This window comes from Chlamydotis macqueenii, chromosome Z, assembly GCF_036417535.1.
Source record: "Chlamydotis macqueenii isolate bChlMac1 chromosome Z, bChlMac1.mat, whole genome shotgun sequence".
NCBI classification, from domain to species: Eukaryota; Metazoa; Chordata; class Aves; order Otidiformes; family Otididae; genus Chlamydotis; species Chlamydotis macqueenii.
Genome location: NC_141593.1, coordinates 20,348,807 through 20,637,164, shown reverse-complemented (window position 1 = coordinate 20,637,164; position 288,358 = coordinate 20,348,807). Strand labels below are relative to the sequence as shown.

Below are 288,358 nucleotides of genomic sequence, written 5' to 3'. Positions count from 1 at the left end.
GGAGTCTGGAGCAAAGGAAAGATTTTTCTTTTCACATCTGCTGTGGCTGCTACAATTTGCATGTTCTAAGTAAATATTCAGAAGGAGAGGGAGAGGTGAGTCTTAAATGTAGTGTTTAGCCCATGCAACTGAGAGAAGGCTGGGAGAGCAAATGTCCGACTGGATGGATGTAGGAACTCATCTTCAGTTCTCTTTCTTGTGGAATGTCCAGAGAGGAGCTGGAAGACAAGGTTCATGCCTCCCCTCCTTCTCTTCTGACTTTCTGATAGATAAAATGATTGTCACTTTCCTGGACTTCAGAAGAAAGGGTTAAGGTACTTAACTGCCAGGGCAGGTTAAGGGCTGCAAATCTTGAATGGGAGGAACCACTCCATGCAAGGCACAGAACACAGAACACAGAACAATGCAGAGTCCTAGAGACGAACAGCATTCAACACCCATCTCTATCTCCAGCATTTCCTCCTGGATGCCTACAGCAGGGTTTGACCTACAAGGATCTGGTAATATTATCCTTTTTCTGAAGCAGGTGCCCATGCACCTCAACTGAGTTTTATGAACACTGCAAAGCAAAAGGCCACCCGAGAGTGCAATACTGGAGTTGCTGGTCCACATGCACCTGGCTGTGAGCTGCCATGTGTTGTTCAGGGAAGTCTAGCAAGGAGCTGAATTTGGGCTTTCAAATTCTTTAGATAATACGTTGACTGCTGTCCTTCTGTAGCTGTAAATAAGTTGTTGGGAGCAAGACTGCCTTCTTGTCTCTCACTCATCCAGATTTGTTGCTACCTATTTTGTACCAAAGGGAATGAATTAGAGAACAATACTACTTATAAATATTTCATCATTTTTGACTTAAAATGGGATGCTAATGAAATACAAAAGTATTTTATATCTGAGTGTAATATTAAAGCTATATGTAATACATTTGCAAAATTCATAGGCATTATATAATGCAATATTCTGTATGATCTCCTCCACTGCTAATAGTTTGTGAAGTTAATAGTTGACAGATGTGTGGTAAAGTATAATTTATATGTAGAAATACAATATGGTGCTGCTTAATTTAATGTCATTCAATAATATATTTCATGCCAAAGCATCACAATCTATTAAGCCAAAGACATTTACTGGGAATTGACTTCAATCCTTAGGTGGTTGAAAGTAGCTTCAGTGGGATTAATGGCTTAAAGTTAATTGTTTTTGCTAATGTTTTATTTGAAATGTCCTGCTCAGCAAAGGTAATGTGACATTTTTCTCAGTAAGGATGTTGAGCCAAATTCACTGCTGACATAGGCAGGTGTAACCCTATTGACTTAATTAGAGCTGCACTTGCTTACGTTAGCAATGATTTTGGTATCTTGCCCTTTTGAAGAAAAGTGAAAAATGTAAAGGTTGGTGCTTAGACACCTGAAGGTGGAGCACAGAGGACAAAAGAAAGAGGAAATACCAGTATCTGAAATGACTTAGCCAGAGTTTCTCTAGAAAAGTAGCTAGCTAAATAAGCCAAAGCTGACTTTACCCTCTCCAGGAAGGGCTCTGTGTTAAATCTTGCTAAATAAATGGTGTGACAATAATCTGAGGTTTTAATAATGACTTGAAAGAAACAAACATATAATTGTTCCTGGAAAAAAGAATAATCATTGCCTTTTTGTGAAGAAGAAACTTGCTCTTTAGAAAGAGAACAGAGATAGTGCAGAGATACTGATGACCTGGAGCAGGAGGGAGGCGTTCATATTTAGAAGCGCATATTAGTCCTGAAAGGATGGAAGAGATAATCGGAAAGTCGAAGAGTAAGGAGGCACCTGGCCACCTGTCTTCTACAAGACAAAGAGGCTGACCCCAGAAGGTGCCAGGTGATCCCTTCCCAGCCACTGCAGTGGGAGTTCCCACTGTCACCTTGTGAAGAATGGAGCTACACACCTGACTGCCTCCAGTGGAAAATTTCCTTGCATTGGGTCTGTGGGAGTGGGATCTTTGTGGATGGACTTGATTTGTGTTTTTTTACACTGCATGTTGTTTCCTTCAGGAAACATTACAACATCGTATCTTCATTCAGAACAGAAACATTGAAGTACGTCTCCATTGCTGCTCTTATTCTCTCAGTATGTACAGAGAGGGAGAAAGAGAAAGATAATCCTTTGAACAGAAAGACATGGATCATTTAAATTGCATTTGATGGTGGAGAACACACCTTCCCAATGCAACATCTATAGATCTAATCAAGGCCATAGCCTTGTGTTTCTTAGGCCAGTTGATTTTGGACAGCCATGAGAGCATCAGCAAACCCCCTGAGCGTCCAGTGAGAAGACCAGGATAAATGTCAGGGAGCCTCCTGGAAGACCTGAGGGTGATGTGCTGTGTGCAGTCTGTGGCTATGCGACTTCTTGCTCCCAACACAGCTCCTGGCCCAGGGATGGGCTGGCAAAGCTGGTCTTGGAAGGACTGCCAGTGATAGCAGCAATGTCAGCTGCTCTGAAGTTTATCACTTGTCATGGGCTGTCTGAAATGTTTCATAAAACTCTGCCTCTTAAGAGCAGGTGAAAAGCTCAGTTAATTTAAAAACTCTTTAAGAAAGAAGCAAATTTTATACTTAACCTGCAACATGTGACACAGAGATGTAAGTGACCTTAAAAATGCAAAAACTGAAATGAGCCCCATGGAGTAATTTTTTTTTTAAAGGCTTGTGGATATTTTTGAGGGATTAGTTGAAGAATTGCTGCCTCCACTCCTGCTCCTTGAAAGGACATTTACAAGGTTGTGAAAATACGTGTGTCCTCATCTTCAGGCCACCCTCTCACCCCTCCCCATGATCTTCTCTCTGGTCCCGTGGAAAAAAAAAAGGAGATGGAGGAGAGGTACCAAGCCACAGAGGTGAGGCTCACCATGTCATGTGCAGAGTGTGCTCCTGGATAATACAATACCCCAAGCTTTTTATTCCATGTTTAACTTCCTGCTACGTGTGGCACTGAACATAATTCAGGAACTAGATATTGACTTCAGTTCAGGAATGCTAATGCCAATGCAGTTGGCTCTGAACGTAATTTCAAGACTCACTAACTGGCTTTGTTTTGAGTCTACAAGCTGTTAATTAAGGGACTGTGCTCAAAAGTTACATATAAAAATATTTTTTTTTCTTGAAAAGATCAAGCAATTCATTAAGATAAAATCCATGTAAGCAGAGAAACCTTTTCCAGTATTTTATATAGCCTGGAAGAAGAGGCACATTATACAAAATAATTAGATTTGGAAGCTTTTTCTGAGCAGGAAGTAATTTTTTTTTTTTTTTTTTTATGCAATAAGAAACAACTCTAACGGAATATCTTGCCCTTTAGTCTTGACCATGCTGCCATTCATGTGTAATCATGATGACCCCTTTAAATGCCTTACTGCATAACATGCAACCAAGAGCTATTAGTTTAGAGTGCACATATAATTTTTATGGAGTGATCCCTGTGTTTACATTTTCCAAATGCTCTGAGATTTGCTCCCTTCAATCAAGCAGGCAACATGATACAATGATCTGATATGGCTGTTTTCTCCAGCCAGAAATTTTCCTGGTTTGCATAAAACATAGATATTTTACAGACTGGCAGAGTATTAAAACTGTCATAAACTGAGGAAATCTGCAATTGAATTCTTTTTCTGAACTATCCAGGGAGCTTATATTACTGGTCAGATTCTCATCTGAGATACAGTGTACAGGAACAATTGAATTTAGGTTTTAACTTCAGATGTCTACTAATATGCTTAACACAGAGGAAACTCAATTTGAACGTGAAAATAGCAAGTTACTCTAACTGAATAATAATATGTGACTGCTGGATTTGAGTTCTAGTGAACTGCAGGTATAGGTTGAACGTGAAGTGTTGAATATGCTATACACTGGTTTTTAGTGTGTATCAATATATTATATTTTGATCGTTATGTTTATATTCCAGAAAGACATTACAAGAACTACCAGATTAGAAGAAAAGGCTGTTACCATCATATACCACTGTACTGGTACAAAGCTGCGCAAGCTTCTTAGCTGTGCAAGAGATTGAGTGATGTTCTCCTATCAACTCATCCAAGAGCCCAAAGTAAAGGCTTTGTTATTTGTCCAAGTAGTAGGGTTCTTCTTTTATATGTGATTTAGCAGGGTTTCGTCAACACTTCCAGATGTACTTTGGTGAAAATCAAGGTAAGTTCAGCCATCCAAAAAGCCAGTTTATCAACTAAACCAAGAGGTGTGTAGGACTGAAGATCAGAGAAGCAGGAGGAGCTGGGAGGAGGGAAAGAGAATATTTCTTTTGCAGCAGAAAATTCCTGTTGTTTATCTTACAGCTACATCACAAAAGTGTGGAGTGTTTTGGGAATTCACTTTATGATTTTAAAGGCAAACTTAAGTATCCTACACATTAAAAAAAGGGTTTTAGCATCTGCTGTACCAGCTCTCACCATTGTAAGTCTTGGCTTACAGCTTGTTAGCTGTCGTTTAAGAAGACAGAAGTGCTGTCTTGCAAGATACGATTTGCAGAAGTGCATTATTTATTAATTTATTTATGGCATCTTATTTATTGGAATTTGGTTCTGTCCCACTTGGCTTACAATCTTTAATTTAGACTACAAGTCTTGGTTTACTTATTTCACAGCACCAGTAAAGTCCTGAGTTTTTGAATATGGAAATTAATGTGTTAGAAATTGTGACCTGTGTGCAGAGCAAAAAGCTGGGATGCTCAACCACACTGCACCAGAGCCTGAAACTGGAACATGCAGCCATGCTGCCTCTGATCAGAGCGAACAGAAACCTGTAGTACTGCATACTAAATTACAGAGGACGGGATGATGATCAGTGAAGATAATAGATCGGATCCTGGAAGCACTACAGAGCCATCAACATGTTATTTTACTAATTAGCTCTCCCCTGCCATGGTGATGGTGTTACGTTACTTCTGGAGGTAGCTGAGACTTTGCTGGCTTAAGGCTTTCACCTGGGCTCCCCTGTGCAGGAAAGTCGTGTGCACCTGTGAAAATATTCTTTATACAATAATCAGATTTCACCAATCACTTTACGTAGTGTGCCTGTGTGCGTGTGCGTGTGTGTGTGTGTGTGTGTGTGTATGTGCACAACAGAGTGCATATTTCTCTAGGCCCCTGGCACCTTGTCCTCTCAGCCCTAAGTTCATCTGAGCCTTGAGCTTTTTTAAAAAAGGCTGACTTTTTGAAACATTTTGCTGAGAGTAAGATGAAGTTCTGTTTCCTGAGATCCAAGAGCTGCCTCTGCAAACAAGGATTTGTTCTGCAAACCTCTCAGTGCAAAGTCACTATGGCTGTTAGTGTAGCTGTTATCCCAACCGTGAGCCAACCTGTGGAGTCAGAGTCCACATCCAAATCCCCCTTTGGTGGATGCTGTTTTGATTTGAGGCCATAGCAGGACAGAGAGTAAGGAAGGGTGACAAATTGGATGGGAATTGCCCCAAAAGTTTTGTTTCTGGTGTTCCAAAGAATTTTAATCATTAGTTTACAATCAGATCTCTGCTGCAGCAACCCAATTTTTGATGGTCCCTTGGCATTCCTGTAGGTATGGGATTCCAAAAAAAAAGATGAATATCTGCTTAACTCTTATTAACAAGCTACCAACCATCTGTTGGAGTGATTAATTCCTGGAGTATCATAATTTACAATAAAGGTAATTGTTTTAAGTCTTAGATGTAAATTGTTTCTAGATATTTTTTCAGTATTCCAACTCCAGGCAGTGGTGGTGAGGTTTTAGGAGTATCAGTCCTGCAAATACTGTCCATCAGTTTACAAAAGCAGTAAAATGCCTAAAACTGCATCTGCCCAACCCTCAACATTTAAGTAGTAACAGTTGTTGGTCTCTGGTGGTTAATATCTACTTTTGTCCAAACAATTTATTACTTTGACTGCCTAGATTATTTAACTTAATATTGATTATAAATTATTTATTTTCTAGAGCTTTACTGGCATTCCATGTGATTAAATGATTATTTCAGAGCACCATCATCCAAAAAATGAGTATATTGTCTAAAAGAAAATATCTCAAACCAGCAGTTTAATCTCAGTTAACTGCTGCTATTCATAAACTTCCTACACTGTTCTTGTGCACTGTAATAACATAAAAACTGTTTGCTGGAAATGTATCCTGTGATTCAGCATGGAAAAGCATGTTTTTCTGTACTTAATAAGAGAAAATAGCAGGTACAGAAGGACATACAAAGTCAGGAAAAACACTGAGGTGGAAACTCTCTGTGGGCTTTTTGTATTAATACGAAGTCTTTGAGTAAAAATGAGCCAGTGAAACTAAGACTTTAATTTTTATCCCAGTCACTTGGATTTTGACTTAACAATGTAGTCTGGAGCTTGTCGGATGGTATTAGCTGCACTGGTAGTTTTAGGATCACTGGATAGAAGATCTCAGGTTTTCTTCTCATGCATGAGTGAGGAGAATCAGGTTACAAGAGACTCTCCCAATTGGGTTTGGATTATGTAAACTAAAGAACAGATAAATGATCTAATTTAGTATGCACCAGGTCAGGCAGGATCCGATTAGTGCTTTCTGATCTTGGCTCATCTCTAACTGCGAAGAACTGACTCTTGTTTAAGGTAGATAGTTTTTCAGTTTTGTTTTGTTTCTCGGTGATCATTGGAGGCCTAAGTGGGAACTCCATGCATTTTCAGGATTACAATTTTTGCATCAGTCTTTTTTTCAGTGCTTCTTTAATGTAGAATGGAATGTACTGGAACGGGATGGAATAGAATAGAAAGGAATTGAATGGAATACAATAGAATGCAATAGTTCCAGTTGGAAGGGACTGGAACTAGGATCTAGTCCAACTGCCTGACCACTTCAGGGCTGACTAAACACTAAAGCATGTTGTTCAGGGCATTGTCCAAAGGCTTCTTAAACACTGACAGGTTTGGCTCATTGACCACCTCTCTAGGAAGCCTGTTCCAAGGTTTGACCACCCTCTCGGTAAAGAAATGCTTCCTAGTCTCAAGTCTAAAGCTCTCCTGGCACAGCTTTGAACTATTCCCGCACATCCTACCACTGGGCACCAGTGAGCAGAGATCACCACCTCCCTTTCCACTGCCCCTCCTTAGAAATCCACAGAGAGCCACGAAGTTGCCCCTCAGTCTCCTTCTCTCCAAATGGGACAAACCCAGAGTTCTCAGCTGCTCCTCACAGGACATGCCTGCCAGCCCTTTCACCAGATTTGTTGCTCTCCTCTGGACCCTTTCATATCATTACAGTGCCCCTGAACTGCAGGTGAATGCAGGGCTGTACACTGGAGAAGCCATGATTTAGCAAAGAGGCAGAAGGAGGAACATGCCTTGCAGGGATCAGTCCCTTGTTTTGGTCTCTTGGGGATGCAGATTGGTGAAGTGAGAAAGTGAGGCCCGTATCGATCCCCACCCCCATGCCATGATTAACGTTGAGGATCCAACAGCTGTAAATAGCTGTGGGCTTTGCTCTTTTCTTCCTCCACTCGTTTTCCCTCTCAGTGTGGAAAGAGCAGCTGCCAGGGCAGGGGCTTAATGTCTCTGAACACTGCCACATGTACAAGAAAGACTGTACAGATGATATGCGACTCAAGCAGATGCTGGTGGACAGAAGTGAGTTTTGGTGACTGATGTCACATGTAACAGCCAGCAGCCATGGGGGCCTGGAACAAGCCGGGGCACCAGGGCGGTAAGGGTGAGACGTGCAGCTGCTGGCTGGAAGGAGCCTGTGGGAACTTAACTCTGTCACATGTCTGAAGAAAAGCTGGGATGATTTCTGTGCCTTTGATGGAGAGCCTGGTGGAGGTGGCTTACTTCTGCCTTTCCATCAGAGGATATTGTTTGAAGTAATGAGGTATCTACACAAGGGAAAACAGAATTATGGACTGGTGGCAGGGGTTCTTTATCCAAACCTCCATATTAAGAATCTAATTGAGATTGAGCCTTTTCTGTAATATTAATTTGCCCAGCCTTTTATCCAAGAACAACAAGGAAAATTTTTGGCACTTCCTACCTTCACAAGGTCTGTGATGTGCCAGTGCAGTTCTGAGGAAACACTTGTACTCAGAAAGGAAAGCACATGAGTGGGTACCTTGACTTTTCCCACTTCAGTGATGCCACAGCTAAGGGGCAGGAGCTGAAGACTGCTCCTGCCATCTTGCTTTCATATCTGGAGAGCCACTCCAGACGTCACTCTGATGTCCTCCACAGAGAGCTGGCTCATGCTCCATCTGCTGCAGGGTACACTGGCTCAAACAGGGCACTTTATACAACAAAGGACACTGCTAGAAAAAGCAGTGAAGAGACATCTGGGTGTGAAAATCATGCTTTCAGTTGGTGCATGGATTAGATGCAATCTATCCAACAGACCATCAATGCAACTTCAGGAAAGTGATTATTGTCCAGGCACCAAAAGGACTGAAGCTACAAGGATACGTGGGGATGTTTCCTTTGGGATATTTCCCACATGAAATTAACACAGCAGAATATTTAGTATCAGCTGAAATGATCTATAGCCCAGGGTTTGGATTACAGGGCAGACAGTTTGTGGGGTAGCCCAGCAAACCTTAAGTTGAAAGACTGCTCTCAAGTGTAACAGGAGGATGCTCTTATGATAGGGAGCCAGAGCAGTGGGTCCTACGTCATGTCTGTACACCCATCTCCCTAGCTTTATGACAAGAAGATATTTTTATACCCATCCCAGGCAGAGAAGGAAATGCAGAAGAGCTACTTTTGCACACTGATCTCAGCATTAGGAAGACATCTGAGTGACTTATACCCCAGAGAGTCCTGTCCTGCCATATCAGCTTATGACCAATCGACACTGCCGTGTTGCCTCCATCCAGCCCAGCCCTGGTCTGCTGCAGCCCATCACAGAGGGTACCCCAGCTCTCGGCAACACTAAACGGATGCTGGTGTCAGTTGTTGGAGGTGTTGCCTGCTGAAGACAGACACAGTGCATGGCAGGAAACTGCACTTGGGGACAACTGACCGGCTGGGAAGAAAGAGGGGGTGTGGCAGTAAGTGCTGAGCCTGCAATGATTGCAAGATCACTCTCTCAATTAGGGAAGTGAGGCCACGATGAGACAGGAAAAACCTGGTGTAGTACAGTAATTATTATAGTTAATAATCAAACCTAGCTGCAGAGGAACTACAATCATTAGTTCCTCCTTTTGCTTTAGAGACTGTGTTTCTTCACTGGTCTGACCCTTGCTGTCCAGCAAGAAGAGGGACTTTGGGATTCACCTCTTTTCAGACTCCATTCAGGAGACATCATTCTGCGGGGAGCAGCAGGGAAAGTTGTTTCTCACAGCCCCTTGCCCTGGTCCAGATCCCATTAAGCTCCTCCAGTTTGTTCTGTAAGGCCTGCTGATACCACATTTTACCTGCTGTCAGCTTACAGCAGGATTGTAACCGTGAGCTTGCTCAGCAAGGTCAGGAACTCGGTGCCCTTCCTTCCTTTCAGTGGAGGTGGCACGTGCTGTGTGAAAATATTATTTTAATTTCTGTTCCTGTACAGAGATGGCTTCCATATTTATATAATCTCCCTGCACAGTAATGTGCTTGTTCTTCTCACTGCTCTGAGCAAAGCTTTGTGCAGACAAGAGGGAAGGGTAGGAGCTCCTCTGCTAAATGTGAGTTTGATGAAAATAGTCCTAGTGAGAGCCCTCCAGAGTGCAAGAGCGGGGAGGAGACAACTTGTAGGAGAAACATGCCTCTTTAAAGCTACAGATTCTTTGAAGAAGTCTTCTTTAACAGTTTAATTTTAATATCCGTGTTTGCCAAACCTTGATTCCAGTTAGGGAATCGAAGGATATTTTCTGATGGCTTCTCTAGCTTTAAAAAGAAAAGTTCAGGGATAGCTATGCAATTAACCGTGATTTACGCGTGTCTGTATAGCAACAGCAAACCTTCTGCTGAAGAAATTAAATTTCTGCTCGAAGGAGAGTGATTGCATAGATGACTTATTCAAATGTGTAGATAAATCGCTTTGACATGTTTTGCAGGAAGGAACAGAGGCACATCAGTGTCGAAATAGCTCTGGGTACCACAAATCTATTCACAGGTAATTGGGTTACCTCATGTGTCTGGTACCAAAAAAGGGACTGAAAAAGTGATCCCTGAATGATGGAACAGATTTACACTGAATTTGATCTCTTTACATTCGGTAGCACTGTGCTGCACAAAAGAAACTCCCAGCTCCTGTGGGGAGGGAAGTGAGAGAAACGGGCATCGGTGAGAGCTGCATTTCCAGATGTGCCACGGGTTTGCTGCTCCGTCCAGGCCATCCTGCTGTGCAGGAGCAAAAAGTATCATTCATATTTAGGTCAAGTGGAGTGTAAATCTCCTAAAAGCTGCCCTGCTTTGCAGCAAAACAGCTGCAGTGTCAAAGTTTTGTACGGTTGACAGCTCCCGTCCACCACCATGGCAGCTGCAGGGACCTTCAGCGTGTCGGAGGGGTTATTCCTTACAGTGCGGGCTTGTGAAGAACCCGATGGATGTCCGGAGGCTGGAAACCCTCAGCTGGTGGCTGTGTGCATTCTAACTGTGGTCAGGGTCTCACTTCTGACTACCATTACTAGTTACGAGTGTCTATCCCCACCTGGCTGCCTAAAGGCGGCTCTGGTATTTTCATTAGTTGCCAATGCTCCTACCTTGCTGCCTAAAGGCTACTCTGATATTTTCATCTACATTTTTCTATTTCATCTGCTTTACCTCCCTAGACCTGGCAGATCTGGCATTGCTGGATGATGAGCTGCCACGGTGAATCATACTCAAGGTCCATCTAGGCTCAGGCTCCATCTTCAATTATGGCTGATATCAGGCTTTCAGGAGAGGCAGCAGGAATCCTTTACCTATGGGATCTGTAGGTGAGATGAGAGGTCCTGCTCACTAGCAGTCAGGTCTGGAAAACATGGTTTAGCATTCTTTAAAAAAATGTTGTAGTCAGTGATTATGGCCATCCTGGATAGTGTAATAACCATATACTACCAAACCTCACTTTGAATTATATGTATTTCCTGATTCTGCTTTTTCTCCCAGCCTCTGATGCTGCAATGTGCAAATATTGGCCTTTCTGTTTTCTTCATGTGCATTTTCCAGGACTGGTAGGAGGTGAAAATGTGCTGGATTCTTCAGGATAGAACCAGCGCCAGCAAGCATGTGTGGGTGTCTATGTATGTGTAAGAAATTCAGCTCCAGTTTTTAAAAATAATGACTCTCATTCACATCAGTGGGGACTGTCGATGGCTCACCACACTGCTCAGTACAAGAGAAGTGAAACAGCAGCTCTTGTAACCTTCTGCTGCCAGCCCCTACCTTCTCCTGCAGAAAGCAGCCTGGTTAAGTACCGACGCCAGCTCTTAGGTGAGCCAAACCACTGTGAACTCTTCGCTAGCGGTGTGGAAAACACCATTCAGACATCTTGTTTGCTTTTTTTTTATACAGAAGGGAGGAAGGTTTGTGGCCCTTGCCTTCTCAGGCTTGCTTCCAAGTTGGGGGGAGAGAGGGAAGAGGAGGACAAAAACAGATGGAGGAGAATCATAAAATTGTAGAACAGTTAGGGTTGGAAGGGACCTTTAGAAGTCATCTAGTCCAACCCCCCTGCAAGAAGCAGGGACACCTCCAACCAGATCAGGTTGCTCAGAGCCCTGTCCAACCTGGCCTTGAATGTTTCCAGGGATGGGGCATCAACCACCTCTCTGGGCAACATATGCCAGTGTTCCAACACCCTCATCATGAAAAATTTCTTCCTTACATCCAGTCTAAATCTACCCTCTTTTAGTTTAAAACCATTACCCCTTGTCCTATTGCTACCCCTTGTCCCCTGTTAAATAGTCTGTCCCCATCTTTCTTGTAAGCCCCTTTTAGCTACTGAACGGCCACTAGAAGGCCTCTCCAGAGCCTCCTCTTCTCCAGGCTGAACAGCCCTAACTGTCTGAGCCTGTCCTCATAGGAGAACTGCTCCAGCCCTCTTATCATCTTTGTGGCCCTCCTCTGGACCTTCTCCAACAGGACCGCATCATTCTTATGTTGGGAGCTCCAGAGCTGGATGCAGTACTCCAGGTGGGGTCTCAGGAGAGCAGAGTAGAAGGGGAGAATCACCTCCCTCAGCCTGCTGGCTATGCTGCTTTTGATGCAGCCCAAAATGCGATTGGCTTTCCAGACTGTGAGCACACATTGTCAGCTTATGTTGAGCTTTTCATCTACCAGTACCCACAAGTTATTCTCTGCAGGGCTCCTTTCAATCCCTTCATCCCTCAGCTGGTATTAATACTGGGGGTTGCCCTGACCTAAGTGCAGGACCTTACACTTTGCCTTGTTAAACCTCATAAGGTTCACATGGACCGACTTCTCAAGCTTGTACAGGTCCCTCTGGATGGCATCTTGTCCCTCAGGCGTGTCAACTGCACCACTCAGCTTGGTGTTGTCTGCAAACTTGCTGTCTGTGTCATTGGTGAAGATATTAAACAGCATTGGTCTTGTTACCGAAATCCGGAATAAAACTCCTTAACAGCAATGAGAAGTTAAGAAGCAGGCACTTCTTTATTGCAGCGCTGGGCGCACGGGGGATCGCTCCACCTAGCATGCGAGCCCATTTGATCAACAGCACAGGTTAAACACACATTCATTATACATATTCATTAAATTCCAAGAAATAATATGCATAAACATAAATTTTCTGAGAAACCATTACATCATTTCCCCACCCACTCGCGCATGCCCAGTCTTTTGAGTCAAGGGTCTTTTGGTGGTCTTGGTGACCGTCAAAACGGCCCCTCCTCGAATTCGCTGGTCAAACTCCTCCTTGAAATCTCCATATATGGTCTTGAGAACAGGTCGTGATGCTCCTTGATTTTCCTGGCTCCAAAGTGATGGCTCAGGGCCTATTTTTGCAGGTGGTGTTTGGGACTTACCATTGTATTAAAGATATGCTAGGCTAGCTTCTAACAAATGCATATTATAATATCTCTAGGGTCCCACTCCCTTTAGGAACAAAGGAATTTTATGAAGATTTAACCTATGTGACTACAGTTAGCAAGAATCACCTCATATTGATATTTAATTTTCAACGTTTATGTCATGTAACAGTCTCAATGTGGACCCCTGAGGGATGCCATTCATCACTCATCTTTATCTGGACATTGAACCATTGACCACTACACTCTGAATGCGACCATTCAACCAATTCCTCATCCACCAAATCTTCAAATCCATATCTGTTCAATTTAGAGAGAAGGATGTTGTGAGGAACAGAGTCGTAGGCCTCACAGAAGTGCAGACAGATGATATAAGTAGCTCTTCCTCTGTCCACTGATGTAGTCACACCATTGTAGAAGGCCACTAGGTTGGTCAGGCAGGACTTGCCCTTGGTGAAGCCATGCTGGCTGTCTCGAACCACCTCCCTGTCCTCCATGTGCATTAGCATGGCTTCTAGGAGGATCCGTTCCATGGTTTTCCCAGGCACAGAGATGATAGGTCAGTGGTTCCCAGCGTCCTCCTTTTTAAAAATGGGTGCAGTGTTTTCATTTTCCAGTCACCAGGGACTTCACCTGACTGCCATAACTTTTCAAATATCCTAGAGAGTGGCTGGGCAACTACATCAGCCCATTCCCTCAGGACTCTGGGATGCATCTCCTCAGGTCCCACAGACTTATGTATGTTCAGCTTCCTCAGCTGGTCTCAAACCTGACCTACTCTTACAGTAGGAGGAATTTTGTTCCCCCAGTCCCTGTCTTGTGGTCCGTCCACTTGAGGTGTGGGAAGAAAGATTGCCAGTGAAGACTGAGGCAAAAAGGTTGTTGAGTACCTCAGCCTTCTCCTGGTTTGTTTTTATCATTTTGCCAGTCATGTTCATCAGGTGGGTGTACTTCCTTTGATGTCCCTTTTCTGTTTGACACACCTGTAGAAGCCCTTCTTAGTGTCCTTTGCAGCTTCAGCTGCACTTTGGCCTTCCTGACCCCATCTCTACACAACCAGGCAGTGTCCCTACATTCTTCCCAGGATACCTACCCTGCTGCCACTGCCTGTGCATTTCCTTCTTGCTCTTCAGTTTGACCATGCCAGTCTCTTGCCTGCCTTTCCTAATTTTTCACACCTGAGGATCAAGAGCTCTTGTACTCTCTGGAAAGCATCCTTAAAGATGTGCCAGCTCTGGCCTTCTCCCTGTCCCTGAGGGCAGTTTCCCAGAGGGTCCTATTGACTAACTCCTTGAACTGCTGGAATTTTGTTTTCCTAAAATTTAGGGTCCTGACCCATTCACCTCTTCACTTCACCCATTTTCCTCAGGACTGTGAATTCCACCAGTGCATGATCACTGCAGCCCAGGCTGCCTCCAATTTTTACATCACTGATTAGCTCACTTGTGTTGCTGACCATCAGGTTCAGTATCACACCCCCTCTGGTAGGGCCGTCTGTCACCTGGCTTAGGAAGTTATCCTCAATGCTCTCCAGGAGTCTCCTGGACTACCTGCAGCTCACCATGGCACTCTTCCAGCAGATGTCAGGGTGGCTGAAGTCCCCCAGCAGGATGACAGCCTGTGAGCGCAATGCCTCCTGTAACTGGAGTGAAAAGTCTTCGTCAATAGGTTCCCCTTGATTGGGTGGCCTGTAATAAACACCAGTCACAAGGTTCCCTTTGTCACCTCAGTCTCTGATTCTTATCTATGAGCTTTCAGCCTGCTCATGGCTGCTCTTCAGAGATAGGAGGGAGCGCAGGAAGTGAACACAGGTGTTCAACCGAAATGTTATGGGTACTCATCTTCCACTTTGGTGCTACAGTCCTGTTGTGCCAGTTCCTCATCCTTTTCCTTAATTCAGGGTTAAGGTCAGAACTATTCAAGTACCTTTCTTGCTGTTTTGGTGACAAAATCGCTGTCCTGCCTCACATATGTCAACTAAGTGCCTTTTAATTTCTGCTCATTTTTACCTGACAGAGCTGTTTGTGCAGCAGGTACCCTTGGACCACAGGCAGAGCAAGGGCCTTGTTGGTGGTGTACCTGCTTGAGTGCCTGGAGACCATGCTGCACCTATTATTATTTAATAACTTACAGTGGAAATGGTCACCTATCCCACTGCAAGTGTGTGGCATGACAAGCAGAAAATCAAATCACTGAGTGAATGCCTGCTGCAGGTGGCACTGCGAGCCTTCCCTGCCTAGGTTCTCCCACCCAAGGGGAAAAAAACTGGAAGGAAATGTGCCATCCTTTCCAGCCACAGTTTGGGCCAAGGCCAGACATTTTGTCTTGGTCTCTGTGTCTCAGTGCACTCTGAGCCTCAGGTTCTACTTGCAAAGTGAACAAACTCAGGACCTGATGGACCTACTAACCTCATCGGTGGTGTCAATTGTGTCTCACCTGGCCCTTCGTGCTTCTGCTCCTGCCCTTCTGTAAAAAGCCAAAAGAGTTGCACCATTGCATGACATGGCCAAGAAGAATAACTACAAACCTTGTGGTTTCTCCTGGATACCATGCTAAGGCACATGGAGAGCAAGGAGATGGTTGGTGACAGCCAACATGGCTTCACCAAGGGCAGATCGTGCCTGACCAATTTGGTGGCCTTCTATGACGGGGTGACGGCATTGGTGGACAAGCGATGAGCAATGGATATCATCTACCTGGACTTGTGCAAAGCTGTCCTGCACGACATCCTTCTCTCTAAACTAGAGAGACATGGGTTTGATGGACGGACCACTCGGTGGATAAGGAGTTGGCTGGATGGCTGCATGCAGAGAATGGTGGTTAACGGCTCAATGTCCATGTGGAGACCGGTCACGAGTGGCGTCCCTCAAGGGTCCGTGTTGGGCCTGGCCCTGTTCAACATCTTTGTCGGCAACATGGACAGTGGGACAGAGTGCACCCTCAGCAAGTTCGCCGATGACACCAAGTTGTGTGGTGCCATCGACACGCTGGAAGGGAGGGATGCCATCCAGAGGAACCTGGACAGGCTGGAGAGGTGGGCCTGTGCCAACCTCATGAAGTTCAACCAGGCCAAGTGCAAGGTCCTGCATCTGGGTCATGGCAATCCCAGGCACAAATACAGACTGGGCAGAGAATGGATTGAGAGCAGCCCTGAGGAGAGGGACTTGGGAGTGTTGGTGGACGAGAAGCTCAACATGAGCAGGCAATGCGCCCTTGCAGCCCAGAAGGCCAACCGCATCCTGGGTTGCATCAAGAGGAGTGTGGCCAGCAGGTTGAGGGAGGTGATTCTCCCCCTCTACTCTGCCCTGGTGAGACCCCACCTGGAGTACTGTGTCCAGTTCTGGAGCCGCCAACATAAGAAGGACATGAACCAGTTGGACAAGGTCCAGAGGAGGGCCAGAAAGATGATCAGAGGGCTGGAGCACCTTTCCTATGAGGACAGGCTGAGAGAGTTGGGGCTGTTCAGCCTGGAGAAGAGGAGGCTCCGGGGAGACCTGATAGCGGTCTTCCAGTACCTCAAGGGGGCCTACAAGAAAGATGGGGAGAGGCTGTTCAGTAGGGCCTGTTGCGATAGGATGAGGGGTAATGGTTTTAAAATAGAGGGAGGTAGATTTAGATTGGATATTAGGAAAAAATTTTTTACACTGAGGGTTGTAGAACACTGGAACAGGTTGCCCAGAGAGGTGGTGGAAGCCCCATCCCTGGAACGTTCAAGGCCAGGCTGGATGAGGCTCTGAGCAACCTGATCTAGTTGGGGATGTCCCTGCTCCTTGCAGGGGGGTTGGACTAGATGACCTTTGAAGGTCCCTTCCAACTCTAACCATTCTATGATTCTATGTGATTCAGAGTTCAAGGTGACTGTTATGCAAGCTTTCCCATGGCTGCACCTTCATCCTCACTGTGCTGCTCTCAGCTGCCCTGCAGCTCCCTCCTGAAGTCAGGGTGGCCACACACAGAAAATACTGTTATCACTTCAGTCAGAGGATGCATTTAGCATGATAAATGTCTTAAGACTGGAAAGATGGAGTATTTTCGTACAGAGAGAGAGAGTGAGAGCAAGAAGTGGTTTCACAAACTGCCAAGTGTTGAATCATGGCTGTTCTATCTGCTAAAAGCGACTGGAGATCTTTCGCAGCCTGTGAGTGCCCCGTCACCACGTGCACACACACTTGCACATGCGCACACACTTTCACATGCAAACACACCCAGACACACCTGGACACAGCCACTCCATGCCTGCTCACTATGCCTTTCAGCTCACCAACAGCAGAGCTGGTAGCATGGGACGAGAGTGTAAAGCTGCGGATGGGATGGCTGTGCCTTTATACTGAAGTCCAGAGAACAAGATTTCTCTCTGAGGGCATCCCAGAACATCATCTCCTGAAGCAAGTGAGCTCCACGCTGCACACTGTAACAGCATCTTTGGGAAGAGACCTTTTTGCATTCTGTGGTCTTCCCAGGGCACATGCTGGACATTTTTCCTAGGCGAACTGGTCCCTGTGTCCTTGTCCAAAAGTCATTTCTCCCCCAGTCATGTAGCATGCAGTGTGACGTCAGCCACTCTTCAGCCCCAAGGAGGTGGCATTTCAGCGCTCTTTCACCAGCTTGCTTTAGTTTGACAAGTGCCATGGAAAGGTAAGCTGCTACGATGATGGCGATGATAGTAGATGTTAGCTTTGCATGGCTGGTATTTTAAAGTCAGCCACGCTCTGAGGCAGTTAGCAATTGTCTGATAGAAATGAAGACATGAGAAGGCATGAGGCTGAGAAATGGCTAGATGGCTTAGCAAGGTGTTGGTGGCACAAAGTCATGGAGATGCTTCTACCCCAGGTACAAGAGGAGAAAGCAAACAGGACAGATGCTGGTCACGGTGCTTCACACGTGACTAGAAGGTGCTCAATGACTTCGCTGATGGCTGAGGCGGAGCAACCTGTGCAGACCAGAGTCTTGCTTGGTGCAGTCACAGGGCTGCATTTTTTTTTTTTTTTTAATTAGGGACTTTACTGTATTTAAAATAATCATCCCAGATAATTTAAAAGTTGATAAGTGAGCTCAGGCTGCACTCTCCTTTGCAATAGCTGAGCTGTGGATAATTACAAGATTACCCCGGGGAGCTGCTCTTTTGCTCAGATGTGTTTGAAAAGCCAAAGCTTCATGCCATGGTGTGATGACTTTTTCAGACATACGAGACTTGATCAGGCCTGCCCTGCTCTTACCCCTGCAGTCTGGTTTTAGGAGGGTCTATGTGTTAGTGCGAGGAAGGGAGGACAGCAGGAGCACTGTCAAGTGCTACTGGCTGCAATGAGGCTTGGAGCTGTTAGGTTTCTGACAGTTCAGGTTTCAAAGTATCTTTTATAAAGATGGCTATAAATAAAATAATAATTTATTCATACTGAAAGCACATGGTAAGATAATTAAAATCTCAAAGACAGAGCCTGAGATTATGATACAAGGGGGAAAAAAAATCAGGAAAAATCCGAGAGTGAGGTCTCAAACAGCAGATGAAAGAGAATTTCATCAGTCATCATCAGCTGTTATCAACAATAAAGCACCTCCCCTCCTCCTGTCCTCCAGAAAGTTGGTCCCGCTCCCAGATGCTCTCTGCTGAGATAGGCTCTTTCTCGGTCTGAGGTTTCTCTTCGCCGCAGTGCCCCCCCGGGCGGTGGCCGTGCCGTGCAGAGCAGAGCCCCCCCCTACTCCCCAACCCCGCTCCCCCGACGCCCAGGCGGGGGGTCCCCGCCAGCGCCCCGGCTCCGCGGGAGGGCACTCGTGATCCGCCGAAACGGAGCGGCGGCAGCCTTCCTCCTTTCTCCCGACCAGCGCTTCAGCTGTGCCAAGTAATTTGGCACGTCGGGTGCGGAAATGTGCCAAACCGTTTGGCAGGTACCTCCCGTACGTCTGAAAACAGGAGCACCTGCTGACAGCCTGCAGGGAAGCTGGGGATGGAGGGGGGGCGGATTTTATTAGTTGCTAATTACAGGCCTCGTAACGAAACTCTTGCACTGGGGAGGCCCTGTCTTCCCAGAGGCGTGCAGAGCCGCTCGCTTTAAAATCACTTGCTCCCAGGCTCTGACACCTTTTCTGCCATGTCAGTTGACTCCGTCACCTTGTGATGATGAGGAGCATGACTGATCCGGGTTGTCAATCAGTGTCAATCACACTGTCTGACTGCGCTTGCACCACTGGATTGTGATCCGGCAGATACAAGCGGATCCGATGCACCAGGGACAGAGGAGGCTCTTGAAAACTTTACCTTGTGCTCTGGGAACATCTCTTTCCTTTTTATGGATCCCTAAGGGTCTGCTGAAGTCTAAGCTGAAGGTAGAGGAGGATTTTGTAACTAAAACTTTATTAAAATATTTATAGGCAGAAAATAAAGAAACCTATGAGATAAGTTAATTGTGAGCATACTGGGCTTCTGTAATTAAACGAATCGATTTCCCAGGATTCATCTTAGGCAATACTTTCAGACTAGGAAAAGAACTACAGAGGTTTTGGAGAGGTTGAAATAAGTAGCAGTAACATGAAATATATGTCAAATATGAATGAAAATTATGTGTTGACATGTCCTTTTGCATGCTCATTTTTGTGATCGAGTAATCCTTTTGATTTGAAAAATCAATGAAAAGTAGGATTTTACGCAGACAGCAGTCAAGCCTACATGTGAATAAGTCCTTTGGCAACCATAATCACATATATTGACAGAAAATACTACCCATGTCAGGCCAAACTCAGTATGGAATATGAATGTGATAACAGTTGACAGAGGTATGGTTTGCTCCTCCTGTCTACAAATCTACAAATAGCCAAAGCTATATTATGTATTTAACTTCACTAACTGAACTTTTGCATTTCTTGATTTGAATCACAGCTTTAGCTCTGTTGTAGGATCCTATTAGCTTCACGAATGGTTTGGAGGTACATTTGATTTTCTCATAGTTCCTATCAGTGCTAGGAAGTCTTACATATATTTTTAATTATAACTGTTTATTAGAAACCAAACCAAATCAAAGAGTCAGTAGAACAGAACACATGGGAAAAGGCAAGCAGCAAGACCAAACAGTGAGGACATGACTGTTCATGACAAACTCTCTGTGCTCACTTATGGGGTCAGAGGATGGAGAGAGTTCCTGGGTGCAGCAGGCTGTGCAAGAGTCGAGACCCTGCAGTACCAGGCTGTGGTGTTATTTATGCTCAAAGATCACTTTGATCACAGGATCACTTCCAATAGCATCCCTCATATTTTCATGCCACATCTGTTCTTTATAATTTATGTACTGACTCAAAATGCCTTCTGTGAATGTCTATAGAAGAAGTCTAAGAAAAATTAAGATTTCCATCAAAGCAAGCATGCTTGCAAAATCAAATGGAGCGTGTTTACTCATTTAAAACATTTTCCTATCCATTGGCAATGACAAAGTCCTCAAAGCCCTTGGCACACACTTAGCTCTCAGCTCAGCACAGACGACGTATCGAATCCTGGGGGGAAAGGAGCTACACTGGACATCTCTGGCTGCTCAGGCTGCCCCTTGGGGTGCAGGAGATGGCCCTAGGGATGCCCTGCCAGCCCCGGGCACCAGGCATCTCGTTGGGGATGCGGGTGGACCCGGGATGGGATAAGCAGGCACAGTAAGGACTGGCAGTGCACTGCCTGCCCTGACAATGCCAGATTATTTTTCTCTGGTAGTTCCCCCTCTCTGCTCTCCCTGTTTTCAAAGAGCACTGATAATATGGGCCTATACATCTTTCAAATTGTGCAGCAGGAAACTAGATGCTATTTGAGGCTGTAACAATTTTAAATGGTAAATATCGCTCATTAGAAACCCTGTAATGCTTTTTAATAGTTTAAAAGGTTAAAAATAAGGGATTTGATGCTATCTACATAGAAAGAGACATTTCTTTCATTACTTTTACAAGAAGATTCAGAGTTTATGGAGCATCAGGCCAGGCAAAGGACTTGAGCCAGCCACAGAGGAGATGGAGGAGGAGCCCTGGCCATGGGAGATGCATCTCCAGTCTGCCCAAACAAAACTCTCTCTCTTGGTGCACAGGGGATGCTTGGACGCGCATATTAAAAGAAGTCCATTTTTAGTTCAATAATGGGCTGCTAAAAAGATGCTAACCATGTATACCCAGTCAGAGTCAGGATAACAGGCTTATTTAATACAGCACATCAAAAGAAGCAGTCTGCAGGCAGCAAAAAAAAAATTCCCCCTGGGAATTCTTCAGGTCATCCATATCTGAGTTGGAGTTTTGAGGGGACAGATCCCATTTCCAATACCCAAAACACCAAAACTTGCATTTCTTGTCCAGTTTCACCTTGGGAGCAACCAGGCAACTATTCTTCACATTCTTCTCTTGCAGGTAGAAACTAACCTGCTCTTGTGGTAGAAAACATGTGGCAAGAAAAGACAGAGATGAAGGTTGTGTCATAGCAGGCAATAACATATGCTTTGGATAGCTATATGCTGTCCCAATTTAAAACAGATTAGGAGAGTAGGATGTAGAGAATAGCTCCACAGACAGAGGAGGACCATCAGACACCCACCACCAACATAGCAGTTTATGATGTACAGTATAATGTAATTCATCTTTCTCTCTTTATGTTAGATTATGGGGGAGGAAATTACTGTTTTTACAGCTGTGGACCTGGAATAAACATGACCTGAATTATTGCTGAGCTACACTATTAAGAAAGGAATTTCAAGCCCCATTTTACAATGTTTTCAATCTCTTCATCTAATGTAAAGGAATTTTTCTTAATTTTACATCATACCTGGCATTGAGGAGCTGGTGTTCTGATCACACTGCTGAGAAAGGAAAGGACAGCAGAGGTGAAAATACGCTTGCTCATCTTTTAAATGATGATAATGTGAGTTTTCTCTGAAGTATCACAACCCATTAAGGTATCCAGAGCACTCACCTCATCTATTAGGAAGCCTTAAAACTCTATTCTCCTGTTAAACTTCAGCTGTACCGAAACAATGATTCAAAAGACCAGCAAATCTCTTTCAGGACCTGACGCCATACTACTCTGTCATTCTGAAAGAAAGCGGTCCTCAAGGAAGCTGTGATCAGTGCATGATGGAGATCCCTAACCAGTGCAGGAAAATCCTCCGAGTTGCTTTCAACATGATCTCCATATGACGACCATAGATTTGATCCAACACCTATAAAAATTTGTAGAGGTTTTGTTTAATTTAATGAGAATATGATCAAATTCTAGGACAACTGCACTGGGCTTGTCTTTCTGGTAATTTATGATAAAGTATACATCTGTTACTAATACAATCTGCTGCTCTTTGAACATATTATATTTTGTTTTATTTTTATTTCAGCTTTTCATAACAGAAGATGACAAATGTTTCTGGGGAAGCTGAATGGCAGAACTCTGAATATTTCTACTGCTAATTTTTGAATAGTTGTTTTCACTCCACTTGGGAAACAGTGAATTAATGGAAGTTATATCTTTATAATTATAGCATCTGAACAGGACTTGAGAATGTGACCTTGACACAGCCACAAGGACTGGGTCATCTGCATAATTTTATTCATTCCCTCTGCTTTCTCTCTCAAGCAGAATTACACATTTTATTATTATTTTTCTTCTTGATAAAATCTCTAGACCAATAACAAAATAGCTAGAGAATAGTGCCTCCTGGAGTTTCATAACTATTTTAATTTTCCTTCTCAGGATAAAGAGTGAAAAGTGGCATTGAATTAATCCATTCTTGAGAACATCTTAAAATTATAATGAGGACAAAGTGGTACAAAATGTATTCATTCTCACGACTTCTTCATGATTGTAACCAGAATAGTAAATGGCAAAATGTATTAAGTCTTATAATAAAAATGTAATGAGGACAGAGGATGGTGCAAGAAGAATTAATTGTTGGCAAACTTATAACTGTGAGGCATGGTTTTATTTGAATAACATACTGCATTTCTTTAGAAAACAAGTATGATACAAAAACTGTTGTAGAGGTACTAGAAAGATACCGATCTGGTCATGCTATTGAAGTATAGTATTTCCCTTTCTAGAAACAGGGTGGATTAATAGATGTTAAAGAATTATTAATCTGGTCCAATGCTCAGTAATCCTAATACTTTAAAATCTTGTTTAAGGTGAAACAAAGAAAAGTCTTTCTAAAGAGGAAAGAAATTCTGTAATAGTGGATGCCTGTAAAAAAAAACACAGAACCTGGGGAAGAGGCAGTGGGATGCCAAGGCAGGCCAGGCTGACCTTGTGGGCAACAGTGGTACCAGGTGCTACTCCAGCTCGAGGGCAAAAATTCCCTGTGGCTTGTGGCAGACTAGAATAGGATGTCCATAGCGCTCTTTTACCTGGGATAGTCTGCCTGGTGGCCTTACACCCCACCAAAGGGTAGGACTAGCCCAGGGGAAATGTCAGTTTGTTCTTGGGTTCAGCAATGGTTTTCCTAGCTCTCCAGTGGAAGAAACAGTTGTCGCCAACTTCCTCCTTCTACTTTCATGGCATCCCCATTCAGAGCAGCTCCAGACAACAGACTTCAAGCTGTTTCACACAGCTGCCTCAGCTTTAGCACAGCTGTGTGGCTGAAGGCGCAGCTCCGACCCACAGCACAGCACCGTGTCAGACAGCTCTGACATGTCCCTGTGCGCACTGCGGTGCCTGAGCAGTCAGTGCAGCACCACGCAGGGCTACTGCTGCAGCAGACTATGGGAACTGCCTGGCATGGCATAGTACAGGGCCGAACAGCCACTGATGAAACCTCTCTCTTGCTACTTAACTTAACTCCTATGATTCTATGATTAACCCGTGATCAGTGTCACTCCGATGCATACACACATAGTTTCTGACTTCTGAGCAAGCTTGCAAGGGTGACAATGATCTCACTGTACCTGCTGAGGAATTCCTGCCTGATTTCAGAGGTGGGCTTACTAGGAGGACCCCACATGTGCAAGTGCGCCCAGCCATAAGACACGAGAATGGCCACAGCTGGGCTGCTTCACATCCTGCTGTGCGGCAACAGCCTTCAACCAGGATGGTAATGCATGGATCTTCATCTCTTCTGTCAACTGGATTTGACAACAGTGCAAGGGGAGCACCACCATGGTGAGGAAAGCAGCAATGTGGAGACTAAAGCTACTGTCATTTGCCTGGTGGGGCTGAGAGGGAGATCCTAGAACTGTGGTGAGTACAGGGATGAATCCCAAAAGGACCTATTTCCATGACAATTTATGAATCCATCACAGTCTTAAAACCCATATCACCTATGCACAGCTATTATTCCATGAAGGGAAAGGAGTTAAAATTATTGTCTGTGTCTCATTCTAAGAGTTTGGAAGATAAGAAGTGCTTCTCACCCTGAACAGAGCAAGCGGAGTTTGGATGTGTGCACACGCGTATCTATGTGGTGTGTAATTGTGATCGGATGTTTATAACCATCTTATGGCAAAGGTAATGGTGCTCTTATCATCACTAAGTGAAAGACCAGTCAAGCTGACCGTAAAAACCAAGTTATTCCTGCTTTTAGTGCTGTTTTGAAGAAAATCTTTAATGTTCAGCCACATAAAATGAAGCAAATAGCTTAGCTTTTAAGGATGGCTTAATGATGAAAGAGCTGGCAACTGGCTTACAGTTTCCCCCACAGAGCTCCCACATTGCTGGTGTTGTGATGATGACTTCTCAGAGAGCTGGCCACCTCTATCACTCAGCTGTGCTACAGGAATGCCGACTGTAATTAAACATGTTAAAAATACTTTTCACAGCTTATTCTAGGTGAGAAATACTTCCTGTTCTGTGAACCTGTGAAAATTAAGACAGCTCTCCTAGATTTTTTTCCCAAAGTACTGGTTTCATTTTAATGAGTCAGAAGAAGAACACCTGATTTTTGCAGAATTTTCTTCAACCCTTTCCCATGCATTTCCAGCAAAAAGGGAAACCTCCTTGTCCCAGGTCTGTAGCGGAGGATGCCGAGTCACCCTGCCGCCTGCTGACAGAGCCCACTCCTGCCCTCAGCATTGCATTCGACTGAGCTGCTTGGTCCACGAGAACAACTTCCCCTAATTATCCATCACCCTGTCTCTTGACAGGTAAAGGACACCTCTGTTTCAAAAATTATGCTGAGCAAGGAAGGGCCAAATAGTGAGAATAAAACAGTAAAGTAATGGTAAAGTCTGAAGAAATTCACCCAGCACTGGCCAGGCTGTGGATAAAGGTTAAGTTCCTTAGTGGGCTGAAGGACAAGTCGCTGTACCATGTGCGTGCTCAGCAGCAGGGCAGGCTCACACACAGTGAAGGAAACCCTCACTTTGCCCTCAGTCACAAAAGGGAGCACACGTGGGTCCTGTGTAGTGTGTGCTGAGATGCGCTTCGGGCCGCATCGGACAGCCTTCTTGGGGCTCCCCAAGGTGTTAACGTGATCTGCTCTGCCAGGATGACCAGGCTGCATGGATCGACCATCTAACCTCACTGCTTCACATGGGGATTGATTTCATGACTCTCAAAGCAACTTTCCTAGGACAATGTTCATTGTCTGCCTCTGGAACACACTTTTCTGTGGTGGATGTGTAAATAGCTCAGAGATTGGTATATCATTCCTGCTAGACCTGTCGGACTTACACATTACATGACAATCCCATGACCATAAAGGCTGCTTTATTTCTGCACTGCTATACACATGGAAGTTCCTATGACAATATAGTTTAGTGTCCAGTCTTCACGCTTCAGAAACAGATCTTTACTTCTTTAAGCTGAAGGAGGTTTTTAAGCCATGAGAAGCAGTGTGCCTATGACATATGCCCAGTTTGCAAGTCATCAACAAAGAGTTGAGCAGATCTGGACATTTTGTTACAATGTTGCTTGTTCATTAATTATGATTTTGGCCTCATTATCTCATCATGCACTACCCTCTGGTAAATTTTTCTAGTCAGTGAAGTTGTTGTGTTGTCTGTACTGTGAGTTAACTAAATGGATCTGATGATGTGGCTGTCTGTGATAGCATCAGGCTGTCCATGATGTCCACATTGGTCTTTCCCATCCAGTGTTCTGAAGTTAGGGAAAATACTTAGGCTGATCTATTACAGCCCATTAAGAAATCTAATTTTTGAATCTCGCAGGTTAAAATCTGGAATTTGTTTTTCTTTTCTTTTTCTTTTTTTTTTTGTCAGAGAATGTCAGAATTGACATAAAGACTGTCAGGTGTCAAAGTTTCAGAGACAAGGTCTCATACCGGCTAAGTTGAGAAGTTTTTCCCTCACCATTGCCCTCAGAAGCAATAGGGAACATTAACTGGTGCCATGCAGCACCACATTTTAGGGATCTTAAAAGCCAACAGAAAGTCATGAGTGATGTATAAAAATGAATATGGATGCAATCTGCTCACACAGTGGTCCTAGTATCCCCTGCTGATGCTCCCAGTGACTGCAGATTAAACTGTGAAGCAAGGTCTCAGGCCCTCCATACCTGGGGTGCAGATCTGTGTTTGCCAGCATGTTTACAAAGTTCTCACATTTTTCTGAAATCGTTTGGCTCATCATAACTGATTTATAATCATCTATGATACTTCATTTACAGTACCATTGCAGCTATGAGACAATTAATTTTCTCTCTGTGACAGTTGTTAGTGTAATTCATGCTTTGTTTTTAATTGCTGGATCTAATTACTTAGTGTATTATTTTGTACATCATCCCATGACAGAGAAGTCCAGAAAGGTACCTCTACACCTGACTTCTTCATAAAAGGGGTGACTCAAGGGTAACTTGCTAAACAAAATTTTCGTCTGTCCTCAAAGTGTATTTTTAACAGGCAGAAGGCCAAATAGATACACCGTGCAAATGAATGCAAATCCAGTAAAATGAAAATGATTGTACCTATTTACCTCCAGAATGACTAGCCATCTCGCTTCAGAGAAATCGAGTGGCACTGTCTTGCTTTAATTAACACTGACGCTAACATTAAAAGGGAAAGGGCTGAAATATAATAGAGGCTTGGCATTTAGCCGTCTTGTAGGACAGCGAACAAAGGACAGGATCTGCTGTCTCCTTTTGCCAATCCAGGCTCTGCCCCAGCCAGCAAGCACAAAGGTGAGCTTCAAGCCGCCCTCGAGCAAAGTTACATCCTACAAACGTCCTTGCTGCTGCTGCCATCTCCCATCCAGGCTGAAGAGATTTGTCCTGCCACTTACACCTGAGTATCAGACAGCTTCACCACTGCCATCAGAGCTGCTGTGACATGTGGGAGAGAGAAGTCATGAGGGGAGACAGGGAGGTGAGTCTACAAAGGGAAGAGGAGTGTGGCACAGGCAGAGAAGCGCTGGGTGTGGGTTTGCCATGGGAGACTCCTTGACATCTGTGTGCTGCACGTACCCGGTGGCTGGAGACAGGACTCCAGGGACTCACACACAAGCAGAAGGCAAGAAGCTGCCAGAGAGGTGCCCTGGCACATGGGAACAGCAGAGAGGGTGGGCAGGAGGTGGAGAAAAGGCATGCATGAAGCCCAGGTCTGTTTTCAGGCTGTGAACTGAGATGCAAGACAAAACCAGCAAAAAGGTAGAATGGCTACACTGCTTTTAGATGGTCTAGCCATGAGGTCTAACTTGACTGATGCTTAAAAATCGATGTTGGCCTACATAGTCTTTGTAGAAGTAGCTCCACTGGTTATAAGAGCCAGTGCAAAAAGGCAGGGTTCTCTCCTTGCTGCCAGACCCCTGAACCCCTGCCCCAGAGAGCTGTGGCTGGTGCAGCTACATTAGCCCCCACTCCAGGCTCATCTCTTCCAGCTCCACATCCATGCACGACTGTTCCTGTGGTGGAGGAGTGAGGTTCCTGGGCCAAATCCTGGGGTAGAGATGACTCTCATGGAGCAGAACTCAGGGTGTGAATAGGTCTGTCCCTCTTAACACCTCTACACCTCTGCCATGGCGCAAACTTGGCCCTCCACACTGTCCAGGCCGATTAGCTTGGAACAACAGCAGGGACCAACAGAAGACATGGGTCATCCTCTCCACCAGTCATGCCCCTTCCTCCCTGCTGCGTCAGGATGGGGTGAGTGGGTGTCATTTATGGTATCTATAGATCCCTTGTGCCCTGGGAGGATGCTCGCTGGGGTGGTTAATCCAGGCAGCTCATAGGATGCTGCTACCAAGACCCCAAGGCACGTGCAGCTGACAGCTGGTGGGAAGTGCCAACACAGCATTGCTTCTGCAATGGAAGCCTCTGCCCTTGGATGCTGAGGGCTACAGGCTCATGAGTTGCCCTGACCCTGCTCTTGTATTGTTGAGATGGAACAGACACGTTGCTGTAAGAGAGTCCGGTCCTTCATAACTGCCCCTTGGATAAATGCCTTACACCTAAGCAGTTAATTAATTTTAGAATAACCTACTAAAGAGTACCTAACGTATTCCCATCACAGCTAAATGTCATCTCCTGTAAAAACAAAGGTATTTCAGCAAATAAAGACCCTGTAAAAATAGCACTTGGGGAAGTGGATTTTTAAACTTCCACTGATGTTTATTTTTGAAGCCCTGAAATGTAATTCATGTGTTGAATAAATACCCTTCAGATATCTTTCACATCACACAGGGTAATATCTGTTCTCTTGTGTTCTTTTGCAACATCAAAAATAACTATGGCCATCCCTTCAGACACTGATGGCTGTGTGTTTCCCTGCAGGACAACCAGAGGTGAAAACAGAAGAGGGGAAACACACGTCACACCACAGCTCCCAAGCAGTATGTGTTGCACTGTCTGTTTCAGCATTGTCACACACTGAGTTCAAAGCAAAATGGGTTCATAACAAAGGGATGTTTGTGATGAATTGTTGCCATAATGTGATACCATAAGGTTTGCCAGGATTGGTGTCCTGTCAGCAACAGTCATCTTATAAAATACACCCCAATTCTAGTGAATATAGGAATTCTGTGTCTGCGAGCTGTTAAATGGTAGCCGTATGAATACATAAAGATGCTGTCACTGATGTAGAGCATCTGGGTGGCAGTAAATAAAGTGGTCCCTTTAATCCTGCTGCTTCCTAGGTAAATAATGCAAAAAAACCAGTGTGCATAAGCAACATTAAAAATGTCTGTGGTACCAGGAAAAAACGTAGCTTCACAGCAGGGATGTTTGCAAGAAGAGATAAAAAAGGAACTGTGAAAAGGAGGGAATGGGAAGGAGCTGTGTGGACCAGCCAGCCACACCTCCAACAAGTCTGGTGAGGTCAATTAGTGGCAGCTGTTCATATCTCCCACAGCCCAAGGTGCTGCCTCATGGCCACCTCTACAGAGCATGCTCCTAGGCAAAAATGCAAGCTGAAATGCATTGTGGGAAAACAATATCCTTCCTCTGTAGAAGCAGGAGGTACCTCCATGCTATGGCACCATGGAGCCACCAGCCAGCTTTACTCAAGGTACTGGCGATGGTGTAGCTGCAGCACTGGAGGAGTCAGCATGGCTTGCGAGATCCATGGTTGCAATAGCCAAGCTGGCTATTCTAAAGCTAGCTCAAGTCTGTCTGTAGGAACTGCAGAATGAAATAGCCTGCAGGCAGCTCTACTTTAAGGTACTTATCCATCAGTGTTTTCCAGCTCATAATCATATTGCAGAGTGAATGGCAGGTCTACCGCGTTGGCTAAATGGTCCTCCACATCACTGTCTCTCATTCCAAGGCATGTGCATTATGATTGAAGAGACCAACTGACACAAGACTGAACAGAGGTACAAGCCACCAACAGTTTTATTTAAGAGAGGTAATTTCTGTCTTTTGAATGAACAGGCAAAGCAGCTCAGTAACCATCACTGTCTAGGGGCAAATAGCAGGGTTGCCGTACTCTGACAAAAGCATGTGCACAGCAAAGAGTGCCACGTCGAGCAAGGTGAGGCTCTGTCACCGGTCCTTATGCCGCACGGAAGTGAATTGCTGGCTTGCTGTTGCCTCTTCTCCTCTGTTCTTGAGGAAGGGCAAAAAGCCACCTGAGGCAAGGAGAAAAGGGCGTCCTTAAAGAGATTCAGGCCTGACTCAAGCTGCAAGCCTTTCAATGAGGCACTGAGCATACGGTTCCCTTCTTCCGTCAAGAAACGAGAAAGACTTATTGGCCATTCAGTGGCACTCCATGTTCCAACCACCTTGCTGCAACTTGGGCAGAGGTTTGATGGCTGCGGGGCACAAGGAGGAGCAAGCGAACCTTAGGTTCGCTTGCTCCTCCTTGTGCCCCGCAGCCATCAAACCTCTGTCCTGGAAGCGGTAAAGCAACAGGGCCAGGGACCCACAACAGATTCATAGGGCATCATGTCCCAGGCAGGACAGTATCCCACCTGGGGATCTTCCCCATGGTTTGAGAAGCATCGCTGAGAGATATCTCAGCAACCCACGGAGGGCATTGGCTACTCCTCATTTCTGAAACGCCTTCTTGCATTCCGCTGCACAGTTTAAGATGTAAAGATTAGGTGCCAGTTCATGTCATTTTGGTGTTTTCACTGCGCAAGGAGAGCATTGTTTTGAAGCAAGGGGCTGAAGCAAGCACTGCATCCTACCTGGGCTGTGAACAAACAGAGGAGCTGAGTTTCCATTTGACAAATACATCCATTCACTGGGGTTTTTTTTATTTTTCTAATCAGGGGAGCAAATTGCCCATTACGGTGTATTCTCCATGTCCCTAGGCCCACATATATTTTCCAGCAGCTCTCCTCAGCATTCCACATTATAAAATCAATCTCTATTTAAGTAAGAGTGGGATATTTATTTCTTAATTTTTTAATAATGTATTTTGTGATTTGTTATAGCTCTCAGTGTTGTATTATTTATTTATTATGCCTATAGGGTGCCCTGCCACATGTTAATAGAGGAGCTACAGGAATTAGAGACCTAAGCAAAACCAAGTTCAATAATTTTGCTACACTGTAGGACTTGGTCCAAAATTAACAAAGGAGCAAAACTGCAATGCAAGGACAATACCATAATGTTTTTTCTCCCAAGTTTTTACAAACCCAGTGGAAGTGAGCTAAAAACCCCAGAAAGATCAATCATCACTGAAAGCAAAAATTAGAACTGGGTCTTAATACATCTCCCAAGGTGTTTCACAGCTGAGTTATTTCCTATGGAGTTCTTAAAATTTAATTATAAATTTGCACAGAGACCTGGATGAAACTAGTATCAAGGTTTTCTTTTCCATCCTTTCTTCCCTTCTGCCTGCAAAGATTATTCCCTTTCAAAATATGCTTGGAAGTCTTAATCTCAGAAAAAGAGAGGTTTGATTTAGCTTGCAAAACATCTGCATTCATTAGATGATGATGTCTTGGCCCAGGTCATTCAGTGGCAAAGCTCTCACGTACTTCAGTAGGCTAGGGCGTGCCTTAACCGCCTGAGTTAATTTGTCACAGAAATCTGAAAGCCTGTAAAGCAGGAGTCCTGGGCCTTGCCTATGTTGTGTGCTAACCCTCAGGGAAGTCATAAGCTATACCTGTCGAGGCATGATGGCTACAGCGTGCTTGCATCCTTGGTGTTCGGCTGCAATAAACCCCACTGGCAGCCCACGGCCACAGTCCCTGCTTTTAGTGGGGATGGTGTCAGTGACCATGCTCTTGGGTGGAAGAAGGGTGCAAGAAAGCCAGATGTAATGAGTGTTTACTCACAACAACTTCCCCATCTGATCTCCTTCACGGGATCTGATAGAGAGAGGAGCTGGAGCTGCTGGAAATCAGCAACTTACTGATTCTTTCCCTTGGGAAGTAATTACCAAACCTAGCAAAGCTGATTCACGTGAAACTGGTTCAAGTTTCTGAAGTTTTGACCACTCAATTTACAAGTTCGATTCTTCTGCTGTCTCTCTGCAAAACTCCGTGCCTTGTTCTTCCTCTCAAGGTCATGTTGAGAGATTTTTGACTGAAGGGTCTTCCTTCCCTGTTGCTTCTTCCACAAGCACTCCTGGCCTCCAGATGTACATCTTTTTTCAGGGCTGTTTGCTTGTTGCTGTGACTTCTGTCACTGTTTCTGAGCCGTGTCCCATCTGCCAGGCCAGCCTTTGATGCGTGTCATACCATGGCTTGTAGTCCTTCACCCCACTGCCAGGTTTCTGCCTGCCGAACTTTTCCAAAGGAGTCTTCTTAGGAGATGATTTATCTCCTGACTATCAGGGTATTTGGGGTTGTGGTGAGAAGGCAGGTGCCTGCTGAGACAGCAGCAGAAGTGATCACGCTGAGCCTTCCCCTGCTTGATGCAGCCTTCCAAGATGCTATGATGCTTCAAACACTAGAATGAGAGGAGGAAAAATTATTTGATTTTGTTTCCGCGTTCCGGAGCTGATGACATGGTGAATGACGAGGCAGGAATTACAAAATCCCGCAGTGAGAGACTTTGCAATCTCAAATCCTGCTTATAATACTTACCATTTAATTGACCTTCAGGAGTGAATAAATCATACCTAAGAGGAGCTTCCAAGAAAGCAATCTGCAGATGGCAGATTACTTTGGATTGGACATCGTTGATGCACTATGTAAGTGTCACTGAACCTTGGCATCAGGGGCCTAGTTTTGCCTCATATGAAGTAAAAACTCACTAGTTTTAATTGAATGTGGCCTACAGACAAAGCAAAGAAATCTGAGTAATGCCCTTCATTTGGTAACTCACTGGTCAACACCAGGCAGCCAAGGGTGATTAGAGCCAGCCGCAGCTGACTGAGTTCTAGACAACTAAAAGCTTTTCTAGCTCATGAAAGTCAGAGCTGAGTCTTCGGTGGGGAGAGTTTGATCCTGGCTCCCTTCAGAGGGATCCATGACTGTGTCTAGACTAGCGAGGCTCCTCATGAGTAAGGTGAAACACATCCTCTGCCGGAGCAGAGCAGTGCTGCCCTTTTTGCTCAGATGCAGGAATTTGGGCTGGAAGAGGAGAGCATGCTTTGTGGTGAGGGCTTCCCGGCAGACCTGCGGAGTGGTGAGCTGCTCCGGCAGCAGGTGTGGGTAGAAGGGCTCGCTCTGTCCCAGTCAGGGCTCGCACTCCCTCCCGGGCCAGTGAGACTTGATCTTTAACACTGCAGTCCTCTGCAGTACTGCTGTGTTCCTGACCTAGATTTTGAATGCTGCCAGTCTGACTGAATGAGGGTCTGTATCACACATACCCAGCCATAGCTGCTTCCTTCTTGCAGGTGGGTATTGTGGTGCTTCCTCACCTGACCTCCCTTGCGCTGTGACACAAGGACATAAGAAATGTCCTCCTGGGTCCAAGATACTATTCATCTCTCCTCATATTCTGTCTTTTGCAGTGCAAACAGAGATGCTACGCTGAGAGCCCCTGTGAGCCTGGCTGTGACCCACCTGGCCAACACCTGTATCTGCATGAACGTTTCCATGTGCTGCCCCAGCAGCCAGAGCTGTGGTGGCAGGGACACCCAAGGATATCTCCCCGCACAGCTCTTCTAGTACCTCTTTATGAATCTGTTGTCCACTAATTTGCCCAATCCCACATGAAGCCTGTTGGCACTATCCACCTCCGTCACCGCTTGTAGCAACAAATCCTGCTCCTAACTACCTAGAGTAATATTTTCTTTCATCTGCTTTAAACTGACCTCTGTTTAGTGCTCCCTGATTGTAGCGTTATGGGATTCAGTGAGTAATAGTTCTGAAGTCACCTTATCACTGCCTGCACAGTTTTGTAAAGGACATTGCTTCTTTCCATGGCTGCAAAGTAAACATCCCAGAGCAATACTGGGGATTGCCATTCCCTTTGTTGCCTGGGGGAGCTGGAAGTCGCAGACTCCACTGCTCTTTTAAGAGAGTAGCGCATGTTTTAGACCCAGCTTTTGAGAACGAGTGGTATTTTCAGAAGGGTAGCTGCTGAGCTTCTCACAGGTACTTTCCACAGTTCACAGCTGTGCCCGAGGGATAGAATTAGCTACTTCCTTAGCTTACATGCTTGTGAAAAGAGGCACACACCTGCAATTTTTAGAGCCCTAATGCCTTTGAGAAATCATAGGTCAGTTTTTAAAACTAGCCATGGTTGCTTTAAGCTGAGTAAATACTTTCCCTCTAGTAACCAATGTCTTGCTGTGGTTTTGAGTGAGTCATTCAGAGACTATTCTCCTTAGCGCTCCCCTGTCATTTAGCCTTGAAATGTGTGGCACAACTTACAGAAAAGCACAAGGCATTTTGATGCTGATCTTCAGAAAGTCTGGCCATGGATACAATGGTATCACTAACTAGTCCATGCTAACACACTCTAAAGCAGAGTGGAAATCTTTAGCAATCTGTCCCCCCAAATCTGTATGCCAGTTCCTCCCTCTGGAAAGCAGAGCCAATGAAGCAGGCTGACCCCAAAGGATTGTATTACATATTAATTGGCCCAAGTTTGTAAGGTGCTTGGAGATAAAAAGTGTTATGAGGACTCTAGGAACAGAGCCAAAACATGACTCCCTGCTGGACTCTGGAGTATTTCAGTGTTGCTCTAACACAGGAATGGTCTTTATATTCTCTTAAATCTGCTGGCTGCCTGGGTTGCTTTATTACATCTTAGTTGTTGGAAAACAACTTGCTCAAGGCCTTGAGTCAGCAATAAATTAACTTTTTTAAACAAAAAAAAAAACATGGCACACCCAGAAGATCAACTGACCTTTAGCCCTGACATAAAATTGAGAAGTGCATTATTATTTGCTTTATGAGGCAACAGGCAGCTCTCTGCTCCTTTGCATCCTCATGTGGTGCTGCTGGTGTTACTCCTGGCTAAGCTATTACAGTGCTGCAGTGATTCAGACTCTAAATAACTTGTAGGCTTCTTCTGAAGCACGTTAATAGGTTAAGCTCTCTTCACAATTGCTAATTTTGTATTAGTTCAAAGAATGATTACATATTTATACATTATTTATGACACAAATCTAGCATGATACATTATTTACAGCAGTATTAACAGTATTTATTATTTATTATGCTGCTGTATTAATATATATTATTTCAAGTAAGACTTTTTCCAGTGTTGTTTGTTGATTCCAGTTATTGGACTTAATATTCTGCAGAGTAGACATTACTGTCCCGTGGGCTGAGGCTGCTGAAATCTAATTACGTTGGCCAAGAAATACCATTCAGTTTTGCCTTAGTAGTATTTTATATGTTGGGGACAGATTATGGTCAGCTCTGCCTGGGTGTAAACGAACAGGAAGAGGGATGTGTGATATCTGCTCTTCCTGTCTATACAGTGTATTTGTGCAGAGTCCCACAGTCACAACTTTCTTTTTCTCTGCCTACAAGCCTGGACAGACCCACACAGTGCCACTGCTGCTACAGACATCCAGGGAGATGTCATTTTGCTCCCTCTGAAGGAAACCAGAATCATGGTAAACATATTGCACAAGCCCCAGTTGACCCTAGACACTGGCTAGTATCACCAAGTGGGTTGAGGAGGTGGTTTCTTGAAATGACATTGCTGTGGCAGGAAAAGCTCTAGCTCAGAGGTGGTTAGACCTTCACAAAAAGGCCTTGCTGGTATTAATTCTTCTGCTGGAGAACAGAGCTACACCAACAAAGGCACTTCCAGTCCTCTGTGGCTTAACCCCACCAAGAGACCTCTTCTCTTGGAGAAAGAGAGTCTGAGTGGTCTGCCTCAGAGATCTGCTCTTGAGGAGATCAGAAGTAAACCTTTAGTGACTGTGAAGGGCTGGAAGTCATCCTGTAGCAAAGTATAGAATCATAGAATCATAGAATCATAGAATGGTTAGGGTTGGAAGGGACCTTCAAAGGTCATCTAGTCCAACCCCCCTGCAAGGAGCAGGGACATCCCCAACTAGATCAGGTTGCTCAGAGCCTCATCCAGCCTGGCCTTGAACGTTTCCAGAGATGGGGCCTCCACCACCTTTCTGGGCAACCTGTTCCAGTGTTCTATAACTTGCATCGTAAAATTTTTTTCCTAATTTCTAATCTAAATCTACCCCCCCTCTATTTTAAAACCATTACCTCTCGTCCTATCGCAACAGGCCCTACTAAACAGCCTCTCCCCATCTTTCTTATAGGCCCCCTTGAGGTACTGGAAGACCGCTATCAGGTCTCCCCAGAGCCTCCTCTTCTCCAGGCTGAACAGCCCCAACTCTCTCAGCCTTTCCTCATAGGAGAGGTGCTGCAGCCCTTTTATCATCTTTGTGGCCCTCCTCTGGACCTGCTCCAACTGGTCCATGTCCTTCTTGTGTTGGGGCTCCAGAACTGGACACAGTACTCCAGGTGGGGTCTCACCAGGGCAGAGTAGAGGGGGAGAATCACCTCCCTCGACCTGCTGGCCACGCTCCTCTTGATGCAGCCCAGGATGTGGTTGGCCTTCTGGGCTGCAAGAGCACATTGCCTGCTCATGTTAAGCTTCTCGTCCACCAGCACTCCCAAGTCCTTCTCCTCAGAGCTGCTCTCAATCCATTCTCCGCCCAGCCTGTATTTGTGCCTGCGATTGCCATGACCCAGGTGCAGGACCTTGCACTTGGCCTGGTTGAACTTCATGAGGTTGGCACGGGCCCACCTCTCCAGCCTGTCCAGGTCCCTCTGGATGGCATCCCTCCCTTCCAGCGTGTCGATGGCACCACACAACTTGGTGTCATCGTCGAACTTGCTGAGGGTGCACTCTATCCCGCTGTCCATGTCGCCGACAAAGATGTTGAACAGGGCCGGGCCCAGCACGGACCCCTGAGGGACGCCACTCGTGACCGGTCTCCACATGGACATTGAGCCGTTAACCACCACTCTCTGAGTGCGGCCATCCAGCCAACTCCTTATCCACCGAGTGGTCCGTCCATCAAACCCATGTCTCTCTAGTTTAGAGAGAAGGATGTCGTGCGGGACAGTGTCAAAAGCTTTGCACAAATCCAGGTAGATGATGTCAGTTGCTCGTCCCTTGTCCACCGATGCAGTCACCCCGTCATAGAAGGCCACCAAATTGGTCAGGCACGATCTGCCCTTGGTGAAGCCATGTTGGCTGTCACCAACCACCTCCTTGCTCTCCATGTGCCTTAGCATGCTTTCCAGGAGAATCTGCTCCATGACCTTGCCAGGCACAGAGGTGAGGCTGACCGGCCTGTAGTTACCTGGGTCTTCCTTATTCCCCTTTTTAAAAATGGGGGTTATGTTCCCTCTCTTCCAGTCATCGGGGACCTCACCAGACCGCCACGACTTCTCAAATACGATAGCCAGTGGCTTGGCAACTTCATCCGCCAGTTCCCTCAGGACCCGCGGATGGATCTCATCAGGACCCATGGACTTGTGCACCTTCAGGTTCCTCAGATGATCCTGAACCTGCTCTTCGAGTACAGTGGGCTGTTCTTCATTCTCGCAGTCCCTGCTTGCACCTTCTACAGCTTGGGCGGTGGGGCAGAAACTCTTGTCGGTGAAGACTGAGGCAAAAAAGTCATTGAGAACCTCAGCCTTCTCCATGTCCTGGGTAACCAGGACACCAGTTCCCTTCTGGAGGGGGCCTACATTTATCCTGGACTTTCTTTTGTCCCCTACGTACCTATAAAAGCTCTTCTTGTTGTATTTTATATCCCTGGCCAGATTCAGTTCTGCCAGGGCTTTGGCCTTCCTTACCTTATCCCTGGCCACTTGCGCAGCCTCTTTGTAGTCCTCCCAGGCTACCTGTCCCCACTTCCACCCTCTATAGGCTTCCTTTTTAACTTTCAGTTGGTCCAGGAGCTCCTTGCTCATCCACGCCGGCCTCCTGGCCTTTTTGCCCGACTTGTTTTTCATCGGGATGCACCTCTGCTGAGCTTGGAGGAGGTGCTCCTTGAATATGGACCAACTTTCCTGGGCCCCTCTTCCCTCCAGGGCCACTTCCCATGGCACTTGGCCCATCAGGTCCCTGAAGAGGCCAAAGTCCGCCTTCCTGAAGTCTAGAGCAGAGAGCTTGCCATGTATTTTCCTTGCTGCCCCGTGGATCTTGAACTCCACCATGTCATGGTCGCTGCAGCCAAGGCTGTCCTTCAGTTTCACATCCCCCACCAGCCCCTCCCTGTTGGTGAGCACAAGGTCGAGCATGGCACCCCTCCTTGTCGGCTCCTCTATCGCCTGCAGGAGGAAGTTGTCATCCACGCATTCCAGGAACCTCCTGGACTGCCTGTGCCCTGCCGTGTTGTCTCTCCAACAGATGTCAGGGTGGTTGGAGTCCCCCATGAGGACCAGGGCCTGTGACCGTGAGGCTGCTCCTATCTGCCTGTAGAGCACTTCATCTGCTCTGTCCTCCTGGCCAGGCGGCCTGTAACAGACCCCCACCGTAACGTCCCCTGTCCGTCCCCGTCCTCTAATCTTGACCCATAAGCTCTCTGTCAGCTCCTCCTCCATCCCCAGGTGGAGGTCCACACACTCCAGCTGGTTGCTGACGTAGAGAGCGACACCCCCTCCTCGTCTCCCCTTCCTGTCTTTTCTAAAAAGCCTATACCCCTCCATGTTGACGCTCCAGTCGTATGTGTCATCCCACCACATCTCGGTGATGCCAATGAGGTCATAGCCCTGCTCCTGTGCAAGCATCTCCAGCTCTTCCTGTTTATTCCCCACGCTGTGTGCATTGGTATAGAGACACTTCAGCTGGGCCCCCGACAAAGCCGACTTGCTGGCTGGAGCAACAGGGGTGCTGTTGGACCACAGTTTAGGTTAATTTGCACTTTTCTGTGATCCTTCCTCAGCTTCTGGACCCTCGGTGCTGGCACTGGCGCCATGCTGACAGCAGTAGGCAGTAGCAGTAGGCCCATCTTCTGTTCTCACGCTACCAAATGCTCTGCCAGCCCACCTCTTCATACCTAAGGCCATGCCTGGGGTCTGGTTTGCTTATGTGTAGGTAGGCTTATTCAAGAATTACTGACCTACAGCATGCTTCTCTCCTTCCTACTCCTCCACCCCATTTCTCCAGGCTGGTACGCTTGGCTTCCACCTTCTCCCTTGACCTCCCATTGCAAGAGGCTCTGGAGTTCATTCTTACACCTCCTTCACTCAGTGCTCATCATTTGGCACTTCTGGTAAGTGCTGAAGGCATGTAAACAGAGTAGGTGAGGGGCTCCTTACCCTAACTAATCTTTAATGGAAGCACTATCCCAGGCAGATTTCAGGTGTCTTCTGAGGATCCAAAGACTTTACTGGCCTAAGTTGTTTTGCTCATTGCTGTATCAATCCTTCCTGCACTACCCATCTCCCTTTATGTCTGTGGGGTGTCTTATTTGTGTCCTGTTCTCTCCAGCTACTCTGTCTTTTTGTCTTTGGTCCCCCATATTCTCTGCAGTGGACTCTTTGGGCACAGTCCTCTTTGGTGTGCCAGTTCGCCTAGCCTACTGTGGTCTTCCCAGCTTGCCTGATTATTCATTCTCCTTTGGTTTTGTTGTCTGCATCTGGCACACTAACACTGTCTCACTTCACCTCTGTCAGAAAAGCTGTTGTGCATCCTGCCTGCTCTTCATATTTTCCTGACTCATTCCTAATAACTGTGGTGGAAAAACAGCTGTTTATCTCAATTAAATTTTGATTAGTAATTAGCATCTACTTGTCACTATTATTCAGTTTCCTCCAGTGTCCCCTTCAGCTATTTTCTATGCTATTTTTTCACCTGGTTTCCATGAGAACCATCTCACTATACCTCCAGCCAGCCAGCTCTGCCATATATTTTGTTCCTGTCAGGAAAGAGGAAATAGAGAGCTGTTTACTCTCAGGTAACATCTGAATTTATGGCTTCAACTGTTCCAGCAATGCTCAGAATATGGTGAGAGTTAACTCCTCAAAATGTATCTGGGACTCTACACATGTCCATATCCTTCTATACCGTAATAAATGGAAGTCTATGCCATAGCACAATGTCAGCCTACACCCAGCCTCTCTAGCTCAGCAAAAGCTTTACAGACATACCTCAAATCTCCAACTGTAGCAGGGATAAAGGACAAAGGGGATGCTCCTGTGTCATTTTCCTTGGGACAAGAGCTACTTTCTTGCAAATCCCACCAAACAACCTGTGTAGTGGGCAGCTGGACTTCAGAAGTGACTCTTTCCTTCTGTTTTGCAGACTGAGCTTGTGAGAGCTCCTTCTGGATGTTCACTTGCAGTTTCCCTGAGACACTGAGATGGAAGAGAAGGGGCTGCTCCTCTCTGAGGGGATATGTAGCTCCTTGGCATAGAGAAGCAATGGGACAGGCTTTGCAGAGGTCCCAGCTGGGGCAGCCCCTTAGGAACCAGGGTGGGAGCACAAGCCGTCAAGGTTTTGATTGGCAATAAAGAACAACATGGGGATCTCCCAATACCCACAGGGCCAAAAATATGCGACAAATTTACGACAATGTAGTTTATGTGAAAAATAGTACAGAATAACCCCATGCTACACACAGCCTCTGAGAAAAACGCTAAAGGACTGTTCAGCTCACAAAGCTGTCCCTCACCGCCTAGCAAAAATACATTTAAATACCGTTAGCTGGGCCTGGCATAGGAGGGCAGCTGCTAAACATTAATAGTTCAGATTTTGCCAATGCATGCATCAAGTCTTGTCCACCTACAATCTTATAGCAACATCAGTAACAACATCTTCAAAACACGGTGGTTCAGCTGGTGGAGTACCCCTCTGCACGGAGGCACTTGTTTCAGTTAAGCACCTGCTTCAGTTTAGGGATGTAGTCCTTCCACTGCAGGGCAGTAACAAACTGCTGAAGGGCAGTACTTAAAACTACTCCATGCAGAATTGTGAGAGTGTATCCTAGTTTCACCTTATATCTAGCCCAAACAAGAGCATGTGGTAGGAGGTGCAGTGCCCATGCAGAGGTTCACACAGTTAAGTCTGTTCAGTGTAACCTTGGCAAATGTCATTTAAGAAAAGTCCAAGATAGAGCCATAAAGTCTTGACATGCTCAGTCAGAGGCTCATGTAGCACTGCTTGTTATTCTTTATTACGAGAGCAGCGTGAAAAAGGGGGAGGCAAATTCCAGTTCTTCAGGCAGATAGTGGATGTGGCAGGTTCAGCTGTGCTACCGTAATTACCATGAAGGCTAGATGAGATGAATATGAAGTGCTTGATAAGACAAAACATGAAGCAATACTTATTTTCAGCAAAGTTTCCTAAGGAATTTAGTCTTGTGTGATCTTAGGGCCTGCTCTGAGTGTGTCTGTCTCTCTCCTCCTTCTTGGTAACTTCCCAGCTCATTGACCATTTTCCACCTCACCTAGCTGGAAGGAAAAGGTGTCAGAGATGAAATCTCTACAGGCTTTGTGAAAAACAAAAAAGCCACAGAATGGCCAGTGCAATTTTCTCTCACCCTTCTTTCAACGAGGAAGCACTTGTATGTGAGTCAACTGGGCAGGAGCAAAGGTGGAGGAACAGATAAAACAGCAGAAGGCCCTGAGAGGAGAGGAGAAGCTGGCCGTTAGCCAGGGCAGAGAGACATGGCGGCTCCCAAGAGCAGAGAGTGAGAGACATTTTTTGCATCTGTTGATCAGAGGAGGTTTAGGAGAGGGTGGAAAATGAGGATGATTTAATGAACCTTAGATCAGTGTCTCTTTCAGACTGAATCATTCTCTTTTCCTCTGACCTCTTTCGGCTTGGAGTTTGTTACCGCTTGGTCAGATCAAGTGAAGGAATGGCAAGCCCTCAAACTTATCCACTTTATTCAACTCCAATAGCTTGCTTAAGAAAAGTTACTACTTCTCCCTTCAAAAGTGCTCGTATATCATCTTTCGGCTGACTGCAGCCCTGCTGTTAAATTACTAGCATCTTCTGCTTCATATGCCGTATGTTACCTCACAGTCTCAGTGTGTTTTCAGATGTTGTTAGCTAGTTGACCTGGGTTGAATTCAGTCTATAACCCGGAGTTAAGAAGATCTGTCTCCCACATGCAGCCCATTAAACTATCTAGAAAAGGTTTAAATACAAGTATCTGATGGAGGAGGCTTCTTAACTTGGTGCTGTGGACAAGAAACCATTACTCATAACTCAAACAGGGGGTATGATGCTTGTGCAAACTTTGCAGTTTTATTTCTGGATGGTTACATTGCCAGATTTTCTTTAAGGCTTTGTCTCTTCTCCACTTAGTAACTTTGTATCTTCCTTCATGAGATGTATTTGTCCCAGAAATTCCTGGAGAGATGCAAATGCTAGCACAGAGATGGGACAGTTCTGACAAGGAAAAGTCAGGGCTGTGAAGAAGACACTGGGACCCCAGGGAGCACCTGCCTGACATTAAGGAGATCTTATCAAATGTATACTGCTACCAAACAAAGCTTTTGATGTTCATGCTTGCTATTGTTTTGATGAGGTCTGTGATTCTGCTAACTTAGGTGTACAGACTGACGTCCACCACTGATTTTATTGATAGTCACATTTGGGCCAGATTGTTGGCAGATTAGGGGCAAATTCCTGCCCTGGAAGGATGTTGCCGTCACCTTCAGTGGAACTTCTCCACAGATAAGTGGCCATCAAAAATACATTGAAAGGCCTGAGAACCTTGTTAAAAATCCTACAATACCATTATGTTTGTCAAGCACAGTCAGGTCTGGTTAATCACACCCTGTTTGCAAACATCCAATTTTATCTGTTTAAAGAAAATATGTCAAATCTTGTTCACATGTCCTATTAAACTAGTTTCTGCTTTAATCTGTGGGATGCAGAGACAATGTCAATAAAGCGAGCGTGATTTAATCAGCTCTGACTGTTCAGATCTGACAAGCATCTTTATTTGGAGGCTGATTACTTGGCTATGCATAGAATATTCATGGATCCTACAAGATATTCAGCTCTCCCTCTATACTTGCCAGGGATTTCTGCAGGAATTCTAGGACTTGTTGCCTGACATGTATAGAAGAAAAACATTAGCCTTTCCAAATGCTTTTAGAAGTAACAAAGGAGAATCCAATTTGATTGATATTCAAATAAGCTTCCCAGAACTTATGCAGACTGTTTGTTGTTTCTTCAGCCATGAGGGAGATTTCCTCTCTCCGAGAGATGGCTGCTAAGGAGCTGTATGTGGGACACAGCTCTAAATATTCCTCTTGTGTAGGATGCTCGGTCGCTGATCAAAGGCATTCGCGGTTAACAAATTTAAATTTTGCACCTCTTTCTAATTTAAAGCCGAAGAGCCAGTTGAATGACAGTGATGCCAATCAGTATTTTTCTCCTACGTCTGTTGCTTGCTCATATATTTTATGACCTTACCTATCTCAAGTTTGCCCGGCTTGTGTACGTTGTTTGAATATCCTTTGAGTCTGTTTATGTAAGGAATGCTAATTGAGGGCAAAAAATAATCCCTCCAGTTTACAGAGGTATTTCCAAATGTGGGTCACCACTTTTGCTTGGATTTTGCAACTGAGTTGCAAAATTTGGTCATTTCATGTTTGGTTGATATAGTGTAATTATAGTGTAGTGTAACTAACTTCTCCTGGTTCTTTCTAATCATTCAGAGTTTCACTGCCAGCTGCTGCAATGTCTGCTGTAGTGCTAGTGGTTTTTAAATGTAACTGGGTCAACTTTTTTTTGTTGACAGACTTCAACTACGCATCAAACCTGGTTCACTTCATAGTGTCTCTCTAAATGTCTTGGATTAAAACTCGAACATGAGGTGTGGGGCTTTTGCAGAGGTCCACAGCCCAGCCAGTGAGGGCCTGGGCTGGGAGAGGAGGGGGCTGTGCTAGGCGGTCCTCACCGTAAACATGCCTCTGCAGCAGCTCCAGGCGGGAAAAGCTGTGGCACAGTCACGTCCAGCTGAGCTTCAGGGGTAAGAGTGATTCCCTCTGAGCCTCCGGGACAACTTGTATATGTAAAGGTACACACAGCAGAGGAGTTTGTTAGGGGTTGCGACTTCATGGTTTTAGTCTGATACTTGCTACAAAGGCTGCCAAACTCAATTAAAAGAATCTTGCTGCCTCCCACTTTGCAAATATAATCAGATCTGTGCTTTTCGACCATTAGCATTTTTAATAAAAAATGGAGGAGTAACTCACTCATTTTCTGTTGAGAACTAGGTCCTTAAAGGTTTAACAGTAGCAGATTAAGCTATTTCAGTGTAATTAAACAAAACATTTATATACGGACAAAATTTTTACATACAGAATCTTTCTCATTGGAAAAACACACTTTTTTCTCTGTCGTGTCACTCCAGGGAGCTTGAATTCAGGAACTCTAGGTTTTGCCTAGAACTTGCTATGTCAAGTTTCTTTTGATCAGGCTGTATCATCACAAACAGAAGGTAAAAATGATTGGAAGATTACTATCTACTATTTTGAAGTATTCTTTTTAAATGAAAGCAAATTTCTTACATTATTATGGACATATAAGCAAGCAGCCTTCCCTCCTCAAACCATGTGTCATGCTTAGTTTTCTCAACATGTTATAGAAGGTAAAATTACTAGGTTTTGTGTTTCAGTGTCTTTCTTCCATTGAAGACAATGGAACAACCTTTCATTAATTTTGTGGGAGCGTGATTTGGCCCCTACTGACTCTATTTCTCTCATTTCTCTCTTTCTTTTGCACAGCAAGGAACATTATAGCTTCCATACAAAGGACATAGCCTGAAAAAATAGCACCTTGACTAAGGAAGGAGAATGATTTAAAAATTAATGGAGAGAAATATTACTTTTCTGTACATACCGTACTGTACACAGCTCTGAAAATTATAGTTCCCATTATTTTAACACACGAAAGCCTTTTTTTTGTTGTTTTTAAAGGTGCTACTTTCCAATTTCTTGTTAATAATTTAACAGTTTAGGAAGATGCTGTAAAAGTAATTTACTTCATTGTGTCTGTTTTTCCACAGTGAAACAGTTTCCAGGTTTGTTTGGTTGGTGTTTTTTTCCTAACTTGGAAAAGTGGACAAGGGAATTTGTCCTCTGATTATGCAGATTCCCATAGAATCTGTCTTATCAATTTATAGCTGAAAATAAAGAACCATGACACTTAGGGATAATATAATGGAGGAAAAGGAAGGGTTAGAGGACATCCCCTGGACACCCACTCCCTGAATTTCTTTCCTGTTCCTGTCTGTCAACCTGGAGAGGCTGTAAGACAAGGGAAAGACGTCTGGTTAGCCAACACAGTGTTAAACTGCCTCTGCATTTGCTGCTAAAGGTCATTTCAAATAACGTTATTTGACCTGAAGAGGAATCTGATGGTAAAAAGACCTTTTTTTTTCCCATAGTGTGGACGTAAGTCCAAGTAGCTAACTGTGGTTGATACTGCACCCTCCCTTGGGGCTGACTCTGATGACCTGCAGCACTCACCAGATCCGTGCTTGGTCTCCATAGGGTTTTACGTAGCGATTTCTGTGTAAAGTTATACCATTTCTAGGAAAATGACAATCTATGTCTTTTTCAGCCACCACTGCATTTTTTAAAGAAATAGGATCCTTTTTTTCCTGCTGCTGAAGCACTCTTTTGCTGTCTCCTCTCTACTTGCTTTCTTTTTTTTTATTCACAGCTTTCTCTTCCTCCCATGCTGCACCCCATAACCTCCTGTCTGCTCCCAAAGGTACTGCTCACCATTTTAATTCAGAAGTTAATAGGTTTGCAGCTGCCCACAGGGTTGTAGCCTAACCCTGCCTCAGGTCCTCCCACAAAGCTGGCCGTGGGGTGCTGGAGCGTTACTTCTCTCCATGCTGCCAGTCCCCTCCCCAAAACTCAGGGATTAGGCTCCCCTTGTCATCAAACTCACTGCTGCTTTCACTGCATCACTCATTGCAAGGCTGCAAGCTTTCTTGTGTTGTGCCGCTACTGTTAATGTATTGGTTGTAAATGTATTCAACCCAGACAGCCCGATCCTGTATTGCAGCCACTCAGTAGAAGCCTCCTTCTAACTGACTGGTTAGTTGAGGCTGCAGCTGAAATCAGGTCTCGTTCCTCTGCTCATCTTCTTTGCATCTTCTTTCACTGTTCAATCTGAAAAGACTACTCTGCCCATCCTTACACTTCTGACTCTTCTTTCCCCACACAACTTGACTGATGACTCCTCTGAGCATCATCCAACCATGCAGGCTGTCCGGCGAGGCCGCAGCCTCCACCAGCAGCACTGCTGCCTAGCAATTCACCAATAACTGCTCTGTGGTTTTGGCAGAGGAACCCTGCAGTAAGGACTTTCACTGGGAGGTTTGCAGCTCTGCTGGCATTGCAGTCATGCCCATGGTTATGGGAGAGCAAGTGCTTGGATGGGAAAGCTAGGTTTTGGGATCATGGGTGATACCAGCCCATCTCTGCAGCCCCATGATGTGTAACATCTGTCCCACATTGCAATCAGATGGTCGCCTTTCAAGGAGCCCCTCAGTGAGGGCAAAGCCAAAGTGCAGTGGCAATGAGCTACATGTGCAGTACTGCCCGCCAAGGGCTCAGTCCTGCGCCTGGAAAAGTCAGCAATAAAACTAATGGTAACCAGGACAGGCTTTCACTGGATGGTAAGAGGCAGAAAGTGCATGGCTCTATAGCTGTTATGCTATGCTTTGGAAAGCAAGTTAAAAGCAGTTTCTGACAATGACAGTTATTTTACATCCTGACTGGTAAAATAAATCATATTAAAAAGAAAAAAATAAGGATACTGCTCCAAAAGTCTAAGTTTCGTACAGGAAATGTGGATGAAGACTAATATCTATTATGTAGAACAATGTATTTCATGTCATACCAGATAGATAGAAACTTTATTTTGAAAGGTTGAGCCAATACAGTTATGATCAAAAGCCATTCTAGCATGTACTGTGCTTCAGCTGAAGGACCACATAAAAACTTCCTGAGTAAGTACAGCAAAAACTTCAAAATGTCTAATAAAACTCTGAAACCCATTTAAATATTAAGTTAATGGATCCCATTTTCTTTTTAGCTATGAAGGTTTGCATCAATGGCACTGCATGGCTGTGGCAGAGAAATAATTTGAGTCGGGTTTTTTAATTATCCTACGATGGAACAGAAGCAGAATTAGTTAAACCACAGAATCATAGGAAAATAAAATATATTTTAAGTCAGTTGGGTCAGTGCCAAATCAAAACTAATGGGAATTTTTTTTTTTATCCACTTAAGAGGTCTCTCATCTAAATGATTGCTGTCCTTCTCCACATCAGAAGAGCTTGTGACTCATATCCATTTCCATTCTTAATCTCATACATACACTTTAATCATTGGCTTCATAGTTCATATAAATAGTTGATAATATGAACCTATTTCATACATTTTAAAACTGTTTCAACTTCTACAAACTTTATATAAATCCCTTCACATACTGCACAGAGTAAATAGCAGTTCAATGACTGTAATACCCTAAGGAAATCGGTGACTAAAAAGAGTTCTGAAATTTATGCTTGGATGGCATACTCCAAAATATCTAAGTTGTCAGGGAACACATATTCCATCAGCTCTGAAATAACAAGCATTAGAAAATTCCATTTCTTGCCAAGAAAACTTTGAAATGGCTCTCTAAAAGCTATTGACATGTCCAAAGAAATACAACACCAAATTTCTTTACTCTGGTATCTGTAATTTAGCAGTGAAATCACAGAAATTTATTTTTTTGCCATAATGCACTTAGAGTACAAATAGAAAATAGGCATATTTGTCACAGAATTAACATAACAATTTTAAAAATAATAGTAATTTACTTGGGCTACTTGGGAAAAAATGTCCAGTTTATTAGAAAACACTTCAGTTCTGAAAAATTGTTGATTTCTCCTTTGTTTTTAATTGTATTTTTCCTCTATGTTTAAAATAGAGGGAGGGTTGCTGGTTTTTTTTGTTCTATGACTTGCCAGCACAAACCTAGTAAAAAAACAATGTCAGAAAATTCAAGTTAATAAATCTTAAATAGTTTTTATTTAGAAATAAATATAAATATCATATAAAGAAATAGAAATAGAAATAGAAATAGAATATATAAACATAAATTAGTAATAGACATAGACATAGATATACACATAAACATAGATATACACATACACATATACATGTACAAACTAGCTGACCCCAAGTGAGCCAAGATTGGAGATTAACATCACAGCACTGATGAAGAAAAGCAATGAGGTAGTTCCAAGAAATATAGAAAAAAAATGCAGAAAAAATGAGGGAAAATTATGTCTCGCCTACCTTTTCGCCTGCTGTGATTTCTGTGGCGGCTGGGAAATCGTGAGAGCCTACAAGGACCATTACAGTTCCCTGTACAGCATTCGTAGTGATGCAATTGACACATTTTGGTTAACATCCAATTTCGTTTTGGTCAACTGCCAATTTGTGTGGCAGACACTAAATGCCATAAATGAGCAAACAATTGGCTCAAGCTTTTGTTTTCTTTCTGCTCTTTCCCACTCTAAGAGGCTGTTAGCAATAGGCGTATGCTTGCTCCTGTGTCAAAATGATGTGTCTGCAAAGGATCTTGGTTGTAGTTCTGCTTGCTCAGGTGTTCAGGGTCACATCAGAACAAGCAAATGCTGGAGAGAGATACTGTGCTGAAGAGCACATGGGAACACCTAGGATCTGGAGCAAAGCAGGCCAGGGCTCTTTTTCTTCTGTTGCTTTACATCTTCATATTTGTCATGTAAGACTTTACTTCAGTACTTCTGCATCTCATCCCAGCAATGACCAGGCAAGATTCAAGAAGGATCCCACTGAGATTAACTTCTAAATTATACTGACTTTGGTGGAAGTCAGGTTAGACCTAAATGCAAAGAGGCAGAAGAGCACACAGTGGTGATTTCTCATGTTTCTGTAAAGTGTTGGACCCAAAGCTTGGGGATGTCAGTACTTTGGGCTGATCTGAGCACTCCCAATTCCCGCTCCCAGTTTGGAGCTGGAAGGGGTCTCTCCAGAGCAGGTCCTCTCTTGCTGGGCAATTACAGCCCGATTAAAACTGCAATGTAGGGCCTGAAAAAGGAAGATGTTCAGGGTCTGTTGTAACAATTGACATGTATACAAATGTGAAAAGGAAATTGAATTAGTTTGGGTGGAAGCAGCCACTGACAGACAACATTGACAATGCATTGCTGGTTCCTGTGAATGGAACCAAAGTTAACAGAGAAAGCTTAGGTCTATTAGGGGAGATGGCCCTTCCCACATGGGCCTTGTACCCCTGTTATGGGAGAGGTACTGGTTCATTTCCAGGCCTTTTTTTTCTCATTCTTGGAACTACTTCCTAGCGTCTGTTGCATGAATGCACCGAACATTGTTAAAAAAGAAGCACTCAGTTCTGTTGAGGGCATTATATGAATTTTAAGAATTATCTACTGTATTTACAAAGTTGACCTGTGTGAATATAAAAGCATGGCTCTAGCTATGGTCTGCTGGATAAATGAATGTCAATGTTTGTATGTTTTTGAAAGAGATTTGTTCTGGCCCTCTGCTGAATTTTATGGTAGTTAAGAGAAGTATTACACCACAAGAAAATTCTTCCATATTTTTAAAGTACGAGCACAGATGATCTTTAAAAAACTGTTCCTGCCATTAAACTAGGAAACTTAAAAATTATGTTGTAGCTTGATGGTCTGAGCAAAATTCTGGGAATCGAGCAGTTCTGAAACTTCTGCTTTTGTATGCGGCCAGGATACTTTTATGGTCCTTGGTTTCAGCTACCCCCAAAATTCTTAGGCTCCTTCAGCTGTGCTGCACCTGTGTAAGATTGACCACTTTCTACCCAGGACAGCACATTTAGAGGAAGACTCATGCATTTTTATTTTGGTAGCTGGCTCTCTACTCAGTCAGCAGGCTAGTCTGACACACTTCGCAACGATTTGATTGAGAAATCTGATTCAAGAGAGGCAGTGGAAACACATGTCGGAGGCAAGGATGGGAAAAGAGATTCCCTCCTTCACTAACTGCATGCATGTAGAACACAAGAGCACTTTTAAGTTGTCCTAATGTCCTGCTTTTAGGTTTGCCATATTTATTGGCAGGAGGACTATCTTGTTTTTAACCAATCGCATGAAAGTCAGGCTAACTCAACTCAACTCAGGTAAAATTCCAATTTTATTTCCAATTTCCAAAACAATGAGCATGAGTTTTTAAAAGGTTGGAGAAATGAAATTAAACTACCCTTAGTTTGCATACTCCCAAGATCAAAGACCCGAGGTCTCCCTGAATCTAACTATTCAGGAGACAGTTGATGCTCCTTCTGATGGCAAGCATTAGAATACCTTAGAAAAAGGGGCAGATGTCCCCTCAAGACTGGTAATTCACCATCTGCAGTTCACTAACAACTATCTTTATCCATTGAAAGTTTAATTCAATATCAGTTTGTACATTAGCAGCCTGACACAAACATCTAAACAGTGTTTGTTCCACTCATTACTGGCTTTTGATTGAAGCCAGATGTGATGATGGTCCACAGTTCTGTGCAATGATAAATCTAGGGTGACTGAGATACAGCAGAAGGCAAATGGCAGATCTGGGGCTGAGAGAGAAACAGCCTGGGGTCAGCCGGACTGTGTGGGTAGCACAGTGACTCAAATGAGCCTGCTTTAGTGAGGCAGGCTTGCTCTCTCCAACTTGCTCTGCACACTGATATTGGGGCACAGCTTGGAGTGGAGAGGTGGCGTGGACTAGGGAGCTGGCTCAGGGGCCCTGTACTTCTCAGGCACCAGATTGTGCCCATGTGTCCATCTAGATGCTGGCAATTAAGTAGTAATGCTGCAAAAGGCCTCTGCAAGAGCTTTGCAAGGGCCCTTTACCTGGGATTGCTTCCTACTAGCCTTCTCATTGGGATTACCCCTGTCTCCAGCAACTCTCCCTTCACCTCTCTGCAAGAACATAAGAGCTGATGCTCAGTGAAAAACACCTGACTAGAAATATGGGACCTCACAGCAATCTTCCCAGCCTTGTTTCATAGAAACAGATGAGGCAGGCAAACAGTCAGCCCCTCTAAAACACCCTCATGGGCCCAAGTATGGGCTTTGCTGTGTCACTATAAGCACCACACCGTGCAAAATGTTGGCCTGAGTGATGTGAATGCTGTAAGGAGTTCTAAAATTCATAAAATGACATTCTCACCTCAGGGCAGTGGGCTAAATTTTGCCTTTGATCTCCTACAGTCCATGTCCTTAACTTCATGGATTGCCAAATATCACGCCTTTTCATGTGCTGGTTGCGGGTACGGTGAAATGTGAGAGGAAAACTTCCCTGTTTAACACACTGTGTAACTGAAAAAAAGTTCTACTGGGCTGAAAGCCAGAATTTCTAAGAGCATCTCTTCCAAAGACTGTTGCTAATATTTCCACAAGGCACCACTATTGTTACTGAGCTAGGCTTTACATTCTTCTGCCAGGGAAGAGGACCTAGGTCTCTGAAGTGACATATCTAAGTCAACTCCCTCTGCATGCCAAATTGAAAATCCTGATTACACAATCTGCAAACCCAACTCTAATCCCTAGGCTGAGACTATAACCAAGGTATCCTGACAGCCAACATTACGACTCCCTCACAGCTGATTTACCTCTAGGATGCAGCATATGTTCTGGGGGTTTCTAAGGACAGCTCTGAGTGCTGTGTAACCACCTAGGTGCTCCTCCGTGTGGTATCTGTGGTGTTTCTGAAGGTTCCAAGTCCATTACTCCCATCAGATGGAGCAGAACCTCACAGGCCTTGGAAATTATGCTATTTCTTTTTCCCCAGGGGAAAAAAACTGAACTCCTAACTTGGAGTAAAACCTTTTCACCTCTGTATTTAGACTGAGAACTTTGTTCAGCAGGGCAGTTACACTAACATCTTTCACTCAAATCTCCTTGTCCTGGCACATCTACATAGCCAATCTGCAGTCACTGGATACTCACCGGTTTCCTCTGCAGCTTCTCAGGACGAGAGGTGCTAAGCAGAATGTTCTGCCGAGCTCTCCTGCTAGCACTGGAGCCACAGAGGTTTGTGTTTTCCACTGTTCTTCAGCTGGCATCTACTGTTTCTTAAAGTTGAAGGTAAAAAAAAAAAAAAACCCAAAACCAGCAGATGTAACAGTGGTACAAAGTTTCTGCAAATACATGAGTTAGTTTCTTGAGTCATCTGCACCAGACACCATGCATGGAGATGCAGGAAGGCTGTTGGATCTCCCTTCAGATCAGTGGAGGCAGCAGGCAGCTGCTTGTTTGGGCCTGAGCAACATAAGGCACTGAGGGAAGGGCCTGAAGTCAAATATCCCCAGATCCTCAGTGATGGAGCAGTCATGTGGGAGTTAAATAGAGACTGTCAGCTGAGAGACTTAGCTTTGACAATAAATTTCCATGCTTTCATGAATCTAAAGTAAATCAGACTTTACAGTATACCCCTTAATGCAACTTTAATGTAGTATTTGTGCGTTACTTCCCTTTAGGTCCAGTTCTTGTTGTTAATAATGTCTATTGGAAAACAAAGAAGGATCTCTTGGAAGAGAACCTTGCCAGCTGAGGAAGATTTGTCTTGGTGTTACCAAGCATTTTTGTTCACATTTTTCAAGGACGCTTGGATAAACAAAAGTGTATCTCTGCAAATCTAGTTTTATAGCAAGCCCTGCTTGCAGCTTGCACTGTACCTATTACTCTTAGTGTCTGTCATTAAAAATCGCAAGAAATGTGTGCAAGATTAATAGCTCCTAATTTTTATTGATGAGTTCTAAACATTGATCTGTAAAGAGTTCACAGAAGAGGCTTTCCCTATGCTTTGTTTTGCCCAGTGCCAGATTCTATCTGAGCACCCCGTTCAGCTAATCACACACATTGCTGTTTATAACAGCTATCTTGATACAGCCAGCATTTCGAAGTCCTGTATCTGTACTGTGTACAATACTTGTACCTCTCACAAATTCAGAGTCTGGGCTCCTGGGAGGTGATTACAAGGGAAGATTGAAAAGGCTGTCTTCCACACACATGTGCTCAGAAAGGAGAAAAATATCCCCCAATTAGAAGAGCACTGTCATTTGTTACAAGGCAAAAACTTTGGAAATGGTATGTATGTATTCACATATCTATACATATACATATATATACACATACACACACAATCATATGCTTATATGTGTGTATGTATGTGTGTTTATACATTTAGAGATGTATGTTTACATATATGAAGTTGTACATTTACAAAATACTTTGTTGACACAGAAAAGTTGTTTGAGGCATCCAGCAGCTGGAAGAACCAACAAACAGTCTACATCAGGACATGGAGAGAAAGAAGCAGGCAGCCCTGGTGAGGCTCAGCATGCCCAGCAGGATAAAGGGAGCAAGCAGTCCCAAAGAAAAAGGCATGGCAAACAGTCATGAAGAGAAGAGGCCGAATGGGTGACACAGGAGTCAGGGAGGAAGGGAGAAGGCTGCTGCCTAGTCCTCTTTTAAAGGTATTTTATGCATTTTATGCATCAGCTACATAGAATCATAGAATCATAGAATGGTTAGGGTTGGAAGGGACCTTCAAAGGTCATCTAGTCTAACCCCCCTGCAAGGAGCAGGGACATCCCTGACTAGGTCAGGTTGCTCAGAGCCTCATCCAGCCTGGCCTTGAACGTTTCCAGAGATGGGGCCTCCACCACCTTTCTGGGCAACCTGTTCCAGTGTTCTATAACTCACATCGTAAAAAATTTTTTCCTAATTTCTAATCTAAATCTACCCCCCTCTATTTTAAAACCATTACCTCTCGTCCTATTGCGACAGGCCCTACTAAACAGCCTCTCCCCATCTTTCTTGTAGGCCCCCTTGAGGTACTGGAAGACCGCTATCAGGTCTCCCCAGAGCCTCCTCTTCTCCAGGCTGAACAGCCCCAACTCTCTCAGCCTGTCCTCATGAGAGAGGTGCTGCAGCCCTTTTATCATCTTTGTGGCCCTCCTCTGGACCTGCTCCAACTGGTCCATGTCCTTCTTGTGTTGGGGCTCCAGAACTGGACACAGTACTCCAGGTGGGGTCTCACCAGGGCAGAGTAGAGGGGGAGAATCACCTCCCTCGACCTGCTGGCCACGCTCCTCTTGATGCAGCCCAGGATGCGGTTGGCCTTCTGGGCCGCAAGGGCGCATTGCCTGCTCATGTTAAGCTTCTCATCCACCAGCACTCCCAAGTCCTTCTCCTCAGAGCTGCTCTCAATCCATTCCCCGCCCAGCCTGTATTTGTTCCTGGGATTGCCATGACCCAGGTGCAGGACCTTGCACTTGGCCTGGTTGAACTTCATGAGGTTGGCACAGGCCCACCTCTCCAGCCTGTCCAGGTCCCTCTGGATGGCATTCCTCCCTTCCAGTGTGTCGACGGCACCACACAACTTGGTGTCGTCGGCGAACTTGCTGAGGGTGCACTCTATCCCACTGTCCATGTCGCTGACAAAGATGTTGAACAGGGCCGGGCCCAGCACGGACCCCTGAGGGATGCCACTCGTGACCGGTCTCCACATGGACATTGAGCCGTTGACCACCACTCTCTGAGTGCGGCCATCCAGCCAACTCCTTATCCACCGAGTGGTCCGTCCATCAAACCCATGTCTCTCTAGTTTAGAGAGAAGGATGTCGTGCGGGACAGTGTCAAAAGCTTTGCACAAATCCAGGTAGATGATGTCAGTTGCTCGTCCCTTGTCCACTGATGCCATCACCCCGTCATAGAAGGCCACCAAATTGGTCAGGCACGATCTGCCCTTGGTGAAGCCATGTTGGCTGTCACCAACCACCTCCTTGCTCTCCATGTGCCTTAGCATGCTTTCCAGGAGAATCTGCTCCATGACCTTGCCAGGCACAGAGGTGAGGCTGACCGGCCTGTAGTTACCTGGGTCTTCCTTATTCCCCTTTTTAAAAATGGGGGTTATGTTCCCCCTCTTCCAGTCATCGGGGACCTCACCAGACCACCACGACTTCTCAAATACGATAGCCAGTGGCTTGGCAACTTCATCCGCCAGTTCCCTCAGGACCCGCGGATGGATCTCATCAGGTCCCATGGACTTGTGCACCTTCAGGTTCCTCAGATGATCCTGAACCTGCTCTTCGAGTACAATGGGCAGTTCTTCATTCTCGCAGTCCCTGCTTGCACCTACATAAAATAAGTACTGATAAAAGAAGAAAAAGAGTGCAAGATGTTCTTATGACAGACTATGCCTTCCCTCTAAGTGTTCGTTATGGTAACCTCCTCTTTTTAACCTTTGGCCAGAAGGAGTCTAGGCTGTGGTAGGTAAGGCTGACTTCTCAAAAGGAAATTAATCCTCTTGAGGCAAAAGTGGAAATTGTAACTAGGTGTTGGGGAAAGAACTAACCACGTTGATAAGACAGAGGAGAAAAAGGAGTAACTCCTTCCCCCAGCTGTTTTATGAAGTAGAAGCTGCCCTTATGTGTATGTGGAAACCACCTCTATAGGTCTGGGTTAGAAGTTTGGAGAAAATCTGAGTATTTACTGTCCCTGGAGGTCACAGGGGCTGTGGAACTGCAAGGACTGTCTGGAAACTACCATGGCCTTGCTCAGGGCAAGGTCGACCTCAAAGTTAGACTCAACTAACTAAATCCTGTCTCAATAGAGATGGCTTTCTGCAGATGCAGAACTTCTAGAAGGATTTTAAGTTTAAAAAATTTAAAATAGAGGTAGGGACAACAATCACTGAAGTGATCTGAAACCATCTTCTGTTACCAGGAGAAAATAAAATCTCTTTGTATTATAAATGCATTATCATTCTTACATTCAATCTGCTTCAGAAACAGTGGTCCAAATGCTGCTTAACTTGCTCAGCTGTGTAAACTCCTCCTGTGTAAAAAAGCACATTAAGCTCTTCATGAGTTAAATGAGAATATAGTGAACAAAATACCCCCCACAGAGTTGATGCTCTCTACCTGAGGCTTCAGTGTTGCTTTGGGGTTAACATTCTTCTTTCCAGCAAGGACAGAGTGGTGACCAGAGCTCGGAGGGGACACATGTGAAAGAGAGAGAGCTGAGTGCTCAGCGCTGGGGACATGGAGGCTGAAGGTGGGTGGTGGTGGAGATGGACAAGACAGCAAGGCAGGTGTTGCCATTAGAGTCTTCTCAGTGCATGTCAGCCCCTTAGTGATTTACAGAGACATACTGGGGTATTTCTGTTTTATCTCCTGGTTCAAACAACTTCTGTTACTCCCTGACAAAAAAAAACCCCAAACTGTAACTCTCCTGACAGTAAGATGTCCCAGATGAATGGGATGACAGATGTGGGTGTGATGGAGTTTAAGCTGCAATGGTCAGATATTAACTGGACCTGAAACAAGGCTCAGGAGTAGGTACACGGGACCACATTCCCTTCTCCTGTGCTTGGACAACTCAACTGTCATACTCCTGGGAAAGTGTCCTGCTGCTGCAGGACATGCCTGGGACCTCCATGTCTTCAGGTGTAGCCAGGTGTCTGGAGGAGTGGTGAAAGGAGCCACCAAGTGTCTGACTCTTGAAGAACTGTGTATGGTGCCCTGGTGGTGCACAGGCTGAGCCCCTTTGATGAACAGCAAACAAAGAAACCGGAGGTGACAAGATGTTGGACTTGGGAGAAGGGAGCTTGATTTACATGTTTAATTCATTATTTTGCTATGTCACTTCACTGGCAGAAAGCTGGGCAAGAGAAATCCTGTCAGGGTCAACACACTGGCTGCTGATGCAAACAGTTCACATGTTAAAAGTTTCAGCAGCTGAAACAGATGTTAATCTGCATTACACGTGTACACGTAGGCAAACTGCACAGGGGGCAGGAAGGTCGGCTGGTCCTGGTGCGAAGCACACACTGCCTCTTTGGGGGTTCTGCATGTGGCTGCCGACCCAGCGTTCACATCCACCCATAGGGATAAGCATATCAAACACAATTGATGGTGGATAACAGCAAAACTCAATGAGCTTTCCACCTCTTCTCTTAAAAGCACTTGCGTTCTTTAAAGTCAGCTTCCCATGTCTTCATGAAAAATTTCAGAGCTGCATTCTTGTCAAGCTCTAGGCTTCCAAGCCAGTTCAAGGATTGAAGATGATTGAACTTGGTGTGTCTGCCAGCTGTGTTGTTGCAATATCTACAGAGGAACAGCGAAGGTCTGCGTTAGTTTGGGACTCACAAAAAGTAATTCATTATGCATAATGGTGATGTTGGCAGTGCATGCCAAATGGTTAAATCTAATGTAGCATACAGTTTCATTAAGGCACAACAAAATTAATCTATTCCTTCCCACCAGGAGGTTTAAACAAAAGCAATGGGGAAGGAGATGCATGTAAAAAGCAGCAATTCATTAATGAAATGAAGACATGAAAAATAATTAGGCTTATAACAATAGATTAGAGAACTAAATTAACCCTTTTATTTTCCGTGCAATATGTGCAAGTCAGAACCTTAGTGCTGGGTGTTGCTATATAAATGCAATCTTAAGTGTTTTCTGATTTCCTTCCAAGGAAGAGATGCATAAGCAGATCAAGATGACGCCACTAGTTCCTTTTAATAATTTTACTCTGGTTTGCAGAAACTGCCCATGGTAACTATTTGCATTCAAAGTCAGTGACTTGACTTTGAATCTCCAGTGGGAAATTGCAAATGAAAGAGTTAACTCAAAGAATCAGGGAGACAGAGCTACCACTAGACAGAGCTACCACTAAACTGATGTACAATAACTTGTGTAATTAATAATACTGCAACTAAGGGACCAATCTAAATCAGTGGAGGGATGGAGTTTTCTTGTGCCCGATTAGTAATGATAGTTAAAAGGGACAATTGTTTTTCCTTGGTAACTGCTGTGTCCCCAGTAGCACAGCAGAATTTTTTAAACAACAGTGTGTCTAAGCAGTATAGATGCTGCTTGCTTAAAGATGCAAAGGAAAGAGAAATGTTTAAAAATAGGCAACATTTATTCAGGGTAAGAAAATCCCCAAATGCACAGACCTTTGAATTAACCAAGTAATCAAGAAATTCCTTGGCCTTCTGTACTTTAATTTTCTAATTCAGCTGAACACAGCAGGAGCTTTCACTGCACTTTCTGGTTACAGCTCTCAGTTCTGTCCCAGAGGGAAGAAATCCTCCTAAGCATCCAGCAGTGCTTAGGGAACAAGGTGAATTCAGGGCACAAGAAAGCCTTTGAGGGAGCTCTGCAATGACTCCAACCCCTGAAACCGCAGGACTCCCAGCCCCAAGGCTCTCCAATGGACCTCACCAGGCTGCGGAGCTAGAGTCTAGCCTGCGTGTAGCATTCCCTGGAGGTGGTTAATGAAGCATGGATGTCACCTGCTAACATTTTGTCCCACTGAGCACCCAAAGCTGGAATGCCAGCATGCTTTCAAACTCATGTGAGAGTCCATGGGAACTAGCAACATTAAAAGCCTCAACATGTATGTTGAGAACCCAGTATTCCTCTACACTTTCCAAAATGAATCTGCCCACATCTAGAAAGGGAAATAATGTTTGCAGCAGTAGTATCATAAGAAGTAGCCTTGTAGGCAACATTAATTTACCAGCCCAAGGGAAATACTTTACACCAAACTTAGTAGCAAGTCTGTACCCCAAAAGAGATGGGGGATTTGGAAGGCCTCAGGCAAGTAGCCGCAATGGCAGAGCAGGTGGCTGCAAACAGCACCCCACCATTACAGAGCAATGCAGCACTGCAGGGCACACCACAGATCAGGTGGATGTGGCTGATAAGTATCTGAAATAAGGCATTGCCCGTAAGATTTTCCATTAATTATTACTGTTAGTTGTGGCTGAAGAAGGAGGATGTGGGGAGCTAAACATTTAAGAAGCTTTGGTTGACCCAGCTGGAGCTAATTACCTTGTTCAGGGGCTCCTTGCCCTCTGTGCTGATCACTTCTAACTCTGGTGCTCAGCCTTGGCTCCAAGCAATTTCTGTGCAGGGGAATGTCACAAAGATGGGGAAAAGTGATGGACTCAGTCCAGACAAAGGTAAGCTGAAATATTATTTTTGAATTGTTCTTTCCAGGCCAGGATTTCCCTTATGTCTTCTAGAACCGCACCCATTTTATGGGGCTGATTCTTCTCAATCCAGTGCCCTTGTTCCTTTACAGATTTCAAGGGAGACATGTAACTTAAAGTGCCTACATGCTGATGCCTAATGTAGGAGACAAGGACATAATGATTTTATTGGGGCAGTGTTATCTTGGAAAGCAGTGACATAGCTCCTCTGAAGTCTTGAAGAGGAGAAGGGCAGTATGGCAAGTATCTTCATTATTTAATGGGTCTTACTTAGTGAAATTGGTGCACCTCCTTCTGTTCTGGCCATTCTTTTATCAAGCTGCCTAAGTGAGGTATACTCTCGTACTTGATGAATTGGCTTTGGTGATATCGTTTCAGAGTTAGCTGACAAGTGTTAAAATGACTGGACTCTAATGCAATTCCTTAGGTAGTCACTATGTTCATTTTTATTGATTAAGTAGGTAATTTAAAGATAAATGTGAAGAAAATATTTTTATTTTATTATTTTAAAATTTTATTTATTGAGCGGTGATGGCATGTCACTATACTGGATATGTGCCCTCTGCACAACTCATTAAACTAAGTGGGTACCTCATGGCTGGTGACTTGAAAACTCCTGAACCTAGAGGTAAAAGTTGCTAGTACATGGCTGGCAGCCAGAAGCCCTCTTTATCTGGAAAATTGAGATATATCTAAACCATTCTTAATTTTCAAGACTATAATTCATCTTAATCTATTAATTGCAAAGATTCACAAAGATGTATCTGAGATATCTTGGATAACAGTAACACTTGGGTAAAGATGCTCTACTTTAGAATAAAATAGTCTCATGGAGATGAGACAGGCGCTGAAGTAATAGGATCCAGCAGGGGAACAGTGGTGAAATGTCTCGAAGGAATTAAAGGGTGAAGGAGTGTTCCTCTAAGAAGGTGACACAGCCGACAGCCCAGCTGAAGTGCCTCTACACCAATGCATGCAGCACGGGCAACAAACAGGAGGAGTTGGAAGCCACCATGCTGATAGAAGCTACAACCTAGTTGCCATTACTGAAACTTGGTGAGATGAATCCTATGGCTGGAGTGTGGCTATCGATGGCTACAGGCTGTTCAGAAGGGACAGGTGAGGAAGGAGAAGTGGAGGTGCTGCCCTCTACATCAAGAAATGGATAGAGTGTGAAGAGCTGTCTCTGAAGAACAGCCATGAGGAGACTGGAAGCTTATGGCTTAGAATTAGAGATCAAAGCAACAAAGGGAACCTTGTGGCTGATGTTTACTGATGGTCGCTCAATCAAGGGGAGCCTGTTGATGAAACCTTCTCACTCCACTACAGAAGGCATCACGCTCACAGGCTCTTGTCCTGCTGGGGGACTTCAACCACCCTGACATCTGCTGGAAAAGTGACATGGCGAGCTGTAGGCAGTCCAGGAGACTCTTGAAATGCTTTGAGGATAACTTTCTAAGCCAGGAAATAGACATCTCCTACCACAGGTGAGGGGATGCAATATGGACCTGATGGTCAGCAATGCAAGTGAGCTAATCAGTGGTGTAAAGATTGGAGGCAGCCTGGGCGCCAGTGATCATACACTGATGGAGTTCACAGTCCTGAGGGATGTGGATGAGGCAAAGAGTAAAGTCAGGGCCTCGAATTTTAGGAAAGAAAACTTCCAGCTATTTAAGGAGTTACCCAGTAGGACCCTCTGGGAAACTGCCCTCAGGAACAAGAGAGCAGAACAGAGCTGGCAGATCTTTTAAGAACGCTTTCCATAGAGTACAAGAGCTCTTGATCCTCAGGTGTAAGAGATCAGGCAAGGAAGGCAAGAGACTGGCATGGATGAGTCAAGACTTGCTGGTCAAACTAAAGGGCAAGAAGGAAGTGCACAGGCAGTGGAAGAAAGGACAGGTATCCTGGGAAGAGTGTAGGGATGCTGCTCAGTTTTGTATGGATCGAACCAGAAACTCCAAGGTACAGATGGAGCTGAATTTGCAAGGGATGCTGAAAATAATAAGAAGGGCTTCTACAGATATGTCAAACAGAAAAGGAAGCTCCAAGAAAGTGTACCTGTCTGATGAACGTGACTGGCAAAGTGATAAAAACAAACTAGGAGAAAGCTGAGGAACTCAACAACCTTTTTGCCTCAGTCTTCACTGGTAATCTCTCTTCCCACATCTCTTGAGTGGATGGACCACAAGACGGTGACTAGGGGAACAAAGTTCCTCCTCCTGTTAGAGTAAGTCAGGTTTGAGACCAGCTGAGGAAGCTGAACACACACAAGTCTATGGGACTTGATGAGATGCATTCCAGAGTCCTGAGGGAATGGGCTGATGTAGTTGCCAAGACACTCTCCATGATATTTGAAAAGTCATGGCAGTCAGGTGAAGTCCCTGGTGACTGGAAAAGGGAAACATTGCAACCATTTTTAAAAAGGGTAAAAAGGAGGACTCTGGGAAATACAAACCTATTAGCCTCGTCTCTGTGCCTGGAGAGATCGTCCTAGAAGCCATGCTAAAGCACATGGAGGACAGGGACGTGATTTGAGACAGACCACATGGCTTCACTAAGGGCAAGTCCTGCCTGATTAACATAGTGGCCTTCAATGGTGGAGTGACTACATCAGTGGACAAGGGAAGAGCTGCTTATGTCATCTGTCTGGACTTCTGTAAGGCCTTTGACATAGTCCCCTACAACATCCTCCCTCTAAATTGGAGAGATATGAATTTGAAGGATGGACTGTTCAGTGGCTAAGGAACAGTCGCATTCAGAGAGTAGTGGTCAACAACTCAATGTCCAGATGGAAGTCAGTGGTGAATGGTGTCCCCAAGGGGTCTGTATTGGGGCCAGTACAGTTTAATATCTTAATCAATGACATAGTGAGATCAAGTGCACCCTCAGCAAATTTGCAGGCAACATAAAGCTGAGTGGTACAGTTGACACATCTGAAGTATTGGACACCATTCAGAGGTACCTGGACAATCTTGAGAAGTCAGCCATTTGAATCTCATCAGATTCAACAAGGCCAAGTGCAAGGTCCTACCACTGGGTCAGAGCAACCCCCAGTATTAATATAGGCTGGGGAATTAAGTGATGGAGAGCAGCCCTGAGCAGAAGGACTTGGGAGTACTGGTGGATGAAAAGCTGGACATGACTCGGCAATGTGTGCTTCCAGCCCAGAAGGCCAATGGTATCCTGGGCTGCATCAAAAGAAGTGTGGCCAGCAAGTCAAGGGAGGTGATTCTGCCCCTCTGCCCCGCTCTGGTGAGACTCTACCTGGAGTGCTGCATCCAGCCCTGGAGCCTTCAGCACAGGATAGAGGAGGGACCCACAGAGGAGGGCCACAAAAATGATCAGAGGGCTAGAGCAGCTCTCCTGTGAAGAAAGGCTCAGAAAGTTGGTGTTGTTCAGCCTGGAGAAGGGAAGGCTCTGGGGAGACCTTATTGCAGCCTTTCAGTACTTAAAGGGGTGTTGTGGTTTTGTTTAGTGAGGGGGGCGGGGCCTAAGGTGGCAGCTTCTGTAGGAAAATGCTAGAAGTTGCTCCGCTTTGTTCAGTGGACTCGGCCGGGCCTAGGGCAGACCCACTGCTGGCCAAGGCCGAGCCGATTGGTAGCAGAATGTTCCATGATAACACCTCTGCGATAACGTATTTAAGAAGGGGAAAAGAGAAAAAAAAAAAGAGAAGAGAAGATGTGAAGAAGCTGAGCAGGGCCAGAGGTGCAGAGGGGGAGGGGCAGGCCTCATGGGCCTTGCAGGCCTCACCCTCTGGCCTCTTGCCAGGCAGCCGACTGGGCCCGACTCAGCCCAGCCCGGCTGCAAGAAGTGGAGAGGAGAAGAGATGGATGATGTGAAGAGATTCTGAGCGGCGTCTGCCAGCCTGTTGTGAAGAACTTCTCTTGTGAGAGGAATGGCTGCAGACGCCAAGGTCAGTTCAGAAGGAGGGGGAGGAGTAAAGTGGCTCCTGGCCAAGATTCCCCTGCAGCCTGTGGTGACGACCGTAGTGGAGCAGGTTGTCCCCCTGCAGCCTATGGAGGTCCATGGAGAAGCAGAGATCCACCTGGAGCCCGTGAAGGACCCCACATCAGGGGAGGTGGATGCCTGAAGGCGGCTGTGGCCCGTGGAGGGCCCGCTGGGACAGCCGTTCTGGAGAGACTGCACTCTGTGGAAGAGATGACCCACGCCAGAGCAGTTTCACGAAGGACTGTGGCGTATGCATGGGACCCCACAATGGAGCTGGGGAGGAATGTGAGTTCTTCCCCCAACCATGAAGCAGCGGCGTAAAACAACATGTGATGAACTGACTGCAACCCCCATTCCCTCTTCCCCCCTGTGCCGCTTGGGGCGGAAGGTAGTAGAGATAATGTTAAGCTTGGGAAGAGGGAGGGGTGGAGGGAGGTTATCTTGTTCTCTGTCTCATTATCCTGCTGTTTGTAGTAATAAATGAATAGTTTTCCCCAAGTCAAGTCTGTTTTGCCCGTGACGGTAACTTTAAGGATTTCTCCCTGTCCTTATCTCAAACCTCGAGCTATTTTTCCTTATATTTTCTCTCCCTGTTCTCTTGGAGGGTGGGGGGAGTGAGAGAGAGACTGAGTAGTCTGGTCCTGATCGGGGCTGAACTACGACAAGGGGGCTTATAATAATGATGGGGACAAACTTTTTTAGTAGGGCCTGTAGCAATAGGACAAGGTGTAATAGTTTTAAATTAAAAGAGTGTGAATTCAAACTGGATATAAGGAATAAATTTTTTACAATGAGGGTGGTGGCACACTGGCATAGGTTGCCCAGAGAGATGGTGGATGCCCTATCCCTGGAAACATTCAAGGCCAGGTTGGATGAGGCTCTGAGCAGCCTAGTCTGGTTGGAGATGTCCCAGCCTCTTGCAGGGGCGTTGGACTAAATGGTCTTTAAAGGTCCCTTCCAAACCAAACTTGTCTATGATTTTATGACTCTGTGATTCAAAGGTTGCACAGAGCTGCAGGATACCCCTTCCTCCTGTAGAGCCATGAGTAGTCCTTGTCCTTTTCTGCTACTGTCTTTTGCTGCTTCATGGCTCATATCGTACCACTGTCAGTTCATCTCAGCTCCCCATCCCCACTGTCCCACTCTCCTCCCAGTGCTGCTACTGGCACGAAAGTTGTTTGGCTATTGGTTTCAGCAGGAGTAGCACCAGGTGCAGCATCAGCCACAGCTTTGTCCCACCTTGTTCATGCATCTGGTCCCTAGTGCTGGTGACTCCTAGTTTACAGTCGGCTTCTCAGTAAACTCCCATGGTTGACTGTGTCTCTAAACAAAGGAGAAAAGTAAAATATGTAAGATAGCATTTCTGTGGAAAATTTTGAATTTCAACTTTCACATGTCATTAGCAGAGTAGAGGAAAAAGAGCCTGGACTGGTTGTCAAATTCACTTGAGTCTTCAAGACCAGGGCTGAGGGAATACAGGGTTTTATTCGTACACCAAGCAAATCACATCTAGGAGCCAGCAGGATGTGACAAACCTGGCAGCTAGCAATGCTGTCCTCAGGGTGCCACTTTGGAAGAAATCCTTGTGGGATTGGGTCCCCAGACAAATGAATGATGGTGCTTTGGGCAGCTGAGCAGACACAGAAGAGCTCATTGTCCTCTTTGCCCTTGATTGACCTTTCCTGGAGCCAAAGCAGCATGATGTAGTTTACAGCGGACTACGGATTTTCCTAAAAGATGTGTTTTGCCTTGCTGACCCAGTGCTGCAGTGCCCACCAGGGAGATCTGATGTGCCCTTTTCATTGAAAGCCAGAGCCAGAAACTGGTGGAGAACATCGAAGCCAATAGGTGTGAGGTCTTTGGAGGCCACTTTAGACTCTCTGGTTGCACAGTAAAGCAAAGGAGCCAGAGGCTGAGACTATGTTCCTAAACCTGCTTCAAAATCACCAGTAACTAGTTGGCAGATGATTATAGTGTGTGGCCTTTCTTCCATCAAACTAATGGAACTTTTGAAATTAATTAATAGGGTCCCAAAAATTCCCAGAGCCTTATTTTATTTTTAAATTAAAACATTTTTCAGTGAGATTGGAGATATAGGCCTAAATACTGCCCTCAGTTATACCCTCATATCCCCACTGAAGACAGCTGATTTCCCTGCTAACTGATGGCAGAATGTGACATGCACGGATCTGCATGTTCCCTCTCCGTAAGATGGAAAAATCTGCAGGAATGGTCATTTTTTATCTCTTAATATAAAACATGAATGTGACTCATTTGATTCCTCTTTAAACTATTTTATATTTACCGGTTTATATAGCTATTCTGGGCATCAGTGTCCTCAACAGTTACTTAAAAGCTAGACTTGCCAAAACCTGTCAATTATTGCTTCAGTCACAACTTGCACAGTCACTGAGACAGCAGCAGAGAAAGAATACATTTTAAACTCATTTGGATGTCAGAATTTCACAGTAGAAACCTGTTTCTGGTGATATCAGTGTCACCTTTTAAAGCAATACTGTGCAAGATAGTTTGAAAGAGACCCTGGGTGAGCAGCTCGTTGGACAAGGGAGGGTAGTGGTAGGCGTCATCAGGGGACTACGGTTGATGGCTGAGAAGTAGGGTTGCTTGCAGACAAGTAGGGTTGGTGCTAAGGAAAATGAGGTAGAAAAGTGCATCACAAGTGGGTCTCTTGGCATGTGGGTGGGTAGATCAGTCAACTCAAAAAAGAGCCACGTGTTGCTTAACTTGCAGCCCCTGGTATAAAGATACATATGTTGTTGGTCAACATTGAGAACCAGCCACACAAGAAGTGGGGCACCTGGTCTTTGAGCACTTTGAGGCGTGATGGATCTGGCAAAGCCATCAGTCCAGACAGCAATAAACAGCCAGCACTGAGGGATGAAGGCTGATATGCACACAGAGGCATGCGTGTCCCTGTGCGGTCCAGCTGTGAACCCCAGGGCCAGGACCAGGCCACTGTCACCATGAAGGGACCTCACAACCAGCTGCTCAGCGTACATGTGGAAGAGTACGCACTCTCTTAGAAATAGTACAAATCCCAGAAAGCTAACATCACTGATGGAGTGCTGATGGTGTAAATGAGGCCATAAACTATTCTAAAGGTGATATCTTTTCTACATAGATATTTTTAACTTGCTCAGTTAACTTTTTTATTCTGACATTATAGGAAACTGGTTTTGTACCATTGTGATTAGTTTCTCTCTGCAATCCTCTGTCATTTCAACCTCATGCACTTTCTGGACTGTGGTACCTGCAGGTGGCAGGTTACAGACCAACTCAGAGAATAAACACTATAAGGCAAAAAAGAGAGACTGTTTTTACCCATATTGCTTAAAACTAATGTTTCTCAAAGGTAAACCACAGATACAGTCAGTCTTAGGTTAGATCTAGAGCTGGGGGGAGGTTGGAGGTTGGGCAGGCACATCAAGGAGGTCCCATGCCTGCTATGCCTCTCCTGCAGCCTGCAGAGACCCCCAGCCAGCTTGAGCCCTGCTTGTGTTGCCTGTTAGACATGTTTCCCCTCTCTCCTCCCCTCCTGAAATCCCCATACAGACAAAAAAAAAAAACCCCCATACAGACAAAAAAAAACCTTTGTATGCTGCTTTGTTTTCTAGCTGGGGAGTTACATGTGAAAGCTATCAGTAACAGTCTTTCTCCTGGTTAGGTAAGGGACTATGCAGGACCAGCGGAACAGTTAAGTAAAGTGAATGTATGCACAGCCTTAGGTAGGAGATCAATATAGATCACATTATGTAGATATATACCCCTATGCTTACTAAGATGCTTAGACATTTAAAAGTGCAAACAATAATCAAACTTTTAAAACAGCTATTTAAGGGGGAAAAAAAAGCCTTTCTAGAAAGACCTCAACTAGTAACCAGTCCTAAAACAACATATATGAAGAAACTGGCAGCCATCCACTATTTGGGTAGCAGTATGAAGTAGTAAATCTCAACCCCCCTGCAATTCTTTGTCCTCAAGGAAACACTGCTATGAATGCGCACCAGGGAAATACTACAGCATTTGCCACTATGAATAAATAAAACTCACAAATCTAACAGTTATAAGACTCTTCACTTGCTTTTACTTTACATTGTAACACATCTTCTTTTATTGCCTTCCTATTTTTTTTTCTTTTGCTGAAATGTTTCCAGAGAGAGGAGATAAATGTTGATCAGAGCAAGGCAGATAGTGTTAAATATTTTTCCAGTGTAATAGAAAGAATATGTCACTCTCCTTAACACATGATTTTTCTTAAATGGTCAACATAGGGTTATTTTTTCAACAGAGAAAAGAAGCAAGACTTTTTCACTTTTCAAGGTGTATTTTTTGGTCCTGAGTTCAGTAAACTCAAACCTTTATTTTATTGACTAATGATCTATCTAGAAAATAAAAAAGCCTTTCTGAAAAAAAAATTAATTTTGCAATTGTTACAGCTTAATTCCAGCCAGCAACTAAGTACCATGCAGCTACTCACTCACTCTACTACCCCCCCCCCGCCTCGAGGGGGAACAGGAGAGAGAATTGGGAAAGAAAGGAAAACTTATGGGTTGAGATAAAGACAGTTTACTAGGACAGCAAAGGAAAATATAATATTTTAATAATAATAATAATAATAGACTATACAAACCGAATTGTGCACAATTTGTCACTGTCCAATGACCTGATGACCAATATAGCCCATCCTAAGCAGCGACCACAGAATGGAACCAAGAGGGACCTCAGAACGATCAAGAAAATTAGTTCCATTCCAGCTGAAACCAGGACAGCAGTCTGTCTATATGAGCTCAAAAATTTAATTGATTCAGTTCTTTTCCTGGATCAGCTCAGTATAGTTCAGTAGCATTCAGGATTAAGTGTCATGTCTTCTGACCAGCACTGGGCTTGTACAGATGTTCAAGTAGATGTAAGGCATCTCGGAACTGAGGTCAGCTTTACAGCTTTTTCAGAAAACAATAAGAAAAAGAACACCTGCATTACAAGAGATAATGTTGAAAAGAATTTGCCTTTGCAATTATCTTTGATAGAATGGGAAGAAGCAAATAGAAAATGGGCAGCAGGCATGCCTCGCTTCCTCCAAGGAGTTTATTACCAAGGAAATTATACTGAAGCTACTTTGATTTTACAAATAAGGCACCTCAGAAATTAACTCAATTTAAACTTCCTGTTTGGAGTTTGGTTACTGCGTAACTGTAGAATGAGATAACAGTTACTTCTTGTGGAAGGTACGTAAATGAGTTTGGATTTGCTCAAAACCTTTCCTGCTAGCAGGGATAGGCAGGTCTGCTCAGAAGAGACTTCCCACTCCTGTCCCACCATCTGCATTGCTGTGCAGGGACCTTGCAAGAGACAAGACATTACCCAGGGTCAGATAGGTCCCGTGGCACCACTAGGATGTCCGACAGGCAGCAAGAAAAGATGGACTGACATACACATCTCATTAAACCAGGTCTGCTTTGATTTCGTGGCAGGTAACTCTCCCTGATTTCAGCGGAAACAAGTCTTTGCTGCAACTGGACTCAGAGACAAGAATGCTTTTTTAAATTATTTCAAAGATTCCTGCTTCATTTACCCTTAGCTAGCCCATCTCAATAGCTTTATAAGCTGTTGTCAAAATCACTCCAATTTTTCTATAAATTCAGTAAGAAGCCCTGGGGGAGATGGCAAGGGGATGCTCCCAGGCATCATTCTGACACACAGCCAAATGCTAGGTCTCACTTATGAACCTGTCTAAGGCCGTTGGTGCATAACCCGTCAGGGCTCTGCTGCCCCACTTTGCCTCCTGGAGCTTGCTAACCATGGATGGTGAGAGCCCTTTGGGACACCAAACACGTGAGCTGGTAGGCAGAGGATTTTTTTTTATTACAGATTCCAACATATTGACCCCTAAAATGCAAGATAAGCAAATGCAGCTACACAAAGTAACCTCAGCCATAACCGCCTTGCTTTAGTCAAATCCTCCGCTGAAACCTCGAGAAGGAAAGGGAAAACGCAAGCTCACTGTCACCCTGACTCAAGGCTCGCCCTGTGGTAGTGTGGCTCTCCTGGGTTTCACTACATCTACCCAGAGAACAGCACCATGGTGCAGAGTAGGGCTGGAGTTGCTCTTGCAGCACAACTGCAAATCTCTATAGGGACATGCTCCACAGACTGGGGTTCCTTCCATCACACCTTTCTCTGGAATTATTAGGAAACAAAATAAAATAAAATCATCTGTGTTGTGTCAAATAATTGACCATATTGTCAGGTGGATGCAGTTCCAAAGACAGCATCCACCAGCACTAACAACAGTGACATTGCCACCCCATATTCTGGACTCTCCTCTTCCAAAGGGTGCAAATTGCAGTGTTACAGGCTGCTGCACAGAGATCTGTTCAGGGTAGCACCTTACTGATGTTACTGCTGAAACATTTCTAAGCCCATGGGAGTCCCTGTTTTTCTCTAGTAGAGAGTGTAGCAACAATCAAACAGTAGACAGGCTGTCAGAGGACTGAGAGAGTCACAGAGGATTCAAAATCTGTGGGTTTTTTCTATGTAACCATCAGCATAGTCAAATAAGAATAGAAACAAGAATGGGATCATATGGGATTCGAATCCTAGCAATTTACTAGAGAGTGTTCCAGGGGGAGCATAAAGGACAAAGGCATCAGAGAGATGGATTTGCCTAATGTTAATACAAAATGACAGCTCCCAGTTGATTTTAAAATTAAGCTGGAAAGTGTTCATTGCTTTTTTCCCTTGTTCTCCCATCACCACTTTTTTTTTCTCTCTTTCTTTGTATTTGGATGCTCCTTCAGTTCCAGGCTCTATGAAGAGATCCTGAAGTGATCTCCACTGCTTTCCTTACAGTGCATCCTAAACAGATCTGTGACCCTGAGCTTCAGACCTGGAGCCATCCTAACAGGATGTTAATGTTGTTCTCAGGATCACGTTTTTTATAAAATCTCCTTTTTGGTTGAGATGAGTGCCCTGGTGCAGCATCTACTACATTCCCCTAAGTCCTGTCTATCAAGGAGTATGGTGCATGTGCAGCAGTGTTTCCACCTCCATTCTCCTGCTCTCCTGAGCTCAGGTTTTGGTACACACTGCACGGAGTTGTTCTCCAGTTCACTGTTGGTCTGCAGCCTTCCCAAGCGAGCACAGGCAGATCTGTGATTCTTTGTCAAAACCAGGCAAAATTCTCAGCTTCACATGACTTGGATGAAACCATATGCCCTTGATAGTTTTGGTTCAGCTTTTAGCTTTTCAGCTTTTTAAAATCCTCAACTTAAAGTCAAGCTCAGCCTTCTGAGTGCATATTACACAGACTGACAATGCTGTTCAAACTGAGAACCTTAGAAAAATACATGTTTCCCGACAATGGGGTGGCATTGCAGAGGCCTTTACAGAGGACAGATCTGGATCTTATTTTCCTAAAAGTACAGAAGTGCCCAGATTCAAATATTTGTTTCTTTATAATAATTAAAACCACATGCAAAGTAGGTATTTAGTCTTGGATTATCGCTCGGCTCTGGTGGACTTCTGATTTACCAGGCGTTTTCACTCCTAACATAAAGCATTGAGAACTGACTTCTGTTTCTACCCAGGTATTTACTGCATTAAATTTATGCTTTAGGACCGTAATAATTACTAGCAGGATTACTATATATATGTACACCTATCTATGTATTTCAGAATACATCTAAGAAGCAGAAAGAAAAAGACGAGGGAAGAATTGTGTCATTTATCTGAACAAGAGCTAGTTAGAATGACCTAACTCAATTTGTAGAAGTCTGGATCTAATGCATGAAAGAATGCAATCTTCCTGAGAGAACCGAGAGCAGGTAAAGGATTTGTGGCAAAGATGAATTGTATAGAGCTAGAAACGCAAAAGTGGATGTCGATGCTTGGCAATGTTTTATCAAAAAGGCAATTAAAAATGACTCAGGGAACACGGTGATTTAGACCAAAGTGTCTCCTATTGCCTGTTGTTTGTGGAGCTGCAAAATGAGTGACTCTACAAGTTTGAGTTCTGAACGGTCATGTGCTCTAATTCTGCTTAAGGAAAACTAATCATATTCAACATAAGAGAAAAAGAGCTGCATGCAGTTGGAGATGACATGATATTTTGCATTAGAGGCAAAAATGAAGGGCCATTAAGTGTTAGACCTCTGTAATGAATTTCAATGAATACATTTCAAAGACATCTTCACAAAAGAATGTAGGAAGTGTTTATCTATATATACTGTTGAGAGAAAATTATTGTATTCAATTCAACCTCATATTCTGTACATGCAAAAATAAATACATATACCTTGACAGACTTCTCATTCTTTAAAATTGCTTTAATTGCTCTGGCCTACTAATGGACATAATTCCAAAATGGCAATCTAAAGATTTCATTGCAATTGTTGATCTCCAGTCATCTATGGTCCTCTGAACATAAGCTGTGATTTAAAATCTATGTGGATTCTTCAGTGCTGGTCATATCATCCAGTTCTACAACAGCTTATCAGCCACTCTAAATGTACTTAATGCACCTAAATTTTGTGTTAAAATTATATGCTTGTTTTTAGTTTCGGAGCTGGGGAGGTATTACTACTACTACTACTGCTACTTCTTCTTCTTCTTCTTCTTCTTATTATTATTATTATTATTGTTATTATTATTATTATTAATTTTATACTGGGAAAAAAAATTACTGAAATTGGGATCAATCACTACAGTGACTAGTTTGGTGGAGATGCTCCAGAAAAAAACAAGTGAGGTAATCAAATACAAAAGAAACATGTTAAAAATAATTGAAGGAACATGACACTTTACCAGCCCTAGCACTGGGAAGGGATGAAAAAAATTCTCCATGGAAGGTATCAGTGGACTGTGGGAAGTCAATGAGATATGGAAACCAACAAGGCCAAGAGCTCAAAACAAAGCCAAGACAGCTCTGTCACCCTGGGAATCCAGGGCTGCTGTGCTGGGTTGGGCAGAAGTTCAAGTTGCTTGCTACCCTTCCTCTGATGTGATGATGTCTATGGCAGTGTCATTACAAGCACATTTCTATAGGATTAAGTGTCCTTTCCAAGATATTTGCTGCTATTATTTCTGTTATCCTAAAAAAATCTTGATATCTGCAGAAATACTGATCCTTTTAAAAGTACTGTCCTCAGAGGTTTCCTTAGTCCTGTTTCCACCTTTAGTCTAGCTGAATATCTCTTTCTTCTCCCAGAGGCTGCAGCAAGCACAAGTGCTCTTATCTCCATTCAGCAAACTAATCACTGACTCCTGTACTGTTATCTTCCCCCTTCTTAGTCCTCTTTCTCGGTTAAGAAAACCCAGGCCTTTTGAGTACCCCCACTATCAGAGATTTTCAATGGTCTTAAATGAACACTACTTGAGCTGGCTGTTGTATTCCATCTGTATTAGCCACCCAACCCCCTTCAAGAATTCAGTTTGTTAGGTCTCATTGAAATCCCAGCCTCAGTGCAGACAGCAGAAATGCCACTGAGCTTTCTTCTGGCACTTATCATACAGTCAAGGTAATACCTTACAGAGGCACTTTCCCTGCATCCACTGCCTGACCTTTCTCCATCATATCAGACCTTCCTCTCTTTCCCTGTCTCATATACAAAGGCCTTGTTTGTTGACCTTGTCTCTGACAGATCTGCCTGATGCAGTCATCTCTCCTTTTATTTTAAAGCAAACAGCCAGGTATTTCCTGTTGTTCTGTCCCTGGTACTGCTGGGAAGAAACTCTCCTTAAATACACATTTTTCTCCTCGGAGTCTTGCCTCTCTCCTCCCCTTTGCCATGACTTGTACTTGCTGAAGGTCACACTGTGAGTGGTTATGAAAAGCCATGCCAGCTGGCCAGGTGTAAAAGCACGGGGGACAGCCTGGAGCTGAAACCTTCCTGCTGATGATGCCTTTGGCTCCATGCATGCCCATCTCCTGTGAGGCAGCTGAGGACATGATGCTTCATAGTCCTCTGATCTCTCCAGTCCAAATCAGGGCCTGGTCTGTGCTTGGTAGCAGTTCCTCCATATTTCCTTTCCTGCTTGTCCTCATCCACCATCTGTATCTGGCTCTACGTCTGGCTTTGCTGAGTATGATTTCTTTTCATTCTGTGCTTGTGCAGAGCTAAGAACCAAGTGGGCTCAGTGTCTGAGGTAGGCTCTAAGCCTGGCTGGGCTAATACTGCCACAGCTAGAAAGAGAAAAAAGGCAGAACAAAAGCTTATGACAAATAAAACACCATCCATGAAACAACCAGCCAAGTTCCTAGCTGCTCTGTTGTAGCTGAAGTTATATTTAGATCAGTGCAATCACACTAGGGACAAACATGATGCAGAGTCTAACTGGATCAGAGGGGAGGTCTCCTCAGTAGCTCCCTGGGTCTTACTCAAGCAGTGCTGTACAAATAGAAAAGACTTAGTGTGAGTGGAAATATGGAGAGTAAGCAGCAGGAAATCTGGGCTTTTATCTTAGATCAGCCACTAACAAAACATATCACTTTGGGTAACACCTTCCATCTCTTTTTCCCCTTACACCTTTATCTGGTCTCCATGTAAATTCCTCCACACAAGGATTCATTCTTAAAACCGTACACCACTACACACAACAGTCAAGGGTTGCCCAGATTAACAAAGAACCTCCGAAACAGTATATTACCTGTCCCACAGGATTTGATGGTCCTTTTGATGGACCTTCTCATGATTCTTTTGATTTGTGATTTGAAAGGCTGGTATGACATGAGAAAACAAGACAGCCATGCCTACCGAGGAGTTAAACAGGGACCAAATGTGTTTAAGATCCATGGCAGCTGGACAGGGTGGCCAGTGGGACACAGCACCCAGGGTGTCCCTGCCAGGGTGCACCAGCACGCTGAAGGAAAGAGGACTTGCTGCTGGAGCCAAAAATGCTCTCCAGTGCACTGGCACACAATGGCCCCAGGTGAGGGAAAGGATGGGCCTGCTGATCTTTTTTTTTCGTTTATTGTGAAGGAAACAAAACCCAGGAAGATCTCAATTTGCAACTAAAAGATCAAAAACATTACACATAAATAACACAGATCAAATGCATACTGATCTACCAGCCACAATATGAAAAGCAAATAGTACAGGACTAGGAATGTGTGATATTGCAGCATTTTTATACCACCTATATGCCAAAAGTATATTTTAAACAAAGGATTAAAAGAAAAAAAAAAAAAGAAAAGCAAAAAAACCCAAGCTCAGCAACCTGAGAGGACAGTCTTGGGCTCAGTTAACCAATTTAAACTTAGTCATCCATATTTCTCTACCTAGATGTAAACCAAGGGGCTCCAAACAGCCTGATCTCATAAAAATACAGTGAAGGAAAACGATAGAGAAATAATCTTTTCAACATGGTCTCAACAATACAGCACAACATAATCACACCTGATGTGAATAATGGTCCTTTCTGCAGCTCCGTCCCCTTGTGACTCCGTGGTGCCATGCTGCTTCACTCCATGTGAGGCAATTACTAGAGACTTTACTTTGCTCCAGCTTCTTTCTGCTGAGAACCTAGAAAGAAACAGAATTACAGTTTTGTCTGTTTTTCCATAATACTCCGGATCACAAAGATTTCTCAGTTCCACAGAGTTCTTTTTACTGTCTACTCAGAAAGAAGTAACTATATTTTTTTTCTCATCCCAAAATTATATATAGACTGCTGGACTGGAGAGCAAAGTGAGGATTTTGAGGTGGTAGTAGAGCTATTGAGAGCAGTTTCCAAGACCCAGAGATTCTTTGTTTTTTGAAGACATTTTTGTGAGAGATACCTTATTGCTAAGTGTCTGTTTCACAGCAGAGGTACCAAGTATGTCTATACGGATATGCTGTATAGCTCCTGAGCATATTTTTTTTGTCTTCAGATATACTAAATTTGTGTGCAGACCATATGGCTCTTTCCATGTTAAGCCCAACCACATGGCAAGGGACTTCTCTAGTGCCAACAGCAATGTTGTAGGCTGTTGACATGTGCAGTGCTATACTAAAGCCTAATCAACAGTCTCCACCAAGATGAAGGAAGGTGACTCTCCAACTGTTACAATCAGCTTTCCTAACTGCTTCAAGCAATTAATTCAGAAGACTTTTGGACTAAATCAACATGAAGGAATCCTTCCACCTGACTTCTCATAATATGCTTCTCCTATGACAGCTCAGAGACATGGGAAAGTGTATATGGCTCGGCAGGCTCCCCACAAAGGAAAGTTTACCAGCTCCTCTTCACATATCAGGGCACTGAGATTGCACAAGGAGTTGCTGTTTGCTGACTAAGTTTTCATGCATCCTTTTGCATTCTTAGGTTCTGCTTTAAATAGGTAGCTGAGAAGTAAACACTTCTTAGTAGAGGTGAAGCGAGAGGTAGGCAGAACAAAGAGCGCTTCTGGAAGTCTGATTCATCTCTAAAGCTAGGCCAGGTAGCAATGTGAAGGGGGACTGGTGGAGCAAGTGAATGGTCTGTCTTCTGTACTAGATGGTCACATGAGCTTTGCATATTTAGGAGATGCTTCCGTGCAAGACTTGAGTCCCGGCTACCTTTTGCACCCTTCTGGCACAATGTGGACTGCTGGGGTGCCTACTCTTGATCACTTGCTCCTTGCACCCAGAGAGCCAGAACTCGAGCTGTGAAATGAAAACCAGAAGCTTAAAGGTATGGACTTGAAGGCTTGTTAAAACACTGTCCAGTACCTGAGTGCAGGCTGATCTGTCAGTGTAGAAACAGCCGCAATTATTTATGTCTCATCCAGGGATGGGATTGCTGCAAGATACATTGATGCCTGGCAGTGATACTGATTTGCAGCTGTTGAAATTAGTCCTGGGGCATTGGGCCATACCAGGGTCACTGGAAGACATGGCTCCCCAGGCATGAGCCCCCAGGCATGGTCACTGACAGGACCGGTGGTGGTGGTGGCATACTCCTCACACTCTTCCAGCTTTCAATGGGTTCCCATTTGTCTGGCTGTTGAGTATCTGGGGGCTTGGGACAGTTGAATGATGTTTGAAAAATTTTTGTAAATGCTTGAAAAGAATGATCATTGTTGAGATGAATAAGGTTTGCATAGGTGGACGTTTTTTTGTGTGTATGTGTGTGGACTTGTTTGGAGGCTCCTTGAAGTAAATTAGGCTGACTTAGGCTTGGATGCAATGCTTTAAAATCTGGGTCTCATTTTCTCACTATGTGCCCTATTTGGGTGAACATTTTTCAAGTGAGAGGTTCATCTGCCTGTGTAGAACTGTGTGTAAAATCTAGATTAAGGTCTGGACATAGTATGCTTTGTAGTGTCTCTTGAGAATTTTCTGTCCAATGGCTTCTGATTTCTTTGGTTTATTATTAACTGCATGCATATGGAAAAAAATGTATGTCTAAAAAACCAATGATCTGGAGGTTTTGTCTTGTCAATTATGTAATGATTTATCTACCCAGAACTGGAATGATAAAAACTGAATACACACATACCTCACATCCTCATCATTACAACACTGCCCGCCCCAACCGCTATTACTGAGGGAGAGAGACAAAAGGAACCCCACTGCTGCAATCCTGCCTAAAGACACCTCCCTCATTACAGTCAGCTTCATCTTTCAACCCTTTTCCATCATTCCTAGGAACGAGTAACTTGCAACACTGGTATATATTTTACCACATTTAGTAATGATTTTAGATTACATTGTAACTCACATATGTTTTCGTTAGACTGGGAGATTATATTTTACCCCTCCAAAAGCTAGCCAACACTCTGGCCTTTGCTAACGTATGCTTTCTTTTATGATTTTATTATATGACATCTGTTTCTTTTCTGTTTCTTTGTTTCTCCAATCAAATTATGTTTAGATATCACATTCCCAGAGACTCAATCCTATTTCCGAGTGGAAAGAAATGGGTCATTACCAAAACCATGATCTCTTTGATTAGTTTTGACAACCAGAGCTAGCGTATGCTTTTGGATAGAGACGTGGCACTTGGTATCACCAGGGCTCTTTAGATGCACTGATAGCAGTCCTTACTGATTTTAATCTCTGGGGAGATATTAGCCATCTTATCCCTTAGCCAGAAGTTCCAGATCCACCAGGAAACTCAGCTTTTATCTATCCAGTATTTAGATGGCTGCATTTTTCTTTAATTGCTCAGGATCAAGAGCCTAACTGAGCTCGCCTGCTCTCTGTCTCAGCCTTAGCTCATCAAATCTGTGCAACACAAATGTCTCTGTCCCCTATCTCAACTGGGTGCTCTTGGAGCCTTTCAGGATTCAAGTCCCCACACTTACCTCTTTCAATTAAACACATAATCAATAATAGCTAACAATCATTCTGATACATTTCAAATTCTTATAACCCATGTATTAACTAAAATAACTAGAGATGCTAGCCACTGCATAGTGGTAACCCTCTGGCCATGTTCAATCCATTCTCCTGTTGTCAGCTGTTCTAAGCAAGAATGATCGAAACTTGTGTGACATATTTCCTTGACAAAACATGTAATTCTGTATCTCATCTCTATTTGACTTCTGGGACTGGGGGAATGGCTCAATTATAGTCAGTAGTTTGTGTCCGTTTTAGGAGACATCCTCACACTACAGCAGCTCTTCCTTTTCTGGAAGAAAAGAAGTATTTTCCTAGTACCGTTTGCAGATAGAGTTTCAAAGAGCATTGTTTTTCTCAAAGGAACATAGTTTCTTGGATCCCAAATAATCTTTACTTTTCTTTTCTTCTCTTTTCTTCTCTGTTCTTCTCTTTTCTTTTTTCTTTTCTTTTCTCACAACTACAAATCCCCACTGAAGCTAAGATTACCTTCTAGCACACAAGCATTCTGTTTTATTCATATTTTTGTTGACTAGAATGGCAGTATGGGACAACTTCTATCACAGAAGCAGCAAATAGTCATGACAAAGAAATGTAAGTTGAATATTTTGGTACCATTTTTCATTGAACTACAGGAGAGAGACTAGTGATTACCTTGTCTTAACAAGGCTTCCTTGCTTGAAAGTCCTGCTTTGCAAACATAAGTAGCCTTTGTCAGATATTATAATGTCAAGTTTTCTACGTTTAGTAATAATAGCTGTAATATGCATGATCACATATTTAGTTATATTGCCTTTGATGGTGGAAACAATCATGCCTACGTTATTTAGCTTTTTCCAAAAGACATCTACAGTGACTCCACTTTTCATGTCCCACCACCAGTCTGGTCTCATTTCCAGCTGTATCTCTGGCAGTTACAAGCCATATTTCATTTGAGATTGTTTTTCAAGTTGATTGATACATATATGAAATCTTTTCTTGGATTTTGTTCTACAGCTATTGTCAAATGCCATACCAAGTACTTTTGCAATTGTAACAGCCAGATCTCTCCCAGCATTGCGTTCAAACAGGGAAATATAAATCTTCAGAGAAAATTAAATCCCTTCAGTGTTGGATAACGTTTGTGAAGCTCATTTTGGTCATCATGATGAACATTACATGATCAGTCTCCACTGACATTGACCTCTCAGAAATAAAGTTCTAAAACCTGTTACATGTGATGACTAAGCACCCTTGCCTATGTAAGCATACTGACTTCCACTTTTTACTGATACCTATGGCATACACGTTAAAACTCTCCAGATACAACCTTACAGAGGTATGAGCATAGCACCAGCACACTCTTTGGAAGCACCTGTGAATAAGACAGAGTCAGCTTAGAGTGAGACCTCAGTAATTATCTCAGTGTTGCAAAACACTTCTTAAGGTTTGCCTTCGTGCCTCTTTGATATCCTTGATCAAAATATCCTTGTTCAGAAAAAAAAAAAAAGACTCATCTGTATGTTTTCAGCTGTATTAGTCACCTCTGCTATCTGTGCTTTCCTTGCCATGCTCACATCACATTTTCTAGCACTGTGGAGACACGTTCCCATCCTGTCATTGCCAAATGATCCATTTGAGAAGCCTGACAAGGCAGGCAGTGCAGTCCTGGGGCAGGTTACTGAAAGATACTGGTGAATCTCCATCCTTGCAGATTTTCAAGACTGGAGTAGACAAAGCCATGGCAGACCTGATCTAGTGCTCATGAAAGTCCTGCTTTGAGCAGAAGGCTGGACTAAATGTCTCCTCCTAGCCAGCATTTCTGTAAATCTAGTATAATCTAATGGTCCATTCACCCAGAGGTGTGATACTGGAGAATACTTTTTAGAGCATTTTCTGTGAGCTAATTGTGCTGTTTTCATCCTCTCTGCAAATCTTGGAAATTTTTTGAAGCTATATAATCCATTGTAACCTCCTTTTTTAAATGCTGAGCACTGTCTTGACTTGCATACTGTGCAGTAGTGTATTCGGCTCAGTGCTAGTTTTCATAGATTCCAGATTTGATCTTAGCGACTCTTTCTGCCACTTGTCTTTTTTTTTTTTTTTTGTGCTGTTTTGGATCCCCCAGCACTCACATGGTACAGAACTCTCTGCTTTCCCTCAGCTTCAGGCGGAAGCAGCCAACTACATTTGCCTGGCAAATTCTGACTGTCTTGTCAAAAGTTATTTCTAGGTCCTCTGGTTGCTCCCCAGAACGTCTGGCACAAGGACCTCATCCCTAATCAGGGGTGCAATTAGCCCCTCCAGCCCAACCGCAAGATTGCCCCCTCCGGGTTCAATGATTCTGAAGACTTCTGTTTTCTCCCTGTCTTCCTTTTGTTTCTATTTAAAAACATACAAGCCATATGCTGAAGAGAAAGCCAATACATTTGTACAGAGTGCAGGATTCCTCAAATTTACGTGTGACAGTTTCATAGTTAGACCTCTCTGCATGAGTTAACTGAAAGTCTGAGAAACACTGATTGCCAGAAATAAAGCTGCTTTCTGATGATCTGCCCCCTTGTTGGCGGTTACAGCTTGCAGACACAGGGGAAAGTCCTGTGTAAACCATCTCCAGTTCTTCTTGCCACATCCAGCAAGTTCACGATGTGGTTTTTAACTGCTCCCCTCTGACACTCAGGATTTTTTTCTGAGGTTGTTTTTACAGGTAGTGGCAGATATTGTTCAGCAACTGGCCAGAATCAAGGCATCTACAGACTTCTGCTTCATTTGGCCCAGTGAGTGATGCAGGAGCTGGTCCCATGGGTGCATTTCAGAGCGCCTTGGAGGTGCTGCCTTCCACAGGGAAATACCCCAGCCAGTCAGAGGGTAGCTGAGCTTGCCCTTTTGCCAATTCCACAATGGCTTTTCTCAAGTAAAGGAGGTTAGGAACCAATTGACAACTGGCAAAGTCCCCTGACAGCCAGGCTCCTGAGGCAAGAAGGAAACTTCCAAGGCTGAGACTTGAGCATCCTCTATGCCTCAGAAAGTCCCTTTATGAAACCTGGTTTCAACTACCTTTGCCTGTCCTTATGGTTAGTTACTCAACCGAGTAATTCCCTTACTATGGCTGCAGAAATACTGAGTAAAAGTAATATTTTATGTCTGAGGTGATTTAAACTTTTTTTTTTGCTTGTTGTTGCAGGGTTTGGGTTTGTTTTTTTTTTTTCTGTTTAGATTTTGGATTATGTTGTCAAACTAGGTCTGAAAAGAATCTCATGACCTTGTTTGGCTTTTCTGGTAGAAATGTCTCTTTATAATGAAGTTTTAATTGCTTTATGCTATCCTTGGTCAAATCAAGTATTTTTTAAGTCCTTTTGGCCCTGGAATTTATTCTACAGATCTGATCTTGGTGCGTCTCAGTTCTTAGATTTTTCCTTATTCAAATCACCATCTTTACTTTTTGCTGGCCAAATAACTGCAACATATTACTTCTGATTCATTACTCAGCTGAATGCCAGGAGTCTCCCTATAGCTGGCATACTGTGCATGTTAATAAGGCAGCATACTCTAATGGTAGCATTCATGTATACTGACCTGCAGCCTCTGATGACAGTTGGACTTTACAAAAACTGCATTATCTGCATTATTGCTTAGTATAATGTGTCATCAAGAAAAGGAAATGGGTCCACAAGTAGTGAGATTGAAAAGTCCATAGCTCCTCTGCTCTTTTTTGTTTACACAAGACAAGAATTAATTTTGCCTAGTGGTATACTTAGATTCAGATCAGTCTGCTACCGTGTTGAGCAAGCACACTTTCATTACTCCATCATCCGTTTTTCTTCCAAAGATATTTTTTAAAGCCTTGAAAACATAAAGTATCAAACTGTTGAGATTCTACTAAATGATAAAACACATGGGCCTGATTCATTGCTAGTGTCAAATAAATGATCTATGGAATTACATCAGAGATCATCTCAGGTCCTTATGTCATTACAGTGATTACATCCTAGTTTTACCAGAATTAAAATAAAATTGGAAGCCTAAACTATATTTTTATAAAACATAACTGCTTTACTCATTTTTATGAGATGTGTCCTCTAGCTTGCAGTACACTACAGGGTAGTTATTTTACAGATAATCAAGATGTTCTTCTGCCTACATTAGCGTTCTTTTCTTAAGATTAGCCGACATATTTGCAGCTGTACCTAAGGGTCTTCATTACAACAGGAAAAGGTTCTATAAATCAATGAATAAAGTAACTACTTCAGGGTTTATTTTATTTTATCTTCTTTTATTTTATTTTTGAAGGCATACTTTAACTAGAAATGTGATAACAAGCACATATGCAAAAGCATATTGAGAGAGTACTTTACCATGAATATTTTAAGGAATGCAAGGAGTTCTGGCATAGCCAAAATGGCAAATATGCATATTATGCATACATCATAGTGTATATATATGTTTATATAACCTGAATTAATTCTTTAAAGAAAGAGTGGAAATCATCGCACTGCGTGATCACATTGATTGGTTATTTTACTTGATGGTCATTTAAAACTGAATAATACCCCAAAATAATTCAATTTTAAAGTAATATATCTAATCATGGAAAAACTATTCCAAAATAATTTTCTTTTTCAGTTGGTAAGGATTAAATAACAAAGTCTGTATTCTTTATTGCTGATTTTTACTATTAAACCAACTACATATAAGCAGTGCTGATTGCAATATAAAGAATTATTCTCCTGGGTCCTACTTGTATTCATTCTCATTCCACACTTTAAAAACCCATTCATCAATTACTCTGCAGTGGCACCAGAGCTTAGCATGTGCATATTATCTTTTGCTCATATTCCAGTGCAGTCTGCTGGAGAAGAAGAGAGAGATTGCAAGTGTGCATAGCGTGTGTGACTCTGCTGCCACACACACACACACGCATACACACAGGTCTGTGTATACATTCATAGCACATCGCACGTAATTGCCAAGAAACCCTTCACAGGGGGTGGATATAACAGTCTTCGCTCCCCACTCCCCAGAATCTCTTGTAATGTTTGGAGTCTTAAACCAAACCAATCTTGTAAAGAGCTAGGTGAGCATCAGCGCCAGGAGTTTTTTGATATGCAGCATAAGTGAAACACTGCATAATATAAAATGATGGCGCTATTAATCCTATAGCACTGGTGATTCCCAGCCCCCTCCACTCTTGATACCAACGCCATTGTCTCTGGCTCTAAACTTCATCAGTATGCAAACGGAGTGTCACTATGATGGGTGGTAACTTGGTTGGATGCACTTTCTACGTTTCTGGCAAATGAGTATAATTATTTTCAGAGCTGCGGGCAACTCATGCATGTTTTATCCTCCATCTGGACCTGCATGGTACACAATAGTGATAAAAGATGATTTCCCCCCTTGGATGTTCATAGGCCATCATTGACACCGTCCTGATGAAATGGTCATGTATCCCCTAGCACTTCTATATCTGCCACAGCTTGACAACAAAATTATTTCCCTATAGTACTAAAACACTTCAAATATTCAAGCCCTCTGTGCATATATTTGTGTTTTGAAGCATTCAGAGTTAACGTAATGTGGTAATTTATAAACTGACAAATTAACTATGCAGAAATCTGAGCGGGGCCTTATGAGGTCTGCAAAGCAGCAGAAAAGAAAGCAAAAGCTTTTTACACTCTATAATAATAATCTTATCAAGTGTCAGAGGCAGGTTTTAGTCTCCCATTGTTAGTGCTTTTCAATCCTGGGCTTAGTTACTGTATGCTGAAGCTGAGATGCTTTAAATTAAACTATTACAGCTCACCACAAACTGTACAGTCATTGCTTGAGCAAAAGGGGGAAAGATGTACTTCTATCGCTGACCATTCAGAAGGGAAAAAGATGAAGGCAAAAAGGCTAAAATAGAGTTTACCAAAACTAGACGTTCATGTCTGTGATAGAAAATAAAGTCCATCTGAGCAAGAAGAATTAGTATTTGCAAAGCTGAGATTTCTCACGAGGAGGAGAACAAAAGAAAGATCAGCTTCCTTTGTTTCTTTGTTATAAAATAATTTTAATCATTAAAATCCATCACTGTGATCGCCTTCCTTAGTAAGCACAGGCTGTCCTTACAGGCTCGCCTGTAAATAGCCAAACACCAGGATTTGCATTGCCTGAACCAGCCAGGGTGAAGGACACCATTCTCACTTCTACTGCAGGAGCCTAATTCCCACCGAAAGAAATTAAAGACTAATTTTGTGGGACCCCAGGAGATGACTTGGTGTCTTCTACTGCCCTGTCTGTCTGGCGTGGCCAGGTCCAATGGGTATCCTCATCAGGCATGGGCAAGTGGGGTGCATGGGCAATGTGGGGTGCACAGGTGAGGCACCCCTGGGGTATCCCCATGTCCGGCTGTGCTGCCCGTGCCACCACCCTGCACGGGGCCGCCGGCATCAGCGCTTCTCATCACGGTTGTGCCAGGGTTGCCATGGCAACAGTGTAATAGGTTTGCCCTTACTCATTCCCAGAGGCCACATCGAAGCACGATGCAAAATTTGCTGGAGTCTGAATTCCTTTCAAGTCATGGCTCATGTGTCAGGAAACAAGTCAGTGTGCAGACAGTGGTAAACACAGGGACGGAAGGAAACCTTTACTGTCCCGTGCCGCATGCTTGTGGTGATATTCAAATGCCAAGACCCCTCTGAACCCCATTTCTGTCTCATTTCACCATTATTAGCTCACTCTTCGGACAGGGGCAGCGGTGGGATGCAGGCAGCCATGGTGAGTGGGCAGCCATGGTGGGCAGAGGGCAGCCTGCCTACCCCGAGGTGACCACACTCCACCCCCGGCCCCAAAACCACTCCCCCCTTGAAGAAAGCAACGCCATCCATGGGGCACAGAGCATCCCTTGAGGGGCCAGGGCTGCCTCAGCAGCACTCTCGGTGCCATGCAGCGCAGGCAAGAGCAGCTTGTATGTGAAAGCATCCCCTCTGCAATGTTTGTCTTAGTTGTTAGCTAAAGCACAATGAGTTCTTTAACGGCTTGCTCAGCTGTGGTAATGAGAATGAAACATCCTGCAATCCTGACATCTACAAGCCCTGGCCAGGCCTGGGGCTTCTTTACATCACTAGTACATCTGTGCTTCCTGTCACACCAGGGATATTTCTTTTGTTCCCAAGTCTCATGCTAGCACAGTTGGTAACACGTCTACAGTCTTACTCCTTACTTTTTGCCCCTACAGTTGCTGTGAAGTCAGAGAAGCTGTCTCCATGTTTGGGGAGGCCAGCCAACGCTGACTTGGAGCTGTGAAGAGAAGGTGGCATCCCAGGATAGAAGTGCGTGCTGTTATTGCCAAGACACAAATATATGCACAAAAAATTTTCCAGTCCTACAACTAGACCTCATTTATTTGTCTTTCCAGACAGGGGCCTCAGGTGCCTTCTGCACCTGCCCCTCACTCACAGGATGCACCCCAACAGAAATCTGCCCAGCAGGAAAGTTGAAGGCTAGCAAGGTGGCAGAGCATTCCATGCTGGTACATCATGTTATGTTCTCCATAAACCAACAAGTGCCTTCCAAACATAGTCTCACAGCCTTTCTTAGCTTCTGTTGAGACTAGACTGCTTGAGGCATTTGATGGCAAATTGGCAGCCAAGATCTCTGTGGTGATACAGCAGAGCCAGCAAGGCACAACCAGCACCTTCTCTGGACTTCTTCCACGATTGATTGCTTTTTTTATCTTTTTGCTTAGCTCCTGTCATGCATGGCAGTTCTGAGAGCCACACCATTTGCAGGGTAAAGACTGTCTGGTGAAGGACTTGTGATGTCCTGCTCACTGTCTCTGCTGACTGCCATATGTTTGACGTGCACCTCTCCACTCGTTGCGGTGGCCACCCCACAGCAGCCCACCCTGGCCCTCTTCACTTCCTCCTGCCAATGGCCAATGCCTTCAGGTGCAGCAGGCTGCTCCTCACCGATGGCTTCCCAACGGGGCTCACACGGAGCACAGAGAGACAGCAAGAGCTTCTGCAATGCAGATTATTCGTTTAAAATGTGTTTTCATTTATTTGGCTGGAAAGATGGTTTCTTTTCTATTTTATTTGTTGCTTGTCTTCCCTAGCTTGTATGCTGAAATTGGCACTTCATTTTCATTTCAATCCCGGCCTAATATTAATGCAGGCAGCAATGGAAGAATGTGAAAAAAGAAATCCAATCCTTACGCTCTGTGAACTGGTGATGGATTAAACACAATATATTTTTGCTTATATATTATGGAAATAGTTCTTGCATGTCTGAAGACACGGTATTATCTAAAGCACCTATTCAGACATGCAAGCTAAGTTGCCTCTGCTGTACTCTGAGCAAACAGGATCAGGCTAATGGTGTTTTGTGTAAATGAGACACGTGTTAGATTGAGTGCATTCAGGTCTGTTTATCTAGTTAAGATTTTTCTTTGCAAGAGCCTTTCAGTCTCCAGTTTCCTTTTACAAATGTCCCTTGCATTGGGTATCTGGGGGATGGGGGAAGGTGTAAAGAAGTTCAAGATTTTGCAGCTGAACTGAATACTGAGGAAAAAGGATACCAAGGTCAGGCTAAGAACAAAGAAATTGATTCCAGGGGAAGCGGCACAATGGAAAAGGCCTAGGCGCCAGCAAAACATTTTCCTTATCATTGTTCTGCTATGTAAAAAAAAGTCAGTTGTAATAGAAGGTGACAACAGAGGGAAAATGTTATGAAAACCAAACATAGCAAAATTTTGCTGGTGACTTATCGTATATATATTTTGATTGCTCCTATCACACTGTTCAGCTTCTCTGCACAAAACTGCGGCATGGCAGACCCTGGTAATGCATTCCTTCCAGCAGACCCCTGCCAGTTCTGGTCATTGATCCAGACGTATATGCTGGCTCAGGAGCAAAAGGCTGCATCCACATCCTGCCATGAATATTTTCAGGAGTAAGCTATTTCACGCTTTAGTGTTATTACAGTTTTGAATATGTGTATAATGCAGTACTGTATATCAAACAAACCCCCACATAATACTGCAGATGTGACCCATTCTGTTTCATCTGTGGTACCAAGGAATGGGAGGATAACAGCTCAGAGTTAAGAGGTTTTCTATTGTGGCTTTCCGCTAATTATTACAATACTTTCAAGACACTACCACAAAGTGCCATATGGAATGTATTTATATTCAGATAGATTTCATATTGTGTTAAAAATAGGCAGCTTCACTTTAATCACATGGATATCTACTATATGCTCAAAAAAAGCCTCCATATGCAGCAGTGCAGAAAAAAATTATGGTTTTGTTGGGTTTTTCTTGTTTTTGTTTTGTTTTTGTGGGTTTTTTTTTGTTTTTGTTTTTTAATAGCAAGAGGCTCTGGAGTTTTTCTAATCTGTAAGGAAAAACTGAAACGGGTAAGCAGTGGTTTGGGACACCTGTAGGCCAGAAAACAAAGTCTAAATTTGCACAAGGCCTACACAGTCATTTGCAGACCAGCTCATTTAACTTATACAAACACAGGAACACTTTCAACTAGCTAAAAAGATATTCATGAAGCAGAAGAGCTTTTTTAGAAAAGAAAGACAGAGCTGCCCAGGCCTTAGATCAAAGGTGAATCTAAAAGCGACGTCACTGAACCAGGCAAGGAGCCTCCCAGCTGCCCATGGGTGTTATTTTGCCTCAGCTCTTTTCAACTTGGCTTTGAGTTGGTTGGTTTAGTTGCACAAAACCATTGTGGTTTTGGTGGTTGTTTCAAGTCATGCAAAAGCTTTTTTTTAAAAATGCACTTACAGAGAAAACATAAGATGTGTTTAATAGGGATGGGACCAAAAATTTTGCCTAGAAATTGTTGCCTTTGTTGGCGTGGCGACCTGGTTCAGGAACGGCACCCCCCACCCCAGAAAGCTAGAGGATGAGGTTTTGTGGTGCAGACCTGAGCCAGCGGGAGGGCAGCAGCCTCACATCCTGCCAGGCATGGACTGGGGCTGGGGCATCACGTCTCCCACCCCGGAGTCACCCAAAGAGGCCTATGCCTCTGTGGGCTGCCACTCACTCCTGACCTCTGCAGCCATGCTTGAATGCAATTCCCTCACACTTTCACACAGGGAAAACTCCCTCTGCAAAACCCCAAGGCTTTAGGAGCTCTTCCTGCTGTGATGTGAGAGGTCTACAGCCAGGACGAGGAGCTCACCCGCAGAACCTGTGTGTGGGGTAAAGCCATCTCTACTGAGTGTTTCTATCAGTCAAACCTGTTTCTGAGAGAAACTATTGATCTTTATTCTTACCCATACATAAAACAATTACTGGTCTCAAATTTTAAAAATTACCTTTATTGAATAATTTAAAATCTATTTGAAGAATTCTTTGGATGATATAATTCTTTCAAGGGCATTCTCCAAATTGATTTAGTAGTTATACATTGGGTATAATATTGTCTGTGAACTAGATGTTTGCACAAGTTCCAGAATTCCAGAAACTTCAAAGGCTTTCAGTACTATATAAAAACCAAAAACTCTGTCTTTAACATAAACTACTTAATTTTTCTGTCCAACTTCCATTACAGAAAGACTATATACCTGAATGCAATAACATTTATGATTACAGAGCACTGCTGAAAACTCTTTACCACTTTACCACTGCATGTTCCTGCACTCTGTTCCTAACTGCTAAATCTGGCTCAGTTCTGCATGTTGGCGACGAGTTCTGTAATCTGACTTACATGCTGTGTGAAAAAGTAATTATTTCATTTTTAAGATGACACCTTTAGCTTAATTAAATACAGCTTTGTTAATCCTTCATGTACTTTTTCTGTACCATTTATTATTTGACAGACTTCCATTGTGTCTTTTTCTCTTTGGTGCTTTGCCTGCAGGATTAGCCTGCACTGGGAAGTTCCAGGGAAGCCACATCCCAAGGCTGAAACCACGCACGTTCTTTGCACGGGTTCATGTTCACACATAGCGCTACATCAGTGCTCACTCAGGGGACAGAGCTTGGAATCCTGTTGACCTTGGGATGCTCCTTGCAGAACAAAACATGTACATGAGTGCTGCTGGTCTTTTCCACATCTCACAGCAAGAGAGCTTTTCCAGCCCTCTAAATCTTTCTTGTGTCTGAAGTTGTTCCTGAGATTTACTCTTTCTGGCATATCTGTGGTACACAGAGGTGAGAACTGAACACAGCCCTTCAGATGAGAGCATACGTTTGATTTATACAATGGCATTGTGCTCTCTCACATGTTATTCTTGAAGCTATTAATGATGGATCCTTGTGCCCTGGTAGGGTTGCTGACTGCTGCTGTTGCTGAGCTGAGGTCTTCATCCATTTGTCCACAGCGATGACTGCCAGGTGACTTCTGCATTCTTTGAAAAATTATACTCTGGGTCTATTTTCTGAATATCTGCATTTAATTACTGATATCTCCACACAGCTCTACTCATGAGCACAACAAATGAGCTCTGCTGGGTACTGAATCAGTAAACTCATTGTGGATGTGCCCTGTAGACATGTCCTTAGCAGCTGAAAAAATAATGTATGTGTAAGACAGACCATTCCCCTGCTTTCAGCTCAGATGGCAACACAGCCTCACCTGCCAGACTGCTGTCCTGTGTTCATCTTGCTTGTCTCAGCATGGGAATTTCCTCTCAATATTTTTGGTGTTTTATTAACATTAATGTGAGAGTCATTGCAAGAGCTATAACTCAACTTCCCAGCTTGTTTTTCTTTGATTTTAACAAATAGGTTAGGGAATGCTAATCCTAGAGTGGGAATTGGTCCATGAAACGAAGCACCATTCTAAAGAAAATGTCAGTAGTTTGAAAGCTTGCTTCTGTTTCTTTTTTTTTTTTTTTAATTCTTATCCAGAAATAAAACTTCAATTTCATGCAGAACAAATGTTCTAGGGAAAAAAAAAAAGGATTTAAGACAACTGAGATGGTAGTTTTTCCTCTCTAGTTTTGATGCGTTTAATTTCAACTTTGTCCAAATATTTTTTATGAGCATTTTGACTTCTATAGTAAATGGTAAATATAAGTAAAATAGTAACCTTAAGTGTTTGTGTCATGGAGTGAAATTCCAGTTATAATGAAATGTTGCAACGTAATTAAAACTGTAAAGTTCACATGACTCATTTTGACCTTTTCCATAGCAAATTTCATTGAAATAAACATGTTCCTATAAGACAATGTGATTTAAATAAATTTGCTTTTTTTTTTTTTAAAGCAGAAACCTGTTTTATTAAAAAACAGATTCAAAAGTCCCCATTGTTAACCTTTGCCATTTTAGCAATTTGCAGCCTATTCTTCTTTTTTTTTGTGTCCCTTAGCCAGTTTCTGAAGTAGGAGAGTTTTTCCTCTGTGTACTTGGCCACTTCATTTTTTTGTAGCTTCTCTAAAAACTATCAAAAGTCCAAATAATTTTTATCACCTATTAATTTATTAGTGCATTCAATGAGATTAGAAAGTCACCATTTTCCTTTGAAGAAATTGTGCTAATTAAGTTCCATTGTGATCTTTAATGCTTTTTATTTTTTTTAATTGTAATTCCAACAATTCAAGAACTGGCATGTCAGATTTTCCAGGTCATTCACTTTTGAAGGTATATATGGCATTTTCTGTGCATAAATTTTCGAATACATTTTCCAGTTTCAGTGAGTTTGTGTTTGCTTCAGCTAAGCCATTTCATCTTTAAGCTTTCCTGCACTGCTACGTGCCTTCCACTGAACCAGGCAGCTTACTCCTTTAGAAGTTATCACTTTGCTTCAGTATCAAGTTTTCTGGGACACTTCTACCTCCAACAGCACCTTATCTTAAAATCAAATGTTTTCTGATCAAGAAAACCATGATTAGTATTTTTACTATTTTTGTGGAAGCTGAAATAAAGAAAATTTGGTAGAACAATTTTATTGATTTCATTATTTTATAACTTATAAAATACGCACATTCCTACTTATTTGTTAACATTACTTTGAGAGCAGAACTGTGCTTTCATGGGAAGAAGTGTCCTTTGACAAGAAGCAGAGGCCCGTCAGGTTAGCTTAAGGAGGGAGCTGACAGCAGACAGTAACACCTGGATGAAGGCAACACTTGGATGAAGAGGTGGTATCACCACTGTATCCATTATAACCCAGGAACAAATTCAGCACTGGAACACCACAGACTTCTTACATCTGTCCAGATACGACACGGGGTCAGGGCAGGGTCCAACATTTGCATGGTTGGTTTGGAGAAGCAGTATGCTTGAGGGGTGAATAACATCCAGGCTGTCTCCAGTTCAAAGAAAAACCTCTGAAATGCCTGTCGTGCAGATTTTGGGTACCAACTCCGTTGATCTATTGATCTTCTTGACTTTTTGTTTTGTGGACAGAATCAAAAGTGACTTGAATCAACTTTGTTTCAAGGACTGATCCAGTTTTGTAATCTCATAGTGCCTGCAGCTTGGAAAACAAGCAAGCCTTACACAGAATCCAGGACTCTCGGTGCACCCAGCCTCCTTCTGGATCACTGAGTGTTTAAAATAAGGGGCATGGCCCCAAGTCCCAGGTTCTGCAGTTTGGCATGAGACAACCATCTCAGCACCAACTGAGTTAAAAATAGTTTGCATAAATTGAACAGTTGTAGCAAAACATGTCAAACAAACCTGTGATCCAATGAAAGGGAAGGAGTTAAAATCTGAAAGCAGGTACCTCAGAGAAAAGTATGAAGATAAGCAGGAAACAGCATCGCTTTGAAATGTCTAATACTCGTATTGCTGCAACTCTTACTAGGGTTTCAGAGATAAGATGACCCACCAGTTAAGATCTTGATGTCAAGTGGAAACCAATTACACAGCTTTTACAGTAAATAAGACAGTACACAACAAGAGCAGGAGCAGACCTGTGTTAATTGCCATCCTATCCAGGTGCATATGAGGAACACTGGGATTGAGTTTTGGCAATTTCCTACCAAAGAACTCTGTCATTGGCTGATGAGGAGCGGAAGATTGGAGAGCAGTCCTGTCCTGCATGGGAGCAGAGAAATGTCATCCACTGTCATTCTGACTTATGATTCCTTTGCCTTTTTCCAACAACATCTTTTTGGTCTTGTCCTGTTCTCCATCTATGCTGCTTTGTTGGGGGTCACAAATACTGCAACTAGTGAATTAAAGGAAAGACGTACCTGGGTCTCATTCATTTTTGGGATAGGTCTCTCAGTGTTTCTGGCAGGGGGATCTTCCTGGGCACTGGCCGCATCATGGGATAATTGCTTTGATGGAAGAAGAGATGCAATATCAAAGAGACTGGCAGTTTGTGGTCTGCACCCTCTTGCCTTGAGGCTACACCTGCCTGTTGTGCAGACCAAGTCCTGTCACTTTTACACAGCCACTGGTGAAACCATTCATTGGTAATTCAGGGCATCAAGGCTACTTCTCTTGTCTTCACACGGAATGTTTAGAATTTATTTCAGTGTAACAAGAATTACTGAAGTAGCCTTTAACTAGAGAATAACCCTTCTGGGTGCTAATTACTGTTACAGGAAACATAAAATGGAAAAATGAAGGAATATACATTTAGACCAACCATGGACAACTTTCAGTTATATAGCCTTTATTTATGAAAGAGATCACCGGAACAGTTTCCAGTTTCACTTCCATGTTAGTGGTGAGCAATCCCTTCAGATGTGATTCAACATCTACCCAGTTGCATATATTTATATGTTTATACACATTTATCAGCAGCTAATATCTACCATTTCCTTGGTGTGCTAATCCATATACATGAAAAAAACCCAAAACCTTTAAAATGCTATTTTATCAGTGAGATTTGACATTAGGGTGATCTTTTTAATTTATTTTCCTTGTGTTGTTACATGGTGTTGTCAGTCATAATTTACAACACAAGGTAAAAGAAAAATATCTCAAGTTCAGAAATTTGAGAGTGGGAAGAGAAACAATAGGGAGGAAGAGGAACATTTTTTTTTCTTTTTTTTCTTTTTTTACTTTCAGCTATGCATTTGCCTAATAAGCCCCAAGACAATTAGAATCTCATGCTCTGAGGTGTTTTTGTAGGGCCTGCTACAAAGCCTGCTGAAGCTGGCAGAAAGAGTCCAATTCCCTCAGCTCCCACATCACTGTGTGCAGGGTTGGGGAGGTACCAGTCTGGGAAAATGACGCTCCTCTCCTCTGTGCTCCCACCTTTGCTGTGCTTTGACACTCAACACAAGAAGCTGGGAGGAAACTTGCTCTCTTTTATTGCCCTGGGGAAGTGCAAAAGGCAGCTACAGTTGGCTCCTCTGTACTTCAGGATGAATATGGACACAAGTGCCTTTTCACCACAAATTTATGGCATTTTCCTTTCTAATAAATGGAGAGCTACTGCACTAAGAGGACAACACTTTCTTATCTCCCTTTTTCTCCCGTCCACCTTTCCCTCCTCCCAAGAAAGCAAGAAACAAAGAAAGTCCCCCTTTCTCTGCCCCTTCGTTACCTGCTTTCTCTTGCAATTCTCTAATAAACTGATTAGCGTAATGTTCTTTGTGAGATGTGCTGCAACACACCACTACAAAAGACTAATTTTATTATATGGGGGAAAATATTAATTTTCTTGCTTTGTCTGTTTAATGGTGATAATTATTATGATCTTATATTTCTGTGATGCCTGTCCACCCAAAGGACCTCAGCTTGCTTCATAAACCCACACTCATACACCAACTCTGTGCAGGGACGGCTTCTTTTCCTATAAAAGTACAGTTGTCTTTGCAATGAATGAAGCAGTAATGCACAGCATTAGAACCCAGCTCTCTAGGATGGAAAACACAGACTGCCTGGTTCAGTTAGGAACAGCAGTTGGGGGCAGGAGAAAGGGAAGGCGGGTCTGGAAAAGACTACTTGTTGCCAAGAGGACCCAGGTTCAGTCACATGAACCAGCATTACTGTAAAAATAAATATGGTGTGACTCACTTCTGAAAGGGAACAGGGGATCTGCCTCTACAAGTTAACAACTTGTCTGTGTGCCTCCCATCACAGCACACTTAGTTTGTCTGGAGCACACTGCTAGCAATGGCAGGACTCATTTTGAGAGGGGAGGGAAGGATCAACAATGAATAATAAATAATTCACCACCAAATATTCGCTCAGCTTTGATTTTGAAACAAGAGCAGTTGTTTAGTGTGAACTGGAATCTAAAACTGAAGAAGTTTCATCTTAATGTCCAGGGAAGGAGTGGGTTTTTCCAGCGGGGAAATTGCCGCTTTCTAGATGCCTGACAAAGGTAATACCAGCCCAGCAGCTGCTGCACCACCTGAACATCAGTTGAGGGAGCACAAGGAGGTAATACTGATAACTGAATTTAGCAGAACTCCTCTCCCAGCCAAAGCAGTTATTGGGGAGGAGGTTAGAGTCACAAGGATCCTTCAGTTCATGAGGAAACCCTTAGAGTCTGAGGAACAGTAAGGTGGTTAAGGGTTGCAGGAAATGGCTAAAGTAGTAACTTTATTTTAGACATTTATTTTGTTTGGTTTTGCCCTAGATTTTTCTCTAGAGGCAAGCATGGTGTGCTGTGACTATAGTGAGTGCTGGGCTCCCAGCAAGCCCGGCCAGATACTAGGAAAGTTAAGATGGGACAGCACAAAGTTCAGTGTTGGATGCCAAACTGGCCCAGACAGCAAGCCAAATATCCAGGCAGTTTGCAGGCGCTGTGCTTCATGCTGGTGGGGTTAGGCTGCTGTCATGGCCTTCGTTAGCCTCAGTTAGGGTACAGCAATACCGTGTTGTAATGTAGGTGCCACATAGCAGCAAGTTGGTGCTCACACAGTCATGCCAACAGAGAACAGCGATGTGACAAAAGGGAGAGAGTGACTTGGAAATGAGAATTCTGCCCTTCCAACTCCTTCACATCATACCCCTTTCCCCTCTGCAGAAAGTCCTGAGCCCTTGCATGGCTTCTTGCCTATCCACAGCCACCCCACGTCCTCTGCACAGCATCCTGCCCATGCAGCTCACTGGGAGCAAGCAAACAGCAAGTAAAACAATATAACTGACTTTGTTTTCACCTGTTTGTGCTTTTGGTGATATTAGATAAAATTACTTCAATCTTCTTTCCCCCACTCCCCCTGCTGACTGTTTTCTGCCCTGTATGTAGGGATGTGCTTTCTTTCTGCTTATATTAGCCACTAAGTAAGACGTATTTTATCAAAGTCTGTGAGCATGGCTACTGCTATTTTGAGTTAATCAATAGCGGGATATAACCCTCAGGAAAGTGTAATTCTGAAGTGGAGCTGAGGCTAAGACTCTACAGCCCTGCAAATAGCCTGTTCTCATTTCCTCTTCTACAGAGCCATACATTTGGGTGTCCTGGTTTTGTGTAGTGGGGGGGTGACGGTGGCAGCATCTGCAAGAGGCTGCTAGAAATTTCCCTTTGTCCATTGGTCCCAGCTGGCTCTAGAGCCGACTCACTGCAGTCCTGAACAAAGCTGATTGGTGACAATGATAATGCCTCTATGATAACGTATTTAAAAAGGGGAAAATAAAAAAAATACATGACGCAGAAGAAGTGGGGGCAGAGAGGTGGAGGTGTGAGCCCTGTGGGCCTTGTAGCCCTCACCCTCTGGCCTCCTGTCTGTCGGCCATCCAGGCCCAACTCACCCTGGCCCAGCTGAGAGAAGTGAAGAGAGGAGATGAGATGTGAAGAGAACCTGAGAGGCATCTGCCTGAGCCCATTGTGAAGAATTTCTTGTGAGAGGAACGGCTGCAGATGCCAAGGTCAGTGAAGAAGGAGGGGGAGCAGTAATGCTGCTCCTGGCAGGGATTCCCCTGCAGCCGGTGGTGATGACCATGGTGAGGCCGGCTGTGCCCCTGCAGCCCATGGAGGCCCATGGAGGAGCAGAGATCCCCCTGCAGCCCGTGGAGGACCCCACGCTGGGGCAGGGGAGGAATGTGAGGAGTTCTTCTCCCAAGGAGGAAGGAGTGGCGTAAAGTGACTAGTGATGAACTGACCGCAATCCCCATTCCCTCTTCTGCCCTGTGCCGCTTGGGGTGGGAAGGAGGTAAAGAGAATTTGAAATGAAGTTAAGCTGGGGAAGAGGGGAGGGTGGGAGGAAGTCAGTTTTGTTCTCTTCCACATTATCCTGCTTTGGTTTTATTAATAATAATAAAGAAATAGTTTTCCCCAAGTCTATTTTGCCCAAAACAGTAACTTGACTGATCTCTCTATGTCCTTATCTTAAACCTCAAGCTTTTTGTTGTATTTTCTCTCCTCCATTTCCTCAGGGGGTGGGGAGAGTGAGTGAAAAACAGTGTAGCTTTTTTCTGAGTGGGGGTAAACTACATCACTGGGCTGGCAAGGATCGGTGCACCCACAAAAGGAGTTTAAAAAGCTAAATGCAAAATGTCTTGTAGTGTCCTGGAGTCTACATCTTACCTAAGTCCAGTGTTCTGCAGCCTATCTAACTTCAGGGCCTTGCTATGCTCTCAGGCTGGGACCAGTAAACCTTACCTCTATAGTGGAGCAGCCCAGCTGCAACCACACTAGCGATAAGGAGCAAGAAAATAACCAGTGAAATCATTCAAACCCCAGCCTGCAGCTCCTGTAGCTGACCTCAGCTATGTCCTCTGCCCCATGCAGAGTGTACCGAACACACCTGTGCAGCACTGAGCCCTGGGTCCCCCATGTTTCTGCTACCACTCACCTTTGCCTCCCCAGGGAACAGATGAACAGCCTGTCAGGGGAGTGGGAGGAGATAAGGCCAGAGCATTTGCAATGAAAGCACAATTTCTGTGGAAAAGAAAATACTGATCTGCTTCTGTAGGGTTAGAAATTAGGTAATCCTCTTTCTTGGGGAGGAGTGAGGCAATCCTACAGAGAAGGAGAAAAATCTCTCCTTGCACCTTAGAAGCTGTCCCCTGGAGATGCCGCCCAGTTCAAAATTTGGTGGTCAAGATTATTGCAAAGACCTGGTTGGAAAAAGGCAGTGTCTTCAAAGATTGTTCTTCACTTGCCAGCAGCTGAGCACAAGAAAGCATCCCACAAAGCCATTCCTCACCTCTCTGTGTTCAGTCAGGAGGACAGTATTTACGTGAAGTATCATCCTCCCAGTTATGTATAAAACAGCTCTCAAAAAATATATGCTGTGAGGGGAAAAGTTTAGACTACAGCTTACTTAATTCTTCCAGCATGCAGCAGATCAGCCTGCAGTCTTATAATTTAGCCACATCCTGTTGTTCCTCTTGAGGACAGCAAAAGACACCTGCCTAGTCACTGGATGACACCTTTGCCAATATTCAGATTACTAGAGGCCATCAAAGATACAAATTTATCAAAACCCAGGGCTGTTAACAAAACTGCCTTTTGTTTGTTAGCCTCATTATAGGAGTTCACTAAATGCTTATTGCTGAAAGTTCAAAAAATATTTATTTTCTTCCTGAACAAGGAAACACAGAAGTGCCAGACTAAGCCATGGCAAAGCCATGGGAGGCTGATAACTGGTACCTTTGCTAGGAAGCATGAGGCACCCTCAGCTGCGCTGGTGCTTCAGGTCTCAGGGTGATACCAGGCTGAGGCACAGCCCCTGCTGTAAACATTTTTCTAGTGTTTTTTCTCAGAAAACCCTGAAAGCTGACTGTTGTTTGCAAGATGAAGAGCTGAAGAGCAAGACAGCAGGTTGCTTCATTGATAGATTTTTGTTTGGAGCTTCAACTGCTTTCAGAGAAAGCAGTTATTAAGCTATCCCAAGACAGAAAATAGTGGCAAGCACAGAGGGTGCATCAGATACACAGGTACTTTGCAGGAATGTATCCACCATGCTATTTTCTTTTTTTTCTGACCTCTCTCTCACCCTTTGTAGTCTCACATTTAACAGGTTTCGATGTTTCTCTTTTGTTTGGCACTGGTGGATGGCAGGTAAGGATGTCCTTGGTGAGATGGGAGACTCCAAAACTGCCACAGCTGATTGAACTGTGAAACTGAGCAGCCAGGTAAATAGGTGTTTCCTAATGCAAAGAGAGTAGGCATTCATAATTTAAAAGGAGTTGAGCACTGATATTGGAAGAAATTTTTTATTACATGAGATTGCCACAGGTTTTGCAAATGACTAGGAACCCTGACAACTGGCTATCTTGCATCTAATACATTTTAAATTAAAAATCCAATGTGAAAATGTGCCCTGAAATTAATGAACATTGTATGCCCAGCGGTTTATCTTACCATTTGTAATGCAATAAAAGAGGGTCAGATAAACACAGGCATAACCTCTGCCACAATTGATAATGTAAAACAGCCCTTGTATCATTTGTCTTTCCTTTAGGCGGTATACAAAAGACATAAAAATGAACAATTCATGCCTAAACAAAGAGGACCTTGAAAGCAGTGCATGTCAGATGTTTACTCTAGGTCATTATTAGAGGGTTGAGTGGATTTGCTTATAAACACAAGTTACTTTGTGGTTAGGAAAATGTGAGAGATAAAGTGTTTCCAGAAACAAGACATCTCTTTTAAAGGCATACTGTTACTTTTCTAGCATGTACAGTAAGTTACAGATAATGTATTTTTTTTTTACGGGATATGAAACACTGTGTCATAAGCGGTGTAAAACATAATGTGCTGTAGAAACAATGCTTTTTCTCTCCACATTGTGCAAGTGCCAGTTTTCATTACACAGTGAATCTGATCTTGCCTGGGATTGAAATGAGATCAGAAGACCACCGTATGACAGATGGATATGCAAACCTCTGATGTAATGCAGAAAGATCTACTTGAGACCACTGGGAGGTATTCCTTTGGTAGCTTTCACTTGAATCTAAGTTTGAAACATGAGATCTTTCAAGAATGTCACATCTTTTTATGTTATCCACTTTAACCATTCTTATTCATTGCTGAGTTTACACGCAGTCTAACCAGAGGCAGCAGAAGAAAAAGCACCTTAAAAAAACCAGAAAGAGCCTTGGGGATTTGGTAATGGGTACAGAGTGTGTGTGTCGTAATCATTCTTTTGATTTGTGTTCAGATATGTTTTCTACTTGCCTTGCAAAGAATGTGTGCTTTCCCTCTGGATTGCAAATAATCTGAATCTGGACAAAACCATTACAAAGTGCCCTTCAAAACATTGAGTCTGCATTTGAAATGAAAGTGTGATGGAAAAGCTTAACATGAGGATTAAAAAACTTTGGTTAAATGCAGAGGAGCCAGAGCATAGCAAACATCCTGCTGTGAATTTTCATTATTCTGTCCCTTTCCTGACTTCTCAGCCCTTCCTTTAAAGACAGTCAACACTGTCTATAAGCATGAAGATGCAATATCTGTCTAATTAACCAAAGTCCATGCACATTGACACAACCCCCCCAGAGAGGAAACCTACTTCCTGGCAGCCTTGGCTGCATGCTCCCCGGAGTCATGGCACGCCATCCTTCTCATTTTGCAGTGCTTCCCAGGTCTTCCTGGGTGGCTTTTCAGTTCTTCCCATGGCTCATGTGACTTTTCATATGAATACCAAGTGAGCCACTTTGTGCAGTCATATTGTGGTAAATATACAAGCAGACTGAAATGAGGTGATTAACATGGTTGCTTGGCAAATATTCATTACTTCTTGACAGGTATTCTTGCTTAGCGATCTTAGGGTGAATGCAAGCATCCCAGTTAAAGGCACAGGAGTTTGAAAGCAGAAACAGCATGGATGGGTTCAACACACTCAAGTGCTGCAGTAAATACAGGTTGGTGCGTCTCCAGATTGCATGGGCAAACATTTAACCACAGCTGGTTGAGTAGGACTTGACAGTGGTACATAACTAGCAGTAGACAGCAAGACATTTTTTCCTTGTTAACTTTATTCATTGGGTCTGTAAACCAACACTACAAGCCTAGTTGCCTTGCTCATGCCCAGGAGAAGAGAGTGATTAAACACCATGCTTGGAAGTCACCTTGGTGTCATGGTACCTCTGGAAACCCTTCCTCTCTTCAGCTTCCCAGTGCAAAACGCAGTACCCAAGCCATATTAGCCATCATGAGGGCCCAGTGGATAGGCTGCTCTGCACAGCATCTCTGAGCATAGTGCAATAAGCCCTCATCCTGAGAGCACCCCCAGACTCTCCAGACAGCTGCAAAGGAGCAACTCAAGTGTCGCTTTCGCAACTGCTGCTGCCAAAGAGAAGTCCCAGGCTGAGGAAGGCTGGAGATGTTCTCAAGCACATGGGAAGGAAGAGCAGAGTTAATGACACAGCCCAACTGAGAAATAAAGATGAATGCACAATATGTTGCACATGGGGGTTGGCTTGTAAAGAACCCTATCAGCAGCTGTGGAAAAAGTATAAGTTTTGAGTCTGTGTCTAGCACTGGATTTTTTTGTCCTAAGGGCACCTAAGGAAATAAGTTCATACAATTTAAAGGGTTATAAAAGATCGTGTCCTGGCAAAACTGATCACATGTTAAAAAAAAATATGATTCCTTTGTAGATCTTTTTCTATTGCTTTTGTGATTCTGAGCTCTTACCTGAGTTCATTGCCTACTAGTAACATCATTATCCTGTGGCTTTACTATTCCATTTACTGAATGTTAGAACCATGTCACAAATCCAGCTTTACTCTTTCACAACAGGATGCAGAGAGAGGGGAAGACAGGATGAAACCAAAAGAGTATGGTGACACATAAAACCTCTTAATCTTTTCTACTAAGCCCTTTCTTATCCTTTGGTTACCATGGCTGTTGATAACACTTCCAGCCTTCCTCAGCCCCGGACTTCTCCTTGACCTCCTCTCCTTGGCTTTTGCACTAAGGCTGTTCTGTTTCTTTCTCTGTCATTTGCTGAAGTTCATCTCTTGCTGTTCCTCAAGAGATCACATTCTGGACTGTTTGTTCCTATGCTTGCAGTTATCCCTCTGTTACCAAGAGATATGCCAGATGATACCTGCAAGGCTGATAAAGCTTGGAGAAAAGGTCTAAATTTATCAGTTAGATGCCCTGTTTATTCCTGGTCCATGCTCACTCATAGTCACTCCCTGCCCTCCCTCCTGTGAAAATCTCACTGGGTGGGATCTTACCCCTGGTTTGCAAATATGATCTTCACCTTATCTGAAAGAAATCTGTTATTGCAGCTGAAATACACATAAAATAGTCTTGCTTTGGCTCAGCCACAAGTCTCTGAAGCAACCTGGTGGAGGTCAGTGGGAATGGCAGAGTCTCAGTGGAGGCACAGGCAGCCCAGGACACATCTCTGGCCGAGTTGTGCCAGGGTGGGGATTTATGGTACGCCAAATAAAGACTTGGGGATTTGGTGCCTCATCCAGTTCTCGTTAACACGGACTGGGAGTCCTGTCACTAGCTCAGATAGAAACTGGGCCAAGTCTTACACCCTTTTAAAGTTATTTAAAGTCTTGTCGCCATTGACATCCATTTGCCATACTTCTAAATGTCAGGATTTAAAGTTGTTTTCCTCCAGTGTTATTCAGTAGCTTTCCATGATATATTCCTTTTTATACGAAATTAAATTGTACTATTCTATAAGAATGTATATTCTATGGGAACTGTTGTCTTATTCAGTTCTAATGGAATCAAGCACAAAATTCAACAAGCTTTTAAAATTCTATATCTGCTAAAAAAAATGAGCTACTGATATGAAATTCCTCCCACATACTCCCACTCTACTGTTTCTCTAAAGTCTCTATTTATCTTAGTCACGACCTTATGAGCATGAACAGAATGTGGCAAATATTTCTCAGTATAAGAATGTGTCTAAACTTTGGAAAAAGTTGTTATAGCTGAAAAGGTATAATTTCCACACAGCATTCAGGTTATAGGCTGTGACAAAAAAAAATACACATGCCAGCGAACATGTTACTTTACTTTGTGTTTTACACTTTGCTTGAAATTACTTCATCTCTGTTAATTTTGATGGAGTATTGCGAGTTACCGAGTGCTCTCAGCCCCCGCAGATGTCAGTGAAAGGTGAATGTCATGAGGCCTTGCTAGCAGGCATTCAGTAACCCACAGAGCTAAGTCCTTTAAGAATTAAACAATTTCCAAGTGACAAAACTGGTCACTTAGGGTCATTTTCTGTTAATGTTGAAGCTAACAAGGTGGGGTTTTAATTATCTTCAAGGATAACAGGACAGTGCCTTCAGAAAATGGTAGTAAATTAGTAAGGGAAGCAGAAAATAAGTGTTCTTAAGTGTGTTTTGACATTTTGTGAAAAATCTGAATAACAATGAATGGAAAGGATTAAGAAGTATCCAAAACTTCTTAAAGTTCAATGAGCCAACGAATGAGCTGGTTGAACATTGGCTGATGCTACTGGAATTGACTGCATTTTTCTAGAATATTCTTTATTTTTCTTGAGAGATGAACACTAAACAATAAAGAGGCTTAGACAGTGATATCATTAAGGATTAACTTGCATCCAAAATAAAAGTTGAACTGCTCAAGGAAAATAAAAAAAAAACCTGTCCATAGAAACATTGGACCATCCCTGCGTATGTTTTGAGATAGGTCCAAGAACAATATGTTCTGGAAAAAAGATGATGTGCCAGAGAAGTTCACCCTTGGTCAGGCATTCCCTGAACTCTAGAAATGTGTAATCCGAGATACCAAAAATATGTCACAGGCATGTTCAGTATTTATGGATGCCATTTAGCAAGCATGAGGTCAGAGGCAATGAACTTGCTACATAATGTTGTTCCCTGTTACTGCATATGATAAAAATGAACAGACTTTTTTCCACACTAAATGGCAGTATTTATTACACCATATAGCACAGCTGAACCAGGGAATGGTGCCTACTTTCTTCACATTTTTAGTACTAAAATGGAAGGTGAGACAAGCTACCATGTTTCAAACTAAGAAATCTGTTTAAAAATGCATTTCTTTCTAATTCATAATTGTCACTTTGAAGCCTGCTCCACAGATGGGTGGCCATACAGAAAGTAATGTAATTTGCAATCCGTTTGGGGGAGCAATATACTGCAAGAACATTCAGATCTTTTTTGTTGACTTATGAGTCAGAGAAAGAAATGCAAGTCACATGCCTCTCGCTTATCCAAAGTCTGCAGCAGCATGACTCTGCTGACTTCACTCCAAGACATCTGTCCTGAGTAAAGGTGTTGATTATAGATGAGCTGTGAAAGAGTATCTTGAGAGAGTTTAGAAAGACTCCTCCTAGGACTACAGATGTCCCTCCAGACTGAACAGTTTGTACTCTGAGCTTTGCTCTTCCGGAATAAAAACCTAGAAGTTTACTTCAAAAACAACTGAACAAGAACAATCCCCCACCAACAACATCCTAAAGTTTAGGTTTCCTTCAGTGATTCACCATGCTGAAATCATCCTCCTCATGTCAATATCTTTCTCAGCCAAAAAAACCTCCTTGTATAAGCAGATAAATTTTGGTCCCAGGTATTAAGTCACAGCTTAAGAAGTCCAGTGAATATTTCATCCAATAAAATTTTTACCTCTCCTCTAGGTATGGCTTTCAATCAGATTTTTTTTTCTTTTCTTTTTTTTTTTAAATTCCATTTCACGATACTGTGTCTGATTTTTTCACAGATTTTGTAGATAGGCTAAACTTGGTGTTAGGAAAATCTGTCAAAGTTGAGATCAATAAGGACAGGGGAGGAAGGAATGTAACTAGACTTGAAATAGAAATTCTGCTAGTGTTTTGTTTATGAGGTAGCTCCTGGCACTATGTGACACCTTTCTCCTCTCTGTAAGTGCACAGGTCCACCAACCAGCAGCCCATAGGGTGTTCACAGGATGCACAGATGTGCATCTTTTTCTGGGATGACCTTCCCTATAGCTCAGTCTTTCTATTCCAGTACTTCATTATCTTTCCCAGTAGCAGGCTTTTCAGTGTCTCACCTGAGTTTAAATTGCTCCAGCTTAAGCCTAAGACTTGTCTTGGTCACTGTGGATGTGCAAAACAAATAATCCCCTTCTACAATTTCATGTTGCTGTGTTTGTTAGAGTTGATTCCTCCCTCTGTCATCTGTAACGTAAGCTAAAATAACGCCAGATGGTTTGTTCACTTCCTTTCTAGACTCCTGGTCAGGTTTAGTGGTCTCTTCTGGACTTTCTACTGTTGATCCACATGTTTTTTTGAAAGACATCACAGGACACAGCGCTGCAGCTGTGTGCAGGCAGTTCAGCCTCACTGGGGATGAACAGAGTGGATTTCTCACATGTCTTAAGTTTCTGTTTATACTACTATAACTTCTGCTAGTTTTGGAAGTATTTCCTCTTCCTCAGCTCATGATTCACAATGGTTCTCCAACAGTTTCATGAAGAATATGTATTTTGCCAGCTGGTCTCTATCATATGTTTATTTGATGAAGCATTCCCAAGAGTAGTACCTTACATTTTACATTATTGACACTCTCCTTTTTCAGAGCATCTTCCCCAGCTGTCAGGATAATTTTTAACTTTATCTTTATCTTCCAAATTGTCTGTGGTCAGTCCCAATTAAGTGCCTTTTGAAAATTTAATAAGCATATTTTATTTTCTTGCATATAGCTTGATACTGAAAATACTGAAGAGAACTGGACCAAGGACTGACTCCTACAGAACCTTATAACCTACAACTTGTTTTAGTAGTACATCCTGGCTGTTTCTTGTCACCCAGATGATATTGCCCCCATCTTAGAGGCTGCCCCATCCAGCCCATTCTTACTTAGTCAGGTTAGGAAAAAGTCATATGAACCAGCATGAAACTCTCCTTGAAATCAAAACTTCTGTTTCTCTGCCTGAAAAAAAAAGTTTACTAATGTGTTAGAGTGACTGGCATTGTTTATTCTTGGCAAATCTATGCTTGCTTCTGCTCAGCTTGTTTTCCTCTAGATGTTTAAAAATGGTTTGTGATAATCATTTCAACCTTTTCCAGGAGCACTTTCCTTCTCTCTGACATTGCACTTTTCCAGAGCAGGCTGTTAACATACTACCAATTGTTCTCAGACTACCTCCAATAGCCCTTGTATTACCCTGTGAATGGGGGTCACTAAGCCCAGGAGGTGCGAAAACACCTGATTTGCCTGCAAATTCCCTGAGCATTGCCTCATGTCAGTTATTCATAGGGTGAAACCTGGTGGAGCCATATTGGTCGAGGAAAACAGCATCCTGCGATAGTCAACATTGGTTTGCTCTGGTGATATTGAAAAATTTTTCTACACAGAAGCCCTCTAATACTAACACTGTATTTTGATTATGATCAATAGATATTGCCTGTGATAAGCCTGTGAAGAGTGCTGCTTGATTACTTTTACATGAAGGCAGTACAAAAATGTCTCTTAATTCAAAGTATCAAAATATAAGCTTAAAAGATGGCAGATAAATTATTAGAATACGGTCTTTGCTCTGATAAACTTTTGAACTTTCATTGAACTTGGGCATTAAGAATAGGCAGTTTTTCCAAGAGGAAAATTCACTAGACAACCTACAATTTTTCTTTCACTTATTTAAGGAAGGTGTTTGATCTGGTAAGGAAATAATAGTAATTTATGTCCTTGATAATTGAGAAGGATAATAGTTCTATACACAGAAAGAAGCAGCCGTCACCTGCTTTCTGAGTCACAGTCCTATTAAAGAGGTAGATACCACCTTAACCAGATGAAACTTCAGTTGGGTTAGGAGACCAAGGAAGCTTCCATCTCCCTGTGAAATAAAAACGTTACTATCAGCCTTCTGCTGTCTCACCCGTGTCAGAAGACTTGGCACAAAATTGTTAAATCCTTCTTCTTCCTTGTGTACTTTTCCTTAAAATGAGACAGTCATTTCCCCTCATGCACGCAGAAGCAGGCTTTGGGGATGGCTGTCCTAATAGTTACAAACCCGTCTTCTTCAGGCTGGGCAAGTTTGCAATTCTCTGTCCAGCATCCTGCTCTAAACAAACTGGTATAAACTAAAGGTTCATATGTAATTCATGATACAGGTGAATTTTTTACTACTGACCCTGCTGTGAAGGAAGACGGAATCCATTAAAAGGCATTATCTGCCATCAGTGCACAGAGCACAAACTGTAAGATTTCCTGATCACGTTTGTTTCATCCTACCTGAAGTACAAGTCAAGGAAATGACATAAGCAGAAGAATATACGTAAAGGACTGATTTGGAGACAAGCCACCTCATTCAGCCATTCAAGGCATGGAGATCATGCCTTTTTGATGCTCATGGAGAAAGCCCAGTCCCTTAAAATCCTTTAAGGGATCTGCAGTTGGCCAGCAATGTTCAGGTGAGGGTGTCACATGTACAGTGTGTGAGCGTGGAGCACCTGTTCATGATAAACAGCACAGATTCAGGAAGAATGAGCTACCAGGAGTTCTGCATTCCCCAGTTCCCCTGGGTCCAGCTCACCTGCACAACTCAGTGAGGTTAGATGGGAACCTGAAGGAAAGTGATTGCTAACCACAGCCCTCCAAACTCTTATTGGCCTTTTCTGGGGAAGGAGGTGGTGAATGATCCCACAAGCCTCCTGGACAGTCAGATCAAGACCTTCCCATCTCCACTGAAGCACTGTGACCAAGCTCTGCTCCTGCAGCTTCCTCACTCTGTTCCCTCCAATCTGTTGCTCTCTCATGCTTTAAATGTGAGCCTCCTACCCTGGATTCTCTGGCGCTCTGCGGCAGCCTTCTATGTATCTCTCTCCTCTCTCATCAGGAATATATTCTGTCCCATCCTAATCTTTTTTTCTGAACTAGTTATTCAGTAAATCCCACCTATGGCCTCAATCCAGACCATTTCAAAAGGAAAATCTCCTGCTAACTTAAGTAGACTTTGAATTAGTTCTAACTGTTTTTAGGGTGCTGAGGATTACCCTAACTAAAGAATTCCTCTGCAACAGCCATTGCGCACACTGCTTTCTTCTGTACTTATAACCAAATATTTCTGTAGTAATTTTCTTTCCTCTTTTCTATTAACTTATAAAAGTGAGGTTTCTCACAGGTTTCTGTGATGTCAGAGGTGTGAGATAATACTAATCTGACCAAACATAAATACCTGCATATGGATTAGCCACTCTAAGGACCCTCAGCAGAGAATCGAGAGAAATCAGCACTGCCAACGTGGGAGAAATCAGCGCAGCCAACACGGGAGCTTGTGTATCCTAAAGCAGATGTGGGGTTGATGAACTGACAACTTCTGAGATGAAACTCATCTCTGATGAAGGTGCTCCCAAGATGACAATCTTCCAGGCAGAGAGCCTTATGTTGATCTCCCAAGAGGATCTGCCTTTTCCAGGGTATTTTAACTTTAATTTCAAGGATATTATTGTAACTCAGTAATCTGCAAGATATAAAAGAGTATGCGGCCAGAAAAAACCATCTGTTAAGAGAAGGCAGATCCATAGGTATCTCACTGCTCCCTCCAGCACTGCAGAAAGGGTTCACAGCTCTGCCACTCCTCAGGCATTTCTTGAAAGGGCTTGTGTCAGAGATCAAACTTGGCACAGAGGCCAACGGGCTCACAACAGCCCACATGTGCTTGAGCAAATGCTCCGACCCACCAAAACTGAGTGGCTGCCTGCACACCACCTGTGGGGATTGGTCCTTGAACAGTGCTTGGGGTCTGAGCCCCTGTCAGCCACCCTGCACTGGGGCTATCAGGAGGACTTTGCCATGTGGATGATCCTGTTCCAGCGCCTGGGCATGGCTTGTCGCATCATCTGCAGTAATGTTTTTCCTCTTTCTGAAAGCTTCATGCCCAGTTACTGCCAACTGCTCCACCCTTGATCATCCCAAAAGTGATAATTTAACAGTTTAAAGTCCTCGTCACTGCTGGTCAGAAGACAAGTTGCAAGCTGTTCTGAATATTCCCCAACAAATAATATCCCCACTGTTAGCTCCATGGGTAGGAGCCACACTGACAGTACCTTTGCTATTGTTTTTCATGCCATTTGTTTTGCTTCTAACAGTCTTCTGGCAGGGTTAAAGGTTAAAATCACTCATGCAAGCTGAGGGTTTCCTGCTGCAGATAGGAACTGGTACAGCTAACTTCTTCCTTTCTCATTCAATAATGAGTTTAAAATTGGACATACCTTTCCTGTTTAGCAAAGTTTGTCCAAAATGTTCACGTAGGACTATTTTTCATTGGAAAACATGGAGCAGCTGTAATCCAGGCCCTCAGCAAGGCTGGCCAAAAGACAACACAAGGGAAAAGTCAAATCCAAGGAGAAAACTCTCACCTCTTCAAAATGAAACAATTTTGGTCTTAATTGAAATCAAACTATATAGAATGAAGTTGAAATAAAGCATTCTTTCAATTTTTCTTAAATTTTATTTTTGAAGCCAAGTCAAACAAAATACTTGAAAAACCAGCTGTCTTGGGTGGTGGAGAATGAAGGTCTGGCTACTCCTTGCATGGCAGCTGAAGTGCAGAGACACTCAGGAACAGTAGACCGGCAATATCCTGGGCACAAGTGTGATGACTTTTTTTATCATCTTATCTGTAAAGAGATTGAAGTGAGGCAAGTCTATTAGGTTTGATTTTCCAACATAAAAAAAGTTACTGTGAGACAGTTGTTCACATATGGTATCTGCCTCATGAAATACCTCTCACTGAGAACACACTGCAGCTCCCCTCATTTTATATGAGAATCTTTTTCTTCTTTCTTCCCTTTCCCCCACTCTTTGCCCTGAGGAAATCAGGATTAACAGGTTTCTTTCCACATTCTTTGAAGTATTCTAAAACTCCAGACCCAAAAGTCTTCTATTTAGCAATATTTGTTACCCTAATTGCAATATGTACTTTACATGCAAATTTTAGTGACTAGGTTAAAATTAGTTTCTCCTGGAAGGTGAGCAGCAGTGTCCACTGAAACAAAAACAATTTATTTGAAGAAGATCAATAGCAGATGAGAAAGCATTGCTAAATTGAGTACCTACCATATTGTAGCAAACTGATGTACAGAAGTTGCAAGACAAAGTTGTAATGGAGAGAGTGATAATAATGGGGTAAAATCAGCACGTGAGGCTGTGACAGCAACTTTTTAAAATCAGATTGTGCTGAAAATAAATGAAAATCCGAGAAAATATAGAGCTCAAACCATTTGGTTCTCACTCAAACTGTGTAGTCATCAGCATTTTTAGATCATAGCAGAGACTGCCATTGGTGGTTCCATTTCATAACAAAAAACTGATGAATCTCTAGCTCTTAAGAGCCAGCGAAGAAGAGATGTGAAAGTAAAGGAGATACTAAAATTAAAAAAAAAAAAAATTGCTGTTTTTTTTTCCCCAGAAGACACTTCTAGCTGACTTTTGCAAATCCATAAGTTGAGGGGAAAAATACAGGAGTTTCTCTGCTACCTTAGAGGAGACCAGTGCATCCAATTTCTCCACACAGAAAGCTAAATAAGACACCACAACTCTTGGCTCCCTTACATAACACCAAACGAAAACGGGTGAATCAGGCACCAAGCTGGGAGGCTCTTTTCTATTCTCAGCTCTGCTCATAACTGGCCTCACAGCTTTTGGCAAGTTCTTCATGTCAGAAGTTTCATCTGAAGGGAAGTGTGGCTAGTGTACCACTGGTTTTAAACACAGAGGCCAATAGTTATGCATTTAATTTTAAGTTATATTAAATCTGTGGCATCTGAGAAACAGAATACCTCTGAATATGAGACAGTTTATTTGGAAGTTTGGGTCTAGATTTATACAATGACCTTGCACTTGCTGCTGAAAACCACTGCTGTGCAGCAAGCACTGTAGGAGAAAACACCCTACCTAATCCTCCTATGGGGCTAAAAACAAGCTATATAATATTGTTACCTGGAATAACTGGACTTGCTGGTCTTTCCCATCCCTGCATTCTTTAACCAGCCTGACAGTCTGATGATGCTCACCAGCAAAATCCCCCATTCCGGCATCCCTTGGTTTGGATAAGTCCTCATCCTCAGATGGTGCAATGAATCAAGGTGGGTGCACGTATGGAACCCAGATGAATGCGTCCCATTTCACATGCTCCACTGAAGCATATGGAGAACATGGTACTACAACCCACAAGATATAGCAAAATTTTCCAAAATCAAGGCAAGAAAAGGATCTCCTTGGAAGTGATTCATCCCACAGTTGAGAAATCCAGTTACAGCAAGGGTTTCTGAAAAAGCTCCCTTACCTGCCATATGATTTGCTGTTACAGACATCTGCAGTCATGTATTTATCTATTGTAGAATTAGCCTGTCCAATGCCCTTTTCCACTCTACGTAATGCAACATATTCAGAGGACAGTAATTCTTCCCTGTTTTAGGCAGAATGACAGAAAAAGAGACACGGTGTTTTCCAGAAACCAGGCTGTAGAAAGTAAAGCACCTAATATGAAAGAAAGATCAGGAAAGCTCCACAAAAACTATTTTCATCAAGATCCAGGAGAGACCTCATGATCTGCTGACTTACATGATCTCTAGCCATTTGGCAGGTTCTTATTCAAGGTTCCACTCAGGTAAACTTTTTCTTACTTGTAGGAGTGAAACAGCTCCATCATGAGAAACAGAGAACAGCTATGATACAGCTTCAGAGATCTCTGAAAGCTTTACAAAAAATGTAATTGTGAGCAGACAAATAGCACAAATGACACTAGCAAGAAAAGAGCTAAATATTTGCCTTGGATAATCACAGAGAGTACAAGGAAAAGCTAAATGTCTTCAAACCATGTGGCATACTGAATTCCTGTTTAAGGTGCTCTGGGGATGGGCCGAGTCATTAGTGTTATCCCTGGAGACCCCTGAGTGGTGGGCGAGGAACCAGAAGGCCCAAAATTATACAACTTTTGAACAAGGGGAAAACGAGAGGAGAGAAAGATCTGCTTGATTTCAGCATCTGTGAAAAACACCATAATGCAAGGTTGATAAGGGCAGAAGGTGGATGAGTGTGATTCAAGCTGGTTTTACCTTGCATTGGAGAAGTTTCTGAAAGCTCTCATTAAAACTAGAACAGACTCTGACAGCAAAAAGCTAAATGTGTCCCCAACTTGTATACTGAGAAAAGCTCCTAGTAATTATCCCATGACTTGCTCATGGCTTCCTGGGTTTGTTTCCATCCTCTCTGTGTTTTCCATTGGGTACCTGCAGGCAAGGCACTACACTGGAGAACACACTGGAGAGGAAATCATAGAATCATAGAATGGTTTGGGTTAGAAGGGACTTTTAAAGGTCATCTAGTCCAACCCCCCTGCAAGGAGCAGGGACATCTCCAACAAGACCTGGTTGCTCAGAGCCCCATCCAACCTGGCCTTAAATGTGTCTAGGGATGGGGCATCTACCACCTCTATGGGCAACCTGCTGCAGTGTTTCACCACCCTCATTGTAAAAAAAATTATCCTTACATCAAATCTGAATCTACGTCCCTCTATTTTAAAACCATTACCCCTTAAATTATCACAGCAGGCCCTGATGAAGAGTTTCTCCTTGTCTTTCTTATAAGCCCCCTTTAGGTACTGGAAGGCAGCTATAAGGTCTCCCTGGAGCCTTCTCTTCTCCAGGCTGAACAGCCCCAACTCTCTCAGCCTGTCCTCATAAGAGAGGTGCTCCAGCATTCTCATCATTTTTGTGGCCCTCCTCTGGACTCTCTCCAACAAGTCTAAGTCCTTCTTATGTTGGAGGCTCCAGAGCTGGACGCAGTACTCCATGTGAGGTCTCACCAGAGCAGAGTAGAGAGGCAGAATCACCTCCCTCGACCTGCTAGCCATGCTTCTTTTGATGCAGCCCAGGATGTGGTTGGCTTTCTGGGCTGCAAACGCACATTGCCGGCTCATGTTGAGTTTCTCATCCACCAGCACTCTCAAGTCCTTTTCCTCAGGGCTGAACTCGATCTGTTCTCCACCCAGCCTGTATTTGTGTTTGGGATTGCCACAACCTGTGTGAAGGACCTTGCACTTGGCTTTGTTGAACTTCATGAGGTTTGCGTGGGCCCACCTCTCCAGCCTGTCAACGTCCCTCTGGCTGGCATCCCTTCCCTCCAGCACATCGACTGCACCACACAGCTTGGTGTTGTCAGTAAACTTGCTGATGGTGCACTCTATCCCACTGTCCATGTCACCAACAAAGATGCGAAGACCTCCAGAAAGCTCCCCAAGTGCACTGCCGTTAGCATCCCTGCCACACACCTGACTCACAGGCATGGGATCATGTACGAACATTACAGAGCTGCAACATATGCCATACATGTTCAATCAAAACAACTCATATTTTGAGTATTAAATATTTAAAACAAGTAACAGAGGAACAAGTTGTACCTCATGAATTATTCACAGTAATTTGGTGGTTTGAAATGTGGATATTTGATAAACTATGACTTGTTCATGGACGATTTGTAATCAGAAAGAGATTAAAATAATCAATACATTAATCATTACAAATTATTTGTTCATTTCTAGTATCAGGTTTTTTGAACTGTTTACTCACATTTAGAGCTTCTCTCCACAGTCCTACTCAGTGTTTTTTCCCACATTGCTGCACATCAGCAGAGCCCAGGCCCCCCATCACTCACCTGAGGTCCTTGGTGAGCAAAAAAGCGGTGGAGCCATCCTGAGGCAGCCACTCTCTGCCCTTCATCTCTGCACAGGCAGTCCTGTGGCACCAGCTGCACCCTCTGCAAATCCATTCTCCCAGGGCTGACTGGGTTTTAGGAGCCAGAGAAGAGTGGAGCAACGGCACAGTGCAGCTTGAGGAGGAGGCAACATGAGAGTAACCCCCTTCCTTGTCCTCTCTTCCTCCTCCACAAACAGAAAGCAGCCCCAGCCTGCGTCCAGGCAGGGAGGTGAAACGAGTGACTGGGGGGTTTCAGGCAGCTGGCAGGGTCAGACTCCCCTGCAAGCAGGTGTTCTGCTGGTGGTGGCATGGGCTGGACCAGCGATGCTTCAGCCCTGCTGACAGCAGCGGAGCAGGTAATCAGGTCAGCAGGGTAGTGAAGGGGTCTGTTCCTTCTCCCACTTGGTTATTATTTGTGATTACTACACACAGAACCTGCTGGATTTATTTTTTTTTTTAAAGAGACTTTCTTTGGAAATGCACCTTTTTTTCTTCATCCTTTTTCAGTGGCATAATGAAAAAAGGGAGAACTGTAGAAAGGAGATACTGAGCTAAGACACCAAGAGATGAAATCTGGTACTCAGTTTCCTCCTTCCACCTCTACCCCAAGTCTTTGCAGGGATTTTTGATAGACCTGAACTGAACAATGGGATTGATTATTTTTTTTTAAAAAAGAAAACCCTTCCAAAATAACAAACTTAAAGTAATGCAGTAATTTTCTGCAAAAATATCTTAGCACTTTTTGATCAACCCATTATCTCTGCTAAGGAAGGGCTCAAAATGGTCTGTACAGTACATAGAGGAAAATCAGACAAGTCATGTTATAATACCAGTATCCTCATGCTTTGCTCCTCTCGTGTTGGGAAGTGGCTTTATCTCCATTCATCTCTGTCTCTACTCCACCAGTTTCTAAACCGTGACAGAACATTGTCTTTTCCCCTGCAATTACTTAGATTTCCTAGTAGGTTCTTGCAATGGATGATAGCAAGCTTTTTGGAAACCCAAATACATTTCATTTACCAGTCCTTTGTCTGAGCTCGTCCCTATACAAAGTTGTGCTATTGTGACTAAAGGTATAATGTTATATTGCATAAAGCTGCATTAGCTTAATTTACAGAGTTACACCATTCATCACGCATGCATATGTAGACACCCATTGCCGGCAGAAACTTTGCTTATCTTGGTCCATCTTGCACTGCCGAATTTACATGTGCAAGTTAAATGCATATAACACATTTGAAGACTTTCTTAAAAAAAAACAAAACAAAACAAAACAAAAACATACAGAGGTCACATTACTTTAAAAACAGCTTCTGTGTGGTGCTGTATACAATTCCTTAGGAATGGGTGGCAACATTTGTCTTTACAGAAGATGCAAGGAGTACAGAATGTGCAGAAGGAGCTAGTAAGTATATCACATCTTAAATGCCAGATGGTCAAGCCGTAGCTCTTCTTAGTGTTTCATTTCAGGAAGAATTTAATTGATACTTCTCCTTTCTATTTTCATTTAGAGCAAGCAGTGTCTGAGGAGAGAGCCTGGGAAGCTGACGCTCATCCGGATCTAGAAAGCCAGTTGCTGGCAAAACCTTTCTGGAGATTTGGAGAATGAACCCAGCACTTCGTCTTTTCTGTACACTGTTGTAGAGCATTTATTTCTGTAACTGTTATTTTTTCTTCTACCAGGTAAGCTGTACATCCTGGTGCCATGCATTACCTATAGTGTGATAGTAGAGGTTTGTGTGAACTTCAATAGTTAAGGGTCTCAAATGAATACACCTAATTTAAAGCTCTTCGCCATCTATTCTGGAGTTCCTTAGGCTCAACAACCATAAAAAGCTATGCTTCTCCATAAATACACCTCTATCTCATGGGTCTGTTGGAAAATAAAATCTCACTGCGGCAAAGACGTAACATCAAATTAGCCTGGGAGCCAGGGCATCAGCACAGCTTTAGAGAGGGTAAGTAACACTTTTGCTACAGGGCATCTAGTAAGTTTTCCTTCATCATCAGCTGGGTCCCAGAAAGAGGGATGTAACAGGGGTGCATTCAGGGTATCTGACCTGCAGACACGGAGGAATCACCAGTCAACCATCTGGGGTTTGTCTCTCACCTCCCCAGGTGACCATAGCGTGATCAGACATCTCTGCCCTCATTGCCAACATTTCCCTGCACAGAAATTAGAACAGGCTGAAAGTGGCTGACCTACAATTATACCAGCATTACAGATAAAACAAATAGATCCAGGCTCAAGCTGGAACCCTGAAATGCTGTTTCATCCTCCATACCTAGAGGTATGCACAGCAGGAGAACAGCTGACTCAGGCTGTGTTCCCAGCTCCTCTTCCACTGTCACAGCCTGAGACGAGGGCACCAGGCTGTCCTCCTACCTTCACCTCTGGAAGCTTTCATGCACTCCCCACGCCCAGTGCAACTCCAGTTCTGGGGATGCTCTTGAGAATTGCCTCAGCTGTGGATTTCTTTTTAAGGAACAGGCATCACATACAGAGATGCTCTCAGCAACAACTTAGTGTAGTTACGCAGGTCGTACAATACCTGCAACTTAATGATAAGCTGGTAGCTGCCAGCAAATTAATTAAAATAGTCTGATAAATGCACCCATGTTGAGAAGTATAAGAGTGCTTTAAACCCAAAGACTGATAGGAAAGAAAGGTACCCATTCAAAAATAATTGTGCAGTAGCTATTCCCTTTCTGAATTAATATTTTCTGTCAGAAGCTATAGAGAGGCTGCTTTACCATTCTTTGGTACCAGCATATGTGCCAAAAGAATGTGGCTGCTGATGAATAGTATTTGTCCTCGATACTGGATTTGGACAGAAATACATACAGAAGAGGATGTGAGATAGGATGTATTCAGAGGATGATGACTGTGAATTTTTAGGACTGAATGTTAGAAAATATATTATATAGGAAAAAAAAAAGGCAGCTGTCTTAAATTTGGCAGGTATGCAGGCATTTCTTTCCACACTAATATTTTCTAGAAAGATAGGGGGATGTGTTTAAGAGCTGTTTCCTTCTTTCCCAAGGCACTGTCTGTTTTCTGTTTCTTTCTCTTAGATCCTATAGGGCAAAGAATAGCTTTGTCTACTCAGCCCTCTGTCGTTGTTAAACAAACCTTATGAGGACAGCACCAATAATACACAGAAAGAGCTTTCATCTTAATGGAATCAGAACTGAAATTAAATCATTCATGTAAATAAAAAAAATTACCAGCTGTCTTCAAAATTAAAAAAAATATATCTAGCAGGTCTGCAAGTTGCAAATGTTTCCAGACTTCCATGCTTTATATGTAAGTCCTTGTCTAGCACCTATGGGTGGTTGGGGATCTGATAACAGGCACCCAGCAGACAACTACAGCAGCTAACAATGTTACCGGTTCATCAGCTGTTTGCTGTCACTGCGTACTGAGCAATGCACCTTGCATAGCAGGGCTGGCAGAGAGAAACATGTGACTTAATGCACCAATTTCAGCAGGATAAGCAAATAGAGTGTCGTAGTTCAGCCCCAATTGGGCCAGACTATGCAGTCTCTCTCTCTTCCTACCCACCACCCTTTGAGAGAATAGGGAGAGATGATATAAGGGAAACGGCTTGAGGTTTGAGATAAGGATGGGGAGAAATCCTTAAAGTTACCATCACGGGCAAAACAGACTCAACTTGGGGAAAAACACTCATTTATTTCTAAAACTAGAAGGAGAATGAGACAGGGAACAAGATAACCTCCCTCCACCCCTCCCTCTTCCCGGGCTTAACATTTTCTCTACTACCTCCCCAACCCCGAGCTGCACAGGGGTAAAGAGGGAATGGGGGTCGCGGTCAGTTCGTCATGTGATGTTTTACACTGCTACTTCATCATCAGGGGAAGAACTCCTCGCATTCCTCCTCTACTTCAGCCTGGGGTCCCTCCCACGGTCCACAGTCCTTCATGAAACTGCTCCGGCGTGGGTCATCTCTTCCACAGGGTGCAGTCCCTCCAGAACAGCAGGCCCTCCACAGCCACAGCCTCCTTCAGGCCTGCTCCTCCCCCTCCTTCTTCACTGACCTTGGCGTCTGCAGCCATTCCTCTCACAAGAAATTCTTCAAATCAGGCTGGCAGACGCCTCTCAGGATCTGTTTACATCTCATTCACATCTCATCTCCTCTCCACTTCTTGCAGCCGGGTTGGGCCAAGTCGGGCCCAGTCAGCTGCCCGGCGGGAGGCCAGAGGGTGAGGCCTGCAAGGCCCACAAGCCTCATGCCGCCCCCTTTCTGCCCCCACTCAGCTGCTTCACATCTTCTTCTTCTCCTCCTTTTTTTTCCCTGTTTTCCCCTTCTTAAATATATTATCACAGAGGCGTTATCACAGGACATTCTGCTACCAATTGGCTTGGCCTTGGCCAGCAGCGGGTCCGCCCTAGGCCCAGCAGAGTCCACTAAACAAAGGGGAGCAACTACTAGCAGTTTCCTACAGAAGCTGCCACCTTAGGCCCCCCCCCACCCAACAAAACCAGAACATAGAGTCATGCTCTGGAGCAGCCAGGGTAGGAGGACACACTCTTTCCCACCCACTCTGCAACTGAAAAGCTAACTTCCAGAAAAAAAAAGCAAAAATGACAACTCTAGTAGTAAACCCCTAGACCTCTGCAGCAATATTTTCCAGAGCTTGTCTTTCAGAGTCTTAATGCTGCAGATTAATTTCCTAGGTGCCTTTGTTAGAGGATAATGAACCATTATTTATGTTAAGATTATGTGATTTCAAAAGTCAAAGAGATCACCAGAAAACTGAAAAGGTTATATTTTATTTGCACAATTGGTACAATAAAATAGTAAAATTATAATTTATTTGCCATTTTGATGACAGTATTTTTTTATATATGGCATGGTATAATGATGACTGTATATTTAATATAATCTGCCATGTAGCAACAAAAGGCAGTCTATTCTGGGGTGAGCTGGAGCCAGGATTCTGCATGAGCATTTTAGACAGAAATACTATAATCTACCTAATATTATCTAATTATAACCACTTCTCACATCTCTTTTTGTATTAGCAGTGTCATTGTGTGACATTTAAGCAAGGAAAAAGACCATAAGATTAAGCTAAGTAGTTCTTACCTTACTGAGCAGCCAATGACATCTAGTATGTGACATCAGGAGCAATTATTCTGCCATTTATTTATTTATTTATACAAGAGCTCCCTGAGGAGTCTGTTGGATGCTCTGTTGGATAGCTCATCTTCTCATTTGTAAGGTAGCTGAAATTTGGCTGGACATACATATCTGTTTTAAAAGACTGGGAACAGAAGAAAGGCTGAAGAGAGACAATCTCCTCTTTGGGTTTTGATATAGAAGAGCCAGAGTATCAGGTTTAAAAAAAAATATATATATGTATGTAAGTTGTGGCAACAGGCCAAGACTCCTCAATGGATGGATAGTATGGAGAAAGGACATAGACAAATAAGGATGTCAACACTAGTCAGAGAGGTGTTATTGTCTGTGAAAGGTCTGAATTTGCCTGAATTGTTGGATAAGGACATTGAGAAACAACTGAGCAGCTTGTGAAACTTTGATTTATATCAAAGTATCAAATTCCAAACTGCTCTTAGAGTAGTATTTGTTGTCAGCTATAGGGTGGATTTAGAAATGAATGAATATCTCTATAAAATTATTATAGAGATAAACACTACTGGGATGTGTATGTTGTGTCGTTGACCTCCCAGATGTAGATTAAGAAGCAAATGGGACAACTAATGGTGCAGCTTACTTGTTCTTGGGCATGATAGCTGACAAATGTCTTGCCAAATAATCTACTAGACATAATACTATGTCAGCCATGGGTTTGGTAGGTACTCAGAAAACTATAGAACAATAAGTCATAGAAGATAAACTTGTGCTGACTAAACATGAGAAGATTTATTTTAAATAAAATGGAGAGTTAAACATAAATAGGTCTAGAACATTGTCCCTTTAAAAAGGAAAATTGCAAAATAAACTAAATAAGTTGCTGATAAAGTCTGAAGTGCTGAAGAATGGAATGAATGGAATCCAGGAATACTCCTAAGTAAAAGATATAAAAATTTTTGGAACTGAGCAAAGAGGAAAAAAGCTTTTCTGGACGGACTTTAGAAATGTCTGGATAAGATGCTATTTTCAAAAAGCTATTAGGAGTAAGCCAAGAACACCCAAAAGGTGAAAAAAAATCTACTAGGAAAAGCATTTCTTGGAGCTCAGAATTCAGGTTTAGCTACACCTTACAAAGAAAATTAGGAGCTAACTATGAAAAGTGAATTAGTCCTATAAATAACAAGGAAAAAAGGGTGGGGTAATAGGCTTGCTTTGCAGTTAGAGAAGGTAGAGACCAGGCAAGTATGACTTCAAATTTAGCTCAATGTGATTTCAATAGGAAGAAGATGTTGAGCAGGGAGGCAAGAACAGGATGAAGGTCTTGGAACAGAGCTCACAGCAGCTGGGACTGAAACAAAACTTAAATAACTTAATATATTCAAGGCAAGGAGGTATGGTCAGTCAGTCGCCACCCAGAGCAGTAAAAGCCCTAACATGTGAAATTGCATGTCCACGAGCAAGGACTTTTTTATAAATCTTTCCAGTTTGTAATTAATGCTGCATGACTACAGAATAGTATACATAGGCTCCCTATTTGAGAATAGAAGAAAAAAGACTTGAACGGCAAGACTGTTAGATTACTTCAGTATTACAAATGGCTTTAAACAGAAGATAGTTCAACAGAAACTTTGGAAAGGTGAATCACAACAGAGCAACTTACTAACCTCTGTTACTAAAGTATTAGATTTTTCTAAAAAGAAGCTTGATTAATTCTAAACTCTATGTCAGTAAAATGTATTATTTGCTTATTATTTAATATTGTCCCACATGAAAAACTATTTCTTAGAATGGTGAAAATAGGAGTTAGTCAAATTTTAAGATATGAATAAAACCAGGCACAGATATTTACTGATGCAGCCTCCTATCAATAATTTCGGAGTAGGTACTAATTTATTCTCTAACCTTGGCACAGAAAGCAGCGCTGTGGAATGAATGTCAATCAGAATATCACAGAGGGAAAAATCTGAAAGAAACTGAGATTGAGACTACAAAACAAGATTAAATTTAACCATCTGAATGCAAGATCAGGAACTTGGAGATTATACAAATTTCTGCTAAAAACAGGTGGCTCATCAGCTGGAAATGGCACAACGGGAAAAAGATTTAGATACCCTGGTCTCTCTGAGGGTGACTACTACTGCATAGCCCCACAAGAAAAGCAAATTCAAACCGAGGACATATAAGGAGCAGAGATATCATGAGACAAGGCCTTGGGGAAACATTATCCACACACAGTTGTGGCTGCTGTGTTTCAAGAAACATGAGTTAAACCAGAAACAGATACACAGAAAGACAAGTTCTTATGATCTTCTGCACTGGAAAAAATGAAACTGCTTCAACTAAACTACAGTTTGGTATGGATGCATATTTTATTGCAATTCATACTCATTTCTTGATACTTTCCTGTTTAAAGCCCAGGACATCCCAACCTGGCCCTCACCTCTGCAGTATTCGCTTTCTGTCCGCCAGCATGGCTCCCCCATTGCTGTGCCGCAGCTGTGCCGTACGGCGCTGCCACAAGACTATGTGTTTCTTCCAGCCCAGGATGGGGAAGGCAATGGCTCAGGAGATGGGTCACATGTCTTTCACAGTCAAAGCACAGCTGGGGTTGGATGTGATGCCTGCACACAGTGACAACAAACCATGTGCACTGATGAGAAGCGTTGTCCCGCCTTCGGTGACACATTAGCAGACACGGAGGGTTAAGCAGATGTGGAGATTGAAGCACCAATCACCAGAAGTGTCCCAGGTCACCACTGAAGCAAGTGCACCCAGGCTGCACTGGCACAGGTCGCCTTGCCCCTACTCTGCTGCTAACAGCAATATCTACAGCTCTACATTCAGCACCTTTCCTCAATTCGCTTAAATAATTAAAAATCGTGTTAGTGCACACAGTATGCAGCGAGAACGACTCCCCCACCTCCTTACCACAGACACTGAACTTTCATTCCTCTCCTGACAGGAAAGTCTCATGTCCTCTAGTTTGATGTAGTTAAATTGACATATCTTGTTAAATCTTACCTGGCGGCTGACATTAAGTTGGAATGTACTAAAGAGATAATGGCTAGCAATATTGCTTCCTCAATTCACACAATGACTTATTTTAAACAGAATAAATATTAACTGATTCTGCAAACCTGCAACTTTCAATTGCCAGAGCATTTCTGTACTTTAATTCTTCAAAGAAAATATTGTCACTCACATAATATTCCTGAGTGGGGTAAAAATACAGTTTCAATTTTCATATGTTGTAGCATTGTAGGGAAAGATCTCATTTCTTCTCATGTTGTATCCTGTCCCAGAACCAATAAATATTTTCAGCATTTAATGCATTTATCAACTGTGCTGTATAAAAAGTACAGAAAAGCCTCTGCAGTGCTGTCAAAGACATCTCATGTATTAAGGCAGTATGAGCAACCTCTTGGGTGATTCTCCACCCTGAAATTTAACTTTACATCTTATCCATCAACTGAGTGAAAAGTGACAACTGTTCGCTGCTCTTCAAGGTAACCGTGTGCAGGTTTTGCTGCTAGGAATGCAATTCTTTCAGCAGTTAGATGCCATATGTTTCCTCACACTGTGAAATTTCACAGGTTACTCTTACCAAGAAAATATGAGAACATTTTTAAGGACATAATATCTCATTTAATGATCTAAACTCATATTTAGTTAAAGCAGCCTGGACAAATTGGTCCAGGCAAATTTAGTCTTTTCAAATAATGGTTTGCACTTATAAATATTCTCCAGTTATTTTCTTTTCTTTAATGCTGAGATTTTTAAGAGAGAGTAAAGGAGTCAGGCACCTCAGTAGGAAATTCCATAGGACTAAACTATCTAATTTATGAAGCCACAGAAAAATCTTGTTCTGGATTTGTACACTGGAAATTCTTGTATTTGAAAAAAAAAAAGTCTTATTTTTTTTTCTCTATGTATATTTACAGGCAAGTACATATACACACTCACAGGCATGCACACACATGGACACATGTGATACAGAATTTAGTATCATGCTAATAAAATCCACTAGTATCACTAAAATGGGAAGCATCATCAACATAGATGAGGATCACAATGTCATCCCCAGAAGCACTGGATTATCTTGGGGATGACCACACTACAGTCAGGATCAAATTTATAGTCAGAATGGAGGTCATCTGCTGAGATATCAATGACAGGGACTTTGGCCAGAAAGCATAAGGTCATGTTGACTAGGAACAAGAAAAAGAAAAGTCCTGTGGTATCAGAAAAGCAGGAATTGAATCTGAAGCGCCAGCAAGGTGCATGCTTTTGTGACATGTGGCAGAAAGAAGCTCAATGCCTGTAGCAGAGCAAATGAAGGCTAACAGAGATGGTCAACCATGTTTATAAATAGAGAGACAGGGAAATGTTATTTAAGCAAAGGGACAATGCTGGGGCAAGAACATACATACGTAAGATTGACAGGAATATATGTAAGATGGAAATAAGATGGAGTCTTCCCCAGGAGAGCAAGGTGGCTAAACAACCTTCTCATAAGAATAATGGGGACAAGAAACGGAATATTTCAAGATGGAGTTATTATACAGAAAGATCAGCCACACTACAATTCAGCATAATTATGCAACATTGACAACTGCTATTCAAAAGAGGTCTCAGACTGGTATGATAAAGGTATTGTACATAAGAAAATAAGCCATAAGGATCTGTGGGTAAAATAATAAGACTTTTTATTGTTCTAACATGAAGAAAGTTACCTAGAGGTTTAGTCTTGAGTTTTAATTTGAAAAAGATAGTTGGGGCTTTCTCATTATGAGATCCTCTTCTATTGAGTATCCTCTGTAATGTCTATTGGTGTCTTTTAGGGGCTGGTTGTCATATTGATAGCAATGTTTTATTTTTCTAGCTTTCAGTCAGTCTTCTGTCCAGATGGAACAGGAGAACTAGGAATTGAAAATCAACATCTAAGCTGTATTATTTATAATTACTATTTTTAAGATCAACCTGTAAGCAGCTATTTTAAGTATCAGATACTAAAATCAGATCTCTTTAATTCTAGTGCTACATTTTCTTCTAGTAGTGTATCTAATGACATTTCCACTGTTAGGAAAAGATTTCACGCCTTTGTACGTCCTAACTGGCTTAAACTCGTTTTGTCCTTTTTTCTCTCTTCTCTTTACTTTTGGATCTGGCATAACTTCCTTGTTACTTGTAGCAATCCCTTGCCTCAGGCTATTTAATTCAACACAGGTTCAAAATCCTTGAACTCTTCCATAGCCACATTTTTGGCCGTGAAGTTTAAGGTTTTGAAAGGGATTCCAGGTTGGTCCTTCAAGATAACTTTGCTGTCATAGCAACCCACAAACTTTATAGAGGGACCAATTGCAATGCAAAAGGTCTCCACAGAGTCCCCACGAGCTGGATGGAGAGGTAGCAGTATGGAAATCTTCCACTCTCGCATGCAGAAGGAGAAGCTGAGCTCACTGTTTGATTTGCATAGCCGCTGACATGCCCCCTCATGCAGTCAGGGAGCTTGGCAAGCATTCGTGATGGCATAACGACCCTGCAAAGCGCTGCCTGATTCTTCCTCACTGCTGTGTTTTTCTGTGCTTCTTTCTTCTCCAAGGAATCATTCATTTTTATTTATTTAATAGCAGGAATTGAGAAGGCATGTTTAACCTGGGCTTGGCCCAGACTCTGCAATCATTACCAAACTCTAAAATGAACCCGGGTCCAGGTCTTTGGGTGCTGTGTCCTGTCACGCTTGACTTCTACCTGCATAGCAATCTGCCACCACCCATCTTCAGCTTTCACAAAATAAAAACACAGTAGGGAATAGTAAAAACAGGTAAGAGAGAAAGAAAGAGGCAGTCCTAAATGAGAATATGGTATGACTTAGAAGAAATGCAAGAGTAATACAGGCTGTTTAGTAGTTTCTGCAGAGACTGATGTAGAAACTACTGCTGTCATTGGCCTTTAATTTTAACCTGCCACATACTTTTGCTTTTTATGTCCTGAGGCTCTGCAGCTAGGAAGTGTCATTTTGCTGCAAATATTCATCAGAGGTTGGTGAAAAGACCGTTGTACTAATTAGCTTTACTGGGTCATGTTACAGAGTGAAACCAAGCCCACTGGGGACAATAAACCCTGAAAGGTGACCTTAATTTACCTGAATAAGGACTGGCCTCATAGATGCTAAAATCAGTGTTTAATATCTGATCTCAAAAGCTATTTAGGTGTACAACTGCTCTTTGCATGCAGTCACCGGGATTTCGTAAGAACGTACCTCAGAGTATCAGGCCACGGTTCTTTTTTTGCCCCTTGAGGTATCACTTGATTTATTTCTCAGTCACAGCAATGAACAGTGAGCATCTTCTCTACATCTCCTCAGCTCAGGAGCATACCTACCCCTTTGTCCCAAGGTGCTTGCTACCGCCTGAGACTGCTCCCATCATCTCTGCTCCCTGTTAGGCAATGCACAGGAATAAAGAGAAACTGGGTGCTAAGGAGGGGTGGCTTTGCTTTTCCAATTAAATTACTACATTCCTGTTATTTTATATGATTTATAGATATTGTTTGAAGCACACATAGGTAGAATGACAGGTAGTTCCTTGTTAAAGAAAATTTGAATAAATAATAAATACAACAGGATGAAAATAACCCAGGAGAAGGAAGCTCTAGGTGCAAATGCAGTGACTTGCTGCCTGCCAGCCTGTTTCAACCCTCCCTGCCTGTGGAAATCAAATAGCAGAAGGGCTGTGGCTCAAAAAGCCCTGTGTCTTCTGGGAGCCCAGCAGCCCAGGTGTCGGAGGGGTTCCCACAGCTGGCGGTGGCTCCCCGTCCCTCGCAGCCTGACAGCAGGCTGCAGCTTTCAGCACCATTTCATTGAATATCGTCATTGCCAGCAAACTTGGCGTTTCCGTCCTCCTCACCACCGTGGCAGGGAAGCTTTCTTGTGGGGTACAAGATCTCGTCTCCGTTTCCCTCTCAGCAGGGACGGGAGGGGAGAGAGTGGGATTTGGGATCCCCAGGGAGAGACTGGCCCTGCTGGCATGAGGGCAGCAGGGTCCCGCAACGCTGCACCCCTCTCTGCCGGGCAGAGCCTGGCAGTCCCCACCACAGCCTCCCTGCCAGCTCTGGCACTGTTAAGTCACTTCATGTGAAGTCATAATCCTCAGGTAAACTCTGATTTCCTCTTTATCATGTTTAGCTGGAAAACAAAACAATTAATTAAAAAAGCAAAACGCAAGACCTAAACATTATTTATGCCCCTAATTATCTCTTTCTAGTGGGTATTTTGGTCCCTGTCTGGTCAGAACATTAATTATCTTCATAAATACAGCAACAGTTAAATAACAAGCACCCAGAGCTACAGAAGCACAGCAATGATCAAGCTTAAATGAACATATAAATTTTATTAATGGATTCTTTATACAACTCCATATATTATAAATCAAACAAAACACCTATTTCCATCTTCTAAGGTTGCAATGAAGAAGCTTTAACATTATTAAGGATAATTTTTATTCAGTTTAAAACTCCTTTTTTGCAGTAATGAGACTGTTACGGGGATAATTTAATCTGGTTTGTCATGAGGCACCTCGGCTTGTTAAATAAGTTAATAAATGACTATGCATTAATCAAAGTGACAAAGGTATGAAGAGCTGAGGATGGGAGACAATTCTGGTGATAGTATTAATTAGTATTTAATTAGAAACTTAGGGGCCATAAATAAAAAAAATCATGGGAGAGACGTTTATGTGAATTGCTTTGAAAGTGTGTTGGAGTTGTATTTGCTTTAGGACAAAAATCCTTCCTTCCACCCGTCCTTCCTTTCTCTTTTAAATTTCTTTCCACGCCGTACATAGCGTGGATAGAAATGAGCTTGTATTGGTTTTAATTTTTTCCAGTTACGAGGTTCTGCGCTTGAACTGCACTTTTCACTCTCTGGCTTGAACAGAAGGAGTTTTTTGAGATGCTTGATTTCTAGACAAGCAGAGAGAAAGAAAACCATGAAGAGAGAAAAGGGAGGAGATTTCTATTTCTGCCATTTTACTTGAGATGTGTGTCACCTTTCTCTAAGGAAGAATTGATGTCACAACGGTGCCACTGCAATTCTCTGTGTGCAGCAACCTCTTCTGTTCGCAAGCGGGAGCCTCGTTCATTATCTCACATTACAGAACAGAAGCAGCATTTATAATTATAGCCCTTTTGTTTTTTCTCCCAACAAGATGCTGATTTCAAAATGAACAATTCCTGCTAGCAAAAGAAAGAATATATCACTCTGTTATGTGTTTCAGGCCATTTTCCTGAGGAGCATACTTTATTATTTGTTGCATTTATACAAGAAGGTTACCCGCAGTAAAATGGCTTTTTCTATTCATAGGTCTATCTCTGTCATGGCTCATTTATGTGTGAACATGACTAACTGAAGCCAACATTATCCACAGTTGACAAGTGCCAGACCTACAGTTCAATCAACCACTTCCTTAAGATAATGCCAAGGGCCAGCTATTTCAACTACTGGGACAATAAAGTGGACAGAGACAATCAGGGTCAAATTGATCCAATTCCCTGTGTATAAAAGGGATTCTGCCTAATAACACACAGGTCTTTTTGCTCTCCAAACACATTAGATCTTAAACAGGGACCTGGCCTTCAAGGTAATGTGTGACTGACATAAAAATGCTGAAGTGTTAAGATGGTTTCTTCAGCCATTTTCTTCCAAGGCCTTTCATTAAGAGTACAGTCTAAACCCAAGATAAAATGCACCTAGTACCCAGATTTTTTCTGTTGTTTTCAGTGGGATGTTTAGACTCAAGAGCCCAGTGATGACACAGAGTTCATTCTCCTTTTCCTTTTGTTTTATATTTGTTTAACAAATCATTTGCATTTGTTAATAAAATTAAACCTGAGAAAAGAGCAAGAGGCAGCTCCTTCCTGTGATGCTCCCAATTCCCATTGCCAATATAGCAAACGGAGTTCCTGACTATATTTCTTTATATTAAGTCTCCACAGAACACAGCAGTTAACACAAATATTCCTTCAAAATTACCAGCTGCTTCTGCACTGCAATATATATCAGGTCTGGAATTTAATAAGATATTTTACTGAACTTCCAGAACATAAAGAGCTGAGCAGTAGTCATTAAAGACTCAAGAGAAATTTTGGTACCTTCAAGCATTAAGATGCCAAACTTTTACATATTTATTTTCCATCCTCTAATTAATAAACCTCAAGAGTTGCATGTGAACATCTATCTTTTCTCTTTTTTTTCATAGATGGAGACAGATCTACGTATTTCAGTAATCAGAAAGTTTTGGGTTTTTTTTACTTCTCTCATCTCCCAGCTGCCACCTATTTAGCGTATTGAATGACCCTCAGAACCAGATTTATTACCTTATATTCGCAGTATAAACACAAAAGTAGGGTGCTTCCTCTAAAATATGTGGTGCTTCTGAGTGTTTCTCAGTGGACAAGGATTTAACCTCTGTCATATTCTTGCTCAGCTCATGAAAGGGCTTGTATAGTACAAGTAATCAATGGCAGGACATGGGGCTTGGTCATGCAGCTCTGGCAGTAGAGAGAAAATTTCTCTCTACTGGGCTCAGTTTGGGTCTCTCCATCACGATAACCACCAGAGCAGGCAGCCCTCCAGGAAGAAGCACGTTGATCATGGCCAACACTGTGTGAAAATAGGAAGGGGGCTAATGCCAACAGGGAGCAAAACTGCACTCCTCCAAACAATGTTTGGAGAAACTCATTTCTCTCTACTGATGGAGGAAGGAAACCTCAGGAACTCAGGCCAGCCCTTGCGAGTAGCATCCAGTCAGTAGCGTTTGGTGAAAAACTTAAACAATAATCAGGATAGAAATTATATCTATGTAGGTGAAAAGGATTAACTATTGCAAACACTACCTAAAGGATTTTTTATATATTAGCAGAGCTTGATATATAGGAAAAAGCTGTTGCACCATTTGTCTTGGCAGTAAATCAGCTAAGCTTCCCTATAAAGCAGCATAAGCTTCGAGGATTACACAGAACACACCACATAAACACAATGCAATCCTTACAACCTTTATCAAATGGCATATCCAAGGACTTGCTCTGTCCATTATCATTGTAGTGCTTTCTGTTAGAGAGGGTCCATGATTTAGGACCTGTGCATAAGCACCACGCTTTTAGGGGGTCTGTATTTCTGAGTAGTAGATCCTCAGACTGCTTTTTCTTAAGAAGAACAATGATTGTCTAGGTAGCATTTTATTGCATAATTAGTAGGTCTTCTCAAATTAGCTATAAGGCTTAAATGCTTAACAAATCTAGCCCTACTTCATTTTTTGTGGAGCACCCATTGTGAAACTGTGAGCCCACAGCCTACGTCTTTCCAACAACAGAGGAAAAAGTAGAAAAATTAAACTGGAGTGCTAAGCTACGTTTAGGACAGTACTCGGGCTGTTTGCAGCAGGCATTATATGATACTGCTCTCTTCAGAAGTGGAGAACTGGACATGATGGCACAGCAAGTACCTCTCAATCCTATGTGCCTATGAATTTATGTTATCAGAACATCTACAATCGTAATACTAGAAAAAAAGTAACAGACAAATAAATTATAGCTTTCCTGAGCTTTATGTATCTGTACTGATGGCTAGTAAAAAAAAAAAAAAATCTAATTACTTGTCTAGTTCCACAAAACATTTCAGTGTACACTGGAATTTGGTGAGATTCCATGGTTTTAATATTGTATTAGGGAGCAAATACCTCATGCATAAGGCATGTAATTGCATATGAAAGTGTGTGGCTCTTCCTTTTCATTTGTCTGCTTTGATGTGTTTAAATTCGATTTTCATGAGCATGGGAGGATGAAAGCAAAATCTGGAACCCTCCAAAAAAAGCCAAAGCAAGAACCAAGGTAGTCTCTCAAGTACTATACTTCTGTTCTGGCAAATGTTGGAACCACGTCTGGATATAAAACCAAGCAGAATCTGCTCTTCTGCAGCCTCTCTAAATTTTAAATTAGAATCATAGAATCATAGAATTATAGAATGGTTAGGGTTGGAAGGGACCTTCAAAGGTCATCTAGTCCAACCCCCCTGCAAGGAGCAGGGACATCCCTGACTAGGTCAGGTTGCTCAGAGCCTCATCCAGCCTGGCCTTGAACGTTTCCAGAGATGGGGCCTCCACCACCTTTCTGGGCAACCTGTTCCAGTGTTCTATAACTCGCATCGTAAAAAAATTTTTCCTAATTTCTAATCTAAATCTACCCCCCTCTATTTTAAAACCATTACCTCTCGTCCTATCGCAACAGGCCCTACTAAACAGCCTTTCCCCATCTTTCTTGTAGGCCCCCTTGAGGTACTGGAAAATTAGCTAGGGCTCATTCACTTCACCAGGCAGAAGATCTGACAGAGTAATCATCAGGCCTTCAGAAGGAAAGTGGAAACATCACCGAGCACCACGGCTGTGACACGGGCTGTTTAGGTCAGGAGCTGACCTGAGGAGCATTTCAGCACAGGCATCCCTCTGCACTGCAAGGCTGGGAAAGTTGAAATACTAAAAATCGACAGTTTCAGTCCCTCTCACTAGCATTTTTGTGTTTTCCAGGTTTTAACCAGTGGTCTCATAGCACTGCTTGGCAATAGGCAGAAGGCAGTCGGCACACCTGGCTCCATGGAAGCGGGAGATGCAGGCAGTGGGCATGGAGGCGGCAGGACTTTGTCTCACATCTGGAGGCTCTGTGTGCCCAGTCACCTGCCTCCTTACTCCATTGCACATCCACACAACTGCACAAATGTCACAGCTGAGAAAAGTCAGCTCTTATCCCTGCCCAACAAATCGTGTATATAGTCATGGGTTAAAGTGACCTAACACCAGTCACTACACTGAGCTATCGTGTGTGTTTACTGATTCTGCCTGGTCTGATTATTACTTGTGCTGCGAACACAGTGAACAGTGTTTGAAGGTCGTACGAGAGCACAGAGAGAAGTAAAACAACCACAGAGTCCCAAACCTCGTCTTGCTTTGATAGTTTGCTGATATTAAATATCTTCCCACTATCATGTTACAAGATACAATGAGCTTTTTATACATACACTTTTTCTTACATCTTTTCAGGTTTTTTTTCACATGATCCTTTTCTATACAAGTTCTTGAATTTACTCCCCGGTCTCTGACTGCACAGAGACAGGAGGGGGAGTTTGTGTGAACTCACAAAGATGAATTTCAGGCTCCTGCTCCTTGCCATATCACTGCATTCTGCAGCGTGCAGCTTGATGTACTGCCAGCTAAGACAAAACGTAGAGAAAAACACTGCAAGGGAGTGGTGACGCCCTGCATGAAAATGCCTTTTTTGGGTTAGAGGAACATCAAGGGGAAAAAAAACAGGGAAAACAGGGAGGGGAGGTGGGCTCCAGAAATTACCCAAATTGCCTTTTCTGGAGGTAGGGGAGCTATTCCAGAGGTCATGAGTAGTCTGGAGAGAAACAAGTCTATTTTGAGGATAAGAAACTGTGGTTATGGTAACCCTGCCTCCAGCAGCTGGCCAAAGGCTCGCGGAGCTGCAGGGAGGGAGCAAAGGTCTCCACCAACCACATGTGCATGGGAAAGGGGCTCCAGCACCTTGCAGGCAGCAGCACATGCCAAGGGTGAGCCGAGAGCCCTGCCTGACTCCAGACCTTCCCCCTACCCACCGCCACTGCAGGGGAGCTTGATAGTCCATACATTTAAAATCACTGACATGATGCACAGCCAACTGCTATTTCAGATAGGCTATTTTTAGATGTATGTGGTGGAGTCACCAGCAGCCAGACCTGTGCCCACAGCGTGGTAGATGGTTTCTGCCTCCCTTGGTGGGAGCAGCTGGCTTGCGAAGAGGAGAGATTTCCTGAAGTAGATTCCCCACGAAAGTATTTTACATTTCTGAAGGGCTCATTAGTGAGAAATGAGAGAGCAAACTACTAGTCCTTTGAAGACAAATAAAACTTTTCTAAGCCACATCAAATAGAGATGGGCTTGAGCAACACTGTTGCACTTTCTAATTTTGTGTAAACATCCAAGGTGTCTTGCTCTGGGCCCCTCTCTCCTAATAGCTGGTCTGAGGCCCAGACACTCCCCTTCATTTTGAAGAATAATCTGTTAAAGAAGAACTAGGTGCTTCTTCCTTTTCTAAATATTATTATGAACTCTATTTCTTACTTTTCTTCATCTATAAAATGGAAATATTATTTTCTTCACACTGTATTAGGGCTAATTAATGAATGACTGTGCATGTATTTAGCTACAAAATGCAAGGTCTTATTACATTATATTTAACCCTGTTTCATTTTTAGGCTGTGAAAAATGCCTCTTCTTTTCACCAGAGTTACCAGGAGATGGCCAACTAGAGCTCATCTTAGAGTGAGTCAGGACCTGTGTTGAGCTCAGCAGGGTTATGGCAGATCTCAGCTATGGGCCTCTGAAAGGTCTGATACCTGCCTCGGTATGGCAAAGTTACACATAAATAATAGGGCTGAGGTCAGTAGGAATACCAAGAAATCATTCCAAAACCCTATAGCTTTCAGAAAGAATAATCTCCTTTCTCTGTATTTTAAAAATTCAATGAAATTCTGCAGTAATGCTGTATATTTCTAGCATATACTACCTGGTGGTTAGAAAAAACTGTGTGGGAAGGTTATAATTTTCTCTGCAACTCCAGAATGCTTTGCCAAACACGCTCATCAGACCAGTACCAAAAAGTAATAGTTTTGATGCTGGACATGGCAACTGAGAATTGGTTGAGGAAAGTGAGGATAAGGGACATACTCATGCAACATCTCATCTGTGAAAGAGGATCCTGTGGCCCCCTGACCTCTGGCCACAGGAGAGGCAGGAGCATCCAAAACCTGCTCTGTGTTCTGGGTGCCTGCAGGCTCCAGGGAGGAGGGAGCTCCCTGTGTCCTCTCTGGACAGCAGAAGAGATGGGCTTGGAAATCCCACAGAAGCCTTGGAGGGCTTTCCTTGACAAATTGAACATTTTCTGGAGCAATTCTGAAGTTTTTGAGGTTTGGCTCAACTCTGAACTCTGTTTTATTTACCAGCAGTGTGGGACACTGAGTTTACTCTGATGCACACGAGAAAGATTTCTCTTTCATGTATGATATGAAACATCACACCACAGCTACTACTCCTCTCTTTCAGAGTAATGAGTGCAATAAGACAAAGCTTATAACCATTTAGAACAGCCTGAGGGCAAGTCATTTCTAAATTTTCAGAACAAATCACTGCTTCTTACAGGACTGCATGTGCTGGCTGGTATTTCTTTGAAATACCATACACATTCATTGAGAAGGCAGCCACACAAGTGCTACAGAAGGACATTCTTTTTCAAAATTTTTCAAGTTATTTTGTCCTGGCAAGAGGAGCCACTTTACTGTTTAGGAAAATACAGGGAGTCTTTCAGCACATTGATGCCTTTCCTGAGACTGTCGCCAAGGCTTTGAATGCTCTGGCAGAATTTTATCAATACAGAAAAGATAAGTAGGTTGAGATATCAGTCCATTTCTCCTGCAAGCATTCAAGACAGCTAACATTGCCAGGTCACCATACTAAGGATCTGAGGCAGATTTGGACCTTAGAAAGTCCCAAAAGGGTCTGGGACCTTGCACTATCGCAAACGAGTGATTCACCATGACAAGGGCTGCCATATCCAAGACTGTAACTGCCACCTGTCTAGATACAGCTCAGATTAAATGTGTTACCACAAAGTTACCTGTGGCACCCAGCCTGCTGCAGCCAGTGTCTGGCAGTGCTGGGAAGGAGCTAGATGTCAACTCATAATTGCACAACACTACAGGTTTTTAAGGCATTTTTGCTGCAAATGTTGATAAAAATATACCTTTTCATCTTTGATAAAATAGTGCTGCATAGACTTTCAGCAAATATGATTGATGATTTCCAGTTCGACATTGAGTAAGTGGTTGTCTCTTACGGTATGAGATGAGCACATATTCTACTGTTTCTAGGAACAGCTCTTAAGGTTCTAGCCCACACCTTTACAGAGGCAGTCCCTGTGCCGGATCTGCTCTAAGCATCACTTAAACTAAAGTCTCCTCTGAATCCAGCTCCCATGGAAAACAAGGCTGGAAGGGACACAGAGAACAGACTCTGCTGCTCCAGGCAAATGCACCAAAATTTATCGTTTCATAAAGAAAAACAAAGAGAGATTAAGTAAAATGTAAAAACGGGTTTATATCCCCAACAGTACGACTAGAAATTAAAAAGCCTCACTCCAATGAGGAGTGCAATATGCTGCTAATTTTTCACTCAGATTTTTTCAGGGATGGTTATTATGCATTTCGTTTTAAGTTGGTATATTCTTTTAGCTGTAACTCCCTGTTCTTCCTCTCGGCATTAAACCACTCTGCTTCCCAAGCTGTTCACAGAGAGTGGCCATGTCCCTTCCTCTGCTGGCGAAGGCAAGAAGCTGGGAGCAGTCCCCTAGGGCAGGCTACCAGCGCCGTGCCAGACCCAGGAGGCCCCCTCTGCCCAAATCCCATCTGAGCACCTTCACTAAACACAGGAGACCAGACCTATGTACACATATCCAGATGAGATTTCTTCAGTATTACACCCTCTGGTATGTACAAGGTATTCCCAAACTCTAATGACGCCACCTACAGTTGCATGTTTTTTTCACAGGTCCACAATATTTAGAGTTACTTTATGCCCAGCAGAGGGTTTCAGGACTTTTTTTCTGTTGCTTATAACAGAAATGTTTGTTCCCCAGTGAGTGAGTGACCCAGTGTATGCAGCAGCCAACCCCACACCACATCTGTTAGTTCCATCCACACTTTCATCTGGTCCTTCCTCTCAGATTCTGCCATCCCCTTCTGCGCCAGCTCCAGCAGACACCACCCAGCCCATTGTAATCTCTCATTCCTCATTTGGACAAAGAATGTCTTCACAAAAATAGCAAGAGGAAGCCTAGATGGCTGACTGCATTTTTACGCTCCTTTTCATTCCTGTTTGCAGCCTTTCTGCCAGCACACAGCTCCCCTACCTCCTCCTCGGCCGCGTTAACATGCATTCCATTCCTCCTTACATCCCACACCCAGGCAGACTTTTGTCACCAAACTGATGGCTATTACCACAGCTTGGAATTCATGTTTTAACTGTGTAATCAAAGTTCATAAGCACAGAAACCATTTAGCATATACCAGATTGAGAAAAAAAAAAAAAGTCTTTCTCCTATACAACAGAAAGAAAAATGCCAAAAATCTATACCCAGCCTCCTCAGATTTATATTTCAAATATGTGTTTAAAAAACAAAACAAAACTGAAGAATGTCTGCCACTGAAGCCACACTCAGCTGGGAAGTTAATTCCCCAAAAAGTCATGAGCCCCTAGTAGAATGAAGTAGCCCTGGAACAGGCACGGTTAGGATCTCACTTACCAAGGTCAGCATTCCTCGTCCATCCCGGCTCAGTGGATAATCCTGCTTGCTCAGAGCAGAGGAGGAAGAGGGTGGGAGAGAGCTCCTTGCAACGGTAAAGCAAAGGTGAAGGTGAGGAAGAACAACATTCAGAAATTTTTACAAATACTTTAAAAATGAATCCAGGATCAGACTGCTTATGGCCTTCTGCACATATATTTTTCTTGATGGTATGGTTGTATCCTTCAGACAGCAATCCATGAGAAACAAGGCAGAGCCCTGCAGCACTGGGAGGACAGGGCACTGTCAGCAAGGAAACATGGGAAAGTCCTACCTGCACCAGTTGCACCATCTTCTATCAGCTCTACCTGCAGCACCTGGGCTCTTTTTACCTGCCAGCAAACCCCGGTGGTGTCTCCTTCTGAGTGCACCCTTGGGACAGGAGCCACATCAGGGTTCGCCATCAGCCACATCCCCAGCGGTGGCTGTACCTGAGGCAGAATGCCTGAGCTGTTGGCATCTACCCTTTCTATTTGCAGGAAGGGCTTTCATGTCAGTGTCATGCCGTGACATCTGCCACACAGGCTTTGGGCAACAAGGGCACGCAGGAATCAAACCAAACACAGAGGCTGCAGAGGCTCACCCTTGCTGGCCTACAAGGTCTTTGCAGACATGGACTGATGTTCAGCCCGAGTGCCCTAGAGACACAGGCGTTGCCTGATGCCTGCTGGGACCCACGGCTGCTTCTTTGGTGACACTGCACATGCACCTTCATTGTGCGTGAAAGCCAGGCTGGGAAGATCTGCAGCTCTTTTGGCGCCTGTATCCACCCCGGTGGGCACGGCCACACCAGCTGTACCTCAGGCTGCTGACAGGCAGGGCTTCCCTCCAGCATCCCACCCCTCCCAGGTGGTGGTGTTGGCTGCATGCTCTCTGCCTCTTTGCTGAACAAGCCAGCAAAGTGGGCTCCAGCTAAGAAGCCCAACTCCCCAGGAACCCACCTGCTGTGGTCTTGCTGCCTGGGGTAGATAGACACCCAAGTCGTGGGCTTGGTGTTATTAGATGAACAGCTGTATGACTGCATGCAGCAGCGTGCCTCCTGCCACATACCCTGAGGTGCCAAGTGGGGCCTTCATTAGTTTACAAGGGATTGTTGTTGCAAAACATGTCAGCATCAGTGCTTTCCCCAGCAGTTTCATTGCTTCTTTCTTGCTTTGATGTGCCTCAAAGCCTAACATGAAAAAAATCAAAGACCAAGTTGTCATACACTGTAAGAGGAGCAGCACTTTTGGTCTATCTAGTCTCGTCTTCTGATAGACTGTTATGTTTCCTCCAGATGTTTTTTCAAGTCTGTTTTTTTCCAGGATGAGTCTGGACTGACACATCCAAAATCACGGTGCCTGGCAGCAAGAGTAGGGGGTTCCTGGTGCTACTGTGCCCTACAGTCACAGACCGACCAGCTGAGCAGGACTCCCTGCAGGAAGGCCACACTCTCCCACTGCTACTGCTGACCAACTCACTCCTCTGAACCTGATCCCCAGCTCTTGTGACCAGCATAAAGCAGAGCTCACGAGACTTCCCCAAGTCCATGGCAGCACCAGCCATTCCTGAGCCATACATCCGTCACCTTGGAGCAAATCTTTGTATATGTGGCAAATGGTCATGATTCTGTAATTTCCTTTCTGGGCCCTTGTAGTTATTGTTGCACATGTCCTGTTTTTCATAATTATGCGGTAGCTGGGTCAGCGCGAACCCCAGTCATCAACAGTGGAGTAGAATAGAGTGGGTCTGACACAAAAGGAATCCAGTAATGAGATTTGTGCATTCAATGTTTAATTGTTTAGAATTCTTTGTCCAGTCCTTGTATTATTTTCTTCTGTTACACAATGGTTATCTTCACAGAATAGATTAGATTTCTATCAGATGAAAATGGCTTAGTTTGTCATTAACCACTGAAATGTATATATTATCTCCGTATCCACATGTACACAGACATAACAAACAGCTTGACAACAAGGATACGAAGTGCACTGTGTTTTCCATTTCATGCGCCACTGAAAATACTACAGGAAAATGCATTCCCATGGTACTATGTGTTAAATGAAAGATAATGGCATAGAAAACAAAAATGAACAAAAACTGCCTGCTGAGCTATGGTAAAACACAAAATGTAAGGGACTGGTAATAGCCAAAACAAAATTCTGAAAGTAAAAACTTACAGAAAAAAAAATTTAGACAAAAACTTTTCTGTATTTATTTTAGCATGAAAACCTGGGAAAATGCACTGTAAAAAAAGGATGTTGTATAGCAAAGCTGACTGGAGCACCTTGTTGCTATCATAATTGCAGAGTAGTTTGTACAACATGAAATAGAGAGGACACCCCTGTATCCCATATGCTCCAATATCCAAACTATCTGCCTGCTTGTAATTGCAGTGCTTGGGAAAAAAAAAAATAAATAAAAAGGAAAAACCTTGCAGAAGGAAAAAGGAAAAAAAATATATTTTCTCTAGATATTTTTCTCCTGTTGTGTGTGGCTCTTTTGAATGATAATATATTGTGGTTTGTAGCAGAGAATTTTCTGCCTGGAATAATGAACTGTCTCCTAGCATAAAATACCTATGCTAACGTTCAGCATCCATTGAGAAAAAGATGTTAAACACTGTAGTGATACACTGCAGCAGCAGAGGATTTCGTATTAATCATGTCATGTGATGCCAAAGGCCCTGCTGGCGTCGTCTGTGCCGCTGCTGTGGAACTGCTGAGTTTTTCACTGTCAGTGTTGATAACTTTTACTGAATTCAAATGTAAATACTATAAATAAGTTCCAGACTAAATATGCCAGGAAATTCTCTCTCCTTTAGAAAAAGAAAGGCGATATTTAAGTCTTCAACAGGCTGTTTTCTTCATAAGATGTTGATGTACAGTACACAAACAGCTGACCACAGGCTAGGATTGGATGTGAACAAACAGGGTGCTATTGGCAGCGCGGGGTAGCTGCCCGTGGAGATGCTCGGACTCCAGGGCAGATATACACCAGCATTTCTCTCCCCCTTCAGGGAAAGAGTTGCTCCACATACAGCATGGGCAAGAGCGTACTCACAGCCTGTAATCAAGAAACAGCTGACGTGGTCTATCTGCATGCCCAAAATTACTTCACAATAAATTTGTACTGGAACCATGTTCCAGGCAGAGATTTACCCTGGCGCCACAGGGGATTTGAATTCTCCCTTTGTTCCCTGATTATTGCCCCTTCTCCCCGCCCCCCCAATATTGTGCTGCTGTTTCCAGTATAAGACTGTATCTTCTTTCTAATTACCCAGTTTCAGACACGCCTGAAAGGTGAGCACACTACTGGCAACGTATGGGGCCCATGCAGTCGCAGGCGACAAAGAGATGGAAAGTGAAGGTACCAATGCTTCTTCCTGGCTAAAGATGTGTGCCACCAGGCCTCCCCCTCACATAATCCTTCAGGCAAGAGCACCTCTAGTATATTGTCCAAAACAAGGTGTGCTTGCATCAGTTCACATGCCTTCACAATCTATTCACATACAGTTACGTGTGTCAATAGGTATCTAACATACAGAACATAGATTTTAAAAAGCAGAGATGAAGACAAATCACTTAAAGCAGTCACTTTCTTCCCTAACATTGCAGGGCTGTTCCTTATAGTTTGGAGCTGAAAAGCACCAAATTATGGGCTTCACACATGTTCTTGGCATATTGTTCTACTTTCAACGGCAGGAAATATTTTTCTAATCTTCATCTAAATTTACTCAAGCTGCTGCTCCCACACTGCTGATAGCAAATCTTTGGAAACAAGTACTCTGCAATAACTGCACTGCTTTGCAGATTTCCCCCTCCAAACTACAGGTCTGGATTATGGTGATGGAGAGCTCCTGCCTGAGAAGTGTGCCAGCACTGTGGGGACACTACTGTCACGATCAGCGCTGAGGCTGGCTGCTCGTGCAGGCCCACATGGGCAAAGCAGTTTGACAGGAGTTTGACCTGGGTGTAGCCAGTAGGATGTTAAAGCAGAATAGAGCTCAACACAGGCAGAAAGCCTGGCTGAGAGCGTGGGTGAGGCTCACAGCTAACCAGGTTAGGGCTCCTGGTTTTTGCAGTCACTCCACTTGTTTCGTCCAATCTAATTTAAATCGGCCAAAGCCAACACAGATACATTCACAGCTATAGAGGTATTGCAGGAACGCCCTTAGGAAGGAGGAGAGCCTCTTCCAAATCTGACAGTGTTATTTTTCTGTGCAAGGAAACATTGCATTTTTTGGAAGTTTCACTCTTATTTTTCCTTCTTTCCAATATATGATAGCTATTTTGAACTAGACGATAGAATACAGTTACAAATGGGATAAAATTTCTCTCTGCAACTTTTGCCTTTTAGAAAATAGGTATTTCTCTGTTCTCTCTGTCTATTTGATTTTAAAAATGCATTTGAAAATTAAAGTAGACTTTTGAAGGGTTGATATTAAGGATTCCCTACCTAGTCTCACATTTCCATGGTTATTAACCGTGACAGAATGACCTTCAAGTTTCATTAAGAGCTGTCCTTCAACAAGCTAAAATGCACTTGAAATTCTGCTTAGCCTTGAACTTTGCCAGTCTCTCTCCATCTCGAACGTACTCAGAAAGGGTAGACAATGCCTTTGTAATTTTCCCTAAATAATCTGGAATAACTTTAAAATTTCACATTTTTTTTCTCAAGCTTAGAATTATACATCTCCTCCAAAGAGGAACCTAATGTGGAGATGTTGCAAAAGAACACTTATAGTTAGGAAACAAACTTTGGGTGTAGAAAGATGAGATATTTTTCTGCAGCTTTCTAGAGGACTCATGGGTCCTTTCTGGTTTTGTGTGGCTTTCTCCAAGATTGCTGTTGTAGACCTGCTGGGTCCCAGGCTGAGCTGGTCCAAGCAAGAACAACTGCCCACGCTGCTCAGGATACCGCATTTTCCAAGCGGACTTGCTGTCCTCAGTTTTAGTGACAGAGCAGCTGAGAGCTCTCCAGAATTTGCCATGGGAGCTCTGGCCCAAATTCCTGGGACAACACTAGCCTTAGAGCAATATGATTGAAGGCAAAAGTATAGGTTTTTCCAAAATCCCAAGCTGTTCCCCTCAGACCCCTTTCTCCATCCGTAATAACCCAAACTCCCCTCCCACAGCTACAGGCTCCTCAAATGAGGTAATAGTGGCCAGAAATGTTTCACCACCAAACCCCAAAGGTGGAGGTCACACCTACTCGATGATGACAAATCAGAATACAAGTTACAGACACAGCTTCTTCCTCAAGTCACTTGGTGGCCAGTTCTTCATTTTGAGATGCCTCTTACAGGCACGGGCACGCGATGACTGCATGGCACTGCAGCCTGTGACAACACACATTCAAGTAACGGCCACACTCTCTCACAGCAGCAAAAAGTCAGAGGTTTGAGGGAAGAAGGCAGAATCAACCACCCATTCAACTTTGTGGTTCTAGTAAAAACACAACCAGATCCAGATTTCTGAATTGAATAAATTGAATAATTCTGTTTTGAATAAAACCTAGCAGCTCTACAGCCACAGTACTCTGGAACTCGGTAAGTACTAAAATAAAATAAAGTGTGGTTCATGTTCAATCACAACACCCCAAAAGCTGGAGGGTTTGCACGAAGAGAACCCAGATAATTCAAACCCTTTAGGATTTCAGATCACTAAAACCTGAGAAAACCAAACACTGCCTTTTGTATTTTTCCAATAAAAATTAAAGTGTGTCTCAGCGCTGAATGCCAGCAGATTGTGCAGGCTGAATATCTGAAAGGAAAGCCTTTAATACAGACCTGGACTTCAGAGCTTTTTGGAAGCAGTAACTCAGCAGGGTAGTCAATAAGATGTGTAAATCCATTTACTGCATCTTTTAGATCAATTTCTTTCTGACTTCTTGTACAACATTTAAAACCTGTTGAAGCCGCAAGACGTTCTTGTCCTGTGGTGCTTTTGGAATAAACCTCTCAATCATCAGAAAACATTGTGTATTTTCTTCACAGCCACAACTTGTGACTGGCATTTTAAGTACTGTTAAAGCTAAGGAGCTGAATGTCGGAAATACAACAGTAAGTACATCTTTCACAAGTTCCTTCCTTTCTCTCCATGCTGTTATTTTTGGCTTACTGTCAAATGAATGGCTGATTCAATTTCTTTTTAATGTTCTTTCTCCCACTGTCAGGTCTTAATTACAAGCTAGAAACACATTGGCTGTGTGGATAAAATTAAAAATGCAATAAAAAATCAATAAAAGCCTGTACAACATTTTGCTATAATTTACTTACCTGCATTTGGCTTTGTAACAAGTTGTGGCTAGGCAAAACATCTCACCATAGTCTAGTTTTTCTTGTTAAAATATAAATCCACTGTTCTTCTCTACTGTTCTTCAGTAACTTTCCTAAGGTTTTGCTTTGTGTCAAGTAGGAACATTTCAAAAACAATAGGGAAGTTTGCTTCAACAAATGAGCTTTAGCCCCTCTCCTCTAGATCATAATTTGGGAAATAAAATTCCCAGAAGGTGTTGGTCATGGGCTGTTTTTATGTCAATAGTTCAGGATTTTTTACCCATAAGGTTAGTTTGATGGGTACCTTATGGGAAGAAAGAGTTCTCGTTCTGCTGTATTTGAATATGTGCCACAGCTCAGAATAAAATGTCCAAATGCATGTAAAGCTGTAACTTCCCCACATTGATATAAATAAATACCTATCTTACCTGCAAGAATTGACTCAGATTCAGTGTGTTGCCACTAATTCAAGGCTAGTCTACACACAGAGGTCTCAGCGCACAGATGGTGTGAAGTGCAGAGACAGGCTAGAGTCTGAGTACCCACAGCTCATCAGCCGCAGCTGGGATCACCGTGTGCCGCAGATACCAGATGGGTGTCATGCCAGTGCTGCCCAGCACCACAGCCGGTTCTCAGCTGGCCGTGGTCAGCTCCAGAGGAGTCAATGTGGGAAATGAAAATTACTCGGAAGCTGACTTTGCAGTGAAGGTGTAGCCTCTGGGCAAAGCTTACGTAATCTGGCAACTGTTTTGTCACTTCGAATGATACCTACCATCCACCACAGATTGCTGGACTTGAGTTTCAGTTACTAGTGCACGGTAAATTTGTGTTACGTAGACCCGCAGGCTTTCTGAACAGCTGCTGCTGTTCTTCACTAGAGCTGGGTCAGCTTCTCCTATTGAACAACACATTTAATTTTGTCCCTTGTATTACATCTACACACAGATTTCAGTGTTTTCATTATTTAGAATTATTCACTGAATAATGCATGGGAACATCTTGCAAACTGTGTACTTACTTGTGAATGCTGTGCCACAGTTATTGCCTGCTCACTAGTTGGGCTGTGTGATTGGTCACCAAAGCCAAGCAGTATTTTTCCTCCCAGACCAAGAACAATTTTCAAGTCATGTGTTTTAAAAATAAGAATAATCAGTCATATGCACTTTTTCACCACTACCTGTAGTATTTCCAATTTCTTTGCACATTCCTAGGAGAATAATTTTTGTGTGTTCACGTATGCAGTCAATAAATTGTGGAACAAAACTGCAAATGTAAATGAATAAATAAAGTCAGCTCTTAGCCTAGTGGGCAGAATACTTAGCTAGGAAGCTAGGAAGGCATGCAGCCAGGTACCCACAGCTCCCGTGGGGTCATCCTTCCCCAGCTGAGTCCTCCACGTAGGAATACCCATCACCCTTCATTTTGAAATTTTCCCTTTCACCAGTCAAAATGATGAGTGTCTTGAAGTCAGAGGGGGAAAAAAAAAAACAAACCCAGTCAAACAAAAAAAAAAATAATCAAAAAACCAAAACTGAGGAAAATCTAGTTTTGTAACCTCGTAGCCTGAAAGCTGGTGGGAGAAGGTAGCCCTGACCAGCGGCCCTTTTCTGGAGGAACCCTCTGAACCACAGCAAGGGCACAGCCAAAGGTAGCACGGGCTTGGTGAAAAGCACTTTCCAAGCAGCAAGGCTGGCTCACCCAGCACCAAGGTTGTCACTACACTCTGGGTCTTGAGGGGATGGAGAGCATGCAGGGTACTGCTGTGATTCGAGTACCAAGCAAGAGCAGGAATGGAGGATGAGGACATCTGGCTCCGTATCTTCTGCTGACTGGCTCCCAGTTGCTGCCTAGCCAGTACTGGGAATTTGGGGGTTACCCTTTGGAGCTGTCTTACTTTTCCTATCAATTGCACGGGTCGGGTTTGGATAGCTGAATTTTTAGACAGTGCAAGGTCTACACAGGAGGTCCCAAGCAGATGCTTTGAATTTGGTCCCTTGTTCCTATGTTCAATTATTGCTTTACCAATAAACCTGAAAAATATTCTCACATGCCATCCTCACCCTCAGAGAGGATGTGCAGTATGCTGCAGGGCCTCTGGAAGAGCTGACAGAAACTTCACTTCTCTCTGGCTCTCTGTGTGCCATGGCTCTGAGTGAGCTGAGGGCACAGGGACAGGGGAGGACCTCTGAGGTTGGGCCCAAGGAGACACACAAAACGATTCTTCACATTTCCAAAGAAAAAGTAAGGTTAACTTTTTAAGAAACACCTTTTCAAAAGGAGGGGGAAGGTCTTCTAGAGCTGCCTTAGACACAAAAATGCCGGAGGTGAGGAAAGGCCAGGGAGAAGCTGTGAAGATACGAGTTTTATAGGGAGTATAAACAATATTTGATGGGTACATTTTTATTATAAAAGCAATTAGCCAGTGAAAAATGGATCAAAAAACAAGCCCCATGCAAGACCCTGCATTTCTAATAAACCTTGTTCATTTTGTAGGTGACAAGGTTTTAACCTCAAAAAATTATGGTAGTTTCAGCTTTAGTTAAAAAACATCCAACTGTAAGAGACAGCAACAGAGAAAGAGAGACTGAAAAACAGCTTTACGTTTTTCACCTAGTGTGCTCAGCGCATTTGGACCACATGGTACCTTATAGTCTTGAATAACTACATGGTACCTTCAGTCTTGAATAACTGAACTCACACACATTTGCTGTTTCCTGCCTTCACTTGCAGTGTCCATTGGACAAGAAATACTGAACGTGAGGACAACACTGTGCAGTGGAAGATGCTGTCAGAGGAGTGACTGACCTTTGCAGTACATCCATCTCCCCAGAGATGTCTTGGTGTATCTCCCTCTGTAATTTGGTGGGTTTATTTTCAGAGCCCTATCTTTGCTTTGTGGCAGTTGGTCCTTCTTTCTGCCATTCTGTCTTACTCCATCCTTTTTTCCCTGCTTCCTCTTGGTTTACATCCTTCCTTCTGCACTTTGGGTTTCTCTTCTCCTGTTGTCCTTTAGAAGAAAGGGAAGTCTTGTGTACAGAAAGGCTCAGTTTGTCTCATTTCCTCCTCAAAGGCAATGGGATGAGTCAACCCTTGACCATGCAGACCTCCAACACTTGATCCTCCCTTCTCTCCCAAGAGCCAGGAGAATAAGTTGGGTTTCCTTGGATAAATACATGGTTAACAACACAATTCAGGTGCTACAAGGGCTAACTGATATTTTTACAAACCCTAAAAGTGCTCTGTAATGTGTGCACAGTAATAGCTGGTCCCCTTCTCCAGGGGCGTCACTGAGTGAGGAGCCACAGGATGGAGTAGTCACCCCAGAGTGGTCAGCATGGTCGAGGACCCAGTTACAGCAAGCACCCTAGAAAGCCAGGGATTGAAGGGCACAAGAATCATCCCCAAATGCTCCTCATCCTGCTACAGGAACAGGGAAAGAAATCCTTTCTCCAGGGGCTAGAAACAGTAGAACAGTCACAACTTCTGCTGGTGAAGCTACAGTGACCTTACAACACATTTCAGACTCTTTTTGACAAGAAGCAGTCCGAGTCTCCTTTTAGCTGATCCCACCCAGCTTCCTCCCAGCCTCCTAAGATGCTCAAATGCATTAGCTTGAGTGTGCTCCTCCTGCTTTACTGGCAGTGAAACTTCTTGTGTGTCAGCATGAAGATGTAAGTGCCTATCAACAAGGCCAAGTGCAAGGTCCTGCACATGGGTCAGGGCAATCCCAAGCACAAACACAGGCTAGGCAGTGAATGGATTGAGAGCAGCCCTGAGGAGAAGGACTTGGAAGTGATGGTTGATGAGAAGCCTAACATGAGCCAGCAATGCGTGCTTGCAGCCCAGAAAGCCAAACACATCCTGGGCTGCATCAAAAGAAGCATGGCCAGCAGGTCGAGAGAAGTGATTCTGCCCCTCTGCTCTGCTCTCATGAGACTCCACCTGCAGTACTGCATCCAGCTCTGGAGCCCCCAGCATAAGAAGGACATGGACCAGTTGGAGAGAGTCCAGAGGAGGGCCACAAGGATGATCAGAGGGCTGGAGCACCTCTCCTATGAGGACAGGCTGAGACAGTTGGGGCTGTTCATTCTGGAGAAGAGAAGGCTCTGCAGAGACCATATAGCGGCCTCCCAGTACCTCAAGGAGGCCTACAAGAAAGATGGGGAGAAACTCTTCAGCACGGCCTGTTGCCATAGGACAAGGGGTAATTATTTTAAAATAGAGGGAGGTAGGTTCAGACTTCACATAGGAAAAAATTTTTTACACTGAGGGTTGTAGAACACTGGAACAGGTTGCCCAGAGAGATAGTAGATGCCCCATCCCTGGAAACGTTCAAGGCCAGGTTGGATGAGGCTCTGAGCAACCTGATCTAGTTGGAGATGCCCCTGGTCCTTGCAGGGGGGGTTGGACTAGATGTCCTTTACAGGTTCCTTCCGACTCAAACCATTCTGTGATTCTAAGACATTCTTTACTGTGAGGGTGGTGAGGCACTGGAAAAGGTTGCCCAGAGAAGCTGGGGATGCCCCATCCCTGGAAGTGTTGAAGGCCAGGTTGGATGGGGCTTTGAGCAAGCTAGTCTAGTGAAGGCGTCGCTGCCCATGGCAAAGGAGTTGGAACTAAATGATCTTTAAGGTCCCTTCTAAACCAAATCATTCTAGAATTCTATAATCAAGGCAATTACATGACTTAGATGCTCTCCTGTTTAGTGAGGGACATCAATACTAAGGAGCTTCTTGAGCAGCTCAGTTTCTTGCCTTGTCTACTTTTTTTCACATCACTTAGGAAAGGGCTTGAACACAGCCCTTGTAAACAGAGGTGCAGATGCCTTTAAATTGCCATCTGCACTTGGTGGCACAACACAAGCACACGCTAATGTTCTCAAGTTCAGGCCCCTCAAGGCTTTTATTTGAAGATAGCTCCTTGTGTGTGCCTATTTTCCATCTGTAGCACAGAAAACACCAGCTATTGAGAAGCACATCCAACAGCAATATACACTGAAATTAATAAAACTTGGAAAGTAAAGCAGCAGGCTCCAGCCTAATAACTGAACACAACATGCTGTCACATGGTAAGCTTGGTTCAGATGAGCTACCTTGGGTCATTTGCTCCAAAAATAAGTGTAACTGAGAGCGTTGCTGAGGTAATGATCATCACCTCCAGGGAAGAGCACCACACTCATGGCTCCCCTGCACCCAGGCAGAGAAAATGGAGGTTGCTGTGGCAGACCGTTCAGATAGCGGTGTATAAAGGCACCACACAGGCCTGTGCCTAAGGCCACGTCATCACACTTTGTGCCCCACCACGTGTAGCTGGGTGCTTCAGGACATCACTGATCCGTAGCTGACTCAAGTGTCTTCCCTTTCTTGAGGATCAGCAAAGTCAAACGCAACATCAAGTTCATTTTCCAGGCCTTGACTCAAAGTGGATCTTTCCCTCGAGATGTGTGAATAATGGATTAACTCAGTTTGTTGGTGACACCAAGAACACTTTTTCTGTTATGAGTCAAACTAGAGCAGTTTATCCACTTTTTGGCAAGGGAGAATTCACTGTAGGTCAAAATGCTTAATTTTACCCTCAAACAAGTTGCTTTATTTCGTTCTTTGTATGGGGGAGAGCTGTCTTTTTCTCAAAATCAGGAAAAAAGGCAGAGGGGGAGTTGAGAAAGCTTAGGGTGGATGTCTTAGCATGAAAAAAAAGTTGCTTTACAAATCATTTTGCTTCCCAAATTTAATGCAGTTCCCTATTCATCATGAGAAGAGAATGACTCTTTCTATGATTCATTCTCATATGAAATTCAAAGGGTTTAAAAACATGTCTGATTTTGGAAAGTTTCCTACATTGCCACACAGTTTTATAGCTCAGGTAAGGTGTTCATCGAGAAAGCTCAGCTCCAGCAAAGGCTTCTGATCATGGGCAAGGAGAGAAATCCCAGAGTGCAGGGTGGCCCGGCATAGCACGGTTTGCAGCCTCGGAATAGCGTGTGCAGTGCTGGATGGGGTGAGCAAGTGGAAAGAGAAGGAAAGAGAATGGGGAAGTCTGAAGAAACACAGGATGTGCAAGAGGCACCAGCAGAGTGAATCAGTGTGATTTTCCCGTAACCCTGAAGTTACAGGAGCGGCTAAGGGGCAACAGCCACACAGAGACTCCAAACTCTTGAAACTTTCAGGCAGGGCAGGGGTGGTGGGACTTGGATGGCAGATTTGGAGTTGGGTTGTTATCTCTAAGCAGCATGGCCGTTTGAAGAATCTGTGAACTCTTTTCCTGCCTTGCTGTCTCAACCATCCTTATCTCTCCCCTTTTAAGGAGAGACGCTCAACTGTATCTGTTTCTACATCTAGTAAAAAGATGTGATTAGGTTAAAAAAAATCTGAACTTTTTACTAGCAAATTATTAACAATAATAAACACACTGCATTATTGCATTCCTTTTAATGACATGCACACAAGCAAGGTGTGAGCACAGGATGCACCCCTGCTTGCCTCGCTCCTGGATATAAGCTGAGAGCAGAAGCAGGGTTCACAGGGTTATCCAAAACAACTAAGGTGCCTGAGACAGGCCTGAGGCTGGCTAGTCGCTAAGAAAGTTACACCATGGCTGTCTAAACCATAAATGACATAGTAAACACAAGAATTACATCATTAGGTGTTACGAATCTGAGCACTTGGACAAAATTTCAGCAGGACGCTGAATAATTGCATCTATCTAGAGAGTGTTTCTATCTTCCAGTCCCTCAAAAGCTGCTTTAGAAAGACCACACAGTGGGAAAAGGACACTTGCTGACTAGAAAAGAAGTATGCTTTTAGCCTTGGGTAAGGATCTGGCCTCATGTACGACCTCAAGCAAATTACAGGGAAGAAACAGAGGATGGAGTCAGAGCTGGGGCTACAAATGCATAGCAAAACAGTGATGACAAACAACGCTGTTAGTCAGAGGTGTTCGGGGCTGGGCAACTGTAATTCAGGCTCGGGGAGACTCCTTCCCTGCTAGCACAAACCAGAAGGAGCACAGTAGGTAGGTGGCTGAAACATGTTCACTCCTGTCCCTAGGCCTGCAGCGATATTAGCTGTTCCTCCAAAACATACTCCTATATTCTGTTCTACCTCCTTGACCAAAGTCAAAGCTGGTTTCCTAAAGTCCTATTTGCTTTACCCTCATTATAAGATTCCGTGCAAGTCATCATGATAGAGATCTATGGCCTCAAAGTGAAGACTAGAGCAGCTGCAGAATATTTGATGTTGCAGCAAAAGTATAAATTTAAGGTAACAAGAAATATTTCTTTATTGTAGATGTTGACAACATTTCAGTAAATAAGAAAGTAGTCTGCAAACTAAAGATTAGAACAAAACGTGCCAAAAGCAGGTTCTCAGAAAATTGCCATGTTATTAAATTATCTTTACTTCAAAGCAGTAAGGGGGAAACTACATCATCCCTCTGCCATCGCAGAAAGTCCCTGTTTGGGATCAATGAGCAGGCATGTGCAGCCAACCTTCTTGCAATTGCCTGCAGGTTATGAATTTGGAAGTTGGTGGAAAATTTCGGACTGAGCCTGAACATTTGCTGGCATCTGGACTTTAATGTAACAGCCTAAAGGGAATGTTGCTCTAAATTTTAGATCACACTGAACTTGATGAAGGGCTTGACATGATCTACAGGAAAAGGTCAGAAAAGCTGTAAATGTTTATTTCAATGAGATTAAACCAATGCTTTCAATCCTGCTTTTACACTTCCACCTATGTACTCATTTACAGTCTCTGCAGAACCCTTCCAGTGCTTTTCTGTTCCGGGAGATCTTTAGCATGTAGGCGCTGAAAGGCAATGTACATGGCATAGATCCCTGTAAGGGACCAGGACAGTGGAATCTGTGGGCAACTGCATGGCAATTGCTAACTCTGTCAGCTCATCATCATCTCATCGGTAGAAAAAACAGCTGGGCAAGACTTCTTCAGCAGGAAGCCTGAGGGCCAGCCTGCTGACAGTAACACATGATGAAAGGTACCTTCACTGTGGAGGGACTGTGAAGAATATAACGGACAACAGAGCTCCACATGGGTCACGTAAGAGACTGTCCAAAGGGGATGTGCAGCTGGGAAGCTGTCACACTGCACTACAAGTATCTATCATTTTGGGAGGAAAAAAAACCAAAGAAGAACATGGGAATAGACAAGACAGGCCAAGTCATCATACTCTTCTCACAAAAAAAAAGAGATGTCAGAAGGCACTGAGGTCCTTGTGAAGGGTGCCAGAGATGTCAATGGCAAAGGACAAAAGAGGAACATTTTATCAACTGTTTGAGCTAGTCAGCTGCAGACATTGCAAAACACAGATGTGTCTGCCCTGCAGCGCTCTTAGCAAAAACTCACCAGGCATTCCTGATCTTCAGCTCTGTCTACTCTGGGCTATAAGCAGCATTGCCAAGCTCTGTTTGAACTTCGCTTAAATGGCTGATGATTCCTATGGCCAAACTGTCAGAGTGTGAACTGAGCGCCTATGTAGGAACTTGGAGCTGCGGTGCCTAAAGCCAGCCAAAGCATGCGCCTTCATTCTCAAAGCTGGCTGCTAAAATTGTCTGGTATAGGGGAAAAAAAAAACCCAGATAATGACAAGGGTGTGATAGTCAGGTCTAACATTATTAATAACATGTTCTTGCACATATGAAAATAACACGTTTTAAAAATAAAGGAACTTCGTGTTTAAACTGCAAGAGACTGCCACTTCAACTCACAAAAGCTGAGTTTAACCCTGATCTGTTTGACACAACCGTTTTGTAACTGCAGGGAGCTACTTGACAGTGACATGTGGTTCTTGTTCTCCTGCCTTAGGATGTCACTTACAGCACTATTGCTTATTATTTGCTGTGTGCACTTTCTTGACATTCGAGTCACTGAACTGACTTACACTCGCACTGGTAACTTCCCAGCTTCAGATTTTTTTTCCTCTGCTTACCATGCACAAAGTCTGATCTGCTTCCTTTTTTGTGCGTATTGCCAATCACTTCCAAGACAAATTCGCATTTGTGATAATTTAGAGGAAAAGCACTGTCCAAGGATAAAACAGAATTTAGATGAACATTGGAGTTGTCACATAAGATATAGCCACCAACTACCTCTCCAGCACCACTTCTTTTTTTTTTTTTGTCTGAGCCCAACTATTTGCAGTGGCTTGAGTGCTATTTAAAAGACCATAGCAAGCATACTTCGAGAGCATGTGCTTTCTGGTGTTTAGACCCATGACAGGTGAATTCTTGGTTTAGTTTTCTCTATATCCTCTTCCTCTTTTTTCCATCCATGCTGTAATGCATGGAATTCCTGGTCTACAAAGCAAAGCAAGTAACCTGCAATGCAGCAAGAGGAAGAAAACAGTAAGTATTCATGGCACATGTGTCAGGTTGTCTGGGATCAAGTCCCGGCACAAATGGCTGCACATGTACCATTTGTTAAAGCGATGCTCCCTCTCAGGAGTATTTGCTAATTTCTGGTTTAGGAAGTTACACTGCTCCTTATTTACGCTTGCATGCAGAAATGAAGTTTATAGATAGTATTTGGAAAACAGTTCATCAAATTGGCTCACTACATTTCCGTAATGACTACTGCATCTATGTAGTAACTGTTTTTTTAAGCCACCGAGTATTTTGTTCCATCTGGCCACTTTCTTCAACACGGTTCTGTTTGTATGGGCTACTGAAACTGAATGATGGCAGTACTTCCCCAGGTCAAAAGCAAACCTTGTACAACGCCCACTGTGATCGCTGTGAGCTGGTAGGGCTCTCAGCTGCCACAACAGGTCCACAAAGCTGAGGTGCTGTAGCTCATGCCATTCATCACCCAGGGCACCTCTGGTAAAAAGATGGGGGGTGTAGGGTGAAAGAGAGTTTGAATGATTTTTAAATAAATGTAGCAAGTTTTGGTATTATGATACTAGACAAGACTGAAATCTCTCGACTTCAAAGTATGAACAGTTTCATATCTCAAGCATTTCATGCCAAATGTTTGCTGGGATTTTTATCTCAGTCCAACAATTTCCAGTGATTCTAATGCTATGTAAAAGACTGTAGAAAGACATCCCCAGGGGTCTGTATTACTATTTGGCTTTATACTTCTTCCACTACTTCCAATAAATCATGAACTTCTTCAGATGTGTCAGAGGGCATTCCATTTCCCCGACTGCAAATGATAAATGATGAATAATCACATTTCTGACTTTTTTTCCCACCCTAAATTCCTACCTAGCTCTCCAGTGACTCCAACTGTTGCATTTGGTCTGTTTGTGCAGATGTGGCCTGCACAATGACTGTGAGTCTCTCAGATCCTTCTCTTTCAGGGCTACACATACGTGTGCGTCCTATTCAACTCGTTTGCTGTAAGCGTGAATTTAGCGGTTCTTCCTTCTCGTGTGAACATACAGAAATATGTGGAAATAAAGGAAATATTGAATGGAGGAAATTAAGTGTTGTTCTGTTGAACTTAGGCACCAGAATAATTGTGTGAGTAAGCATGTAGCAAGCCTCTTTTCTGTAGTCCGTGCTGAAGAGCATGACTTCACTGTTGCTATCGAAGCAAATTAAAGCTCGTGCAAACACACCTACAGGGCTACTCTGGAAAAACAAAACACCTGATTGCTTTTTGCTAACTAAAAAGTTCCTACCAAGCAAACCATAGCATTTTATTACCATTATTTTCAAAAAGGCTGCTCAATGGCTGTTAATTCCCACAGTCAGTTCTGGGGTGAGCTGAGAGGAGCATGCAACTTGTCATAGTTTAGGAAGAAGAGATTAAACTTGTTCTTTCTGGAACAAGATGAAAGACTCGTCAAGATCAGCTGAAGAAACTACCTCAGCTAAGCCGTATTTGAAGCAATTGATTTTAATGAGATCCCATCAGGAACCGTTTAGAAGACCAACTAGTCACTCAGTACAGGCTCATCATAAGCATCACGTAGTGTTGCAGAGCCCAGACTGCATTTAAACTGAATTACCAATCTGCATTTTAACAATGGACCTCAGAGGAGCACAGCCTGGGAATGTGGTTACACAGGTGGTTCCTATCAATATTACCCAAATCCTGCTGTAAACATGATGGGATACCAATGTTTTGTAACTATATCCATCATTAGACCAGCTTCTACAGAGCTGATAAGATCAAAACAAAAGCTCAGTGACCCTCTTGCATTTAGAGATTCCATTATCTTTATTATAGAAATCCCTGAATGCAGTTTATTTCCCATTACATATTTAAGCCCATGTTGTCTCTGACACTCTTCAATTCTCTCAAGATCTGAAAGCACTCTTTCTCTATGCTTATTAATTTTACATGGTACTTTGAGACAAGTTAATAATAGGATCCAACTCATCCACTGTCCCACTGTTGGGGAACCAAAATGCATGAATGAGAAACCTAGTGCTAACGGCAATGCTATTCATATAAAGCTGTTTTTATCCAGCTGTGCCAGAAAGCTAAACAGCCTGCTGCTCCTGATCCCTCCAGTTTTGTTCCACTCTGTGGAAGACAGTAAACAATCCCACAAGTATTACCAACTTGTATCTTAACTTTCCTTCCAACTACTACATAAATTATCTTATTGCCATTTACATCTGAGGTTCATACACTGCCACACTGATACTGTCTGTGCAGCAGAGACATAGATTGATTATCCAGAATATATGGCACAGCAGCAGCCATTCTCCTTTTTTTGGAAAGGTACCAGGCTCAGGAAGGAAAGGAGCCACCCGGGAAGCACCACATAATTTTTACCAAAAGGATTCTTTCTGTGCAGACTCCCATGCCTGTGCTGGAGGCAGAGGGGATGCAAGGAGACATGGGCCCGTGCTGGCGTCTTTAGACACTAGCATAATACGAACACTTACCCTTGTCTGACAACTTAAATTCCAGAATTATTAATTATCACAGGAAGCCACAGAGCAGCTCTCAATGAGTGATTTATTCAGGTAACATAACTACTGCTGTATTTGTGATTAGTCTAATACAAAGAGCAGTTTTCTCATCATTATTTGCAGTTGTGAAGTTTACTGAAGTAAACTCCCACCATATACAAAAGTACAGCCTTCTTTAAGGACTGAACTGGTTGCACAACTTTGGCTTTTCGTTGCCTCCTGAGTCACATGCTATGGGTGCCCTATGGGGTAACGTTTTACTTAAAAGTAGGACCCTAAACCACAAAAGCCATCCCTCCGTGGGACAGACGCAGAAGACAGCCAAGGCAGAGGGAAAACTGAGTCTCTGGAAGGAAAACCTGATAAATAAGCTCATGGAGCTTCAGGATGTTGAATTAAATGTTGTAGTACTCTTCTGCAGAAAAAAAAAACACGTTAGATTTGTGTGCACGAACAGCAGACTTTCAGGAAGCTGTTGCTGTTGTGGTGACTGTGTAGGTTACTTTGCAAACTACGTGATCTCACCTACCAAGGAATTCCTCATGCACATGGATGTGAAATCTAACTGGAAATGTGAAAAAAACCCTGGAAGTACAGCAGCTGAGCCCTTCCCTGACTTGTTGAAAGGACAGAGCTGCCACTGCCGTGAGCTGAGGGCACCTGCGTTCATCCCACCCTGTGCTGCACCGTACCCACGGCACCTCACATCTCCGGCCTCAGGTTTTGAAGAAGGTTGCTTTGCTCTCCACTCTGCCCGTCAACTGACATGGCATCTACCTCTCCTCAGCCTTCTGGTGGGCACTGGAAATTAGGAAGCTTCCGGGAGGCTTGCAGGAGGAATTTGCTTAAGAAATGAAAGGAATTGTCCAATGCTGCACCTTCAAAAGAGGGGAAGGCAGTCAATCATCTACTTCTATCAGACTTTTTTCTACTGCCCTAGTTGTAATAACCAGCAGTCACACCATAGCTCAGAAGACACAAACAGTGTGAGTCACCTCGTTTTCTCTGTCACAGGGATTTTTCAGCATCTTCCCCTCAGCAGCCAGTTGAGCGTTTCATCCCAAGGCAACCTGGTCCCCTTTTCACTTCCCTGTGCAAGTGTGGCCCCAGCGCCTGACCGCGCAACACTCCCTGCCTTGTCTCTGAGCCTCCTCGGGCATACTGCACAATTTTTCACCCTACGGTCAACATAGTTTCATCCCACATGGTTCAATGGGGCAGGAGGCTGCTGGCACACACTGGGACACCCTGTGCCAGGGGATATTTTGTTCCGTGGGGAACAACAAGGAAACATGACAGCAACAAACAACCACTGCAGAAAAAATGTGCTGTCACTAGGCCTCATGCAAGAGAAAGGGAAGATCGTGGTACCGAGCCCCGGGAAAAACTCCAGCAATGTCAAACACAGGAGTGCTGGCATTCTGTTGGACACCCCTGTTCCCTGCTTGCGTTGCTTTCTGGGGTGAGGATATTATCCCCACAGCTCAAGTCCAGACCACATCACTGCACTCAAGCTATGGATCTGCTTTGCTGCCTCAAGTGTAGCAGGCAAGCTCCGCACCCCGGAGCAGCCACATAGTGCTGCACAGCTGTACTGTACTGAACAGTTGCCCCGCTTCAGCCCGGGCTGGTCCCGTCTTGCTAGCAGCAGGGAAGGATCCCCACCAAAAGCGCTCACAGGTAATGCTAAATACTCCAGTATGGATCTGCCTACCATCATCTATAGGAAAGTCAGAAGCCTTAAAATCTGTTAGAAAATGGTGAGGAACAAAGTTAATGACAAGATGGTAGGTTTCTCCTGGGAGGAATTTTAGCAAAAGCAGGAGTTTGGTGATTGCACCCAGTATACAAAAAGCTAAAACAGCTGCTCCATGTTGGAGTTTATTTCAGGAAATAAAAAGTAGGGAAGAAGCTGGAATGACTACTCACTGTATCACACACACGTAGGTAAAATTACATGTTTTGGAAAGGGCTGTGGTTCCCATGTTGCAACTGGAAAAGCTTTTAGATATCAAACACATTATTTGGTGCATACTGGCACCATCAGAAGTATTAGATATAACACAGGAATTCTTAGATGCTGTTGGAGATTGAAATGGTTTGAAGAACAGAAATGACAAGCTTCACTTCAGGCAGAAGCCAATGTATCCTCTTCCAGAGCAACAGGTCTATCTTTTAAAACCTCTGTGAGATTTATTACTGTAGTACCTATTAGCATCAACATATTTAAGGAAGTGTTGGTGTTTCCATTATAAACTCCTATTTTAAAGTGTTCTATAACTCGGTTGTAAACATACAGCACTTGACAGAGACAGGCACAATTTGTCTGTTTCTATAGCGAACTTTAAAAAGTGTGCACGCGCACACACAAGCATGTATAAAAGCAATTGTGGGATCTTAGCCTTTATTGCAAATATGTAGCCCGAAATGATGTGAATCAATAGAATAATTTGTCTTCAGCCTCTGACATAGCCCTCTACTTTCACTGCTCTCTGTTGCAGCCAGTTACGCTTTGTTTTTCAAACCTTAAAAGGAACTGCTGTTATACAGTACCCACTTCTCCTGAGGGCTGTAATGTTACTGCCCAGGGAGTTTCACGTGGGGAGGGAGCCTCCCTCATCCTCCCCGCGCACACTTCTGCAGCAGGCCCATGATGAACTGTTTGGTAAACAAGTGGTGGTCTGAAAACCTCCCTTAGCAGGCACTTACAAAGGCTACCTGTAAACAGGAGAATTTTTTTAAACACTAGGTTGCAAAGAGCTTGGATACATTTGCAATACATCAGAGTGTGAAACAGAGCTGCCAAGAAGCAATTTGTTTAAGTTTTATTTTTCACTCCTGTTCTGCTTTTTATTTTAAGCTGTTAAAAAGGAAACAAAGGAAACTAAATGAAAAGCTTCTCTGTTTAAGGAAGCCTGGCTGCTCCCTCCTGAGCCTACTCCCTCGAGTCCATTTCTGAATCTCTGAGGAGCACTGTCTCCCCCATGGCCTCTCCTCCCGGCACCCATCGCTGGAGCTTTGCAGCGAGGGGTGGGAGTGGGGACTCAACCCCAGCAGCTCTGGGCCATGACCCCAAGGATGATGTACTCTGCACAGACGGTCTGGCTCCCACCAGCTGCTGAAGGAGCAGGCCGTGCACTCCACTGTGCTGCTAGGTCCTCCCCTTTAGTGAAGTACTTTAAGGAAATGAGAAGCATCACTGACCTCACAGGAACTATTCACGCACAGAAACTCAGCCATCTGCTCCTGTATCTTGCTAATCCAGAGACCTAAATCAATACGTCTGTTCCAAAATCGATCTGTTCTTCATGCTGGGGATCTGCCGTGGGAGCTGCTACTCATCCACTATATAGCATGAGAATTTGTGGAAAAAAAAACAAAGCCAGATGTATTTAGCCTTTTGGAATTATGGGTTCCGGAGACCTGTGTTTTGTATGTCCTTTCTGTAGCCTTGAGAGGGCTCTGCAATTGCCCTGATAGTTGTGAAATAAATGCAGCAAACTGAAAACCACCACTGTTTGGAAAAGCCAAGGACCCACTGAACAAGCCGAGGAATATTCTTTACAACAGAATTCCAAAACTCTATAGTTTCTGAATTTAATAATAAATCCACAGTGTGACAGCTCAATAAGCAGTTTAATTCCTCACAATTCTTACAAACAGAAAATCACCAGAATTGCTGGCAAATTGAAAGACCTGCAGAAAGCCAAGAGCTGCACAAAAGAGCATTCACTTCAAATAAAGGCACAGAGGCAGCAGTCACTCAGGCTCACGGATATGACAGGGTGGGATGGGATAATCCAGCACAGGGGGGCTCTAAGGAAGATCTGTGATCTCTCACAGTCGTGTGAACCTGCGCAGGGCTCACCCTGCTGCCTTGATACTCATCATCGTTTGCCCAGTAGAGGGGCGTTTAGTACCAGTGAAAGAGGGAACAAGCAGTTTCTCCAGGGCTAGCTATGCCCATGGTTTATCAAGACCTGTAGTTGTGGACAGAAACAAACTCTGTTGCTCTGTTGTTTTGACCCATTGCTATCCTCAAGCCCAGCCATAGCACGTCTTTTCAGGACGTACATGCTGCTTGGAAAGACCAAAGCTATGGATATCATCTAGCGAGCCAGCCTGTTCTGTGCGTTGGTCCGCAAATATTTCTGCCAGCTGCAACACCTGAAGAAAAGCTTGTGCTCGTGGTTAATAGCCATGTTTGAGCTTGGACACTCCTCTTATGTCGCCCCCCTCTCCCCACCCCCGGTCCCCACACCACAAGGTCAGTCTATATTTGTCCCTGCTGAACACACTCACCTGTAAGCACACACTTGAATGGCAGCAAAGAGAAAACCCCTGCAAAATTACTGGCAAATTCAGACCCTAAACTCAGCCATTGCTAGAGACCAGGCTTCTGCTCAGAGCTATCAGTGCAGCTGCACTTCACAAGCAGCAGTTCAAATGCTAGACATGCCTTTAATTTTATTTTCCATCAGTAGAAAACAGAGACTGAGGGTCACTGCTGGTAACAGATAACCTAGACGTATTGTAAGTAAAGCAGGGTGAGCAACGAGATAGCACACGGAGGTTGCCAGTGTGGCAAGCATGCCAGAAACACATTATTCTCCAGTTCAGCAGGATGAGCAGGTGCATAAACTACCGTTTTCACACTGGGCTAAATAAAGCCAGTACCATTTCAGTGTATCCAATTAGATCGCCTCGCCCCCCCCCCCCCCCCCCCACCTCCAGCCAAACTAAACAGATCATCTGGCTACTAAACAACAGGCAACTTGAAGACCAAATCATCCTGTCTGATCTGTCTGGACTTTTCTAGGAGTGGAGAACTTGTGCCTTGGCAGTGTATACACTTAGTGATGCACTTCAAACTCTTCTCAGTAACTACCATTTTCCTGATTTGATCCTTTCCCATGAAAGACCAAATGCTGTAAAAATCTTTGCCTTTAAAAAAAAAAATATAGCCTCTTGTTAGCTTCTGGCTTTTATGGACCATGTTTCCTGTGTAAGGAAGTCAATATGCTCACAAAATTAATGACATCAAATTCTGAATAGCGCCATATTGCTTCCTCATGAGCCACGGCTACTTTTTTTCTCAACAGAGAACAGCATATATAGTCCCAAATTATCTCTGAGAGGCAGAGTGTGAGGAACACAGTATAATACTGTACACGTTCTGCAAGTGGTGAAATGGAAAAAGAATTGCTGAGGTGTAGAAAAAGTCCGGGATCATTCCACACGGAGAATACAGTAACAGTTGGGAAAAGGTGGGCTGTGAACCCAAAGCCACTGTGCTAGTGCAACAGTTTCTCATACGGAATAATCTTCCCTTAAAAGACTGAACGCTTCAGAGCAGCTTGAAAACTCTATGAGTACAATCTCCCTCTATAATCACCTATCCATAATGCAGTGTTGAAGTTTCTTTTTCAGTATTTATGTATCATTTCACATTAAATTTTCCCAACGTGCCTATTAGGCTTCTCAGTTGTCCATTATATGATTTAGAGACCTAAGTGACTGAGTAGCAAGCAAGCGATACAACTTAAAACAGACTATCAAAAGTCTTACAGAACTTAACGTTTTTAATTTAGACCCTGGATTCTTGAGAATGGAGAAACTCATCTTTCAAAACCAAAAGTCCTCAGACCTCGCAGCATAACAGGAGTGGAGATGGCCTCCTCAAGGATGTAAAAATTGCAGTGTGCTGGAGAACAAAGTATTCATTGGGTCAGACACTCATATTGACACAAAGGGGTGGTGGAGCAAAGACACCCTGCGTAACCAGGCAGTCTTCCCATAGTTACTGCTGCATCCACACCACACATGGAAATCAACCATTACGTGGCTAAAGAAAAAAAAAAAAGCTTTTAAACTCAGGAAACAAAACACCTTCCAAAAATACCTCCTTTCCCTCTCTGCCACCAAAACCAGCCAGAGAGGAATGATGGTTGTCACTGAGCTGTCAATTAGAGCTGCCTCTCACAGCTCCAGCTTCATGGTGAAGGAGGAAGAGCGTGACTGTGAAGAAATTCTTCAAGTACATTTGTTCCTTCCAGTAAAAAGTTAGCAGGACAATCATGTCTTCCACTTGGTTATTTGGGGATATTTTTAGTTACCATACTGATCTTCTAAATATGGTTAAAGTGTCACTAAGAGGCACCAAAGATATAACGTTTTCTTCAGAAACCACAATTTCCACTCATTTAAGTGAAGAACTGCTGCTAAACATTATACAAATAGGCTCTTGCTGGGAAGTTTTCCCTGTTGCAACCTTAGCCTCCTGAATTGGTTCGGTTGTGCTGCTAAAGATTCCTTAAAATGTAGGCAAGATGGCCCAAGCAAGACCAACCTTTGTCCCAGACCTCTTGTTTTCAGAGGGGACAGAAGGCTCCAGTTATACCATTTGTGATGCATCTGGTTGGTTGGGTTGCAGTCTGCCCAAGTCTGTGCATTGGAAAATCTAGGCAGTAAAAGCATTACAAACAGTCATTCTGCTGTTTAACAAGATTCAGGTCATCTAGAACAGGCGGCCACAAACCCCAAATGATTTTTGCTGCCCATTGAATGGGCAGAATTTGGCACTACTTCTCTCACCACTGTGGTTCTTATAACCAACAGGCTTCCCAAAAGGGTCTGCCAAGATCAACCTTGATGTAATTCCAGCAACTTCACCAGAGGAATGTTTAGCTTTGTCCTTAATCACTCTCGTCCATTTTTCAACTTCCCAGAATCCTTCTATGAACAGTGATTTGCCTTTGATTCCTGGGACACCAAACCAAGACTTCTCTGTGGTTAGACCAGCAATCCCAAGGTCATTGTGGTGGAAAGGCAGACAGTGCTGGTTCTGCACGCCAGCCCTGGCTGCTGGCTCAGGTCTCAAGCTGCGCGGCCCCTACAGTAAGCGTGACTGAACAGCTCACACTATGCTCCACGTACTTCCCACATCATGGACCATGGTTACCAAGCAATACCTCCATTGCTCACTTTACATCATCAGACCACAAGCATGTCATCTTCCAGGTGAGCATTCTTCCAAAGACAAAGCTCTTGAAATTACATGCACAAAAACAAAAAGGCTAAGCGGGAAGAAAAGGAAAGTTATAACAACAAAATGCAGTTGATACAAAACTCAGTAAAAGACTACTCACTGGCTGGCTCCTGGGCAGTTAATGACTGCGGTACTTTCTAGTCATAATTGCTCCCTACACAAAAGCTATAGAAATTTGTCAAGGCTGGGTTTAGAAATAACTAATGCTTTGTAGCGCATACATGTTAACAGAAATCTTTGATCCTATGACCTTGCAGATGTCTACACACAGAGCAGCTGATGCAATTTTATTTTTAAGGGAGATTTTTTTTTTCTTGGAGCATAAAGTGCTTTACTTTTACAAACTTTAGGGGTACTGATACAACCTGTAAGGATGGATCGCAACATTTCAACTGGCAGCTAGGTGCTACTTGATGCTGACGACCCCAAGTGTTAGTGGAAGCAAGACTCTTCCCATGTGTGGTACGGAGTGTACACTTCTACAGAGGAGGCAAATCCTAGCAACCTCTTCTCTCAAGTAAAGCCACCCCTGACACTTTGTTGTCTCTCCAACCAAAAATCTTACAAAGCTTTTCACCTCATTCAGTGTATTTTGTAATACACAAATACTCCCAAATGTCTACTACCCCTTGCATTGTCACAAGGCAAGGGTTGGACATAACACTTTGTTGTGTGTGCTCCTTCCATCCCCACTTATCCTTGCAAAAAGTGTACTTTCAAGGGGACAAGCACTTAAAAGGACAGGAAAATGTTAGTCTATGAACATTTATCTCTAGCCAGAACTGCAAAGCAAGGAATACCCGAGGGTATCATACTTCCCAATTCTGCAAAAGTATGTGATGGTTTAGCCCTGGTCACCACAAAGTTTCCCACTCACCTTCCCCGTCCCCAGCAGGATGGGAGAGAGGAATTGGGATGAAAGGAAAACCTGTGGGTTCAGATGAAGACATTTTACTAGGATAGGAAAGGAAAATGACAATAACAACAAAATATAGGGACACTGAAATATACAAAATGAATAATGCATGGTTTCTCATGACCCGGTGTCCCACTGACTGATACAGCCCGTCCTAGGCAGCGATCACGGAAATGAAACTGAGCAGCAAGCAAAGGAGCGAGAGGGAGAGCGAGCAAGGGATCCAGAGAGTGAGATGCCCACCCCAGGCAACCCCCACTTATATAGTGAAGATGACACCATACTCTTTGGCCAGTTTGGGTCAATTATTCTGTTTATTTCCCTCCCAGCTACCTGCACATCAGCAAGACTTGGAAAGCTGGGCAGTTTCCTTGGTTTCATTAGCAATAACTCACAACATCAGTGTCTTTAACAACATTCTTCACATACGAAATCCAAACCACAACAGCTACTGAGAGGAAAATTAACTCCATCCCTGCCAAAACCAGGACAGGTATCAGCTATATTGCTATTATTCCAAATTATACCCTGCATTAAAAGCAGACTGATTACCAGGAATTTTGTTTTTAAAGCAGAAATGGAAGGCTGGATTATTTTTTAGTAAAAAAACCCAGATTTTAATAAAATTGAAGGCATTTCAGTGAAAATAAATTTACTTCTAGTGCAAATTCACTCTATGGAACTACAGATCTAAATTGGTACAGCTCAGAAAACAAGTTTTCCCTCAATGTAAGCAGCATCTCAGTTTTCGTTATGTTACTAATGTTACTTATACCCACTTACATGAAAAACTTAATTGCTACTAGACAAACCTGGAAGAAAATTGTAGTTCAACCTCATTTGATAGAACACTAAAACATTATTGAAAAGTGACATTCACCGAGACTTTTGAAAGCTTGCAGCAGGAAACTTTGTATGGACATAAAAAGAAAACCATGGAACATGGATTTTCTATCGAAGAAAAATTTACTAATGCAAAGCACTCAGTATCTTCTACCCTTAAAAATACTAGGATGCCAATTTTACTTTTTGATTAAAAAAAAAAAAAAAAAAAAAAAAAGTTGTCCTTCAGAATTTCACCTGTACTGTAAGAACTCTGCATTGGTCACCCAAAGCACTGATTGCACCTAGTAGCACATGCACTGTCTTTAAACAGTTGCATCTGTTTTACGAGACAACCATGGTGAAATATAGTCCCAATCTTCTCATTGCGGCTCTAGCCTTAAAACACTATCTGCAATGTCTCTCAAACAGTCCTTGTCGCATACATGCAATCCAGGATTAGGTCCACTGCTGTAGTATTAGAAACAAAAGATTTTGAGAATAACACATGATGTACTCTGAGAGATGTGGTCTTGGATTTCAGTTGCACCTTAAAGTCTGAGTGTCCCACATGTGCCTTTATTTCATGCTGAAAAGTTGTGCTGTTTTCTCTAATGGGAAAACTGTATGTGGAAATGAAGTGCTGAAACACTAAAAACCTAAACAAAGTTAAGGTAATTTGGGTAAAGAAAACCTCTTTGGCTTCTGTCCTGGTAAAATCAATAAAGAAAATCTGAAAACAAACTTATGGTCAAAAGTCAGTTGCTCGGGCTGCAAGAGTCTCACAATACAGAAATAATATCACATCTTTCAGGATTTCATTCAACTCGCCAAAAGAATGAAAATTCAATGGTAGGCTATGGTAAGCAAGAATCTTGCTCAGTTCTTTTCACTACTGAATAGCAATCCTGGATTTAAAAAAACCTTCTCATTTAAAGGAGCATTAAAAAGCGCTAAGACAATCAGAGATAATGATAGCAGTGGTGTTCAATTGCGTAACTCAAATATACGGCTCTGAATAGAACAAAATGAATTTGAGTCCTTGTATTTTGACTAGGCTTCCTTATACTTTAGAATAATTACAATACATAGTTTCAGAAATATTTGACCAGTTTTCACCAAAAGAGCCCTCAGGCATTTTTTTTTTTTTTTTTTTTTTGTGGAATCCCGTTCCTGGGTTCTTCTTACCTCCACAAAACAAGAGCAGTACATATCTAGGCATGTTTACTGGACAGACTGGCCAAGCCTGTGTTGGTCCTTGAGGGCTTTTAACGTGATGGGAACTGCGCTGCACAGTACCACTGCAGACACAGAGAGATTTTACTCAGTCATGAAAAGAAGCCAAATAAACTTCCATCAGTTCTGAGAGAATAAGCCATTGTGCTCATCAAAAGCAGACGGCAACCATCAGAACTGCACTTAATTCTAAAGCCTGGTCTTCAAACAGGCTTCAGTATTGCAATCTATATAATCCACAATATCCTTAATACAGAACTATTTGTAAGAGGCAAGAAAAAGAAAAACCAACCCACAAACTCTACTACAGAATGAAATATCCCTCTTCTTCCTTACTGCCTGTAGCAGAAAACTTATCTAGGACAAAATAATGAAGCAAAAATGTAATGATGATTCAATACTTGAAAGGGACAGAAGTTGCAGAAGCTACCAAAGGTTAGTACTACTAGGTCAGGACAACTCAGCTGCTAGCAAGCCTTAGTAAAGTCTCTTAGCTTACATGACAAGTTGTACAGAGATTCAGACCTTTTTCTCCTTAATCTTCCACTCACACTATCAAAATTCATGGTTGTATTGCCATCTCTGGTGGCTGCTTGCTGCGCACTAATTCTCTTTTCAGTTGAAGATACTAAAAAAAAAAGTGAAGGTGTTCAGATCATGTAGTCAAATATGATGTCACGTAACATTCTTAATACAATAAAGATGTTGGTAAAGCAGAAAGCTCTTCTTCAACTTTGAAGCATGCTGTGCCCCATTTTTTTACTGAAGGCTGGAAAACTCACAGAACTCCTACAGAGCAAGGATCCAAAAATCAGAAATGTTGGCTGCCAGCTGGTGAGCAAGAACCAGCTGGTGGAGTTAGCTGCATGGCTCAAAATACAGAAAAAGTAATTTAGAAAAGCCAATCCAAGAACAGCAAGAATTGTCCTTGTATATATTTGCAGCACATAACTCTCATGGACACCCAAATAATCCACTGAGTGGGAACATATCCCTGCACACACTACCACCTCACCAGGGGGCTATGTCAACGCTAACAGTTCAGACCACATGGCTTCAATCACAGGCAGCATTTGGTCCCTCCTCTGACGCACCTGGTTTTCTTCCACCAGCAACTGTGAACACTGTCATTCCTCAGCGCATTTGAGGAACAAAATCTTTCTTTCCTGGGCGCGGCAATCATATTGCTTACCACCATAACATACCAAAGTTGCAAGCTGGGCATTTAAGATCTATGAAATATCCGTACACAATTCAACTCCAGTAACAGATACCATAAAGGAGGCAGAATCAATTTTCAAAAAACTAATTTTAATCAAAACAAAAAAGTTGTTGATCATTAACAAGTTTATAAAACAGTGATTTAGTTACATAAATAAATTGATATCAGTGTATCAAATCTTAATTACTTTCAACTTCATGAGCATGTTTACATGGGTGATGAAGTACAACCTTTTAATCTATTATAATAAATAAAATGGAGAGCATGAAATAGTTTTTCTAACCAAAAATACCTACAAACATACCTCTAGAATGTTCTCTAATGAAGGGAACAAGAGACACTGGACAACTTTTGCACCAAAACATAAAAACTGCTTTAAAAAGCACAAGGATACAGAACCGTCAGCTAAAGTAAAGACACTATACTGTAACCAAAGTTGGTATTTAATAATATAATGAACAGTTTGGTAGTTAGATCTCCAGTTTGGTTATTTTAAAGCATTAAGACAAGGCAAGATAGAAGGCTGCTTTTGTTTGAGTAATTCTAGAGAAAATAAAATATATTAAAAAAACAAACTGAAAAGTAGAACAGTCATACCTACACAACTTTCTGTCCTGCACAAAGTCAAAATACCTATGCAGAATATATATATATAATATATATATATATGTTATTTGTGCACAAAGGTTAGCTTATTATTAGCTCACTGCAAAGGCGTAATGTATCACGTCAATCATTTTGGAAAACATTTTGCGTTGTGTCAAAAAGGATATTTCTTTAAGTCTTCTAGGCTAGGAGGCACGATCCCCAATTCTGGCATACTGTATTCTTAATGCTAAGGCTTGCTGCTCTGGCTGTGTATTTTTTGTTGTCCCTCTTTACTATAGTGCCTGTTACAAGCATGTGTGTATGTGTGCATACATATATATGTATACACAGGTTGTATAAATATATATATATAAAATTTCCCCAAATAGGTATCAGTCCAACCATGCAATCCAAAAGGTGGCTCTGCATAGATGCCCAGCATATAGTTCACCACCTGAGCCAACCCTGAAGCAAGGCGCACTTTAGTCCTTCTGATTGGTTTTCTTTTTTGTTTAAAACCAAGCTACTGCAGCTTCAAGTATTTTGCATTACATAGATTTTTTTTTTTTATAAATTAGTTAATGTTATATTTTTCAATATTCAGACATATACTATAATATATATACAGTACAATAAATGCTCTCATTCTTTTTTTAATTTTTTTTTGATAAATCCCTGAGAATGTATGTTGACAGTCGCTAAGTTTCCACATGCACAAGCATTGTGTGCCATGCTTCTGGATGAACAGCACTGCAAAGCCACGTGGTCAGCCTTTTAACTATTAGTATTTCATTTGTTGGTTTGTTTAAATATGCTGAAATGTAAGGATGAGTTATAAAGGAGTAAAGCTGAATCCATTCGAGGTACTTATCACAGGATGGAGGTGTTTTGTTTGGTTTTTAAAGCCATTGCAATATATGTTTGTTTTTGAGGCTGTGAACGTATACAGAAAGAACAGGAGAGCAATGTGGGCTTTTGCCACTTGACAACATATACTCAGTGTAAACCAAACCTTTTTGAACCTCTCTCTCATACAAAACAGAAAAAAGAAAAAAAAAAAACAAACAAAAAAACCAACACACATACAAACTTTCACAACATGACAGTTTAGTTTGCAAACTCAATATAACTATACACATATAATACCGGTGTGGCTCTGTTTCTTTAAGTTAAAAAGGATACAAAGGCAGGCTCAAGTAAAAACAAACCACCCCTCCCACCCCCTAATCCCCCATTCACACAATTTTGTCAACCAAACCGCTCACGAACCAGCATCATCAGTTTCTTTTTGCCTTTGTAGATTTGTTTTAGGTTGTCAATAAACTGTGTAAACTGGATGTGACCATCATGAGCCATTAAGAAGGTCTCTCGGGCCTTGCTGAGGAACTCTATAAACTCACTATAGTGTCGCGGGCTGATGTGAGTGAGACGTGAATGAGTTGTATTAATGTAGGCTCCAATCGTGGCATCCAAGAGTTGCCGTAAAGGGGCTTTGTCCAGTGACATGAGCTTACCAGAGTTCCTCCTTCCATGAAGTCCCACCATGCCAGGAGTGGTCAAAGTACACCTACGCAAAATGTCTGACAGTACTGTTGCACATTTGACACTTTTGACCACCAGAGGTATTATAGCTGCTAGCTCATTTTTCCCAAGGGAGTGGCTGAGCGCACATGCCCACAGAACGTCATTAATGGCAGGGTGTGTGTCCTGATTGTAACTCAGGTTGAGATGCGTCATGGCCAAAGTGGCCAGCTTGTAGGCCCGCATGGGGTAACCACGGTGCTCCATGTATCGTGCTATAGTAAAAAGCTGCGAGTAGCTCATGCCGGTTGTAGCAGCATCTAGAACAATTTGGTAAGCAGTCTCAAAAGCTATGTGATCCTTTTCACATAAGGTCAGTGCAGAGAGGGCACAGTTTTGAGGATCCTTCATGGCACACTGTAGAGCAAGCGTCCTAGCACTGCCAGCCAACTTCTCCTGCTGATGGCAGTCCAGATGCAGACGGACTATGGTGCTGTTGGACATCACTGTTGTAGCAACAATACTAGTGGCTTCTGTTGGAGTGAAAAGTGTAAACCAGTTTTGCATGATACTATCCAGTGCATAAACACCTGGGGAGAGAAAGAAGGGATTAGCCATAACTGAAAACCTAGCAGACACAGACTTTCAGCAAGAGATTACATTTGCAACAAAGTCTAAGATGTTGCCAGCTCATCCAAGCGGATGTGCTTCAGCAAGAAGGGTAAACCAGGGAGGGTCCTTTTCCAGCCATGCTAAAACACAGGCTACTCTACAGCAATCTCTACAGCAGTCACCAAAATGCAGAGAATAACAAAAAAGCCTCTGCAAGATAAACCTTAATCTCCTGGTGTGACAACTGAGCTGTATTACTTGTTATTTAATGCAATTAGGATAATAAGCTCTGGCTCATTTGGACCCATCACATCACTCAAAAGCAGCCCTCAAATTAAACACTTTTTAAAAGGCAATTTTAACTTATTTTCTCATTGCATCTCGAGGCACAGCGCATGCACAAAAGAATATGAAAGTATGCTAAATGACTTTTTTAATACAATAACATGGCATTTAATACAAAGCACACCTTAAAAAAAATATATATATAAGAAAAATCCTAACTCTCACCTCCTCCCAACAGGCTTTTTCATCTTGTAGCAAATCTGAACATCAAGATCCTTATTAGGGAAATACTCTGAGCAATACAAACTACTGGATATTATCTCAAATAGGTATTTTCCATAATATCGCTTTATTCCTGGCATGTATGTGCTTGACTGTGTGTTGGGCAGGGGGAGGAGGGGGGGAAATAGTAACTAATGGGTTGCATAAATTGAACCTTACAGTCAACTAGAGTGCCTTATTACTGCTAGAGGCAGTTTACACACATCTGCGAGCCCACCCAAACCACACCCAAAGGTCCTCACTTTCTCTATAGAGACTCTGATGCTTCCCATACACCCCTTACTCATGTGCAAAAATTCAGCATAGTCAGAGAACATCAGACCTTCATTTAAATAAACAGATTCCTTGCTTTGCCAACTTGATTAAGTCTCAAGAGTACTTTGCATAACATTATAGGTTCTTTATGAGATACTTCTATTAGAATATATAAACTAATTTAAAGCAGTATTAAAACCAGCATTTTATTTGCCAATATGCAACTGCACAAAATAATACCCAGGCACTAATATCTGTAAGATAGCTTCAGTAATAATTATCTTGGCAAAGATAAGTAAGTAATAAAACAAGAGAATTCCATAAAAATTTGCAGACACAAACCACTTTCTGGTTGAGGGCATACAAAGGCAAGCTGTATTTTCCCATGCTACTGACAACAGTAATTTCCCACTTGATCATAAAGCAAAGAATAAACTATTCCAGAGAATAAGGGGCAGCAATTCTCTGAAGTTCTGAAACTCAAGAAGCATCTACGGGATACAATCCAACTCAGACATATGAAAAAGAAATAAATACAGTAGGGAAACATGCTTTTCAGATATACTTTTAGTGACAATTAACACTGCTCCCTTATCGTAAGAACTTATATTGTTCCCACCACCACAGCTGCTGGTTTTTTAATTTTATTTTATTTCACAACTAAACAGTTTTTAATACCCTCATCCTCATTTTCAGATTCTGTATGCTCATCTTGCAGATGGTAAACTGGAATACAGAAGCTAAGGGACACCTCATCAAGACACACAGGAAATCCCCAGCAAAGCCCAGAAGTGAGCAATGTCCTGCCGAGTTCACTGCTCACCCATTGCTGTCCTCTTATGTATGAGGCGGGTTCTGCTTCCGCCTTATTTTCACCTTACAGGGTTAACGATGGGTGCATTGGTATTTAGTTTGCTCTCCAGTGCAGACAGAGGTCTGCACAATGTCATATCCACATAACAAAGATGCATTACACTCTAAGCTTGGATTTACCCTGAGGCTTAAAAAAACCCTTAAGAATGAGAATGCCTTTGAGAGATCCTGGCTGCCACATAGTAGCAGGCATACTCAGCGCTTCATTCACCTGTTTTCTGGTTCTTCCCCCCATACCTGACCAGACAGCTCTCACCTGCCTTTCAGAGCAAGCAAAGTTGTGGCATAGTGCAACTGCCCCTAACCACAAGCCCTTTCTCCGTTGCAGTCTCAAACCCAAATCCATCATGGAGGGGAGAAGAAGAAATCTAGGGTATTTCCCATGAGGTTATGTAGACCTCCATCTTGTAGGGGAAAGAAGTCACATTACATTACTCAGCTATTGTCTCATTTGGTCTGTGTCTAAAACCCAAACCACCATCATTGCCATAATGTCTTCTCACTGAGGGAAGTTTACAGATGAACAAAGTGGAACACATTTGTTAAGCCCTGGGTGTTGATAAGCCCTCTAAGCTTAGCTGACAAGAGAAGCATCTCAGAACATACCTACTTCTGTTGCACATGTAACCAACCACCTCACCATTTCCCGCCGTCGCCAATTCAGTGTTGACAGTGTCATCCGCATCACCTGTTAAAATAACACAAGAAAAATACAAATTAATCCTATTGCAAACCAAGGCAATATGCTAACAATTAGGGATTTTAAGTTGCTCAAACACACTGAGGCTTAAAATGGTAGCATCGTGTCCTTTCTACTCTGTTACCTCTTTTTTAGCTGATATGTCAAAAGATCTGAAAAATATTACTCAGCTGTCTTAGAGTAGCATGCAGAGACTAAATCCAACTGTAGATCCTTCAAGGCTAGACGAGAGAGACTGTTTCATCCATGGGGAAGGAAAAAAAAAAACCACTAAAAAAAGCCCCCCATCCAACAAAAAAAAGCCCAATCAATTACCAATTATTCAAATCAAACTATATCATGTTTCCTCCCTCTATGCACAGTAATGTTTAAAGTGGAAAAATGTCAACAATACAGACAGGAGTTAGTGTACTGTGATTTGACTGGCCACTTATTCTGCAAAGATATATGCAGAATTCCAGATATAATCAGATATTATTAAGAAGTCCACAGCAATGATTTCTCTTCCTGAACAAGGAGTCCCTGCAAATAAGTTTCATCATAAAACCACTGGAATCCTAGAAAAACGATGTTAAGCTTTGATTGTAGTGCCCCTATTTTACATCACTTGTGGTTATTGCCTCTGTTATTTCTCAAAACATGGGCAAATATGTTTATTTGTTAAAACAAATACTGCATGGAAATTGCATGTAAAGTCTGCTCCAGCTAACTGGAGAGACCCCACAGACATCTTGATGAAGAAAGCAAATAGTTTTCCCCTTACAATATCAGTCATCATACTGTGGTGTTACTATTTTTATCAATTAAATAAAGAGGTCAATAATAATAGTAATAGGTCAATCACAGTGTTCTCAGCAATGATCTTTACATATTAAACTCAACAAATGCGCTCATAAAACAGTTTGGAATTGGCAGCATTTGTAAGAGAGTTCTCAATCCATATTCCCTCCCAATCCTAAGACGACTTCAAAGTGGCATGCAGCCTGTATTTGTTACTCCTGTCACCTCCTTTAGTCCTATGCTGTACATACGATAAGAAGATGGAAAGATTGTCAAGGAGCACAAATACACAGATGATCTCCAAGAAGTCTGTTTATAAGCAACCATAACTGGTTCCAAGCTGGCCTCCAACACTCCCACCTTGAGACCTCAGTGACTGGTTGCACATCACCCTAAGTTACAGGGCAAGGACAGCTTTGTTGGCCTTAGACACTGTGGTGTCATTTTACCTAAGCAGTAATCTAAGTGCTGGATTGGAGCACTTTGAAAGAAAGCAAGCTGATCTGTAAGGACCAACCAACAGATTTTACTGTATGAAAATATGGCTAAAGGAAATCGTGGAACCAGCCTTTGCTTGAAGTCTTTCTGGAAGAAAAACAGGCAGCCCCAAGTCAAAATGCTTTGGAATACAACTATGTCCCATTCAGTCCACCAATGGCCAGGAGTCTAGGTGACTTCCTGACTGACGCACACACAAATTGAAGGCTAATACTCTTCCAATATTCATGATGAATTTTCAGCTTCCCCCAGACAGAGTGAATCCAAGAGAAAATACAGGGTTATGGACTGAATTCTGCTACTGGTGAAGGAGGGAAGGAGGTAATAAAACCCCAATTGTGTGAATGACAACTTCTCTGAAAGCCTTCTCTGATAACTTCCTCCACTGTAGTTGTCTGCAAAGGGATCAGCAGTCACAAGAGCCTTCAGCATGTGTAGTTGGCATAATAGCAGGTCCAGTGTAGACAGTCCTAACTCAAAAGTGAAAAACAATACCATATCTAGTTTCCTGACGAACTATCCTGGAATTAAGTTCCTTTCATTTGATTAAAATGACAAGCTGAGAACAGCAAGAGAGAGGCCCTCCTTTACTGATCACAAAAGACTCAAGGATTTAAAATAAAGTCTGACCAAGGAGCAGCTGAAGTTATACTGTAGCACAAGTAGCTGAAGAACTACTTCACTTCTGCTTAATATACTCTTGAACTACCTCTTCGTAAAAAGAAGTTCCACATCAGTCCAAGATTTATCCAAGATCTGTGCTATCAATTGAAGAGAGCTTCTCAACAAGTCAGTAAGTCTGAAAATGATAAAAGGCTCTGTCAATTACATAGCTTATCTGAAAGCTAAGCTTTCTTCCACACAGAATAACCTTGACTTTGCCTTGATGAATCTTTATAAGAATTTCTTAGGCTAGAGGGACAGAAGATCACACCATCTGTAAGATATATAAGAAATGGCCAACCAATCATTAGCTCCTGCACCAATGTAAAACTGCTTTATTATGCACATTGGAAGGAGGTTCATCCATAGGTTTGGGGCAGTAAGGACAACACTTGCCAAATACGCATCAAGTGATGCATATTTGACACTGTTCTGCATTACACCCTTGTCTCTAAATTGGAGAGACATGGATTTGACAGATGGACCACTCAGTGCATAAAGAATCTGCTGGATGGCTGCACTCAAAGAGTTGTGCTCAGCGGCTCAATGTCCAAGCGGAGATTGGTGACAAGTGGCGTTCCTCAGTGATCAGTATTGGGACTGGCCCTGTTTAACATCTGTCAGCAACACAAACAGTGGGATAGAGTACACCCTCGGCAAGTTTGCCGACAATGTTAAGCTGTGTGGCACGGTTGATGCGCAGGAAGAAAGGGAGGCCATCCACAGGGACCTTGACAGGCTGGAGAGGTGGGCCTGTGCCAACCTCAATGTTCCACAAGGCCAAGTGCAAGGTCCTGCACACGGGTTGGGGCAATCCTGAGAACAAATACAGGCTGGATGGAGAATGGATTGAGAACAGCGCTGAGGAGATGGACTTAGGGGTACCAGTGGAGGAGAAGCTTAACATGAGCCAGCAATGCACACTTGCAGCCCAGAAAGCCAACTGCATCCTGGGCTACATCAAAAGCAGCATGGCCAGCAGGTCAAGGAAGGTGTTTCTGCCCCTCTGCTCCACTCTGGTGAGATCCCAGCTGGAGTACTGCATCCAGTTCCGGAGCCCCCAACAAATGAAGGACATGGACCTGTTGGAGAGGGTCCAGAGGAGCTCTGCGAAGACGATCAGAGGGCTGGAGCACCTCTCCTGTGAGAACAGGCTGAGAGAGCTGGGGCTGTTCAGCCTGGAGAAGAGAAGGCTCCAGAGAGACCTTATAGTGGTCTTACAATACCTAAAGGGGGCCTACAGGAAAGACAGGGAGAAACTCTTCAGCAGAGTCTGTTGTGATAGGACAGGGGGTAATGGTTTTAAAATAGGGGGAAGTAGATTAGACATTAGCAAAAAAAAGATTTACAATGAGGGTGGTGGAACAGTGGAACAGGTTGCCCAGAGAGGTGGTGGATGCCCCATCCCTGGAAACATTCGAGGTCCAGTTAAATGGGGCTCTGAGTAACCTGATCCAGTTGGAGACGTCCCTGCTCCTTGCAGGGGGGTTGGACTAGGTGACCTTTAATGGTCCCTTCCAACCCAAACCATTCTGTTCTATGATTCTATGATCACCAGCACTAACTTGCTCAGCAGTTCTGCCAGCAGTATCTGTTTGTATGTGTGCGGCAATACTGGCACTGATGTAGCATACAACAGGCAAAGAGAGGAACAGAAGCCTTTCCTGTACCTGTAGATCTTACAGTGTCTATGCAAGTAAGCTTCTGAAGGACAGGATATACCTGAGATGCTCCATGCCTCTTTGGCCATGCTGATGACCTCTTTCCCCAGCCAGTTTAAAAGCCTTCCTTCTGCTGTGTCGTATAACACATGCTGCCATTGGAAATAGGGAGAAAGAACCCAGGAGTCTACACATTACTGTCAAATCTAGAAAAAAGTGAGAGACTTTTCTGTCACAGAGATCCCAGTGACAGAGTTGTGAAATTGTTGGTATCATCTCCTCAGCCCAATCAGGCCAACTTGTCATAGCTGTACCTGAGGCAGAACAGTACACCCCTGAAGACACTGCTGCTCAGTTCACCACGTGAGGGGAGAAAGTTTTCTAGGACACACAAATGTCATAAGTAGTCAGATACTAGACAGTGAATACAAACAACCTAATTGCCGTTAAGTTGGCGGAGGGGGTGCACAGGGCAGGCAGGAAAGGGGTAAGCATCTGTAGGTCACTAGAGACAATGCTGACACTAACAATTTTGTAGGAAAATCATTACTGTAGAAATCTACACAGCTATGATTTACTACTAGAAAATGGCAATGCATCTTCCTCCTAGAAAGCAAACTACCTTTGAGATTGTTAAAACACCTTCATAAGCCAGGACAGTGGACAAGTTCCACATCAGTTTGTTCCCAACCCTAGGACTGAGGAGAAAGTATTGGTTCATTGTATTTCTTTTACTAGATCTCATCGAAGATATTCCGACAACACCATTAACCACACAGGGGTATCCATGAATACAGTGACACCCAAAGCGTGCTGCTACCACTGAATGACACCTGGTGAATACTTGAGGTGACACACAGGTTAACCATAAGGATCTCTCTCTCTCTCTAGTAAACATTTAAAGCAGAAAAATACCAAGACGTGAGAAAAAAGCAGGTTTCCACAGCAACCTTAGCTTCTAAACATCTAAAATAGGCGAATAGTATCTTTCTTTGGCACAAGAAGCAACTAGGATAATATCCTTTCCCCAGAAAACTTTGGAGCTTTGTTTACTGAAGCAAAGTAATAAATGGTTTCCTGATCTTTGCAAGGTTTTTTTGAAGAACTCCCTGATGGGGAATGAAGAGATCTATTTTTGTTGAAATGAACTGTGTAAACTCCAAGACTCATCAGTGTAAGGCAGTACTACTCCAGATAAACAAAACTTAGCTGTCCCCTTTTAGCTTGCAAACTCTCTCCTAAAAGTCTGAAAATAGATCTGCGATTCTTGTACACTTCAAGCTGAGTCTGATACATCTGACTGTCCCACAGCTTGTGGAGGGCAGGATTTTGATGAAGGAAGTGAGAGGGCTGCTGTTAGCACACTGCTTAGAAACAGGTCATTATGTTTGACCTTGGCTTTCTGTAATAATTCAACAAGCACCTACCAAATCTTATTTAGGGGAAAGGAAGGGAAGGAATGGTAAGAAACTCCTCAAGGCCATGCCAAAAATACAGTGCATTTCTGGCAAGCAGAATAATTTTGCTTTCTAGCCAGTCATACATACATTCCTGAATCCATTGCACTGGTCAGCCCTGAACAGAACAGTGCCTTGCAGCCAGCCACTGCCAGCTCTCTCTTCCACCTAAATGGCACAAAGAGACTGTCTACCAGTCAATTGTGCTTTGTATCAGAAAATAGAATCTAAAAACTCCAAATAGACCCCAAACAGAGTATGGTCCTCAGTGCTAAAGAGCTATCCCCACCAAGACTGGGTCAAATTCCTTTCTTCTACTGTAGTAGTAATGAACAAGGGAAATACCTGAAGGCCCAACTCCAGAGAAACTTTTAGAAGAGTGATGTCTGGCAAGCTGTCCATGAGTGTTGCGATTTTAAATGCATCCTGGGCAAGTTTGAAGATGTGTGATGAGGAGTGGATATTTTTCTGGATGGATTCTAACACTGTCTCCAGCCTCCGAACATCACCTGCAAGGTGTAAACAGAATTACCAAAACAGAACACGCTCCCAAAACATCCAGAGACACATTAAAATTGAGCCTGATGTTGCTATGCAATAGTATGATATTTCACAGTTACAGACAGTTTGTTTTCAGAAACCTTCCATAATTAAATCACATATGAATGCAAGATACAAGACTCCTCTAGTGTCTGATGTTGTTAGTGCAGCATCTGGCCAAAAGTCATCGTGACTTGTGAATTTTAGAAGCGATTTGTCCACTCCTGGGTTTTGCCGTGTACATCATGCGTCAGGAGAGTAAAAAGCTGTCTCATCAGCCTCAAATCAAGCTCATTTGGCTACCATCTAGCTAGCTTAGCTACTCTGCTAGAAAACTAAGTGACAGGTTTGCACCACTTCAGTTTGTTGTACTCATTTCAAGCTCCTGTCAGACTGCAATTTGGATTCCTAAACACAAGTTTTATAACCTGTTTACTCCATGCAATATTAAAAGCATACATTTAGTTGAGTACATAACTGACAACAATGTACCTTTGGCTGCTGTTAGCATGGTTGACGCCAGCTCACACTGCTGGGACTCGATGTGACTTAAGGTGAACCAGCGGGGATACCGGTTTGGAACAACTGATGCAATGTGGTGCGGGCGGGACACGTCTCCCAAAGGAGCTGTAGATTCCAATACCAGCAACCTGAAATAAGGAAGAAATACTCTTTTTTTAAATAATTACTAGATCAGGTTACTCACAAGTAAAACTAAAGCTGCAAGAACACTTGACCTTGTTCATGAAATGTGCCTTTGTGAGCACACAAAAAAAAAAAAAAAAAAAAAAAAAAAAAAAAAAAAAAAAAAGATTGAAAAACCACTTCTCTTCTTGGGGAATCTTGAAAGTCCATTTGCCAACCAAACTTGTCTACATCAGTGGGCATCTGCAGGAATTCACAGTACAATTAAGCCACTCATTAGCCAAGGCAGCAAAAACTTTCTGCATCACGCACAGAGCTGAAGCTTTTTTCCCTGCCTTGCTTCAAGTCTTTAAACACAGCCCTCAGAAAGGAAAGTGGAGTAGTTCTCCACAGGACTGAGAACATGTAAATATTTTTCAGTATTTGGAACACACTTTCTTCACTTACAAATGCTCAAAGGGAGAGGGATATTCAACAAGTCATTCAAATTTTGACCTTGCAATAAATTCAAACATATCAAAAAGGACATTTTACTGCTCAAATATGATTACTTTTTAAAGTCCTTACACTTCAGCCTAATGTTTTATAATGTACCATAATCTGATAGTAAGGTCCCAAATAGCAGTGACAGAGGAAGTTTCCTTTAAAGTTACTTTTCAGACTCCATTTTCTAATGCTGAAGCAAGAACTTCTTGGAGCATGTGTCAATCTACAACAGTCTTATCCATCAAGGACAATTCATACTCAGAAAATTCAAATTAATGTGTTTGAGAAAATATAAATTAATGTGTTTGTTGCTGACTACTACAACACAAACTACAGCCCAGCACAGAGACTGAGCTGATGGCCCTTACACTAGATACAACCAATACACTAGATAGAATACAAATGCCAATGCAAAATATAGGCGTGAACAAAACCAGGCATTTTTATTCAATACAATTAAGCATAGTTCAAGGACACGAACAGTTAATGAGACACCAAACAATATTAATAGACAATGTCCAGAAGAAAAGCCCTTCCAATGCTTAGCTTTTTGATCAGCATTAATATCTGAGTTCTGTTTCTATCAGCTTTCACATGTAAGTTATTTTCTAGGAGGAAGTCTTCTGAGAGGACAAAGGAAATTGGATTTCTCTTGTCAATAAAATTGCAACTACTGAATATTGAAAATACAAAGCATTGAGATTTTCTGCGATATAATATTTCTTATGGAATAAGCTCATTTAAACATAACTCATAATTTCTAGCACTTAAATACTTAAGTTCTTTAAGTAGCTGGAGTGCTTATCTTAAAACTATCTTACTGAAAAAAAAAAAAAAAAAAAAAAGACATCTGCTGCAGTTCCATCAGTTTTCTGTTGCTTCCTGAAGCATATGAGAGTATCTTTAAGAATTTCCTGAGAAAGGTAATTTTGACTACACAGCAGGGTGTCTAGCAGACACATACAAATACAACACACCACATAAATAACTATGAGCAGGTTATGTTAACATTTTCAGACACATTTATGTGCATGATAATAATAATTAAAAAAAGACTTCCCTTTTGATTTGTATAGAGTTGAATCTCTTCCCTAGTACCACTGAGACACCTCTTTTTACAGCTTTAAATATATAAAAATAAAATACATATTAACTCTTCAGCTGATTTTTGCCAAGCATAGAGAGAGGGCAAGGGGGAGATGCATTATTAGATGTTTTCAATAAACAGTAAAAGTCCCAACTACCTAATGCAAAAAGGCATTGTTCGGTTATGAGTAAATAGACAAAGAGCATGAAAGAAAGAGGCTGTTTGGGGGAAATCTTTTGTCACTTTGAATTTCATCGCCAGCTTCTATGTTCCTTTGCTATGAAAAGAAATGCTGTTGTGAATTAGTGGCTTTCATGCAATTCTGGCAAGATTAGGGAACATCAGAACAAGCACAAGCAGATTTAGCATTTTTCACTTTTTTTTTTTGGTCCCCTTTGAAACATCAATTATTTAGCTAGGTTTTAGCAAAGCTACCTTGTGATTAAACATCAACATTAAAGTCTGGCTCCCAAAGCCTGGATGAAATTCAGGCTTAACAAGGGATCAGCCAAACTAAGATAAACATTCAAGCTCAGATTCCAAGCGAGCAGTCAACTAGGTCAGTGCAGATTCACATTCTCCAAAGCTCTGCTCCATATGTTTCAGAGCTGCAAGTAGAGAACTGTATACAATGAGCATCAGTGATAGCACAACCCTTTCCTTCCAGATCTGACGTACATGCATGAAAGGCTTTACGGTCTCTGCTTCCATTGATTTCAAACTGAGTGTTCCACACACTCAAACTGGATTCAAAAAATGAAACAACAGGTGATTTTGAATACAGAGAGGTAAAATACTCCACAGCTGCCATCAAGGGTCATTGAGCTGTGTAGTCTTGTGTGTAGACTGACAGTAAACACTTATGTCTAGACAGTAGCTCTCTGGGTCTTGGGCTTTAACAAATGTTGAAGTGAAGAAATAAATATGCTCCACTTCTGAAAGCATGAGCAATCACAGATTTCTACACAGCACCTTTACTAACTTCCACATGAGATTTCCGTCCTTGCCACAGCCATTTCCTCTCCGCCACTGAAGAAAAGATGCTCCAAGTTTTCCTTTTCTGATCCATTCAACCTCACAACCATAAGACAGACATTCAACCTTCATGTTTGCTTTCTTCTTCCTCCTCAAGGCATTAAGTTAGTTTTTCATTTGTTTTTTTTTTTATCAGGAGTCCTTTATACACTGAACTATTGCTTTGGTGCGAATGGAAAGGGTAACAAATCTTCTTCAGAAGAACTTGAGAAAGTGCTTACGAATGCAGACATAGAATAGAAAGTGTCTAAATCTGCCATTACCACGGTTCAAGATAGCAGTCCACATTTCTGAAGAGTGTCAAATATCAAAATATAGAAAGACTGATTATTATCTAGGATTGAACTCTCATTTGCCATATAAAGTGATGACAAAAGGGCTACGGAGAAAAGCCCCAATTACGCTGATGTCTCCTGTGATTTTACCAGATGGAAACGAACTGACAGCTCCTTATACTGGTCTGTTTGAGAAGTAACTTCTTTGGCTGAGGTGACAGCTTCACGCAAAAAGATGGCTGGAGCTCCCCATGACTAACTGGAGATTTCATCATTTGGATCTTTCAATGTAGAATTGTGGATCCCAATGGGATCAGACTGCTCATTCTTCAGGTGGATTCGAGTACTGATGTTACTGCACAAGTTCTTAATTAGGGCAATAATATGATTGTCCACGCCCCGTTGAATAAGAGCCGTGATGATGGCTCACCGTGTCAAAGGCTTTTGCTAAGTCAACGAATACTACCCCCAGGGGTCGATCCTGGTTGTTTTTCCAGCTGAGAAATGAAACTTCCAGAAAAGAACTTTTCACTTATGACTAGGTTCTGGGGAAAGCCCAAATCCTTGTTCAAAAGGACTGGCATGCTGCTGTCATGTTCACTGAAGCATTCAGTGCGCTGTGCAAAGCTGCTGATAGATGTCTATTCCAGCCTTTCAGGGTGGTTTCAGTAGTTTAGTTTAAGGAGGAAAACTCCACACAAACAATCTCTGAGAAACTCTTTAAGGTAGTGACTGAAAATAAATACAAGGACACAAGTCTACCTTATAAAATTGACTTGTCTGAAAAAAAAAAAAAAACCCCAAACAGAAAACAAAACACCATACAGTACAAAAAACCAACCAAACAAAAAATCTCACCGACCACATTTTGTACTATCTTTCTCATCTGATACAACCAGTCCATTATTGATGGACTTGCAATAAAAGAAGAGGGGTGTACGTAGATGGCCTAGACAGCTTTCTGATCATACATTTGAATCTTCTCAATAGTTCAGCAGTAATGCACTTCTGTCTTCTCAATCTATTTCCTAAAATGCTAATCATAAGCAGCAAGTATGCAAGGTCACTCTTCCCATTTCTTAGATTCCTTCCTTAACATCCATTACTAGATACTCTCAGAGGCAACCCAAGAGGCTAAGTGGACCTTTAGCCTGACCTGATAGTAGCTATGTTTTGTTCTTACGCATGCCCACCCATTTAGTCCTTTGAACACAAAATTATTTTCTTCTATGTTTTTGGAGAAACTAGCTCCAGAATAAACAGTAGTAGGACACAATCTGTCTGATGAGGCAAAACACTACTTATGTGGGCAATCTGTCAATCACTCTGCAATCACTCCTGATAATAATGACCAGAAAAACTCAACTTTTTTTTTTAAATTTAAGATCTCAGACTTGATTGCTCTTAGTATTCAGTTATGGCTATTCTTTGTCAACGATCAACTACAACGTTCTTGACAGCGACCAGACAATCCAGATGGGACGAGTTTCTTCCCTGCATTGTATATGGACAACACATTTATCGCTGATCACTCAGGCCCTAGAAACTTTCTTCAGAAGGCTTCTCTTAGTCATCATTAGCAATCCGGCCTGCCTTGAGATAAAGTGAGCACACACTGAGCACTCCGAGAAACATCATTTTCCTGATTACTGAAGACAAATGGGATGCAAGTCATACATTTTGTTGTCATATGACATACTGCATTTAAATTCCCAGTGTTCACCCAGAAGTGGGCAAGACTGCTTCATCATGAAGCACAAGAAAAAAAAGTACTGGCTCAGACCACACCATATAGATTCTAATCTAATACTGAGAGTTAATTTATAAAGAAGGCTGGTGGAACAAGTAGTCCCACCAAACAGGCTAAGTAGCAGATGATCCTAAGACTGCAGGTGAGATGGTTCTTTCCTCACTTCCTTGCCAATACCATCAGACAGACACACACACACACAACCACATGGGTGAGAACGCACATGCTAAAGCTGTCATTGTTTAACATAAAACTAATGTGCCCCAAAAGTGGGATTCTAGAAAGATTTGCAAGAGAGAATGCTCTTTTACAGATGTAGCTAAACACTAATTGTATACTTATAAATTATTATACTGTAAGTTAATACAGACACCAATTGCTTTTACAGATGACAGAACCAAAACAATTTCTCCTTAAAGGGAGGAATGCCTCTTTTAGGAAAAAAAAAAAGGCTAGGTCTTGATTACCAAGCTTTTTCCCCTTTCCCAATCACTACTTGTGTTCTTTCTAAATGGTTCGTGAATACGTACCGCATGGCTCTCAGTGCAGTTTTGTATGCCAGTTCAGCATCATGAGGTAGGAGAGAGGTGAAGAGATACTTGGCAAATGTGTGCATTGGAACACTCTCTCGATGGATAACTTCACCTAAACCACTATATGGTCCAGCTGTGGGAAAGAGAAAGAATGTCAGCCTTTACATACTACTACACCCCAGTCTCCGGAGCTTTAAAAACATTCACTATAGCTTCAGTTAAAATCGGTATTCAGAGACAGAGTCTGCTGTACAAAAGGTAAAATTACATTGCTGTTTTCTGTGAAATATATTGCACATATATCACATATGTACAATGTATTACAAGTATATTAAATATCATATATTCGAGACAACAAGACAGATTGTAAATTGCACAGTACTAAGCACACTACCAGTGCACATACAAATGGCAAAATCATTCTGGTGCTCCATGGGGCTCATTCAACAAGCCTGTGTGGTATGCAAAAGTAGAAAGTGATAATCCTGTATTTGCCTCCACGTAGTTACATTGTGCACAGGAATCCCGATGCACGTTGTTGGTGTGTGACTGCTTTATCACAAATCCACCAAAAGGAAGGAAAAAAAAAAAAAACCAACAAACCACACCAACAAAAAAAGAGTGGTTACAGTGGAAAAATGCCTATCTTTAATTGAAGTTACATGACCAATTACTACCGCAGCAGCTGATCCCTATTAATGTCTCACCTGACATTAGGAATTTAAATAACACTTTGGTCTGGACTTGGTGTCCAGAGAAGGCTAGGTCAGATGCTTGCACCAAAGCTGGTTTTGTTAGTCCAGTTTAGCCGTAAGACCTTAAAAATTGTATTGTAGGGAAACGATCCCCATTGCTAGGGCAATGGATTTTTCTCACAGTGCAGCCAGTGCAGTATTTCGACTTTGTAATAGCAGTGTCAGGATTGAGAATAACAAAGAAGTTAAATGCAGCTATTTCCTTGATGAGTTCTGAATGCTCATGGTGCATGTGAATACCATTTTCACATTTTTCCTGCCAGCTTAAGAGTGTTATTCCTGTTAATAGGAAAACTGTCAAACAGTTTTTTACTTCAGTGACTAGAGGTTCAGGCATTAAATATTGCAAAATACAGAATCTTACAGTAAGTATTACTGGACTGTTACTGCACAGATAGCAGCCAGCAGTCCTAGGAGTTACTACTACTATTAGAGGCTCTAACCCACTACACTTGGATGGACGGACCAGTGACCATGTGAGTACACTTCTTTGCTTCAGAGTCATACATGTGACTGAAACAGCTTCCAGCAGCGGTTCAAACTAACAGGTCTGGCCCTATCCAGAAGCAGATGTGAAACAGCCAAGATGTTTCAGCAATGTTTTTTCTGACTAGTGGCTTAGCACAACAGGCAAAGATAAAAATCACTAGGCATTAAAAAATTCTAAGCTCCACAGGTGGGCATTTCTGAAGACTGGGGTTGATTACAAAGGAAATGTCAATGAAGATTTAGTAGGTGACAGTGAGTCTCAATAATTTAAAATGAAGTTGAAAGCCATTCAAAATTAGCTGGCATTGCTTCAATGAAAGAAGCCATTTCGTGTATGTTTGCCAGCTGGTGGTCCAGCCAGAAACTCAGATAGGACAGGAAGAATACATCACAAAGCATTTCTATGAAAATATATATTGCCGTTAACTTAGCAGTCAAGCAAAAAATTACAGAAGTTTTTGCAAAACAGTCTTACGTTTTGCTTTCCCACTCAAATGGTAGCTACATACAGCATGCATTAATCTGCATTAACAGTATAGAAATCAGCTTAATATTTGATTAAGCTTTCTTTATTATATCTACAGGACTTTAACTATAAAAACACGATGTATATGATTAGCATTTTAAATCGCTGCACAGTTTTTCCTCCATGTGAGCTGACAGTTTCTGCCTAACCTGGAGTAAACCGAAGCTACTGCAGGAAAGCCAGGTTTCTCGCCACACAGTAATGCAAGACCATCATTGCACACTGCTCACCACAGCAATTTTGTAGGTAGTTAGCAGACTTCCTGCTATTATCACTTGTTCACTACTCTAAGAAAACATTAAAAGAATTTCAGTGATCACTGCAGTAAACTAGAATTATTAGAGAACACTTGAGAGAAATCCTGCTTTTTCCACATAAAGGGTCCTTACCAGTAAACGGATGCAGCAAATTGATATTATAATCCATAGGATCCCTGTATGGTGGTTAATAGCTGGAACCAGCGAGTAGCTGTTCTTGTCCAAAGGACATAAAGCAGCAGTACAGCCACACCATAACAGAACCTCTCCCCATGGTGTGCGTGTGCGCACGTGTGTGTGTCTGAGGTTTCAAACAGCATCATCAGTAAGGGCCAAAGTTTTTAAGGACCTGGGCAAAAATCATGACTCAAAGCTGAGAAACCTAAACAACATACTGCACCTCTTCCACTAAACAGGAAGTTTCAAAAGACAAATGTCTTACAGAAAGAAAGCAAAACCTAACTGCTGCGTAACAGTTGTCTACACAACTGAACCTACAGCAGTACCACACTTCCCACCATCCCTTGGGCAAGCACTCAGAAACCTGCACCATGCCTTTGGCTAACTGGTTCCTCTGAAGTTTTTTCTTCCATTTAAAAATACAAAAACTAGAAAGATAACCTCACCCATAAGACTACTCTCTGAACATGAGGCTTAAGTGCTACACGGTAAGCCTTTTTAAAAGCTACAGATTTTATTGCAAGCCACCAGCTAATTCCCAAATACAATTGTTTGTCTTAGTCAAAATTTAGTTACAAGACCAGGCCTCAAACCTCAGTATTTGACCATATATTTCAATTTTCACATACGATACAAACGTCAGAGGCAAGTAATTATCTCAGTTGCTACAAATAAAACATTACACTTCTGTTACAGCCATTCTAAGTAAATCATCTGAGCTTTTCACTTGGGAACAGAGGTAAAATTCTTCACACATTAACAAAGCTGCCAGTCCCTTTTTCAGGAGAAAAGGAACACTTCCAGAATTTTGCTACCTGAGAACTGCTGATGATCACTGATGTCTATATTTGTGATGTCTATATTATTTGTGAGCCTGGGTTGTATAATCAGGATACTGAGATTACAAAAAGCAACAAATCTAAAGAACAAAATGTAATAAAAACTAAAACGTAAGGCTTATAGGTCAATAGATGCCTTATCTCTATAGTCATGTGATATCTGAAGTATGTTTGATTTTCATAAGAGACTGGAAACAAAATCATGCTGGAGTTCTACATCAAAAAAACATTGGAGTATGTAAGGCAGTTTCCACAGAAATACTAGTTCTGTGTGCTTGTGTAAGCAAAGATAGTTTAAAGAAGCAGTCAGCATCTATATTGAGTTACCTTCTAATAGGAAGACTGCTTGTTTTCGAAAAATCTTCACCAGAGTATCATCCAATTCAATTTCCTGTAGCTTAGAAATGAGCTGCTCCTCATTTCGACAAACCTTCTCTTGTGCATACAAGCCATCTGGCATTATTCGTTGCTGTCCCAGCCCTATCAATGCTACTTCCACAGCCAGCATTAAATAAGATTCCCCTTCTTCCAAAAACTTGTGTGCAGGCAGGTGCTGGTACTCCAGAGATTTGCATTGCCCCATGTGCTCTGTAAGGAGTGACACAGAAAGAACACCACATCAGCAAATCACTCTAACCAATAATCTGCCTACAATGCCACATTTACAAATGCTTCCTCTGTCAGTATTCATTTTTAAAAATTATTTTAATTACTAATGCAATGTCAAGATCCAATGATCCAATCTAAAATATCCCATCCAATTCCACATGACAGAAATACACAAAACAATTAGGTTTTAAATAACACACTCGTAAAAAATTTTCATTTTCAAACTGCACAATTTAGAGAAAGGAGTTTTTCCAGCTTTGTGTCAGTAAGGCCAAAATCAGAAGATCAATTTTTTTTTTCCGCACCCATTTCTGTATCTTGCCTTGATGTGCAAGAGGTGCTTATACACCTGCATAGATTTTGGTTGATGCTATTACAACAGGCCTGGAAACCCCACAACTTTAGTGTTTGCTAGCACTCTTTTTAGACTTTTTTATTTTTCATATTTGTATTTATGACAAAAATGTATATTGTTAACACTAGAAGTCCTACTTTAAATTATGGATTAAATTCCATACAGACCAAGCCAGTAATTACTTTAAAGAGTAGTACTACTTCCTTTGGCACTTTACAGGCATGACAAAACACTATTCCAACCTGCAGTAGTTTACAGTCTAATTTGGGAACAAAGAGTTACAGTGGACAGATGTAAGCAGATGGACAACTGTAGCAAAAGAGAAGCCTGAAAGCATTTGGTAGATTGCATATGTGTGTGTAGGAAGAAGTTACTTTTCAACACACATTGTTTTTATTTCAAAGGGCTGTTTTATTTCTAACAACTGCAAAGAATCTGATTTCCAATTTCTTTTAATTGAAAGTTCTTCCAGAATTGTTGGATATGGGATTAGAAATTTATTGAAGAATATCTAATTAAATAAAACGAGTTTTGAGGTAAAGCCCTAAGAAGATTGTGGATGTGCATCATAAGAGCTGCCGGTAGCAGAGGGACGAATCCAGTTTCTGTCCACACAAGTGGTGATAAGAAGCTACCGCAGAGGTAGAAAGAGACTGAGAATAAGGAATCAATCAGTTAAGCTCCTGAGAAGCAAATACCAAAATTACAATGGGCATACATAGCCTACCCTAAATCTTGCATTTATACTGCAACACTATTTTCAGATAATTTATAGAACATATATGTTATCAATTTTAAGTGTTTTGTCATCTATTTGAAATATTACATACTAGCTAAGAATTCCAGTAATATCCTAGGCTGCATTAGAAGTATTGCCAGCAGGTCAAGGGAGGTGATCCTTTCCCTCTGCTCAGCACTGGTGAGCCCACACCTGAAGTGCCATGTCCAGCTGTGGGCTCCCCAGTACATGGACAAACTGGAGCAGATCCAGTGCAGGGCCATGAAGAAGATTAAAGGACTGCAGCAGCTCTCAAAATGAGAGTGAGACAGGTGGGAATATTTAGCCTGGAAAAGAGATGGCTCAGGAGGATCTTACCAAAATGTATAAATATCTGATGAGAGAATGTAAAGAAGACAGTGCCAGACTCTTCTCAGTGGTATCCTGTGACAGGACAAGAGGCAATGGGCACAAACTGAAACACAGGAAATTCCATCTGAGCATAAGAAAACAATTTTTTACTGTGAGGGTGGCTGAACACTGTAAGAGGTTGTCCAGAGAGGATATCCAGTGTTCATTCCTGGAGTTATTCAAAGCCCACTGGACACAGTCCTGGGCAACTTGCTCTAGGTGACCCTGCTCTGAGGACAGCAGGTAGACTAAATGATCTCCAGAGGTGCCTTCCAACCTCAATTCTGTGATTTCCTGTAATTTCTCAGAAAGAGGATATACCAATATATGTGGAGAGGGCTGCTGCTATAAAGTCTTGTTTATTTTTATTTCAAGTGTGAAATACAGAATTGTCTTTATGAATGAGTTAACTGGCAATTTTTTAAGTGCTTTCATATTTTACTTAAAATATCTTTTGTTACTTGTGTTTTCTTAAGGAATGCAAATGTGAGTTCTTATACTACAAAAACACTGGCTTTGAAGCCGATTCAGAAAGGCAAGATAGAAAAATGCCTCTAGTAAATGCAGACATACAGAAGATTGCTCCCTTTGCCTGGCCTTACCCGTGAAGTCTGAGAATCCATGGAAGCTTTCATCATCCACCCTGCAGGCTTCCATCAGACTACTGAAGAGTGTGCCAATGGGGTCCAACGGGTGTCCCACCCAACCTTCAAGATTCGTTATTGAGGTTACTCCTCTGTGGAGCAGTTCTGTGAGAGCAAAAAGGGAGGGAGGAGAGAAGGAAAGAGAGCACATGTTAGACCCTCAAAACAATTATAAAAGTAAAACTGATTTAAAGTATCTCTGTACAAAATTGAAAGTACTTCCAGTAGCTTCTACTTAGAAGGAGAAATTAGTTATCTTTCAGGGTGAATTCATGGCCGTTTGTGAATACATTAAAAGAGGAAAAAAGAAAAAGAAGGACAAACAGCATTTTGAGCACTACTGAAGTCTATTTTGGGTCAAAAATTTCAACTGCAGTGTCTTTTGAAATCTCTTACTTGATAATAGTAACTCTTCCAAAAATGTCTGCTGAAAAATTAGAGCAAAGACTTTTTTTGGTAAAATATTCACAACCATTTCCTCACTCAAAAATACATAGTACCCCTTTTACATTTTAAGTTAATATGATAGCACTGAAATAAATCATAGAATCATAAATGAAAATATTCTAAAATATGTTCCATTTTCATAAATAACATATGAGCTTATCTTGCATCTAAATATTTATTGAAGTAACAAACTCAGAATGACAGGTACTTCAAAAAAAGAATGAAATGTTTAAATGAGGTATACAAGACCCTTCAAGTGGACCAAGTGCACGTTTTGTCATTCAAAAATTTCAGTCAAAGACTTTCATGGATACTTTGTTTTGTAGCCCTTGTCCATTCAGTTAGAGTATGAAAAAAACTGTTTACCACAGTGAACCGAAGGAAAAGTGGTTGTGCTAACATGTCAGAGATTGCTCAAATCCCTTCAATAGCTCCCCTTTGACTCCAACTCCCAACTTTTTTCCTGCTAGACACATACACGCGACTGAACTATGAGAGATCAGATGCATTACGGGTGACCATTAAAAAACTCTATACAAGCTGTTATGGATGCTCTGTTTCTCTGCCTGTTACACGCTAAGTTGTACCTGCCTCCCCTCTCTCTAGTTCACAAAGTGCCATCTTTCTGAGTAACCATATGTATTATTACAGAGCTTTAAAATCCTGCTTCTTGACTATTTAAATGTGTAGGGCTACAAAATAAAACACAGCCACACTGCTGAACTGTGTGTTCTGGAGGGTGGAGTTTTTTAAAAGAATTCACCGATATGTAATATGAAGAACAAACAAGTAAATCATTGTCTTACTAACAAATAGCATGTACTAAAAACAACAGGCAGAAGGCAAGTAATATTAACAAAAAGGATTAATCACACTGACTTCTTACTGACTTACTTATGTTCTGTTTAATCTACTGTGCCTACTTATGAGCTTCCTTCCTGTCATGTCAAAGACTTCAGTACTCCAGTAACACACACATTTAACATTAAATCAAGCAAGCGGTTCCACGGACGTCAGATCAGTCACATGAATAAAAGCTAAGCAGAAGCATGTGTTGTTTGCTGAACTAAAACTTAAAGATAGGCTGTAGCTGCAGAATTCATCTGCTTATAGAGAGGATTAGCACATTTTGTGATATTAAAAAGTTGGTTTTTTTTTTTAATTTCACATGTAAGAGGAAAAAAATTTAAAAGCAGTGAGTGACAACATAGAAGCAAACTTCTTTGTTTTGGGGTAGGATGGATCACATCTCATAGACTGTTTTTTACGTTTAATAGCATAACATTAGTTGACAGCTATAGAAACTGCTGTCAGGAAACTGACAGGGGAAGGAACTTAGTAAAAGTACCGAACATCCAGACACTGCATTACCAACTGGGAATGAAAAGGAGCAGTATTATGACCAGTGCACTTGCAGCAGACCCTTCACATCTGTCAGAGGTACACACACATACACACTGACATAATTAGTCCCTTCCCATCTTATCTCTCTAGTCTGAGAATCTAGAAAAGCTGCAAAGCTTTTAAGGGAAAACTTGTTAAGCGAAGATACATTAAATGATAAAAAGACTTAGCAAGTTATCCTAAGTAGCAACACAAAATACTTCTAAGTTTTGTTTTGTCTTGTTTTTGTTTCAAAAAAACATCTGCACACACACTTGAAAAATTTACACATATGACTTCACACTGGTATTTTTGCCTACAATGCATGAGGATACACATAGTTAAGAGTAGCAACAAAGATCTAAAATAAAATTTGAATCAAGGGATTCTTGTAGCAGCTGAGAAAGTAGTTCCAGTTTTTCCACGTGCATTCTTAAACCACAAAGCCATTCCATTCTTCCATTGCCCCTTCAAACTAACAACAGGGTTCAGTGTGGGATTATTTTGGGTAGCACGGATCACATGGCATAGAAACTGTATCTGACGGAGAATGGTCTTTCAAAAAAAAAAAAAAAAACCACCACCAAAAAAAACCAAAACACACCCAAGACTAGTGCTCAGAGGAATATCACAGAACCACAGAACATTTTTTAAAAAAACAACACAGTGTTTCAAAAACCAAGGAAAAAAGCAATCCACCTTTATGAAGAAACACTAACATTTTAAGCATGGTACGAGACCCTTAGAACAAATGGCCAAATTTTATTAATTTGATGGATTTCTGTAATGCAGACTTTGCATCATTGTTACTCTCAATGTCAACCTTAGGCTTCCACCTCAGAAATATATAGTTCGGCTAAATTATACATCAGAGAAAAAAAAAAATAAACACCTGATGTGCCAAAAGTAAAGCTCTAATTAAAAGCCTGTAAATTACACAGGGTATTTTCACTGTGTAACCAAAAACCCTGATTTGGATAAAGGCCCCATCATGCCAGACATATCGCAGAGGGCAGAACAGAGCCCTTGCCCTGCACAGCTCACAACGCAGCTTATAGAAAACATCCGACATCCAGAATATGATTTTACAACCATGATCATTTGGGTCAAAGAGCTAAAGTCACCTCTTCTGCTTCAGTTTCAAAACCAGTTTTCTCATGCAAAGCTCCAGTATGTTGTCACTGTCACCTCTGCACATCCTTTGCCTTTCTCTCTTCCCCACATTTACCTTTCTTCTGAGCTCGGAACATTTCCAGCTGTTTGTGCTGCTGCCTTCTTAGTGTATTAACAATAGCTATTGCTAGCCTCAGTGCTTCTCGTGGGTATCCATGAGACCGTAATGCGTCCACCCTCGCACAGGCTGTAGGAACGTGTTCTAAAATGGAGAAAATAATTCAGGAATAGCAATGCTTCCATGTCTGCAATGGCTTGGTTTGCTAGATTACTCAAAAGGGCTTTCTTGTTTGTTTTGTTTTTTTTTTTTTGGTTTTTAAAACTATGCAAGAGAGACTTAAAGGACTACTTCTGAGCCAGCATTTCAAGGAAGCCTCTGTTCTTTTTTGCCAGGCTTCTCATTCATCTCCCCACCACCCGCCCCCCAAAATAATGCCATAGAAAATGAACAAAGCAGCAAGTCATGGAAACGTCTTTCCGGTTTAGCCACTTACCATGCCAGAGGGGCCACCCATGAGAGTCAAAGAGTGAGTTTTCAGTGTCGTCATGGTAACAGTAGTTGGTGTATAGGTCACTGCTGATAATATGCTGTAAGTGGCTGTCCTGCCAGTGCAGATCACACGCCTCAATGGCTCGAGTGAACACCGTCCGATGTGGCCTGTTCGATGAATCTGTCATTTTCACAAGTTCAGAAGGCTGCATTAGCTTTTACTCATTTGTATGTGAATCAGTCATTCACAGTATTATCTTCTGCCTGTTCACCAACCCCCAACCAATGGCAGCCTGTCTTGCCGCACTCTGCACCAAGCCGCCCGCAGATGACATTTCACATCCTATTATTACCCAACAGCTCAGAGAAAGTGTGTGCGGTTCACTTTGCATTCAGAGAGATCTACAAACCAGCACAGCTGATGCTAAACAGGACTTTGTAGAGGAAACAGCTAGAGATGAAGGATTCAACATTCAACAGCACACAAAGAATTCCCCTAAAAACAGACTAGAAAGTATATATGGCACAGAACTACTTAAACATTCCCAGCTTCTTTCATTCTCAGACCCGGAGCTGTCAGAACAAGGGACGGATAAAGATCACATGAAAGATTTTTAGTTCTCTGAAAAGCGACATTAACTTTGAGCACCTGTATGATTTTTTACATCATAAACACATACAAATGGTGTAAAGAAAGTGAAGTACTGAGGCCATGGGACTGACATAATCCTTACTGGACATCTTCCTATGGCAACATCATTCTTTCAACATGGCACTACATCTACGAACACTGAGATGTCATTTCAGAGTTACTACTAGCCTGCCCAGGCTGAACTGATCATGAGATATAGAAAGCAAACCACCTCTGTAAGGAGTTGTATGTCAAATGAACTTCTGTCCCCAGCTAGCTGAGAGATTTAAAAATGAACCAAGTCTATTCCCTTCAGAGGTAATCTTCCAAGAAAAAGAAACAAGTAAAAACCCATAAAAGTCCAAATCTGCCACCTCCCAAGCATTTAATTTCAACTTTATCAGAATTACATGAAATACATATCAAAATATTGAGGGGTTTGAGGAATACGAGGGTTTTTTCCCAGGTAAGTATCCTGTTACTAGCAAAGGAGTCATCTTTGCTTAAAGAGGACTGGATAAGGCTTCTGTCAGATCTGATAACCACATTTTAGATTAGAAAGCATGATACTCAGTAAGAAGAGACACCTCCTCCAAGGCAGCAGTGTTGCCTCTGCACCCTCCCCATATCTGGCAATGCAGACTGCACATACAGAGCATATCCCACAGATAGTTGCTTTAGGTTCTCACACACTCAAGTTTAATGCAGTTGCAACAGATCTCTCTTTAAATACGTGACCAAAGGCTTCATAACTGTAAACAAAATAAAAACCCCAACACCAGAAGGAATGCAAGACTACAGTCAAGCAAAGAAACAACAAGCTTTTACATGACATACCTCAAGGACATCCAATTTTCATGCAATATGTATTCAGAAGGACCAAATAAAAAGTTAGAAGACCTAACTAAACACAAATTCTTGCTTTGAAAACATTGCAGCCCCATCACAAAAAAAACCCCACCTATTTATCCTTTCTGCAAGGATAGTATTAGTGAAAATAATTTTGTCTGGTCAATCCTCAACAAGAAAGTTACTTGTCCCAGGAAAGAGTGTTGAGTTCTGCAAGGCTAGAGTATATAAGATAGAGGTTATATTATATGTTGCAGTCAGTGCATATGTTTAGGCTCACCTTGGTTAGCATTTGCACCCTGAGGCAAAGCATTGGTTAAATTGGGCAGCTCGTTTCCATGGTTTCCATCTTCCCAGGGACAAACATCCACACTGTTCCATTTTTTCAGCTGTTTTAGCCAACTGGCCTTCTGCTCCAACTTGCAGTGGGGATTTAAGACTATACACATCCACAGAGCACCTGATTTTAAAAAAATTGCTAAATTATGTTTTCTATTAAAAATGCAGCAGCCAATGTCTAATTGCAAGCTTCTATACTGTAACACTTTTTCTCCCCTCAAAGGCTACACTGCTTGCTTCCCAGGTACGCCTAATATCAGGCAGACTGAATTCCTGACGCAGGATCTCAGAGCTGGCGTGGCGCTTCTGAAGCAGTTGGAAGATGGTACCAAGCCAACCATCTCAATTAAAAGGCATTAAGAAGCCTTTTGTATTAGAAAATTCAGAGTTCTCAATGTATGGCTCATCAGACAGGAACATAAGTCAAAAGCAAACAAGAATGCACACAATCTTACAGCAGGAAATTACCCAAGTTTTTCTTCTAATTTTTGTACCAGAAGCAAACGTTGTTTCCTACGAACAAGAACTATGTATCTTCCAGCTTCACACTACAGAAACCAAAGAAGGGCATTTGTAAGATACGTATTTTGTAAACATATACTTCAACACTCAGGACCCAGTAAAAGTACTGCTGATCATATAACTCATTTCCAAACACATCTGGGTCTCAGAGATCAAATAAACACTGGTTTTGTTCAGTCTAATAGGAATAAGATACTTTAACTGCAATTACTTCAGTAATTTGGTTATACTAGAAAATTCGATTTACATTTTCTGTTTATGGAGCTTGAAGGGAAAGCTAATTTGTGCTGATATTTCACACATACCATCACTTTAGAACCTGCTCCCTAAGACTACATAGCAGAGCAGGCATAAACACATCAGGGTCTCTAGCAACAATTTTAAAATGGACAGATTTTTCTCTAAATCAGCTGTCTCTTCATCAGCGTGAACCTTCGCAGAAGCACGAAGACATCCGAAAGTAGTTTAGCAACAGTTCATTTGCTCATTAAGCATGTGCCTTATAAGTTACAGGAAATCTAGAGAATATGTTTAAACTACGCAATCTTCATGACAGGCTGAAAAAAATGCAGCTGGTTCTTCTACGATAATAAAATTCTCACATTCAAGTATTATTTTGCTAACTAAGAATGTAAAATATACCCAGAGCACAGGCAATCACATTACATTCATTCCTAATGTAGCTCGACATGTCAGTATGCCACGGCACAGGAGCCAGTGGAAATACAGCTTGATCCTTAAGGTTGCAAATCCCCTGCTATTCAGATCAACATAGAACGGAGGAGTAATATCAAAGAAATCTCAAACTACCACAAAATATGATACAGTACAGTGCAGAACACCAGAGAGACAGTACGTTACTGCAGATTATTACTGCACAGTAGTTAAATACAGTATAGCAAGTTGTTTTGGTTGTTTTTTTCATGTCTGAAATTTGCCATAGGAGTGAATAATGCCAATACTATTTTTAAAAATTTCTTTTAAAATAAAATCATATTACTTTCTTTAGACATGCTTGTCAACACGCTTCACTCCCCAGAGCCAAATTACAACTGCTTCTTATTATTAAACATTAGTGCAATCAGCACTGCCCAAAACAGAACGACTACATTTCTTGCAATCTGCAAAGTAAAACAAAAGATGGGGGATATTGGAAAGCCTTGGAGAACACCTAACTTGGGCACGCTTATTTATTTGCAAAATCAAGCATCACTTGAGGGCACTGAGGAGACACTGTACCTCTCAGCATCTAAAAAAAAAAACCCAATTTAATACTTTGTAACCAGATTCCCAGTGTTCCCAGACTGAAGCAGAAGTGAAGTGGAATACCTTAAGCACCTTCGGTCAGTATGTCAATCATCCAAACAAGGTGGAACATACACTACTAATGACACCACACCCCTACAAAATGAGTAGTCTTTTTTTCCACGTCTCAGAAACACCACTAGGCACTTGCCCTCTACAGAAGCTCCACTACAGGTGCAGTACATCTAAGCAGCAGGAGAGGCAAGAGATATCCCAAAGTACCAAAATCCTTTGAAAATTTCTTTGGTTTAAAAGAGGGAAACTAGGCAGAGATTGTCTCAGAAACCCAGGCTATTTTTATGCAAATGAAGCACAAGAAGTGTATTTCTAATAAACCCCACACAAACCACTTAAATTTCAATAGAGTCCAACTGCACCCTGCTCCTGGTGACTTCAGGGTGAGACGCATGCACATCTGAGATCTCCCCGAGCTTTCACAGCCCGATTCCCTGCAGGAAGAGGAGTGTGAGACAAAACTCCCCCACGAGAAGAGAACAGAAAGAGCCTCAGGCTCAGCTCCTGTAGTGCTACAAAGGCTACCATCTGGGAGAAGGATGCATAATGCCAATGACCCCACAGTCTTCAGCCTATTTGGGTTTCTAGGTTTTTTGGCTTGCGTTTTTTGTGTGTGATTTTTTTTCCTTCCCCTCCAGCATGTGTGCATTTGCCTGTATTCGTATTTCTTCCCCCTCCCCTGGCATCTGCCTCATTCTAGCTCTTTCAATTCACTGGTTCCTGTCCTGCTCCTAGCACTGAAAAGTCTCAGGAAAATGTCCACTTGTGCCCAGATTTTTATCACATGCCAACTGGAAGAAGCCTGGATTTCACTCTGATGCTGCTCAGTGGAAGCGCCCCGAGTTGGTACTTAAATGTCATCACCAACCTGAAGGCTTACACTGGCCCGAAAGAGGAGTTTCTCTATTTTCTGCCTAATGGCTCCTATATGGGGAAACTGCTGATCACATTTACCCCTTACTACAGGTAAGGCTTATGGAAAAGAGAAGGGCAGCTACTTGCAATTTGTGGGGAAGGTATCCAAATCCGTTTCCAGTGACTTCAGCTTGGAAACTGCTGTTGGCAGTCTATACTCAAAAAGAAGTTTCCCGAAACATATTCCTGGCATTCTCAAGTTTACCTGTTTGACTAGATTTAATGATGTCACTAGTGTCATCTGCAAGATGAACAAATGTCTCATTAAATAAAAAAAAAAAACAACCCTCCAGGAAATGTGTTTGTGTTTACATACTGTTTTTCTAATACAGCTCACTCTCTTCTTCTGTCTCCCTTTCCCCAGGCATCAGGTATCTTCTCATATAGGTTCTCAGTAGGCTGACACATCTTCCCCCCTACCCCTAAACTGCACACTACTAAATCAAAAGTAAAGTTCTGACTTGGATCCCTTGACTGTGACCTACGTCTTTCCAAGACAAAACTCCTCACAGCACAGTGGCAAAACGATTACCAACTAATATGCAAAAAAATTTCCCCGAGAAGATAATTGGAAAAGAAGACATGCTGTGACTGCAATTTGGTATTAATTTCACAAGGGAATTAATATTAGAACTGCCACACTGCAGTGAGGAATTGTCTATTTTGATTCAACACTAATCCTCTTGACCTGGAAAAAGTCAGCTTTGCCAAACAGACCTTTGGTTCCTACTGCCCTCCTTTTGAAAATGCATGGTTGTCATTCATCTTTAGCACGCCTCACACCACAAAAAACCCCACAGGTTACATTACTGCTTTACACAATCATGCCTTCCTTATACACACAGGGGAACATCAGTACTTTTGTTTCTCAGTAGACATCCAATACTTACGAATTCATGGGGGAGAAAGGGACAGCATGCCTTTACATTGATTAGGATTTAAACATGCAAATTGAAAAACATTAAGAAGCATTCAGTCCTTGTAAAGTAAGTGTTGTAGTAACTACACATTCTGTGTATCGATGTATTCATGAAGCCAACAGGAAGTCCAAGGAATGTACACAGACTTTCCTGAGAGACCATTGCTTGGTTTTCATAAATCTCATTATGTTTTACTTTTGCTGTAGTAAATGGGAAGGCGGTGATGGAAACAGTTTTAGCAGGCGGCTAGGACACTGACTGTGACTGAAGATCCAGTGTACAATTCTGTGATTGTTTTGATTGCAGTCTTCCCAAGAAATCTGCTCTTCCTAGAAATATTATGCTGCCTTGACAGGACTGCTGTGTAGCTAAGCTTGGGTCAGCACTTCTTCATTTATAATATCAGTGTAATCAATGGCTGAGACTTGGCACTTGCTTTGGATTTTTACATTTAATATACTTAGGATCAATTCATTCATTTGCAAAATTGAAAATGCAAAAAAGACACACATCTACTGTGACATGTCTTCACCCTTCCCATTAATGCACAACTCTTTCTTAAAAAATAAAAACTCATAACCTACTAGGTTAGTAGTGTTTGATCATTTCAAAGAAAATGGAGCCAGGTAATCAAGATCATTCCCTTTGCGTAACAGAGAAATCAGCTTCAGCACTTGCTGCACACTTGCCACTTGAGCCTAATCAATTCTATTATAAAAACATTGCTTTCCAGCATTTGAAGTGTCAGAATAGAAACAATACTAGGAGACAGAACCTATGACTCCTTTAAAGTAGAAGTGTGAGCAAAAGATTTTTGGAGTGGTTTACATCTGTTTTTTAAAATACATACGCACTTTCACTGGGACAGCCGCTTGGAAACCTCAAAGAAGGTAGTGTATGGTATTTATGGTTTCTCAATGAAAAGGACAAGCACCCTCACAATGACTGGCAAAGCCACCTCCCTCCTCCAGGCATGGAGAGATCTCCATTAGGACAAAGCATAATCAGAAGTCCCACTGGAGAATGCTCCAGTTAAACAGTTGCTTCTACAGAACAGCAGAGATAGGCAAGGCAATTCAGTGCTGTTGTCTCCTTGATAAGAAACCAAAGGAAAAGTACTCTCAGCATTCAGTTGGATTCAAGTTGCAATTTTATTCATAAAAACAATTCCTTAATGCATTCCAGTTTCTCTGTGCAGCCCTCAGAAAAAAAACATGCTTTCGATGGGTGCTGTTTCTTGCAGAAGAGCATGTTTCATTTTGCTCTAATTCATTCTATTACTGAATTAAACTTTGATGTATTGGTCTTGACAAGTGCGTCATGCTGATTGTATTGTGTATGATAGTATAATCACTCCGCATGCATTTCACACTAGCTGGCTGATTAATGCAATAGATTACCTGCAGCACTGATAGCAAGAGGGAATCATTGCCCTTCTGCACACCAAACTCTAAACGTGCATTAGAAGGAGTAGAAGTGTAACCCAGGGACAAAAAAAATGCCTAATTCCTTAAGTTTCCTTTATCTCTTGCTGCATACTGCTGCTCCAAGGGTTAAAGGCATACACGTATTTGGCTGAAACAAAATGACTATTTACATATTGAGATTCTATTCTAAGCTATCATTACCTACATGTCCTGATCTCTACATGTCAAGTAATAAAAACTCCTGCTCTCGTCTTTCTACAGTACTTTTCAACTTTTAGCACAATGGAAAAAAGGAACTAACCAAGTATTACTGTCATTTTGCATAAGCCCTTTCTTCTGGATTATGCCCTTCTGAGCTTGTTTTAAAAACTCCTGCAACTCTGCAGACATTCTGTCATTTGAACAAAGAGTTTATTTTACAACAAACAACTGCTCGAAAGGTGCAGGTTACAGTATCATAGCCTAAGACTACAATCTCCCTAAGAAAGCACTTCGGATATGTCACATCTCCATTAGATGTCCCTCTATACACCTACAGCACCCTATATTCTGCAGCAAGGTATAAGCTATTACTCTACAAAGCTGGAGGAAAGTATAAAGCCCCTGCAAATGAATCTCACTGATTAAATTCCCTGATATTCACCAAACTACTCATCCATTCACACAATCAATCAATTGAAGGTAAAAGCATTGCTAATACTAGCACAAATAGTACAAAAATACTCCTTTATGAGTATCTTGATAAAATTCTTCACAATTTTAAGTAGTTCCCAATATTTACAACTAGGTAATGAACTACAACTGGTGTGCTCCTGCCCAAAACACAGATCAGATGTTTTATCAAATATTTTAACTGGTAATACACTGTCAGCAGTCACAGTCTATTTTCAAAGACTTTGACAATTTTCAGAAGAAAGATTAAAGTGACCACTAACTATAAACACATTAACCTACCTCTACTTCATTCATAATTGAGATTAATGAATTCCTCTCACAGTTCATTTTTTAGGAAGATGCAAAACTAGAAAGCTTGTTAAGTTCATCAAACAGAACAAGATATTCATAAAAGAGAGGGATTAATATAACACCCTTTAAAAAAAAAAAGCAGAGCAAGTGCAAACAATCCCTTGCAGAGTGGGAAGTTCAGAAAAAAAAAAAAGTATGATTGCCACAACTATGCTCGCAGACTGTACATAACCCAGTGTAACTGGCCAAAAAAAACCCCCATTGATTGTCTAGTCTGAATTTCTTCCTACTTTTAAGATTTCCTGAGTTAGTTTCTTCTTCCAATCCAAAACTGATTGTTGAGGTTTGGTATAAAAACAGCATATTTCAACTAAGATTTCTAATACAAGAATCTAGCATGGCTCCTAGTTACCTGGTCCACTGCCTGACTACCACAACTCAAATTTATAAGCTTATTCCCAGTTTTCTAGTTAAATTTGTCCAGCTCCAATTACAAATTTCAGCTACCCTTTGTTTGCTTGGCTGAAGTGTCTTCCCTATTATTCTTTTGGTCTATGTAGGTATCTAAATTACGAAGGATTTCCTTTGTCTTGCTTTGACAGACTGAGATTCTTGCACCTCATTTTAAACTACTGTATCAATTTTTCCGTTACCTTTCCAGTATGCATTCAAGATAGAAAACTGGAAAATATCACAAGGCTAGATTGCTGGACCACAATAAAGCTCAAAGAAGTCAGTGGAGATTCAGTAATTCCTCTCTATAAATGTATTAGGTCTCTCAAGCTCTGGTATTTACTAGAAGTGGAAAATTAAATGGCATCTTAATGTTACTAAAGTATTAAAAATATATAGTGAGAAGAAGGAAAAAAAAAACGCCAAGTACCAGCTTGGGCTCATAGTAAAACTATGCCTTTATCTTGGCAGTCACAGTTCCACAATGTTAGGGCCGCAATGAGTTTTATACCAGCTCCAATATAGAACAATTTTTTAGGACATTTATAAGTAAATCAGTTCAACAGCTTAGGAATAAAAACTTCAAAAACTGTTTTAATGTGGGTACTTCAAGAAATTTGCCTTCTGCTCTAGAAGTACTTTCTATCCAATTGAACTAAATGGAAACCCGAACTTTCTGTAGGGCATTAAAAATAAGCCATTCAAGCTATGCTTATAGACTAAAGTTAATGACTTTAGTCTACTTTTCTCGTGTCCCGCACGACATCCTTCTCTCTAGACAGACATGGATTTGATGGACGGACCACTTGGTGGATAAGGAGTTGGCTGGATGGCCGCACTCAGAGGGTGGTGGTCAACGGCTCAATGTCCATGTGGAGACCAGTCACGAGTGGGGTCCCTCAGGGGTCCGTGCTGGGCCCGGCCCTGTTCAACATCTTTGTCGGCGACATGGACAGTGGGATAGAGTGCACCCTCAGCAAGTTTGCCAATGACACCAAGTTGTGTGGTGCCATCAACACGCTGGAAGGGAGGGATGCCATCCAGAGGGACCTTGACAGGCTGGAGAGGTGGGCCCGTGCCAACCTCATGAAGTTCAACAAGGCCAAGTGCAAGGTCCTGCACCTGGGTCGTGGGAATCCCAGGCACAAACACAGGCTGGGCGGGGAATGGATTGAGAGCAGCTCTGAGGAGAAGGACTTGGGAATGCTGGTGGATGAGAAGCTTAACATGAGCAGGCAATGCACCCTCGCGCCCCAGAAGGCCAACCGCATCCTGGGCTGCATTAAGAGGAGCGTGGCCAGCAGGTCAAGGGAGGTGATTCTCCCCCTCTACTCTGCCCTGGTGAGACCCCAGTACTGTGTCCAGTTCTGGAGTCCCCAACACAAGAAGGACATGGACCAGTTGGACAAGGTCCAGAGGAGGGCCACAAAGATGGTAAGAGGGCTGGAGCACCTCTCTTATGAGGACAGGCTGAGAGAGTTGGGGCTGTTCAGCCTGGAGAAGAGGAGGCTCTGGGGAGACCTGATAGTGGTCTTCCAGTACCTCAAGGGGGCCTACAGAAAGATGGGGAGAGGCTGTTTAGTAGGGCCTGTTGCAATGGGACGAGGGGTAATGGTTTTAAAATAGAGGGAGGCAGATTTAGACTGAAAATTAGGAAAAAATTTTTTATGATGCGAGTTATAGAACACTGGAACAGGTTTCCCAGAGAGGTGGTGGAAGCCCCATCCCTGGAAACGTTCAAGGCCAGGCTGGATGAGGCTCTGAGCAACCTGATCTAGTTGGGGATGTCCCTGCTTCTTGCAGGAGGGTTGGACTAGATGACCTTTGAAGGTCCCTTCCAACTCTAACCATTCTATGATTCTATGACTTTCACCACTACTCTTCAAACCAGATAAATGCTTTTTAACCACAGGAAAGAACACTCTTTGAAAATAGCTCCCACTTACTGTCATACTCTGGCCTCATATATCCTAATTTCAAATATCATTATGGCACATGCTAGTAATGAAGAAGAAAGGAAATCATCCTCAGAGAAAGTGGATAGAACTCAGTTTTGTAGAACTGCAGCCTGGCTTCATTCACCAGGAAAAAGAAGGTGACAGCAACAACTGAGACACTCCAGGGCCATGACAGCAATTTCTTTAAGGTGTCATCCATAACTAAGGCCTCCGAACAGCAAAACTGTCTTGTGATGCTAACTCAGAAGTAGTGTTAATTCAGTGCCTCCAATAGTACAAATCATACAAATACACTGACAGATGTTAACAGCTTATACTGTGAAATAACAGATGTAACCTTAAGTGCATGAACTGAAGCCACACGTTTTGTAATTGTACAGCAATGAAAGTAAGAGAAGGATCATCAGTTAGGCAAAGACATTCTACTGGAGATGATATAGTTGAAATATGTGTAAGGCATCACCACGCCCCACAATGAAAGACCAAGGTGCAAAGCATGGTGCACCCCACCTCCTCTGAAACATGGGTCTTCCTACAACTTTCACTTCAAGGCCAGAAATGTAGTATGTGCAACTGATTTATCTAAACTTAGATATTTTAAGTTACCTTTATTCTCTATAGGTGCAGGGCACTGGTACTTTCTTCAGCTTTAATGCATAACATGATGCAATTAGAACTTGAGATATTTTTTAAAATAATGAAAAAATGGATATAAGCTTGGCACTCTAATATGAAACTTAGCCTTGGTGTACCATTTTTAAAGTATTATAAAATATGGGGAAGAGTTAATGTTTCTACTGCATAGCTAATCCTAACATGGGATTGCACGAAGTATGCAGCTCCAGAGAAATGGCATTAGAGCAGAAAAACTGTTATGAATGCTTAACTTTAGCAATTCTTTTTCATGGCAGCCCTGAAGTAGTCATCAAATCTGGCATCAGGAAAGAATTTCTCTAGGGGCATATTGGCAACAACCCTAGCTGCTTTTGTCCTTTTTCCCCCTCCACTTACGTATTAATCAGAGTAATCTGTTTAGAACAGTTGGCATGTCCCATTCATATAAGTTTGTCTCTCTAATTGCAAAGGAAAGGAAAGTCTGAGATAGAAAGATAGATGGAGAATAGCTTCATTTAGTTAAGGTCAAAAGAATCTAACTTGGTATTTTCTAGAGATGAATATAAACTTTCACCAGGAAACACCACTTCATCAGAGTGATTTCCAAATTAAAAAAGCATTATTTAACACTCAATTATTAGTTTGCTTGTGGCAAAATGGTAATTAAATCTCAGTTAATTAATTTATAATGATTCCTTGCCCAACCTCAACATTTAGAATGAAGTTTCATATGAGAAGCAAAGTGTTACTAATAAAAACTTAGGCATGATCCTTCGGAAATATGTTGTACTATTTCTCTACATGGCATGGTCTTGTAAAATGCTATTTTAGATTTAAATTTTAATATGAAATTCACTCTAATCCAGAAAGTGTTCAAAATACCAACAAATGTGAACTCCAAGTACACCATCAGGCTGCTCCAACATCTAAAAAGCAGCCCACAATGGGGCAAAACACTAGTGAAAAACTAAAACTGAGACTACTGGAACTGCTAAGGCAAAGACATGTTATTTCATTCAGGAAATACCTTTATGACAACAACTCGTTTAGTATGCACAACAAAGATGTTACCCTGGAAAGCTTTATCCCATGAACAAGGCTTGTAGAAACATTGTGAGAGGTTCCTCCATTAAAAACTTTAGATATCAACAAGTGGTTAAGGTAGAAAGGAGAAGCTTATGCCTTAAAATGTGGAGACTCCCCAGCTAGAGGTACAGAAAACCTTTTAAGTTCTCCTCAACATCACAAGAGGACCAACAGAGACCAGGATTAGCCCAATGCAAACTCAAGAGCACATTCACCAATTTTAGCCACTGCCCTGTCTTGCAAAAGCTTTTTGGACACATCCTCTTCCTGGTGACACAGCCATCATATTTTTATTCCACAAGAAACTCATCTTTGACTTAAAAAAAGCTCTCTTCCCTCTTAAACAGTTCTTAAATATAAAAGTGGAGGAAATCCACTAGACATGTTTGTTTTGAAACATGCAAATTATCTGAAGTTTCTTCACCACTAAGGCAAGCAAGAGGATACAAAGACACTGAAAATGGTAGTTCACAAAAAAAAAATCTGATCCTGTAATCTACGTGTTGACAAGCTGTTGGGCTCCATCACTCCACCAAGCAGTAGATACTTGTCTTAGATTCTTCTACTTGACTGCTTTCATCAGATTAAGCATCTGGGATTTAATTTAACAGTTCCAGCTTTATTAAGCTGTCACAAGAGCAGCCCCGCTTTGATAACAGTAGCTGCTCCAATTATGGTTTGGTTTAGGGTTGACAAGTATAATGATTCATTCGTGGCACATGAGAAGCAATAAAAGGTTGTTTTGCATTACAGCTTTAAAAATGTAGGCACTTTTTTCATTTAATTTGTCACTTAGCTTTTGCTAAGAGGACATTTAAATTGCAGTAAAAGGCAAGTGGGGCTTTTAGTTTAAATGTAATCCCCATATTTAAATGATCTGTAATGGTGCAGTGTTCGAGTTGGGAACACTATTGTTTCGCAGTGGGCCCTGATGGTGACATGTGACATTTGTATTCAGGACCTGTATTATCCATGTGGCTAAAGGGCTTCCAATTTCATTTCACAGCCAGAAGCCTGCAGAAAACACCAATTAACTCGCAGATCCCATTTGCCGACAAAACTCAGCCTCTTCTCAATGTCTGGCATCTGACAGTGCTCAACATTTAATTCCAAAGCAGAGCCTCGTAGCCATCATGATCCCTAGGCTGGGGCACAAAGTCAAATTTTCCTCTTTTTTTAAAGAAACCTTTTCACTTTTGCAAAGAACAAGCTACTTTAACCGAATTTTTAATGGATGAATATTATATATAGTAAGATTGCACAGTCCATTTTCTCCCCTCTAGACTACAAAGAAGGTTAACTGACCTTTTCTTCAAATCAGAGATCTCAGCTCAACAGGCATCAGCAGGTATTTACTGTGCAATTCTATATCCCTCCATTCTACCAATGCAATTTAATTTAAAAGGCAAACTAAGAGGCTTCAGATAATTAATCATTCTGATATACTGAAGTCTTCAATCATGGTCACTAACAGTTAAACACTTAAAAATCAGCATGTGAAATTTACCTACTAAGACACCATTTAAACAGCAGCTATGTGAAGAATTCTAACTTTGCTTTAAACTCTGGAAAGCACATTCACGTATTACAGTGGCAAATTAGAAGTGTCCACCGGTGCACCACTGAATTTGCATTTAAATTCTTCTAGTTTGAAAAGTATATAAGCAAGCTTTGACCTGTAAACTTATCTTTCCAATACTTACCTTTGGAGTCCCGTAAGTGGCACTCAGCTCAACCCATTCTTTGAGGTACAACAGGGGAATCTGCTGAGCATAATTACATTCTTCCTCCTGATCTAAAGGCTTTAAAAACAACTAGCTAGTTACGTGTAAGGCTTTTTTGTTAACTTGAGGCCTTCGAATCATAAATTGCTTACAGAATTAGGACTTTATTAGAAAATTGCTGGGTTCCTACTTAAATGTGAAGTATTTGTGGGTGTTTGGCAGGGAGTGGGGCTTTTTTGTTTGTTTGTGCATTTTATGGTGGGATTCTTTGTTTGTCTTCATGTATTTATTTATTTATTTTAAAATCAGCACCTTCAAACATTCAAACTCAACCTGACTTCTACCAACATCAACAATTGACCATAAACTTCACCAGGAAGTCTGATCAAAGGACAATGTGTCCTTCCAGTACCCTTGCCAACGCCCAATGCCAGGCAGGAAGCATCAGCTAACTTCTAATGAAAGGCTCAAGTGACTGAATCAAGGAGTAAAGCTGAAGTTATTTAAGTATGCCTAAAAACCTACGCCAAGATGGAAATGACAAAGTGGCCATTTGCCTAGGAGTTGGCAGACAGCATATCTGGGCAAGCAAGCAAGGCCTTATTAAGCAGAGTCTGTATTTACATATTTTTTATGTCCTAAAATTCTCCATAACTACAATCCCGGATTGCTACCTACCTATGAAATAAATGAGATCATAGATTAAAACATTTTTTAAAAGACGTAAATGTATGCCACTCCCAGATTACTCTGAACAGACAACACAAAGCATGCAAAGACCCATCTCACTCTCTTTATTGATATTTTAGTTTTCTGACATCCTAGAAGGCAACAAGACAGGAAGTCAACATTATTTTAGAACATAATGGTAACATCAACCCCAAACTCAATGTCTGATTTATCTCTGCACAAATATATGTTGCCAGGGACATCTGCTCTTCCTTCTGCAGCCTAGGAACTAGGCCTATTGTAACTCTAGTCTGACTTAAAAATCCCCTTCAAGTTTTGCACATTCACATTTCTTTTTTAAAGATGCATGCTTCACCTGGAAAGGGGGATGTGTTTAATTTCAGTGAAACTCAAGGTGAAATCCCAGTAAAAACAGGGCAGCAGCTTGCAAACTGCACACAAGGAGTCAAGTTGGAGAGATTAATCCAATTAACAGCAATTTTGAGGGAATTTGCTAAGCACCAGTAGAAGGAATCCTACTGGAGTGGGGAAGAAATGGACAGTTTAGCAACATAAACAGAAGCTGGAGGTGGAAAAACCAAATTAAGTTCTACCCTTGGCCTACCACACATCTGAAGTCATTGAAATGTATTTGCAATTGAAACCATGGTACACTATCAACATATTTTGATACTGTAAGAGGCGGCAGAGCAGTTCAGGACTAAAACAATAGGGTTTCAGTCTTTTTTGCCTTCAATTGCAAATACAGCAGCTGTATTTGGCTCTTGAAGGCAACTGGTGGTGAGGCTGTAAGGTGCAACTACAGCTTTTTGGGAGTGGCATCTATAATTATGAGGAAAAAGAAGTAAACTAATAAATTAAATCTAAAATAGTGCTTATTCAACGCTGCAGGCAGAGAGATTCCACCTCCTCTACCTTCAGATAGGTGCTGTTAAGAAAATGACGTTAATATGAAACACTGATGAAACAAGAAGAGGAGCCACTAAGAAAATTTAATAAAACTTTTTATGTTTATTGGCAGTGTGTGGCAAGACCGCTACAGGTAACAGATGGAGAACACATTTCTGCCTCTCCCACCACCTACAAGTTCAACCCACATAAGCAACGAAGCATGAGACCCTCCAGTTCTCAGTATGGTGGATTACAATTTTGCGGCATCCATGTCCAGCTAACCATGTGCCCTCCTTGGCAAAAACTGTTATTCCCCAGCAAGCCAAAGGCATCATAAAAGTGACATCCTAAAAGGGTTGTTACACTTGAAGATAAAGTAGTTATACCTACACCCTCTCTGACAGAGCTTTGCCAGTGCTGAAGTTAAGGTTTTCCACCACAGAAGTTTATAATCTCAACCAGACTGCTAGTGCTTTGTTAGCCTAATGCCTCATTTAGAGTGAATACGACTTAAGGTAAACAGGTTATATCTAGCCTTTGCCTCAATAGCCAAAATGCAATAAGTCATGGTAATCTTTAACCTTTAACAGTGGAAAACTTAAGTTTCTCTTTTAAAGTTTTCTTTCTAAATGAGACGTGTAATTCTTGCTTGGATTTAATTTCATTCAGCTTGATTTTGGACCTTTAGAATTTATCAAGAGCATTATGGTCTTTAACTCTCTCTTCTGCAGTGTTTCCATATAATCTGTAAGATGTTTCATTTGTTTGTTACTATATTTATTTATATGTTTCATACCTCATAAGTCAGGCATAGAATATTGACCAGAACACATCCCAAGACAGACTCCCTTAAAGTCTAAACTTCCAGACTGAGTGAGAGCACAGGTAACTACTCAAAGTTCCACGAACCACAAGGTGATTCCATTTAGGCTGTGTGCCTTCAGCTTGCTTTGAGAAAACCCCAAGACAGCATCCAAAACCTTGCTGCAGCTAAGATACACATTAATCCCTTCAGTCACACACACAGTGAATATCTTTCAGAGAAACAAATTAGATTTACCACTGTATTTTTAAAAATTCAGGTTGTCTTATCACTTCTACCTTTTACACACTTACTCACCAACTGGTTAGTAGTTTGTTCCGGTACCTACACCTAGGAAAGCAATGCTTGTGGTTATTTAACATTCTTTCCACTCACCTACCCACCTTTAAAATATTGGTGACATTTACATCCAAGTTGTTTTGAATTTCCCTTCCCTACCACAAATTCCTATAGATTTTGAGAACTTCTGAAGCAGTAGTTCAAAACTGTGTCAGCAAGTTTCTGGAACACCTTAGAGCAGGTGTTCTCAGACCTTATCAATTTAACTACTCCTTTCCCATTTCAGTCTGTGTTCCTCTCTCCATTGTACAACTAAGCCATGTATCTGGTCATAATCAACCTTTCTTGTAATGCAGTGTTAATTGTTTTAGCTCTCTTATTTGATCTCCTTTCCTGCTCAGTATTGGACTTCTCGTTTCCTTTGTTGCTATCTTCTCATACTCTTACTGAATATTCTCTTTTTGCCTTCTATTTCTCCCTAGTTGTGAATCCATTTCTTCCTTAACTTCCCCAGTTTAGCACCAGTAGCTTATTACTTACCGTCGGTTATGTAGCTATGTTTCCAGTTTTTGCTTAATTCTTTTTAGATCCTCAGGTACTTACAACCTGTTGCAATTGTATTTGTTTCATATCATGTTTCCTCTCCTTCAACTGCAATTGTCTCACACTGTAGATCAGAAATTCAATTTCACCCAACCTTAACTGAACAAGCAAAATTGTGAAAAAGTCTAACTTGTTTTGCGTAGTACCAAAGTAAAGTTTCTTTCCACCCGAAATATGTAATTGTTTCTTCATTATTATACATATGAACACCTAAATGAAGGTCTGTGCATTTACCCAGTTCATCCCAGAGCTGCCTATACTTGTCAGTCATTGTAGTTCCTTGTTGTCTCCAAAGTGACAGACGAGGGTCGGCCATGAACTGTTCTGTTATCAACGTCAACATGCGAGCTCCATTTGAATCTCTCATCTTTAGCATCTCTCGCACCTAGGAAATGAGTCTTTTAATACAAACTTGAAAAAAACAAAGAAATTACAGTAGAAACAATATGCTGCAGTGTTAAACGTTCCACATCTGTTAAAAAAAAATGTAATTTACATATCTGATGTGAAGTTTTTAAGTAGAAAAAAGTAGTCTGCCTTCCCAATTTTAACAATTTGTGGTTTCAGTATCCCATTGCAATTCTTCAAGGACACTTATTCCACAAGTAAATCCACAAGTGCATAACGCAAACTGCTGCGAGACCAGAATTTCTACAGGTTTCTCCAATATTTCAGGAGTGGGAAAGACAAGAACAGCAAAGCTGTAGACACTTAAAATGTTACTTCATACCCTTAAACTGACCTCAAGACACATGAGATTGTGGTCCACTGCTGTAGGTCGCATTATTAAGTTGTCTTGTTTTAGAACATGAGGACTTTGAATAAGACTCAAGTACAGACTGTCTTGAGGAACAGGGGAGATTAAAAAAGGGAAGGTTTAGAGGACACAACACACCTTTGCAAAAAGCAAATTGAGCTGCTTCCCTGATCCATGGTATCCGCCCTGGGAGAGGAAGAGTTTAACCTGTTCTTGGACCTGTTCCTCATCCAAATGCCAGCAGTTTTCATCATCTATGCTAGCACCTGCTGTTGGGTCAGGAGCACCTGCAAACAGCAAGAAAAGAAACCACTGCATTCAATATAAAAAGAGGTTCATGGGTTCAGGGGAGAGGAGTACTGCAGAGGCTTTTTGATTTCTGTTTCATCCTGGTTTGAATATCTCAGCTTTAATCTAAACATTTTTAAAAAGACACTTAAATTTCTCCTCAGTAGTCATACGCACTTAGAAATGACAGCCTATGAAAAGATATTTAAAGAAAAAAAATTTTACAATAAAATATTAAAATCAAGGCAAGTTTTTTTCCTCCCATCTCAGTAGCTATACTAGAATGCTTATACAAGGAAAAATAGAACTTGCATAGTATTTCTACAACTCTGATATTAAAACCACTCTCCCCAAAACATCTATGTAATTCCTGTACCTTCAGCAATCTTGCTCAGGTTTAAGTGACTGCTAGTGAGCGCTGCTATTGATGAACATGAGGAAAATCATCACCTCGGTGCGTCTGAGCTGTGATGGTTCTGCAAAGCTAAACAAAGAGTAAAAAAATCCCCAAACAAATCCAAAGTCTTAAAGCACTAAAGGCATTTCCATCATAAATAAGAGTTACAGCTCTGTAAGACTGTGGTGCTTCCAAAGGAGCATTTTTACATAAGCAATCAGCACAGTTAATTCAGCGCAATTCTACTTGAATTAGTTTAGTGTGGACTGAAGTTACCAGATTTACATCAGGCAGTGCTTTGGCCACAGTCTGCTCTACCTCAAATTTTGCAGTTGAGATCACTGATTGGCCACTGGTGGCCTCTTCTAAAGGCTGACAAAATTAACTAAAACAACTTCTTGCACCATCTAGCAATCTACATTTTTCTGAAGAAGCCTGCACATCCACTGGATATTTTTTAAAAAGCATTCAAATTGAAAAGGCCAAAAAGCACTCAGACTACCAGGGAAATAACTTGAGGTAGTACATCACCATAGTTATGTAAAGCATGACCAAGACTCAAGTTAACTTGACATTTTGATTTTGAGCTTATCAAAACTGTGTAATCTGTACCTCCATCAGGTTTTGAGATGTTAGAAACTGAATCACATTACATATTCTATCACTTAAATCCAAGTCCATGTTACCTCCGCAGCAAGAAAAAAGGATACTGGCAGAGAAGGAAAACCACAGTCAAATTTGCAAAAACTTGCATTTTCAAAGAAGTCCTGAGAACTTGAGAAGCAAAGATAGCTACAACTCTTCAGATGTATAGGAATTAAACATCAATTCTATTGATTCAAGCCTTCATTTCACAATTGCAGCTCTGCTGTGTAGGTGAAGCTTTTAAGTAGTCACAGGGCATGCTGGAATCTTTATTCAATGACAATACAACTGAAAGATTTAAAGGGTCAGAGGGATGCCTTGTCTACTAGTTGCTGAGAGTGAAAAAATTCTTCCAGCTCAGCAATGTCCTAAACTCCCTCCAACTTCAGAGCCTACAGCTGGAATCACTGTGCTGCTCTATATACATACACATACACACACATTTAGACTAATAAGAAATTGTGTCCTTGAAGAAGGCAAACTCTCCTGCCTTCCACAGGAACTGTAACAGTGTCTCAGAAGGCAGGAATCAAGTCCAAGACAGTACAAAAACCAAGGAATGAAAAACTTCCCCTCCTGTGAGTGCTTCTACATTAGTTTTAAGGGGCTTTCAATTCAGTCATCTATATGAAACACATACTGATAAGTCTTCAGTTGCAAAGAACAAGATAAAAAGGGAAATCAAGCCACACAAGAACAAGCAGTGCAGCTGTTGCACAGACCCAAGTTTGCAGTATCATCTTGCAAATAGTTTAAATATTTAATTGTTCTAAAACACAGAGAAAATACCTGAGAAAAAAACTATATAAAGTACCAACACAAAAAATACATTTATTTATCCCTCACTTCAATGGAGATTTATCTTCAAATAATCTTGATATGGCTAGTTTCAAACTGAATTTAAAATAGCCCAAGATTCCTCAGCTAAGCTTCCCTATTTAGGAAAAAAACCCCACAAAATTCCTTCTGTAACTGTTTACATTTTATCAAAAGCTCATCAGTTAGTTTGTGCTAGAAAGTTAAGTTTCTACACAGCTACTATAGATTCTTTAACAAGTGGGTTTTTTTACAGGAAAAAGGGCACCCACCGCCCCAGGCCAGCAACACTGCTCCCATCAAGGCCTCTTCTTCCAGCACAGTCCCAAGTCTACCTTCCCCAGGGGCTCACCACCACTATACTTAGACCAGCACTATTTCCATGCCTGTAGGGTAGAAGACTGTCTTGGGCAACAGACAGGATTTCCACAGACACTTCTTCTGAAGACATGGGAGTGGGTGAGTAGATGAGAAACTGAGTAAGGAACAGCAGTCAGCTGCCTTAGGAGGAGCTGCGAGATGAAGTCAGCAGGAAGGCTCACGCTCACCAGGCAGAGCTGAAGGCTCAACCCAAAGGCGGTGGCTTGGCTCGGGGTACAACACGGGCCCAAAGAGGCACTGTGAGGCTGCGGCAGATGGACGGTTTGGCTGCGGAGAGGAACACGGGCAGCCTGGAATTTAATCTCTGCAGTGCAGTTTGGTACCAAGACCAAATCCTATTCCCCACTTCTAAACTGGGGATAAGTGTTCTACAGGGGTGGCATGAGCATATATTAGTTCATATTCAAACTATGAAAGTGAAAAGCACTATATAATTATCCTAAATATTAAAACGTGTAATGAAAGTGTGTCAGTTTATAGATACTAACATATTACTCTCCCTCCCTCCAACCTCTGGCTTTTTTAACTTCTATCATGACTGGTCTTCGAAATAGGTTTTACATCATGTACTTACAGTTAAATACAATACATAAGCTATTTATACTCAGTATAGGTATACAGCCACACATACTTATACTCTTTCACAAAAACTACTAAATTGCAATCTTAGCAATCAAAGCAGGAATATTGTGCACAACTGTTTGTAACACTGAACACCCAAAGAAAATTTGAAAACAGGGTGAAAGTCTTATACTTACGGTAACAGTAGGTTATATGTTCAATATAATCAACTCCCAAGTTCTAACATGCAAAAGCATTTTAAAAAATAATCACTCTGATCATTTACATGGCAATTTTAAAAGCAACTGCTTTCAAAATGAGTAACCACATTCATGGTGTTGTATACAGAGAACTTAACCCCAAAAAGAGGTTAGAAGCAAAGTAAGGAGCACTGACTAAAATAGAATCGAAACTACCCAGGTGTAGATCAACAGTGAAATTTGGGCAAAACAACCGGAAGTAGTCTTTCAGGCAAACTGCTTCCCTGATATTTATTTCTGAAGTATCACAAGAGTTGTTTTAATCTTCACATGAAACCATGCCAAATTACTCACTCATAGCTATACTGAAACTTTTTTGAACTTCATTTTACAAAAATCTTATTAATTTAAGTATACAAATGAACTGTAGATCAGTTAAATTTTAATGTCATGCCATGGCAGCATTAAGGAGAAGATATGGAAAAATTCTTACAAATAAAAAGCATGACCTACTGAGTACTATGCAAAGATTGAATGGTCTCAGCTAGAAACCAGTACTGCTGTATGCTGATTCAGAACAGTAGCTGATTCCCTAAACTTAGTGTGCTCGGAATTATTCTAAACAATAATTACATAAACCCAAAGATCTTAAAATTAATGATTCAAAAATATTATTACGCCTTTGATACCCCAAATGATTCAAAGTTGAGACATAAGTCACTTCATCTTGTACTTAATTTCAGAACTCTTGGGTGGAATAACACCTGTTCTGCAGCACACAGCATCAAAGAAAAACAGTAACTGCTGTGAAGCAGCCACTGCTAACAACAGAGAATATAAAGACAGGACAGGCTACACTGTTGAAGTTAAACCCCCAACAAGTTTTTAACTTTAAAAAAATTATTTTCCTTCTGCCTGCACATACAGCAAAACACTAACTTATCTGCTGACAATATCTAACCTCTCCTGCTAAAATCCAGGTCTCAAACATTAGATAGTAATAAGTTTAAAAGTCTACTTGTGTGTGGCAAATAAATGAAAATAATGCATGCTAGTCTCTACTGATAAAGAAGTTTTTATTTCTACTTTCCACATCTCAAAACATAACAAATTTTATTTTAGTATTTAATATAGCTGAAAAACTTTCCTAAAAAGATTAATTTCATAAATTATTTTTTCATGTTATTTTGTGGCTATCAATCTTTCATTTTATTTTACATTGTACTAATTTACTTCCACTGAATTTCTGAAATTTCTCTAGTTTTGTCTAGTCTTGTCATTACTTGTTTCCCAGATCAGGTTCACAAAAAAAATTTCATACCAAACACTGGAGCACTTCACTTTAATCCTTTCATCGTCTTTCTTAAAAGCAAACTCATCTGCCACTTCCCATATTCTTTTGCAACTAGTTTCTCAATCAATTTTTCTGGTTTAAGCAGGGCCATATGAAAGATACTGTAATTCTTTTAATAGCAAATCATCTTCAACATTAAACACTCCCTCTTCCAGTACATTGGCAATACATGGTGTTCTGTTGTTCAGGCCTACCCTACTCTACAATCTTCCACTAAAGTCTCCATCATTTTGGTTAAATGCACTAAGTTCATATTAACACACACTCATCTGTACCTCTGGATTGCCCTCTGGAACTTACAATATATAGAAACTGCACTTTTCTTTAAAAGTAATTTTTTTTTTAATAAATGTTTCCTTCTTGAATGCTTCCACTGACCCTCCTAATATACATTACAGATTAATGTTTGCAGGGGATGTACCAAGATCTGCCTGGAAAAACAGAAACAACTACCCGGACAGAGGTATCTCTGCTTCTGAGAAGACAGATGCACTTAAATCGCTTTCTCCCAGGTCCTCCCTCTTAAATTTCAGTTCATCCGCATGTGGTTTTCTACTGGCAAGCAACTCAGTCAGAGAACTGGACAATGGGCGAAAGTCTGGAGAAATTCATATAGTTCTTCCAAGAGCCAAGATTGCAACAGTAGCACTAAACGCTCAAGAAAGGAACAGCACAGTTTAAAAGGAAAAAGTGAAATTCGGTCGATAGACTGTCCTTGTACCAATAAAAGGCAGACTTTTTCACTATGCATATAACAGATCAATGCTAATATGAAATTAATATGCAAACAGACCTCCTTTTCTGCCCCTCCCTCCCGCTCGAATCTTGCAGTTACTTTCATATTTCCACTTAACTTCTAGGAAAATAGTTTGACCTTCCAACCAATTTATTTAAGCGAAAGTTTCATACCTAAGAAAAGACAGATCCAAGATTATAAACTCTGCTGATAATTAAACTGTTCTCTTCCTAGCCTTACACACTTGCCAGCTTCCTCTGCTACAATGGTACAAATATTAACAGGGAGGGAAAAAGCCTCAGCTAAGCAGTATTCAAATGTACATCCAGCTTTCTGAGTCAGTACCCCTAAATTGAAACCCAATGGGAAGCCAACAGTTACGCAGCACAGACATAAGTGTACCACTTGCTGCAGCAGATAAGACCTCAGAGATCTCAGAGTTTTGAAGTCATCAGGAACATGTACAGCTATAGCAGTATCACAGGAGATCAGAAAACAACAAATTTCAAATCTAAGAGGTGCTTTTGAGCTCTAAAAACATGCAGAGTCCTCTTGTAATGTAATCACCACCAAGTGAAAATTAGCATGGCAGTTACAAAAGAGGATTCCCAATAAATCACTCTGCTCTCCTGAATAAATAGTGAACAGACAACATATTCCTACGCTTCTAACAGCATCCCCTTATTTTTTTCCTGCAATGAGGCTCAGTCATGAAGCAAGAAAGACTACTGCATCATTTGTATCCACCTCAACAGATTTTGTCATTTCAAAACCCACGTCACTTCCCTAGTTGCCCCAGTAATCTTCTTCCCAGTCATCAAATGCTACATAAGACGGAATTTTGAGCAACTGAACAAATATCCAATTCACCTTTTGGGAAAGGAAGGTACTGCAGTGTTGTTCCATCTCCCTGGCGAGCTCATAAGCAAGTCAACAAGAACACTGTGGTCAGAGCTCTTCAAAGTCCCAGATCATTCTTACTCCTCTTACTTTTTGTACGTTTTTCCCCTTATTTATCTGAGCTGTCAAGCAGCGTTCAATATAATTCCTCTTCAAACACTAGTTTAGCAAAGTTAAATTGTTCAAAGCAAGACAGGTCTATAAGACAGTTTTGTATTACAAACTGAACATCTGCAGCACAGGAGATATGACAAAGTGAATGGTGATCTTATGTTCACCAGCCTATGCTATTAGAACCAGGGGTCGATTTCTCTTGGCTAGCTATTATTTTTATTTGAGGAATTTTATTAAAGATCAAAATAACAGAACTACAGTATGAATCCCAGAAAAATGCTTACTTGCTACATAATCAGAGGAACTTGAATCTTGTAATTTTTAACATTGTAAAAAAAAAAATCAGACCATGGTTTTATGGGAGTCAGTAAAAGCAGGAGGCTATAGATCCTTTTTTGTAATGCAGCTGTCTTCTTATTAAGAAATACCAACAGTCAATAAAGACATACTGCAATCTCATTTACTAGGAAAATAGCAACTATGTAAGAAATATTTTAGTTTTGTATGCATTTTTAAACTACTGAAATTCATTGCAAAATTTAATAATTGATCATCAGTTTAGTTTTTTGTTTCCTATTCTTTTTGCTCTTTGAGCTGTGATATAAACATCAAATATTTCTCTAAAAATACTTTAAATACTAATGAGATATTTTGACAATAAGGAAATACCTGACAAAGACCAACATGCCTATGATTAGCATAATTACAGACTTAACATTGATCAAGTTTAAGCACTGTCTGCAACAGCTTGTAATTTCTTACACATTAGCCACAGCTAATACATCCATGTACAGCAATCATCTGGCTTCCTTTCCCACTCCTGCCTTCTGCTTTTCTCATCACCCTTCATTGAATCTTATGTGACACTTACACTCACCATAGGCGTTTTAGAAAAGACAGGAAGGGGAGACGAGGAGGGGGTGTTGCTCTCTATATCCACAACTGGCTGAAGTGCGTGGAGCTCCTCCTGGGAATGGAGGAGGAGCTGACAGAGAGCTTATGGGTCAAGATTAGAGGACGGGGAAGGACAGGGGACGTTACGGTGGGGGTCTGTTACAGGCCGCCTGGCCAGAAGGACAGAGCAGATGAAGTGCTCTATAGGCAGATAGGAGCAGCCTCACGGCCACAGGCCCTGGTCCTCATGGGGGACTTCAACCACCCTGACATCTGTTGGAGAGACAACACGGCAGGGCACAGGCAGTCCAGGAGGTTCCTGGAATGCGTGGACGATAACTTCCTCCTGCAGGCGATAGAGGAGCCGACAAGGAGGGGTGCCATGCTCGACCTTGTGCTCACCAACAGGGAGGGACTGGTGGGGGATGTGAAACTGAAGGACAGCCTTGGCTGCAGCGACCACGACACGGTGGAGTTCAAGATCCATGGGGCAGCGAGGAAACTACACGGCAAGCTCTCTGCCCTAGACTTCAGGAAGGCGGACTTTGGCCTCTTCAGGGACCTGGTGGGCAAAGTGCCATGGGAGGTGGCCCTGGAGGGAAGAGGGGCCCAGGAAAGTTGGTCCATATTCAAGGAGCACCTCCTCCAAGCTCAGCAGAGGTGCATCCCAATGAAGAATAAGTCGGACAAAAAGGCCAGGAGGCCTGCGTGGATGAGCAAGGAGCTCCTGGACCAACAGAAAGTAAAGAAGGAAGCCTATAGAGGGTGAAGCGGAGACAGGTAGCCTGGAAGGACTACAAAGATGCTGTGCGAGTGGCCAGGGATCAGGTGAGGAAGGCCAAAGCCCTGACAGAACTGAATCTGGCCAGAGATATAAAAAGCAACAAGAAAAGCTTCTATAGGTATGTAGGGGACAAAGGAAAGTCCAAGGAGAATGTAGGCCCCCTCCGGAAGGAAACCAGTGTCCTGGTTACCCGGGACATGGAGAAGGCTGAGGTACTCAATGACTTTTTTTGCCTCAGTCTTCACCAATAAGGGCTCTTGTCTCACCACCCAAGCTGTGGAAGGTACAAGCAGGGACTGCGAGAATGAAGAGCCGCCCACTGTACTCAAAGAGCATGTTTGGGAACATCTGAGGAACTTAAAGGTGCACAAGTCCATGGGACCTGATGAGATCCATCCGCGGGTCCTGAGGGAACTGGCGGATGAAGTTGCCAAGCCACTGGCTATCGTATTTGAGAAATCTTGGTGGTCTGGTGAGGTCCCCAATGACTGGAAGAGAGGGAACATAACCCCCATTTTTAAAAAGGGGAACAAGGAGGATCTGGGCAACTACAGGCCAGTCAGCCTCACCTCTGTGCCTGGCAAGGTCATGGAGCAGATTCTCCTGGAAACCATGCTAAGGCACATGGTGAGCAAGGAGGTGGTTGGAGACAGCCAACATGGCTTCACCAAAGGCAGATCGTGCCTGACCAATTTGGTGGCCTTCTATGATGGGGTGACAGCATCGGTGGACAAGAGACGAGCAACGGATATCATCTACCTGGACTTGTGCAAAGCTTTTGACACTGTCCCGCATGACATCCTTCTCTCTAAACTAGAGAGACATGGGTTTGATGGACGGACCACTTGGTGGATAAGGAGTTGGCTGGATGGCCGCACTCAGAGAGTGGTGGTCAACGGCTCAATGTCCATGTGGAGACCAGTCACGAGTGGGGTCCCTCAGGGGTCCGTGCTGGGCCCAGCCCTGTTCAACATCTTTGTCGGCGACATGGACAGTGGGATAGAGTGCACCCTCAGCAAGTTTGCCAATGACACCAAGTTGTGTGGTGCCATCAACACGCTGGAAGGGAGGGATGCCATCCAGAGGGACCTTGACAGGCTGGAGAGGTGGGCCTGTGCCAACTTCATCAAGTTCAACCAGGCCAAGTGCAAGGTCCTGCACCTGGGTCACGACAATCCCAGGCACAAATACAGGCTGGGCGGGGAATGGATTGAGAGCAGCTCTGAGGAGAAGGACTTGGGAGTGCTGGTGATGAGAAGCTCAACATGAGCAGGCAATGCACCCTTGCGGCTCAGAAGGCCAACCACATCCTGGGCTGCATCAAGAGGAGTGTGGCCAGCAGGTCGAGGGAGGTGATTCTCCCCCTCTACTCTGCCCTGGTGAGACTCCACCTGGAGTACTGTGTCCAGTTCTGGAGCCCCCAACACAAGAAGGACATGGACCAGTTGGACAAGGTCCAGGAGGGCCACAAAGATGGTAAGAGGGCTGGAGCACCTCTCTTATGAGGACAGGCTGAGAGAGTTGGGGCTGTTCAGCCTGGAGAAGAGGAGGCTTCGGGGAGACCTGATAGTGGTCTTCCAGTACCTCAAGGGGGTCTACAAGAAAGATGGGGAGAGGCTGTTCAGTAAGGCCTGTTGTGATAGGACGAGGGGTAAGGGTTTTAAAATAGAGGGAGGTAGATTTAGATTTGATATTAGGAAAAAATTTTTTTTACACTGAGGGTTGTAGAACACTGGAACAGGTTTCCCAGAGAGGTGGTGGAAGCCCCATCCCTGGAAACGTTCAAGGCCAGGCTGGATACGGCTCTGAGCAACCTGATCTAGTCGGGGATGTCCCTGCTCCTTGCAGGGGGGTTGGACTAGATGACCTTTGAAGGTCCCTTCCAACTCTAACCATTCTATGATTCTATGCTTCTATAATTCTTCCTTCCCCTTAATTCTTTACGTTCAGGCTATTACCAACTCTCATGCAACACACGTCTTCATCTTACAACATCTGAGCATCTTCCTTTATTGCTTAACATCCTGCATCTGCTTTAGCTTCCATTTCTTTCCACTGTCACCAGGCAGCTCTGCCAATTACCTTCTCATTATGTTCCATAACAACTATGGCATCCACCTTGCCTCTGGCCACATCCCCACAGCCCCCAAGGCCAAAACAGCACTGCTCCCAAAACTCACCTTCTTGCAGCAACACCAGCCTGGGCCTGCCAGCATCATCAGACACTAAGGAAGAGGCTAGGCTGCAGATGAGTCCTGTTATTGGAAAGATGCCCTTCTTGTGTTCTGCCTACATTGTATCTAACACACACAAGTTTTTCTTTCTCTATGATTAAGCAGCTTCATTGTGTTTGTACTGCAAATTCTTCGGGATAGCAGTCAGCCCTCAAATATCTAACACACAAGAGGCATTCCTCCGAATGAACAAACAAAAAAGATATTTTTAGATATTTAACTTATTCTTCCCCTCTAAGCTGCCCTTACATTTACAGCTCTGGTCACCTCAGAGGACAATTCTATCAGTTGAAGTTACAGGAACATAGGACTCTAATAAACCAGCTAGATCACCACTAGCTCACAACTATCCACTTGAAGTTCAGCAGGGTCCATAGAAAAGCCACCTCAGAAGCCTCAAGTCACACCAAGCACCCTTTAACAAACATAAGGACGTTCCGTACAAGAAACTGAGAGCCATTAAAACCACATGCAGCAGAAAGAACAGGAAAGATCAAGACCTTTGCTGATGCGGCAGGCTGCTGCAGCACTAAGGAAAAAGGCATTGAAATACAGGTTTTCTGTTTCTCCTGACTTCATATAGAAACCAAATCCCAAAGGATAATAAAAGTATATTTAATGAATGAAAAAAAAACAGTTAACATCTACTTGCTTTTAAGCTTTGCCATTAAAACATAATTACACAATCAAAATGTCAGAAGATAAGTTCAAAAATAACAAAATAATAAAAACATGTCATTGGTAAGTTGGTAAGATAGTTCCTTTAATTAATATGGCTATAAAAAGAACAGCACTACTCAGTTTTTCATAGCTCATGGAAAACACAAGCATGAAGCAGCTCAGGCCACATTAACAGTGCTGGAGATATCAAGCCAATTGCTTATGAATTCTTCTCTTTTCCAAGAAGTATTGCTTCCTAAACTTCTTAAAGCAAAAGTTCAATTATAAAACCCTCTTTAGTAAACACTACAGAATCACAGAATAATTCATGTCAGAAAGGACCTCAGCAGGTCAGATTCCTGAATGCCACAAAAAAGCTCAAGACCAAAGAAGGAATGAAGTGAAGGAAGAACAAGTATCAAACTCACCATGAACTTGATTGATTTCTGAATTTTGAGACAGAATTTCATCTGCTAATTTTTGAGCAGTTGGCAAAACTTCTGTGTGGTGCACTGTGATCAAATACTGTACAAATTTTTGTAGTTGGTCTCTGTTCATTTGAAAGAGTGTCTCTGAAATGGGAAGATGTAGTTTGACCTGATCTGGCTTACGGATCCGGTATAAAGAGAGTGCCACAACGTGGGCACAGTAAAATATGTCCTTGTTTCCACAGCTACAGGTCACTGAGGTAATCTTGCAACGATCAAAGCTGATAGCTACATTGCAAACAGTTTCTGGCTCCGATTGCATTGCAGGCTCTGTCACCGTGCCACTCAAGTGGAAACCTGTGCAAGGGAAAAAAAGATAACTTAATATAAGTAAAATACTGTATGTCATTATCAATAACATTTTGTTAATAGAGTGAAAGTCACTATTTCTGAGAAACTATATATCTTAAGAATTTGTTTTTATTACAAATGATTAACTCTTTTGTATGTACACTTTTAATCCCCAATAAAATCAAAAGCGGGGTAAGAAAGCTAGTTTACAAGCCCTCTTTGCCATTCTATCACAACATTCATAAGAGTTTGATAGTGAGAAAAATGTTTGTTTACTTAATGATAGTTACAGAAGCAGAGTTGCATCTGATTAAGACCTTAAACTCCTTGTACTTCAAGTTTGCAGCAATTTTACAAACCCCACACTAGGGAGGCCCGGCACCTACCAGTCAATTTAACCTCTTTCAATAAGTAAGAGGGAAGCCGTGCACTCTAGTGGCACGAACCCAGGTCCTAGTCTCAACTCTGCCACTGACTCACTGATACAACTCACTTAACCTCTTTGCTTTCACCTCTCCCACCACTGAGCTCCTGTTAAAGCTCACCTTCACCCACACAATCCAGTACGACGGCTATGTTTGTGTAGCTCTCTGGAGACGCAAAAAGCTGCAGTTACCAACATACAGGATACCAGATTGGTAACACTGAATAAGACACGCAAGCACTCTATCCGAAGTCTGCATCATTGTCTGGTTTTCCATTCAGCTTGATGAAGCACAAGCTAAAAGCTAGGTTTTCTTGTATTGTAAGAAGGTATGGTATACCATAAGAAAGATGCTCACTTCAGCAACGATGCCCCTAGTCGACACAGTACCCTGTTGAACCAAGGTTGCAGACTCTGGAGGGCAGACCCAAACTCACCTCTGTTTGCCCAACACAAAGGCTCAGGTTTGGCTCTCAATACTTTATCACTGAATTTGGAGGTTTCTTTTGGATTTTATGTAAGTATGACCTTGATTTTGGCTCAAGCATTAAGTCAGAGGCAAAGATAAAGGGCAATACAACCAAATTTCATATGCCGTATCAGTATTAAACTTGAACAAACACTGCATACAAAATCTGGGATGGACACTACAAGTAAGGTGTTACACATTAACTATTTAGAACAGAAATAATGTAAAACAATACTCAAAGTCAAAAACTGATTTAGTATTCTTGAAATACCATAAAAGTCCAGTGTAGGAAGCAGTATCACAGGAAAATGGGGGGGTTTGCGGGAGTGGGGGAGATATGTAGACATCGCACTAGTCCAAAATGTTGTATTTCCAATTATTTTCTAAAAAGCTCTTGAAGTTACAGGAAATGAAAAGCTCTCATTTTTTCCATCTGTTTACACTGTACATTTCAGAGCAGGTTGTGCAGTCAGCATCACTGTGTTGATTACATTCAACTGCAGTACTCTGATACTCTACCCTGAAGAAGGTCATATGCGCACACTAACCTCAACTTTGGAAGAGGATGTTTACCATTTAAAGTAGCTAAGAGTAGAGAATGAAGAGTCAGTAAGCTGTAAAGAGCAGAGAGGAAGGAGGGTGGACAAACAAGCTCAGGCATGTGCACTCTTGCTTTTGTCTCCATGCAACACTTGCACACAGAATGGGAACGGAATTGCCCCTTGCATGATGAGCTCCTTCTTCTGCCTATCCCTTTAGTTTTTAAATAGTCATGGCATGCTCCAGTAAGTGCCTTCTCTCAAAAAGAGAGACTTGGTTAAAACTAAGCCAGGTCTATTTCGGGTTAACTTTCATTAAGTGAAAGGAAATTTTTCTTTTTAATATCACTTCCCTATGAGGCACACATGAAACCCCCTCTCCTCTACGAGTTGAGGAAAAGCCTAACACTTGAACACTGAAAAGGCCTGATCCCACTCCTTCCTACTCTCAGCAGGTACCTGAACTCGTACTAATTCCAACAGAAAATCTTATTCTATTAAACATCTTGTAAAAAAAAAAAAAGGAAACCTCAACCAGCTACTTCAATATTCTTCCTTTTAATTTCTTAGTATACAACTCAAGCATTCAAAAGTTAAAGTCTTCCTGGAAAAATGAATGTCTCTAGAAAAACTCAATTATCAGCAGGCCTGCCTATAATTCCCTACACTGTTCAGACACAAACATGGCCGATGGCTCCCCCTCCCTCTCCACTGAGGTTTTTTGAGAATTCATGTTACAACATTTATAAACATGTATCCTGGTCTAAACAATGGCAGCACTACTACAGTCAAGTTACCTAATCTGCCCTTCTTAAATTACAGATAGTTTAAACCACAACATCAGCTGCCCTTGCTGTCTAAAACGTAGAAGCTCTCTATTAACTGTACTGCAATGATGAACTATGCCTGCTAGTCATTAAACATTATCTTCCTCCTCTTTTTCTGTTTGTGTTTTTAAAGAAATAAATTGTTGTTAGTAAGTACGACCTCTAAAAAGGTTTCAACACACCAGAGAAAGCATTTCAGGAAATTTCAACTCAGAAGTCCTGGTAGGGCTGTTAAAATCTGACCTACCAGGCTTCAAACGCCACCTTCTCCACTGCCCCAACACTGCAGGGTACTCAACAGACCAGGCTGTTCCTCTCCCAGAGACACAGCCTTATGTTTTTTTTAACCTGACCATCTAACATTCTCCAAATAAAGTACAAAAAGTTAGTACCAGGTAAAAAAAACTCGTGCACTGTGCTTTGCTAGAAAGCTTTCACCAGTGGTAATTTATAGCCTGCTGAGATCAATGACATTACATGCTCCTGGAAGAAGGCAAAAGAAATCACCTGTGTGAGGACTCAAAGACAATGACATTTCACTAACAGATCCAAAGGAGCAGAAAAAGTCTTTTCAGTTAAAAGCCCTCACTCCAAACAGATATTTTGCTTCAAAAATTTAAATTCCTCTTTTACTCAAAGTTAGAAACCTTTGCTGGAAATATTTATCCATTCCAAAAAAAAAACCTCAACACTACTAATGTTTCACTTTTAAACTAAAAAGCTCGTTCATTATTAAAGACAACAAAAGAGTTGCAGGCAGAAAAGTGTGTTCGCTACAGAAGCTATTTATAGAGCAAGCATGTTTCACCTTTTCCCTTCAGCTGCTGCAGTTCAAAATGTTTTACTGTTTTCAAACCAGCACATGACCAGTAATTCAAGCTCTGCTGACATTTTCAATATGCAGAGGGTTTGCATTCTGCAAAAATTTGTTTAGAAAAGCAGTTGGAGCACTAAGATAATATATCAAATGAAGCTCTTTAACAAAGTGATTTTGCTTCTGTTGAACACTCATCTCAAAGAAACCACAAAAAATATTTAACAGCCAAAAAACTAGTGATTTCAGCTGCCATACTTTTGGAAGGGCACCATGCCAAAGTGCCATCAGGAGGAAAGCATTAAGAAGTCAGTTAATTTTACAAAGTATTTTTTTCCAAAATCTCTTTGACAGCATCTGATCCATTAGCTAAAAACATTCTGGGACTGTAAGGCTGCCTGAAAAATTACAATTCACATTACTACATTGTAGTATTTACCAGCACAACTACATATACTTGTCATAAAAAAAAATACTTTAAAATAAAACAAAAGAAACTTCAGACTCTAAGGCACTAAAAGGAGAAGTTATGGCAGCATACTGAGAAGCAGCAGTAGGTCTGCTTTTGCTCAAGTCAAAAACAAATTTTGAAATAGTGAGTTATACTAATCCAATGGGATAAGCAGCAAAGTTACTGTACCAAATAAGCATCATCAATGATATCTCAGAAGTTTAATTCATTTCTAGAGTCACCTAGTGCTACAAAGCATCCTCCTCAATATAATGAAGTCCAAAAATGCAATTTAAAAGACAGACTAAAATTAACAAAAACTATCAGAACAACAAGCTACGTGAAATGCTAGAGATGGAATTACGCTGAGATTATATAGTGGTGTGCTTCAAGGAAATAAAACAAGACTAGAATATAACTTTTAAATTAACTATAAATAGTAATTCAATCTAAAAGTTTAGATTGCTGGTTTCTTTTCAATCCGTAATTTAGAATTCAAAATTCTAAGATGTTCCTGTAGACAAAGGAAATGAAATTAAAGAAAAAACCTCATTCAAGGGAAGCCACATCCATTTGTGTTCCAGTCAACAATACAGCAAGCTATTATGGAGTGAACTTAATGTAAAAAATTCTTCCTCAATAAACTTCCAGCTACCTATTCAAAAATACCAATAACATGAGATCAAAACAAACACATTAACAGCTTAAAAAGTAGCACACAGTTCTTACAAACATACAATAACAGTACTTCAAGTAAATGTAATAAAAAATGCAAACCTGTATTGCATATGTCAAAAATGTATCTGTGCTGTCAAGAAATCCAGTGGTTACAAAAAGAATCACTTTAAGTGAACACTTGCAATGGAAAGCTTTGATTGAAATGCAACCATACATCACCACTGGGTATTGTTTATCCTTTACAGAAAATATAAAAATGTCAGAATTGGATTACAGAAATACCCTAAAACTTAAAAAAACAGTGCTTTTCAACAGCATTCTGACATGTAACTTTTGAGAACACCATGCACGCCTCATCCACTGCACACACATTATCCTAAAATTAGGAAATACGCTACCAACTGTATTTGGAAAATGAATGTGTTCCTTAATATAGATCCACTGATCCCTTTTCCAAGCAGTTTACAAGAACCACATACATACTTCTAGTCAGGAAAACGCATGAGCTGTTTTACATTCACATTACATGCACATGAGGTTACATAAAAAGAAAAAAATGGAAGAGCTTGTTCTGGGAGTTGGGGAGTCTTCAGTGTGTAAGACCTATGAAGGTAACCTTCTGCTATGTAATTTTACATTGGTAATTAGAATCATAATCTATCTTTAAAAGTTTAAAAGTCATTTGAATTAACTTACAGGCCTATGAGTTAAGATTTATTCAGACTACTATATTACTTGGCAAACACATAATCACTGTGTAAAGTGAAAAACATCTGATTCATCTTGCCTGCCAAACAGCAACTACTTATGGAAAGTAGTTTCCAACTATGCCCATTAGCCATTTTTTCGTAACTTAGATCAGTGGTTGCATTTTTTTCCCCAAGATAAGCAAAAGTCTAAACCATGTTTACCTCATTCAAATTTTGTCTTTTAAGAGCGGTTTTCCTTGAAGATGGTAAAGTAGCATCCTATATTCAATTCTGTCTGAACTTTGGAACACTCTCAGATCAACAACACACTTTGAAATTATTATGAAGTCAAAAGTTTGCACGCCACCACTCAGCCTGAAGCTAATGTTAACAGCTTATTTATAAACCAGAGAAAACACTGATTTAAAATGGAAAATACTTACCCATAGTACCTTAAACATGCCAGTACAAGAGTAATGAGGAGTGGAAAAAAACTAATTAACAAGAGCAGCACATAAGATATTTACTGTATGTAACCAATGCACACAGTATAGAAGACCTTATGTTCTGCCACCTAGAAAAAAGCTTGGCATTACCACTGCACCCAAACATTAAGAGAAGACCCATCACAACCAACCACCCAGATTCCATTACTCCCTTTCATGAAGACAATAGTTAGGATTTGATATTTCGGGACTTTTGCAAGAAAAAGAGAGTGGAAGGAGCCTTAAATAACTAACTCTGCGCATACACTCCATTGACAACTCGGAAGTTCACTACTGCTGGCACACATCCAAGAACGTGCATGCTCTAATGATGCCAGCACTAGCAACTTGAACAGCAAGATTTATTTGTCCTAGCACTGTTAATTCAACAATCACATTTAAAAAAAAATCTTCCAGGACTTCCTTCGACAGCCAAAGCCTTCAAGTCTGAAAACTGTTCAGCTAATTACATTCATTAGCCAAAGGCCTCCACTAACTCCTCAAGCCAGGGTGCTCAAAAGCAGCTGCTTATCATTGTGGTCCAAGCAGGGGTCATGGATGAGATACACCTATCCAGACTACTCTTCCCTAAAGAGAAGGAAAGGCAGTTAAAACAGCAAACAACAGCAAAATGCCTTCCCCTGCCCAACAGCCATATAAGATCTGGACTATTTTAACACAGACGCAAACTGCAGCAGCTCGTGCTGTCTGGAGGTGGAGTCACTGAATAAAACATGCATCCCACAAACACGGCCTCAAGGGACCCTCAAGGTTTCACTGCTATCCCTGTGGTTAAACAGCTTGCAACCCAGCCCCCATGAACCCCATATGAACTACAAAATGACCTTCTCATCAGCACTGCTCACAGTCTCAGATCACTTCTCTACAAAACCTTAAAGTTGTCTGCATGTAAACTCAATTAATATGGACATCATCAACCCCATTTGTAACATTAGCTTTGTGGGCAAAGCAAAAGCAGCAAGATCTTGGTATAAATAAGACATGTGTTAAAAAAATGCCTTCTAGACAGCAGTAACAAAATTCTCCCTCTAGCCCAGTGATACTCAAATTGTGATCTAGGCTGCTATGACAAACAATGCTTATGGCTCACAAAGCAGAAGCAGAGCAGAAGCAGGCAAGTCACTTCAATTAAAGCCTTAACATAGTGCCAAGCATTCGCTAGAAGTGTGAATGCTGACTCCTGTCAGGTCAAGAAGGCTAGCAATTCATGGCCACAGGCCACTATCAGGTATACAGCCCAAGCCTTTTTGGTTTTGTGGGTTTTGTTGTTGGGTTTTTTTGTTTGTTTGTTTGTTTTTTTAAAGGGCATCAGTTTAAAATGACCTTTGCTCCTTTATGCCAAGAATTTAACAGCTCCTCTCTCGGTACAACATATTATAAGTGCAGCAGTAAACGAAAAAAAAAATCTCAATGTAAGCCTGGAAACCCTGAAGCTGATTGATAGAAAAGTACAGTTTACTATGAGACATCAGCAGACAGGAGATTTATTTATATGTATGACAATTTTTCTAATAATATACCTCACAGAAATCACGTGACAGCTATTAAAAATCAACAGTGCCAAAGAAATACTAAGCTTTGTAGGATGTGGGCAAACTAACATTTTATGATTTATGATGCATGAAATACAGTAAGCCTCCAACTTCGGAGGGAGACTTAATAGGCTATCTGAGCTGAGGGAAAGCATCTGGATCCACCATACAGCAGCTTGCTGCAACACAAGCATGAAGTGGGACACATCAAAACTACACCAGTGCTGAAGAGAAACTGGAAGTAAATTCAAAACAAAGGGTAAGGAAAAGAGTAATTAATACTCATTAAAGTTGCTAGAAGTGGAGTTACTCCAAAATAATCAAGCTTTCAACTAACCATGCTGCACAGACCATCCAGTTAATGTACACTGAAGTGTTTATAAGTGAACTGTAATGGAATATGAACATAGGCCAGCATCAGGCATACGTTTACATTCAGTCATAACAAAGGATGGAAACAAGAGGTTAAGACAGATTACTAATCTACAAACCTTCACCCTGCTGGTGAACTTCAAAGGCCCTTGTTTTTTGAAAAGCAAACAGACTGAGACAGCAGGATGTGCAGTCTGCAAGGATCTGCAACCCAGGAATGCGCTCAGGGTGCCCAAGAACAAGGACTGATTACGACCAGTCTTCAGAGGATCAGTGCAAAGGCATCTGTTGCTAGCTTTTGAGAAGGACTTTGCTCTACTATGGTGAGCAGAAACTGGCATCTCTCCTGCAGGAAGGAGGCAGCAGAGATTCATCCCATAGCCCAGGCTACCTCCCAAGGTGATGCCATTTCAGCTTTTACTGCTACTCAGTTTTCACATCAGATTTGCAGGGAGAAATTATGCTTACTTGCTACAGCACAAGAATAAATATCACAAATGGGAGAGTGACTGCAAATGAGGAAGAGCAACAAAACCAAGCAAACTCAGATTAAACCTCCTGCTTTCATTAAAATATCCTTAAAGCACTAAAACAATAGGCTGCTCTTACATTCATGAAAGCAAATACTTGGAGACTACCAGTTGTTTTAAGCAACTTAGAAGATTCCTTGCCTGTCAAAACATATAATAAGGTCGTTTTTTAAAGCTTCTATTTACATTTTTATTGCTAAGAGGAGAAATTTTCTGTATTACATGTCTACAGTTAAAGGCTTACCTTCAATTAAGAATCATCTGTCTCCATCAAAAGGAAGTAATAAATGAAATCATCTGAGACTGAAGAAAACCTCCAGTAAGGTCTGCTTATTTTTAAGGGAGGGAAAGAGAGGATAAGCTCAGTCTAACCAAAATCTTTTTTTTTTGTTTTGAAATTTCCCTCCAGCAATCCAACCAGATCTCTACTCTTTTCACACTCTTTAGTACTGCTACCACATGGCCTTTGCTTACATCACACGGGCTGCATCAGCTTTATTTTATTCTCTTAGGGCTCATCTTTGACTTAATTTGCACAGTGTCTCTGTAAGGCTCCAACATTGCTCAGCTTTTACAATTAAAGCATAATTAGCACTAGTTATCTACATGGCATTTCAAAGAAACCAAATTCAAATAACATAGGTCACAGAATAGCACAGAGCTTCATCACCGGATGGATGAAAGCAAGAAGGAAAAACCTTTAAAAATTACATCCTGCTTGACTCATAAACACTGCTTTATCATCAGGAAAAACTGCTTTCTCATCTTCTTGATAAGGGTGTGATGAAATTCTAACTGTATTTTTTAATGGGAAGTGGATAAAATCCTCAAAAGGAAGACAACAGCAATCACTGACATAAACTTGGGAAGAGGTTTTTTTAAAAACTAGAAAAAACTGCTTCCTGAAAAAGTGTGTCTGGACTTTCAGTCATACTTACAGTTTGGGAAAACCCAGCACAGGATGTCTGAATAACAGGCATCCTGCAGTAAAAGGTATTTAGGTCATTCCAACAACACAGAACATTTCCCTGATTAAGTAATTTAAGACTGCACTCAAACAGTTCAAGTTCAAGCTAAGCAAAAGCATAAGCCAATGTAATTTTGAAACTAAGTTGACCTTCCATCAGGAAATGTTACACTTGGCCTAAAGGAGGAAATTGCCACTCCCATTTCCATTACTAGTTGTGGAATAAATAATTTTCTTTTGTTTAAAAAGGGGAGGGGAAAAGAAGAGAAAATAAGAGACCAATGCTGTACTTGGGCCAAATGAAAAGCAGCATTAAAACTCCCAGAAGGTAAGGGAGACCCTTTCTTTATAGCCTTGATTCTATTCTTTCACTTGTATACTAAATAGTCCCAAAGATTTAATTTTTAGCATTTACAAAATGTTTTTATTGCTTTAATTTTTCAATGTGTGTGTATTACTGCAAGAGTCAGGATGTTCACTGAGCTCCTGTTTTATTCATAATCAAAGGGGAAGAGAAAAATAGGTTTTTAAGTGCAGAAACAACAATTGCTACGTAGGACCTTCGGAGGGGCTCAGTTCATTTTGGACTAAGTTTTACACGACAAATGTTTTCTGCAACTTCTTCTGGTCACCAGAAGATTACAAGGGATTCCAGCAAAAATAATGAAGTACAACGCAGCACTTCCTGACAAAGCAGCAGTGAAAAAGCCGCTAAAACCACAGTGTTGAGAGACTTCCAGGATGAAAGTCTAAAAAACCACCAGTATCACAAATGAGTCACCCTTGCGTGGCTAAAGCCAACATCAGGGGAAGCATCTTTTTTTCTAGCTCTCTGGCCAGCTGCAGTGGAGTTCCAGGGAACTATTGTAATAACAATAAAAGTGTTTTTAAAAGGTCATGCAAAGGTCACTTATACATCAGAATATCCTTGATAAGACTGGCACACAGCCTAAACCCATACAAGTGTACATATTGTATGAAATATGTTTCTCGTGGTTCAGTTTTTCATACGGTTGCTAGGCTAGATCCTAATTCACTTCTCCCAGTTCCACTTATTACTCAATGAAATCAAATCAATATACAGAAGCGCACCCCATCATCAAAACTGCCTGATAAGACTTGCCATACTAGACTTTTCCATATAGGTGCGCATCATCTCTTTCCAGACACAAGCTGCAGATGGCATAGGCTATGTAAAATAAATGGATTTCCAAAGGCACAGACAACTGTGTGCAAGTTGCTCACATATTTTTATATTTATATAAATACCAGTTAGCACAAGCAAAAGTAATGCATAGTCCCAGGCCCTAATTTCTTGGCATCTCTAATTTCCGGGAGCTGCATGCACAGCAAGCACTTGGAGTAAGTATCAGTGGCTGCATGCAGGTGAGGGAGCCTGAGGTACGTTCTTCTAAGCCAATGCTAGCATATTCAGAGCACACCGCTGCTCCTCAAACAATGTAGGTAAGATTAATACACAATTTTCTTGAAGAGGTAATTTAGGAGCCCACCCCTTCCTCTAAAGCCACACGCTAATTCTTCTTGAATGAACAAGGCATACCATTCCTCCTTGCTAGAGCCAAGAAATTCTCAAAAATATTTACCTCTAGCCTGTGGCACCCAGAAGTTTAACAAGCTACAGTTATTCTGACTGTTCATCAGATTCTACATAGTATTTTAGTGCACAACATCTTATCCAAGTCTCTATTAATACACATAGAATTGAACAATAAAATGCAACATGCAAAATTCAAGCCTCGCATCCACAAATATCAAAAACTTCCAGACAACAACACAGAGATACTGAAAAGTTTGGAAAGGCAGGGGGAAGAAGGAAAAAGCAGAATCTCACAACAAGGAAGTAAAACTTCCAGGGTAAATTAAGGAAAACAAACAACCTAATGAAGGAGGACAAATTATACAAATAAAAACAACCTAATTTGTCATTTAGATTTATCAAGCAAGTTACTGGAATTCAGCTTACTGTGGCTTGGCCTCCAGACCAGCTTTTACAGCAAGTTATTAGACTGAAGACCCCAACGAAAAGCACTGTATGGTAACATACAGCTTTCCTGACTTTCACTGGCAAGCCAAGGAACACCTTACAACTACCCTTTGATAGAGGAAAAGGAAGCAATTACAAAACCACCATCACTTATTTCACTTTTACAGTGCACTGTGGGGAGACACAAAAACAAGGCAACAGAATAAAACACCTCAAGGACGGCAAGTCTATCTACCAGTGAGCCCAGCAACAAGCTGTTTTCATGCAATGATGAAGTAACTTTCTCCCTTCCAGATCCCTGCATTCTCTTGCCATTGTTTTTGTGCTTCAGCTTCTGATAACTTAACCATACTACAATTATTAGCATTTGTGATAAGCTGGTAGGTGGTATACTTGAAGTATGGTTAATGTATCATTTTGTTAGACTCGGTTACTTACTAAAACAGTCAAGGGTTAGGCTTGCTGATGAACATCAAAAACGTAATCCACAGGACTAAGTACATGGCTGACTATTTTTGTAATTTTACTTATATCAAACTAGATTTTGGTCTTGTAGTGGTATTAAGCTCCTTTCTGATGCAGATCTCATACTTACACATCTACCATTTGTGATAAGAAACGATCCTCTGTCTATGCTCTTAACTTTGATCATAACCTATATTAACATAACTGGGGGTTGGGGGGGGAGACAATCATTCCAAGTTCCTGAAGAAAACACTGATTTTTATATGAATTCTGAAACAGATGCAGGTAAAGACAGAGGGTGCCCTTTGCTGGCAGAAAAGCTGAACAGGAATCATGCCTCTAAGATCACAGATGTTGATAAGATGAACAGTTGCAAACTGTTTAGAGGCCCAAATTCAGCAACATACTGGACTATTACATAATACCATTGTCACCTGTTAAAGGTTGTGTTGTCACAGTGCATTGAAACAGCAAGGCAGAGACAAGATTACACATTAGTTTTCTGTCTTGCTCAAGACACTCTGATCAAGAGATCTGCTAGTATCTGTAGTTGTTCCCTATATCACAATAAGAAAAGCAGAAACAGAACAGTTCAATTCTCTGTCTAGGCTGTTACAACAATAAAGATCCATAAACTGAAAAATGGGCCTTCAAATTTTAACACTGTCAGTATCCTATATCTCATCAAAACAAACTACAAAGTCAGGTTCCTTACACAGAAGTCTATTGACTTTTTTTCTTTACATACTTTAAGTAGTTGAAAAGAAATTTAAAACATCTAGAAAGAATGCTTTCTGCTGCAACAACATCCCCATCCCATTCTGCGTATCTCCCCCACTTTCTCTGAGGAGAGTAATTTGAAGGAAGCAGCTGGATATTATGCCAGAGTTGCCCACTTTTAAAAATTGAACTGACGCCCTCAAAAAAATCCATCCATATCCTCTTCAGACAAATGGGAAGGAAAAGAACTGTTGAACTAGCATCATGCTTCCAAGGATGTTCACTATGACTTAGGTTATTTTTATCTATTGAGAAAGGGTTTAAATAGATCACAGACTATACCAAGGTAGATTAGAGTATGTAGCAAGGATTACTATTCCCTACATCTTTTTTTTCCTGTTTAGTCAAACAGGAGGCTTCCTCCTCTGATAAGGAGTGAGACAGATATCAGGAGCTGCAAACATTATCAACCATTTCCTTAGAAATCTGCCTTTCCTCTCTGCAGTCTGAATCTCTGGATGAGAGTGTCAGATGTCCATATGATACTTCCCGCTTTTCTTAAATTGTCCCAGCAAGTCTTAGAAGTTTAGATGTACAGACCTAGGTCGGTCCTAACAAAAAACGACAATGTTTTAAGGTTAAATGGAGTCACTTAGAATCACAGAATCATAGTTTGGGTCAGAAGGGACCTCCAGTTCAACCCCCCTGTAAGAAGCGGGGACACCTCCAACTAGATCAGGTTGCTCAGAGCCCCATCCAACCTGGCCTTGAATGTTTCCAGCAATGTGGCATCTACCACCTCTCCAGGAAACCTATGCCGGTGTTTCACCATCCTCCTCATAAATAATTTTTTTCCTTACCTACAGTCTGAATCTACCTCCTTCTATTTTAAAAGCATTACGCCTCGTCCTTTGACAACAGGCCCTGCTAAAGTTTCTCCCCATCTTTCCTGTAGGCCTCCTTTAGGTACCAGAAGGCCACAATGAGGTCTCCTGGGAGCCTTCTCTTCTCCAGGCTGAAGAGTTCCAACTCTCAGTCTTTCTTCATAGAATCATAGAATCACATGGTTGGATGGGACCTATAAGATCCAACCGTCCAACCGTCTTCCCACTACCATTGCTGCCACAGCTACTAAACCATATCCTGTAGCTTCTCATCAAGCCGCCTCTTGAACACTGCCAGGGACAGAGACTCCACCACCTCCCTCATAGGAGAGGTGCTCCAGCCCTCTTTATGTTCATGGTCCTCCTCTGGACCCACTCCAACAAGTCTGTCCCCTCCCTATGCCAGGGGCTCCAGAGCTGGATGCAGTAGTCCAGGTGGGGTCTCACCAGAGTGGAAGAGGGAAGATCACCTTGCTCAACCTGTTTGCCGCGCTTCTTTTGATGTAGTCCAGGATGTGGTTGGCTTTCCTACATAAACATATGAATATTAGACCAACTACTTTTAAAGCACTTCATAAAGACCCAAAACAATATCCATTATGAATCCAGAATACCCAAAGCTTGTTGGCCCCTGCTTACTCAGCAAGAAAACTTAGTTCTCACCTCCCACAAGACAATGCCCAGGAGAAGCCCAAGTGCCAGATTCAGCTGCTAGCTCAATCTGTCAATTTGTGACGTACATTATTTGAATCAATGAGCTTTAAAAGAGGAATGAATGAAAATATTGCTCACCTTTTCAGTACCCATTCTCACATGCACTTTTGTTTTTATTTCATCTCTTGGTTGCACAAAAGAAAGTAAAGAACACGACATCCACTACCTCAGAGGAAGTACTGAAACCTAACACCATCTCACCCCCACAATGTGCACTTCACACCCCTGCTTGCCCGTTTACAGCAGTAATTCCTCAGTTTGAATACAAAGTAACAGATGAGCATCCCTCTTTATGAATTTACCCCCAAGAGCTCAGAAATGTTGCTCCGTTAAAAGCACATCTCAGACATCCTGCTGTTTTTGGTTGCTGGAACGCTCTACCCCTCCCCAATCCCCTCTGGTCTCTCATGGACTGTAGAGCTGAAATTACCTATTCATTAGGTCTGAAGAAGTCTCACACAGAGCAGCACCCTGCTGCTAAAGGCTGCTACTTTACATGGCAATTCCAGAACTAGAGCATCCGCTGCCTTACTAATATGTATATTTAATGCCACTGCATAATGTGCAGAATTATATGCTGTTCATTGCCTGTTTGTTCAGGTATTATGCACTCTTAAGCAGCATTATTCCCTTGGAAAAACACTACTTTCCATCAGGTCTTCTCCCTAGTGTTCTTTGTAACAGAGCCCCAGATGAGCAGCTCAGACTATTCTAGACCAAAAACCCCAGGACTCAGGGTGGGATAACCACACATGACAAGCTTCCAGCCAGCAAATACAATTCAGTTTATTTCCTGAGTCTCACTCTCCAGTCTATAGTTTTACATTGTTTTGATACGATGGGAATCGTATCTCAAAAACTGGAGGAAAACCCACTCCAGGTTACTCCTGCCACTGGAAATGTGAATACTTGTACTAGAGCAGTGGCCTTTGCAACAGATTTTATCCTTTCTACTATAGGACACTCAAAGCAGTAATAGCAAGGTCAATTACATAGAGTTTATCATTTTGTTCACAATAGCAAACTATCTCAGAGGAAAGAAATCCAAGTTGTCAACTAGAGAAAGAAGAGGTTTGGAGTCAAGTGTTGGACCAGCACATGTAAGATGTTTCATGTCCTTCAAGACAGACTTTGATATGCTCCTAAGCCAAATGTCATCTTAAGACAGTGTTACCAATCCTCCCCACACCTAACTCAGGGAAAAGTGGTTATGCACATGGTTATTCCAGGTGACAAAATGATCTGCCACCTAGTCTAGAAGGCAGTAAGCACTGGCATGAATGGTTCCCAAGACATGTTTTGACTTCAATTACATACTTAAAAAGCAGCCCAAGTAGGAGGTAATGAATCTACTCTGCATTACTAAAGTGATGCCCTCTTGGAAATACAACTTTAAATTTGATTTGGACAAGCAATAATCTGCTCTGTTGGAGGGAGAATGTAGTGCAAGGCAAAGGAGACTCCAATACACTTAGGTAAAACAAGCTTTATCTCAATTAGACACTCAGAATTAAACAGGCAGACATTTCCTCCAGAATTACTCTTTGGATAATTTTGACATAAGGGAGATTTGGGGACTACAACAACACTGAAGTACCCCACACAGACTGCTTCAGGATGTTAGGAACAAAATCCCAACTGGTCCGTTCTCGTTCCAAGCTACAAATAGGTCTACAGATGAGAAAAGCAGACAGAGCCTCCATCTATTCTCTTATCTGCTACGAGCATGTGATAGTCAAATAGCCCATTGTTTGAATATGAAAGGATGCCCAAGGCTTTCCTATATCTTCTTTCCTTCCTTAAGCACTAGACAAGCCTCATTCCTGAGGACCAAAGGACTCCAGTGGACTAGGCCTTACTCCTCACCCAACACACATGTAGGCTTCTCTGATATGCAACCCGAACACTGCCCTGAGAATTCTGTAAAGCAGAGCATCACCACTTTGCCTGACTGCTTAGAGGAATCAGTAGGCTGACGTAGGTTGCTGCCAGCTGTGCATCATTGATCAGAGTATGGACTGCAGATGCTGGGAAGACTGCAACAAGAAGGAACTGCAGAAGGAAAAAACCAACATCTCCCCCCCACCACATACACACATACAGAGTTTACATGCAATTAGAACAACAGGAAAATTCTCAGTTAGTCTTCTCTGTTTTGGACCTGCTTAAGACATTCTATGAAGTAATATGAAGAACATTTTTTTCTGTGCTGTTATGAGAATATGAAAAGTTTTTCTTTTTAAAGCAGTAAGCCATTCAAACACTGCATCAACACCTCTCAAGAGGCAATGGTGACCCTGTCAGTAAGGACAGTCATTACCACTGAAATCTGTGAAACATTTGTGGGCAGAGTCACTCCTCAAATGAATTATGCCAGATTCAGAGAAAGAAAAAAGAAAAAAAAAAAAAAAATCAAATAATCTTTCTTCCACACAAGCATATTTAATTAAGAAAGCCCTCTTGTACTACACGAGGAGAAAATCTGAATACCAAGATCATGAAGCACAACCAAGACTCTTCTAAAAAAAGAAGATATATTTTTATTTTTTTATTCATCTACATAAAATTAATGAAGTAGAAAATTGAACTGTTATATTTTAGTCTGCAAATTTAATATGCTTTTAAAATATTCCTGCCAGGGTTAAAACCATTCAGAAAAAAAAGAACTTGTATTCTTTTTAAGAGTAAAGATCTCAGTCCACACACTTTGTTTTGAAATGTGATGTTTGCTTTTTGTATGAGAAGGCAATGCAAATTCCAAAGCTTTTAGACCATGAAAAACAAAACATAGCTGAAGAAACCACCTTTTAAAGCAGGATAATACTTAATTTCTGGAAAAAGCTAAACAAAAAAAAATCGTCTAGCTGTCCAGGATATTAAGAGAAGTAACCTTTGTATTTTCTCTTCACTCTGTCTTCCAAATAAACAAGCACTGGAAAAGCCACAAGCATTGTTTCTACTCCAGGTGAGTTTCAGGAATTTTTTTTTTTTTCCTAACCTAGCTGGTTGAAACTTTTTTTTTTTACCACATTTGGACAGGAAATTTTTATATTAACTAGTTTTTAAAGTGAATAAAATGTTTGAGGCCATTTGTAAGATCTATTCCTGTAACAAAATGGTAAGAAAAGGAATAATTACTTTCAAGATGTTCTATAATCTGACCAGCCCCAAATAAATACTATTTGTATTCTGAGTTCATATTGAAAGCAGGAATAAAATTTACTGAAAGCAAACTACTTAACCATTTTTTTTTCTTGCTTAATTACATGTCAGGCAAGGGGAAAAAAAAGCCTTAATAAAAAGAGAACAACACTTGCTTGGATTTGGAGCTCCTGGCCTGGAACTCTCCAATAAGAGAATCCCTTTCCTGAAAGCAGAGGAAACTTCCCTTCTCACTGTTCTTTATGGGAAATGAAGACAGAAAATGACTGTAATCTCACTAAATACCTGTGCCTCCAACGACCGTTTGTTTTGTTTTGTCTTCTCCAGGACTCCAAAGGCCTTGCTCTAAGGAAGCCACTAACACTTGGATGCTGCACACCCGTGATGCACTCCACTTCAAGGGGCAGAGAAAAAGCTTCCAACACACCAAAGGCAGTGTGCTAATGTTTGCTACAGTATTACTTCTACACCGAAGTCACAAAAATAATCTGTATGAGTTGGGGCGTGGGGGGGAATGAGGATGTCTCCCATTTATTGTTTCTCACTTTATCATGGATTGTGTAGGGTCATGGTGAGAAAAAGCAGTGAAAGTACAATGAAATGGCAGAGTGGCCTAAGCCACAGCAAGGCTGACTGCTATCCTGGAGAAGCACCTATGCAACACCTGGACTCTCCAGGGCCCAGAGAGGAAGGTCAGGCTGCAGTTGCTAGAAACTGCTTTCTATTTGCAGCAGTCTGAAAACCAGAAGTTCATATGTAAAAAGCTTGCAGGACAAACTGACTCCCTCAGATAAGAAGGATGTCTAACACCAGCAGAAGGTGAAATCCAAATCAACAGAGGAAAAGAGCCCACGCTGGTGCTCACAGAGGAGCGAGGAGCAGAACCGGTGAGTAATGTCTGCTCCAAGGAAGAGCAGTGCATAAGAAACAGGCAGTCTAGACAGGATGAGGGGCAGGGGGAGGGTAGGGGGTTTCCGGCTTGTTTGCTTCAACTGTTTCACAATGCAGACTTTTCCCACATCAAAAGGGGTGGGGAGGGAGGGGATGAAGCAGGCAGGCTTGCAGGAAGGCATACCTCATTTTTAATACGGAAGGAACAGTCTGCCACCATTTATTGATGATACTTCATGTATTAGAAAAGGTTACTTTGCCACTTAATAGCTCGAGACTCATATTTTCCCACAGATAGATACAATCCATTATCTCCCAATAAATTTCACAGTGGCTAACCTGATGCTAAGTCTTCCAGGGTACTCTATAGCCTACTTTTAGAAACTAGGCAAAGCCACTAAGCTGGCTATTTTAATGCACCATGGTAAACAGATTAAAAATATTAAAACAACAGCAGAGTAATCTGGGCATCTCTACCCTGCAATAAAACTCTTTTCCTTCTTCCCTCAACAGCAGTTCCCCAGTCACACAGCAGCTAGCTAAACGTACCAAGTATGAACCTTTCAAGTACGGGGATGGAATGGAGTAACAGTGAGGAAAGGACCTATTAGAAAAATTAAGCCTTCATGAAACCAGAAATTATTTGAAACATAGTATTTAACAGTTGTTTAAAATATGCATAACTAGATTTGTAATAGTTACCCTGATTTAGAGTAGGAGCACATCCGTTTATGAGTAAGCAAATACAGTCTGACAGCAATTTGGACCATCTATCAGAAGGAATTAACTGCAAGTTTAATAAGCATTATTTGTATTCTACATAGAAGTCTATTTGTTCTTTCAAGCCACTGCAGTGATAACACATTTAAAGTCTTCCACTGTGTATTAAATCAAAGGTACCTAGGCAAAGCATAGCATATTCCAGTTGGATGCATCCCAAACCGTATCGCTCAACTTTTTAAATATTACTGCCATCTGGCTACTAGACTTTGTTTACCAAAACAGTAGCTGTGCACACATTTCTACAGCAGGTGTAGTCAAAAAAAATTTAAGTAATGCCATTTGGTTAAGTTACAATTCACATTAAAAAAAAAAGGAAAGGAAAACTCTAAAACTGTTTTATCAAACCAGTTACTACCATTGAACCTAGAAAAATTAAATACATGTAGCTTTGTGTTTTGTTTTCTTTCCCATTTCAGTGATTTAGTGTTCTTCACCAACTCACTTCCCCATCGACACTGGCACAGGAAAAAGTAACAGTGACTAAAGAATGTGTCAAGAACAAAATAAGAAGTTTTGCTTGTATTATCTGTAATTCCCTGCTGGATAAGCATTGGTGCTACAGAAGTACAATGCAGAAGTGCTGTTAATGCTAGTACCTCAGGTCATTCTTAGGGTACATAGCAAATCATACAACCCTCTCAGAGACCCCAAAATCAAGCTGTTCAGAGGCTGAAAGCTCTGATAAGTTCCATGGACTCTTCCCAGTGTCTAAGTCACACTAAACAAAATAAATATTTCAATTATGACTAATCTGAAACAATGCACAATGAAAGCTGGGAAAGTCTCAGGAGCAGTGGGAATATTTAAACTGGAAAAGAGCCTGTGGGGGTTTTTCCTATTCCTAATTACAGTACATTGTATTAATCAGGCATTGAAACCACAAACCCAAGGCTCTTTGTGACAGTTGTCATGGCAGCACAAAACACACTCAAGGCCAAACAGGTGAAGAAGCATTTTCAGCACCTTACTGTGTGGATTATCTTATAGGTGTGCAGCATATAGAGGAATTCCTATCTTTAAAAAATGCTGTAGCCTTGGAGAGCAGGTAAACTTTTGCTAGATAAAATCCATGACAGTGTAATTACAGCAAAGTTTTTTTTGTAAAGTTCTGCTGTGCTTAAAACCTTGCCTAAAGCTCCATCCAGATACTTATTCATTTCAGTACTCAAATAACTGAATATAAAAGAATCTAGCAGTTGCTTAAAATATGCATAACTAGAACTGAAATAATTGTACCAATTTAAAGTAAAAGCACATGTGTTTGCATGCAAAAAAAAAATAAAATACAGTCTGACAACAGTTTCGATCAACTACCAGAATCAACTGCAAACTTAATAAGCTATGGGATAATTAACCAGCGTTGTTCGTGCTTATGTCAATATGCTGAGCTATGTGCTGTTGGCCCAAGTTTTCCACCAGTAACTCTGAGTTCGGTACATGCATATGCATTCTTTGTGACAGTCACAGCTCGTTCCTAAATCTGAGTGAAGACTGCAGACTGATAAAGCACTTTACAGTCCAGAACAGTTCTGCAGGCTGATTTTGCAGACACTACAGTAGAAAAAAAAAGTGTCTGTTCTCATCCAGAGAGCAGAATTTTGTGTCCTGCAGTTTGTTCACATGCCAATGTTTTAGAAAGAAGTATTTTTCAAAGTAATAACTAGGCTTTGACTTTTGTTTCTCCTCTCTGGAGTCAGATAACCCTAGTGCCTGTAAGAAGTTACATGTTCTGGTTCACTATGACACAGGTACAGCATCTGGCCAAGTTCTAGCCAAAGCTGACTTGATTGCTTTATACAAGGTTTCAGGACACAAGAACAGCTTCCTCTTGCTAGAGAACAAAAGGAAAAAAAATTAATAAATAAAATGTATATATATTTGATCCATAGGTAATCAAAAACCCAACACAACACAGTGTGAGAAAATAAATCAACATACAAGGAAACAGGAAGTTTATCATAGTAAAATACCTTCATGAATGGATCCTAGAGTGTCAGCCAAGTTACCATTAGGGGTTATACATGAACCATCTACTAGGCCAAAAAGAGAAACCAAGAACTGTTTTAAAACAGCTTTGAGAAGATCATCTTAAAATACCCCTCTAATATTTTCATAACATACTGCATTTTTCATCCCTAAGATAAAACTAACATAAAAGAGTCAAGTAACCAAATATTGATGAACAGTAATAACATGATCCTGAAATTTTATGATACCACTCAGCTGCTGAGTATTTGAAAATGACCAGTGCATGCCTTGTCCTATTTAGCTGGGAAACTTAGGACAAGATTGTGCTTTAGATAAGCAATGCCAAAACAGGTTATACAGCAGAACATGCCAGGCCAATCTCTGAACAGATAAGTTAAGAAAAAATAGTGAACAATTAAAGAACATCTTTCAACTTCTGAGGTTTGAACAAATTGAAGAATTAGATATTCCTTTTTGTGGATGCAAACTAATGAGTGAGCAAGTAGAAAAAAAATACAGATAAGAAAAAGACAAGATACAAGATTACTTCTCTAACTCTACTTATCTCCTAGAGAAAAAGTTTATTGCTGTGGTGCTTGCTTCAGAAACATGTCACTCCAAGAGATTAATTTCAAATTGTACAAGCACATCTGGCAGGGAAGAATGGTATTCAAGTGCCAAATTTAGTTTAACTTGTTTTTGGAAAGTGGTAGGAAAAAAAAAGAATGTATTACCTTGTACAAAGACATACTCATTTTTTATATTGCCTTATATCTTCCATCTTGACCTTTTATGTCTCTTTCATCTGGTAAATCTCTGATAACGACAGAGAGTTGGCACTGATGCACTAAGTGTTTTTCCTGTTTGTACAGCGTAGACTTACACACAGCTCCAGTCTCAATGAAAACCCTAGGAGCTAGAAAAGGATGTATATTCAGTTTTTAAATCTGACCTCGAAGGTGTATACAGCAATCTAAACACATAGATGAAAGGTTTCAAGAAGTGGTGATGGTTGTATTTATCTTCTTTCCTCTTCCTCACCCCCCCCCTTCAGTTTTGTGACAAAAAGAAATCCCCTTTTAATCCTCCCCTCAGCTTCTGACCCACATCTAACTGCTTTTCCAGTGCTAAGTTAATACCAGCTGGGGCAGCTATGGATGAAAGCATTATTCACTTGCCCTGGGCTTCAGGAGCTGAAATCCATCGTTCAATTTGCACAGGTTGTCTAGATTCCATCACCATCTCTCCAATGATGCATATACCTCTAAATTCAAGTGTAGCACAGGCCAAAGTTTAATTTAATGTTGTTGAGAAGAGGGAGGCAGAATTGTTTTGAAATTCTCCCTGAAAAGCAGCCTGTTGTATTAGAACAAAGCAGCTTGCTTCTATCATTTCTTTGTTGGACAAGTTTGGGCTGGTTAGAAAGGTCATTTATGCCTCAAAGCATCAAATTAACATTTGAGGACATGAATTTTAAAAATGGCTATTTGCTTCTGCTCTCTGAATTGCTAATGATTTTCTAAAAAAAAAAAAAAAAAAAAAAAAAGGAAAAAGAAAGACATATCTAGACCCCAAAAGGAAAGAGACTTTTCCTCAGGCAAACTAGGCATTGATTTTATATCCATGTCAGCACAAGCTGACTATTTCTTAATTAAACCTCACAAATTAAGCAGGTAGTTGAAATTGTGTCAGACAAAAATATCATTTAATTACTGAAGAAATACTTTTTGGCATATCATACACAACTTTCTCCCTCCATTCCACATAGACAAGCTCCAATACTCACAACATGAAATCCCCACTAACAGCAACAGCTTCCGAACATGCTTTGCACTGACTTGCAATTGTTAACACAATCCTACTCATCTTGCTAGTCTTGACTTTAATAAATTATGTCTCATCTCGTAACACAAACACAATTATTTAAAAGTGTTGGAGTATTTAAAAGAAATAAACAAAGCCTATGTGTTTTTAACTATGTAACTTATAAATGTAAGTATTTAGGACCAGGTTCTCTAACATTAGGCCTTACACTCCACACCTGTGATTTTCATCAATCCTTCACAATCAGCATCAACTATGCTAAGAATTGCATTTCTGGGGAAAAGCCTAGAAGCTTAAAAAATATTTGCAAAAACACAATTATTCTTCAAAAATAATCAAGCTGAACTAAGATGATTCCATACAGGTACAGTTTGAGCAAGAGTTCATACCTGGTCACTTGCTTTCTCCAGCTCTCTGAAATCTGTTCAGCCATGTTGCATTCATTCCCCCTCCCAGTAGATGGAAGCAGGAAGACAAACTGCAGATAATGATCCCTGCCACATGGAGGTCTTGCTGGCTACGGAGACTCTAATTTTATGCAGAAATTCCCAAACAATAGAACCACCAGCTCAACTCCAGCAGCATGTGCAACAGCAGCTGGCAAAGCTAGTGCCAACTAAGTTGTTTCAAAGAGGTGGGGCAGCAGGAGGAGCCCAAGGTAGGACACACACACAGTGTTTTTATTGGCAACCTCCCTGGGAAACATCCCTGCTTGCCAGAAAGAGTCAGCCAGAATTCACCGGGAATTTTTTTTAATGCTCCATTCAATGCAAAATTTGTATTTACGAAGAACAAGCCACATTCACCATAACAACTTTTAAGAGTAGTCCAAACCTTTCAGCCAAACCTTTCAGCCAAAAAGAACCACCTCCTCTGCTCTTTCACAGTCTGAATCATTTCAGAGTCAGCATCCTCGACAGCTCAAATATCTATTACCAAATGTAACCATTCAGTTCCAGCCATAGCAAGACTCACAAACTCAGACACTTCACAATATCTTAAACACTGCTGACCTAAAAAATCAACTACATAGTATACACTCTATGACAGAGTAATATGTAGTAGCAAAAGCACCGTGTAGATGTTGTAAGGCTCTAGTACATAGTAAATACAATTGTAAATTGCTAGTACAAAAACAGCTGTTGTTTTGAAGGCAGAAAAAATTTCAGACAACAGTTCCTCACACTGGCAAATGAAGTCAAAATTTTCTTCATGTTTCCACCTGTCGATGTGAGAAGAATCTCATCGCTTTATACCAAAACAGGGAAAAGAGCAGTGAGCAAGGAAAAACCTCAACCTGCATAAATCTGCTTATAAAAACACTGTTTTGTCACTTTCCTGTAATTGTTATTTGTGTTAGTTGTTGAAGCATCAATGCACGGAAAACAAAGAATATTAGTACAGAGTTAGTCACAGAAGGTATTTCCGAACACCGAGGAATTCTTCTATTAGAGCCACTATCAGCTTTAAAAACCAGATACATTACTTTTACATTATCAATTTTGCAGCTAATAAGTTTTTAATAAACTCTTATTAAAACCATTATGTAATTCCAGTCAGGCAGGAGCAACTATGTCAAAACTTGTGAACCCTTTTCCTTATTTTTAATTTCAGTTAGCTTTACAACTATGTGTCAATTGTAAAGACCTGTACAGCAACTGTCACTTCAAAGACGGTATTCTGAAATAGCTTCAAGAGAAAGAGCTTCCAAAATGTCATTAAGTCAGCCAAAATCAAGCCTATACTCTTCCAGCCTGCTCCTACAGATACAACAAATCTCAAAGCACTGGAGAAATGCAGACAACAGTGTATCTCAATGTGCTAGCACAGTATCTCTGTGACATAAGTACCACACTGTGTTGCAGGAATTTGTCAGCTAGTACAAATGGGCTCCGTAATAGGTTTCAAGGCTAGAATGAGGTCACATCATCTTTCACGGAAAATAATCATCCACACTTGAGCCATCAGAACCAGTTAACAAAGATGATGCAAAATCTCTTTAACCAAATTCTAACTGAGCAGCATCCAGTTTTTCCCAAGTCTGGGCCCCTCCTACTAGCACAGGCTAGCTACATCCAAGCCATGCCAACTGATACCTTGCTTTTCTATGCAGACAAAAGAAACTCAACACAATGAGCTATGCCATTTATATCCTGAAGTTAATGAAATGAAGTCTATATTTTGCAGAATAAGGTAAAAGAGTGGAATACAGTCAAATCAAAAATCAAAATTCAAATCAAAAAGATACAAGATTCAAATCAAGGTTCAAATAAAAGAGATGTAAGAGTTCAAAGTTAACAAGAAACTTTCTGTGGGGATGGAAAAGATACTTTAATGAAAGTTTAAGCAAAGGCTCCATTTGCTTATTTAGCTATAGTCCCCTGTGGATAGTTATTTTACTGTTATTAGAAGCATTAAGAGAAAAATTTAAATAACTTAGTGATCAAGCCAGCTACCCGCAGTCAAGTCTACACTGTGCAGAAGAGCTCTGAGCCATGCTCTGCATTTGGTGTGGGGTTCCCAGAGACATTAACATCCAGTGCCTCCTCGCTGCTGCTCAGCTGAGACTCCCACAGCCCCCCCGATCTCCTGGCAAAGGGCACCAATTATGCTGTCACTATGGCTCACATCCTGGTGTAGGGACAATATGGGATGCTGGGCAGACAGACTTGAAGCAAAAGCTGCCAAGTGTCTAGGGAAGGAGAGATGGAGAAGGAAGTGATATGCAGCAAATGGGATGGGACAGAAAGGTTGTTTATTTGTCACCCCAACCGTATCCAAATACTATCAAGGCCAAGCATCAAGCAAAAGAGATTTTCCTTCTCCTGATTCACCAAATCGGAGGTGAGAGCAAAAATCCCAACATACCGACAACAAAAAAACCTCTGCCTTTTTAAAGCTAGAGGGGTATTTCTATCCCTATCCCATGAAAATTATGAAACACCTCCAAAACAAAATCATTTTGGTGACATGGCACATAAAATGTTGAGGAGAGACACTTGGTAAACTTTCACAGTCACCTTCTGCAGAGAGTTCTACTCAGAATCACTAGAAATACCTTCTGCTGCACTTAAAACCAAATAATTTCTGGTTACTCATAATACTCAGGAAACTAGTTCTGTTGAGTGTTATCTTCTTACTCAATCAAATAGCTGCCTAATTTATTATTCCTAATTTATCCACCATCTGTAAGAGTGCTCTGCTCTCAGCTCTCTGGCTGAAGTTCACCAGATGGGCAGTCCCCAAAGACAGACCTAGTAGGGGAAAGGAGGGGATGACAAATTGGTGTCTTAATCTCAGCCCTTGCTAAAGTAGTTTCTGTAGAAGCTGTAAGTGAAGTTGCCTTTTAGTTACTGCCCCTAGAAAAGGTGAGGCAAGGACATGTGTTTCAAATTTCTTTAGTTATTAAAACGCAAGACAAGGATGCAAATCCAGCCCAAGTACCCCATTGCCCAAACAGCTGATAGAGAAAAAAGTAACACGGCACTTAATATCCTGTCAGAGAAAGAAGGATCACCCAGAGAAAGCAGCTAGTACACATATGGCATTTGTTAGGAGTTGGATCTTTGACTACTACTCTCTGCCCAGTATCAGAGGGGCACAACACCTATAACTGCAAAAGGGTTGCTACTACATTCTTTTCACTTTTTTAGAAGCATGTTGGTGTTTTGTTCCTGCACGCTTACACTGACATTGTACTGAATTGCTAGTACTGCATCAGTACAGACGAACAAGACCTATACAAGGCAGGACCATCAGCTGGTAGAGCACAAAGTGAAAACAACAATCTATTTGGGTACAGGTACCACAACACTGCTCTACTGCAGCACTGCACTTCTGTTCTTTTCAGAATTACAGCAAATGCTATGCTGCACAGGATTTCTTAGTGGATATGTCACTGGATATGTTTCCCTTAAGTTTACAGGGTAAGAGCCTCTCTCTCTGAACTGCTTCTAGGTTTCTTTCATTATGAGTCACGATGCTGAGGGACTTGAGGTACAAGAGCAAGGAGCACCACACCTTGAAAAACCAGGCTCTGAAAAAGAGAAGTGAAACAGCAAATACGAGGAACACTATCTACTATAACATCAATGAAAACCAACTACACAACATAGTTAATTCGTAGTTAATCAAGAGAGGGAAAAAAACACATGCTTACCTAGACATTTTAGTAAAATCCACAATCTTGACATTTAATCCATCTCCACAAATCAAATTAAACCTCTTGACAATGAAATTCAGGAGCAAGCAACACGTTAAGCTTTATGTGGTGCCTATCCTTTGCGGAAATGCAGAACTTCAATGAGTCTCATGGCTCAAACCCATTAAACACAGTTTCTATTCAATACAGAGCAATATTTAGGAAGCTTGAAAGCTCCCAACTCCTGTTTTATATGGTCTATGCCACGTGTAACTGGACTTAGTCATTCCACAGCTCAAGAGGAAATCCCAGATTGTGCTCACTGGAATGAGAGTTGTAAAACTAGTCTGATTCAGAGGCAACCCAGAGGCTTCCTCGTAGTCAGACTACTGTATTACTACTGCCCAGATGCCCCAGACAGAACTTGAGGCACTGCTGTGGTATGCACTGCTTAGCAGCAGTCATGAAATTTAATAATAATCTCCAACAGACAAGACAGGAAAAAGACAGTGGAGAAAGCAACACACACAGAGTGACTCATGCAGAGTCATGCAAGACCTCAGCAGTTCTGAGGAAATTCACTTCTGACTCCTGAAGCCCCAACCACTGACTAGGTTATGTCTCAAACAAATTTTAAAAGGTGTTTTCCATACTAGTAAATCTGGTCTTTTTTGGCTCCGTTCAAGACTTGGCCCCAATACCATCTGACAATGGATTTTATGAACTAGGCCTGCCTTGCACAAATAAGTTTTTCTTTTTAACAGTTTCAAAATTTGTTTTCTCCAGTCTGCTGTTCTCTCATTTGTCTTTATTATTAGGAACAGGTAACTATACCTACATCTGCAATATCATTCACAGGAAAATAATCGGGAGAGCAAAGAGAAATTGGCTTCTCTAGAGTTTTTTTTCCCATCTCCCCTCTCCTTCATAAAACTTAGTAAATTAGTTCCATCCTGTATTTATATTTAAAGACAGAACAGAGTCACACAACCTGTATCTGTAATTTACAACAGGATTAGTCTGTTTTATACAAGACTTAGTGACAAGTACATGCTGACCTGTGATGTGAAACACTGGTCCAGAAGTCTTGCAGATTTACTGGTGAAGACTAGAAGCAATAAGACTGGTTACAGGAGGAAGGGTAGCCCCAAAATACTAAATTAAACAAGCCAAGGGAGCAACTTCAAAGAAGCTGCCTGGACCTGCTCAGCAAGTATCCAGGTAGCCCAGAAGACTCTGCGATCAACAGTTCTTCCAAAATCCTTTAAAAAAGAGAAATATTTGAAGTAATGCTCCATTTACCTATATTGTCAGTAAGGCTGATATTCAAACATGCTTTCTGTCATGCTTCTGCAGCCTGCATATTTTCCTGATATGATCACTTTTTGTATTTGTTTCCATAATAATCCAAAACCATAGATCTACACTGAATTTGATTACAGAACTGAACACCACCCAAATGAAAATCAAATCTAAAACAAGGCTAATTTTATTCATTTTTAACTGAAAGCTTAACATCCTACCACCCTCAAAGTGCTTTTCTACAGAAGTTTTCTCCTAATTTAAGATCAGAAGGGGCTGTGATGGCGTGGTGGTGTCCCTACTGCTAGGGTGCTCCTGTTACCTGACAGGACAAGCAGAGTAAGGAGCTCTGATGGCAGAAGACACACACTGCCTCCCCAAAGCCTTGAAAGCAAAAGCCGGGTTTTTGTGCCCTCTTCACGGTCTCACCTGCAGCACTGAAAACGAAATACAAAAGCAGAAATCGCACTATTGCGGGGCGGGGACACACACAGACACACACTTGTTTTTTTGTTAAATGGCCACTACACCTCACGGAGCGAGACGAAGAACGGGATGAAGGCGGCGGGGGGGCCGCAGGACCCCGGGGGCGGGCAGAAGCGGGCATTTTGGGGAGAGGAAAAGAGCGCTTGAGGGAGAAGAGAGCTGCCAAACGCGCAGCGGGCAGAGAAGGCCCACGCCCCCGCCGCCATCCCGCCCGCCCCTCAGCTGAACCGCCCGCCGTGACGTCAGCTGGCGGCGGCGGCCGCATTCCTCAACAGCTCAGACGAACCCGGGGTGGGAAGCTTAGAAAGCTCTCAGCTGTAGTGAGGAAAGCAAAGGCCTGGCCGGGAGCCAGACTACTGAGCTCAGCAGTTTGCAATGCGCTTCCTTTTCACTTCACCGCTTGCATAATGCCTCGGCCCCTGCCGGCCTTAACCCCTTACCCACCTGCGCCCCGACACCGGGTTTGGGGCCGCGGCCCCTTCCCGCCGGCCGGCGGCTCTGTCACCGGGAACAAGCGGAGGGGGTGCGGCCCCTCACGGGGCACCGTCACCGCCGCGCCTCTAAACCGCGTGTCGGGAAAAAAAAAAAACAAAAAAAAACCTCGCCCCAGCTACGGCAAAGCAGATGCAAATTGGGTTCTGCCCGAGTCCCTGTGTTGACAGTCGGACACCGAGACCGTATTTACAGCATTTATCTGATTTTAATCGGTTTTTATATACGATACTCAATAGATGAACCCTCGAAGCACCACAGGTCACACAGACAGATCCATACACGCAGGGAAACAGGCTGCCTGCCATTGCAGTGGCTGGATTCGGGGCCCTGGGTGAGCGCAGGAAGATGCAAGCCCTCCCAGCTAAGAAAAAGACTCAAACAAGCAAATCTAAAACCGTCTCAACTGGGGAGGAGGCTAAGAATAGCTGTGGTAACCGCATACTACATATGCTATGCAAATGATTTCCAATAATCTCTATGACTCTGAAGAAAGTGAAGGAAGCTTTCTGAAGGTCATGTAACCTTAGTTTCCACGTTTCATTCACACAGCCCTACTACTTTTGAGACCACACGGTTTTTATTCTGAAACTGTGAAGACAGCACAATGTAGTAAATTCCTTCCCACCACCCCACCCACGCTGTTTTGTGACTCTCTGAACACGACGACTCATTTTCAGACTTATGCACCCAGATCATAGTTTCATGACAGCCACAGGACTACCGCTGCTTGAACTCTCACCCTCCAAACACATACCAGTTGTTTTGCAGCTAATAGCAAGAATAACGATGAGCAAAGAAAGCTTCACTGTCCCTTAACCTCTTTTTCAAAAGAAGTTTTTAAGAGTGAATAAGAGTGAAGTTAAACACAAGAGCTCAAACTAATCAACACTGTCAAGCGCAAGTGTCACCAACAGCATGCAACAAATGCCCAGATAAAGCGTACTCAGTCTGCCGTTTTGTAATGTTCTCTTATCACAGATCCCTATTCTACACCATCATGTTTAGCTCTAGTTTTCTGAGCACATGCCATACAGCAATACTTTCCTAGAACATAAGAGTTTTTGCACTTTTAAGTGAGCATCTACCCAGTACACACTGCCTCACTCAGCAAGGGGCGCTCATCTTATGAGTTACAACGCTAAGAAATATTTGTATGAAATTCTTTGATACTGGCTGTCACCATCACCTGAGTACCATAGCATTACAGATATGGCAAACCTGAATCAAAGAGTCTGAGATATGTAATAGTAAAGTTAGATAATTTTAAATTCAGGTAGCAAGTAGATTGCTGGCAACGCGCAGCTCTGTCACAGAAAATTCCTTACAAAAAGCAGGAAAGCATTATACAAGCATTTAGTTTTGATCAGCTGTTTCCATATCCCCACTACCATTTACAACACAAGTAATCATATTCCTGTAACCATATCAGATGACCCAACTCCGAAGGGAAAAACAAAACAAGACAAAAACACACCTACATAATTCCTGAAGAGGGGCAAGTACAGTGTTGGCAAGAACTCATATGTTTACGGTTACCTTTTTTAAAAAAAGGACAGACTAGATTTCCTAAACTGGATGTTCATTATTTTAATTAGAAAAACAAGTTCTGATTTTCAAAGTTCCCCACTTCAAATGAAAACAAAACAGAACAGAAAGACAGGACACTGCTCAGGGACAGTTAAAGCAAAACAAAAAGCTTTGACTTCTGAACCATAATTTTTTTTCACACTACATTTTAATTTGAAAGAGTCATCACAGTATCAACCTGTGGTCCTAAATTGAATGAGCAGGTAGAGTGAGAGAAAAGAAAGGATGCCGCTCTTCCATCACACTCCATCCATGCCACTTAAGGCATGGTTTCAAGGAAAATCCCTTTTCCAGTCTTCTGTAACCACCGCCATTAGGAAGTGTAAAAGCTCCAGCTGTTGAAATTCTCCAGCACTGAAGTTTTACAATGTAAAACTTTAACACTGCAACACGACGTGCAATTTTAACTGATAGCATAAAGGATTTCAAGTATTAATACCTAACATTTCTACAACTCCTTTCACATTAAGTTCTATAAATCTTGCACGGATTGCATTGTGGTGGCAATCTGGAAAAACTGAAGAGTTAACTACAGCAAGTAAAAAGTATTTTATCTGAATGCATAACTGGCACCAGTATCTAAATGCATGGAATAAATCAGTTCAATGCCTTCAAAGCACTAGGGCGCTTATTTGAATAAAAGTTGCCCATGGCTACTATAACCATCACAACATACATATTTTAAGGCCAGATTTTATCAGTATATACAGCAACACAAAAAACTCAAGAGTACTAGGGGATGACTTAATACTTGCTGTGGGGGCCATAACTTATCGTTTTCTTGACATTTACAAATTTAGTCTCTGCTTTCAACATGCACACTCTGTATTTCTTTTAAATTTAGCAGATAATTGAGTTGGAAAAGATCTGTTGCTTTATGTGATCTGTTCTATCACCGCAGTGTACAATTCACAGATTTATAAAGACATTAATCTTCCTGAAATACCCCTAACTGCCAATTCCACAAACTGACTAAAACGTTCCACTGACTAACTGATAGCAGCATTAAAGGGATTTCAGTTACTAAGCTTCCACCTTCCTAGTTTTAGGTTTTCATTTGTGGTACTTGCGTGAACTATTAAAATAGCTCCCTGTGAGCCTCCTCTGTTTCTTCTGCTCCAGTAAGGGCCCTAAATCACCATTGCTAATAGAACACAAGCAGAGAAACATTTAGTACATCTCTTTACACTGTTAAAAAAATGAAATTAACAATTACTTACAGATGTAAGAGCAGACAGACATTTTAATTTAGATTTAACTTTACACTATGTTTGTAGTACTTCCTCAGTGCAATTCCAGGTGGCTCTCACTGAGAATTACGTCCTTTGGGTGGTTTTAACCACATCACCATCACATCTCCATAGTCTTCAAAAGAAAAAAGGTCATCAGCACAGAAGCCAACCACATGGTCTTTCAGGCTTCTCTCAGGTATTTGAAAAGAGGAAAAAAAACTGATGGTCTACAGGTCATTATGATCCTAGCAGCATTTAGTATCACCAGGTTTGTGTTTCACTACTAGCTTACCATTTGGAAAAGCTGAACACCTCGATACCAGCATAGGCAGCTGCTGCCATCTTCAAAAGCCTTCCTAGAATAATCCCCTTCTTAAATTTCTACGGGTTTTCGACTTGCCATTGGGCTTCTCTCATTTAAAACTGTAACATTTAATTTGTGTCTGTTTTTTGGCCTTTGGATTGTTTTTAAGCTTCTCTTTTTAGCTGCAAAGGACAGTCTGAAAACTGCAAACCCTTAAAGCATTGCAAGAGGCAAATAACTGTGGAATTTCAACATTATCTCCAAAGTTTTTTATTCTTATTTTTCAAGCCTTTTGATTTCAGAAGTTAATAATGATTTAACACAGTTGACAATTACACAACACCAATTATGTAACTATTCAGCCTATGAAACCACACATTCACATCTTTGCTTTCATTCACTCTTCCCCTTCTCAGTTTTTTGCTGCACCCTTTTACATCATAATTTAAGAATAAACTTTTAGAGCTAGGACTGACTGGTAGCATGAGTTTGCACATGATCTCACACAAATGGGACAAAATAATAAACATCATGCAGTAGAATACAGGCAGGTAAGGGCAGTAGTGACAGGGAAGTACTGGAGTGGCAGTGCACACAATTTTTGAAGAAATCCTTCAGTCATCTACAGATACCTCTTCTACCAAATCAACCAGAGAAGATGACATTATAAACTCTAAACAAACAATTAATTCTTCATAAGGTGAAGCGTGACTATAAAGAGCTTCTAAACATTAATAGTACAAAATAGAAGATACAGAAAGGACGAACTTTAACACGAACAAGCAAGTGAAGGGAAGCTAAAGGACAATTCAGCATATAGATAATACAGTTAAAATTTCCACTGCAAGAGAAAAGCAAAGGAGGCTCTTATAACCAATAAGCATCTTCATTTTTATTGCAGTTAAATATAAATTGCCTGGCAGCTATTTTTAAAGACAAACTCTTGTGCTAAACAGCAGCCTTTTTAAAGCTTGCAACTCTTCACAAGTCCTACTTAAGAGAAAACTGAACTCTTAAATTTCATTTATGCAGATTAAGACATTATTTTCTCCTGTGAACTCTGCACTTTCAGAAGATCTCATTCTTGATAATCTCTCCAAACCCATATTTCATTCATAAAACTCCTAAAAAAGGAGTTTCAAATGACCTTAACTTGTCCTTTACCTACCTTTACAGTTTGTACTGCAGTGGACAGACAGTTAAGTGCACAGAAACCAAGCAATTTCAAGCAGTTGTTACTACCTTGCATTGTGGTGTAGCAGTGAAGTTTAAGTGTCAGGCTGTTTCATGAACTCTACAGCAAAGACCTAAGGAATGACAGATGCTGCAGAGGGAACAGCTTTTTTTCTGTTTTCTCAGCCAACCTGGGTATATTTCAAGAAGCAGGGCAGCATGCATTCATTTTTTTTTCAATCAGGAAAGACAGGAGTAGGAAGCAGCTTGCCCACTGAGGCTGTTACATGGCCTTTTTTACATGCACAACTATATCGGATAAACCAAACCCTTGAAAGAGCCACCTGGGGGAAGAGGGACAGTTGCTGCCAGGTATTTTTCTTCATCCTCTTAGTTCTGGGTGGCAGGAGATGGTTATTGTTTCCTCCTTCAATCTTGGTTTTTTTGGAATAAACTTCAGCAGCCAGGCCTAGTGTAGTTTAAGACCTGGCTTGGAGAATCTAGATGAGCTGGATAGAAAGAGGACTCCCCACTTCTCCTTGGACAAAGATTTGCTCCCCTAGCATAAGCACAGATTAGAAGAAGGAAGGTAATAAAGTACTGCATTAATGTCTTATGATTAGGATTGGGAAATCCATAGCACTTCAGGCTAACATACCTACAGGCATGACCTCTTCTGTGTAACTTAAAAGCAGCAGAAGGCAACACCAGCCACTGACACTGATTTTCACCCCCTACTCTATCCTCTCAAGCTTCATCGGAACTCCTCTCTGTGGTCTTACATCCTGAACTGCAACACAGAACAGACCCACCCAAGAGGGGGGAAAAAATACCCAACTAACCAACCATCTTTCACTGGGTAAGTTCCCTGACCCACATCACCACATCAGGCCACACACAAAACAAAAATCGTGCTTCTGCTGGCGCAAGTAAAGCAGTAGGGCAAAGACAGAAAGAAGCAGCTGAAAAGCAACTTCAGCTCATACTGACATTGCAAGGCAGGTATGTGAAACCACAGCCTAATTCATACTTAAGTATGCACCGAGTTCCCCCACTGGTCACAGCACATGGTAAAACGTACTTGCAAAAATTTAACCCATCTTAGGAATTCTTACCACCTTAGGCCCCCCCTCAGCAAACAAAACCACAACATTGGTTTTTACTAGTTTAAAATGCACACACCAGTAACATTTGTTCACTCCCCATTGCACTTTCAAACTGTAAAAAACCCAGAAATCTACATGCCAGTTAAGCTGCCAACCTCACACAAAAACATCAGCCCCTGAACTTTATGCTCACCTCTACTTTAGCTAGCAAGCAACCAGAGCGTAAACAGTCATGGAGCAGACTGAAACTTTCACACCACCCTGAATGTACAAAACTGTACCCCCATTTCAAGTAAAAGATATGAAGTTCCAACCTCTGTGTTTCATTATGACACACTTCAAGGTATATATTGCCAGTTACTCTCAGAACAGTTTTGCAAACCTTTAGCAAGAGTTAAACCGTTTTTTTTGTTTGTTTGTTTTTTTTTTTAATGTCAAGCCCATAGATGATCTTTAAAGTCCCTTCCAACCCAAACCATTCTATGATTCAAGAAGAGGCACAAACCCTGCTTATACAACGGGCTGGAGTTTACTATGGTATCTTCCAGCCCTTGCAGAGCGCTGTCCTAGTTCAAACTAGAAACTTTCTTTTATTTTCTGCCTACACTATAGCATTCATAATAAAATGCAATAGTCTGCAAGGAGGCATCACCAGTTAATTATAACTGCAACTCTAGCAAGTGAAGGAGTGTCATCACAGGGTTCAAACAAAACAAAAATACAATGGCAGTGTATTAGGATACTCCAGCAGTACAGTCCTTACAATTGTGTATTGGGCAACAAAAATTATCATACAAAGAAGGAACTTCAGATACTTAAAATAAACATAGCTCATAAACTGCTAGCCAATTATTTGTTCAAAACAGATCCTTCTGAGGAATCACCCCTTCTTATTGACATTTTAATGGATCAGAAAAAGTCGGAAGCATTCTTGCCTTAGACCAACACAGAAAAGTTAGTTGTTAAAACTATGGTATTGCCAAGACAAAAGAAAATAAAATGAACAAACAAGGCTGCCAAGTGCATTGAAACATTGTGGTATAACTGCTATAGGGCAAAATTAAGCAGCATTAGTGACTCAAAGCTACCCCAACAAATGCCAAAAGAGTGGGCAATATCAAATTTACTATCTAAGAAAAGCTACCATTACAGGAAAAAAAATTGAGATATCAGTAAAATCCCAAACTTGCAAGATGTTTAAACATTCTAGCAACAACCCTGCCTGTAGGGTTCACAGTTAGTAACAAAGCCTCCAGGCTCTAATTTTATTTACAGAATGCTAGGGGGATAGCAGGGAGAAGGGGGCTGGGTTCATTTGTATCCTGATGCATTACAAGATTTTTCTCCCCAAGTTAAGGATAGGATGCAAAAAACAGGAAGGACTGTCCTAGCTAATGACAAGAGTACTGAGGTTCCAGGGAGTTTGATCCAGGCCACCTCTGTAAAGAAGCAGTCTCTCAGAGAAGATGAGGGTGAAGGTCAAAGCAGATTAGCAGCCCTTAGTAGCCTCCTGGAAACCTCCCAAAAGACAAAACAACAGAAACTGGCTTTGCAAAATTGAGATGTAGAAACCAACACAATCCTGCACAAGTAGTCTTCTGCAAAGATCCTCAGGGAAGAAAATAGTCCCCAGGGATTACCCATTTCCTCAGAATGGCCAACTTTGTTGGAGAAAAGTCTGTTAAGTTTCAATACAAAGACTTTAGCAACAATGAAATACAAACAACATTTACACAGAATTTCCTTCTCCTTGCTCCTAAACTACTGTATTTCTCAAGGACTGAGTAATAATCGAAATTCTCTACTTGAAACCCTTTTATTTCATTGCTGTTAATTCAGGGAATGCAACTTTACAAAATAATCTTTATAAAGAGCAGCCTTTCAAGTCTTTTATTTAGGCGGTGGTGGTTACCATAGATTTTATCTGAAAACCCGATACCATACTTAGTCACCAGGCAAGGGCATAAATTGTAACATGTAAGCCAAACTACGCCAAACTCCTATTAAGAATTCACGCCATGGCTCACGTTCCAAGGGAGCTGGCTTTTGATGGAAGGGACAACCTCAGTAATTACTGTAGAAGGTGAAGACACGAATTGTTTACAGCTGAAACCGAAGTATTTAACTTTGTCACAGATTTGGTTGCAGCAATATCTACTTCTGAGCTAGAAAATACTTCTAAGTTACATTATCTTCTCCCTCCAGGATGGTGCTAGCCGAACTAGAGTGTCACCTCCCTTTCTGTCAAATGATATGGGCTAGGTAGAATCTACTGATGCACTTGCAAGCCAGTTTCTCCTGTTGCTTCACTGACTCTGCACAGAATTAGAAAACAGGGAAGGAAATAGGGCTTTAACCTAGTTGTCTCATGAGACATGGTCTGATATCCAAAGTAACTTCTTAACCTAAAGACATTGAAGAAAACACAGGGTCTCTGCTCCAGCAAAATGGAAGCACATCTGTTCACCAGAGCCTGAACCTCATAGAGCTCTATTTTGTATTAAAAATAATTTATCAAAGACAGGTTAGCCCAACCTGCCCCTCTAATTACTCAGAAAAGGATCTGAAGCACTAACATCCAGAGTTAGCAGACTGATTTGCCTGCTTACATCCTTTGCTGATGAGAACTCTTCTGTCACTGTCATCTTGACAAAACAGATCAGAAAACTGAATAAAGTGTGCAGAACTTCTAAAGAAGATCCCAAACACACCAGTGTAATCTCAGTCATACTGCTCTCCAGTGACAGTGAACCATAGAGGCAGAGGACCCAGACAGAAGGAGCAAGGAACAATACAAGAGGAGTTTTATTAGTTGTCAATTTCCCTTTGAGGAAAAACCAACAAAACTCAAAACTAACACCCTACCTATGTATCTGCACCAACAGCCCTGCCAAACCAAGTTGCTTAAACCCAAATAACTTTGCCTTTTGGACTGAAATAATCCATTTGCCTCATTTGGTTAGGTATTTAAATTCAAACTCATTAACATAGTCTTCAGTCCCTGAATTCCAATACTATGTCACTTCACTGTAGACTTGTAAAACTCTGAACTCTCCCTAATTAAGTCTTACTTGTAAGAATCTAATCTATTCTAGCTCCCTTGTACTCAGGCAGACTTTTTAAACCAATTTCAATGACCAGATTAAAATAATTTTAAACACAATGCAAGGCAAAATTTTACTGGGGATGGGACTGGTGAAATGAATACTTTGCTAAACATGTTCATGGCATGGAGAGAACATGAATAAGCAAAGCTCACTTGTCACTAATGTAATAATTATGAGTCCGCTGGCTGTACTTGAGATACTTTCCTGTGCCTGGCATGATCCTAAACATTTTAAATTTTTACCTCGTCACACATCTTCAGTAATTCATTACATAGTATATGAACTTACCTTTAATGACCACAAAATCTTATGTATTACATTCAAGATCAACTCCATGTCTTTTTTCTATAACTTTAATTTTTTAACAGCCTCCTAAAAGCAACAGTAGTATTTCTGTGACATATTCTAAACAAAACACTAAGTCAGCTATATAATCTCTACCATGATCTTTTCCTGCGTGTTTATCTCCACCTGCTGCAAGATGTCCTCAAAAGTACGCAGGAAGGCTACAGCTTTACAGGTTCCAAGTCAGCTTAGGTCCACCTAAATGAATACACACAACAAGAAGTAAGCAGTTGTCAATTAGGTTGTGACTATGACTTCATCCTTACACATGGAGAGGTAGTGGCTGAAAGTGCTTGAGGTTTTCCACCAAGTGTTCAAAGACATAAGCAGATCTTCACCACTGTGGGGGAGGAATGGAGGAAGAAGGGAAGCAGCAGGAAATTTTCCTTAAATTTCAATATGTTTAGAAATATTTTCTTTTAATAAAAAAAATCTCTTGCACTACTTCCACTTGCAAATGCAAGTGACTTCTCAAACAGTATGGAAGGGAGAGCAGAGCAGAGTATGGATCAGTTGTCTACCACTCCATTGGAAAGCTAGCTTCTGAGTCGAACTGCAAACAGAAACCCCAGCTTTTCTCTACAGAAGAGAAAAAAGTCATCAGTACATATTTGCTATTTAGTTACCCCTTCACTTGCATGAAAATGCTTATTTTTTAAGTGTTTCTTGTTCAAGGAAAAGTCACAGACTGTGGAAACTGAGAACCTCTTCAATCACTTTCAGGAAAAGATTCTGTTAAAAAAGCATTAAATAATTTAACATCTTAAGTGTAGTTTTGCAACTGTTTTTCTTGCCTGTCACTTTATCCAGCTGTGGTAAACCAAACCTATAGAAATATGATGGTTAAGGACAAATAATCATTGTCTTGAAAACTACTTTGCTTTCACAGCATTCTCTGCTCTACATTAAAAAATGCTTTGCCACTTGACCAAAAAGTATCTACTCAGATGTATTCTGCAGCTACAATTCTTATTTTGAAGTATCATCTAGTTGTAAGAGATGCATCATAATATTTATTTATATTCTGGAAGAATCAGAAAGAGCTACCTTGACATTTGTTAATGGAAGAGAGAGCAGGGGATTAAAGAAAGGGCAAGGAGCAGATCCTGACAGATAGCCTTCTCCACCTACACCGCTGTTTCCATGTCAGCTGAGGCTAGTAATAAAGCCAGAAGGTTAAAGTACTGTAGAGCTCTCTGATTACCTCTTATTAAAAGCACTTATTAAAAATTGCAGCAGTTTTCCATTGTATGCCAAACAGTAGATACAATAACCAGAATTTCTCCAAGAGATATCCTCAATTCCTCTTCGCCTATGCTCTATTCTGTTGAAGATAATCTGGGGGAACTTGGGAAGGGAGGAAGGGGGCTATCCAGGTAAACCTTACGTTAGTACTCTCATGCCCCAAGAGACCTCTCTGTGAGAGCCACAGCAGGAGCGGGTCACCTGCAACCAAGTTCTATTAAACAGAAATCCAAGCAAATCATAGAAACAACTGTAACAAACTGTAACAAACTAACAATGGTTAGCAAACAATATGCTACCAGAAGAAAAAATACACAATTTATTAAGTAATTCTGTAGCTTCTCCCAAATAAAAGCAGCAGCAGTTCCAAATCCCATCCATGAAGATATTGGTATTAATGCTGGTGTTAAAAATTCAAGCTTGGAAACTAGTCTCTCAGAGTTATGAATGAAATCGTTCCAACTACACAGGCAGGGCAAATGAGGAGTTGTGATTGCTTTTTAAGCAAGTTTTTCTGTTTCATTCCTGTTTAGGGTTAAGAATAGTCTGAAACTCAGAAATCAGAAAAAGTTAAATTACTCTTTTGATTGTTAGTTGAAAAATAATTAGAAGCTTCAAAGCTTAAACTCTTCATTTACATTAGGAAAAATATCAATACAACAACAAAGAAAATCCCAACCTCACAAACAAGTGCAAGTGCTCATTCATTAACAAGCTTGGAAGGTAACTCATAAGTAATTTGTATTCCACTTTCAGCCAGAATCACCATTAACTACTCTGAACTTCCAGACTGAATAAAGCAAATTATTTCCACTGAATCCTACTCCACCAAGAACTACAGTTTGAAGAAAGGGAATGTGGCTTGCACTTCTAAATAGGAGAGATTTTTTTAAACCTTCAACACATGATCGCTGTTTACAGCTATCACCATTGTACCTGCACCCTAGATTAAGAACATGGCTAGCCACTTTACATAGCTCTTCCTCCTGCTCCAACAGTTATCCTCCTTCCCAAGCAAAATGTGAGTAAATTTAAGGAGTAAAGGGACTGAACCTTTTTTTCAACCCTCCCGCTAAGCAAAGGGATGCATACTGTGCTTGAAATAAAGACCCAAAGTGTTCCTTAAAGGTATGTTGGGACTGAGTGCAAGATTTCTCAGCCCCAGCAGTTTTTTTTTCTATAAGCTAAACTGCATCTGTGCAGTATCACTGAGGTTACTGAATGAGACTTGAACTGTAATGTGCCAGTGCATCCCACGGGCAGCAGAAAGGCAGCTACCACAGGCTCAGATCCACAATCCACTGTCTTGGTCAGAACTTCTCTGCATGAAATATCTCATGCCCAAGAATAAATCAAGTTCTGATGCATTACCTGCTATGCAAGCTTCTGGTCACTGACATTCAGCTCTGCAGTAATGCTGTATCTGTACTGCTGCACAGAAAATGTAACATTTTCTCCCATCAACAGTCTATAAGAGATATTCTGTTTATGTGGCCAGCTATTTGTACTGTGCTATGTACTGTATTGTGGGCAAGCCAACTTGAAAGCAGCTTTGCAGAAAAGAAGCTGGAGTTCTTCATGGACACCAAATTCAGCAGTTCAGAGGCAGCTACGGCATCCTGGGCTGCAGGAGGAATGTTGCCAGCAGGTCAAGGGAGGTGATCCTCCTCCTCTGCTCAGCAGTCGTGAGGCCACATCTAGAGCCCTGCGTTCAGCGCTGGGCGCCTCAGCACAAGACAGACATGCACATACTGGAGAGAGTCCAGCACACGGACAAAAAGGTGAGTGACTCAGGGACTGGAACACCTCACAGAGGAGAAGAGGCTGAGAGAGCTGGGACTGTTCAGCCTAGAGAAGAGAAGGCTCAGAGAGTTGTATAAATATCTGAAGAGAAAGTGTAAAGAAGACTGACCAAGGATCTTGCCAGTGGTGCCCTGTGACAGGATAAAGTAAAACACTGAACGTTTTTCCTGAACATAAGGAAACACTTTTACTGTGACAGTGACTTCCTTACCAGTCTTTCAGGCCATGGCTTTAATCTAGACAGAAGTCTTGGGAAGCAGTTGGATAAAACAGTTGATTCCTGAAGAGCCTACATGTATTGCCCTATCAGTTTGGTAAGTATGCCAATGAATATTCTTCAGTCATGACTGAGAGGTCAGAAACTCAGAAGCAGAATGGGTTTTCTCCCTGGATTAACTCTTCCAGAAATCCAGACTAGAGAGTTTCAATTCTCAGCTAGTGACTTAAAAAAAAAAAACAAACAACCCACACAACACACACCCACAACCCAAGGAGACAATAAGCCTAAACTATATTGGTAACTGTCCAAAAATTCTAAAGCTTAAATTCAGCTGCCAGCAAACACACAATCAAAAGTGGTGAATGCCTGCCAAAAGATTTGAAAAGCTCAAAAGAAAAGGGGCAGTGTTGTTTTGTTTAAGAATCTCTTGTTAAATCTCATTCTTCATGGAGCAGTTATTTCTTGAAAGAAACCAGTGACGACATGTTTTTATGGTTTGGGGGTTTTTTTTAAGACATTTTAGTGCCAGTAAATAAAAAAAACATACACCACATGATTAGCTGCAAACTACTGTTGAGCTATACGCTTGTCTATAGACTTAGGTATAAAGTACTCTACAAATCTGACTCCAACCAGTTCCGTTTTCAGTGAAAATTAGGTTTAAGTTCTACAGTCACTTAACCAGCCTTCAGTACGTTCCACATTAGCAGTATATGCCTCACAGCACATGTTATTCATGTGAACTCAATTTAAGGCCCATCAACACTGCAGAGTACATGTTCGTCAAGGGCAGATGTAGCCAAAGCTATGTTAGCCCTAGGAATGTCCAGTGACGTACCAGGCAGACACATGTCACAGTATAACCCAGCCTCAGCTTTCTACAGAGGCAATCAGTTGTAAAACAATAAAGGAAAAGCAAACTATAACTTTTAATTAGCTTTATTGCATACAGCTCTTTACACATTTCAAGAACTGCAGATGCCCCCTGAAGAAGGTTTATGACATTTCATACAAAATTTCAGAAACACAACCCACAGTAAAGACAGTAAGAACTGATCTAAGCATCAAACTACAAAAGAACTCCACTAAGCTTCCAAATTGTACGAGATAAGAAAAAACAATAGCAATAAGGATCATGGACAAGAGACTTCATCCCACTATTTGTCTGCAACATATGAACACAGTACAAAACAATAATTTGGAGAGGACGCCATAAGAGCAGGAAAGTAAACATGTCGATACTAGTATCTAGCCAAAATGACTTCTTGAGCTCCAGTAATCCTGCTCTCTGTAATTCAAAAGGTGCCTTCAATAGCTAACAAAGAGCTTGCCACAAGTGAGATTAAAAAAGAAGAAAGTGTCACGTCTACAATAGAGACAGGTCATTTTGGCTTGCTGGGGCGAATAGAGTGATTGCCATCCATCATCTTTCTGTGTCAGAGTCAGCTCAGCTTTCTCTTGAATACAGAAGAACATTTTGAATAGTATAATTCACTGTATCATTTAATGTTGGCTGTGCTGTGTTTTGATAACTCTATACATTTTAAGTCAGTGAACTGTTCTAACTCCACAGTTTTCAAATATGCACTATGCCCTTTAAGAAAAGAATCCTAAAATCTGACAATCTCTTGCTCTTTACAGACAACATAATTGAATAATTGCAAAGCAGAGTGATTTAAAAACAGTGCAAAGAGCTTCGAAAAGAGGTGGCTGAACCAATTTTCAAATGTTTTTGATTGTTCAGTGAACACATTGCATCTTATCCTCTGTAAAAACAGCCTACGTGTTCAAGTCTGCTGTAACTAAGCTCAATGCTTACTACACGCAAGATACAGAACTTAGATCCACAGTATTTAAGATTTTATGATTTGCACAGAACTGAATAAGAGTAAAAATTTACTTCAAGTAATATAGTATAATAACTTACTCTAAATAGCAAATGTAAATATTTTCATTTTCAATATTCAGTATGAGTTAAAGCTCCTTGTGAAATGTTAAACACTGAAAAGTTATTTTGTTTGAAATAACATAACTCAGCTAGGTTTAAACCTCTCTCTAGGAGGCCTCCCAAAGTGTTCAATAGTACACATTTTAAAAGAGATAGCATGTCATATTAGAAATGCTCTTCAAATTAAAGATTAAAGCAGTTTCTGGTTTGTTTTAGACTGGTAGATATATAACAGTTTATAAACTGAAGTATAAAAACATGTTTGCCAATTTTTAAAAGGCTATAATAAAACCCTCTTTTGCTTTGCTCTTCAAGGCGAAGCAATTTACTCTCAGCAAATGAAGACGCTGATGCGTCCAACACTGCCTTACTCTATTTGTGCAAGAGCTTACCCTCTCTGTCATTTAGCACATACAGTGCAACTGGGCTGCTTTCTCATTATCATGCTGCTGTACTACACTTTCTCTTCTTTGTGCCTGGAGAACATGATTTGGTTTCTGCCAGCGCAGCCCTCCCGCAACCCCAGCGCACGTGTTGGCAGCGCCTACCTTCAAAGCAGAACAAGCATTTCTCCTTAAGAAAGTCCTCTCTGAGCATTGCTGCTGAGTTACAGGGTTAAATGGCAGAATAAACAAACAGCTCAAGAGTTAAAGCAGTCAGAGGTAGATTAAGGGTTTGTGGTAATCATTTAGGTGCAAAGAAAAAATAAGAGGGAGATGAGTGGCATTCCTTTAAGGTTATCTAAGTAGTAACGCATATGCAAAACATGAGGTACTATGGCTGCAGAGGAACATTATAAAAGCAAGCACACTGAGATACTCGTTTACAAACATCAGGGGTTGCTTATTTTGAATGAGTATTTCCATAACACTCCCACATAATGCTGAATTCAGGAAAACCCAAGAGTTCCAAGACCTACAGGGTTTATTTATGTAATCTAGTTTAACCTCAGCGACCCCCCATTCCTCGCCTCAAGACAAATCACACCACTTGTGCAAGTACTTCCTTCCCTCTACTTTAACAGAATTACTCCCTGTGCATTACAGCATGTTTTACCATTCAAAAAGCATACAAAGCTACAGTTTTATTTGCTAAATATTAACATCCTTAAAGACAATAAGATAAAAATAAATCTTTGTGCTTCAGTAACAGCACAATTGAGGAAATTAAGTTTCCAGATACGTTTCCAATTTGCACTCATGCTGCCAGCTGCCTTTGCACTTGTGCTTCTGGAGAAAAAAAAAAAAAGCCTTTCCCCCTCTCCATGACCCCAGCACTAAAGGTCTTTGTTCTACCCAGAGGCCAGCTCACCTTACCCCTGGAAAGCCTGAGCTTTTGTCAGCTGTTCACACAATAAACAGCTGTGGATGTATGGAAAACCAACTACCACTGGCAGAAAATGAAAGCCAGCAAGTAGTTTCTGTGTTTGCAATGGAAGAAAGTCTCCAGAATATATAAGCATTTCAATATATTATGAGATTTTTTTTTTTAATCCTCTCCCTCTCACACCTATTTTGTATGAGCCTTCAAAATTAGTCTGTGTAAACAGCACAATAAACATAATTAACTTCAGAGTGCCAATAAGAGGCTTTCGCCCTGCTAAGTGCTAATGTGAAATGTGAGAGTATTAGTAAGAGCAGCAGCAGAATCATCCTTGGCACATAGGGTTAATGAAGGTTTTCCTACAGGTCCTGTTCCTGCTTTACGGGAAATGCTAGGTGGGCCAATATAAATCTAAGAGGGTAGAGTATATCAAGTATGAATGCTGTCAAAAAAAGAAAAAAAAACCAGAGTTGTTATTCTGCCTTTCTAGACATGCTCAAGAATTTCATAACTTTCAGTGAGCTGGTTAGAAGCCACAGATTCCCTTCATCTGCCATGTTTTCCTCTCTAAAATAACCTGCCAATGGCCATGACATAGCACATACTTTACCCCATCTTCTGAGGAAATACACTTTTTCCTGAGTGAGCAGGTTGAGTGAAGCTATTCCAACTTCAGCTGAGGTTTCTCCTTCACCTCCTGTTCACCCTCTCCATACGTATTAAATTAAAGCGGGCTTAATCAAGATGTGCCAAATTGTATTCAGAATAACCAGAATGCAGAGAGATATGAAAAAGTGTGAAGTCATGACAAATGCACTGCAAGTTTTTAGCAATTAAGAGCTGAAGCATTTCAAAGGGTTCACAACCATTGCATCTAATGACGTCAATGTCACATTCTGCTAACAAATAGGTGGTCTAAATCTCAGTTGTCTCTTCATAATAAACACCACAGGGTCCAGGTTTGCCTTTGCCTTTCCTTCTCATCACTACTACTTAGCGAGGGGAAGAAGAGAAGGAAATGAACTGAAACCACCATGAAGCTCAATGAGAAACATAGTGTGGGCCTCTATATTCACCCTAATTCATCATTCCATATAGATTTTTCCTTCTTTTCAGCACACCAGTATTTCCAAAACTGATACACTGCTTTTAACTTCTTGATCTACTAAGCGTTCACAATGGTTTAAGTCAAGAACAGCCACTTCTACCTAAAAGGAAATTTCATATACACAATTTGAGTGAGCAATGTTCTAAGGCCTCCCAATAGACAAGGTTTCAAACATTAACCACGAAACATCTGTTTGCTTTATTACCTGGTGCAGTGCTTTTCTTGAGAAGAGGCACCTCTTAAAGTCTCAGACTAGTTAATTTTGTGCCTGTTGTTTCTGCCCAAGTATTCTAAGCTAAAACAGATCCAGTACTTGCATCCTGAATCTGTAACAGATTCAACTTGATGGAAACCTATCAAGTCACTGTACACACTCTGCAAGCATTGAGCAGCAATTGTGTGGCAAAAGTAATTTAATGAGTCCCAGCTCCTAGTTTGCACATAATTTCATCTTTAAAGATAGAATCATAGAATGGTTAGGGTTGGAAGGGACCTTCAAAGGTCATCTAGTCCAACCCTCCTGCAAGGAGCAGGGACATCTCCAACCAGATCAGGTTGCTCAGAGCCTCATCCAGCCTGGCCTTGAACGTTTCCAGGGATGGGGCTTCCACCACCTCTCTGAGCAACCTGTTCCAGTGTTCTACAACCCTCAGTGTAAAAAATTTTTTCCTAATATCCAATCTAAATCTACCCCCCTCTATTTTAAGACCATTACCCCCTGTCCTATCGCAGCAGGCCTTACTGAACAGACTCTGAGTCACATTTAAAGAGACTACTGGATGAACTAAACCTGCCGTCTGCACAGCGTCAACTGACAAGAACTCTGGCCTGAATTCAAATAGCACCAAAGTGGATAAAACTACACAAACAATTTTAGGAGTAGTTACCTGAACCCAGTGTGTCCTCTTCCTCGTATCTGCAATATTTAAAATCCAAGAGTTGTCTTAGACTTCTCTACTAGGTCAAACAACCTTGTATAACTTCACACCTACTGCAGCAACAAAAACTACACAAAGGCACAGCTGGTGGCACATTGATTGCTCTATGGAAACTGCCCTGTGGACAGTCTCCCAACAGTGACTGGAAAGTAATCCACAGGACTTTACCCCTTGGTATAAAGCAGTCAGCTGTCTTTCAGGAAGGTGCAAGATAAAGGTCCGAAGAGAGGAAATTACAGCAAGCAGCTGACACACAACAGCTCCTGGCCATGCACACACAGGCAGCATTCTCACCTCCAGCTGGTGTGAAGGTATTTACGTAATGCTTCTGGAGGGCTTTGGCAAGGACAGCAAGCACAAGTCAGGATTCCTGAACCAGTTCTGCAAAATTCTGAACTTGTGAGCAAATCTGTATGCAGAGAGCTAGGTACGTTTTTCTGGGTTTTGGTGGCAGACATTTTTTCACTCAACCCCAGAGTTGTGATGAGAACATCCACTCAGAGCTCTCTGTTCCATTAAAAAAAAATTAATCCCAGTAAGTTTTAAGTTCAGCAGGTTTGAGAGGCTCATTCAACTGTACTGCACAAAAATCCCAGGTTTCTAACCCTGTTTTAAGTGTCCTTCCAATAAAACAATGCTTTTTCACTTACAGGGAAAAAAATTCCCCAGATTAAAGGCAAAACATACTCAGTTATGAATAAAATGTGACTTAAAATACTTTTACCAGATTAACCTGAACATATGTCACTATCTTGGATTTGTGTAAATATAATAATTAAAGTACACACGTCCACCCATAGCAGATGAAGTAACTTAAGAATTTCATGAGGAGAAAGGAAGCCTACAAGCACTGCTCCTCTTCTTTTTCCCCACTCAGGTGCCGTAAGCCTTCAGCCTTCCTCAGATAGCACTTCTTACACTGAATATAACTTAACCAAGCTTTAAAACTGAACATTTTATGTTTAAAGAACTTATTGCATTACTTACAGAGATTGTTCTTTTCTCCTGTTTGTTTGTTTCCCGTGAACAACAGCACTGAGTACAGCTAAATACCCTGTTCTAAACAGCCAGCTTCCCCTGATTGTATTTGTCTTCAAAATAGCAAATAGGAAGTAGGGGTAGCAGTGGACAGGACGGGTTAAAAGAAGACAGCCATGAAAACCACACTAATTAGTACAAAAATTGAAGGACTGATATACCTGACTACTCTTCACTCTACCAAGTGGACAAGAGTTTAAGATGGTACTTCCTCAACAAACTTGGCTTGCAGAAAGCGTAGTCAGCTTACAGAAGCATCACATTAAACACCTGTGATCAGCCTAAAACATGATCTGATATAAAGGAGACATCTAATTTTATACGACTGCTAGCAGTGCAGCAATGGAGCAGGAAAGATAGCAGACTAAGTAATTTCACCTTCCTCAAATAAGAAATATTTAGTTTAGGAGCCTGGATAAACATGTACAATAAACACCCCCTGCAGAGGTTAGGAAGGAAACTGGACACTTCAATTAGGGTTGGAGGTCATGCAGGCTCCCTCCCAGCAGGAAACAATCAAGAGAGGTAAAGTACCTTGCTCAAGCTCTGTACAACTTCAGACCCGGTCTCTCGCTCATGCATGCCTTAAAGAGCCTGACAGTCCCAATCGTCGGGCAGACCTGTAGGAGGGCTCTAGGAAGTGCATAATCCAGATCAATCCTTCTGCATCAAAGCAGGCTACTGTCAAAAGCAAACCAGGAATAAGCTTTAATCCCTCAGCGCAAGCAGTTGAGAATGCCATAGCATCTTCTCCCAGACAGGTCCACATAAAGCCCCATGAAATATCTCTATGGTAACAGAAAAATGTTTCTGCCCTGAAAATGGACTCATCTTCGCTGTGAAGTGTGCAACAGGGCTTCCAGCACACTTCTTCCCTCCGCCAGCTATGGGCAACCTTAGTTCTGCATTAGTTCAGTCCATCTGGAATAGATCACACATCAGCTTTTTTTGAGCTCTGAAAACAGATCATTTCAGTAAATACACCTCACTTACCAGAGCAGCTGTCATTCAGCTTCCACACTAAGCAAGTTATACAAAACAACATTCTGCTCAGTTGCTGTTCTACCTGGGGAAGCAGTAATGACACTGGAACCCCACAAAGCTATTTTAGACTCTCAGTGAGGTCCACATTGAAAGTACTCAAACAGTAAGAGTTTTTTCCCCCACTACATGCTAGCCCTACAAACTCAGCTTGAGATCTCGAAGTCATGCTCCATCATCTCCTTCTCAGGCATTACTACCAGTAATAAAGACCATGCAAGACACTTGAAGCCTCTGATATACTACGATGACCCTGCAGACTCCAGTGAGACTCAGTGGCGACAGATCAAATTTCAAGAAGCAAAGAGGAGACTCCAGCTCATTCTCAGTTCTCTTGGTTCAGCAGGGCTAACCAGACAGAAAGATGTGAACACTTACTTTAGCAACTGAAGTCAGCACCTATGAATGAAAATAGACATAGAACATGTTATTTGGTCACCAAACAACTGGATAATAAGCAGAAAAATTGCCTCAAAAGTCTATGTTATACACAAGTACACTGAAACTCAGCACTGTTTCAAAAGAAGAGGAAAGATACTAAATTTAAAGGCAAAAGGCACCTTTTGCAACAGCTATGCAGATAGAAGTGAACACGTGTGATTGGAGTAAATAGTTAGGTATTTCCTTTCCCCTCTCCTGTACTCTTAAAGTAAACATTTGTCGGGCTTTCTTTTAACCACTGGTGGAGCGTGGGAGGGGTACTCATCACTTGGACAAGGTTTTGTAACAGAGAAAAACACTGTGGATGAAGAAGTGTGGAAGACTGCTCACTCATACAGGCCCAACACAGGCTGGGTTCAGGAAAGGTCCGTGCTGCTGTTTCTGAAACAAACAGGTCGCCTTTTGCCACAGGTGAATTCCCAAGCACAGCAGCCATCTGCTTTCCCCAGGTAGCAGTCAGGGATTCAGGATCACTTTAAGCCAGTCTAAGTGTGACTGACGCAGAAAGGAGCCATGCCCTTCTCAGTGCCCCTCTCTTGAAATCTCATCTCCCTTAAATCAACAGTAGCATTTTCTTGGCCAATAAGCCAGGTAAAACTCACCCAGCGAGATCTGAATTCATAAGCAGGCCAGTTCTCTGGCTTACCATGCAGCTCACAAGCCCTGGCACAGGCTGCAACCTTGAGGAGAACTGCAGCGTGCCTTTGACAGCAGCACACCTTTAAGCCAGCCTAAAGCAACCACGTAACTTCAGGGTGAACAACACAGTGGTCTTCACAGTGGCTGAAGTCTTCTGTTCTAAGAGTTACACAATGAGACAGAGCAGTAAATGAGTCACGGCACAGCAGATGAGTCAGTTATTTCATTTACCATATTCATGACTAGAGTATTTCACAATGGAAAACATTTATTTCAATAGGCCTGGTTCATCATCTGTCCTTGGAGGAGTTCACTGAGTGACAAGAGGGAGCAAGTCCGCTGGAATGGGCTCTTGGAGTAGGACTCCTGTGCTTACAACCATGCCATGCTACTGTATCAGCAGCTCTCCTCAGGGCAACAGGCTTGGTCAACAAGGAACTTGCCCACTCCCTGCAAAAAGGGAGGGACAAGAGTGATAACGCTGCTAAATTGTGACTGGAAATATAGTTTCAGCTTCTATCAGAGTAAAGGTTTATGGCCTTTGTCATTTATGATCTTTGTCAGGCAACCTAGGGTTACCAGCCTTAGAAAGAAGACAGACACCAGGCTTGTATTTCAGCTTTAAACCTGTATTTACAAAGACCATAGACTACTTGTCTCAGCCTTTGATCAGCACACCACCTTTACGACACAGCTCGTGTTTCGTTGGCCGGTACAAGAGCTTCTCAACAGCTGAGACACAGCTCAAGCTAATGTAGGCCCTGTATCACTGCACCAGCAAGTCCACATCAGGGCTAACAAGCTGTAACCACCACACTGGACCCTGCCATTAGACACCTACAGCACGTATCGCTAACAGCCCTCACAATAGCGCCCTGCTCACCAATATACCTATTGTTGCAGGAAAGCAAGCTGACCAGAGGCCCAGCAGTTCTTCTGCCTGTGGAAGAGGAACTGCTCGGTGCTGAGAGCAGGGTGCGAGGACCCTGAGCCCTGCGGGACACAGGCCCATCAAGGTCCCTCCAGCCCGTGCTGAACATGCTGCTGGTGACTTACACTACCTGTACCCAGCTACTGATGAAAGATTAAACTGCAGGCTACCTCTGCAGCAGTCCCACCTCCAGCCCACCCTGCAAACACACCCTTCCCGCTCTACTTCTGGCACGTTAAACAGATATCAGCTGCAATGCAGGTGGATCTGCTCTGATTTTGTCGTATTCACTCACACCACACTCCTCCATCCTCAGGCTCAGGACGTTCATTTCCTCACCAAAGTTAAATGCAATGCTATCCCTCCCAGGCTGCCTGGCCCAAAAGACAGCTACAAACAAGCCCCCCTGCCTACCAATCAAGCTATACATGTGCTAGGCTAATGAGAGACTTCTTTTTGCACTCTTACACTGCTGACTCCCCCACATCATTCACCTATTAACTTTTGCCTGAGGTGCCTGTGTTATATCACAACATCACCTGTCCCACATCACCATCTTCTTGCTTCCACAGCCAAGTCATTGAGTAGGCCAAGGCCCTTGCCTGGAATGTGGTTCTGCCTTTTGGGCCTTTGATGGTTCCAGTGCAGTGCATTGCACTGGGATGGCTCTCACCAAGGTCTCCAGTGGAGATCTTTTCTGGATGTGTTTCAGGATTTGGAAAACCTGTCAGTGCTTACATAAATTGATGATTCCTCTCCTAGAACTTCTGACCTTTACTGGCTTTTGTGGTTCTCAGTTTACTTCCTCAAAAATCACAGCTTAGTGTCTCATTGCACAGTCATCCTCCCCTGCTTCCTCCTTTCAGTAGATGTTTCTCAACACTATCTCTACTTCTTAACCTCCTTTTGTTATTCAAGGAGGGAGGGGAAGATGGACCTCATAATAGGCAGGATTCACTGAAATGCATGCCCATGATTCACATCTCTTTCCATTCATCCACTCTAACATTTCACTGGCTATCATTTCACACTTTGATTAATCAGGAAGTACCAGCTTTGATCTTAGAATCATCTTGCTCCTTTCAAGCTTAACTCTACATGCTGGGAGTATTCAGTTTTCTGACAGTATCAGCATCATTCCTTGTCTATCCCATCCCCCTCCCTGTGCATATACAAGTCATTGCTTTTAAACCCAACAAAACTTTGAATCTCTTAGCTGCAGAGATTACAACATTCACATTTATTCTACATTTGCAGTCTTTACCATTTATCTTCTACTTCATCCTTGTTTTGGCTGTGATGGCGCTGATTTTCCTCAGTAGCTGCTGTATTTTGGATTCAGTATATGAAGAATGTTGATAATACACTGACATTATTAGCTGTTGCTAGAGTGACTAAAGACTTTTTTCCAGCTTCCCAGTTTTGCTAATGTTCAGGTGCAAGAAGCTGGGAGGGATATAGCCAGTACAATTGACCTAAACTGGCCAAAGACAGTATTCCATACCATGGACGTCATGCTCAGTATATAAGTGGGAGCTGTCCAGTGGCCATCGCTCTTGCTCTCTCTCACTGCTTACAATTATTCTGGGATCACTTTTTGGTCTCGTTTCTGTGATCAATGCTTGGGACAAGCTGTATCAGTCACCAGGTGCTGAGAAACTGCACATCATTCATTTTGTACCTCTCATTATCCCTATATTTTGTTGTTATCATCATCTCCTTTTGCTGTTCTAGTAAACTATCTTCATCTGAACCCATAAGTTTTCCTTTCTTTCCAGTGCTCTCCCCCATCCCACTGGGGAGGGGGAGTGTGAGTGAGCAGCTGCTTGGTATGAGATAGCTGACTGGGGTCAAATCACAACATAACCCCTACCAGTGTCAGGTTTGTCTTCCACATGGCCTGTTAGCCACAAGAACAACCTCTCCAGTCCTTCTGATCACCACTGTAGCAACTCAGACAGTTCTCTTCCTCTCTACCCTTCCTACTTCCTACCTTTGTCTAAAGAAGTGCCTAATAAAGCTGTGCCTCACTCTTCACCAGATTCCTGTCTTTCCTCATTGCACTGCCCATCCTTATTCACAGGTCAGCACAATATATATCCCTGGAAAAAAATATGTCTCTGTTGTGCACAAGTCTGAGTACCACAACTATTCACTACTGTGGGAAGAAAAAAAAAAAGAAAAAAGAAAAAACATCTTTCACAATACATAATACTTAAATTCAGTCAGTTACTGCCTGTTGAGGAGAATTTGGCTGTGGCTTCTAGTAAAAAGTTCAATTCTATTCTGTGATCTTATCAATGTGTATTTAATTCTACAAATACATCTGTTTCAAAAACCTGTACAGAATGAAGTCAACGGTATTCTTTTACCACTGTAATGCTGGAGCTTCTACCACGACTCAACAGAAATAGCTTCTGCTTCTGATGAAGTACAATCCAACAAACACCCTTCAAATAAATAAAAATTCAGTGCTTTCTGAAAAACAGAGCCTTTCCTTTGTGTGTCAGATACTTCTTATTTATAAAACTGTAATTGGGACACGAGATTGAAAAAAGAATGAGAGGACACCCACTTCATAACTTTAAACATATTTTACAGTTTCAAAAGCTATAGGACAGCTAAGTTAGTTTGCCAACCTGCTTTCCATTTTGAAAGCTTTGCTTCATTTTGTAGGAAAGAATCTATCAGTTCCCATGCCTTTACTAACACCTTTTGAAAGTAGACCATACAGAAGGAGCAGTCATTCAGACTATATCCTCCCTAAAAACAGCTCTTCAGGGATCTACTGAGGTCTTTGACCCTGCCCTTATCTCAGGTATCACCACTTCGCCACTTCTCTTCCTAGCCTCTCATTTATAAAGGTCAACTCAGCATTTTACTACCTCTCTTCTCTTCAAGTACATCTTATTCAACGAGCTAAACTCATGTTTACTCCTAAACACTTCTTCATCTACATAACCACACAGAAATCAAGCCTGTAAATTACTGCCAGGATACATGACAGTGTAAAGTTTGATCACTGAAAACTGTCAGTAAAACTAGAGTGGTATGCTGCTTCTGAAATTTTTAAGTAGCACTAATCAAGTTATTCTCAGCTTCCTTATCCCATCAGACTGCCACAGCATGTTACACCAAATCCCATTCCTAGTCTCTGCCTGCCATGTATACATTGGTAGCACATTTAGCTGAAGTCGCCTCTTAATTCATGCATTTAGATTTGACCAGGAAAGCTGCATGATGGTTATCTCACATACCATGGCTTGCAAAAACACAAAGAACAGCTACACATTTGATGTCATCCTCATCCCTCTGCTCTAGAAGTAGCAAAATTGAAGTTTCATGCCTTTGTGTAATACAGCTACACTAAATCCAGACGCAGATACAGAATATAATTGACTTGATATTTTATCCCCCAGAGACTAATTGGTTTCAGTTTACAACCTAAATCAATGGAGGAACTGAGACTCATTTTGCATGTGCAGCAGCACAGCCAGTTGTCCCAGTTGTCACTGGTCATAACAGAGCACTGCAGAATAAAAGTGTTCCAGGTTTCCTTCCTTCAGCTAATGCATTAAACAATTCATTTAGACTATTGATCTTCCCCTGTTCTTGAACTTTTAGAATCAGCTGACTCAGCAGAATTATCTTGAAGAGGCACAAGCCATGCTTAATGCGGTTACTGAGGCCAGCTTTGTAAATATGCAAATTAGTGTTTTACTAAGACTACTTTTCACCCTCCCAAAGTACTGCATTGTATTCCACAAGCAGGAGAAGCAAAAATAAGTGCTTCATTGAGGCAACTGCTATGCAAGTAATCAATAGCTTACCGTAAGGTTCTCCGCTCAGCTTTGCTGATTTGCTCACATTTTCCAGAAGATTCCAGGAAGATTATCTGTAAATGTATTTATTAATGAATTCTTAACACAGACATTTTATCTATCTGCCATCCTTTCATAGCCAAAGCTGCAGGTAAGTGTCAAAAATGACCATCCACCAAGCATATGAAACCCCAAACACCACACTACCTGCATTTATTTATTCTTTCCATAAACATACTATCAACCCCATCATTAATCACTGAATATGGACTGGTGCTCTATGAACTTTCTGCCACTCAAAATATCAAAGCTGAATGTACAAATTAAATACTAATAATAAAGCTCTCCAGCTGCTCTTGACAAGGGTAAGCTAGAAGCTGACTCGCTTAAGAGAGTTTGTGCTGCTGCCACTCCTTGCACACGTACCTGAGCAGAGAGAAGGCAGGCCCCCAGTATAAAGCAAGAAAGAGTCAAACTCCAAGCATAAGTAAACAAGTCCAAGAGTGACACTTCTGGTAAAAGCCTTTAACCCAAAACCTTGCTTTTAACACAAGTTTAAAAATACAAAAGTAATTACAATACCTGCAAACCTGATCCTCTACTCTATTACATGCTGTAAATTTGACTTACACTTTATAAAACAGTTTATCCAATTTTAAGTGCCTCAATGGTCGAATGTTCTTTATTTCATTAGTCAGTATAAATTAAACATTGTAGTCAGCTGCACAGTTCCTGCACTGTATTTGCATTACTCCTGGCTGTCAGTAACCAGTTAGCAGTTAAACTTGGCATGCGTACAGCAAAGCGTCTCATTTCTTCGAAGTCATACAGCTATGCAACATTTGATTTTCCCAACCTTTAAAACGATCATTTGAATGCAATTAACTTGTGTCAAAAAAAAAATAGACACAATAAAGATGTATATTAACGTCTGCTTTTGCAAAATTTTGTCTTACACCATTTTCCCCCACTTATTTTCCCAACAATCCTGTAACATATTAAAGGTCTGACACCAATTAACAATGAAAGATGTAAACAGGCAGATTGTTAAATAAAGCAGGACAAAAGGTAAGTCATCTTAAGTGTTAGCACATTAATTCAGTAAATGAGCTTCTGATTCACCTGATCAGCTAGCTCTACTAGTGTGAATTTAAACTAACTGACAGATTTTACTACATCCTTCCAATTAACATCAGACCTTCTCAGCCATTGCCCATGCATTTGCAAAGCAAAAAATCTCGGTATTTCAAGACTGTCAAATGCACTCACTTGCAACAAGGAGTTGAGGGTTACAGTAAAAAATAATAGTTTTTAAAAAAAGATTAAGCTCTCCTTTTTAAAGGATGTGATGGTGCACATCACAATTACCTTAAAAATACTTCAAATATTGTTTAAAATTCCCCTCTTTCACAATTTGTTTTTCATTTTTCAGAAGAGTTTAATAAAGTGTCGGTTAAAAGCCCACATTAGGAGACACTTCAGTCCATACTGAATCACGTCAAACCAGAAGTAGTCTTTTGTCCAACTGCTCAGCTCCGATAGCAGGCCTTCTATAAGTTCTAACTTAACCACACAGGAATTGTCTACACTGCAGTTACTATTGGAAGGCTACACTCCTTTAGTCTGTTTACACATTTGCAGAATTAAGTCAGAAAAAATATTTTAAATAGTGTCTAATATCACAAGCTTTCTAGACGTCCTGGTCCTCAGTAGCAGGGCCAACGCAACAAAGACTGGATGCGTACTGCTGCTTCGTCAGAGGATGGCAGGGGAACACACCGCAAGGGCACCGCACAAATCATGGTAATTGGCATGTAGCTAGAAGGAGAACGCAAACCAGCATACAGCGTAGACCAGCAGACATCTCTAGTGATCCAGGTCACAGAAGGTTACAAAGCCATGTCAAGGGGTGCACACATATCCAGCTGAGAAAAGCTTTTTCGTAGGTAGTCTTAGAGTAAACTGAGAGGAAAAACTGGAAGTTCAAGGAGACAGATCTCCCAGAACAACAAGTGCAGTTGTTGGACAGTACTCAAGTATTCACATGCTGTCAGGCTGACTGCATTCCAGGCAATCAGAATTCACATTAAATCTGTACTCTTGTTGCACATGAAAGCTTTTTAAAATTTCAAATTAGTTCCTGTCACAGACAGCATATTCATAAATTAGGATAACTTTTGTCAGTTAAAATAGTGTGGTCCTTTTCTTTCTTTTTTTTTTAATGCAGTAAATTCTCCCACCTAATGCCCGAAGACAACCAACTAAAGAGAAAGCAATTTAAGGCATGTCAGCTGCGTTCTCATACTACCATAACTTCGCACTCATGTTTTGTACACTACTACAAAACTTCACAATTTGTCTTGACAAAACCAGATTACCGAGACAGCAGGTGACATTAAAATTGAACCCATGCAGACATAGCTTATAGCATGCCATCACTTTGATCCTTCACCAGTAAAAACTGCTGCACATGATAGCAGACTTCTTTTCACTCAAAGTAGGCGGGTTTTTTGGTTTTTTTTGGTTTTTTTTTGTTTTTTAAATTAGAACTTTACCAGAGTCTTATGTAAGGGTTCAATTTTAACAGGTTCACTAAAAAAAAGCAAGTGATACAGGAAAATGCAGCAACTAACTACTGTTTTTTAATGAAACTAGTTTGTCCAATGCTGATTTTTAAATAGTTCCAGCCTACTCTCACACACAGATTTAGCCTTTAATTAATTGTTCATTTCAAGAGTTAGAGTACAGGGAAAGAGAGCACACAAAGGCATCAGTTGCTGGCATGACAACTGGCTCAAATTCAAGAACTGCTACATACCAAAATATCTGATGATATACAGAGATGGAATCATTTTCTAAAACAGAAACCAAACTTTGAAAATGAAAATTGTTTTCTTGGAAGTGAGGAAAGCCTTGAAGCTAGGCAAAAAGTGAAACATGAGAAATAGGAAAACTGACCTAAAACAAACAACGAAAAATTTTGTTAGGTCAACCCAATATAAAACTTCGCTATAAAAGAAGATTCCTTGTTTTAAAAACTGTGATGGGAACTGATTTACAATTCATTTTCTCCTTAAAAACTAAATAAATTCTAGAGTAGTATTGACATTGTCCTATTACATTTATTCTACTATTCACAATTACATAGACAGATAGTATAAAGTTTTGTTTTCATATCACTAAAATGCTTACTTTTCTCTCAAAATCCAGATTAGATATTTTTAGAAAGACTGAAAAAAGGCAGGAACTGATTTACAAGATTTTCCACATTTAGTGATCTGTCCTGAAAGAAAGCTTTTTTCCTTCTTTTCCCTCTCCCCCCTTTTTTGGTTTCCAAAGAAATTACTCAAGGTCAAGGATAGTCCATCAGAGTACACACACACTGAAAATAGCTTGTGCATCCCCTAATTAATGCATTGCATTCCAAATCTAACAAGGAAACTGGAATGCATTCAGATGTCTCCCTTTCAGGAAGAAATATTTTAAAATTAGTTTACTTGTTTCTGTTCTGGCACTTGGAGATATCGGTAGTTATTTCTTAAAGTAAAACTGGAATCAATGAAGATATTTTCGCAAGACTAATAGTTTTGGAACCAAGTCAAAGAAAGTCCAGGAAAAAGTCAGACATCATTTGTTCACTCCCCCACAATATTGTATTAACAAAAATCTGGATTACTTGTTTTAGTCACACATTCCTAACCAAACACCAACATCAGGCTGACTGTAGAAGAAACCATGCTTGTTCTTCCAGCATGTCAGCAGATAAACTTCTGCTCAAACAAGGAGAGTTCAACACAACCTTTTCCCCTTGGAAAAGGGTCACTACACATACCAGGACAATTTGGTATCCCAGGACACCAAGAAGTTAATGCAAAACACAGGGCTTGCATCTCTACAAATGACAGCCTTCATTTTGTCACACAACTTAGTATTACTTGCATTAAACAAAATTTTTTTACTAGAACCATGTGTCTTACAGGTTTCATCAACAACTACATATACATTGCACAGATCAGTGAAGATGCTCAACTCACAGCACAAAAACATTTGTGCCAATTTTGCTAATAAAACACTTGGTGTGGTTTTGTCAACAGAAAGGTGTTTCACATTACACTGCACTCCAACAACTAAACCTTGACAAAGAGAAATTACATTTGTTTTTCTTGCGCCATAATTTCACATTATTTTGAGTAAAGATGGCTAGAAAGAACAAAAATAAATTATTAACTAGAATCATCATCTGTTAAAAGGATCTGAAATTTGCCGACTACAATACACATTCCACCAGAATACACATGTAGCAATGTGGCCTTGTAAGGCTCTCTCTTCTTCCTGGAGAAAAAAAAAGGGCTCCTGGGTTTGAAAGCAATCATCAACTTTTAGCTCATATTAAAAAGGAAGGGGAAAAAAAAAAAAAAAAAGGAAAAGGGGAGGAATAATCCGTTGTAACAGTAGATGATAAAAGCACATCTGAGTCAGAAGACAAATACTTCTAATTACAAGAAAATTGGGGAAAAAAAAACCGCAAGTCTTCAAGAATCAAGGAAAAACATCCCGAGAGCTCCAACCATTAGTTTACACTTGAGAAATTTTACTTTGTTTTTCTCTAAAAAGTATTTTTGTTACATCTCCCTGATCACCTATCATCAAGAGGCTTCAGAAAAACAAGTCTGCAGCTCCACACCAATGATGCTGTTCAGCTCAACCCTCCTCCACAGACAAGGCAGTTTTCTAGCTCGCAATATTAACATTAAATTCTAGAGCTGTGCTAAGTGCCAGTCAATTAATTCTTTACATTATTTTCCTTCCCTAGGAGTCTCTTCCTTCAACTCACTCCCTTGCCATTCATACCTAAGAGGCATGACTACCATGATTACAGAGCCTCACGCTGTGTGGAAAGGACTGTAACGCCTTAAAGGAAGACCTGTGTGAGCAAACAGGGTCTATGCCATAAAGACAAACCGACTTCAAATTACAGACAGACGAGGATACTCTAGGAGTACATATATGACATATCAAAAAAACACTTTAAGTACTTCTACAGCAGAAGAGCTGAGCTTCCCAGCAGTGCAGCAAAGGCAGTCTCCGTCTTTCTGGGACCAAAAAGAGTCATAGGGTTGGTTTGGTTTTTTTTTTCCTCCTAGAATAGCTGCATTAAGGGCTCTCGCCAGGTCAACTGTGCTATTGAGGGACGAGACCTCTTCCTAACCTTGACAGCCACAGCTGTGACGACAATACAGTACTGTATACTAATTCAGGACTAACCTCAGAAACCAAACATACACTTCGTCATCTAAAACTGTCTGCTCTCTCCTGGCATCTTCACAAACTTGACCAAATGAAACGGAGTCAATTTCTAATTTTCCTTCCAGATTGTTGTATTTACTCACAAAGTACTTTCACATTTAGACTGTAATTTTTACTAAAAATACCTGGTTTGAAATATATGAAAACCATGTATGGTAGAAAGTCTGTTTGATGCAGTTGAAAAGGCTTGCTTCAGGAGCCTGCATTATGGGGTTTTTGTAAAAAAAACTTTAAAAAAAAATCCTTCATGTCTAATTGAAACATTTCAAAAAGCTATGAAAACACCAATAAATTAGATGTAAATGCAATTTTGAAGCCAGCTTCTTGGAGAAAAAAAAAAACTTTCAAAATCAAGTGATGCTAATTATTATGCTAGGACAATATCACTCAACTTCAAAATAGGCTAGTAGACAACTTTACTGCTTGATCATTAAGAACACTACTGGTGCATATCACTAATGTGTCATCTTCCTTTTATTTAGGATCTTCTTTTCATCACACACATGATATGAACTGGGGGAGGGCAGGAAGCAGGATGACATGAGGATTTTTGTCAGAGCATAGATACAAGGTTTTTGAAATTCTCCCGCTTGAAATGAGTTGCCATGATAAAATTTGTCTGAATGTTTACTCAGGGCTAGACTGGGGGGGAGGGAGGGGGGAAAGGGGGGGGAAGTATAATTCAGAAGCAAATGGTTCCATTTAACAACCATTGAACTGAAATTTATGCAGCTTCCTCAGAAATTAAATCCTGCATTCCCTGGTTATAGTAATACTCAGTGTTACAAGTCAGGCTGTTAGAATTGGTATGTACTAAAGTGTACTTTGTCCAATAACTCCACTTTTCCATAGTACAATAGTAAACATTTACAGAGTTTCCATTACTCATACTGCAAAGAACATAAGTTCACATTTATATGGTCACTAAACATGCACTTACATAAACTCAATGCTAAGTTTTCCTCAATGCTACATATTCAGCTGTATTATATGGAACTAATTCCATTCTCCGCCCAATATAACTCACTCCAGTTCAATTGGCTTTAACAGTCGCACCTTTCTGCTTCACAAGGAATATCTTGCCAGCAAAAGCCAGCCCTAATGACACAGCTACCTACCCAAATTACACAAGAACTTTCCTACAACAGGACCCAGCCTACCCAAGTGCTCCAGGGAAGCCAAAAGCCTCTGTCAGAACAACTGACATGTTTCATATCACCAGGTTCCACAACTATTTTTGTGCAGCCTTCCAAAGAAGGCTCACATAAGGTTGGAGGAAAAAAAAAAAAAAAAACACACCACACAAAGCAAATGTATTTTCAGCATTAGGTACAGCATTTGTTTGGAATGCAGTTAATGGCTCCAGAAGCAGCAGACAACACTTCAGTTGGATTTATGCATATTTTCTTTCCTCACATTGACTCTTGCCAACACTACTGAATGCCCCCTCCCCTTCTGAAACCATGTAAAAAGTTACCTTTTTTTTCTTTCACAACTATTTACCGAGGCCTATTCCACTGCTGAAAGCCAGTGAGGCAAAGCCCACACTGGGTGTCTGTCTCCTAGAGAAGATTGCATCTTTTATTTATCGCCCCTTGGCTTTATTTTCACAGTGAATTCCTGGCTTAAATGTAATCAGCCAAGAAACCCTCCCTATGTGCACTCCTGTCGTTCCTCATAGCTTGCAAACAGAATCAAGTGCAAGCAAAAGGGGCTTGGGGGAGGGGGGAATCTCACTACTGCCAAACTAAAAAAGCCCTACTTCTGGTTTTGCCAGTCCTGAGGAACCACAGATGTGCCTCGGACCACTGGAAAGAGAAAGCCAAAAGATGAAACTTACAAGAAAGTTAATTAGATTAAAAAAAAAAAAAAAAAAAACCAAACAAAAAAACCACCTTGAACTCCCCCTAGGCAGAAGGGAAGGGCACTGAGCCTAGGAGCAGGGATAAGGCTTCCCTTCGGGAAAAAAAAAAAAAAAAAAAAAAAAAAAAACCAAAACTGATGGCACGCTTGCAAGCCGCCCGCCAAGCCAAACCCGCAGCGGGGCAGGGACCGAGGTTTTGGGGAGAGCGGAGGGGGAATCCCGGCGCGCCCCCCACCCCAGCCGCCGCCGCTAACAAAAGGCGAGCAGCAGCCTCTTTTGTCTGGCTTCCTCTTTTCGGGGGAGGAGGAGGGGGAAGCGACATAAAACTGTAAAGAGGGAAAAAAAAAAAAAAGACACAAATAAACATGAAAATGAGAACAAAGTGGCTGGGTCGCACAAAGCGCATCACCCACCGGCGGGAGGGGGTCTGTCTGCCGTTCGGAGGGGGAGCCGCCCCCGGCAGACAGCCCCCCCGCCAAAACTGGGGGTTTACCCACCTTCTGCAGCCCTTTAAACAGAGGCAGGGAGGAGTTAACCAGGGGTGCCGGGCGCGGGTAAGGAGCGGCTGCAGGCGGTGGGGCTGGAGGGGGGAAGAGGAAGAGGGGGAGTATTGTTCCCGGAGGAGGAAGAGCAGCGCTCCCCCCACCCCCCCGCGCCTTGTCACGAAGCAGCTCATCCCAAAGCAAACCCAAACCCCCTTCTATATCCCCTCAGGCGAGGCAGATCGCGCCCAGCTCCCTCCGGCTCGCCGCCGCTGCCCTAGAAATGCCTTTGTTCGCGGATCCCCCCCCCCCGCTGCCGGGGTCTTGCACTGCTTTTATGTCTTTATTTTGGACGGCGGCGCATCCCGCCTTCCACCCCCCGCCCCCTCCGCCGACCGCCCTTCTGCTGATTCATTTCCACCGGCGGTCCCCCCGGGATGGGGGGGGAGCGGCACCTCTTCGCTATTGTGGCTCGGGGTAAAGCGATGACCCGGATTACCGGGGGTGGGCGCTGGGAGGGGGCAGAACCAAGCGGGATTACACGGGCTGGATTACCAGCAGTGGGCACTGAGGCGGGGGGGTGGGAGTTTAAAAGGGCAGGCAGGGGGCGGCCCGTTCGGTGGCAGGGGCCGTGTCCGTGTCACGGAGCGAGAAGGGAGTTACTCCATGTCCCGGGTGCGAGGGGGAGGAGACCGGCGGAGCAAGTTCCCGGACCGCAGCACCGCCGGGGAGCCCAAGGCTCCTACGGGTCGGGCAGCGGGGCGCAACTCCCCGCCCGCGCTGCTGGATACCCCCCTCTACAGAGGGGCTGCCAGGGGAGGCCCCGGCCGCCGGGGCGGCGGAGGGAGGGCAGGCGGCTCCGCGGGCGGGTGACAGGCAGAGACAGAGCCGCGGCGGGGGAGGCCGACGGCGCTCTGCCCGGATGGCGGCGGCGGCTCGGCTCCGGAGCGCGGCTCCGGCCGGTGGTGACTCACCGACTTGCAGGACGTTATCGACGCAACCGCCGTCCAGCAGAGCGATGCCCCTGCGGAAGGGCAGGCGGTTCTCGTCGGCGGCGACAGCGGCGGCGACGTCCGAGGCCCCGCCGGGCGCCGTGCCGGCCCCCCCGGCGGCGGCGGCGGGGTCCTCGGCGCCGGTGTTGAAGGAGGAGTACATGCAGATCTCCCTCTCGCTGCGGGGGAAGGACCAGTAGACGATCCTGCGCTGCACCGGCTCCGGGATCCGCTCGAACCGCTCCTCCACCCGCTGGAAGGGCCACTTCTCCGCCACCTTGCGAGCCGCGATGTCCAGCAGGGACTCGGGGCTCTGGGTCTTGCCGAGCGGCAGCAGCCCCAGGGCGGCGGCAGCGGCTGCGGAGGAAGGTCCGGCGCAGAGCGCTCCACTGCCGGGTCCGGCGCCGCCCGCCCGCTGTCCCGGCCTGCACCCCGAGCCATAGCCGGGTCTGCAGCAGAGGCGCTTGGCGGGGGCAGGGAGCTGACCGCGCTCCGCCATGATCGCGCCGCTTCTAAACAGACAGCGGAAGTGCCCGTACCCTATAAACGGTTGCAGGAACGCAGCGAGCGGCCTCGACCTCCCCCCGCCCCGCCCACCCGCGCGGGACACGCCCTCCCCTCTGCCCTTGTATGGCGGGAGAGGGAGGAGGGGGCGGTGCCTTATGCAAATCAGCGCCGACAAACATAAATAGAACGGCCCGCTGATGTCACACGCGTGGGGGGGAGGGGAAGAAGGAGGGGCGTGGCCGGCGGTGTCCCTCTCTGCCGCCATATAAGGAATGGAACGCGGGGGCGGGGCCGCTGCGGCCTCAACCCGGTCACCGGTTGGGAAAGCCGGCGACCGGGGGAGAGGTTACGGTAAGGGGTGAAGGCGGTGGGCGCTCGCAATAAGCTGTTAATAAAAATAAGTGCATCAAGTCTTTTCCCTCTATTAAAAGCATTACGGTAGGCGCGGGCGGGCTTGCAGCCGGTTGCCAGCGACCGGTTCCCTTCGCAGATGGGATCCGGGTTGGGAACGGCACCGGCAGCCCGAAGCGAAGGGCGTGAGCCGGCGGGACGCCATCCAGGCGCGGCGGGGGGTGCCGGGGCTGGTGAGGAAGCATTTTTCCGGCATATGATGCGGAGAAGGCAGCTGGGGGTTGTGGGGTGCGCCAGGGGCACCGGTGACACCGGCTGGAGAGGGAACCCGACATCTGCTTTTTTATTTCTACCAGACACACCCCCCTACCCCCCCGCCCCAGCCTAGAACAGCAGCTTATTCTCCGAAAAGGGGATCGACGAGCTTTGCAAAAACTGCATTTTCCGTTAAAAATGGATGGGAAATTGAACGGACCTGATCAGACTTGCTAACTTCAGTTTTTAAAGAAAGATCGGCAGAAAGCTGAGATGGTTTAGAGTACACGAGTGTTGGCTTTTTTTATACTCTAGTAAGCTCTTAGGCAGTAGCACTCATTTTACATTTCTCATTTCACTGATTTTTTTTTTACATCTATGTATAGAACTTTTTTTTTTTGTCTGCTATCATACTAAGAAAATGAGTGATTTTTTTTAACCGAGGAGTTTAAACTGCACACTACAGACAGCACCTAAACTATGTTCTGCATAGTTTATTTTTTGTATATATGGCAAGTAGTTTTTTCTTTGAGATCACGAGAGTACCTCCTGGGTAAGAAACGAGTATAAACCCACGCTTGCGCTTCCGAGTGTAGGCCACACAAAACAGTTACCCTTGAGGTGCCGGTTTCTTAAGGCCACAGATACCTTGCTGGGATCTCACCTGGCTCCTTCCTCTTTTTAGGCATGTATTTTACAAGTGATGTACTGGATTTATAAACATAATTCCAACTAAAATTTGCAGGTGTTAGGCAGCCTGAATGCTATGGGCCAGAGATGAGGATGTCGTGCTTTCTTTTACCATTAATATGGTATTGATCTCAGTATTTCTGAGAGCAGAGAAATGAATATGTAGAAGGTTAAAAAAGAACAACTTTGTGATTGAATGTGTATGAGAGCAGAGGAAAATTTTATTTCATTTTTGCCCCATCACTTTTTGCTAATAATTGTTCACATCTTGAAGCAATTTTTCTTCTCTGTTGTTCTAGCACTATTTCTGTTTTAAACAAGTGTCTAGCAAGTCAGTAAAAATGCTCTGCTAAATTGGGTAATGGCTGTTCTTTACCAGGTCTTAGCCACCTGCTGCAATGAAAATAACACACTAATGCCACCGGAAGAATTCTTCCCATCATAGTAAAGATGCTTTACAGTAAAAATTGAGAAATAAGAAGAGTGAGAGGAATGCCAGTGAACAACAACACACCTGTGATAAGTAGCCCAGGTGTCAGTTGTCTCAACTCAGTCATTTTCTGTATTCAAATCTGGGTGGAAATTATTAAATTTGCTTAAGAAATCCCAGAGAAAAGCAGGTGGAAAAGCCCACAGATCCACCTCTTTCATTGGTCTACTACTTAACAGGAATAGCTACTTCCCATTAAGTCCATGAATATTAATAGCTACACAGGGTGCTGGTGAAGCTTTTTTGTTTCTGGGCTAGGGAGAACATGAACAGGTAATGGCATCTTTGCTCTTGACATGCTGCCGGAAGCACCAGGTATGCTTCTCCTCGGGCTCCCTCTGGACTGGTGTAGCACCCTAACGCCTTGCTAATTACCATCCCAGGCTGAAGTTCCATTGTCCTGCCAGTTTTGCCCCTTGAGTTCATTTACCTTTCTGAAAGCAAGTGGGATGTGTTAACTCCAGGGAAGAAATTAAAATGTGTTAAAGCCATACCTGAACTGTATTTTAATTTCTAGTTAGGTTTTTTCTTTCAGCGGATGTTCTTCTTGTGGAAAGGCCTTGCTGGGCTGAGCTGTCATTTCCTCTTTTTCTCCCTCATGGTTTTGAGAGGTCTGTATTCCAGAGTTACACAGAGAAGAAGGGGTGGCTGCCTTAACTCGCTTAACTTCCTGCACGTAATCAAAGGCTGTTCTATGGGCCTTTGACTGGAAAAATACCCTTGGCCACCACTCGGTGAGATTCCTTCTTAATAATGTTTCAAAGCCTTAGGCCCCTTGCAGTCATTTTTGCTCATTCCAGTAAAACATGCAGGGCTTGAGCATTCTACCCCTTGTGCTAATTTAAAAGAAAGGTCGCATGCAGCTGCACAGTTGTCTTTGTGCGAAGCAAACAATGATCTAAATGTAGAAAAATGGATGGCAGACAACCTAATGCTGGCCAGCACAAGTCATCCTGGTGATTAAAACTTGTCTGGAAAGATGAGACTCAGCATTCCTTCATTGAAGCTAAACAAGAATCTGGATTCATGCACTGTATAAAATATTTCTAAATGCTGGGAGGGTAGGGGGTCAGAGAAGAAGAGAAGGAAACTCGGGAAGGGAGGCTAGAGGATTCTCAGAGCTAGAGCTTTAAGAAAGAAAAATACAACAAAAATTACTTGAAGTGAGAGCACTAAAATTATCAAATACAAGACAGACTGATGGGCCTACTGTCACAGCAGAATTTACAATGCTAAATCAACTTTTTTATCCTGTTTTTTTTAAGCCTTTTTAGATAACTAGGCACTTCAGTTCTTACAAGAAAGCTGTAGCTTTTACAGACACCAAATATGTTATAACATTTATCATTTGAAAGCTTGAAAAGCACGGCTGTAGTTAAAGGTAGTGAGTATCACTGTGCTCTGCAGCATAGTGACTCTGGAAATTCAAACACAGGAAAAACAGTAGTAATGAGAGTCAATGAAGTTACTGTCTTAAGATTGGTCACTGAAGAAAATAGTTAGTCAATATCTTTAGTTTTCAATATTCTCTTAAAACAGTTTCCTTCATTATGTTCAGAAACTATTTTTAATTTAAGGAGTTAAAAAAAGAATATTTGCCTTTTACTAGCCTTTTAAATCAAATACTCTAGCATAAATATTGCCAGCTCTTTAGAGTCTCTCTATTAAAGTGAAAATAAACCAACAGAACTGAATGAGCCCTTTCAAAGTGCAGCTTTTTATTCTAATTAAATTCCATGATGATTCCAAAACTGAAGTCAGAGGCTAGAATCTAAAAGCGTCTAGGAGAATGTACTTAAAACACGAAGGGTGCTTTACGAGTATTCTAGAATAACGAAAAGAGACAAACATCTTATTTTGAGCTAAATCCTCTTGACATTCATTTCTGTGTCCTCTGCCTTTTTGTGGCTTGATACTTGACGTATGAAGTAATTCTGAGATGGACTGAAGGGGAAGGCATTGTGTGTGCCAGAGTCCCAAAGCTGTGTGAATTAATGCTGCTCTGTATTTCCTCAAGGAATGAGCACATTCAGTTTACATTTATTGAGAATAGACCCTGGGAATGGATTATTTCTTCCTTATAAGGAGCCTTGTGTTGGGATATCTGTTGGGACAGTTTAGCTCACTACTAAGTTACTAGGGATAAAAGCACCACTGTTACAAGTAAAATAATAATGTGCAAGTGATTTCTTAAAATTAAACATGTTGGACTGATTTAGAGGGTTCACAATTTCAAAGTCTTGGAATAGAGGAACAAGAGTGTCTCACCTTTGTTCAGAGTTTTGATTTATTCTCTCACCATTTGCAAAAAGTCAAAAGCAGAAAATTCTGGCTCTGCAAGGAATCTTGATTTAACATTCCTCTGGGTTTGTTGTGACTTTCTGTAGATCTAAGTTGCAGAATTCATGAACACTCAAAGTACAAACAGTGATATTCCTCTCACAGGCTTTTGTGAACTTTCTTTTTAAAGGATTGTATTTTTCTAATATCAAAATGTAAGCAAATTTGATGAAAACTTCAGGTTTTAAAATAACTTTCTTACAGGTATTTTCTCTCTTTACTGTAAGGACATACACATAATTGTGGCAGAGCAGTTAAAAAAAGAAAAAAAAAAAAAGAGTCCTCAAAGCTTTATGCTCTTCTGGTCAGACGTCCACCACCAAAAATGTGATAGGGCAGTTCAGAAGTTAATCAAGAGTAAAATGACACCAGTGAGTCTACCAGCACGTGTCAGAACCTCAGCACGTACAATGTACAGAAAGTGAAGTGGACTGGTGATCTAAAACGAAACATGATGTGACCGCCTTCTTCTGGGTAAGCATCCTACACTAACAAACCTCCTTTATCTTCTCGGGCTTCTTCCCTTTAAACTGCACTTTAGACTTCCTTGCATTAGACCAAATAACTATTTTGCTGTGGCAAGTAACATAATAATTCTTGGGCAGAACTTCTGCATGAAGAAGGGCCTGCAACCCTCAGTACGCTAATGTCAGGAACAAAGGGCATTGCATACCCAGATTTTCACCAATGGCAAAGAAAGAGGAACCACATATGCAAAAAAGTCTCAAAAGTTTAATTTCCAGGATTCTCAGTGCTGCTGGAGTGTATTTAAAGAAAAAAAAAAAAAAAGAAACCACAACCCAAAAAAAGGGGGGTAAAAAAAACCCCTCTTTTCCATTTCAAGAACTCTGAGACCAGATTAATTTGTGATGGCAAGAGAGCTGTACTTACAAGGGAACAGCTTAAATACGCCAAAAGCTGAAGCTCCTGCCTATGCGCTATAGGGATGTGGTGCCTATGGACAGGACCCTTGCTGTGCTGGTGCCTCCTTGTCTCCACCAGCACAGCCTGGAGATCGTGCAAGGAAGAGGAAAGTATAGCTAACTGGCCAACCATTGCATCGGATATTTGCCACTCTTCTGTGAACTTCTCTGCCTTTGTAACTGAGGACTCGCAGAAAGTATGGAGGCAGAAAAAGGCAGAGATATCTAAGCAGCACTGGAGTGGTTCCTGTTTAAACAACTGATATTCTTTTTAAAAAGTTTGGGTACAATGTCTGCTTCCCATATCTTGGTCACCACTGATTGCATTTAGCAAGCTGGGGAAACTGAGCTGGACTTTAGCAATTTTTTTTTTCTTAACAGTCTATTTAAAATTTGATTCCTACTTGTACTTAAATTCTTGGTTTACAAGTATTCAAACAATATTGCAAACTTGCCTCTAGCTTTGCTGGGACTGAAACACCCAGTCAGGGTTTACCAATGATTCTTTTCTTGGGTTATATCAGAGACAAATTTAGAAGGTGGTGCTCTAAATATGAGGGTTTCTGTATAATTCAGACACCCTATGTAATTAGGGACTGAGACTTTTCTGTGTGGCAGAAAAATGCTGCTGTGCCATCTGGTTAAGCTTCATTTGGTCAAAGAGGACTATCCCTGGGGAATAATTGATAGTCAATGTGAAGGTATAACATTTTGGGGATTTGTTTTCTTTTATTTTCACCCAGATTTCATCTTCTATTTGTAACTGTATAGCGGTATTTGATGTCAACTCCATCCTTAAGCAAAGTGCTCTTTAAGTAATTTTGCGGGTTAGTTTTAACTAAGTGAAACTTGGGCATTTGTCCCAGGGCTTTAGAAAGTATTTGAAACTTTGTAGCCCAAGTGCTAATTAGACTGATACATACTTGTTTTACCAAGTTATTCCTGCAACACCTGTGTCCGTTTGGAGTGGTCATCCTTCAAAGTTGAACACAGTTTACCAACGTGTATCTTGGGTGATGCTGATATACTTTCACCTTTATTTTATACCCCAGCTGTAAGTATTTTCATTGTCTATTTGGCTGTTTCTATCCCTCCTTTCTCTTTCCCATCTTCCTTTGACCACAATTTGGCGCTGCCAGTTCACTGTACGCTGTACTGCTCTGTCCTCTCTAATGCCCTGTACACTTTCCATCTGCTTGCCTTTCTTCTTCCTATTCTTCCTATCCTGCAGTCTTGAAAATTACACCAGAGCTAATATCTCAAGCTAAGCCTTGTAATCAAAGTAAGAAGATAGACAGAAGAAAGCTATGGTTAGAGCTTTGCAGTAAAATTTTCTCCGAGAAACCAGTACTTCCTTCTACTTCAGTAGCTTCAAAGATTTCACTGGAATCCCTTTCTTGGAGCAGGAATGTAATTTTTTTTTTTTCCTACTGGTCTGTTACTAAACAACATCTAACTTTTGAAGTTGCTCTGAATAACATCATCTAACTTTTGAAGTTGCTCTGAATAGAAGAGGAGAGCATTCTTCTTTGTCCTCTTTTCTGCTCCAGGGATTAAGATGAGCTGACAGATATGCCTCGGCTGCACTTCACCACTTGGAATAATAGTGCCACAATGTGCTTTTATATTTCCAGAAAGTTAGTGGTTTTAGCCTCTTCCAGGGTGGGTTTTAGGAATTGCAGGAATTTGGCAGTTTTAGTACTGAAAAGGAAGGGACTCCTTAATATTTAATACGTGTCCATGCTTCTTTGCTTCAATAAATTAGGCAGGACACATGGGACAGCTGTCTTATTGCTAGACACTGTCCTCTGCTGGGCTGCACTGGGGTCCTTGAGAGGGAACGGATACAGGCACCGTGTGTGGTGTGGTTCAAAGGCTCCAGGAGATACTGTGTCACACACTGTGGCTGTGAGCTTGGACAGATGTCACCATCAGTCATCCTGCGGATGCTGTGCTCCGTGCACAGGAGGTGTAGAAATCTATTCTGCTGTGTTCATGTAAAATACATTTTTTAGTGGTTCCAAAAAAATGGAGCCTCTGGGCAGGGACAGGTGTCCATGGAGCCTCTGGGTTTTAGTGAAGTTGGAGTGAAGGTCTGACCGCACGTTGCTCCCCTAATCTGAGCAGGTGGAAGAATCTCTCCAGAACTGCTTCCCAGGTAGTACTTTTAATATGTAGTTCTCAGAGCTTTGTTACAGACAGCACAAAAATCACCGTGTTCTTCTGTTCTGAGCAGCTGGAGCAGCAAAGCCTTGAGCACGGTACTCACTGTGCGTAAGGCAGCAGAGCTCTCCATGTGCACACTTCGACAACAAGTACTGGGTCAGTTTGCACTCCAGTCTGACCTTTCAATTTATCTCTGGAAACATAAGGGCCTTGATTTTTGTTTTTTAAAACAAAAGTTTACTGGCTGCAGTCAAATGGCTGCTTCTGAAGTTCACTGGGAAATCTGGAGGTCCTTTCTTTAAAAAGAAAATAAGAAATCACTAGGATGTGAGTTAGGAGTGGAAGAACTGAGGAAGAGCAGGGCAGAACTAACACGAGTAAAATTTGAGGGATGAATGTATAA

The 288,358-nt window shown here is 42.0% G+C and overlaps 1 protein-coding gene across 1 annotated transcript; it reads right to left on the bottom strand.

Moving 5' to 3' along the window:
• Positions 1–162,355: 162,355 nt before the first annotated feature.
• Positions 162,356–280,922, bottom strand: ZSWIM6 (zinc finger SWIM-type containing 6). Its single transcript, XM_086770195.1, has 14 exons — positions 280,216–280,922; positions 217,250–217,606; positions 205,996–206,144; positions 205,335–205,485; positions 189,850–190,029; positions 188,094–188,270; positions 187,655–187,801; positions 184,555–184,701; positions 182,187–182,447; positions 178,811–178,946; positions 173,495–173,652; positions 172,808–172,971; positions 167,310–167,391; positions 162,356–164,986 (listed from the first exon to the last, which is right to left on the bottom strand). Exons 1-14 carry the CDS (start codon positions 280,730–280,732, stop codon positions 164,124–164,126), a joined length of 3,489 nt encoding a protein of 1,162 aa, XP_086626321.1. The 5' UTR covers positions 280,733–280,922; the 3' UTR covers positions 162,356–164,123.
• Between the last annotated feature and the right edge of the window lie 7,436 nt (positions 280,923–288,358).

Bases quoted from the DNA above. Each gene is read 5' to 3' on its own strand.
- ZSWIM6 (XM_086770195.1), bottom strand. From the start codon at position 280,732: ATGGCGGAGCGCGGTCAGCTCCCTGCCCCCGCCAAGCGCCTCTGCTGC. The intron at 187,802-188,093 runs GTAAGTGGCTAA...TCTCCATTTTAG, and splicing joins TGGGTGGCCCCTCTGGCATG to AACACGTTCCTACAGCCTGT. The intron at 184,702-187,654 runs GTAAATGTGGGG...TTGCTCTCACAG, and splicing joins GTTCCGAGCTCAGAAGAAAG to AACTGCTCCACAGAGGAGTA.